The 229,685-nt window shown below is 38.9% G+C and overlaps 6 protein-coding genes, 2 long non-coding RNA genes, 91 other non-coding genes and 2 pseudogenes across 116 annotated transcripts; 9 read left to right on the top strand and 92 right to left on the bottom strand.

The window, feature by feature from the left end:
• Positions 1-5,318: 5,318 nt before the first annotated feature.
• LOC134203096 (uncharacterized) lies at positions 5,319-6,080 on the top strand. The gene is made up of 2 exons (XM_062678071.1): positions 5,319-5,777; positions 5,899-6,080. The coding sequence occupies exons 1-2, from the start codon at positions 5,545-5,547 to the stop codon at positions 6,041-6,043; spliced, it is 378 nt and encodes a 125-aa protein (XP_062534055.1). The 5' UTR covers positions 5,319-5,544; the 3' UTR covers positions 6,044-6,080.
• Positions 6,081-17,167: 11,087 nt separating this feature from the next.
• On the top strand, positions 17,168-17,240 carry Trnav-uac (transfer RNA valine (anticodon UAC)). Its single transcript has one exon. It is a non-coding gene; the product is annotated as a tRNA-Val (tRNA).
• Positions 17,241-18,599: 1,359 nt separating this feature from the next.
• LOC134203140 (5S ribosomal RNA) lies at positions 18,600-18,718 on the bottom strand. The gene has a single exon (XR_009977478.1). It is a non-coding gene; the product is annotated as a 5S ribosomal RNA (ribosomal RNA).
• A 412-nt stretch (positions 18,719-19,130) lies between these two features.
• On the bottom strand, positions 19,131-19,249 carry LOC134203132 (5S ribosomal RNA). The gene has a single exon (XR_009977471.1). It is a non-coding gene; the product is annotated as a 5S ribosomal RNA (ribosomal RNA).
• A 576-nt stretch (positions 19,250-19,825) lies between these two features.
• LOC134203131 (5S ribosomal RNA) lies at positions 19,826-19,944 on the bottom strand. Its single transcript, XR_009977470.1, has one exon. It is a non-coding gene; the product is annotated as a 5S ribosomal RNA (ribosomal RNA).
• Positions 19,945-20,240: 296 nt separating this feature from the next.
• Positions 20,241-20,359, bottom strand: LOC134203130 (5S ribosomal RNA). The gene has a single exon (XR_009977469.1). It is a non-coding gene; the product is annotated as a 5S ribosomal RNA (ribosomal RNA).
• A 293-nt stretch (positions 20,360-20,652) lies between these two features.
• LOC134203128 (5S ribosomal RNA) lies at positions 20,653-20,771 on the bottom strand. The gene has a single exon (XR_009977467.1). It is a non-coding gene; the product is annotated as a 5S ribosomal RNA (ribosomal RNA).
• A 438-nt stretch (positions 20,772-21,209) lies between these two features.
• Positions 21,210-21,328, bottom strand: LOC134203127 (5S ribosomal RNA). Its single transcript, XR_009977466.1, has one exon. It is a non-coding gene; the product is annotated as a 5S ribosomal RNA (ribosomal RNA).
• A 295-nt stretch (positions 21,329-21,623) lies between these two features.
• On the bottom strand, positions 21,624-21,742 carry LOC134203126 (5S ribosomal RNA). The gene has a single exon (XR_009977465.1). It is a non-coding gene; the product is annotated as a 5S ribosomal RNA (ribosomal RNA).
• Positions 21,743-22,180: 438 nt separating this feature from the next.
• LOC134203125 (5S ribosomal RNA) lies at positions 22,181-22,299 on the bottom strand. Its single transcript, XR_009977464.1, has one exon. It is a non-coding gene; the product is annotated as a 5S ribosomal RNA (ribosomal RNA).
• Positions 22,300-22,592: 293 nt separating this feature from the next.
• LOC134203124 (5S ribosomal RNA) lies at positions 22,593-22,711 on the bottom strand. Its single transcript, XR_009977463.1, has one exon. It is a non-coding gene; the product is annotated as a 5S ribosomal RNA (ribosomal RNA).
• A 292-nt stretch (positions 22,712-23,003) lies between these two features.
• Positions 23,004-23,122, bottom strand: LOC134203142 (5S ribosomal RNA). The gene has a single exon (XR_009977480.1). It is a non-coding gene; the product is annotated as a 5S ribosomal RNA (ribosomal RNA).
• Positions 23,123-23,404: 282 nt separating this feature from the next.
• Positions 23,405-23,523, bottom strand: LOC134203146 (5S ribosomal RNA; annotated as a pseudogene).
• Positions 23,524-23,819: 296 nt separating this feature from the next.
• On the bottom strand, positions 23,820-23,938 carry LOC134203139 (5S ribosomal RNA). The gene has a single exon (XR_009977477.1). It is a non-coding gene; the product is annotated as a 5S ribosomal RNA (ribosomal RNA).
• Positions 23,939-24,237: 299 nt separating this feature from the next.
• On the bottom strand, positions 24,238-24,356 carry LOC134203123 (5S ribosomal RNA). The gene has a single exon (XR_009977462.1). It is a non-coding gene; the product is annotated as a 5S ribosomal RNA (ribosomal RNA).
• A 293-nt stretch (positions 24,357-24,649) lies between these two features.
• LOC134203122 (5S ribosomal RNA) lies at positions 24,650-24,768 on the bottom strand. Its single transcript, XR_009977461.1, has one exon. It is a non-coding gene; the product is annotated as a 5S ribosomal RNA (ribosomal RNA).
• A 296-nt stretch (positions 24,769-25,064) lies between these two features.
• Positions 25,065-25,183, bottom strand: LOC134203121 (5S ribosomal RNA). Its single transcript, XR_009977460.1, has one exon. It is a non-coding gene; the product is annotated as a 5S ribosomal RNA (ribosomal RNA).
• Positions 25,184-25,474: 291 nt separating this feature from the next.
• On the bottom strand, positions 25,475-25,593 carry LOC134203120 (5S ribosomal RNA). Its single transcript, XR_009977459.1, has one exon. It is a non-coding gene; the product is annotated as a 5S ribosomal RNA (ribosomal RNA).
• Positions 25,594-26,035: 442 nt separating this feature from the next.
• On the bottom strand, positions 26,036-26,154 carry LOC134203119 (5S ribosomal RNA). The gene has a single exon (XR_009977458.1). It is a non-coding gene; the product is annotated as a 5S ribosomal RNA (ribosomal RNA).
• Positions 26,155-26,589: 435 nt separating this feature from the next.
• Positions 26,590-26,708, bottom strand: LOC134203116 (5S ribosomal RNA). Its single transcript, XR_009977456.1, has one exon. It is a non-coding gene; the product is annotated as a 5S ribosomal RNA (ribosomal RNA).
• A 579-nt stretch (positions 26,709-27,287) lies between these two features.
• On the bottom strand, positions 27,288-27,406 carry LOC134203115 (5S ribosomal RNA). Its single transcript, XR_009977455.1, has one exon. It is a non-coding gene; the product is annotated as a 5S ribosomal RNA (ribosomal RNA).
• Positions 27,407-27,975: 569 nt separating this feature from the next.
• Positions 27,976-28,094, bottom strand: LOC134203114 (5S ribosomal RNA). The gene has a single exon (XR_009977454.1). It is a non-coding gene; the product is annotated as a 5S ribosomal RNA (ribosomal RNA).
• A 434-nt stretch (positions 28,095-28,528) lies between these two features.
• On the bottom strand, positions 28,529-28,647 carry LOC134203113 (5S ribosomal RNA). The gene has a single exon (XR_009977453.1). It is a non-coding gene; the product is annotated as a 5S ribosomal RNA (ribosomal RNA).
• Positions 28,648-29,086: 439 nt separating this feature from the next.
• LOC134203136 (5S ribosomal RNA) lies at positions 29,087-29,205 on the bottom strand. The gene has a single exon (XR_009977474.1). It is a non-coding gene; the product is annotated as a 5S ribosomal RNA (ribosomal RNA).
• Positions 29,206-29,638: 433 nt separating this feature from the next.
• On the bottom strand, positions 29,639-29,757 carry LOC134203111 (5S ribosomal RNA). Its single transcript, XR_009977452.1, has one exon. It is a non-coding gene; the product is annotated as a 5S ribosomal RNA (ribosomal RNA).
• Positions 29,758-30,038: 281 nt separating this feature from the next.
• Positions 30,039-30,157, bottom strand: LOC134203145 (5S ribosomal RNA; annotated as a pseudogene).
• A 293-nt stretch (positions 30,158-30,450) lies between these two features.
• LOC134203110 (5S ribosomal RNA) lies at positions 30,451-30,569 on the bottom strand. Its single transcript, XR_009977451.1, has one exon. It is a non-coding gene; the product is annotated as a 5S ribosomal RNA (ribosomal RNA).
• A 293-nt stretch (positions 30,570-30,862) lies between these two features.
• On the bottom strand, positions 30,863-30,981 carry LOC134203109 (5S ribosomal RNA). Its single transcript, XR_009977450.1, has one exon. It is a non-coding gene; the product is annotated as a 5S ribosomal RNA (ribosomal RNA).
• A 440-nt stretch (positions 30,982-31,421) lies between these two features.
• LOC134203108 (5S ribosomal RNA) lies at positions 31,422-31,540 on the bottom strand. Its single transcript, XR_009977449.1, has one exon. It is a non-coding gene; the product is annotated as a 5S ribosomal RNA (ribosomal RNA).
• Positions 31,541-31,833: 293 nt separating this feature from the next.
• On the bottom strand, positions 31,834-31,952 carry LOC134203107 (5S ribosomal RNA). Its single transcript, XR_009977448.1, has one exon. It is a non-coding gene; the product is annotated as a 5S ribosomal RNA (ribosomal RNA).
• A 435-nt stretch (positions 31,953-32,387) lies between these two features.
• Positions 32,388-32,506, bottom strand: LOC134203106 (5S ribosomal RNA). The gene has a single exon (XR_009977447.1). It is a non-coding gene; the product is annotated as a 5S ribosomal RNA (ribosomal RNA).
• Positions 32,507-32,945: 439 nt separating this feature from the next.
• On the bottom strand, positions 32,946-33,064 carry LOC134203104 (5S ribosomal RNA). Its single transcript, XR_009977445.1, has one exon. It is a non-coding gene; the product is annotated as a 5S ribosomal RNA (ribosomal RNA).
• A 433-nt stretch (positions 33,065-33,497) lies between these two features.
• LOC134203103 (5S ribosomal RNA) lies at positions 33,498-33,616 on the bottom strand. Its single transcript, XR_009977444.1, has one exon. It is a non-coding gene; the product is annotated as a 5S ribosomal RNA (ribosomal RNA).
• Positions 33,617-34,048: 432 nt separating this feature from the next.
• LOC134203102 (5S ribosomal RNA) lies at positions 34,049-34,167 on the bottom strand. Its single transcript, XR_009977443.1, has one exon. It is a non-coding gene; the product is annotated as a 5S ribosomal RNA (ribosomal RNA).
• Positions 34,168-34,599: 432 nt separating this feature from the next.
• Positions 34,600-34,718, bottom strand: LOC134203100 (5S ribosomal RNA). Its single transcript, XR_009977442.1, has one exon. It is a non-coding gene; the product is annotated as a 5S ribosomal RNA (ribosomal RNA).
• A 436-nt stretch (positions 34,719-35,154) lies between these two features.
• LOC134203099 (5S ribosomal RNA) lies at positions 35,155-35,273 on the bottom strand. Its single transcript, XR_009977441.1, has one exon. It is a non-coding gene; the product is annotated as a 5S ribosomal RNA (ribosomal RNA).
• Positions 35,274-35,565: 292 nt separating this feature from the next.
• On the bottom strand, positions 35,566-35,684 carry LOC134203192 (5S ribosomal RNA). The gene has a single exon (XR_009977527.1). It is a non-coding gene; the product is annotated as a 5S ribosomal RNA (ribosomal RNA).
• A 568-nt stretch (positions 35,685-36,252) lies between these two features.
• LOC134203191 (5S ribosomal RNA) lies at positions 36,253-36,371 on the bottom strand. The gene has a single exon (XR_009977526.1). It is a non-coding gene; the product is annotated as a 5S ribosomal RNA (ribosomal RNA).
• Positions 36,372-36,803: 432 nt separating this feature from the next.
• Positions 36,804-36,922, bottom strand: LOC134203190 (5S ribosomal RNA). The gene has a single exon (XR_009977525.1). It is a non-coding gene; the product is annotated as a 5S ribosomal RNA (ribosomal RNA).
• Positions 36,923-37,498: 576 nt separating this feature from the next.
• On the bottom strand, positions 37,499-37,617 carry LOC134203189 (5S ribosomal RNA). The gene has a single exon (XR_009977524.1). It is a non-coding gene; the product is annotated as a 5S ribosomal RNA (ribosomal RNA).
• Positions 37,618-38,052: 435 nt separating this feature from the next.
• On the bottom strand, positions 38,053-38,171 carry LOC134203188 (5S ribosomal RNA). Its single transcript, XR_009977523.1, has one exon. It is a non-coding gene; the product is annotated as a 5S ribosomal RNA (ribosomal RNA).
• Positions 38,172-38,464: 293 nt separating this feature from the next.
• On the bottom strand, positions 38,465-38,583 carry LOC134203186 (5S ribosomal RNA). Its single transcript, XR_009977521.1, has one exon. It is a non-coding gene; the product is annotated as a 5S ribosomal RNA (ribosomal RNA).
• A 296-nt stretch (positions 38,584-38,879) lies between these two features.
• On the bottom strand, positions 38,880-38,998 carry LOC134203185 (5S ribosomal RNA). Its single transcript, XR_009977520.1, has one exon. It is a non-coding gene; the product is annotated as a 5S ribosomal RNA (ribosomal RNA).
• A 579-nt stretch (positions 38,999-39,577) lies between these two features.
• On the bottom strand, positions 39,578-39,696 carry LOC134203184 (5S ribosomal RNA). The gene has a single exon (XR_009977519.1). It is a non-coding gene; the product is annotated as a 5S ribosomal RNA (ribosomal RNA).
• Positions 39,697-39,987: 291 nt separating this feature from the next.
• Positions 39,988-40,106, bottom strand: LOC134203183 (5S ribosomal RNA). Its single transcript, XR_009977518.1, has one exon. It is a non-coding gene; the product is annotated as a 5S ribosomal RNA (ribosomal RNA).
• A 433-nt stretch (positions 40,107-40,539) lies between these two features.
• LOC134203182 (5S ribosomal RNA) lies at positions 40,540-40,658 on the bottom strand. The gene has a single exon (XR_009977517.1). It is a non-coding gene; the product is annotated as a 5S ribosomal RNA (ribosomal RNA).
• A 294-nt stretch (positions 40,659-40,952) lies between these two features.
• On the bottom strand, positions 40,953-41,071 carry LOC134203181 (5S ribosomal RNA). Its single transcript, XR_009977516.1, has one exon. It is a non-coding gene; the product is annotated as a 5S ribosomal RNA (ribosomal RNA).
• Positions 41,072-41,508: 437 nt separating this feature from the next.
• Positions 41,509-41,627, bottom strand: LOC134203180 (5S ribosomal RNA). Its single transcript, XR_009977515.1, has one exon. It is a non-coding gene; the product is annotated as a 5S ribosomal RNA (ribosomal RNA).
• A 431-nt stretch (positions 41,628-42,058) lies between these two features.
• On the bottom strand, positions 42,059-42,177 carry LOC134203179 (5S ribosomal RNA). The gene has a single exon (XR_009977514.1). It is a non-coding gene; the product is annotated as a 5S ribosomal RNA (ribosomal RNA).
• Positions 42,178-42,610: 433 nt separating this feature from the next.
• LOC134203178 (5S ribosomal RNA) lies at positions 42,611-42,729 on the bottom strand. The gene has a single exon (XR_009977513.1). It is a non-coding gene; the product is annotated as a 5S ribosomal RNA (ribosomal RNA).
• A 435-nt stretch (positions 42,730-43,164) lies between these two features.
• On the bottom strand, positions 43,165-43,283 carry LOC134203177 (5S ribosomal RNA). The gene has a single exon (XR_009977512.1). It is a non-coding gene; the product is annotated as a 5S ribosomal RNA (ribosomal RNA).
• Positions 43,284-43,716: 433 nt separating this feature from the next.
• Positions 43,717-43,835, bottom strand: LOC134203175 (5S ribosomal RNA). The gene has a single exon (XR_009977510.1). It is a non-coding gene; the product is annotated as a 5S ribosomal RNA (ribosomal RNA).
• A 294-nt stretch (positions 43,836-44,129) lies between these two features.
• Positions 44,130-44,248, bottom strand: LOC134203174 (5S ribosomal RNA). Its single transcript, XR_009977509.1, has one exon. It is a non-coding gene; the product is annotated as a 5S ribosomal RNA (ribosomal RNA).
• Positions 44,249-44,830: 582 nt separating this feature from the next.
• LOC134203173 (5S ribosomal RNA) lies at positions 44,831-44,949 on the bottom strand. Its single transcript, XR_009977508.1, has one exon. It is a non-coding gene; the product is annotated as a 5S ribosomal RNA (ribosomal RNA).
• Positions 44,950-45,242: 293 nt separating this feature from the next.
• LOC134203172 (5S ribosomal RNA) lies at positions 45,243-45,361 on the bottom strand. Its single transcript, XR_009977507.1, has one exon. It is a non-coding gene; the product is annotated as a 5S ribosomal RNA (ribosomal RNA).
• A 434-nt stretch (positions 45,362-45,795) lies between these two features.
• On the bottom strand, positions 45,796-45,914 carry LOC134203171 (5S ribosomal RNA). The gene has a single exon (XR_009977506.1). It is a non-coding gene; the product is annotated as a 5S ribosomal RNA (ribosomal RNA).
• Positions 45,915-46,212: 298 nt separating this feature from the next.
• LOC134203169 (5S ribosomal RNA) lies at positions 46,213-46,331 on the bottom strand. Its single transcript, XR_009977505.1, has one exon. It is a non-coding gene; the product is annotated as a 5S ribosomal RNA (ribosomal RNA).
• A 431-nt stretch (positions 46,332-46,762) lies between these two features.
• Positions 46,763-46,881, bottom strand: LOC134203168 (5S ribosomal RNA). Its single transcript, XR_009977504.1, has one exon. It is a non-coding gene; the product is annotated as a 5S ribosomal RNA (ribosomal RNA).
• Positions 46,882-47,313: 432 nt separating this feature from the next.
• Positions 47,314-47,432, bottom strand: LOC134203167 (5S ribosomal RNA). Its single transcript, XR_009977503.1, has one exon. It is a non-coding gene; the product is annotated as a 5S ribosomal RNA (ribosomal RNA).
• A 435-nt stretch (positions 47,433-47,867) lies between these two features.
• Positions 47,868-47,986, bottom strand: LOC134203166 (5S ribosomal RNA). The gene has a single exon (XR_009977502.1). It is a non-coding gene; the product is annotated as a 5S ribosomal RNA (ribosomal RNA).
• A 299-nt stretch (positions 47,987-48,285) lies between these two features.
• Positions 48,286-48,404, bottom strand: LOC134203137 (5S ribosomal RNA). Its single transcript, XR_009977475.1, has one exon. It is a non-coding gene; the product is annotated as a 5S ribosomal RNA (ribosomal RNA).
• A 432-nt stretch (positions 48,405-48,836) lies between these two features.
• On the bottom strand, positions 48,837-48,955 carry LOC134203165 (5S ribosomal RNA). Its single transcript, XR_009977501.1, has one exon. It is a non-coding gene; the product is annotated as a 5S ribosomal RNA (ribosomal RNA).
• Positions 48,956-49,393: 438 nt separating this feature from the next.
• LOC134203163 (5S ribosomal RNA) lies at positions 49,394-49,512 on the bottom strand. The gene has a single exon (XR_009977499.1). It is a non-coding gene; the product is annotated as a 5S ribosomal RNA (ribosomal RNA).
• A 430-nt stretch (positions 49,513-49,942) lies between these two features.
• On the bottom strand, positions 49,943-50,061 carry LOC134203162 (5S ribosomal RNA). The gene has a single exon (XR_009977498.1). It is a non-coding gene; the product is annotated as a 5S ribosomal RNA (ribosomal RNA).
• Positions 50,062-50,493: 432 nt separating this feature from the next.
• On the bottom strand, positions 50,494-50,612 carry LOC134203133 (5S ribosomal RNA). Its single transcript, XR_009977472.1, has one exon. It is a non-coding gene; the product is annotated as a 5S ribosomal RNA (ribosomal RNA).
• A 574-nt stretch (positions 50,613-51,186) lies between these two features.
• On the bottom strand, positions 51,187-51,305 carry LOC134203161 (5S ribosomal RNA). Its single transcript, XR_009977497.1, has one exon. It is a non-coding gene; the product is annotated as a 5S ribosomal RNA (ribosomal RNA).
• Positions 51,306-51,742: 437 nt separating this feature from the next.
• Positions 51,743-51,861, bottom strand: LOC134203160 (5S ribosomal RNA). The gene has a single exon (XR_009977496.1). It is a non-coding gene; the product is annotated as a 5S ribosomal RNA (ribosomal RNA).
• Positions 51,862-52,436: 575 nt separating this feature from the next.
• LOC134203159 (5S ribosomal RNA) lies at positions 52,437-52,555 on the bottom strand. The gene has a single exon (XR_009977495.1). It is a non-coding gene; the product is annotated as a 5S ribosomal RNA (ribosomal RNA).
• A 435-nt stretch (positions 52,556-52,990) lies between these two features.
• On the bottom strand, positions 52,991-53,109 carry LOC134203158 (5S ribosomal RNA). The gene has a single exon (XR_009977494.1). It is a non-coding gene; the product is annotated as a 5S ribosomal RNA (ribosomal RNA).
• Positions 53,110-53,685: 576 nt separating this feature from the next.
• LOC134203157 (5S ribosomal RNA) lies at positions 53,686-53,804 on the bottom strand. Its single transcript, XR_009977493.1, has one exon. It is a non-coding gene; the product is annotated as a 5S ribosomal RNA (ribosomal RNA).
• Positions 53,805-54,239: 435 nt separating this feature from the next.
• LOC134203156 (5S ribosomal RNA) lies at positions 54,240-54,358 on the bottom strand. The gene has a single exon (XR_009977492.1). It is a non-coding gene; the product is annotated as a 5S ribosomal RNA (ribosomal RNA).
• Positions 54,359-54,932: 574 nt separating this feature from the next.
• LOC134203155 (5S ribosomal RNA) lies at positions 54,933-55,051 on the bottom strand. Its single transcript, XR_009977491.1, has one exon. It is a non-coding gene; the product is annotated as a 5S ribosomal RNA (ribosomal RNA).
• Positions 55,052-55,482: 431 nt separating this feature from the next.
• Positions 55,483-55,601, bottom strand: LOC134203154 (5S ribosomal RNA). The gene has a single exon (XR_009977490.1). It is a non-coding gene; the product is annotated as a 5S ribosomal RNA (ribosomal RNA).
• Positions 55,602-56,038: 437 nt separating this feature from the next.
• Positions 56,039-56,157, bottom strand: LOC134203152 (5S ribosomal RNA). The gene has a single exon (XR_009977488.1). It is a non-coding gene; the product is annotated as a 5S ribosomal RNA (ribosomal RNA).
• An 810-nt stretch (positions 56,158-56,967) lies between these two features.
• Positions 56,968-57,086, bottom strand: LOC134203151 (5S ribosomal RNA). The gene has a single exon (XR_009977487.1). It is a non-coding gene; the product is annotated as a 5S ribosomal RNA (ribosomal RNA).
• A 292-nt stretch (positions 57,087-57,378) lies between these two features.
• LOC134203144 (5S ribosomal RNA) lies at positions 57,379-57,497 on the bottom strand. The gene has a single exon (XR_009977482.1). It is a non-coding gene; the product is annotated as a 5S ribosomal RNA (ribosomal RNA).
• Positions 57,498-57,789: 292 nt separating this feature from the next.
• LOC134203150 (5S ribosomal RNA) lies at positions 57,790-57,908 on the bottom strand. Its single transcript, XR_009977486.1, has one exon. It is a non-coding gene; the product is annotated as a 5S ribosomal RNA (ribosomal RNA).
• Positions 57,909-58,344: 436 nt separating this feature from the next.
• LOC134203149 (5S ribosomal RNA) lies at positions 58,345-58,463 on the bottom strand. Its single transcript, XR_009977485.1, has one exon. It is a non-coding gene; the product is annotated as a 5S ribosomal RNA (ribosomal RNA).
• A 715-nt stretch (positions 58,464-59,178) lies between these two features.
• On the bottom strand, positions 59,179-59,297 carry LOC134203148 (5S ribosomal RNA). The gene has a single exon (XR_009977484.1). It is a non-coding gene; the product is annotated as a 5S ribosomal RNA (ribosomal RNA).
• Positions 59,298-59,593: 296 nt separating this feature from the next.
• On the bottom strand, positions 59,594-59,712 carry LOC134203147 (5S ribosomal RNA). Its single transcript, XR_009977483.1, has one exon. It is a non-coding gene; the product is annotated as a 5S ribosomal RNA (ribosomal RNA).
• A 434-nt stretch (positions 59,713-60,146) lies between these two features.
• Positions 60,147-60,265, bottom strand: LOC134203141 (5S ribosomal RNA). The gene has a single exon (XR_009977479.1). It is a non-coding gene; the product is annotated as a 5S ribosomal RNA (ribosomal RNA).
• Positions 60,266-60,698: 433 nt separating this feature from the next.
• LOC134203143 (5S ribosomal RNA) lies at positions 60,699-60,817 on the bottom strand. Its single transcript, XR_009977481.1, has one exon. It is a non-coding gene; the product is annotated as a 5S ribosomal RNA (ribosomal RNA).
• A 292-nt stretch (positions 60,818-61,109) lies between these two features.
• On the bottom strand, positions 61,110-61,228 carry LOC134203129 (5S ribosomal RNA). Its single transcript, XR_009977468.1, has one exon. It is a non-coding gene; the product is annotated as a 5S ribosomal RNA (ribosomal RNA).
• Positions 61,229-61,523: 295 nt separating this feature from the next.
• On the bottom strand, positions 61,524-61,642 carry LOC134203117 (5S ribosomal RNA). Its single transcript, XR_009977457.1, has one exon. It is a non-coding gene; the product is annotated as a 5S ribosomal RNA (ribosomal RNA).
• A 577-nt stretch (positions 61,643-62,219) lies between these two features.
• On the bottom strand, positions 62,220-62,338 carry LOC134203105 (5S ribosomal RNA). Its single transcript, XR_009977446.1, has one exon. It is a non-coding gene; the product is annotated as a 5S ribosomal RNA (ribosomal RNA).
• Positions 62,339-62,772: 434 nt separating this feature from the next.
• Positions 62,773-62,891, bottom strand: LOC134203187 (5S ribosomal RNA). The gene has a single exon (XR_009977522.1). It is a non-coding gene; the product is annotated as a 5S ribosomal RNA (ribosomal RNA).
• Positions 62,892-63,325: 434 nt separating this feature from the next.
• On the bottom strand, positions 63,326-63,444 carry LOC134203138 (5S ribosomal RNA). Its single transcript, XR_009977476.1, has one exon. It is a non-coding gene; the product is annotated as a 5S ribosomal RNA (ribosomal RNA).
• Positions 63,445-64,021: 577 nt separating this feature from the next.
• LOC134203135 (5S ribosomal RNA) lies at positions 64,022-64,140 on the bottom strand. Its single transcript, XR_009977473.1, has one exon. It is a non-coding gene; the product is annotated as a 5S ribosomal RNA (ribosomal RNA).
• Positions 64,141-64,720: 580 nt separating this feature from the next.
• LOC134203176 (5S ribosomal RNA) lies at positions 64,721-64,839 on the bottom strand. Its single transcript, XR_009977511.1, has one exon. It is a non-coding gene; the product is annotated as a 5S ribosomal RNA (ribosomal RNA).
• Positions 64,840-65,275: 436 nt separating this feature from the next.
• Positions 65,276-65,394, bottom strand: LOC134203164 (5S ribosomal RNA). The gene has a single exon (XR_009977500.1). It is a non-coding gene; the product is annotated as a 5S ribosomal RNA (ribosomal RNA).
• Positions 65,395-65,832: 438 nt separating this feature from the next.
• LOC134203153 (5S ribosomal RNA) lies at positions 65,833-65,951 on the bottom strand. Its single transcript, XR_009977489.1, has one exon. It is a non-coding gene; the product is annotated as a 5S ribosomal RNA (ribosomal RNA).
• Positions 65,952-66,247: 296 nt separating this feature from the next.
• Positions 66,248-66,366, bottom strand: LOC134203098 (5S ribosomal RNA). Its single transcript, XR_009977440.1, has one exon. It is a non-coding gene; the product is annotated as a 5S ribosomal RNA (ribosomal RNA).
• A 1,706-nt stretch (positions 66,367-68,072) lies between these two features.
• Trnav-uac (transfer RNA valine (anticodon UAC)) lies at positions 68,073-68,145 on the bottom strand. The gene has a single exon. It is a non-coding gene; the product is annotated as a tRNA-Val (tRNA).
• A 17,632-nt stretch (positions 68,146-85,777) lies between these two features.
• LOC134203091 (collagen alpha-1(III) chain-like) lies at positions 85,778-108,898 on the top strand. Its single transcript, XM_062678067.1, has 9 exons — positions 85,778-86,499; positions 100,761-100,861; positions 100,920-101,020; positions 101,092-101,178; positions 101,234-105,345; positions 105,405-105,604; positions 105,662-105,787; positions 105,934-106,007; positions 107,807-108,898. The coding sequence occupies exons 1-9, from the start codon at positions 86,431-86,433 to the stop codon at positions 108,580-108,582; spliced, it is 5,646 nt and encodes a 1,881-aa protein (XP_062534051.1). The 5' UTR covers positions 85,778-86,430; the 3' UTR covers positions 108,583-108,898.
• On the top strand, positions 86,597-86,669 carry Trnav-aac (transfer RNA valine (anticodon AAC)). Its single transcript has one exon. It is a non-coding gene; the product is annotated as a tRNA-Val (tRNA).
• A 44-nt stretch (positions 108,899-108,942) lies between the features above and the next one.
• On the bottom strand, positions 108,943-175,469 carry LOC134203088 (coiled-coil domain-containing protein 102A). 2 transcript variants are annotated; one of them, XM_062678064.1, is made up of 7 exons: positions 174,992-175,469; positions 129,635-129,745; positions 121,830-122,606; positions 121,562-121,771; positions 121,228-121,502; positions 120,335-121,073; positions 108,943-109,521 (listed from the first exon to the last, which is right to left on the bottom strand). In XM_062678064.1, the coding sequence occupies exons 1-7, from the start codon at positions 175,085-175,087 to the stop codon at positions 109,513-109,515; spliced, it is 2,217 nt and encodes a 738-aa protein (XP_062534048.1). In that variant the 5' UTR covers positions 175,088-175,469; the 3' UTR covers positions 108,943-109,512. The 2 variants fall into 2 exon arrangements, with proteins under 2 accessions (XP_062534048.1, XP_062534049.1); XM_062678065.1 differs by lacking the exon at positions 120,335-121,073 and having other exon boundaries at positions 174,992-175,465.
• On the top strand, positions 129,930-130,580 carry LOC134203090 (lysozyme c-1-like). The gene is made up of 2 exons (XM_062678066.1): positions 129,930-130,276; positions 130,344-130,580. Exons 1-2 carry the CDS (start codon positions 129,958-129,960, stop codon positions 130,478-130,480), a joined length of 456 nt encoding a protein of 151 aa, XP_062534050.1. The 5' UTR covers positions 129,930-129,957; the 3' UTR covers positions 130,481-130,580.
• Positions 142,926-143,789, top strand: LOC134203097 (lysozyme-like). The gene is made up of 2 exons (XM_062678072.1): positions 142,926-143,297; positions 143,534-143,789. Exons 1-2 carry the CDS (start codon positions 142,988-142,990, stop codon positions 143,671-143,673), a joined length of 450 nt encoding a protein of 149 aa, XP_062534056.1. The 5' UTR covers positions 142,926-142,987; the 3' UTR covers positions 143,674-143,789.
• Positions 172,112-172,997, top strand: LOC134203095 (uncharacterized). Its single transcript, XR_009977439.1, has 2 exons — positions 172,112-172,361; positions 172,474-172,997. It is a non-coding gene; the product is annotated as an uncharacterized LOC134203095 (long non-coding RNA).
• Positions 175,470-182,839: 7,370 nt separating the features above from the next.
• LOC134203093 (uncharacterized) lies at positions 182,840-183,714 on the top strand. Its single transcript, XR_009977438.1, has 2 exons — positions 182,840-183,082; positions 183,155-183,714. It is a non-coding gene; the product is annotated as an uncharacterized LOC134203093 (long non-coding RNA).
• An 18,386-nt stretch (positions 183,715-202,100) lies between these two features.
• On the top strand, positions 202,101-229,302 carry LOC134203087 (ecdysone-induced protein 75B-like). 17 transcript variants are annotated; one of them, XR_009977429.1, is made up of 4 exons: positions 202,142-202,591; positions 202,941-202,978; positions 203,036-203,545; positions 228,614-228,754. XR_009977429.1 is itself a non-coding variant. In XM_062678063.1 (3 exons), the coding sequence occupies exons 2-3, from the start codon at positions 213,143-213,145 to the stop codon at positions 229,285-229,287; spliced, it is 1,221 nt and encodes a 406-aa protein (XP_062534047.1). In that variant the 5' UTR covers positions 202,131-202,591; positions 212,773-213,142; the 3' UTR covers positions 229,288-229,302. The 17 variants fall into 17 exon arrangements, 1 of the variants encoding a protein (XP_062534047.1); XR_009977434.1 differs by lacking the exon at positions 202,941-202,978 and having other exon boundaries at positions 202,105-202,220; positions 203,023-203,545; XR_009977437.1 differs by lacking the exon at positions 202,941-202,978 and having other exon boundaries at positions 202,123-202,220.
• Positions 229,303-229,685: the final 383 nt, after the last annotated feature.

The following is a 229,685-nucleotide window of genomic DNA, read 5'->3' as shown; positions in this document are numbered from 1 at the left end:
AACTTCACATTTCGGAATTGCAATGCCTCTGGCTTCGACAATTAAATTTGTCAAAGATACGAGCGCATTGTCAATATCACTTTTGGTATCCAAAGGAATATTAACATCAAAATTCCTATCGATATACGTTTTATATAAATCCCAATCAGCTCTATGATGATTAAAAGTAGAGCAGATTGGATTAAAAAAGGCTTCTTGTGAGATTTCAAACGTCACAGGAAGGTGATCAGAGTCAAAGTCAGCATGAGTTACCAATTGGCCACACAGCTGACTTGAATCCGTTAAAACCAAATCAAGCGTCGAAGGATTTCGAATGGATGAAAAACAAGTTGGGCCATTGGGATATTGAATAGTATAATATCCCGCAGAACAATCTTCAAATAAAATGTTGCCATTGGAATTGCTTTGAGCATTATTCCATGAACGGTGTTTGGCATTGAAGTCACCAATTACGAAGAATTTTGATTTGTTGCGAGTCAGAATTTGAAGATCAGCTTTCAAAAAATTCTTTTGCTGCCCATTGCATTGAAAAGGCAAATAGGCTGCAATGAAGGAAAATTGACCAAAATTTTTGTCAACAGAAACTCCCAAGGTTTCAAAAACTTTGGTTTCAAACGAAGAAAATAATTTATGTTTGATACGTCTATTGATGACAATGGCGACCCCACCACAGGCGCTGTCAAGACGATCATTTCTGTAGATAAAATAATTTGGATCTCGTTTAATGGAGAGTCCTGGTTTTAATTAGGTTTCAGTTATAATGGCAATATGCACATTATGAACTGTTAGAATAATTCATCTTCCTTACCCTTTAGAGAGCGGGCATTCCAATTTAGAACTTTCACACAATTATTTGGATCCATTGAAACGAAGTCCGATAACAATTTTTGTGTGTTCTTCTTCTTCGTTGGCATTACATCCCCCACTGGGACATTGCCGCCTCGCAGCTTAGTGTTCATTAAGCACTTCCACAGTTATTAACTGCGAGGTTTCTAAAGCCAAGTTACCATTTTCGCATTCGTATATCATGAGGCTAACACGATGATACTTTTATTGCCCAGGGAAGTCGAGACAATTTCCAATCCGAAAATTGCCTAGCCGGTACCGGGAATCGAACCCAGCCACCCTCAGCATGGTCTTGCTTTGTAACCGCGCATCTTACCGCACGGCTATGGAGGGCCCCCTATTTTTTTGTGTGTACTTTATACCAACCTGAACAGCTTCAGGAATGGTATTTGCTTTGAACATTGGGGAAGATCCATTAATTACGTAACGCAAAAATTGGGCATTTTCAACCCCCCCCCCCCCCCCCCCATGTCACAATTTTTGTATGGAACATCTGAAATTTTTGTATGGACCGTCACACTTCGCTCAACCCCCCTCCCCTGAAGTGCTTGCTACCCGTTGAGGAGCGGCAAAATTTGTTTCTGGATTGTGGTGGGTATGATTGCTCGACCGGTAACTGGTTTCGAATTTTGAGCGTTTGAAAATTTTCTACCCGTCGAATCTGGGATCCGATTGGAATTTCCCGTCATCAATTTTGCACGGGAATTCAAAAGTTTTTTGCGTGAAGTGCATTCCCAGACATTGGATTTATGATTGCCCCCACAATTTGCGCACTTAAATTTATTGGAATCTTCTCTCACAGGACAGGCGTCCTTGTCGTGAGAGGTTCCACCACAAATCATGCATTTAGCATCCATGTGACAATGTTTGGTTCCATGACCCCACTTTTGGCACTTACGACACTGGGTGGGGTTTTGGAAATTTACCCCAACTAGGCTGACCAGATCATTTTGATGGAAAAACGGGACAAACGGACTTGCAAAACGGAACATGTCAGAAAACCTTGTGACGAAATCCAAGAGCTGTGGACGCTTAATTTTCATTCCCCGTGTAAGAAGTTAGAGAAAAATTTTAGAGTGAATCATTCACCACTATAACCTTCAATAGCATTAAGTTAGTTGTGGAAAAATACTAAACTACAAATATTTCACTCTTCAAAGTGGCGCGAAAAAACACAAAAAAATACGCATTTCTCAAAATATTTTTATAAAGTTGTGGAGGTTTGATTTGTTTTTAAAACTTCTCTTACACGATTTCATTACTGACGAATATTAAAAAAAAAATTCAATTCTGAACAATTTAAAATGACAAAAAACAGCTCGACCTCTCGGAGATTTCCGCCGGACTGTATTTTGAATCTTTCTACAAATTTCTACAACGGAATCCCATAAATCCCACTCACACATATACACGTAAAATTTGCAGACAACCTCCTGATCTATTAACTAGCCTTAAAGTACGTGATAACCGAAATCCTTCGGTTTAAAACTGCCTTAAACTCGATCTTGTTAAGGTGATGTATAAATAATTTTTTATTATCCTCGATTTTTACAGTGAATGATTTTGAAATATTCAGGAATAATTCAGAAAGACTTCAATCAAAAAATAAAAGAATCAATCAGACCTTCGATAAAGTCATTGAAATGGAACTGTATGAAAAAATCTTCTGTTGTCATTAACTGTTAAAAACCTTATGAAAAGTCGATCCGTGCAAAATACATAAAGGCATAAATAGCATTCTCTCAAAAGCAACACTAATAACATAACATCTCACAGTTTTTTGATGGGCTTCGTTCACTTTCTTTATATTTAGTTTTAGATTCCTTCCCAAAATATTGATTTAGTTTGAATAATATTTTGGAGCTCTCTGAAAGAATCAATGAAAAACGGGACAAATTGAGGATTTTTTAGATTATGACGGCACAATAAGGTCTAAAAACTGGACTATCCCGTGAAATATGGTACGTATAGTCAGCCTCCAGGCCTGCGGAAATGTTCACATGTAACACGGACATGGGACATAACACAGGCCTTTTCCAAACTTTTCATATTATTTAGTTCACTTTTGTTAAAATGAACTAAATAAAATTCTTGAGAAATGCCCCTCTGGGAAGTACCAGAGTGAGATTTCTTTTCCATTTTAATTACTTGAACTGGTGAAAATCCAAGTAATTGAGAAATTTCAATTTTAATCTCAAAGTCGTCTTGAAAGGTCTCCCCAGTGATTTATCATCACTGGGGAGACCTTTCAAGACGACTTTGAACAATCGCTCAGTTTTGTCGTCGTATGTGAAGCATTTATGGCGCTTCTCAGTTAAATACTAAAGAAAACGTTTGCGATCGTCAAAGGATCCCGGCAAAACGCGGCAGTCACCCTTCCTAGCAATCTGAAATGAAACCTTGATCCCCTGAAGGTTACCTAAGATTTCATTCCGAAAGCCTGAAAACTCGGCAACAGATACCACAATTGGCGGAATCCTTTGCTTTTTCGCATGAATCGAATCACCTGGGCTAGAGGTAGATTCGATTTTCTCAAATTCGTCATTAATCAAATCAAACTGATTGCTCAGTTCGATAGGAGAAGAAATAATGTCAACGTTAGAGTTAGAAGGAATATTGGGCTGGACGGTCTTGAAACCTTGTTTCTTTGAAGGAAGTGGAGAATTCAGAGATTCCCCCTTCCTCTTGTTTTTGTTAATACTCATTTCTGAGCGTGAAGACGTGACCTTCTAAGAGGTTTTTTCCCAGAACGGTGTCCCTGCAGGATTACCACCGCTTGTCGGAATTTTACCTCCACAAACGGGTCCAACGTAAAACGAAGGCACGGGTCCTTGCAAAGATCATAACGGGATCAGTGGGTACAAATAGCGCTAAGAAGCACTGTTGAAATTAAAATAGCTTCGGGTAGTAGCAAAGAGAGAAAAGAACCGCACACCACGAAAGCACGATGCGGTCTGACAAACTGTGTACTTATTTTGTTATCATATTCGGCGATTCACAACATCAAAACAAGTTATCGATTTGCTCTCAAGCTTTGCTCGGGTCCTGAGAGGCCACTCCGTCAACGCGATTTTTTGTACCTGAACCCACGAAGCACGGACTATGCTTCATACAAGCCCATTCGTTCAATTAGCAATCAACTAAATAAGTTTTTTAACCTATTTGATTTTCATGTTTCCTCGGACATGTTTCGTCAACGGATGCTAAATCTTTTCCGCACCGCTGATCGCTTCCAGTTAGGTTAAGTTTTATTCATTGAGACATTATCTGTCAGTTAGATTTGAAATATTATAAATAAATAAATAATAATAAAAAAATTACCCTAAAATTATGTGCAGTGTAAACTATTTTCGTAACAAACAGATTTCAATCTGTTTTCTGCATAAAATTTTTCTTCAACCACCGCCGACGGCCATCACAGATGTTACTAAAGCTGCTTATCCACGCGCGTTTGCGATTTTGCTGGACATTATCGTGCGGTCATCATCAGCATCGGCAACCGTCAATAGAATTTAAATCTTAGCAAAGCAGTGAGGGAGATGAGTGAGAAAATTGCACTTGCATAATTCTTCTGTCACCGACGACAGCCACTCAATGATTTTCCGCTTATTTGCTACACACGCCATCACACGCCGCACAATTATTTGCAGCAAACCGCCAATTACGCGAAAGAACACCACAGATGTCGATGCTGGGTCCGCTCTCCGAAGCAGTGATAAGAAATGTAAAAACCCAGATTAATCCACCTAGCGGTGATGATGCCTTTCTCGTTCAATGAGATAGGTTTCCACATCGAATGCAACTTGTTGCATCGGTTAGAGAATAAGTGCTTGAAATGAGTGACAATACTTTATTCAATTTTTTATAAGAAATGGTATTTTGCCCATAACCCCTGAGCCCATAGTCCTAACCAGCCAATTTTCAATGGGAAATAATAATAGAGGTAATAAACTATAGAGGAAGATTGTCGCTGTCGTCACTGGTGAAACATCTTTTGCCGGCGAGGATAGGGCACTAAATGTCAACGAAGGAAAAATCAGTACGATTTGACAGATAGGTACCCAACATGTTTGGGGACGATAACAAAGGGAACCGCAGCGACAATCGTCCTCTATAGTTATTACCTCTATTGAAATAATGGGACAAGATTCTGCGTAGAATGCAACGAGGAATGCAAATAGGTTGCGAGAAAATCTGTTAAAGATAAGTGCCCGAGGAATGAAGTTCGGCGGCATATCTAATTAATGGGTTACGCCGCCGAACTTAAAAAAATGGGTAAATTTGTCTGCATAGAGGAAGAGTTAGCACAAAAAAGTACCCATTCATGGGTAAACGAAAATCTCCGTGTAGGAATTTGGCAAGCCCGTCAAGCCCGTAATCAAAATGAAGGTTTGCGTCAATGATGATGCTGTCAGTATGTGAAATCAATGTTCTTTCACAGCCACTTACCAGCTACCACCACTTACCGTACAACAGAGTTTAGTGCGGCGATTTTGCCGCACAAAAGAAAATAAGAAAACAGAGGCTGATAAGTGCTGGGCTGTATTTTTGTTTACACTTTGCTTTTGCACCTAAATAGTTCCAAGTCGGTCGGTTCTTTGTTTTTTCGCTCCTGTAAACTGAGAAGCAACCAAGTGTGGTCACTTCCAAGACCTTTATGGAAATTTAAAGGCACCAGTTCGAGAAATATCGCAGGTAATGGAAATTACACATCATCTTTCGCAAAAGGCCATTCGAAAGGAGAACCAAATTCGACCGAAGGCGAATGCGAGGAGAAACTTCCGAGGAAAGGATGATTTGTGCTCGGGAAACGTAATTGCCAACGACTCTAAACCAAACACGATAGCTTCGGCGCTGATGTGGAAAGTAGGCGTCTTACAAGCGATGACGGAGAAAAAGCCACTAGAACGGAAGTTATGGTTTAACGAAATGTAAGTTTTCTTTGCTTATTTTCTGTGTATTACATACTGTGTTTGAAAAAGTGATTTGTTTTAATAAATACTTTCTAAACACATTTCAACTGCATAATTCGCAATAATTCTGTATTTTTAGCTATTACCGCTGTGCGGATATGCTGGGAAATTGCCAACGGATTACATGGCAGCAAGAAGGATTTTTTCAGAATTTCGGTAACGGACTGCGTTGCTCCTGTATAAAGGAGACCACCCAAGCTATCTATGATAAGTTAGAGATTTAGTATTAATAAATTTACTCAACGTAGTTGGCCTCTGAAATGTGAATTATCCGATTAATTCTTTTATGAAAGAACAAATATGCAAAAATAGTACGTTGCATCATGTACCTTGTGTGAACATGTTAAGGCATTATAATTTGGGAGTTATTTGGTATTCGATACGATATTTTCAAATCTGTAATACTGTAGAAGTTGCCGACCCGTACAAAGTTGTTCGGGTGGTCAAACAATGGTTTCTCGCCTCAACGAAGAAAACGCACTATTGCATGAGTATGTATCTTGTGCGGCAAATACAATGGATACACTATCCCCAGGGAGTCGAGAATGTTTCCTACCCGAAAGAATTTTGTTATAATATTTGTTAATCTTAGGATTGAGTTGGATATTTTCAAATCTGTTTGATTTGTTGTTCGGATGCTCAAAACATAGGTCAATTCAATATCTGGAACTTAGAGGCTGCTTACATGATACGCAACGCAAAGGAGGGAGGAAGGGTGTTAGTTGGAGCATTACGATTCGTACAAATAATTTGAATCATTCATACAAAAAGTGTTTCGACTGGAAGTAAGGGGGTCTAAAATTGTACAATTTTGCTTTACGTTATTTGTGAGCAGCCCATTATTATTAGGTTGGATACTTTGAAAACTGTAAGAGGCCGTATACATATTACGTAAGGTTTTTTAGTTGTTCTATCCCCCCTCCTAGAACATTTTTACCATTCAAATCATTTATATGAAGCGTAAGATATATCTATAGACTTGTGGTACAGCCCAAGTAACATTTTGGTTTTATAATGGTTTTAAGGCACTGTCATAGAGTAAATAATGGTCTTGAAGAGTGTTATAAAACTAAAAATGTTACTTGGGAGGGACCATGGTACACCACGGTTATATACCCTAGTACATGTTGTACCATGGTTTTCCTTGTTATACCAGCATGGTACAAAATGATACACTATAGTGCTATAATTTGTACCATGGTACGAAAACCACCAGTGTGTCATTAATATAAGAAAATAGGTAATCCCCTCTTGTCCCTTAAGCCCTTATGTAGTTAGTGTACGGTCTAAGTTTTTGAATACATATTGTCTTGTTTTATACTAAATTTTTAAATAAAAAAAATGGTCAACACATTTTTGTTGCTCGCTTGGCCGCGCTATTGTTCAAGTAATGTAACGATAGGTCGGATAAGATATATAACCTACCTATTAGCTTGCAATCATTGAATGATGCCTACTAAGTTATCCAAATGGTCAACACAATTATGATGGTCCATAAGTTCAGTTTTGGTATTCAACCAATAATGTATAATCTATTATATTAAGTGATAGTAAAATAATAATAAAAAAGGATTTGAAGGAAATTTCGGAAATATTTGATTTTTTTTAATTTCTAAGAATAATGAGAATTGCTGGAATTGTTGAAATTTTAGACCGGATTATTGGAAATCTTGTAGACATTGTTGGAATTCCTTTGAAAAAGTGGAAAAAAAATACTAATGAAATACCTAAAAGTAATCAATGAATTATTTCCCAGAGTTCCAAGGCGAGTTTTGAAATGTATTTTCGGGAAAATATTCTGATGGAATTCTTGAAAAAGTTCTTGTTGAAATTAATAGAGAAGCTGTCTGTAGAATTCCGGATTCATTGGTTGGAAGATCCCCCAATGAATTAGCTGAAGGAGTGCCCGATGGAATTTGCGATGAAATTCCTAATGAAGATGCAATTAAATTGCTAGAACTCCCAATGAAATTTCTGAAGAAGCTGTTAATAAATTTCGCGGAGCGAAAAAAAACTTTAATTGCATGGAATTTGTAAATCAATTCCTGAAAGAATACAAGGTAGAGTTTCTAGAGCAATTGACGATAAAATTCTGGGAGGAATTAAAAATAAAATTCCTGAAGGTTTCTATTAAATGCCTGTGAAAAATCATGATTGCGTTTTTGGGAGAAACTATCAATGGAGTTCATAATGGTTTTCCTGTAACAATACTCGATGGAATTCAAGGAGAAATTGTTGATGAAATTTCTTATATTGAAATCCTTGTAAATGAGTTCACGAATTCCTGGTATGTATGCATAGTATTCTTGCAGGATTTCTTGAATAAATTTTAAAATTCCTAAACATACTTTTCAGAATCAAGACATTTAGCGTACCGAGTAAGATTTGGATCATCGGATAAATTTAAGAAGATAGCAGAATGTATTGTTGACGACGTGGAGATATCACACAGCATGACTGAGTTTGCATACTTCGCTTAGGCTGTTGTTTACAATATAAAATCCACACTCCAAAATGCATGATTCGGAGATTACTCCAGATTCGATGACGAACGCTCAAGCTACTTGCATCCAACATACAAGACTTCAGCTTCTCCTTTTACAGCAAACCAGCAGCAGCATATTACCAAGAAACTTACGTAGCAATTTAATATTCAATTTTCTTCACTTGGATCTCAATATCAAAATCTAAGATTTCATGAAACGAAACATAAGCAAAACAAAAACATATGTCATCGTTTATTATCTATGGTTCAGCATTCTCTTACGCACACATTTTCAATATTTTGCTGCGAATTTCATGCTGTCAGTTTGTCAATTTCTATTTGTGTCTTGGGATTGGAAACTCAAGATTGAGATTGAAATGGAAACTTGAGATTGAAAACATAAGCAGGACACCCAACACTACTAAAAATCCACACATATTTATTGGCAAAAATCCATAGATTTAACTTATGATGTATATCAGCGCACACATAACCATTCTCCATACGAGCTACTAATAAAATATATATCCAAATAAACTTTATGTGTGGTCTCGAGTTAGCAATTATTTAATTTATGTGTGGTTCTATATCGATTATATTAGGGTGAAGCTATTGCAAAAATTTATAACGGCGACACATATATCTTATATAGATTTTTTTTGGCAGTGAAGGTAATATTATTTTATGGGTTTTATTTGAAGTTTTTTGAAAATATATCAAAATTTTACAGGTAAAAGTGAAAACAAAATCAATAGTGTCAAACTAGGAAAGATTTGCTATCGAATGGTACTTCTTCCACTCGAATCGGTTAAGTGCATCTATATGAAAAATGTTTAACATTAAAAAAGAAAATGTGCTACACACATACACACACACACACACACACACACACACACACACACACACACACACACACACACACACACACACACACACACACACACACACACACACACACACACACACACACACACACACACAGACAGACATTTGCTCAGTTTGTCGAGCTGAGTCGAATGGTATATGAATTATGGTTCTACGAGTTTTCTATCAAAAATTCGTTTTTGGAGTGAAATTATAGCCTTCTGGTACAACTTAGTTGTACGAGAAAGGCAAAAAGCTTGAATATTTACTCAAATATAGGTAAAATTAACCTGGGAATTTTTGTTCTATAAATCACCCAAATATAGGTAAATTATGATTTACTCATAAATCGGTAAAGGGCATTTCACCCATAAATACGTATGTGCACTTTTTGGTGATTATAGGTACTCTTCACCCATATTTGGGTGAACTGAACTAAGCGTGTAGGTCATTTTGAAAAAATAAACGAGAATTTTCAGTGTATACATTAAATCTTAAAATAGGTACTTTTTAACTCATTAATGGGTTTCTATGTTTCTTTGTGAAGTTTTTTCTTCCGTGTAAGGGGCCGTACACATATTACGTAAGCACTTATGGGGGGAGGGGGGGTCGGTCAATATCTTACGCTCCATATAAATAAAAATTCTGTTGTATGAAAAAAATCTTACATGGGGGGAGGGGGTGTCGAAAAACCCAGAAAAAATGCTTACGTAATAAGTGTACGACCCCTAAGTTGTGTATTCTATGCTGTCAGTGTGCCGGTTTCGAATAAATTGTGTCTTGGGAGAACGTAACCTAGAAAATCGATAGCTTATTTGTTACGAAATAATGATGTCTCATAACTCTTTGAATATTTACTATTTTTTGAGACGTGCCATCATTATGAAATTCAATAGCGAACAAGAAAAAAACATTCCCCATCGAATGCAACTTGTTGTAGCAAAATCGATTCAGGTTTAGTACTAGAAAAAATGTCTAATGTTTCAATGTGCACACACATACGCACACACACACACGGACAGACAGACATTTGCTCAGTTTGTCGAGCTGAATCGAATGGTATATAATACTATGGGTCTACAAGCGCTCTATAAAAAGTACGTTTTGGGAGTGAAATGAAAGCCTTTCTGGTACAACTTTGTTGTACGAGAAAGGCAAAACATTCAAATAGATTTTTATTCGCGTTATGCGTAACATTTGGTAGTACCCACCCCCTCCCCCACCTTTTAGTGTAACAAAGTATAACGCAAGTTGGACCTCCCCCTACCTCCAAAAGCGTTACGTAATTTGTGAACAGACCCTAGCACACATAAATTTTGACTATAGCATTTCCCACATAACGGCTATATGAGTTTGCATAGCATATATGTGGAAACACTCATAAACCTTCAGGGGCCCTCCTTAGCCGTGCGGTAAGACGCGCGGCTACAAAGCAAGACCATGCTGAGGGTGGCTGGGTTCGATTCCCGGTGCCAGTCTAGGCAATTTTCGGATTGGAAATTGCCTCGACTTCCCTGGGCATAAAAGTATCATCATGTTAGCCTCATGATATACGAATGCAAAAATGGTAATTTGGCTTAGAAACCTCGCAGTTAATAACTGTGGAAGTGCTTAATGAACACTAAGCTGCGAGGCGGCTCTGTCCCAGTGTGGGGATGTAATGCCAATAAGAAGAAGAAGAAGAACTCATAAACCTTGTTAACTAATAACCTTTATGTGGATTTTCCAATAGCGGGTGGTTATTAACGCACACATCAAATTTAGTTGTAAATTTCTTTAGATTTTTGCCAATAAAAATGTGTGGATTTCTATTAGTGTAAATGAAAAATGCTTCGGAAAATTCAGGGGAAATCTGAGTGAACATTAGACATTTTAAGTCCATTAAATTAAGAACAATTGTGAAATCCCATTTTGGCAATGACACTAGACTGGAAATGTCTTCCCTCGTAAAAGGCTACTTTTTATGCATTTGTCAAAATGTCAAGTATACATTTTCAAAAACGTGAAAAATACCCCTCGGTAATAATAAATATTATTAAGGATCGCATTTTTTAGATATGAGCAATATTCTCTAAATTGATTTAAAAGTATTACTCCGAAAATTAGTATTCCAATTTTACCGTGTATAAAACTTTAAAATGGGTATTTTATATCTCATTATGGGTTTATGTTTTTCTGTGTAGCTACTTATTCTTCCGTGTACGATGGAAAAGGCCTTTTCATGTGACATCATGATGCTGAGCCTGAACTTGTTATAAAACTGAATGCTGTCAGTTTCGAATTGTGCGTCTTGGGAGAACATAACCTTTTCATCCGAGAGCATTTCATTCCGAAATAATCATATGTTATAACTATTTGAATATTTACTATTTTTTGCGAAGTTCAACCGTTTTGAAATTCAATAGTGAACAAAAAGAAAACATTCTCCATCGAATGCAACTTGCTGCGGTAAAATTGAATAAGGTTTAGTACTAGAAAAGTTGTCTAATGTTTCAGTGTGCACACACATACGCACACACACACACACGGACACACACACGGACAGACAGACATTTGCTCAGTTCGTCGAACTGAGTCGATTGGTATATAACACTATGGGTCTACGAGTCCTCTATAAAAAGTTCGTTTTCGGAGTGAAATGATAGCCTTCTCGGTACAACTTTGTTGTACGAGAAAGGCAAAAAATGTCATGTCAAAATGTATTACTAATTCGCTAATAACTTTTTCCAGAAGTAACTTACAATTCGGATTTTGTTATTAACATGCAATGCTTAACGTATCGTAGAACTTTGTCAAACCGATCATTGTCCTAAAAACAAAGGGTGAGCCATGAGAGCGAAATTTAATAAATGTCACGGAATGCCATGACATTAATGTCATTTGACACTAATTCGGCTCTCAAGCGCGGGAAAGCTGCTTTCTCGTACCTAATGAAGTAGTAGCTCCGCCCCTTTGTTATTCGAAATGAGTGCACATCAAATTTGCACTCATAACGATTAAAAAAGGGCGGGGCTAATGGGCTCACTATTGAATTTAAAAAATCAGAAGAGTTATGTACAAGACTACAAGACACAACCACCCAACGTAAACTCCGTAAAACTGGTCACTGGTTTTGAACAAAACTGGCATAACTCAAAATATGAAAATTGTTGGCTACGGTATTCCAAATACAGTATCGAACTGATTTTGTCACTCCCCGATTTTATCTGCCCCCGATTTATCACACTATTTTAACGCGTCCCGATTTTATCACTTTTTGATCCAATTTTGTCACCCCAAAAAAATTGGAAAAATTTAGTAACTAAGTAACTGTTGTTCTTTTTATTTTTGTAAATAATAACGCAAACAACAATAAATAATTTTCATAAAATAACTTTCATCGCCTGTGGTTTATTATTATGAATCATTTCTGAATATAGTAAGCCTTTTGGCCAAAAAATTATGGGTTCTGTTCACGTATTTTGCTTTTCCAAGGAATAAACTGATTCATATTTGTGAAACAAATACAAAATTTTAAAAAAAATTCCTATTTTATCATCCCAAAATTCATAAATATAATAATGATAAAATTGTTATATTACTATATTCACCTAAAAACTCAAATTTATTTCTCGGTGGTGATGATGTCGTTCTCGAGTTCTCGAGATTCGATTTAATGCGATTAATGCTTTCAAAGTTAATTGCCTACTTTTTAACGATTAACTGCTTTTCAGCGATTCATGCAAATTTTCAATAGTTTAATGTTGACAGTCATAAGTTTCAATAAAATAAATAAAACTGTCACATTCATTCCAATAGATGAGGCGCTATGAACGTTTAAAATCTTACATAATTTCGTGACGGTCCTCAAATTCGAAATTTTTGCTTAAATCACGCCAAAAAAATCAAACATGCGTTCAAGAGATCCTTCTAAAACTCTAGGCCTGGTAGCGAGTCACTTTTTAGTGGCTTGGTCACTATTTTGAGTCTAGTCACTCAAAAGTCATTACATACATACCTCGACATTTTTTCAGTTACTTATTTATTTGACATAATAGTATGTTCTATTCCCAGAAGTTCCTTCAAAATTCTTCCCTGGATTCCAGAGTTTCAATTAGGAGTTGCCTCTAAGATTCTTCTAAGACGTCTTGCTGGAATTCCCGACGAAGTTTATCCTGGAACAGCAGTTTTTTTTTTCAAAGGCTCTTTCCGGGATACCTTAGGTTCCCAAACTGTGGGTCGCGACTCCCAGGGGGGTCGTGGGCTGTTCAGTGGAGGGTCGCGAAAGACAAATCTTAATTCATAATTTTGTTACTATTTTGTCCCACAAATTTATTTTATAATTTGAATTAGGATCTGACTAATGATTGGATGATTGAAGAACAACAAACCTGACGAGGTCAACAACCTTTTTTTTGTTATACGATATTTGGGCAAGTAGAAAGAAGTCCTATACAATCCAAATGTAAGCCCCGAACCCATTCCAAAACCAATCCTAAGCTATTTAAAATCCAATCCAAATCTAATTCAAATCCAATCTAAATCCAATGCTAATCAAATCGAAATCCAATTCAAAATCAATCTGAATAAATTTCAAATCCAATCCAAATCCAACCCAAATTCAATTAAAATTCCATCCAAATCCAATCCAAAAAATTTTCGACGAATTTTCGACAAATACAATGATATCCCATCATAAAGCAATTTATTATAATTTGTTCAATCTAACGCGAACTCATTTCTATCTAATTTCACAAAATCAATGCATTTGGTACCTGGTGGGTCGCAAGCAATATGGGATTCTGCTAGGAGGGTCGCATATCCAAAAGTTTGGGAACCTCTCTTAGAAGTTTGTTCGAAATTTCCATTCAAGATTCAACTTGATAATCAATCTAGACCTGTGCGCCGATTGAAGTTTTGTAGGTCATTTTCAGCCAGCGGCGGTGGCTTGGCGGCGTAAGAAAATATTCTTGTATTTGAATACATGAAAAAAATTAAAGTGAAGTAAAACTCATGTTTCTTTTGAAATTTCTGTCTAGATTGCTTTTTGAAATCAAGGTAGGTGTAGTCCTTGATTTCAATCTATAACAAAAATTACAAAAGCGTTAGGATTACTACTCCGGACTACGCCCATCTGTACCACAACTAGGGGAGGGGAACGAAATGTTGATGTGATACTTAAAGAGAGACTCTCGACTCAGCGACACCCTCATAAGTACCACGGTGTTGGATATTGGGAAGGTATTCGTTGGGTCAGGATTTGCCTGTAGCTGGCAATGTGACCGTGGTAGATCTTACCTCGTAACACACCACGTGAAGGTGTCTACCCAGCGTTATGTGTATGAATTTCTAATATCAATAATCATATACAGAAAATAATGTCTCTCTCATCGTAGGCCCCTCGTAGGAACAGTAAACGCCACTAATTAAAATTTTATTTATTTATTGTTTGATACGATAAATTTACTACCAGCTTTCAATAAGAAACAATGCCACATTTATTTCACTGTCGAATGCAACTTACTGCGAGCAGATAAGTGCTAAAAAATGAACGAAACTTTTTGCACACAATTATAGTCGAACTGAATCAATTGGTATATAACACTATGGATATGGGTCTCTGACCCTTTTATGATAAGCCTTTACTTAGAGTACAAGATGATGATGATGATACTACCATCTATTATAGCAAGGCACCTGCCGATAGCACTGGCCATATCTGACAAACAATTTGATCATGATTATATTATTGTTTGTACTTCATCAAACTCCTGTATGAAGGGCCAAAGTAGGGTGGGGTGGTTCCATAAGCAGAGACACTTATGCGAATCCACTGGATGACTAGAGAATCTCTTTTCAGAAGAAAGTTAGTACATACAATAATATAACCTAGCCCTCGTTTCCTATATTGACCCAATAGATGGGGAGAAGAGCCCGCCCTTTATCCACGAGATGTTAACAATAGGAAGTTCCACTCTTCCAATCCAAATCGTTTCAACCAGGTGCCTTAGTTAGTTAGTTAGTTTTAGAGTTATGCTGTCTTTATAGATGGAAAACCGATAGTTCGGAATATTCTTCATTCTGGTTCAAAGATCGAAACAAATTGAAATATTGAAAAAAAAAATTGGCAGCATGGTGCGACTAGAAGTTTTTGGACCGAGGTGATTTTTTGTTCGGTTTGAGGATACACTTTTAACTTGAAATGGATTAGAATTGGATTTAAAATGGATTTGGATTGAACTTGCATTAGGTTTGGATTGGATTTGGAACGGATTCGGATTCAATTTTGGATTATGTTTGTATTAGATTTGAAATGAATTGGATTTGGATTGGATTTAGAAAAAATTGCATTGCATTTGGATTGAATTTAAAAAGGATTTGGATTAGGTTTCGATTGTATTTAGAATGGTTTTTAAATAGAACTTGAGTGGATTTGGCATAGATTAAAATTGGCTTCGGATTGGATTTGGAATGGATTAGAATTGGATTTGGAATGGATTTCATTGTATTTGGATTGGCTTTGGATTGAATTTGAAAATTAGGTTTGGATTTCTTTTAGTGGATTTTCAATGAACGTGGATTAGGTTTGTATTGGATTTGGGTTTGATATGGAATGAATCTGGAGTTTATTTTATTTATAATTTTATTCGGAATGGTTTTGGGTTGGAATTGGTTTGGACTGGAATTGGGTTTGGTTTCGAATTTAATTAAACTTTGAATTAACTTCGTATTGAATTTACCTTTACTTAGAGTACAAAAAAGGTCAAAAGCAGTCCAATTGTTTACTAAAATGGATATTCTTCTTCTTCTTCTTCTTATTGGCATTACATCCCCACACTGGGACAGAGCCGCCTCGCAGCTTAGTGTGGAAATGGATATTAGACATTGGAAAATGTTTCCATATAGAGAAAATGATATCAAAAACTATTCGATTAATTGCTGATAAACAACTTTGTAGTAAATTTTATTCGCCTAGTGTGAGAATACAACTGCTGCTCTACTGCTAATATGAATCATATATACATTAGAGTGGTTCAAAAATTCGATTTTGCTCCAAAGCGCTTATCTGATGCTTCATCAAGTTCTAAGTGTCCTCTGAAAATTTGAGCTCATTTGGATTGAAACTGATTTAGCACAAGCCGTTTCAAGTTTGCATGCAAATTAGTATGGGGAAATTTATTTTTTCATTATACCGATAATGACGCTTCCCCATTAAGCGCAGGTTAAAAGAAAACCTATATAGCTAAAAGGAATACTCAAGAGCTTTCACCCAACGAAAACCGCATGTTGATTAATCGCTCCAATAATTAGTAATCGAAACCCTAATATACATACTAGTCGACCCGGCAGACGTTGTTCTGCGTAGTAGGCGAAAATGCGCGTTGTGAACTGCCCCATGGGAAATTTCCATACGAATCTAAATTTAAGTTTTTGATGATTTTCTAAACTTAATTCGTGATTTTCGAATAAGGAAATATCATATAAACCTATAACGGAAACTATAACGAACGTTTCCGCTGAAGAAATGAAGATAATCCATTCAGCCGTTTTCGAGTTATGCGGATACGAACACAGACCATTTCATTTTTATTATATAGATAGAAGAAGATAGATAGATTACCTATATTTAACGATTCAAACGGACACAAGCCGCTTTATTCTTATTTCGACTGCCTAACGGCTTACGTATGCACACCTATAGCGAATAAGTGAAGAAGTTAAAAACATCAGCAACATCGCCTGCCAGTAGACTACCTGACGCACACCCCAAGTCAATGAAATCAGCACTGGTGGTGTGTACATCTATTTTTACTCCGCTCGCCTCGCTTTCGTTTTTATATTTAGAAGTTCACAACTACAAATGAACTGGAAGCATCACATCTATTTATAAGTAAAGCAACGCGCATGCGCATTCAAAGCAAACGTTGCGTTGGGCTGCTATTTTTATCCTTTACCTTATTCCAATACAAAACCGATAGCGGCGCTGATGACGTACTCCCAGCCATCGAACAAAGCATCGGGTTCCATAGTGTAGCGGTTATCACGTCTGCTTTACACGCAGAAGGTCTCCAGTTCGATCCTGGATGGAACCAATTGCCTTTTTTGTCCGCAACGGATGTTTTAAAATAAAACATGCTGTTCAACTTTTTTTACTTATCTCCAATGCAGCCGGGCTTGGACAACAATTGAAAAGTTTTTTGTGCGAGTTTCTATTTCGCTCTGCCGCTAATGATTCTTACGCTAATTCCAAGCGATTACTATCGGTGTTGATCAGAAGATAGGGTGGTAACCAGAACCATCAGCTTAATGCTCTGCTCCTGATCGAGGCGCCGATGGACAGAGGGCGGTGCCAGCCGCTTGCTAGTAGAATGTTTGATAAAGGTTATCTCGTTTCGCATTACAATGGCAACGATAGAACTGCTTTTTATTGCTCTGACCTTTGCAAGCTGTGGATTGATAGATCGAATAAGATCTACCTTCGCACGTCATAAACTTTATTATATGCAAATTTTCCGAATCGTTTTCTTGTCGTTGACTTTTCCTCGGTTTCGGTATTACGGGAGACGACAAACAACATTGTATTATTTATGGGGATTAAGATTAGCACAAAAAGCATGTAGTTAGAAGCACAACGTAACAGTTGTTCGCTACCATAAGTCCATTCGCTAACAACCGACTGATTGAGGTGTGATTTATTGTTGTTGAAATGCAGTACAAATTGAGCACTTTGTAGCAAGACGCTTTATGACACGACGTTAGACGTCATGCACAGGGTCGTTGTGATTGACGTTGATGTTGATGTGTATAACAAACCTAGGAAGTATTTTGGCTTAGCACAATAGCCACCAATTTGAATACACCTTACAGATGCACTACCCAATGAAGTGTACTCAATTTCTCATATAAAACCGTTGTAATCTTGCTACTCATAGCAAATAAAGACAGCAATGATGCTTGTCTAAAATAAGAAAATTGATATTAGGTCATAAGTATTATATCTGTACCTCCAATTGACTCACTCCAAATAAAAATGTAAAATATGTTTGAATACCTTTTAAACCTAACCCATTTTATATAACCAGAGAAGCAGAAGGAACTTGGACAACACTACTCTGGCCATTTACGGCCATTCTATGATTCGGTTGTAATGTAATACAGACCCCACCCAAACAAAAAAAACTAATTCCTTCGATACTATCGCTAAAAACAGTATTGTCCTACGATGGCACAAAAAATCTACCTTTTGATCTAAAGGATTATATAATCTTAATTCAGTAAGTGCAACTTATAGAAGGCTATTTGAATTCATCTCCAGTTTCAGCTAAAAAACCAACTAGAAAAAAACTTTCTTCAAGTTTCTTCGATTTTCGCAAATTTTTCACATTTTATGATTGATTCAAAATTCTGTCCCAAGTTCGGTTCCATCGTTAAAAAGCATAAAAAAACAAAAAGGCCAACGACACGCGACGTTCCCAAGCGGTCACCCATCTAAGTACTAATCGCGCCCGATGTTGCTTAACTTCAGTGATCGGACGAGAACTGGTGTTTTCAACATGGTATGATCGTTGAGTTTTATGCTGGCCAGGGCCAAGTGGGTGGTTTCCATGAAAATCGAATCTGATTGATTGAGTGACACTTTTTATACATGAAAACTAAATCAAAACAGCGTTCTGAGTTCGAATCTATCTTCCAGATTCAATAAAAACGCCAAATAAAACAATGTTTCATCGACAAAAAAACTAACTCAGAGGCGATTTTCGCAAATTTATCACATTTTATGATTGATTCAAAATTCTGTCCCAAGTTCGATTCCATCGTTAAAAAGCATAAAAAAGTAAATAAAAATGCCAAATAAAACAATGTTTCATCCACAAAAAACATAACTTGGAGGCGATTTTCGCAAATTTATCACATTTTATGATTGATTCAAAATTCTGTCCCAAGTTCGATTCCATCGTTAAAAAGCATAAAAAAGACAAAAAGGCCAACGACACGCGACGTTCCCAAGCGGTCACCCATCTAAGTACTAATCGCGCCCGATGTTGCTTAACTTCAGTGATCGGACGAGAACTGGTGTTTTCAACATGGTATGATCGTTGACAACGCCAGACAGCTTGGGAGGGAGTTTTATGCTGGCCAGGGCCAAGTGGGTGGTTTCCATGAAAATCGAATCTGATTGATTGAGTGACACTTTTAATACATGAAAACTAAATCAATACAGCGTTCTGAGTTCGAATCCATCTTTCAGATTCAATAAAATGCCAAATAGAACAATGTTTCATCCACAAAAACATAAATTGGAGGTGTTTTTCGCAAATTTATCATATTTTATGATTGATTCAAAATTCTGTCCCAAGTTCGATTCCATCGTTAAAAAGAATAAAAAAGTAAAAAAAAATGCTAAATAAAACAATGTTTCATCCACAAAAAAACATAACTTAGAGGCGATTTTCGCAAATTTATCACATTTTATGATTGATTCAAAATTCTGTCCCAAGTTCGATTCCATCGTTAAAAAGCATAAAATAGTAAAAAAAATGCTAAATAAAACAATGTTTCTTCTAAAGAAAACATAACTTGGAGGCGATTTTCGCAAAATTACCACATTTTATGATTGATTCAAAATTCTGTCCCAAGTTCGATTCCATCGTTAAAAAGCATAAAAAAAGACAAAAAAGGCCAACGACACGCGACGTTCCCAAGCGGTCACCCATCTAAGTACTAATCGCGCCCGATGTTGCTTAACTTCAGTGATCGGACGAGAACTGGTGTTTTCAACATGGTATGATCGTTGACAACGCCAGACAGCTTGGGAGGGAGTTTTATGCTGGCCAGGGCCAAGTGGGTGGTTTCCATGAAAATCGAATCTGATTGATTGAGTGACACTTTTAATACATGAAAACTAAATCAATACAGCGTTCTGAGTTCGAATCCATCTTCCAGATTCAATAAAACTGCCAAATAAAACAATGTTTCATCAACAAAAAACATAACTTGGAGGCGATTTTCGCAAATTTATCACATTTTATGATTGATTCAAAATTCTGTCCCAAGTTCGATTCCATCGTTAAAAAGCATAAAAAAGACAAAAAGGCCAACGACACGCGACGTTCCCAAGCGGTCACCCATCTAAGTACTAATCGCGCCCGATGTTGCTTAACTTCAGTGATCGGACGAGAACTGGTGTTTTCAACATGGTATGATCGTTGACAACGCCAGACAGCTTGGGAGGGAGTTTTATGCTGGCCAGGGCCAAGTGGGTGGTTTCCATGAAAATCGAATCTGATTGATTGAGTGACACTTTTAATACATGAAAACTAAATCAATACAGCGTTCTGAGTTCGAATCCATCTTTCAGATTCAATAAAATGCCAAATAAAACAATGTTTCATCCACAAAAACATAACTTGAGGCGATTTCCGCAAATTTATCACATTTTATGATTGATTCAAAATTCTGTCCCAAGTTCGATTCCATCGTTAAAAAGCATAAAAAAGACAAAAAGGCCAACGACACGCGACGTTCCCAAGCGGTCACCCATCTAAGTACTAATCGCGCCCGATGTTGCTTAACTTCAGTGATCGGACGAGAACTGGTGTTTTCAACATGGTATGATCGTTGACAACGCCAGACAGCTTGGGAGGGAGTTTTATGCTGGCCAGGGCCAAGTGGGTGGTTTCCATGAAAATCGAATCTGATTGATTGAGTGACCCTTTTTATACATGAAAACAAAATCGATACAGCGTTATGAGTTCGAATGCATCTTCCAGATGCAATAAAAATGCCAAATAAAACAATGTTTCATCCACAAAAAACATAACTTGGAGGCGATTTCCGCAAATTTATCACATTTTATGATTGATTCAAAATTCTGTCCCAAGTTCGATTCCATCGTTAAAAAGCATAAAAAAATAAAACAAAAAATGCTAAATAAAACAATGTTTCATCCACAAAAAACATAACTTGGAGGCGATTTTCGCAAATTTATCACATTTTATGATTGGTTCAAAATTCTGTCCCAAGTTCGATTCCATCGTTAAAAAGCATAAAAAACACAAAGGGGCCAACGACACGCGACGTTCCCAAGCGGTCACCCATCTAAGTACTAATCGCGCCCGATGTTGCTTAACTTCAGTGATCGGACGAGAACTGGTGTTTTCAACATGGTATGATCGTTGACAACGCCAGACAGCTTGGGAGGGAGTTTTATGCTGGCCAGGGCCAAGTGGGTGGTTTCCATGAAAATCGAATCTGATTGATTGAGTGACACTTTTAATACATGAAAACTAAATCAATACAGCGTTCTGAGTTCAAATTCATCTTCCAGATGCAATAAAAATGCCAAATAAAACAATGTTTTATCCACAATAAAAATAACTTGGAGGCGATTTTCGCTAATTTATCACATTTTATGATTGATTCAAAATTCTGTCCCAAGTTCGATTCCATCGTTAAAAAGCATAAAAAGACAAAAAGGCCAACGACACGCGACGTTCCCAAGCGGTCACCCATCTAAGTACTAATCGCGCCCGATGTTGCTTAACTTCAGTGATCGGACGAGAACTGGTGTTTTCAACATGGTATGATCGTTGACAACGCCAGACAGCTTGGGAGGGAGTTTTATGCTGGCCAGGGCCAAGTGGGTAGTTTCCATGAAAATCGAATCTGATTGATTGAGTGACACTTTTAATACATGAAAACTAAATCAATACAGCGTTCTGAGTTCGAATCCATCTTTCAGATTCAATAAAAATGCCAAATAGAACAATGTTTCATCCACAAAAAACATAACTTGGAGGCGATTTTCGCAAATTTATCACATTTTATGATTGATTCAAAATTCTGTCCCAAGTTCGATTCCATCGTTAAAAAGCATAAAAAAATAAAACAAAAAATGCTAAATAAAACAATGTTTCATCCACAAAAAACATAACTTGGAGGCGATTTTCGCAAATTTATCACATTTTATGATTGATTCAAAATTCTGTCCCAAGTTCGATTCCATCGTTAAAAAGCATAAAAAAGACAAAAAGGCCAACGACACGCGACGTTCCCAAGCGGTCACCCATCTAAGTACTAATCGCGCCCGATGTTGCTTAACTTCAGTGATCGGACGAGAACTGGTGTTTTCAACATGGTATGATCGTTGACAACGCCAGACAGCTTGGGAGGGAGTTTTATGCTGGCCAGGGCCAAGTGGGTGGTTTCCATGAAAATCGAATCTGATTGATTGAGTGACACTTTTAATACATGAAAACTAAATCAATACAGCGTTCTGAGTTCGAATCCATCTTCCAGATGCAATAAAAATGCCAAATAAAACAATGTTTCATCCACAAAAACATAACTTGGAGGCGATTTTCGCAAATTTATCACATTTTATGATTGATTCAAAATTCTGTCCCAAGTTCGATTCCATCGTTAAAAGCATAAAAAGACAAAAAGGCCAACGACACGCGACGTTCCCAAGCGGTCACCCATCTAAGTACTAATCGCGCCCGATGTTGCTTAACTTCAGTGATCGGACGAGAACTGGTGTTTTCAACATGGTATGATCGTTGACAACGCCAGACAGCTTGGGAGGGAGTTTTATGCTGGCCAGGGCCAAGTGGGTGGTTTCCATGAAAATCGAATCTGATTGATTGAGTGACACTTTTAATACATGAAAACTAAATCAATACAGCGTTCTGAGTTCGAATCCATCTTTCAGATTCAATAAAATGCCAAATAAAACAATGTTTCATCCACAAAAACATAACTTGGAGGCGATTTTCGCAAATTTATCACATTTTATGATTGATTCAAAATTCTGTCCCAAGTTCGATTCCATCGTTAAAAAGCATAAAAAGACAAAAGGCCAACGACACGCGACGTTCCCAATCGGGCACCCATCTAAGTACTAATCGCGCCCGATGTTGCTTAACTTCAGTGATCGGACGAGAACTGGTGTTTTCAACATGGTATGATCGTTGACAACGCCAGACAGCTTGGGAGGGAGTTTTATGCTGGCCAGGGCCAAGTGGGTGGTTTCCATGAAAATCGAATCTGATTGATTGAGTGACACTTTTAATACATGAAAACTAAATCAATACAGCGTTCTGAGTTCGAATCCATCTTCCAGATGCAATAAAAATGCCAAATAAAACAATGTTTCATCCACAAAAAAACATAACTTGGAGGCGATTTTCGCAAATTTATCACATTTTATGATTGATTCAAAATTCTGTCCCAAGTTCGATTCCATCGTTAAAAAGCATAAAAAAGACTAAAGACGTTCCCAAGCGGTCACCCATCTAAGTACTAATCGCGCCCGATGTTGCTTAACTTCAGTGATCGGACGAGAACTGGTGTTTTCAACATGGTATGATCGTTGACAACGCCAGACAGCTTGGGAGGGAGTTTTATGCTGGCCAGGGCCAAGTGGGTGGTTTCCATGAAAATCGAATCTGATTGATTGAGTGACACTTTTAATACATGAAAACTAAATCAATACAGCGTTCTGAGCTCGAATCCATCTTCCAGATTCAATAAAAATGCCAAATAAAACAATGTTTTATCCACAAAAAACATAACTTGGAGGCGATTTTCGCAAATTTATCACATTTTATGATTGATTCAAAATTCTGTCCCAAGTTCGATTCCATCGCTAAAAAGCATAAAAAAGACAAAAAGGCCAATGACACGCGACGTTCCCAAGCGGTCACCCATCTAAGTACTAATCGCGCCCGATGTTGCTTAACTTCAGTGATCGGACGAGAACTGGTGTTTTCAACATGGTATGATCGTTGACAACGCCAGACAGCTTGGGAGGAGTTTTATGCTGGCCAGGGCCAAGTGGGTGGTTTCCATGAAAATCGAATCTGATTGATTGAGTGACACTTTTAATACATGAAAACTAAATCAATACAGCGTTCTGAGTTCGAATCCATCTTCCAGATTCAATAAAATGCCAAATAAAACAATGTTTCATCTTCATCCACAAAAACATAACTCAGAGGCGATTTTCGCAAATTTATCACATTTTATGATTGATTCAAAATTCTGTCCCAAGTTCAATTCCATCGTATAAAAGCATAAAAAAGACAAAAAGGCCAACGACACGCGACGTTCCCAAGCGGTCACCCATCTAAGTACTAATCGCGCCCGATGTTGCTTAACTTCAGTGATCGGACGAGAACTGGTGTTTTCAACATGGTATGATCGTTGACAACGCCAGACAGCTTGGGAGGGAGTTTTATGCTGGCCAGGGCCAAGTGGGTGGTTTCCATGAAAATCGAATCTGATTGATTGAGTGACACTTTTAATACATGAAAACTAAATCAATACAGCGTTCTGAGTTCGAATCCATCTTTCAGATTCAATAAAATGCCAAATAAAACAATGTTTCATCCACAAAAACATAACTTGGAGGCGATTTTCGCAAATTTATCACATTTTATGATTGATTCAAAATTCTGTCCCAAGTTCGATTCCATCGTTAAAAAGCATAAAAAGACAAAAAGGCCAACGACACGCGACGTTCCCAAGCGGTCACCCATCTAAGTACTAATCGCGCCCGATGTTGCTTAACTTCAGTGATCGGACGAGAACTGGTGTTTTCAACATGGTATGATCGTTGACAACGCCAGACAGCTTGGGAGGGAGTTTTATGCTGGCCAGGGCCAAGTGGGTGGTTTCCATGAAAATCGAATCTGATTGATTGAGTGACACTTTTAATACATGAAAACTAAATCAATACAGCGTTCTGAGTTCGAATCCATCTTCCAGATGCAATAAAAATGCCAAATAAAACAATGTTTCATCCACAAAAAACATAACTTGGAGGCGATTTTCGCAAATTTATCACATTTTATGATTGATTCAAAATTCTGTCCCAAGTTCGATTCCATCGTTAAAAAGCATAAAAAAGACAAAAAGGCCAACGACACGCGACGTTCCCAAGCGGTCACCCATCTAAGTACTAATCGCGCCCGATGTTGCTTAACTTCAGTGATCGGACGAGAACTGGTGTTTTCAACATGGTATGATCGTTGACAACGCCAGACAGCTTGGGAGGGAGTTTTATGCTGGCCAGGGCCAAGTGGGTGGTTTCCATGAAAATCGAATCTGATTGATTGAGTGACACTTTTAATACATGAAAACTAAATCAATACAGCGTTCTGAGTTCGAATCCATCTTTCAGATTCAATAAAATGCCAAATAAAACAATGTTTCATCCACAAAAACATAACTTTGAGGCGATTTTCGCAAAGTTATCACATTTTATGGTGGATTCAAAATTCTGTCCCAAGTTCGATTCCATCGTTAAAAAGCATAAAAAGAAACAGGCCAACGACACGCGACGTTCCCAAGCGGTCACCCATCTAAGTACTAATCGCGCCCGATGTTGCTTAACTTCAGTGATCGGACGAGAACTGGTGTTTTCAACATGGTATGATCGTTGACAACGCCAGACAGCTTGGGAGGGAGTTTTATGCTGGCCAGGGCCAAGTGGGTGGTTTCCATGAAAATCGAATCTGATTGATTGAGTGACACTTTTAATACATGAAAACTAAATCAAAACAGCGTTCTGAGTTCGAATCCATCTTCCAGATTCAATAAAACTGCCAAATAAAACAATGTTTCATCTTCATCCACAAAAAACATAACTCAGAGGCGATTTTCGCAAATTTATCACATTTTATGATTGATTCAAAATTCTGTCCCAAGTTCGATTCCATCGTTAAAAAGCATAAAAAAGTAAAACAAAAAATGCTAAATACAACAATGTTTTATCCACAAAAAACATAACTTGGAGGCGATTTTCGCAAAATTACCACATTTTATGATTGATTCAAAATTCTGTCCCAAGTTCGATTCCATCGTTAAAAAGCATAAAAAGACAAAAGGCCAACGACACGCGACGTTCCCAAGCGGTCACCCATCTAAGTACTAATCGCGCCCGATGTTGCTTAACTTCAGTGATCGGACGAGAACTGGTGTTTTCAACATGGTATGATCGTTGACAACGCCAGACAGCTTGGGAGGGAGTTTTATGCTGGCCAGGGCCAAGTGGGTGGTTTCCATGAAAATCGAATCTGATTGATTGAGTGACACTTTTAATACATGAAAACTAAATCAAAACAGCGTTCTGAGTTCGAATCCATCTTTCAGATTCTATAAAAATGCCAAATAAAACAATGTTTCATCCACAAAAACATAACTCAGAGGCGATTTTCGCAAATTTATCACATTTTATGATTGATTCAAAATTCTGTCCCAAGTTCGATTCCATCGTTAAAAGCATAAAAAATAAAACAAAAAATGCTAAATAAAACAATGTTTCATCCACAAAAAAACATAACTTAGAGGCGATTTTCGCAAATTTATCACATTTTATGATTGATTCAAAATTCTGTCCCAAGTTCGATTCCATCGTTAAAAAGCATAAAAAAGACAAAAGGCCAACGACACGCGACGTTCCCAAGCGGTCACCCATCTAAGTACTAATCGCGCCCGATGTTGCTTAACTTCAGTGATCGGACGAGAACTGGTGTTTTCAACATGGTATGATCGTTGACAACGCCAGACAGCTTGGGAGGGAGTTTTATGCTGGCCAGGGCCAAGTGGGTGGTTTCCATGAAAATCGAATCTGATTGATTGAGTGACACTTTTAATACATGAAAACTAAATCAAAACAGCGTTCTGAGTTCGAATCTATCTTCCAGATTCAATAAAAACGCCAAATAAAACAATGTTTCATCCACAAAAAACATAATTTGGAGGTGATTTTCGCAAATTTATCACATTTTATGATTGATTCAAAATTCTGTCCCAAGTTCGATTCCATCGTTAAAAAGCATAAAAAATAAAACAAAAAATGCCAAATAAAACAATGTTTCATCCACAAAAAACATAACTCAGAGGCGATTTTCGCAAATTTATCACATTTTATGATTGATTCAAAATTCTGTCCCAAGTTCGATTCCATCGTTAAAAAGCATAAAAAAATAAAACAAAAAATGCCAAATAAAACAATGTTTCATCCACAAAAAACATAACTTGGAGGCGATTTTCGCAAATTTATCACATTTTATGATTGAATCAAAATTCTGTCCCAAGTTCGATTCCATCGTTAAAAAGCATAAAAAAGACAAAAAGGCCAACGACACGCGACGTTCCCAAGCGGTCACCCATCTAAGTACTAATCGCGCCCGATGTTGCTTAACTTCAGTGATCGGACGAGAACTGGTGTTTTCAACATGGTATGATCGTTGACAACGCCAGACAGCTTGGGAGGGAGTTTTATGCTGGCCAGGGCCAAGTGGGTGGTTTCCATGAAAATCGAATCTGATTGATTGAGTGACACTTTTAATACATGAAAACTAAATCAAAACAGCGTTCTGAGTTCGAATCCATCTTCCAGATTCAATAAAATGCCAAATAAAACAATGTTTCATCCACAAAAACATAATTTGGAGGTGATTTTCGCAAATTTATCACATTTTATGATTGATTCAAAATTCTGTCCCAAGTTCGATTCCATCGTTAAAAAGCATAAAAAATAAAACAAAAATGCTAAATAAAACAATGTTTCATCCACAAAAACATAACTCAGAGGCGATTTTCGCAAATTTATCACATTTTATGATTGATTCAAAATTCTGTCCCAAGTTCGATTCCATCGTTAAAAGCATAAAAAATAAAACAAAATGCCTAAATAAAACAATGTTTCATCCACAAAAACATAACTTAGAGGCGATTTTCGCAAATTTATCACATTTTATGATTGATTCAAAATTCTGTCCCAAGTTCGATTCCATCGTTAAAAAGCATAAAAAGACAAAAGGCCAACGACACGCGACGTTCCCAAGCGGTCACCCATCTAAGTACTAATCGCGCCCGATGTTGCTTAACTTCAGTGATCGGACGAGAACTGGTGTTTTCAACATGGTATGATCGTTGACAACGCCAGACAGCTTGGGAGGGAGTTTTATGCTGGCCAGGGCCAAGTGGGTGGTTTCCATGAAAATCGAATCTGATTGATTGAGTGACACTTTTAATACATGAAAACAAAATCAATACAGCGTTCTGAGTCCGAATCCATCTTCCAGTTGCAAGTAAAATGCCAAATAAAACAACTTTTTACCACCAAAAACATAACTTGGAGGCGATTTCCGCAAATTTATCACATTTTATGATTGATTCAAAATTCTGTCTCAATTTCGATTCCATCGTTAAAAAGCATAAAAAATAAAACAAAAAATGCTAAATAAAACAATGTTTCATCCACAAAAAACATAACTTAGAGGCGATTTCGCAAATTTATCACATTTTATGATTGATTCAAAATTCTGTCCCAAGTTCGCTTCCATCGTTAGAAAGCATAAAAAAGAAAAAAGGCCAACGACACGCGACGTTCCCAAGCGGTCACCCATCTAAGTACTAATCGCGCCCGATGTTGCTTAACTTCAGTGATCGGACGAGAACTGGTGTTTTCAACATGGTATGATCGTTGACAACGCCAGACAGCTTGGGAGGGAGTTTTATGCTGGCCAGGGCCAAGTGGGTGGTTTCCATGAAAATCGAATCTGATTGATTGAGTGACACTTTTTATACATGAAAACAAAATCAATACAGCGTTCTGAGCTCGAATCCATCTTCCAGATGCAACAAAAATGCCAAATAAAACAATGTTTCATCCACAAAAAACATAACTCAGAGGCGATTTTCGCAAATTTATCACATTTTATGATTGATTCAAAATTCTGTCCCAAGTTCGATTCCATCGTTAAAAAGCATAAAAAAGTAAAAAAAAAAATGCTAAATAAAACAATGTTTCTTCTACAGAAAACATAACTTGGAGGCGATTTTCGCAAATTTATCACATTTTATGATTGATTCAAAATTCTGTCCCAAGTTCGATTCCATCGTTAAAAAGCATAAAAAAGACAAAAAAGACCAACGACACGCGACGTTCCCAAGCGGTCACCCATCTAAGTACTAATCGCGCCCGATGTTGCTTAACTTCAGTGATCGGACGAGAACTGGTGTTTTCAACATGGTATGATCGTTGACAAAGCCAGACAGCTTGGGAGGGAGTTTTATGCTGGCCAGGGCCAAGTGGGTGGTTTCCATGAAAATCGAATCTGATTGATTGAGTGACACTTTTAATACATGAAAACTAAATCAATACAGCGTTCTGAGTTCGAATCCATCTTCCAGATGCAATAAAAATGCCAAATAAAACAATGTTTCATCCACAAAAACATAACTTGGAGGCGATTTTCGCAAATTTATCACATTTTATGATTGATTCAAAATTCTGTCCCAAGTTCGATTCCATCGTTAAAAAGCATAAAAAATAAAACAAAAATGCTAAATAAAACAATGTTTCATCCACAAAAAACATAACTTAGAGGCGATTTTCGCAAATTTATCACATTTTATGATTGATTCAAAATTCTGTCCCAAGTTCGATTCCATCGTTAAAAAGCATAAAAAGACAAAAGGCCAACGACACGCGACGTTCCCAAGCGGTCACCCATCTAAGTACTAATCGCGCCCGATGTTGCTTAACTTCAGTGATCGGACGAGAACTGGTGTTTTCAACATGGTATGATCGTTGACAACGCCAGACAGCTTGGGAGGGAGTTTTATGCTGGCCAGGGCCAAGTGGGTGGTTTCCATGAAAATCGAATCTGATTGATTGAGTGACACTTTTAATACATGAAAACTAAATCAATACAGCGTTCTGAGTCCGAATCCGTCTTCCAGTTGCAAGTAAAATGCCAAATAAAACAACTTTTCATCAACAAAAAACATAACTTGGAGGCGATTTTCGCAAATTTATCACATTTTATGATTGATTCAAAATTCTGTCCCAAGTTCGATTCCATCGTTAAAAAGCATAAAAAAGACTAAAGACGTTCCCAAGCGGTCACCCATCTAAGTACTAATCGCGCCCGATGTTGCTTAACTTCAGTGATCGGACGAGAACTGGTGTTTTCAACATGGTATGATCGTTGACAACGCCAGACAGCTTGGGAGGGAGTTTTATGCTGGCCAGGGCCAAGTGGGTGGTTTCCATGAAAATCGAATCTGATTGATTGAGTGACACTTTTAATACATGAAAACTAAATCAATACAGCGTTCTGAGTTCGAATCCATCTTTCAGATTCAATAAAATGCCAAATAAAACAATGTTTCATCCACAAAAACATAACTTGGAGGCGATTTTCGCAAATTTATCACATTTTATGATTGATTCAAAATTCTGTCCCAAGTTCGATTCCATCGTTAAAAGCATAAAAAAGACAAAAGGGCCAACGACACGCGACGTTCCCAAGCGGTCACCCATCTAAGTACTAATCGCGCCCGATGTTGCTTAACTTCAGTGATCGGACGAGAACTGGTGTTTTCAACATGGTATGATCGTTGACAACGCCAGACAGCTTGGGAGGGAGTTTTATGCTGGCCAGGGCCAAGTGGGTGGTTTCCATGAAAATCGAATCTGATTGATTGAGTGACCCTTTTTATACATGAAAACAAAATCGATACAGCGTTCTGAGTTCGAATCCATCTTTCAGATTCAATAAAAATGCCAAATGAAACAATGTTTCATCCACAAAAAACATAACTTGGAGGCGATTTTCGCAAATTTATCACATTTTATGATTGATTCAAAATTCTGTCCCAAGTTCGATTCCATCGTTAAAAAGCATAAAAAGAAAAAGGCCAACGACACGCGACGTTCCCAAGCGGTCACCCATCTAAGTACTAATCGCGCCCGATGTTGCTTAACTTCAGTGATCGGACGAGAACTGGTGTTTTCAACATGGTATGATCGTTGACAACGCCAGACAGCTTGGGAGGGAGTTTTATGCTGGCCAGGGCCAAGTGGGTGGTTTCCATGAAAATCGAATCTGATTGATTGAGTGACACTTTTAATACATGAAAACTAAATCAATACAGCGTTCTAAGTTCGAATGCATCTTCCAGATGCAATAAAAATGCCAAATGAAACAATGTTTCATCCACAAAAAAAACATAACTTGGAGGTGATTTTCGCAAATTTATCACATTTTATGATTGATTCAAAATTCTGTCCCAAGTTCGATTCCATCGTTAAAAAGCATAAAAAAATAAAACAAAAAATGCTAAATAAAACAATGTTTCATCCACAAAAAACATAACTCAGAGGCGATTTTCGCAAATTTATCACATTTTATGATTGATTCAAAATTCTGTCCCAAGTTCGATTCCATCGCTAAAAAGCATAAAAAAGACAAAAAGGCCAACGACACGCGACGTTCCCAAGCGGTCACCCATCTAAGTACTAATCGCGCCCGATGTTGCTTAACTTCAGTGATCGGACGAGAACTGGTGTTTTCAACATGGTATGATCGTTGACAACGCCAGACAGCTTGGGAGGGAGTTTTATGCTGGCCAGGGCCAAGTGGGTGGTTTCCATGAAAATCGAATCTGATTGATTGAGTGACACTTTTAATACATGAAAACTAAATCAATACAGCGTTCTGAGTTCGAATCCATCTTCCAGATGCAATAAAAATGCCAAATAAAACAATGTTTCATCCACAAAAACATAACTTGGAGGCGATTTTCGCAAATTTATCACATTTTATGATTGATTCAAAATTCTGTCCCAAGTTCGATTCCATCGTTAAAAAGCATAAAAAGACAAAAGGCCAACGACACGCGACGTTCCCAAGCGGTCACCCATCTAAGTACTAATCGCGCCCGATGTTGCTTAACTTCAGTGATCGGACGAGAACTGGTGTTTTCAACATGGTATGATCGTTGACAACGCCAGACAGCTTGGGAGGGAGTTTTATGCTGGCCAGGGCCAAGTGGGTGGTTTCCATGAAAATCGAATCTGATTGATTGAGTGACACTTTTAATACATGAAAACTAAATCAATACAGCGTTCTGAGTTCGAATCCATCTTCCAGATGCAATAAAAATGCCAAATAAAACAATGTTTCATCCACAAAAACATAACTTGGAGGCGATTTTCGCAAATTTATCACATTTTATGATTGATTCAAAATTCTGTCCCAAGTTCGATTCCATCGTTAAAAAGCATAAAAAATAAAACAAAAATGCTAAATAAAACAATGTTTCATCCTCAAAAAAAACATAACTTAGAGGCGATTTTCGCAAATTTATCACATTTTATGATTGATTCAAAATTATGTCCCAAGTTCGATTCCATCGTTAAAAAGCATAAAAAGACAAAAGGCCAACGACACGCGACGTTCCCAAGCGGTCACCCATCTAAGTACTAATCGCGCCCGATGTTGCTTAACTTCAGTGATCGGACGAGAACTGGTGTTTTCAACATGGTATGATCGTTGACAACGCCAGACAGCTTGGGAGGGAGTTTTATGCTGGCCAGGGCCAAGTGGGTGGTTTCCATGAAAATCGAATCTGATTGATTGAGTGACACTTTTTATACATGAAAACAAAATCGATACAGCGTTCTGAGTTCGAATGCATCTTCCAGATGCAATAAAAATGCCAAATAAAACAATGTTTCATCCACAAAAAACATAACTTGGAGGCGATTTCCGCAAATTTATCACATTTTATGATTGATTCAAAATTCTGTCCCAAGTTCGATTCCATCGTTAAAAAGCATAAAAAAAATAAAACAAAAAATGCTAAATAAAACAATGTTTCATCCACAAAAAACATAACTTGGAGGCGATTTTCGCAAATTTATCACATTTTATGATTGGTTCAAAATTCTGTCCCAAGTTCGATTCCATCGTTAAAAAGCATAAAAAAGACAAAAGGGCCAACGACACGCGACGTTCCCAAGCGGTCACCCATCTAAGTACTAATCGCGCCCGATGTTGCTTAACTTCAGTGATCGGACGAGAACTGGTGTTTTCAACATGGTATGATCGTTGACAACGCCAGACAGCTTGGGAGGGAGTTTTATGCTGGCCAGGGCCAAGTGGGTGGTTTCCATGAAAATCGAATCTGATTGATTGAGTGACACTTTTAATACATGAAAACTAAATCAAAACAGCGTTCTGAGTTCGAATCCATCTTCCAGATTCAATAAAACTGCCAAATAAAACAATGTTTCATCCACAAAAACATAACTTGGAGGCGATTTTCGCAAATTTATCACATTTTATGATTGATTCAAAATTCTGTCCCAAGTTCGATTCCATCGTTAAAAAGCATAAAAAATAAAACAAAAATGCTAAATAAAACAATGTTTCATCCACAAAAAACATAACTTAGAGGCGATTTTCGCAAATTTATCACATTTTATGATTGATTCAAAATTCTGTCCCAAGTTCGATTCCATCGTTAAAAAGCATAAAAAGACAAAAGGCCAACGACACGCGACGTTCCCAAGCGGTCACCCATCTAAGTACTAATCGCGCCCGATGTTGCTTAACTTCAGTGATCGGACGAGAACTGGTGTTTTCAACATGGTATGATCGTTGACAACGCCAGACAGCTTGGGAGGGAGTTTTATGCTGGCCAGGGCCAAGTGGGTGGTTTCCATGAAAATCGAATCTGATTGATTGAGTGACACTTTTAATACATGAAAACTAAATCAAAACAGCGTTCTGAGTTCGAATCCATCTTCCAGATTCAATAAAACTGCCAAATAAAACAATGTTTCATCCACAAAAACATAACTTGGAGGCGATTTTCGCAAATTTATCACATTTTATGATTGATTCAAAATTCTGTCCCAAGTTCGATTCCATCGTTAAAAAGCATAAAAAATAAAACAAAAATGCTAAATAAAACAATGTTTCATCCACAAAAAACATAACTTAGAGGCGATTTTCGCAAATTTATCACATTTTATGATTGATTCAAAATTCTGTCCCAAGTTCGATTCCATCGTTAAAAAGCATAAAAAGAAAAAGGCCAACGACACGCGACGTTCCCAAGCGGTCACCCATCTAAGTACTAATCGCGCCCGATGTTGCTTAACTTCAGTGATCGGACGAGAACTGGTGTTTTCAACATGGTATGATCGTTGACAACGCCAGACAGCTTGGGAGGGAGTTTTATGCTGGCCAGGGCCAAGTGGGTGGTTTCCATGAAAATCGAATCTGATTGATTGAGTGACACTTTTAATACATGAAAACTAAATCAAAACAGCGTTCTGAGTTCGAATCCATCTTCCAGATTCAATAAAACTGCCAAATAAAACAATGTTTCATCCACAAAAACATAACTTGGAGGCGATTTTCGCAAATTTATCACATTTTATGATTGATTCAAAATTCTGTCCCAAGTTCGATTCCATCGTTAAAAAGCATAAAAAATAAAACAAAAATGCTAAATAAAACAATGTTTCATCCACAAAAAACATAACTTAGAGGCGATTTTCGCAAATTTATCACATTTTATGATTGATTCAAAATTCTGTCCCAAGTTCGATTCCATCGTTAAAAAGCATAAAAAGAAAAAGGCCAACGACACGCGACGTTCCCAAGCGGTCACCCATCTAAGTACTAATCGCGCCCGATGTTGCTTAACTTCAGTGATCGGACGAGAACTGGTGTTTTCAACATGGTATGATCGTTGACAACGCCAGACAGCTTGGGAGGGAGTTTTATGCTGGCCAGGGCCAAGTGGGTGGTTTCCATGAAAATCGAATCTGATTGATTGAGTGACACTTTTAATACATGAAAACTAAATCAAAACAGCGTTCTGAGCTCGAATCCATCTTCCAGATTCAATAAAAATGCCAAATAAAGCAATGTTTCATCCACAAAAAAACATAACTTGGAGGCGATTTTCGCAAATTTATCACATTTTATGATTGATACAAAATTCTGTCCCAAGTTCGCTTCCATCGTTAAAAAGCATAAAAATAAAACAAAAATGCTAAATAAAACAATGTTTCATCCACAAAAAACATAACTTAGAGGCGATTTTCGCAAATTTATCACATTTTATGAATGATACAACATCCTGTCCCAAGTTCGCTTCCATCGTTAAAAAGCATAAAGAAGACAAAGAGGCCAACGACACGCGACGTTCCCAAGCGGTCACCCATCTAAGTACTAATCGCGCCCGATGTTGCTTAACTTCAGTGATCGGACGAGAACTGGTGTTTTCAACATGGTATGATCGTTGACAACGCCAGACAGCTTGGGAGGGAGTTTTATGCTGGCCAGGGCCAAGTGGGTGGTTTCCATGAAAATCGAATCTGATTGATTGAGTGACACTTTTAATACATGAAAACTAAATCAAAACAGCGTTCTGAGTTCGAATCCATCTTCCAGATTCAATAAAATGCCAAATAAAACAATGTTTCATCCACAAAAACATAACTTGGAGGCGATTTTCGCAAATTTATCACATTTTATGATTGATTCAAAATTCTGTCCCAAGTTCGATTCCATCGTTAAAAAGCATAAAAAGACAAAAGGCCAACGACACGCGACGTTCCCAAGCGGTCACCCATCTAAGTACTAATCGCGCCCGATGTTGCTTAACTTCAGTGATCGGACGAGAACTGGTGTTTTCAACATGGTATGATCGTTGACAACGCCAGACAGCTTGGGAGGGAGTTTTATGCTGGCCAGGGCCAAGTGGGTGGTTTCCATGAAAATCGAATCTGATTGATTGAGTGACACTTTTAATACATGAAAACTAAATCAAAACAGCGTTCTGAGTTCGAATCCATCTTCCAGATTCAATAAAACTGCCAAATAAAACAATGTTTCATCCACAAAAACATAACTTGAGGCGATTTTCGCAAATTTATCACATTTTATGATTGATTCAAAATTCTGTCCCAAGTTCGATTCCATCGTTAAAAGCATAAAAATAAAACAAAAATGCTAAATAAAACAATGTTTCATCCACAAAAAACATAACTTAGAGGCGATTTTCGCAAATTTATCACATTTTATGATTGATTCAAAATTCTGTCCCAAGTTCGATTCCATCGTTAAAAAGCATAAAAAATAAAACAAAAATGCTAAATAAAACAATGTTTCATCCACAAAAACATAACTTAGAGGCGATTTTCGCAAATTTATCACATTTTATGATTGATTCAAAATTCTGTCCCAAGTTCGATTCCATCGTTAAAAAGCATAAAAAGAAAACGGCCAACGACACGCGACGTTCCCAAGCGGTCACCCATCTAAGTACTAATCGCGCCCGATGTTGCTTAACTTCAGTGATCGGACGAGAACTGGTGTTTTCAACATGGTATGATCGTTGACAACGCCAGACAGCTTGGGAGGGAGTTTTATGCTGGCCAGGGCCAAGTGGGTGGTTTCCATGAAAATCGAATCTGATTGATTGAGTGACACTTTTAATACATGAAAACTAAATCAAAACAGCGTTCTGAGTTCGAATCCATCTTCCAGATTCAATAAAATGCCAAATAAAACAATGTTTCATCCACAAAAACATAACTTGGAGGCGATTTTCGCAAATTTATCACATTTTATGATTGATTCAAAATTCTGTCCCAAGTTCGATTCCATCGTTAAAAGCATAAAAAAATAAAACAAAAATGCTAAATAAAACAATGTTTCATCCACAAAAACATAACTTAGAGGCGATTTTCGCAAATTTATCACATTTTATGATTGATTCAAAATTCTGTCCCAAGTTCGATTCCATCGTTAGAAAGCATAAAAAGACAAAAAGGCCAACGACACGCGACGTTCCCAAGCGGTCACCCATCTAAGTACTAATCGCGCCCGATGTTGCTTAACTTCAGTGATCGGACGAGAACTGGTGTTTTCAACATGGTATGATCGTTGACAACGCCAGACAGCTTGGGAGGGAGTTTTATGCTGGCCAGGGCCAAGTGGGTGGTTTCCATGAAAATCGAATCTGATTGATTGAGTGACACTTTTAATACATGAAAACTAAATCAAAACAGCGTTCTGAGTTCGAATCTATCTTCCAGATTCAATAAAAACGCCAAATAAAACAATGTTTCATCCACAAAAAACATAACTTGGAGGCGATTTTCGCAAATTTATCACATTTTATGATTGATTCAAAATTCTGTCCCAAGTTCGATTCCATCGTTAAAAAGCATAAAAAAGTAAAAAAAAAATGCTAAATAAAACAATGTTTCTTCTACAGAAAACATAACTTGGAGGCGATTTTCGCAAATTTATCACATTTTATGATTGATTCAAAATTCTTTCCCAAGTTCGAGTCCATCGTTAAAAAGCATAAAAATAAAACAAAAATGCTAAATAAAACAATGTTTCATCCACAAAAAACATAACTTAGAGGCGATTTTCGCAAATTTATCACATTTTATGATTGATTCAAAATTCTGTCCCAAGTTCGATTCCATCGTTAAAAAGCATAAAAACGACAAAAAGGCCAACGACACGCGACGTTCCCAAGCGGTCACCCATCTAAGTACTAATCGCGCCCGATGTTGCTTAACTTCAGTGATCGGACGAGAACTGGTGTTTTCAACATGGTATGATCGTTGACAACGCCAGACAGCTTGGGAGGGAGTTTTATGCTGGCCAGGGCCAAGTGGGTGGTTTCCATGAAAATCGAATCTGATTGATTGAGTGACACTTTTAATACATGAAAACTAAATCAATACAGCGTTCTGAGCTCGAATCCATCTTCCAGATTCAATAAAAATGCCAAATAAAACAATGTTTCATCCACAAAAAAACATAACTTGGGGGCGATTTTCGCAAATTTATCACATTTTATGATTGATTCAAAATTCTGTCCCAAGTTCGATTCCATCGTTAAAAAGGATAAAAAATAAAACAAAAATGCTAAATAAAACAATGTTTCACCCACAAACAACATCCCTTGGAGGCGATTTTTGCAAATTTATCACATTTTATGATTGATTCAAAATTCTGTCCCAAGTTCGATTCCATCGTTAAAAAGCATAAAAAGACAAAAGGCCAACGACACGCGACGTTCCCAAGCGGTCACCCATCTAAGTACTAATCGCGCCCGATGTTGCTTAACTTCAGTGATCGGACGAGAACTGGTGTTTTCAACATGGTATGATCGTTGACAACGCCAGACAGCTTGGGAGGGAGTTTTATGCTGGCCAGGGCCAAGTGGGTGGTTTCCATGAAAATCGAATCTGATTGATTGAGTGACACTTTTAATACATGAAAACTAAATCAAAACAGCGTTCTGAGTTCGAATCCATCTTCCAGATTCAATAAAATGCCAAATAAAACAATATTTCATCCACAAAAAACATAACTTAGAGGCGATTTTCGCAAATTTATCACATTTTATGATTAATTCAAAATTCTGTCCCAAGTTCGATTCCATCGTTAAAAAGCATAAAAAGACAAAAGGCCAACGACACGCGACGTTCCCAAGCGGTCACCCATCTAAGTACTAATCGCGCCCGATGTTGCTTAACTTCAGTGATCGGACGAGAACTGGTGTTTTCAACATGGTATGATCGTTGACAACGCCAGACAGCTTGGGAGGGAGTTTTATGCTGGCCAGGGCCAAGTGGGTAGTTTCCATGAACATCGAATCTGATTGATTGAGTGACACTTTTAATACATGAAAACTAAATCAAAACAGCGTTCTGAGTTCGAATCCATCTTCCAGATTCAATAAAACTGCCAAATAAAACAATGTTTCATCCACAAAAAACATAACTTGGAGGCGATTTTCGCAAATTTATCACATTTTATGATTGATTCAAAATTCTGTCCCAAGTTCGATTCCATCGTTAAAAAGCATAAAAAAGACAAAAAGGCCAACGACACGCGACGTTCCCAAGCGGTCACCCATCTAAGTACTAATCGCGCCCGATGTTGCTTAACTTCAGTGATCGGACGAGAACTGGTGTTTTCAACATGGTATGATCGTTGACAACGCCAGACAGCTTGGGAGGGAGTTTTATGCTGGCCAGGGCCAAGTGGGTGGTTTCCATGAAAATCGAATCTGATTGATTGAGTGACACTTTTAATACATGAAAACTAAATCAATACAGCGTTCTGAGTTCGAATCCATCTTCCAGATGCAATAAAAATGCCAAATAAAACAATGTTTCATCCACAAAAAAACATAACTTGGAGGTGATTTTCGCAAATTTATCACATTTTATGATTGATTCAAAATTCTGTCCCAAGTTCGATTCCATCGTTAAAAAGCGTAAAAAAATAAAACAAAAAATGCTAAATAAAACAATGTGTCATCCACAAAAAAACATAACTTGGAGGTGATTTTCGCAAATTTATCACATTTTATGATTGATTCAAAATTCTGTCCCAAGTTCGATTCCATCGTTAAAAAGCATAAAAAAATAAAACAAAAAATGCTAAATAAAACAATGTTTCATCCACAAAAAACATAACTTAGAGGCGATTTTCGCAAATTTATCACATTTTATGATTGATTCAAAATTCTGTCCCAAGTTCGATTCCATCGTTAAAAGCATAAAAAGACAAAAGGCCAACGACACGCGACGTTCCCAAGCGGTCACCCATCTAAGTACTAATCGCGCCCGATGTTGCTTAACTTCAGTGATCGGACGAGAACTGGTGTTTTCAACATGGTATGATCGTTGACAACGCCAGACAGCTTGGGAGGGAGTTTTATGCTGGCCAGGGCCAAGTGGGTGGTTTCCATGAAAATCGAATCTGATTGATTGAGTGACACTTTTAATACATGAAAACTAAATCAAAACAGCGTTCTGAGTTCGAATCCATCTTCCAGATTCAATAAAATGCCAAATAAAACAATGTTTCATCCACAAAAACATAACTTGGAGGCGATTTTCGCAAATTTATCACATTTTATGATTGATTCAAAATTCTGTCCCAAGTTCGATTCCATCGTTAAAAAGCATAAAAAGAAAAAGGCCAACGACACGCGACGTTCCCAAGCGGTCACCCATCTAAGTACTAATCGCGCCCGATGTTGCTTAACTTCAGTGATCGGACGAGAACTGGTGTTTTCAACATGGTATGATCGTTGACAACGCCAGACAGCTTGGGAGGGAGTTTTATGCTGGCCAGGGCCAAGTGGGTGCTTTCCATGAAAATCGAATCTGATTGATTGAGTGACACTTTTAATACATGAAAACTAAATCAAAACAGCATTCTGAGTTCGAATCTATCTTCCAGATGCAATAAAAATGCCAAATAAAACAATGTTTCATCCACAGAAAACATAACTTGGAGGCGATTTTCGCAAATTTATCACATTTTATGATTGATTCAAAATTCTGTCCCAAGTTCGATTCCACCGTTAAAAAGCATAAAAAATAAAACAAAAATGCTAAATAAAACAATGTTTCATCCACAAAAAACATAACTTAGAGGCGATTTTCGCAAATTTATCACATTTTATGATTGATTCAAAATTCTGTCCCAAGTTCGATTCCATCGTTAAAAAGCATAAAAAGAAAAAGGCCAACGACACGCGACGTTCCCAAGCGGTCACCCATCTAAGTACTAATCGCGCCCGATGTTGCTTAACTTCAGTGATCGGACGAGAACTGGTGTTTTCAACATGGTATGATCGTTGACAACGCCAGACAGCTTGGGAGGGAGTTTTATGCTGGCCAGGGCCAAGTGGGTGGTTTCCATGAAAATCGAATCTGATTGATTGAGTGACACTTTTAATACATGAAAACTAAATCAAAACAGCGTTCTGAGTTCGAATCCATCTTCCAGATTCAATAAAATGCCAAATAAAACAATGTTTCATCCACAAAAACATAACTTGGAGGCGATTTTCGCAAATTTATCACATTTTATGATTGATTCAAAATTCTGTCCCAAGTTCGATTCCATCGTTAAAAAGCATTAAAAAGACAAAAAGGCCAACGACACGCGACGTTCCCAAGCGGTCACCCATCTAAGTACTAATCGCGCCCGATGTTGCTTAACTTCAGTGATCGGACGAGAACTGGTGTTTTCAACATGGTATGATCGTTGACAACGCCAGACAGCTTGGGAGGGAGTTTTATGCTGGCCAGGGCCAAGTGGGTGGTTTCCATGAAAATCGAATCTGATTGATTGAGTGACACTTTTAATACATGAAAACTAAATCAATACAGCGTTCTGAGTTCGAATCGATCTTCCAGATTCAATAAAAATGCCAAATAAAACAATGTTTCATCCACAAAAAACATAACTCAGAGGCGATTTTCGCAAATTTATCACATTTTATGATTGATTCAAAATTCTGTCCCAAGTTCGATTCCATCGTTAAAAAGCATAAAAAAGTAAAACAAAAAATGCTAAATAAAACAATGTTTCATCCACAAAAAACATAACTTGGAGGCGATTTTCGCAAATTTATCACATTTTATGATTGATTCAAAATTCTGTCCCAAGTTCGATTCCATCGTTAAAAAGCATAAAAAAGACAAAAGGCCAACGACACGCGACGTTCCCAAGCGGTCACCCATCTAAGTACTAATCGCGCCCGATGTTGCTTAACTTCAGTGATCGGACGAGAACTGGTGTTTTCAACATGGTATGATCGTTGACAACGCCAGACAGCTTGGGAGGGAGTTTTATGCTGGCCAGGGCCAAGTGGGTGGTTTCCATGAAAATCGAATCTGATTGATTGAGTGACACTTTTAATACATGAAAACTAAATCATACAGCGTTCTGAGTTCGAATCCATCTTCCAGATTCAATAAAATGCCAAATAAAACAATGTTTCATCCACAAAAACATAACTTGGAGGCGATTTTCGCAAATTTATCACATTTTATGATTGATTCAACATTCTGTCCCAAGTTCGATTCCCTCGTTAAAAAGCATAAAAAATAAAACAAAAATGCTAAATAAAACAATGTTTCATCCACAAAAAACATAACTTAGCGGCGGTTTTCGCAAATTTATCACATTTTATGATTGATTCAAAATTCTGTCCCAAGTTCGATTCCATCGTTAAAAAGCATAAAAAGACAAAAGGCCAACGACACGCGACGTTCCCAAGCGGTCACCCATCTAAGTACTAATCGCGCCCGATGTTGCTTAACTTCAGTGATCGGACGAGAACTGGTGTTTTCAACATGGTATGATCGTTGACAACGCCAGACAGCTTGGGAGGGAGTTTTATGCTGGCCAGGGCCAAGTGGGTGGTTTCCATGAAAATCGAATCTGATTGATTGAGTGACACTTTTAATACATGAAAACTAAATCAAAACAGCGTTCTGAGTTCGAATCCATCTTCCAGATTCAATAAAACTGCCAAATAAAACAATGTTTCATCAACAAAAAACATAACTTGGAGGCGATTTTCGCAAATTTATCACATTTTATGATTGAATCAAAATTCTGTCCCAAGTTCGATTCCATCGTTAAAAAGCATAAAAAATAAAACAAAAATGCTAAATAAAACAATGTTTCATCCACAAAAACATAACTTAGAGGCGATTTTCGCAAATTTATCACATTTTATGATTGATTCAAAATTCTGTCCCAAGTTCGATTCCATCGTTAAAAAGCATAAAAAGACAAAAGGCCAACGACACGCGACGTTCCCAAGCGGTCACCCATCTAAGTACTAATCGCGCCCGATGTTGCTTAACTTCAGTGATCGGACGAGAACTGGTGTTTTCAACATGGTATGATCGTTGACAACGCCAGACAGCTTGGGAGGGAGTTTTATGCTGGCCAGGGCCAAGTGGGTGGTTTCCATGAAAATCGAATCTGATTGATTGAGTGACACTTTTAATACATGAAAACTAAATCAAAACAGCGTTCTGAGTTCGAATCCATCTTCCAGATTCAATAAAACTGCCAAATAAAACAATGTTTCATCCACAAAAAACATAACTTGGAGGCGATTTTCGCAAATTTATCACATTTTATGATTGATTCAAAATTCTGTCCCAAGTTCGATTCCATCGTTAAAAAGCATAAAATAGTAAAAAAAAAATGCTAAATAAAACAATGTTTCATCCACAAAAAACATAACTCAGAGGCGATTTTCGCAAATTTATCACATTTTATGATTGATTCAAAATTCTGTCCCAAGTTCGATTCCATCGTTAAAAAGCATAAAAAGACAAAAGGCCAACGACACGCGACGTTCCCAAGCGGTCACCCATCTAAGTACTAATCGCGCCCGATGTTGCTTAACTTCAGTGATCGGACGAGAACTGGTGTTTTCAACATGGTATGATCGTTGACAACGCCAGACAGCTTGGGAGGGAGTTTTATGCTGGCCAGGGCCAAGTGGGTGGTTTCCATGAAAATCGAATCTGATTGATTGAGTGACACTTTTAATACATGAAAACTAAATCAAAACAGCGTTCTGAGTTCGAATCCATCTTCCAGATTCAATAAAATGCCAAATAAAACAATGTTTCATCCACAAAAAACATAACGTGGAGGCGATTTTCGCAAATTTATCACATTTTATGATTGATTCAAAATTTTGTCCCAAGTTCGATTCCATCGTTAAAAAGCATAAAAAATAAAACAAAAATGCTAAATAAAACAATGTTTCATCCACAAAAAACATAACTTAGAGGCGATTTTCGCAAATTTATCACATTTTATGATTGATTCAAAATTCTGTCCCAAGTTCGATTCCATCGTTAAAAAGCATAAAAAGACAAAAGGCCAACGACACGCGACGTTCCCAAGCGGTCACCCATCTAAGTACTAATCGCGCCCGATGTTGCTTAACTTCAGTGATCGGACGAGAACTGGTGTTTTCAACATGGTATGATCGTTGACAACGCCAGACAGCTTGGGAGGGAGTTTTATGCTGGCCAGGGCCAAGTGGGTGGTTTCCATGAAAATCGAATCTGATTGATTGAGTGACACTTTTAATACATGAAAACTAAATCAAAACAGCGTTCTGAGTTCGAATCCATCTTCCAGATTCAATAAAACTGCCAAATAAAACAATGTTTCATCCACAAAAACATAACTTGGAGGCGATTTTCGCAAATTTATCACATTTTATGATTGATTCAAAATTCTGTCCCAAGTTCGATTCCATCGTTAAAAAGCATAAAAAGACAAAAGGGCCAACGACACGCGACGTTCCCAAGCGGTCACCCATCTAAGTACTAATCGCGCCCGATGTTGCTTAACTTCAGTGATCGGACGAGAACTGGTGTTTTCAACATGGTATGATCGTTGACAACGACAGACAGCTTGGGAGGGAGTTTTAAGCTGGCCAGGGCCAAGTGGGTGGTTTCCATGAAAATCGAATCTGATTGATTGAGTGACACTTTTAATACATGAAAACTAAATCAATACAGCGTTCTGAGTCCGAATCCATCTTCCAGTTGCAAGTAAAATGTCAAATAAAACAATGTTTCATCCACAAAAAACATAACTTGGAGGCGATTTTCGCAAATTTATCACATTTTATGATTGATTCAAAATTCTGTCCCAAGTTCGATTCCATCGTTAAAAAGCATAAAAAAATAAAACAAAAAATGCTAAATAAAACAATGTTTCATCCACAAAAAAACATAACTTAGAGGCGATTTTCGCAAATTTATCACATTTTATGATTGATTCAAAATTCTGTCCCAAGTTCGATTCCATCGTTAAAAAGCATAAAAAAATAAAACAAAAAATGCTAAATAAAACAATGTTTCATCCACAAAAAAACATAACTTAGAGGCGATTTTCGCAAATTTATCACATTTTATGATTGATTCAAAATTCTGTCCCAAGTTCGATTCCATCGTTAAAAAGCATAAAAAAGACAAAAAGGCCAACGACACGCGACGTTCCCAAGCGGTCACCCATCTAAGTACTAATCGCGCCCGATGTTGCTTAACTTCAGTGATCGGACGAGAACTGGTGTTTTCAACATGGTATGATCGTTGACAACGCCAGACAGCTTGGGAGGGAGTTTTATGCTGGCCAGGGCCAAGTGGGTGGTTTCCATGAAAATCGAATCTGATTGATTGAGTGACACTTTTAATACATGAAAACTAAATCAATACAGCGTTCTGAGTTCGAATCCATCTTCCAGATGCAATAAAAATGCCAAATAAAACAATGTTTCATCCACAAAAACATAACTTGGAGGCGATTTTCGCAAATTTATCACATTTTATGATTGATTCAAAATTCTGTCCCAAGTTCGATTCCATCGTTAAAAAGCATAAAAAGACAAAAGGCCAACGACACGCGACGTTCCCAAGCGGTCACCCATCTAAGTACTAATCGCGCCCGATGTTGCTTAACTTCAGTGATCGGACGAGAACTGGTGTTTTCAACATGGTATGATCGTTGACAACGCCAGACAGCTTGGGAGGGAGTTTTATGCTGGCCAGGGCCAAGTGGGTGGTTTCCATGAAAATCGAATCTGATTGATTGAGTGACACTTTTAATACATGAAAACTAAATCAATACAGCGTTCTGAGTTCGAATCCATCTTCCAGATTTAATAAAATGCCAAATAAAACAATGTTTCATCCACAAAAACATAACTTGGAGGCGATTTTCGCAAATTTATCACATTTTATGATTGATTCAAAATTCTGTCCCAAGTTCGATTCCATCGTTAAAAAGCATAAAAAATAAAACAAAAATGCTAAATAAAACAATGTTTCATCCACAAAAAACATAACTTAGAGGCGATTTTCGCAAATTTATCACATTTTATGATTGATTCAAAATTCTGTCCCAAGTTCGATTCCATCGTTAAAAAGCATAAAAAAGACAAAAGGGCCAACGACACGCGACGTTCCCAAGCGGTCACCCATCTAAGTACTAATCGCGCCCGATGTTGCTTAACTTCAGTGATCGGACGAGAACTGGTGTTTTCAACATGGTATGATCGTTGACAACGCCAGACAGCTTGGGAGGGAGTTTTATGCTGGCCAGGGCCAAGTGGGTGGTTTCCATGAAAATCGAATCTGATTGATTGAGTGACACTTTTAATACATGAAAACTAAATCAGTACACCGTTCTGAGTTCGAATGCATCTTCCAGATGCAATAAAAATGCCAAATGAAACAATGTTTCATCCACAAAAAAAACATAACTTGGAGGTGATTTTCGCAAATTTATCACATTTTATGATTGATTCAAAATTCTGTCCCAAGTTCGATTCCATCGTTAAAAAGCATAAAAAAGACAAAAAGGCCAACGACACGCGACGTTCCCAAGCGGTCACCCATCTAAGTACTAATCGCGCCCGATGTTGCTTAACTTCAGTGATCGGACGAGAACTGGTGTTTTCAACATGGTATGATCGTTGACAACGCCAGACAGCTTGGGAGGGAGTTTTATGCTGGCCAGGGCCAAGTGGGTGGTTTCCATGAAAATCGAATCTGATTGATTGAGTGACACTTTTAATACATGAAAACTAAATCAATACAGCGTTCTGAGTCCGAATCCGTCTTCCAGTTGCAAGTAAAATGCCAAATAAAACAACTTTTCATCAACAAAAAACATAACTTGGAGGCGATTTTCGCAAATTTATCACATTTTATGATTGATTCAAAATTCTGTCCCAAGTTCGATTCCATCGTTAAAAGCATAAAAATAAAACAAAAATGCTAAATAAAACAATGTTTCATCCACAAAAACATAACTTAGAGGCGATTTTCGCAAATTTATCACATTTTATGATTGATTCAAAATTCTGTCCCAAGTTCGATTCCATCGTTAAAAAGCATAAAAAGACAAAAGGCCAACGACACGCGACGTTCCCAAGCGGTCACCCATCTAAGTACTAATCGCGCCCGATGTTGCTTAACTTCAGTGATCGGACGAGAACTGGTGTTTTCAACATGGTATGATCGTTGACAACGCCAGACAGCTTGGGAGGGAGTTTTATGCTGGCCAGGGCCAAGTGGGTGGTTTCCATGAAAATCGAATCTGATTGATTGAGTGACACTTTTAATACATGAAAACTAAATCAAAACAGCGTTCTGAGTTCGAATCCATCTTCCAGATTCAATAAAACTGCCAAATAAAACAATGTTTCATCCACAAAAAACATAACTTGGAGGCGATTTTCGCAAATTTATCACATTTTATGATTGATTCAAAATTCTGTCCCAAGTTCAATTCCATCGCTTAAAAGCATAAAAATAAAACAAAAATGCTAAATAAAACAATGTTTCATCCACAAAAAACATAACTTAGAGGCGATTTTCGCAAATTTATCACATTTTATGATTGATTCAAAATTCTGTCCCAAGTTCGATTCCATCGTTAAAAAGCATAAAAAGAAAAAGGCCAACGACACGCGACGTTCCCAAGCGGTCACCCATCTAAGTACTAATCGCGCCCGATGTTGCTTAACTTCAGTGATCGGACGAGAACTGGTGTTTTCAACATGGTATGATCGTTGACAACGCCAGACAGCTTGGGAGGGAGTTTTATGCTGGCCAGGGCCAAGTGGGTGGTTTCCATGAAAATCGAATCTGATTGATTGAGTGACACTTTTAATACATGAAAACTAAATCAATACAGCGTTCTGAGCTCGAATCCATCTTCCAGATTCAATAAAAATGCCAAATAAAACAATGTTTCATCCACAAAAAAACATAACTTGGGGGCGATTTTCGCAAATTTATCACATTTTATGATTGATTCAAAATTCTGTCCCAAGTTCGATTCCATCGTTAAAAAGGATAAAAAATAAAACAAAAATGCTAAATAAAACAATGTTTCATCCACAAAAAACATAACTTAGAGGCGATTTTCGCAAATTTATCACATTTTATGATTGATTCAAAATTCTGTCCCAAGTTCGATTCCATCGTTAAAAAGCATAAAAAGACAAAAGGCCAACGACACGCGACGTTCCCAAGCGGTCACCCATCTAAGTACTAATCGCGCCCGATGTTGCTTAACTTCAGTGATCGGACGAGAACTGGTGTTTTCAACATGGTATGATCGTTGACAACGCCAGACAGCTTGGGAGGGAGTTTTATGCTGGCCAGGGCCAAGTGGGTGGTTTCCATGAAAATCGAATCTGATTGATTGAGTGACACTTTTAATACATGAAAACTAAATCAATACAGCGTTCTGAGTTCGAATCCATCTTCCAGATGCAATAAAAATGCCAAATAAAACAATGTTTCATCCACAAAAAACATAACTTGGAGGCGATTTTCGCAAATTTATCACATTTTATGATTGATTCAAAAAATTCTGTCCCAAGTTCGATTCCACCGTTAAAAAGCATAAAAAAGACAAAAAAGACCAACGACACGCGACGTTCCCAAGCGGTCACCCATCTAAGTACTAATCGCGCCCGATGTTGCTTAACTTCAGTGATCGAACGAGAACTGGTGTTTTCAACATGGTATGATCGTTGACAACGCCAGACAGCTTGGGAGGGAGTTTTATGCTGGCCAGGGCCAAGTGGGTGGTTTCCATGAAAATCGAATCTGATTGATTGAGTGACACTTTTAATACATGAAAACTAAATCAATACAGCGTTCTGAGTTCGAATCCATCTTCCAGATGCAATAAAAATGCCAAATAAAACAATGTTTCATTCACAAAAACATAACTTGGAGGCGATTTTCGCAAATTTATCACATTTTATGATTGATTCAAAATTCTGTCCCAAGTTCGATTCCATCGTTAAAAAGCATAAAAAATAAAACAAAAATGCTAAATAAAACAATGTTTCATCCACAAAAAACATAACTTAGAGGCGATTTTCGCAAATTTATCACATTTTATGATTGATTCAAAATTCTGTCCCAAGTTCGATTCCATCGTTAAAAAGCATAAAAAGAAAAAGGCCAACGACACGCGACGTTCCCAAGCGGTCACCCATCTAAGTACTAATCGCGCCCGATGTTGCTTAACTTCAGTGATCGGACGAGAACTGGTGTTTTCAACATGGTATGATCGTTGACAACGCCAGACAGCTTGGGAGGGAGTTTTATGCTGGCCAGGGCCAAGTGGGTGGTTTCCATGAAAATCGAATCTGATTGATTGAGTGACACTTTTAATACATGAAAACTAAATCAAAACAGCGTTCTGAGTTCGAATCCATCTTCCAGATTCAATAAAAATGCCAAATAAAACAATGTTTCATCCACAAAAAACATAACTTGAGGCGATTTCCGCAAATTTATCACATTGTATGATTGATTCAAAATTCTGTCCCAAGTTCGATTCCATCGTTAAAAAGCATTAAAAAAGCGAAACAAAAAATGCTAAATAAAACAATGTTTCAACCACAAAAAAACATAACTTGGAGGCGATTTTCGCAAATTTATCACATTTTAAGATTGATTCAAAATTCTGTCCCAAGTTCGATTCCATCGTTAAAAAGCATAAAAAGACAAAAAGGCCAACGACACGCGACGTTCCCAAGCGGTCACCCATCTAAGTACTAATCGCGCCCGATGTTGCTTAACTTCAGTGATCGGACGAGAACTGGTGTTTTCAACATGGTATGATCGTTGACAACGCCAGACAGCTTGGGAGGGAGTTTTATGCTGGCCAGGGCCAAGTGGGTGGTTTCCATGAAAATCGAATCTGATTGATTGAGTGACACTTTTAATACATGAAAACTAAATCAATACAGCGTTCTGAGTTCGAATCCATCTTCCAGATTCAATAAAATGCCAAATAAAACAATGTTTCATCCACAAAAACATAACTTGGAGGCGATTTTCGCAAATTTATCACATTTTATGATTGATTCAAAATTCTGTCCCAAGTTCGATTCCATCGTTAAAAAGCATAAAAAATAAAACAAAAATGCTAAATAAAACAATGTTTCATCCACAAAAACATAACTTAGAGGCGATTTTCGCAAATTTATCACATTTTATGATTGATTCAAAATTCTGTCCCAAGTTCGATTCCATCGTTAAAAAGCATAAAAAGAAAAAGGCCAACGACACGCGACGTTCCCAAGCGGTCACCCATCTAAGTACTAATCGCGCCCGATGTTGCTTAACTTCAGTGATCGGACGAGAACTGGTGTTTTCAACATGGTATGATCGTTGACAACGCCAGACAGCTTGGGAGGGAGTTTTATGCTGGCCAGGGCCAAGTGGGTGGTTTCCATGAAAATCGAATCTGATTGATTGAGTGACACTTTTAATACATGAAAACTAAATCAATACAGCGTTCTGAGTTCGAATCGATCTTCCAGATTCAATAAAATGCCAAATAAAACAATGTTTCATCCACAAAAACATAACTTGGAGGCGATTTTCGCAAATTTATCACATTTTATGATTGATTCAAAATTCTGTCCCAAGTTCGATTCCATCGTTAAAAAGCATAAAAAATAAAACAAAAATGCTAAATAAAACAATGTTTCATCCACAAAAACATAACTTAGAGGCGATTTTCGCAAATTTATCACATTTTATGATTGATTCAAAATTCTGTCCCAAGTTCGATTCCATCGTTAAAAAGCATAAAAAAGACAAAAAGCCAACGACACGCGACGTTCCCAAGCGGTCACCCATCTAAGTACTAATCGCGCCCGATGTTGCTTAACTTCAGTGATCGGACGAGAACTGGTGTTTTCAACATGGTATGATCGTTGACAACGCCAGACAGCTTGGGAGGAGTTTTATGCTGGCCAGGGCCAAGTGGGTGGTTTCCATGAAAATCGAATCTGATTGATTGAGTGACACTTTTAATACATGAAAACTAAATCAAAACAGCGTTCTGAGTTCGAATCCATCTTCCAGATTCAATAAAATGCTAAATAAAACAATGTTTCATCCACAAAAAACATAACTTGGAGGCGATTTTCGCAAATTTATCACATTTTATGATTGATTCAAAATTCTGTCCCAAGTTCGATTCCATCGTTAAAAAGCATAAAAAAATAAAACAAAAAATGCTAAATAAAACAATGTTTCATCCACAAAAAACATAACTCAGAGGCGATTTTCGCAAATTTATCACATTTTATGATTGATTCAAAATTCTGTCCCAAGTTCGATTCCATCGTTAAAAAGCATAAAAAAGTAAAAAAAAAATGCTAAATAAAACAATGTTTCATCCACAAAAAACATAACTTGGAGGCGATTTTCGCAAATTTATCACATTTTATGATTGATTCAAAATTCTGTCCCAAGTTCGATTCCATCGTTAAAAAGCATAAAAAGAAAAAGGCCAACGACACGCGACGTTCCCAAGCGGTCACCCATCTAAGTACTAATCGCGCCCGATGTTGCTTAACTTCAGTGATCGGACGAGAACTGGTGTTTTCAACATGGTATGATCGTTGACAACGCCAGACAGCTTGGGAGGGAGTTTTATGCTGGCCAGGGCCAAGTGGGTGGTTTCCATGAAAATCGAATCTGATTGATTGAGTGACACTTTTAATACATGAAAACTAAATCAATACAGCGTTCTGAGTTCGAATCCATCTTCCAGATGCAATAAAAATGCCAAATAAAACAATGTTTCATCCACAAAAAAACATAACTTGGAGGTGATTTTCGCAAATTTATCACATTTTATGATTGATTCAAAATTCTGTCCCAAGTTCGATTCCATCGTTAAAAAGCATAAAAAAAATAAAACAAAAAATGCTAAATAAAACAATGTTTCATCCACAAAAAACATAACTTGGAGGCGATTTTCGCAAATTTATCACATTTTATGATTGGTTCAAAATTCTGTCCCAAGTTCGATTCCATCGTTAAAAAGCATAAAAAGAAAAAGGCCAACGACACGCGACGTTCCCAAGCGGTCACCCATCTAAGTACTAATCGCGCCCGATGTTGCTTAACTTCAGTGATCGGACGAGAACTGGTGTTTTCAACATGGTATGATCGTTGACAACGCCAGACAGCTTGGGAGGGAGTTTTATGCTGGCCAGGGCCAAGTGGGTGGTTTCCATGAAAATCGAATCTGATTGATTGAGTGACACTTTTAATACATGAAAACTAAATCAAAACAGCGTTCTGAGTTCGAATCCATCTTCCAGATTCAATAAAATGCCAAATAAAACAATGTTTCATCCACAAAAACATAATTTGAGGTGATTTTCGCAAATTTATCACATTTTATGATTGATTCAAAATTCTGTCCCAAGTTCGATTCCATCGTTAAAAAGCATAAAAAAATAAAACAAAAAATGCTAAATAAAACAATGTTTCATCCACAAAAAAACATAACTTAGAGGCGATTTTCGCAAATTTATCACATTTTATGATTGATTCAAAATTCTGTCCCAAGTTCGATTCCATCGTTAAAAAGCATAAAATAGTAAAAAAAATGCTAAATAAAACAATGTTTCATCCACAAAAAAACATAACTTGGAGGCGATTTTCGCAAATTTATCACATTTTATGATTGATTCAAAATTCTGTCCCAAGTTCGATTCCATCGTTAAAAAGCATAAAAAAGACAAAAGGCCAACGACACGCGACGTTCCCAAGCGGTCACCCATCTAAGTACTAATCGCGCCCGATGTTGCTTAACTTCAGTGATCGGACGAGAACTGGTGTTTTCAACATGGTATGATCGTTGACAACGCCAGACAGCTTGGGAGGGAGTTTTATGCTGGCCAGGGCCAAGTGGGTGGTTTCCATGAAAATCGAATCTGATTGATTGAGTGACACTTTTAATACATGAAAACTAAATCAAAACAGCGTTCTGAGTTCGAATCCATCTTCCAGATTCAATAAAATGCCAAATAAAACAATGTTTCATCCACAAAAACATAACTTCAGAGGCGATTTTCGCAAATTTATCACATTTTATGATTGATTCAAAATTCTGTCCCAAGTTCGATTCCATCGTTAAAAAGCATAAAAAATAAAACAAAAATGCTAAATAAAACAATGTTTCATCCACAAAAAAACATAACTTAGAGGCGATTTTCGCAAATTCCTCACATTTTATGATTGATTCAAAATTCTGTCCCAAGTTCGGTTCCATCGTTAAAAAGCATAAAAAAACAAAAAGGCCAACGACACGCGACGTTCCCAAGCGGTCACCCATCTAAGTACTAATCGCGCCCGATGTTGCTTAACTTCAGTGATCGGACGAGAACTGGTGTTTTCAACATGGTATGATCGTTGACAACGCCAGACAGCTTGGGAGGGAGTTTTATGCTGGCCAGGGCCAAGTGGGTGGTTTCCATGAAAATCGAATCTGATTGATTGAGTGACACTTTTAATACATGAAAACTAAATCAAAACAGCGTTCTGAGTTCGAATCCATCTTCCAGATTCAATAAAACTGCCAAATAAAACAATGTTTCATCCACAAAAACATAACTTGGAGGCGATTTTCGCAAATTTATCACATTTTATGATTGATTCAAAATTCTGTCCCAAGTTCGATTCCATCGTTAAAAAGCATAAAAAATAAAACAAAAATGCTAAATAAAACAATGTTTCATCCACAAAAAACATAACTTAGAGGCGATTTTCGCAAATTTATCACATTTTATGATTGATTCAAAATTCTGTCCCAAGTTCGATTCCATCGTTAAAAAGCATAAAAAATAAAATAAAAAATGCCAAATAAAACAATGTTTCATCCACAAAAAACATAACTTGGAGGCGATTTCCGCAAATTTATCACATTTTATGATTGATTCAAAATTCTGTCCCAAGTTCGCTTCCATCGTTAGAAAGCATAAAAAAGACAAAAAGGCCAACGACACGCGACGTTCCCAAGCGGTCACCCATCTAAGTACTAATCGCGCCCGATGTTGCTTAACTTCAGTGATCGGACGAGAACTGGTGTTTTCAACATGGTATGATCGTTGACAACGCCAGACAGCTTGGGAGGGAGTTTTATGCTGGCCAGGGCCAAGTGGGTGGTTTCCATGAAAATCGAATCTGATTGATTGAGTGACACTTTTAATACATGAAAACTAAATCAAAACAGCGTTCTGAGTTCGAATCTATCTTCCAGATTCAATAAAATGCCAAATAAAACAATGTTTCATCCACAAAAACATAACTTGGAGGCGATTTCCGCAAATTTATCACATTTTATGATTGATTCAAAATTCTGTCCCAAGTTCGATTCCATCGTTAAAAAGCATAAAAAAAATAAAACAAAAATGCTAAATAAAACAATGTTTCATCCACAAAAACATAACTTGGAGGCGATTTTCGCAAATTTATCACATTTTATGATTGGTTCAAAATTCTGTCCCAAGTTCGATTCCATCGTTAAAAAGCATAAAAAAGACAAAAGGGCCAACGACACGCGACGTTCCCAAGCGGTCACCCATCTAAGTACTAATCGCGCCCGATGTTGCTTAACTTCAGTGATCGGACGAGAACTGGTGTTTTCAACATGGTATGATCGTTGACAACGCCAGACAGCTTGGGAGGGAGTTTTATGCTGGCCAGGGCCAAGTGGGTGGTTTCCATGAAAATCGAATCTGATTGATTGAGTGACACTTTTAATACATGAAAACTAAATCAAAACAGCGTTCTGAGTTCGAATCCATCTTTCAGATTCTATAAAAATGCCAAATAGAACAATGTTTCATCCACAAAAAACATAATTTGGAGGTGATTTTCGCAAATTTATCACATTTTATGATTGATTCAAAATTCTGTCCCAAGTTCGATTCCATCGTTAAAAAGCATAAAAAAATAAAACAAAAAATGCTAAATAAAACAATGTTTCATCCACAAAAACATAACTTAGAGGCGATTTTCGCAAATTTATCACATTTTATGATTGATTCAAAATTCTGTCCCAAGTTCGATTCCATCGTTAAAAAGCATAAAAAATAAAACAAAAATGCTAAATAAAACAATGTTTCATCCACAAAAAACATAACTTAGAGGCGATTTTCGCAAATTTATCACATTTTATGATTGATTCAAAATTCTGTCCCAAGTTCGATTCCATCGTTAAAAAGCATAAAAAGAAAAAGGCCAACGACACGCGACGTTCCCAAGCGGTCACCCATCTAAGTACTAATCGCGCCCGATGTTGCTTAACTTCAGTGATCGGACGAGAACTGGTGTTTTCAACATGGTATGATCGTTGACAACGCCAGACAGCTTGGGAGGGAGTTTTATGCTGGCCAGGGCCAAGTGGGTGGTTTCCATGAAAATCGAATCTGATTGATTGAGTGACACTTTTAATACATGAAAACTAAATCAAAACAGCGTTCTGAGTTCGAATCCATCTTCCAGATTCAATAAAATGCCAAATAAAACAATGTTTCATCCACAAAAACATAACTTGGAGGCGATTTTCGCAAATTTATCACATTTTATGATTGATTCAAAATTCTGTCCCAAGTTCGATTCCATCGTTAAAAAGCATAAAAAATAAAACAAAAATGCTAAATAAAACAATGTTTCATCCACAAAAAACATAACTTAGAGGCGATTTTCGCAAATTTATCACATTTTATGATTGATTCAAAATTCTGTCCCAAGTTCGATTCCATCGTTAAAAAGCATAAAAAGAAAAAGGCCAACGACACGCGACGTTCCCAAGCGGTCACCCATCTAAGTACTAATCGCGCCCGATGTTGCTTAACTTCAGTGATCGGACGAGAACTGGTGTTTTCAACATGGTATGATCGTTGACAACGCCAGACAGCTTGGGAGGGAGTTTTATGCTGGCCAGGGCCAAGTGGGTGGTTTCCATGAAAATCGAATCTGATTGATTGAGTGACACTTTTAATACATGAAAACTAAATCAATACAGCGTTCTGAGTTCGAATCCATCTTCCAGATGCAACAAAAATGCCAAATAAAACAATGTTTCATCCACAAAAAACATAACTTGGAGGCGATTTTCGCAAATTTATCACATTTTATGATTGATTCAAAATTCTGTCCCAAGTTCGATTCCATCGTTAAAAAGCATAAAAAAGTAAAAAAAAAATGCTAAATAAAACAATGTTTCATCCACAAAAAACATAACTTGGAGGCGATTTTCGCAAATTTATCACATTTTATGATTGATTCAAAATTCTGTCCCAAGTTCGATTCCATCGCTAAAAAGCATAAAAAAGACAAAAAGGCCAACGACACGCGACGTTCCCAAGCGGTCACCCATCTAAGTACTAATCGCGCCCGATGTTGCTTAACTTCAGTGATCGGACGAGAACTGGTGTTTTCAACATGGTATGATCGTTGACAACGCCAGACAGCTTGGGAGGGAGTTTTATGCTGGCCAGGGCCAAGTGGGTGGTTTCCATGAAAATCGAATCTGATTGATTGAGTGACACTTTTAATACATGAAAACTAAATCAAAACAGCGTTCTGAGTTCGAATCTATCTTCCAGATTCAATAAAATGCCAAATAAAACAATGTTTCATCCACAAAAACATAACTTGGAGGCGATTTTCGCAAATTTATCACATTTTATGATTGATTCAAAATTCTGTCCCAAGTTCGATTCCATCGTTAAAAAGCATAAAAAAAAAAGACAAAAGGCCAACGACACGCGACGTTCCCAAGCGGTCACCCATCTAAAACTAACGATGTTGCTTAACTTCAGTGATCGGACGAGAACTGGTGTTTTCAACATGGTATGATCGTTGACAACGCCAGACAGCTTGGGAGGGAGTTTTATGCTGGCCAAAATTTTCCATGAATCTGATTGATTGAGTGACACTTTTATACATGTCAATACAGCGTTCTGAGTTCGAATCCATCTTCAGATGCAATAAAATGCTAAATAAAACAATGTTTCATCCACAAAAAACATAACTTGAGGCGATTTTCGCAAATTTATCACATTTTATGATTGATTCAAAATTCTGTCCCAAGTTCGATTCCATCGTTAAAAGCATAAAAAATAAAACAAAAATGCTAAATAAAACAATGTTTCATCCACAAAAAACATAACTTAGAGGCGATTTTCGCAAATTTATCACATTTTATGATTGATTCAAAATTCTGTCCCAAGTTCGATTCCATCGTTAAAAAGCATAAAAAGACAAAAGGCCAACGACACGCGACGTTCCCAAGCGGTCACCCATCTAAGTACTAATCGCGCCCGATGTTGCTTAACTTCAGTGATCGGACGAGAACTGGTGTTTTCAACATGGTATGATCGTTGACAACGCCAGACAGCTTGGGAGGAGTTTTATGCTGGCCAGGGCCAAGTGGGTGGTTTCCATGAAAATCGAATCTGATTGATTGAGTGACACTTTTAATACATGAAAACTAAATCAATACAGCGTTCTGAGTTCGAATCCATCTTCCAGATTCAATAAAATGCCAAATAAAACAATGTTTCATCCACAAAAACATAACTTGGAGGCGATTTTCGCAAATTTATCACATTTTATGATTGATTCAAAATTCTGTCCCAAGTTCGATTCCATCGTTAAAAAGCATAAAAAGACAAAAAGGCCAACGACACCCGACGTTCCCAAGCGCTCACCCATCTAAGTACTAATCGCGCCCGATGTTGCTTAACTTCAGTGATCGGACGAGAACTGGTGTTTTCAACATGGTATGATCGTTGACAACGCCAGACAGCTTGGGAGGAGTTTTATGCTGGCCAGGGCCAAGTGGGTGGTTTCCATGAAAATCGAATCTGATTGATTGAGTGACACTTTTAATACATGAAAACTAAATCAATACAGCGTTCTGAGTTCGAATCCATCTTCCAGATGCAATAAAAATGCCAAATAAAACAATGTTTCATCCACAAAAAACATAACTTGGAGGCGATTTTCGCAAATTTATCACATTTTATGATTGATTCAAAATTCTGTCCCAAGTTCGATTCCATCGTTAAAAAGCATAAAAAGAAAAAGGCCAACGACACGCGACGTTCCCAAGCGGTCACCCATCTAAGTACTAATCGCGCCCGATGTTGCTTAACTTCAGTGATCGGACGAGAACTGGTGTTTTCAACATGGTATGATCGTTGACAACGCCAGACAGCTTGGGAGGGAGTTTTATGCTGGCCAGGGCCAAGTGGGTGGTTTCCATGAAAATCGAATCTGATTGATTGAGTGACACTTTTAATACATGAAAACTAAATCAAAACAGCGTTCTGAGTTCGAATCCATCTTCCAGATTCAATAAAACTGCCAAATAAAACAATGTTTCATCCACAAAAAACATAACTTGGAGGCGATTTTCGCAAATTTATCACATTTTATGATTGATTCAAAATTCTGTCCCAAGTTCGATTCCATCGTTAAAAAGCATAAAAAAGTAAATAAAAATGCCAAATAAAACAATGTTTCATCCACAAAAAACATAACTTGGAGGCGATTTTCGCAAATTTATCACATTTTATGATTGATTCAAAATTCTGTCCCAAGTTCGATTCCATCGTTAAAAAGCATAAAAAAGACAAAAAGGCCAACGACACGCGACGTTCCCAAGCGGTCACCCATCTAAGTACTAATCGCGCCCGATGTTGCTTAACTTCAGTGATCGGACGAGAACTGGTGTTTTCAACATGGTATGATCGTTGACAACGCCAGACAGCTTGGGAGGGAGTTTTATGCTGGCCAGGGCCAAGTGGGTGGTTTCCATGAAAATCGAATCTGATTGATTGAGTGACACTTTTAATACATGAAAACTAAATCAATACAGCGTTCTGAGTTCGAATCCATCTTCCAGATGCAATAAAAATGCCAAATAAAACAATGTTTCATCCACAAAAAACATAACTTGGAGGCGATTTTCGCAAATTTATCACATTTTATGATTGATTCAAAATTCTGTCCCAAGTTCGATTCCATCGTTAAAAAGCATAAAAAAATAAAACAAAAAATGCTAAATAAAACAATGTTTCATCCACAAAAAACATAACTTGGAGGCGATTTTCGCAAATTTATCACATTTTATGATTGATTCAAAATTCTGTCCCAAGTTCGATTCCATCGCTAAAAAGCATAAAAATAAACAAAATGCTAAATAAAACAATGTTTCATCCACAGAAAACATAACTTGGAGGCGATTTTCGCAAATTTATCACATTTTATGATTGATTCAAAATTCTGTCCCAAGTTCGATTCCATCGTTAAAAAGCATAAAAAAGTAAAAAAAAATGCTAAATAAAACAATGTTTCATCCACAAAAAACATAACTTGGAGGCGATTTTCGCAAATTTATCACATTTTATGATTGATTCAAAATTCTGTCCCAAGTTCGATTCCATCGTTAAAAAGCATAAAAAAGACAAAAAGGCCAACGACACGCGACGTTCCCAAGCGGTCACCCATCTAAGTACTAATCGCGCCCGATGTTGCTTAACTTCAGTGATCGGACGAGAACTGGTGTTTTCAACATGGTATGATCGTTGACAACGCCAGACAGCTTGGGAGGGAGTTTTATGCTGGCCAGGGCCAAGTGGGTGGTTTCCATGAAAATCGAATCTGATTGATTGAGTGACACTTTTAATACATGAAAACTAAATCAATACAGCGTTCTGAGTCCGAATCCGTCTTCCAGTTGCAAGTAAAATGCCAAATAAAACAACTTTTCATCAACAAAAAACATAACTTGGAGGCGATTTTCGCAAATTTATCACATTTTATGATTGATTCAAAATTCTGTCCCAAGTTCGATTCCATCGTTAAAAAGCATAAAAAAGACAAAAAGGCCAACGACACGCGACGTTCCCAAGCGGTCACCCATCTAAGTACTAATCGCGCCCGATGTTGCTTAACTTCAGTGATCGGACGAGAACTGGTGTTTTCAACATGGTATGATCGTTGACAACGCCAGACAGCTTGGGAGGGAGTTTTATGCTGGCCAGGGCCAAGTGGGTGGTTTCCATGAAAATCGAATCTGATTGATTGAGTGACACTTTTAATACATGAAAACTAAATCAATACAGCGTTCTGAGTTCGAATCCATCTTCCAGATGCAATAAAAATGCCAAATAAAACAATGTTTCATCCACAAAAAACATAACTTGGAGGCGATTTTCGCAAATTTATCACATTTTATGATTGATTCAAAATTCTGTCCCAAGTTCGATTCCATCGTTAAAAAGCATAAAAAAGTAAAAAAAAAATGCTAAATAAAACAATGTTTCATCCACAAAAAACATAACTTGGAGGCGATTTTCGCAAATTTATCACATTTTATGATTGATTCAAAATTCTGTCCCAAGTTCGATTCCATCGTTAAAAAGCATAAAAAGAAAAAGGCCAACGACACGCGACGTTCCCAAGCGGTCACCCATCTAAGTACTAATCGCGCCCGATGTTGCTTAACTTCAGTGATCGGACGAGAACTGGTGTTTTCAACATGGTATGATCGTTGACAACGCCAGACAGCTTGGGAGGGAGTTTTATGCTGGCCAGGGCCAAGTGGGTGGTTTCCATGAAAATCGAATCTGATTGATTGAGTGACACTTTTAATACATGAAAACTAAATCAATACAGCGTTCTGAGTCCGAATCCGTCTTCCAGTTGCAAGTAAAATGCCAAATAAAACAACTTTTCATCAACAAAAAACATAACTTGGAGGCGATTTTCGCAAATTTATCACATTTTATGATTGATTCAAAATTCTGTCCCAAGTTCGATTCCATCGCTAAAAAGCATAAAAAATAAAACAAAAATGCTAAATAAAACAATGTTTCATCCACAAAAACATAACTTAGAGGCGATTTTCGCAAATTTATCACATTTTATGATTGATTCAAAATTCTGTCCCAAGTTCGATTCCATCGTTAAAAAGCATAAAAAGACAAAAGGCCAACGACACGCGACGTTCCCAAGCGGTCACCCATCTAAGTCCTAATCGCGCCCGATGTTGCTTAACTTCAGTGCTCGGACGAGAACTGGTGTTTTCAACATGGTATGATCGTTGACAACGCCAGACAGCTTGGGAGGAGTTTTATGCTGGCCAGGGCCAAGTGGGTGGTTTCCATGAAAATCGAATCTGATTGATTGAGTGACACTTTTAATACATGAAAACTAAATCAATACAGCGTTCTGAGTTCGAATCCATCTTCCAGATTCAATAAAATGCCAAATAAAACAATGTTTCATCCACAGAAAACATAACTTGGAGGCGATTTTCGCAAATTTATCACATTTTATGATTGATTCAAAATTCTGTCCCAAGTTCGATTCCATCGTTAAAAGCATAAAAAGACAAAAAGGCCAACGACACGCGACGTTCCCAAGCGGTCACCCATCTAAGTACTAATCGCGCCCGATGTTGCTTAACTTCAGTGATCGGACGAGAACTGGTGTTTTCAACATGGTATGATCGTTGACAACGCCAGACAGCTTGGGAGGGAGTTTTATGCTGGTCAGGGCCAAGTGGGTGGTTTCCATGAAAATCGAATCTGATTGATTGAGTGACACTTTTTATACATGAAAAAAAAATCAGTACACCGTTCTGAGTTCGAATCCATCTTTCAGATTCAATAAAAATGCCAAATAGAACAATGTTTCATCCACAAAAAACATAACTTGAGGCGATTTCCGCAAATTTATCACATTTTATGATTGATGCAAAATTCTGTCCCAAGTTCGATTCCATCGTTAAAAAGCATAAAAAAGACAAAAAGGCCAACGACACGCGACGTTCCCAAGCGGTCACCCATCTAAGTACTAATCGCGCCCGATGTTGCTTAACTTCAGTGATCGGACGAGAACTGGTGTTTTCAACATGGTATGATCGTTGACAACGCCAGACAGCTTGGGAGGGAGTTTTATGCTGGCCAGGGCCAAGTGGGTGGTTTCCATGAAAATCGAATCTGATTGATTGAGTGACACTTTTTATAGATGAAAACAAAATCAATACAGCGTTCTGAGCTCGAATCCATCTTCCAGATGCAACAAAAATGCCAAATAAAACAATGTTTCATCCACAAAAAACCTAACTTGGAGGCGATTTTCGCAAATTTATCACATTTTATGATTGATTCAAAATTCTGTCCCAAGTTCGATTCCATCGTTAAAAAGCATAAAAAAGTAAAAAAAAATGCTAAATAAAACAATGTTTCATCCACAAAAAACATAACTTGGAGGCGATTTTCGCAAATTTATCACATTTTATGATTGATTCAAAATTCTGTCCCAAGTTCGATTCCATCGTTAAAAAGCATAAAAAAGTAAAAAAAAAATGCTAAATAAAACAATGTTTCTTCTACAGAAAACATAACTTGGAGGCGATTTTCGCAAATTTATCACATTTTATGATTGATTCAAAATTCTGTCCCAAGTTCGATTCCATCGCTAAAAAGCATAAAAAAGACAAAAAGGCCAACGACACGCGACGTTCCCAAGCGGTCACCCATCTAAGTACTAATCGCGCCCGATGTTGCTTAACTTCAGTGATCGGACGAGAACTGGTGTTTTCAACATGGTATGATCGTTGACAACGCCAGACAGCTTGGGAGGGAGTTTTATGCTGGCCAGGGCCAAGTGGGTGGTTTCCATGAAAATCGAATCGATTGAGTGACACTTTTTATACATGAAAACAAAATCAATACAGCGTTCTGAGCTCGAATCCATCTTCCAGATGCAATAAAAATGTTAAATAAAACAATGTTTCATCCACAAAAAACATAACTTGGAGGCGATTTTCGCAAATTTATCACATTTTATGATTGATTCAAAATTCTGTCCCAAGTTCGATTCCATCGTTAAAAAGCATAAAAAAATAAAACAAAAAATGCTAAATAAAACAATGTTTCATCCACAAAAAAACATAACTTAGAGGCGATTTTCGCAAATTTATCACATTTTATGATTGATTCAAAATTCTGTCCCAAGTTCGATTCCATCGTTAAAAAGCATAAAAAAGACAAAAAGGCCAACGACACGCGACGTTCCCAAGCGGTCACCCATCTAAGTACTAATCGCGCCCGATGTTGCTTAACTTCAGTGATCGGACGAGAACTGGTGTTTTCAACATGGTATGATCGTTGACAACGCCAGACAGCTTGGGAGTGAGTTTTATGCTGGCCAGGGCCAAGTGGGTGGTTTCCATGAAAATCGAATCTGATTGATTGAGTGACACTTTTAATACATGAAAACTAAATCAATACAGCGTTCTGAGCTCGAATCTATCTTCCAGATGCAATAAAAATGCCAAATAAAACAATGTTTCTTCTACAGAAAACATAACTTGGAGGCGATTTTCGCAAATTTATCACATTTTATGATTGATTCAAAATTCTGTCCCAAGTTCGATTCCATCGTTAAAAAGCATAAAAAAGTAAAAAAAAATGCTAAATAAAACAATGTTTCTTCTACAGAAAACATAACTTGGAGGCGATTTTCGCAAATTTATCACATTTTATGATTGATTCAAAATTCTGTCCCAAGTTCGATTCCATCGCTAAAAAGCATAAAAAGACAAAAGGCCAATGACACGCGACGTTCCCAAGCGGTCACCCATCTAAGTACTAATCGCGCCCGATGTTGCTTAACTTCAGTGATCGGACGAGAACTGGTGTTTTCAACATGGTATGATCGTTGACAACGACAGACAGCTTGGGAGGAGTTTTATGCTGGCCAGGGCCAAGTGGGTGGTTTCCATGAAAATCAAATCTGATTGATTGAGTGACACTTTTATACATGAGCACAAAATCAATACAGCGTTCTGAGCTCGAATCTATCTTCCAGATGCAATAAAATGCCAAATAAAACAATGTTTCATCCACAAAAAACATAACTTGGAGGCGATTTTCGCAAATTTATCACATTTTATGATTGATTCAAAATTCTGTCCCAAGTTCGATTCCATCGTTAAAAAGCATAAAAAAGTAAAAAAAAAAACGCTAAATAAAACAATGTTTCTTCTACAGAAAACATAACTTGGAGGCGATTTTCGCAAATTTATCACATTTTATGATTGACTCAAAATTCTGTCCCAAGTTCGATTCCATCGTTAAAAAGCATAAAAAAGTAAAAAAAAAAATGCTAAATAAAACAATGTTTCATCCAAAAAAAACATAACTTGGAGGCGATTTTCACAAATTTATCACATTTTATGATTGATTCAAAATTCTGTCCCAAGTTCGATTCCATCGCTAAAAAGCATAAAAAAGACAAAAAGGCCAACGACACGCGACGTTCCCAAGCGGTCACCCATCTAAGTACTAATCGCGCCCGATGTTGCTTAGCTTCAGTGATCGGACGAGAACTGGTGTTTTCAACATGGTATGATCGTTGACAACGCCAGACAGCTTGGGAGGGAGTTTTATGCTGGCCAGGGCCAAGTGGGTGGTTTCCATGAAAATCAAATCTGATTGATTGAGTGACACTTTTTATACATGAGCACAAAATCAATACAGCGTTCTGAGCTCGAATCTATCTTCCAGATGCAATAAAAATGCTAAATAAAACAATGTTTCTTCTACAGAAAACATAACTTGGAGGCGATTTTCGCAAATTTATCACATTTTATGATTGATTAAAAAATCTGTCCCAAGTTCGATTCCATCGTTAAAAAGCATAAAAAAAGTAAAACAAAAAATGCTAAATAAAACAATGTTTCTTCTACAGAAAACATAACTTGGAGGCGATTTTCGCAAATTTATCACATTTTATGATTGATTCAAAATTCTGTCCCAAGTTCGATTCCATCGTTAAAAAGCATAAAAAAGTAAAAAAAAAATGCTAAATAAAACAATGTTTCTTCTACAGAAAACATAACTTGGAGGCGATTTTCGCAAATTTATCACATTTTATGATTGATTCAAAATTCTGTCCCAAGTTCGATTCCATCGCTAAAAAGCATAAAAAAGACAAAAAGGCCAACGACACGCGACGTTCCCAAGCGGTCACCCATCTAAGTACTAATCGCGCCCGATGTTGCTTAACTTCAGTGATCGGACGAGAACTGGTGTTTTCAACATGGTATGATCGTTGACAACGCCAGACAGCTTGGGAGGAGTTTTATGCTGGCCAGGGCCAAGTGGGTGGTTTCCATGAAAATCAAATCTGATTGATTGAGTGACACTTTTATACATGAGCACAAAATCAATACAGCGTTCTGAGCTCGAATCTATCTTCCAGATGCAATAAAAATGCTAAATAAAACAATGTTTCTTCTACAGAAAACATAACTTGGAGGCGATTTTCGCAAATTTATCACATTTTATGATTGATTAAAAAATCTGTCCCAAGTTCGATTCCATCGTTAAAAAGCATAAAAAAGTAAAACAAAAAATGCTAAATAAAACAATGTTTCTTCTACAGAAAACATAACTTGGAGGCGATTTTCGCAAATTTATCACATTTTATGATTGATTCAAAATTCTGTCCCAAGTTCGATTCCATCGCTAAAAAGCATAAAAAAGACAAAAAGGCCAACGACACGCGACGTTCCCAAGCGGTCACCCATCTAAGTACTAATCGCGCCCGATGTTGCTTAACTTCAGTGATCGGACGAGAACTGGTGTTTTCAACATGGTATGATCGTTGACAACGCCAGACAGCTTGGGAGGGAGTTTTATACTGGCCAGGGCCAAGTGGGTGGTTTCCATGAAAATCGAATCTGATTGATTGAGTGACACTTTTTATACATGAAAACAAAATCAGTACACCGTTCTGAGTTCGAATCCATCTTTCAGATTCTATAAAAATGCCAAATAGAACAATGTTTCATCCACAAAAAACATAACTTGGAGGCGATTTTCGCAAATTTATCACATTTTATGATTGATTCAAAATTCTGTCCCAAGTTCGATTCCATCGTTAAAAAGCATAAAAAAGTAAAACAAAAAATGCTAAATAAAACAATGTTTCTTCTACAGAAAACATAACTTGGAGGCGATTTTCGCAAATTTATCACATTTTATGATTGATTCAAAATTCTGTCCCAAGTTCGATTCCATCGCTAAAAAGCATAAAAAAGACAAAAAGGCCAACGACACGCGACGTTCCCAAGCGGTCACCCATCTAAGTACTAATCGCGCCCGATGTTGCTTAACTTCAGTGATCGGACGAGAACTGGTGTTTTCAACATGGTATGATCGTTGACAACGACAGACAGCTTGGGAGGGAGTTTTATACTGGCCAGGGCCAAGTGGGTGGTTTCCATGAAAATCGAATCTGATTGATTGAGTGACACTTTTTATACATGAAAACAAAATCAGTACACCGTTCTGAGATCGAATGCATCTTCCAGATGCAATAAAAATGCCAAATAGAACAATGTTTCATCCACAAAAAACATAACTTGGAGGCGATTTTCGCAAATTTATCACATTTTATGATTGATTCAAAATTCTGTCCCAAGTTCGATTCCATCGCTAAAAAGCATAAAAAAGACAAAAAGGCCAACGACACGCGACGTTCCCAAGCGGTCACCCATCTAAGTACTAATCGCGCCCGATGTTGCTTAACTTCAGTGATCGGACGAGAACTGGTGTTTTCAACATGGTATGATCGTTGACAACGACAGACAGCTTGGGAGGGAGTTTTATGCTGGCCAGGGCCAAGTGGGTGGTTTCCATGAAAATCGAATCTGATTGATTGAGTGACACTTTTTATACATGAAAACAAAATCAGTACACCGTTCTGAGTTCGAATCCATCTATCAGATTCTATAAAAATGCCAAATAGAACAATGTTTCATCCACAAAAAACATAACTTGGAGGCGATTTTCGCAAATTTATCACATTTTATGATTGATTCAAAATTCTGTCCCAAGTTCGATTCCATCGTTAAAAAGCATAAAAAAGTAAAACAAAAAATGCTAAATAAAACAATGTTTCTTCTACAGAAAACATAACTTGGAGGCGATTTTCGCAAATTTATCACATTTTATGATTGATTCAAAATTATGTCCCAAGTTCGATTCCATCGTTAGAAAGCATAAAAAAGACAAAAAGGCCAACGACACGCGACGTTCCCAAGCGGTCACCCATCTAAGTACTAATCGCGCCCGATGTTGCTTAACTTCACCAGTGGGTGGTTTCCATGAAAATCGCATCTGATTGATTAAGTGACACTTTTTATACATAAAAAATAATTCAATACACCGTTCTGAGTTCGAATCCATCTTTCAGTAAGTGTAAGTAAGTGAAAAAACAAAGCTGCTTTTTATAATCAACAACAATATAATTTCAAAGCAATTTTTACAAATTTAACACATTCATTGTTGCATGTTGCAACAAAAGAAAGAAAGATAGCAACTACAAGCTCGAAGGTAAGCCTCATTTTTGAATGATTTTTGCATATTAGTTACAATATAAGATTGTATGAATCGCAAAGTCTTCGAATTCGTCATCATGATGCACTTCCAATAAGGAAGGCCAACAGATAAGGAAGCAAATCAGAGATTATTTTTCCACCATCTGGTACGATTATTTTCCGAATGATTTCAACATACAGAATTTAATTTATTGCGCTAGGCATAATCCAGATGCTGAACTATGCGTGGATCGACGAATTTGACAAGGCTCTGCCGTACCGCACTCGTTTGTTGCTTGAGCCAAGTCGTTAATTTAATAATTGCTATGAACTAATTAGGAACCATCAATAAAACAAACAGCATTAAGTTTCTCACATTCCCGCCAACACCAAAGCACACGCACAATGGAATATTCTGTCAGCTGAGCGCGCGGACCAGATTAGTGTAATGCTTCTTAGACGGCGATAGGGCTGACGGGACCGTGGGGCAGCAGACCCATAAAAAGATCATTTTTCATTGCCATATTTGGAGCACTTTTTCCAATGGATGTCTAAACACGGAGAGGAGTTACAGTGCAGTGGAGCAGCACCGAAGTCAATAAGGGGATTGAATTACTAAAAGTTTTGAAATCACCAGTCACCCGGTTGATGATTGACTGATGACGGGGCTAATTCAATTAAGAAAACTGTTACACAGAGATCGTGATGTGATTAAAAGGAGGCTTGTTTGCTTTTCAACGGAGTGTTTGTATTTCACAGCAGATTCAATATCCCATTAGTGTTCTTGAGGCGAGTTCTAGAAAATGATTATCTGATATCATTGGTAAAACACGATATCTGGTAAAAGTAGAGATAAGTTGAGATTGGGCAATAGTTTATGTTGTATCCACTTTATTAACAATCCGTTATAAGAACTTTTTTTGACAATGTACATAACGAAATATGTACAACAAAAGCAAAAAGTTATGGTTCCATCCAGGATCGAACTGGAGACCTTCTGCGTGTAAAGCAGACGTGATAACCGCTACACTATGGAACCCGTTGGGCGGGGGGCTGCTCAGAGTAGCATCTGAGTTGCGATACCAAACTTTACTGATAAGCACGGGAATGTTACGATATATACACATATATATGTACTGATTACTACATAGTGATAGCAAATACTATTGCAATTAACTTTGGCGAAGAAGGCGAGTATCTATCTCTTCGCTTTTCTCGTAACAACAAAGTTGGAACTCCAAAATCGAACTTTCATAGAACACACTTAAATCACTTCACAGATTCCGGTGAATTTTGCTTCAATTCACCGAAATCTCAACAGCAGATTTGTTCGGTAATTATTTCACAAAATTTTCGGAGATTTTTCCTTTGTTCAACTGTCAAAACCACCAAAAATCTGTAAAACTATTCACCGAACAGTTCTGCTGTTGAGATTTCGGTGAAATTTCACAGAAATCTGCGATTTATTTTGAGTGTGAAAGCTTGGATTTTGATTGCCAATCGATTGCAATGTCTCAATATTAGAAATTCTATGAAGTTCATTGGTACTATACCACGGAGGCAACTTCAGAATCATTTTCAAAATTTTATTTTGAATCCTCTGAAGTGCCTTCTTTCTGGTGTTGCAGCAACTAGTCCATATTAGCACAGCATACAATATGGCTGGTCTAAAAAATCGTTTGTAAATCAAAATTTTGTTCTTAAGGCAAAGTTTTGATTTTCTGTTTATAAGTGGATATAGACACTTAATTTATTTGTTACATTTAGCTTGAATGCCTTTAATGTGATTTAAAAAAAGTAATTTTTGATCGAGCAGAAGTGCTAAATATTTAGCTTCGCTAGATCGATAAACTGGAACCTCATTTATAGTGACAATATGTCTGCTAGCAGGGCAGCAGCAGGGACTATGTCCAAGGGCTTGACGATCCCTCCCCAGGCCATCTGCGAGTTGTGGGGCTTGCCTAGGATGTGGTGGGGTTTGACAGTGGGCCCTGTTAAATTCCTATAAAAAGCTGCATGTATCCGCAATTAGGCCCCGCCAAAGCGACCGAGTGCCGCTCAAAGCACACAAGCCTAATTCCTGGTGTCAGGTGGGACACAAAACAGACCTGACACGACGGTCCTCCGACGAAACAGGAGGTTTGCGCAGGCCCAATGAGCCGCCTGGAAAACCAATAATTACGACCAATATAAAAGATAATGCGACTCGATATAATCGGCAAAGACCTAGGCGACGAATAAAGGATCACGATTGGAAGCTAGGAACATGGAACTGCAAGTCGCTAGGTTTCGCAGGTTGCGACAGGATGGTCTACGATGAATTTCATCCCCGGAACTTCGACGTCGTAGCGCTGCAGGAGATTTGCTGGACAGGACAGAAAGTGTGGAAAAGCGGGCATCGAGCGGCTACCTTCTACCAAAGCTGTGGCACCACCAACGAGCTGGGAACCGTGTTCATAGTGCTGGGTAAGATGCGCCACCGTGAGTGGCAGCCAATCAACGCAATGATGTCCAAGCTGAGGATAAAAGGCCGTTTCTTCAACTATAGCATCATCAACGTGCATTGCCCACACGAAGGGAGACCCGACGACGAGAAAGAAGCGTTCTACGCACAGCTGCAGCAGACATACAATGGATGCCCACGCGGGACGGCGACATGAACGCACAGGTAGGAAGGGAGGAAATGTATAGACCGGTCATTGGAACGGATAGTCTGCACACCGTATCGAATGATAACGGCCAACGATGCATAAACTTGGCAGCCTCCCGCAACGGAGCAACGTAAGAGCCACGTGCTACAGCTTGATATGTGTAAGGACATAAACGGGAACCTTCTTACGAACGAGCGTGAGGTGATCCAAAGGTGGCGGCAGCACTACGTAGAACACCTGAATGGCGATGTAGCAGACGAAGATGGCGGTATGGTGATGAACCTGGGAGAACGCGCGCAGGACATAATTTTACAGGCCCCGATCTCCAGGAAATCCAGGAGAAGATTGGCCGCCTGAAGAACAACAAAGCCCCAGGGGTTGATCAACTACTAGGAGAACTACACACGGTGGTGAGGCACTGGCTAAAGCGCTGCACTGGGTCATTACCAAGATTTAGGAGGATGAGGTTCTGCCGCAGGAGTGGATGGAAGGTGTCGTGTGTCCTATCTACAAAAAGGGCGATAAGCTGGATTGTAGCAACTACCGCGCAATCACATTGCTGAACGCCGCCCACAGGGTACTTTCCAAAATGTTATGCCGTCGACTAGCACCAATTGTAAGGGAGTTCGTGGGGCAGTACCAAGCGGGTTTTATGGGCGAACGCTCCACCACGGACCAGGTGTTCGCCATTCGCCAAGTACTGCAGAAATGCCGCAAATGCAATTCATCGACTTCAAAGCCGCATATGATACAACCGATCGGGGCCATCTATGGCAGCTAATGCACGAACACGGATTTTCGGATAAACTGACACGGTTGATCAAAGCGAGGATTGATCGAGTGATGTGCGTAGTTCGAGTTTCAGAGGCATTCTCGAGTCCCTTAGAAACGCGCAGAGGGTTACGGCCTTCGTGTCTGGTATTTAACATCGCTTTGGAAGGGGTAATACGAAGAGCAGGGATTAACACGAGTGGTACAATTTTTAACAAGTCCGTCCAGCTACTTGGCTTCGCTGACGACATAGATATTATGGCACGTAACTTTGAGAAGATGGAAGAAGCCTACATCAGACTGAAGAGGGAAGCTAAACGGATCGGACTATAGTCATCAACACGGCGAAGACGAAGTAATGATAGGAAGAGGTTCAAGAGACAGCAGCAGGGGGCAGCAGGGACTATGTCCAAGGGCTTGACGATCCCTCCCCAGGCCATCTGCGAGTTGTGGCGCCTGCCTAGGATGTGGTGGGGTTTGACAGTGGGCCCTGTTAAACCTCTATAAAAAGCTGCATGTATCCGCAAGTAGGCTCCGCCAAAGCGACCGTGTGCCGCTCAAAGCGCACAAGCCCAAGTCCTGGTGTTTGGTGGGACGCTAAACAGCCCTAACACGACGGCCCTCCGACGAGACAGGAGGTTTGCGCAGGCCCAATAAGCCGCCTTTAAAAACAACTATTACGAACGACATAGAAGATAATACGACTCGATACAATCGGCAACGACCTAGGCGACGAATAAAGGATCACGATTGGAAGCTTGGAACATGGAACTGCAAGTCGCTAGGCTTCGCAGGTTGCGATAGGATAATCTACGATGAATTACATCCCCGCAAGTTCGATGTCGTAGCGCTGCAGGAAATCTGCTGGACAGGACAGAAAGTGTGGAAAAGCGGGCATCGAGCGGCTACCTTCTACCAAAGCTGTGGCACCACCAACGAGCTGGGAACCGGCTTCATAGTGCTGGGAAAGATGCGCCAACGCGTGATTGGGTGGCAGCCAATCAACGCAAGGATGTGCAAGCTGAGGATAAAAGGCCGTTTCTTCAACTATAGCATCATCAACGTGCACTGCCCACACGAAGGGAGATCCGACGACGAAAAAGAAGCGTTCTATGCGCAGCTGGAGCAGACATACGATGGATGCCCACTGCGGGACGTCAAAATCGTCATCGGTGACATGAACGCTCAGGTAGGAAGGGAGGAAATGTATAGACCGGTCATCGGACCGGATAGTCTGCATACCGTATCGAACGACAACGGCCAGCGATGCATAAACTTTGCAGCCTCCCGCGGAATGGTAGTCCGAAGCACTTTCTTCCCCCGTAAGAATATCCACAAGGCCACATGGAAATCACCTAATCAAATAACGGAAAACCAAATCGACCACGTTCTAATCGACGGTAAATTCTTCTCCGACATCACGAACGTACGCACTTACCGCAGTGCGAATATTGAATCCGACCACTACCTCGTCGCAGTATGTCTGCGCTCAAAACTCTCGACGGTGATCAACACGCGTCGGAGTCGTCCGCCGCGCCTTAACATTGGGCGGCTACAAGACGGTAGACTAGCCCAAGACTACGCGCAGCAGCTGGAAATGGCACTCCCAACGGAAGAGCAGCTAGGCGCAGCATCTCTTGAAGATGGCTGGAGAGATATTCGATCCGCCATTGGAAGCACCGCAACCGCTGCACTAGGCACGGTGGCTCCGGATCAGAGAAACGACTGGTATGACGGCGAATGTGAGCAGTTAGTTGAGGAGAAGAATGCAGCATGGGCGAGATTGCTGCAACACCGCACGAGGGCGAACGAGGCACGATACAAACGGGCGCGGAACAGACAAAACTCGATTTTCCGGAGGAAAAAGCGCCAGCAGGAAGATCGAAACCGTGAAGAGACGGAGGAACTGTACCGCGCTAATAACGCACGAAAGTTCTATGAGAAGTTGAACCGTTCACGTAAGGGCCACGTGCCACAGCCCGATATGTGTAAGGACATAAACGGGAACCTTCTTACGAACGAGCGTGAGGTGATCCAAAGGTGGCGGCAGCACTACGAAGAGCACCTGAATGGTGATATGGCAGACAACGGTGGCGGTATGGTAATGAACCTAGGAGCACGCGCGCAGGACATGCGACTTCCGGCTCCGAATCTCCAGGAAATCCAGGAGGAGATCGGCCGGCTGAAAAACAACAAAGCCCCTGGAGTTGACCAACTACCAGGAGAGCTGTTTAATCACGGTGGTGACGCACTGGCTAGAGCGCTACATTGGGTGATTACCAGGCTTTGGGAGGAGTAGGTTCTGCCGTAGGAGTGGATGGAAGGTGTCGTGTGTACCATCTACAAAAGAGTAATAAGCTGGATTATAGCAACTGCCGTGCAATCACATTGCTGAACGCCGCGTACAAGGTACTCTCCCAAATTTTATGTCGCCGACTAACACCAATTGCAAGAGAGTTCGTGGGGCAGTACCAGGCGGGATTTATGGGTGAACGCTCTACCACAGACCAGGTGTTCGCCATACGTCAGGTATTGCAGAAATGCCGTGAATACAAAGTGCCCACACATCATCTATTTATCGACTTCAAAGCCGCATATGATACAATCGATCGAGACCAGCTATGGCAGCTAATGCACGAAAACGGATTTCCGGAAAAACTGATACGGTTGATCAAGGCGACGATGGATCGGGTGATGTGCGTAGTTCGAGTTTCAGGGGCATTCTCGAGTCCCTTCGAAACCCGTAGAGGGTTACGGCAAGGTGATGGTCTTTCGTGTCTGCTATTCAACATCGCTTTGGAGGAGTAATACGAAGGGCAGGGATTGACACGAGTGGTACGATTTTCACGAAGTCCGTCCAGTTATTTGGTTTCGCCGACGACATTGATATCATGGCACGTAACTTTGAGAGGATGGAGGAAGCCTACATCAGACTGAAAAGCGAAGCTAAACGGATTGGACTAGTCATCAACACGTCGAAGACGAAGTACATGATAGGAAGAGGCTCAAGAGAGGTCAATGTGAGCCACCCACCACGAGTTTCTATCGGTGGTGACGAAATCGAGGTGGTTGAAGAATTCGTGTACTTGGGCTCACTGGTGACCGCCGATAACGATACCAGCAGAGAAATTCGGAGACGCATAGTGGCTGGAAATCGTACGTACTTTGACTCCGCAAGACACTTCGATCGAATAGAGTTCGCCGCCGTACCAAACTGACTATCTACAAAACGCTTATAAGACCGGTAGTTTTCTACGGACACGAGACCTGGACGATGCTCGTGGAGGACCAACGCGCACTGGGAGTTTTCGAAAGGAAAGTGTTGCGTACCATCTATGGTGGGTTGCAGATGGCGGACGGTACGTGGAGGAGGCGAATGAACCACGAGTTGCATCAGCTGTTGGGAGAACCATCCATCGTTCACACCGCGAAAATCGGAAGACTGCGGTGGGCCGGGCACGTAGCCAGAATGTCGGACAGTAACCCGGTGAAAATGGTTCTCGACAACGATCCGACGGGAACAAGAAGGCGAGGTGCACAGCGGGCAAGGTGGATCGATCAGGTGGAGGACGACTTGCGGACCCTCCGCAGACTGCGTGGTTGGCGAAGTGCAGCCATGAACCGAGCTGAATGGAGAAGTCTTTTATGTGCAGCACAGGCCACTCCGGCCTTAGTCTGATGATAAATAAATAAAGGTTCAAGAGAAGACAATGTGAGTCACCCATCGCGAGTTTGCATCGTTGGTGACGAAATCGAGGTGGTAGAAGAATTTGTGTACTTGGGCTCACTGGTGACTGCCGAAAATGATACCAGCAGAGAAATTCGGAGACGCATCGTGGCTGGAAATCGTACATACTTTGGACTCCGCAAGACGCTCCGATCGAATAGAATCGAATCTAGAACAAGCTCAGTACATCGGTAGTCTTTTACGGACACGAGACCTGGACGATGCTCATGGAGAACCAACGCGCACTTGAAGTTTTCGAAAGCAAAGTGCTGCGTACCATCTATGGTGGGGTGCAGATGGCGGACGGTACGTGGAGGAGGCTAATGAACCACGAGTTGCATGAGCTGCTGGGAGAACCATCCATCGTTCACACCACGAAAATCGGACGACTGCGGTGGGCCGGGCACGTATACAGAATGTCGCAACCCGGTGCAAATGGTTCTCGACAACGATCCGACGGGCACAAGAAGTCGAGGTGCGCAACGGGCAAAGTGGATCGATCAGATGGAAGATGACTTGCGGACCCTCCGTAGACTGCGTGGCTGGCGACGTGTAGCCATGGACCGAGCCGAATGTAGAATCCCGGCAAAACGCGGCAGTCACCCTTCCTAGCAATCTGAAATGAAACCTTGAGCCCTTTATCCCAAAATCTCATTTCGTAATCCAGAAAACTCGGCAACAGATACCACAATAGGCGGAATCCTTTGTTCGCATGGATCGAATCACCTCCCAAGTAACAATTTCCATGCTTCTTGGATTTATCTAATTCTTATTGCGGACTTATGACAGCAATCACCAAGCTGATTGCTCAGTTTTATTGGCGCTCTTATTGCTATCAATACACCTCTCATAAATCTGCTGAAAATAGCTTCAAACGTCAAATGCCTATTGACCATATGAACAGATCTATGGTAGTGATGAAGAGCGTAATAAATCCAATTTTCAACGCTCGAATAAAGCTACAATTTTTGGTCATAATGTGGTCAAATGAATTACCCCCATAAGAATGTTTGTATTGGGAAGAGTTTATGACGGTGTTTTATAAAAGCAAAATTTTTGATGGCCATATTGAAAACGGAAAAACATTTTGCAGTCAGTGAAATATATCACTGAAATGCATGATCTAACGAAATTTTTATCACTTATCATACTTTTTCCGATAAATAATTTTATTAATTAATAGTTTTGGCAAAATTACTAATCGATTTAGTGGACATCCTAGATGTTGTCCACATCCTAGATGTTGTGGTAATCATGGCCGGCGCGTGGTGTTCAACCTTATTTTTTTCACAACATTTGACCATAAAATCGGAAGCGCACTTCTTTTCAATGGTACTGAATCGAAAAAACAACCTGAAATAAAATATTATTTTTTTGTCATCACGAAAACGAAGGCACGGGTCCTAGCAAATGTCGTAACGGGATCAGTAGGTACAAATAGCGCTGAGAAGCACTATGGAAATTAAAATATCTTCGGGTAGTATTAAAAACTTCCTTCAACAAACCGCACAGTACAAAAGCACAATACGGTCTGATTCCAGCGTTTAATTTGGGGTTTTGTTCAGGGGGTCCATTATACGCACGGACTCCATTACTAGCACATACTCCCTATGTGCCCCAGAAAGCGCTATGTAGGTTTGAAACGCGATTCACCTTAAATTAAAATGTTTTACCGCTTACTAAAGAACCATAACATTGTACTGTGCAGTGCAGTCTTACGCATGGCATAACTGTTCCATATACATTGGAATGCGAAGGACATGGGACATTTATGCATATGAGGGCAGTACTGTTATGAACTACAAAAAATAATCATCTTATTCATTCATAATGTTCAAAGTGTGGCGACTATAAATCTTTTAAAACCTTGAATTTTCATCAAAGCATTTTTCGTTACCGGATTCACATGAATCAATCATCACACTTCATTCAGTTACAAAACAAATTTCAGTTCCCCTTTCACCGAAATCATGCACGGAAATCGAATCAAATTCCTCTCGAAAAAGGTCAATGTCGTCCCGCAGATGAGTGTTCTTCCCATATGAAGAAAAAAATGTAGCGAAAAACGTTGGCCCGTCTTCTGTCAATATGTGTGGCGCAAACTGAAGCGATAACGGTCGATTGCGTCGTCCCATGCGAGACCATTATCAATTCAGATTGGGAAGGAATATCGTCTGGAGAAGGTTGCCACAATGCTTTGTTAAAAGTATTAGACCACGATTGTACCTCATCAAAAAAGTAATAAAAAAAACCCTATGACGAAACATCAGCGAGCGAGACCAGCGTATTCAGTCCACATGTTTGACTGAAGAACCGAATATGCAATTCTGTTTATACCACACGAAAACTGAACTGTATCAATTGAGCTAAATTCATTCAACACGCGCAGACCTATCGAATCAATTAAGATGAAACTCCGGCGCGTTTCCCAAGGGGAACCGCGATTCAATTAAGGATGAGCCGCTCTTCCAGAAAGACGCTTTGCTGGAAACATAGAACTGAGACGAGCCGAGAGAAACTCTCATGTCTCGGAGATGAAACGACGATGAGTGTACGGTACCCGGTATCAATCTCGTGAGCGTTTTGTTCTTAGTGAGATCACGCCGTCCGAAATGGGTCAAATGTCACATAAACTGGAGGATGATGTCCTACCCGGAACGTGGATCGCTTAGTGTGAAGTGAACTCAAAATCAGTTGAAGGTAATGTGGAAAATATAGTTATCCTGAAACAGCCATCCAAAATATGGTTAACATTGTTGTTTGTTATTTATCGATAATAGTGTAAAAGCTATGTATTTAAAGCTACATGAATTATTGTGCCTTGCAACAAAATGACAACTTTCGTGATCATTTTCCAAGGCTTACATAGATGTGAAAAATTTCTCCGCAGAACAACCGCCAGAATGCACTACGTGGCGACCAAATTTTAAAAAATATCAAAGTAGCTTTTTTCTGGAGGTATGTTTTCTTAGCCGACTATCTGGCGTGTATTTTTCGTTGCGACCAAAAATGAGTGGAGCATTAGATTTTTATGAGCGGTACAGTAATTTCAATTCATAATAATAAACAATGTTAGAATAATAGTCTAGTCCTGGTGTTGGGTGGGACTTTAAACAAATTTGACCCGACTCATCGAGCGTCTTTTCACCAAGGAGATGCAGCTCCAACAGCGTCTGTTCTGGCATCCAGCGGCTGAGTATGAAATGCTATTCCCCGGAAGCTATACCTAAGATGGCAGCCCTATCCCAGTGGATAGGGAACCTTGGGCCAACAACTTACTGTTCCCGAAACATCAATTTGTTCGAGAATCCGATAATGAAAGAATACAGACTGTCAGCGACGACTCTTAGCGCAAAACAACGGACACGAATAGGAACATGGAACGTTTTAACCCTAGCCCAGCAGGGTAAATTGGCACAACTTGCCAATGAGGCACGCCGCATGAAGCTTGAGATCATGGGACTGAGTCCGTTGGCCAAACTTTGGAGAACACAGAACGCCGTCGGGACAAGTTCTGCTATACTCTGGTTAACGAGGTGAACACGCTCCCTGGCATCGCGGAGTTGGCTTCCTACTAAGCGCTCAGGCACACTCTGCGCTTATGAAGTGGGAACCTATAAGTGAAAGGAAAATCGTTGCCAGATTTAGAACACGGGTCCGAAACCTTACTATAATCCAATGTTATGCGCCAACCGATGCTGCCGATCTGCAAGACAAAGAGAACTTCTACAGTCAACTCAATGCCATCGTAGATAGTATTCCAAAGGGTGATATCAAGATCTGTTTGGGCAACTTCAATGCGAAGATCAGATCCGACAACTCGAACCATGAGCGCATTATGGGACGCCATGGTCTCTGAGAAACGAGCGAAAACGGAGAGCTGTTCGCAGAATTTTGTGGAGTTAACGACATTATGATCGGGGGATCGCTCTTCCCTCACAAGGTTCACAAGGTCACGTGGGTTTCTCGTGACGGCTTTACAAAAAATCAAATCGACCACATCTGTATCAGCCGAAAGTGGAAACGGAGCCTTCTTGATGTACGGAATAAACGTAGTGCCGATATCGCGTCTGATCATCACCTCCTCATCGGCGAAATACACCTGCGCATTGCGTGGATTCGTCGGCAGGAGGAGAGAGTTGGACGACGGTTCAACACACGCCGACTGGAAGATGCCACGGTGAAACGGTCCTTCGTAGAAGAACTGGAGACGCGTGCTGCAGATATTCCGGAAGGTGGCAGCGTGGAAGACCAATGGACCGCCATCAAGAATGCCTTCATCGCCACCAGCGATAACAATCTGAGCGAACTGCGCACCCAAAGAAAGCAATGGATCACCGAAGAGGCCTGGAGGAAGATAGAGGAGCGAAGAGAAGCCAAAGCCGCGATAGAGCGATCAAAAACCAGAGGATACAAAATCTTAGCCCGTCAACGATACTTGGTTCTTGAAAAGGAAGTAAAACGCTCATGTCGACGGGTCAAGCGAGTGTGAGCAGACTCTCTGGCCGACTAAGGAGAGAGAACCGCAGCAACCGGGACATTCGCCGCCTCTACGATATCCCACGACGCTCAAGCGGGGCGAAGATGAATGCAACGATGCCTGTGAAAGACGCGAATGATCAGTTATTGACCGACCCAACTGACCAGCTGAAACGCTGGTTCGAGCACTTCGAACAACTTTTTCAAGTCCCAGCCAGGCCATCACCACCTCGACATGATCTGCATAGGATCCGACGTATAACACGCGTCAATACCGAAGCTCCATCACTGCTAGAGATTCAAACAGCCATCCAAAGCATGAAATCGAATAAAGCCCCAGGGGTCGATCGCATATCAGCCGAGATGCTCAAAGCTGACCCCTTGACATCCGCTCAACTACTGCATCCTTTATTTCGTAATATCTGGGACACCGCAACTGGATGCAAGGTATCTTAGTGAAGGTACCCAAAAAGGGTGACCTGACTGTATGCGATAACTGGCGAGGCATTATGTTGCTGTGTACCGTTCTCAAAGTTCTAAACAAAAAAAAACCCAATCCGGGTTCAGGAGAAGATCGATGCGACTCTCCGGCGGCAGCAGGCCGGATTCCGTGCCGGAAGATCCAGTGTGGACCATATTGTTACGCTCCGTATCATTCTGGAGCAGATGAACGAATTCCAAGAGTCCCTTTACAGTATTCATTGACTACGAAAAAGCTTTCGACCGTCTCAATCACGAGAATATGTGGGGCGCCCTGAGACGCAAGGGGGTTCCTGAGATAATCATCGGCCTCATCGAGGCACAGTACGAGGCTTTTTCGTGTAGAGTGCTGCACAATGGGGTCTTGTCCGACCCTATCCGGGTCGTAGCTGTTGTGAGGCAAGCATGTATTCTATCACCGTTACTGTTCCTCATCGCAATCGATGATATTCTGGCAGGTGCGATTGACCGTGAACCAAACCGCGGGCTGTTATGGCAGCCTACCCGAGCAAACATGAATAACTAATTGATAACAAATTATATTATCCGGTTATCGAACATATTGATAACTGAACTTGTTATCATTTTGGCAGAATTAACAGCCAACATAACAAAAATGATACCAGAATTTTGTTCCTGAAAGAACTACCTGAAAACAAATTAGGTTAGCACTGATACCAAATTGATAACACATTTTGTTATTCATGTTATTCACTCAAATAACTAATTTAGTTATTATTTAGTTATCAGCCATCTCTGTTTTATCGACCAAAATAATTAAATCTTCTTTACCGACTTCGTTACGCATTAAAAAAAATGTTGGCATTCACTGGGATTCGAACTCGAATCGAATGATTGCACGGCGTCGTCTCTAGGCACTCACCCATTTACGCTTTCTTGAGGAGCAGGAGAGAAGAGCACTACGCTTTCTACGATCATGCATTTACCGAAGACTAGACTCTATTTATAATCACATCATGATGCCATAAGCATTTATGTAAATAACAGCCGGCTGGACTCTGCAAAGTGCGAAGCAGAATAACTTATTAATAACAAACTTAATTAACCAGTTATATTGATAACTAGAATTGTTATCTTTCTGGTTGGATTACAGGTCACCATAAAAAAATGATAACCGAAATGGATTTAATTCAAAACACCGAATCGGCAATCAATTAGCATAAATACGGTTCATCGTCCTTTTATTGAATACATTTTGTTTTCAGTTGTGACCAATTAAATAATATAGGCTTAGGTTAGTTTTTCTCTCTTATATTATCAATCATTAGGTTGTTAGCAGCGCCATGCTATAAAACGATTTCGTTTATAAGTTTTATTCAAACTAAACCAAAATCTTTCATGTTTTCATATGCATATATAAACATAAACACTGCTGATCCCAGGAAGAATTATTCCGTGAAAAAATGTTGCTATACGGTGGGGATCCATGGCCGGACAGTTTTCGGGGGCCCTAAATGTACGGAAAAGGTTGATTTTGGTACATAAGGTTATGTGGGAGCCCGGGACCATGGCCACGCGGAATTAGGATTCGTATGAAAATGTCGTATGGGTAGGTACCTAGTCCACAACGCCGGTATATTTTTTGGGCTTCTGTGATAGTCCATTCCAACACCTTTCAAAGGATTTTCTATTTCACACCTCGATATTCCCATGAGTCGACCGTCCTTTCAACATGGAGGTGATCTTGCTCGTTTGCGTTCAAACCTAATAGGTTTAAACTGTCAATAGTTGAACAATTAGTCTTTGGTTCAGCACATTGCTAAATCGACTAACGTGCGAGCATGATTGTTTTCTCCAACACACCAGATCGTTAAAATTTCTCGATTATCCGACATATTTCAACTTTGTGTTAATTCCTTTGTTGGCAGAGAAATAAACAAATCAGTAGATATCGTTAGTAACGAGGAAAATCACAGTCTGCTTAGACGAAAATTTCAGTTAAGTGTTTGAAAACAGCTCTTGTCACACTATTCATATTCATATTAAATTCATAGAATAGGCCGGGTACATTTAGCAGAAGTAAGTATTGTGGCTTGCAACAAAATGACATCTTTCATGATCATTTTTTCAAGGCTTCTACAGATCTGGTATTCATTGCTACAAACCACCACGTGGCGGTCAAATTTTCAAAATTATCAAAGTAGCTTTTTTGCTACAGGTATGTTTTTCTTTCAAGACTATCTGGCGCTAATTTTTGTTTGCGTCGAAAAATAAGCGACTGAGTAGATTTTTTTATTCGCTGTACAATATGTTTAAAAGAATAGAATGCTTATAGCCCGATATCTGAATGACGCGAATTTTAGAAGAAAATACCAAATTTGTATTGATAATACATTTTGTTATTATTCAGTTATCAGTTAATCACATGATAGATAACTAAATATCAAGATGATAATAAGGATAACTAATCCTGTTATCAGTTTGATATCATTTCAGTTATCTGCCTTTGCTCGGGTATACGCATGGAGCACCTAAAAGACTTCGAATTGGCTGATGTCGTTGCACTCCTCGCTCAACGGCGCTCTGATATACAGAGTAAGCTCAACGACCTTGCCGAGTGCTCCTCTTCGGCAGGCTTAGTCATCAACGTCAACAAAACCAATTTGTTGGACATAAACACGGTGACCCATTCCAGTTTCACAGTAGCCGGGCAACCAGTGGAGAATGCTGAAAGCTTCCAATATCTTGGTAGCCAAATGGCGTCAGACGGCGGTACCAAGATAAACATAGGCGCACGGATCAAGAAAGCAAGAGCTGGCTTTGCGAGTTTAAGAAATATCTGGAAAAACAGGCAGATAAGTGAGCGCACCAAAATACGAATTTTCAACCCTAACGTGAGATCTGTGCTGTTATACGCTAGAGAAACATGGTGTGTATCAGTGGAGAACACTCAACGGCTGCAGGTGCTCATCAACAGATGCCTGCGGTATATAATTCGGGCCTGGTGGCCTCACAACTGGATCTCAAACAACGAGCTCCATCGTCGTTATCACCAGAGGCCGATAGCACAGAAATTCGGGATCGAAAGTGGGGCTGGATCGGCCACACTCTACGTAGGGGCGGAAACGAAATCTGTAAATAAGCTTTAGACTGGAACCCAGCGGGACATCGCAGCAGAGGCAGACCCAGAGGCTCTTGGCAGCGAAGCCTTAATAATGCAAAACAATAAGTCGACCGAAATCTAACCTGGCATCAAGTTAAAGCGATAGCTGGGCAACGCTCAGGATGGAGATCTTTCAAGTCGGCCCTTTGCACCATCGGAGGTGTACAGGATTCATAAGTAAGTAAGTAAGGTGGCGGAAGTGCACATATCACAAATAGTTTTGTTCAATATCGTGTAACTAGTTTATTTGTGAACGCAGAAGCGCCCGTGGCAAGTGTTTTTTTTTTTTTCAATCTAAACGGCTCATGTGTTATTCAACGTCTGTTGTCTGTGATTTTTTTCATCAAATGGTTGTCTAAGGTTGTCACTGGTTTTGTTTTCTGCATCTGATAGTAAAAAAGAATGTAAGTGTCAAACCTTTTATTTTTTGTGAGAATATCGCCGAGTGCTACGTCTGGTTGGCTAGTCACCGGACAGACAAACAGGGCTATTATATATAGTATATATGGAATGTTGTAAAGCAAGTTTGGAAATTTTGAACGGTATTGGAAAACGCTATTTAACAAAGTGTGTTTCGTTATTTCAAAATGATGAATTGAATTCGTTGATTATATATACGTACAGCAGCGGCCCATAGTACATTATTTATTCAGACAGAGGGTGTATTTTTGAAATGGATATCGTTAGATGTCCGTAAATATCTGGAACTTACCTGTTTAGTAGAACTCCATTATCTTCAATCTTGGGTAATGTATCCTAGACCTGTATCGTTTAAACCTCCTTCTTCTACCACATGCAGCCAGCGCGTTCGTGCCCTTACGCCAGGAAACTAGACACCTGCTGAATATTGTTTTCACAATTTGTTCTTACGACCATAGCATTTAGTGATGATTCACAATATATGTACACTTGATATAACGATTTATGCGTCTTCACCGAACACCGCTGGCTACCCGACCAGAACAACATAACAGAAAAATAATAAAATTATAACTTGTTATGATATGTATAACTTATTATGATATAATTTTGTTATAGATCATCGTCGACAGAAAATAATGCAACTAAAATGTATCAAATTATGTTATGAGAATTTTTTATTTCTTCGTATGATTTTTTATATCTAATTCATATCAAAATTAGTGACATTTTTGCGGCATACGACTATTTATATAATTTTGCTGCTTACGATTATTTATATAATTATTAACTTACCTATATCACTTTTAGGTTATGTTTGAATTGATTTTATGCGAAAGGCGTTAATCGATTTGAGTTCTTGATTTACAGCGAAATGAATTTAGTTATGCGTTTATCTTCCTTATGACAAATTTCAACATTAACACATATTCGAAGCGAGTCATTGATACCCCTTAAGACTTGAATGTCTGATGTTTCATAAGAATACATGTTTTCGTATATTTTTGTAGCTATCAAGACTGTGCCTAGAACATAACCATTTTTATTCGAATCAACCAATAGGTGATCGATATTTATGAAATCTCCGTTAAGAGAAACAAATGAATCATCATATCTAAAGTTCTTACACAAATATTTTGAACAAATTTTAACGCCTTTGTGATAATACTTCCCAATCTCGAAAAAATCGATATCTCTTGGCTCTATATTTATATTAACATTATGCGGCAAAACAAATTTATTACTGTCACTAAAATCTACGTTGTGGTGCACATTAGTCCAAACCTTCGATATCCAATCTCTTATAGGTGAGTTGTGTGTGATTCACTGAAGTGACATACTCTATTTAATAAGTATTTTTGAGACACCTGAAGAACAGGATGGTTCTTTGAAGTCTGAAATCTTATAAGCATACTATTGCCATTTTCGTACGGGTATAATGAAGTGTTCCAAAGAGCTCCTAGATTCCGGACCGTCTGTGCTAGGTGAGAAGTTAAATGAATATTGTACACCATAGCCTTCACGTACGTTAACACTACACATTATTTTCTACGTCTCCGAATAAACCATCTGCTCTTTTTTGATGTCCTCGCTTCATGTTTATATAGAACATGAAAGAGCGCTTTTCGTTTCTATTTGCAAGTTTCAGAGCCTATGGTCGGATATTCACTTAATTCAGGGAAGTTCATATTAGCTGTAACAATTATGTTTCACTTTGTTTCCGTCATTGTCGCACGCCACAAACGATTCAAACAAACTTTTGTACAACTTCAAGCACATCTGGGATTTGTCATAAGACGAGTTTGTACCTTCCCATTTAATTCCACCACTTGATTGTACCTTGACAGATACGTATTTCGACCTCAACAGTAAGGTCGTCTTCAGTGTCTCGTACTTGACTCAATAACTAATTCAGCACTATTTCTATCTTTACCTCAACCATGTACTATATCTTGGTAGACCTAATGGCCAATAATATGCACCCCGTCTTTTTCTTCTTTTTTGCCCTCCAAAGTGCAATCACATAAACTGCTAATAGAGGTTTGAAACATTTCGACGGCCACACAGCATATTTCTTTTCAGTGAATCGTGGATGGATTAACGCAACTATTCACTTCCGTATTAGAGAAATCTATCGGGTTTTGATCTCGTCTATGTTGTATATTAGCGGCAACAATCGGTATTCCAGATCATTTCTGGCCAAAACAAACTGAAAAAAATAATAATAAAATAATGTTAGGATAAAGATATTTCAAAATACATTTTATCATAAATAATGTTTACACATAATTGGTGGCTATGAGTGTACAGATTAAACTCTCAAAAAGTTCTTTTAAAGTTCTAAAATACCTATAAAATGTAAGAAAATCAAAGAATAACATTAAAATTAACATCAAAACGATAAGAAGATTTTACATTAAATGCATATTTTATTAATTTATATTGTAAATTTACATAACATTTAAAAAACTAAAAAATCTGTTAATCTGTTAAGATATTATGGTGCTAGCTTAATTTTTGCTCTTTGGTTTCTTGTGGTTCTTTAGACGATATGAGATGAATTTCAGTTCTGTTGTGATAGACACGATTTCACGTTCAAATAGTTCAAAATTTGAACATTGAACAAAAAACATTTAATGTCTCAAGATCAACTTAGTAGTGTCCTTTAGAACCGGCTTTGACAGGTTCTTGAAATGATTTCTATCACCTGTTTTGTTAACAACTAATCTAAATAGTCATCCTATTGAAAAGTATTTTAGCTACTTGAGGATTTTTTTTAAATTGCTGTTGCAATACTTGCAATCATCGCCGATCAGTTTACATCGATCGTTTCACTTAATACATCAAACCGCATTCAAGAAAAGCGTCAACAATCGAAAACTCAAACAACACCCGGAGAACGTTGACTCTTCCCGATTCTCAGTAGCTCTCACGCCATCTCCAGCCAGCAAAGGGGGTTCTAAATTCATTACTGTGGCTCTCCACCATCGAATGGGGGGATTAGTATTCGCAACATCTGCCATCGGAAAGTCACTTTCCGTTGGACTGTTCCCCAGGACGGTCGCGTCTTTTCGGAGCTATTCCGCGCGCGGGCCAACCATCACCGGGTTGAAGTGTGTCTCTGTGAGAATAAGAAGTGCCTTCCTACGGACAAGAAGAACTGCCGCGCCATAGAACTTTGTGTGTTAGTTAAGAGCGGCTCCAGGCTGGACCATTATCATCCGAGCGAGTGTACTACTCAAAGTGAAATTCAATCTTCGATCGCATTTCGGAGTTGCGCTTCGCCCGCGAAAGAACGACTTCCCAGGAAACCGAAGTGGAGTTAACGGCTTCTCGAGTGGTTTTATAGGTGGCACAAATGAAGTGTTGATATACAAGCGGATATAAAGTTGAAGTGGTCTGTGATGTTCAAAGGAATTTCAGTATTCGGATGATCGTTTCATCCGTTTCGTGGCCAGTGAGAGATATGTAATAGCGGCAGAATACAGAAGCTGTAATAACCACAAAAAGATGAATGTTACATAACAGTATATGGGGATGCATGCCTAATAAAATAGTGAACCAAGTGATACAACTCTATATTGAAGTGCACTGTTCGAAAACGGAAGCAGAAAAAGTGTTTCGTTCAATTTGTTCTGACTGCTGCAACGGTCGGAGAGAACGGTGCATACAATGCAGCCCGTCAAATGGGCCCTTCTCGTCACGCTGTGCGTAACGGTCAAAGGAGCAGAAATCAGAAATGTAAGTCTACTGTTGGCTGAATGAAAGTTAATCAACAAGTGTTTTGTGTCACAATCTTAAAAACATGATTAGAAATAAGCACCGCACACATATCTCAGTTTCCGTGGTGTAGTGGTTATCACATCCGCCTAACACGCGGAAGGCCCCCGGTTCGATCCCGGGCGGAAACAAATTCTTTTTATGTTATTTTTTATTGTTTCAAAAGAGTAAACCGTTCGAACTTTTTCTTCTGGAGGCACCGATCGATATTATTGGAAGTCCAAATATGTAGAGAGGTTAGACGAAAAGGGTGAGATAGGCTAGATGTACCAGTTGTGGCTATAGCACCAGTTGTCGCACTAGTGCTTTATATGCCAAATGGCCAATCAAATCATCACAAACCAAGTTCATATCGATAAAGCATATTCATATGATACGATAACACCTTTGATCTCCTCCAAAACAAGCAAAACATAATTGTAAAAATTGATTTTGCTTAATTTTTGGCGTCCTTTGCACCAGTTATCGCACTAGTGGTCTCTATTTGGCCAGTCCCATAAGAAAACAATGGGATTTGCCAAATAAGGAACCAAAATTAAGAATAGTGCCACAACTGGTGCATGCGTTCCTATTATGGATTAATTAATTATGAGGATAATAACAAATTTTATTGTGGTTCTCACAGCTGCTCTAAGGAGCAGGAAGTAAAGCCTTTCCCTTAATATATAAAGTTCACCCATGTGCCTTTTACTTATTTTTTTAAAAATAGTTGTTCTTATGTATGGCGACAATTGGTACACCCACCCTAGGGAAATTTTTGTCGAAGTTCAAATCAGCATAACTTTGCGTAGAATGATCCGATTTTGATGAAACCGGGGCCATCGGACGCGGAAACTCTTCTAGTATGCTGTCCCCTATGGTGGACCTTTTTTGTTTTGTGGCAAAATCTCTCGCAATTTTCGGGAGTAATAATGTAAAGATTGTTAATGTCACTAATGAGCAGAATTTAATGATTACATCGCCATCAAGAGATAAAGTGAAAAGTATGCAGTTTCCCATATATTTAGTTCATTTTTCCCATATAAACTTCATGCTTGTTGAGCATCCACTTAGACTTGACGGATCTGGCTGAAATTTTTACAGTAGCTTCTGGGAGCAAAAAACTTTATTTTCAGGGGGTAATATGTCTCCACCTTACAGTGTGTCCATGCCCTTACATATTGGCCCTTGGATACCGTAGATGTTCTGGGTTTTCCGAGGGTATGTTAAAAATGCATTTTTCTTCTGCTTGTCATTTTATGAGACGTTTATTGCCCTCATGTTTTATGCTTTCCCCAAAAACTAGAACTAATATGCAGACCAATGCTGGCTGCAGCTCGAAAACCCGTTTAGGTATACGCAGAAATATGGTCATTTTCGTGAAAACGGTACGGGATTGGCCATACACCCTGAACGAATGTCACTTTCGCAGAACACCCGGAACCTGTTATAAATTGGCCTGTCTTACGGTCCTTAAAATGTATATTTAATCGAGATTTTGTTTTCATCGTCTTGGTATTTCATCGCATGTTTTCAGATGGTTAAAAAACCGGCCCCTGGAACCTGGTTGCAGTGAATACTATCACCCTAGAAATGTCTCAGTAATCATCGACTCGCAAGAAGATAGATACCCGTATTTGCATTCTTCCGATCTGTTATCATTTCTCATGTTCCCGGCACCGTTTTTAAGGAAATGGCCATATCTCTAGTTTTTATGGATTCTCGATCTACAGCCATCATTGGTTGGCTTATTAGTTCTAGTTTTTGAAGAAAAAATAAAACATGATGAAAGAAAACGTCACATAAAATGACAGGCAGACCGAAAAATGCATTTTGAACATACTCTCGGAAAATCCGGAACATTTCCGGTAGCCAAGGGCGAATCTGAGGATTTGCATGGGGACAGTATACTAGAAGAGTGTCCGCTTCTGATTGTCCCAATTTTATCAAAATCGGATTATTCTACGCAAAGTTATGCTGATAGGAATTTAGACAAAGTTTCACTTATCTCAACCTATTGTCTAACCCCTGAGTAAGTCCCAATTATTCTGATGTGACACATTCATCAACTAATTATTATGCGACGTTCTTTTGAAATACGAATAAAATGAACTCCTCTTGAATCGAAATCCGTCCACAGTGTACGGATTTAGGTTCATGGAATCTAAATTTTAGGGTCTGTCTCATTTGGAGAATGAAACTTAAAAGTGACAGTTCGAAAATTAAAAAATCACCCGGTCATAAGAATGACTGGTGCTAACCAGCAATTCCAATCGATGAATTATTCGATATCTGTCAAAAGTAAACTTGCTCTGCGTGTTATTCGATAATTATTAGAATGTCACTTTTAAGTTTAATTTCAGTTTAATTCTCCAAATGAGACAGACCCCTAATGACTTGATATCTCACTAATTTCACCACAATTAAAACCCAATATTACACTGTAATATGTTCAACACGTAGCTTTCTAAGCCATCATTGATTTTTGTTTTTGGGTGATCACATATTATTCACTTTATCGGCTAAGCTCCCGACACATTTTTTTAGAACAAAATTTTTTTTTTTTTACTAAATTGAACTTGAAATATTGTGTTTGCGGAGCTACGTAATATTATCGATTTTTTGTCATTTAAAGTTTAAGTAAGACCTACCGTGGGGCACCGAAATCCGTACACACAAGCCCATCATTCGCGCAAAGCCAGGCGCTTAAGCCACTATAATATACACTTCTATATGCTTCTATATGTTATGCTTCACACGGGTCTCTATTTTTCTGAGGAAACACATTCATCAACTATTTATTATGCGCTATTCAAAATAATGTATAACCAGGATTCTCCATTAAAACAGATCCAAATTAATATATTTATCGAAATGATCGTCTTGGCAGCGCCTGTGGTGGGGTTGCGATTGTCATTAATAGACGTATCAAACACAAATTATATTCTTCATTTGAAACCAAAGTTTTTGAAACCCCGGGAGTTTCAGTTGAAATAAGTTTTGGACAGTTATCTTTTATTGCTGCCTACTTGTCTTTTCAGTGCAATGAATAGCAAATGAATTTGTTGAAAGCTTATCTTCAAATTTAAGCCACAAGAAGCCATTAATAATCCAATCAGTTCTACTTTCAATTATCATAGACCTGATTGGTCGTCTCTTGTTATTCTTGTTATTCTTGTTATACTCAACGTATCCCCGGGCCGTGGCCAATCTACGTTGTATGACACTAGGCAATACGTTTACACTGCTGGCTTAAATTTTCAACGTGACGATTAATATATAGAACTCATGACATCAATGTGAACTCGACTCGTGGAAAACTTATTCCAGGTTATCCGAGGCTTGTGATAGACCCTTTATCACAACGGACCTTTCCATCCACTGACTGGTAGGCTCGAGCGTCCCGTCCTCTGCTTCAGACCCATAAGGGGTCCGAAACAGTTCAGTTTCAGGGTAGTAAACTTGTGAGAGAATAGAAGATAGAGGAGGAGAGTGTGGAGCGGCTTGTGAACCGCTTCCGGCTCTAGCGACTGCTATGGAACCTATGTATTAGAGATTTGTTTGTGAAGATAGAAACGGTTGTGTTTATGTTCATGATAGATGTTTAGACAGTTCGGGATCGCAACGATAGAGTTTGTTATAGCTTAGAAACTTTTCAGATGATTTATACTTATGGTAGAAGGGAAATAATTGAAATCCGTTTTCTGATGATTGTCGAAAAAGCTATGTAGATTGATATGATAGAGGTACGTGCAGTTTGGGATTAGCATGATCACGTTGGTTTAAGTTTGGAAACATAAAATAGAAAAGGAGGGAGAAGGAGGGGTGGGGGGACAAATACCTAACCATTTGTCGTAGAAAGATTAAAATAATTAAACTGAATTGAAATTATTCAATTAAATTTTACACTTTTGATCAAACTTGAGTTAAAAATGTGTTCCAAGCGTGCCCATCGAATTAAGTATATTACGAGTACTGATAACCTATGCTACTAAATAAAGCTCGTGATTAAAAGATGGAGGTTGGCTCATCAAAATATAATATTATTCTAGATATTCTCTTAAGTATGAAAACTGAACCCTAACTGTCCCGAAACTGCTTTCACCATTTTGCCGCCCCGAGCACAGCCGCCTCTGCCACTCATAGGCAATATCCCTCCCACCGCCTTGACAGCCTCCAGAAGTATCTACCAAAATATTTGAGAACTAGAATGAATTATTAACATGTCCAGCCATTACATAAAATGATTTGTTCAAGCAAAGGCGTCATAGATGCGGGAACAACATCGCCATAAACGACACGGGGCAATCATGCTCCACACGACAGTGCAACAATGCACCAAATCTGGGATCTCCTAAACTGTTCTATGCAACGCAGAGTTTTACCCTCTCTTGCGTTATGTGATGCTAAAAATAAGCTCCCAATCATTTGATGGCAAAAATAAAAAATAAAATAAAAACAATCAAACAAAATTAAAATATTCTAGCTAAATTTTACTATTTTGGTCGAGCATGGGTCAGCCGCCTGACACCCGCGTTGAAAAATATGGTCCATGCGTGCCCCCCACATAAAATAATAACGCGTGCTAATCACTAATGATACTAAAAGATTTAAATGGAATTAGGTATTGTTCCCGCTTATCATTTTAGCACCGCCAGGGGGAACTTGGCCGATACCCACTGCACTTTTCTTTCCCTTACCACAAACAATTACCATCATTTGTGATATTTCAACGGAATCTTATTGGGAATTCTGAAAAGGCAGACAATCAATGCAGTTAGATTGCCAGGTAATACGTGCACATTGTAGCACTGGTGATGCATCACAATCATATATATACAGGAGTATATGCACTATATGATGACATTGACCGGAAGATTAGATAAGCATTCCCCCCCATCATAGACCTGATTGGTCGTCTCGATACCAAAAGTGATATTGATAATGCTCTCGAAGCCAGAGGGCAATTCCTAAATGCGAAATTAAATTCAACTCCATTAATTATTGACGACGATCTTCAGCTACTGATCCGTCTTAAAAATGTGAGGCGAAGGCAATACCAAAGAACTCGCGATCCCGTACTGAAAGTTATTTGGCGAGATTTGCAAAATGAAATTAAGAAACGTTTCGCTATTCTGAGAAATACCAATTTTGAGAATTATGTCTAAATTAACGAACATTCTTTTTAAAAAAATCTCAAAAGCCAATTCCAGCGCTTAGAGAGGGAAATAAAATTTTATTAACAAAGCATAGCATAGTTACGGTGTACTTCGTAGACTGGACACTAGTGATACTAATGTTTTTCTTATGAAATCCTTATTCAGATTACTATCAGAAATCAAGGTGGGTGTGGCCCTTGATTTCAATCTAGGATAAAAATCACAAAAGCATTAGGATTACTACTCCTGGCCACGCCCATCTTCACCGTAAGTTGGGAGAGGAAGGAAGTGTTGATGTAGTACTTACTTGACGAGAGACCCCCGACTCAGCGACACCCTCGTAAGTACCACGGAGTTGGTTATTAGGGAAGGTATTCGTTAGGCCAGGATTTGCTTGTAGCTGACAATGTGACCGTGGTAGATCTTACACCGTAACACACCACGCAAAGGTGTCTACCCAGCGTTACGGGGGCTTAGAGAGGGAAATAAAATTTTATGAACAAATGGCGAAAAGGCTAAAAAACTTGCTCAGCAGTTTGAGAGTGCCCATAATTTTAGTCTAGGTCTCACTAGTCCAATTGAGAATTAGGTTACACGGAGCTTTGAAACATTCTCAATCAAGAGAATGTTTTTGACCTTTCGTTGGGAACTAATTTGGATGAAGTGAGATCTATTACTAGAAAATTGAAAAAAATGAAAGCGGATGATGGTATTTTCTACATACTTATCCAATTTTGAAGCCGGACAAAAATCCAACTGAGGCTTCTGGTTATCGCCCAATCAGTTTGGTTTTTTTAATAAGCCAACTGTTTGAAAAGATTATTTTAAATAGAATGATGGTTCATATTAATGACAATTCTATTTTTGTAGATGAGCTATTTGGTTTTCGCCATGGGCCTTCAACCACTCATCAGTTATTACGACTAACGAATTTGCCGACTGGAGTTGCTCTTCTTAATATAGAGAAAGTATTTGATAGTGTTTGGCATGAAGGTATGATTGTAAAATTGATTAATTTAAATTTTCCTGTATACATTATTAAACTAATATAAATAATTTTGATCAGATCGCTCACTGCAGGTAAACTACCAGAATACGAAATCTAATAGATTACTTGTAAGAGCTGGTGTTCCCCAAGGCAGCATACTGGGGCCCATATTGTATAACATTTTTACTTCTGACTCACCTAATTTACCACCAGGGTGCCAAAAATCTTTATTTGCAGATGAGACGGGCCTTTCCGCCAAAGGGCGAAGCCAAGTTTGGATATTTTCTCCACTTACTTGCAAAAAGCATTCGGGAAAATCTCCCCGAATGCTTCCAAAACTCAGCTTATAATTTTCCCACATAAGCCGAGAGCTTCTTATTTGAATTTTTTTAGCAGACATATTGTTACTATGAAGGGGTTCCAATTAATTAGTCTAGCGAAGCTAAATATTAAGACTTCTGCTAGACTTTAAGTTAACTTTTAAAAATCACATTGAAGGCCTTCAAACCAAATGTAACAAATATATTAAGTGACTTTATCCACTTATATAAACATAATGTTACCAGACGTCCCGCGTTTCGCGGGACGCTGCATTTTTCAACTTCGTGTTACAAATTTATTACAATTCATACAGCCTTACAAATATTTTTCCAATTTTTTTTGGGCCAAAATGTATGCGAAATGCACTTTTGGAGGATCCATCTTTATGCCAGTGACGCAATCCAGATAGGCGTCCCGCGTTTCGCAGGACGCTTGCTGGTCACATTATATAAACAGATAATCAAGACTTTGTCTGAGGAACAAATTTTAGATTTACAAACAAATTTTTAGACCAATCATGTTGTATGCCATGCTAATATGGACTACTTGCTGCAATACCAGAAAGAAGGCACTTCAGAGGATTCAAAATAAAATTTTGAAAATGATTCTGAAATTGTCTTCGTGGTATAATAGTACCAATGAACTTCATAGAATTTCTTATATTGAGACATTGCAACACAAACAAAATAATTTTAGTTCAATAATAATAAATAATAAGTTTAGTTTAAGTTGAAAACATTATAATTCCTGCATGGTTCAATTCAACCACAGGAAAAATCCTAACTGCCAGAGGAAATTGAAATGTATTAATAACTAAAAATGTAACAGCGAATAAGGATGATAGTGTTAAGAAAACACGGAACACCTAGTCTAAGAGTTGAATGCATGTATTAGAGAATTAGCTAATAAAAATAGTAAAAAAAAGCTTTGTATTCTCAGACACTCAATCGCCCTATATTGCAAGCGGACGCCCATATCGATGAATGCGTGTTCTTCTACCAACATGTTCGAGGTGTTCGTACTAAAATTGATGACCTGGGGCCTCATTGCGCATCTCTTTTCGACAGCTTTGTCGTATAACAGTTTGCATGGTTTGCTCGTTTCGAGTCGAGGTGCGCAATGCCACCCCTGTTCCTGGCTGTTGCCGACAGCAACAATCCTGACCGAGAACGGATTGAGCGACCCCCAAATTTTTGGACATCCTACACTGTTTTCTGTTGCGATCGCAGCAACGTGAATAGCAACAAATTTAGTTTTGGCGGAGTGCTGGTTGCGGTTCATCGGCGTCATCCACATGTGCACGCCAGCACCCATTGCGGCGAAAGATTGGAACAGGTGTTCGTTGATGCGACAATTGACATCCATCCTGTGGATTACGAACCGTTTCCTGAGTGCAATAAGATCGATTATGCCACGTTATCTGATTATGTCCGAACTCCGAACCTTTGATTGGAGCTACCTTAGTGATTGTCAAGATGTTAAAGATATGGCGGATTGTTTCTGTTGTATCGTTCAACAATGGCTGCAACTAAACGTGCCTCCAGCTCTAGAGTACACCTTTCCTTCGGAACCTAAAACGTGTTAAAAATGCCAGTCAACGGAAGCATCGTGGTGCAAAACAGTCTGCCGAGAGCAAAACCAATCCCAGCGCGCCAGTAATGCATACCGTCATTTGAATTCAACTCTGTATAAGGCACATGTTATGAAGGTACAAACCAGTCTTAGGCGTAACTCGAAATGTTTTTGGAAATTTGTCAATGGCAAAAGGAAAAATTCGACCATACAAAGGAATGTGATGTACGATAAGGACGAAGCAAATACACCTGTGGAAGGATGTGAAATGTTCGCCACATTTTTTGCATCAGTTTTCGAGCCAGTGCAAGCAATAGACGCCGAAGCTGAGTCTGCATCATTAAGGTCACTCCTGACAGAATCCAAGTTTCAAAGTGCTCGCGTTTTCGGGGGCACACCACTCGATGCGGAAGCAACGCACAACTGTCATTTTTATTTTTTCACGCATGCTGCGACGCAGCAAAGCTGAATCAACAAAAATGACAGCTGTCCGCCGCCTCCGTATCGAGTGGTGTGCCCCCGAAAACGCGAGCACTTTGAAACTTGGATTCTGTCAGGAGTGACCTTACATGTACCACTGGACCTTCTCAATTTGACAATATTCGTGGTTACTCCTGGAATGATTATCGCTGCTGCCAAAAAGTTGAAAAGCTCCTTCTCCTTTGGTCCTGACGGCATCCCATCTGTTATGTTCTGCCGTTGTGGAGCTGTTTTCGCTGAGCCACTTTCTTGCCCCTTACACGAAAAAAAATGTTCATAATGAATATATTTAGCAAAACACATACTTTTTTGCCATTGTGGTTTCTCAATGTAATATATACGTAACTGAAATGCAAGCTATGCGGCACTGCATAAGATAATCATAACATGAAACTTATACTTTTCATGTCACATGTTTATATCCTTGAAATGAAATTTTGAATAATCTGTATATGGAGAACGTATGACTTTTATTAGGAAAATAATAATAAAATCATTTGGTTCATTGATAGCTCATTCCAGTTTCGAATGCTATTTTCTTCAATTTGAAATCATGAAATAAATTTGAAGCTCAAAATTCGTACATAATTTATTTATTAATTTTATTTTCATATTTTAAAAACATCTCCACAATCCATAACGGTACATGCTTGGACAATTCATCTCTAACCTTTGGTTTACCCGCAGCGCCGCGCCCTGAGGTTTTGGTAAAATCCTGTGATCCTTGCACTCCGAAAGCTACACTCCACCGGATCGTACTGCTCAAACTTCGGTTTAGACGTGCCGCTAGTAAGCACTGCCAGTCCCTGCCAGTGGGTAACTCCCCGACTCTTATGTCGTACCACGGGATGAATCCATTCAGCGATGTTCCGTCACCAATAGTGAGGTCACACAATCCTTCTTCTTGCAGATGGTGTCCAGCTGGCGTATTTTTATATCCCAATACATAACGCTGTCGCGTCGGTGGAATCCTACACGCCATCGTCAAGTCGTCCTTGAATTAACCGGCATTACCGCTCTCCGCAATCGCCGCTCTGGTATAAACCAACTTTAGATCGCCTCCGATATAAATTGCCTTCGAATAGGAAATAATATCTATTATCACAACATTAACATGAACAACACACAAAATATAATCGTAATATATTACCGTCAATTATATGTTTGTGAAATTACCAGTCTCACATTTTTTCTGCAGCTGTTTTCCTCTGGCGCCATGGAACAAAAACCACTGAAGGCGTTTTTTTCATAACCCAAACTAGTCGAAAGTATAAGTTTTGATCAATACATTTTTGCCATTAAGCAAAACTTATACTTTTCATGCGATACGATAATATTCTATATACACACTTGAAATAAATATGATTCAGAATCGTTATGAGAACCATATAATTGATAATAAAAAAATATATTTGATATCTTATGGATAATATAGATGGAATTGAATGAACAAAATAATTACATTTTTTACGTGTAGGTTTGCTATTATCGGGGTGGGTTTTTGAAAGTTTATAAGTGATTATGCCGGAAGAACCAGTCTACTTTGACCAAATGAACACCGGACTGTGGGAACCAGCTAACATAATCATCTTGAAAACTTTCACGAATGTGGTTTTCTCAGTCACATAGGACAAAGTCTACACGTAAAAAAAAGTAATTATTATATTTATTTAATTTGATTTATATCTTTCATTACGGACAGCAACATACATTTCATTTCACTGAAAATAATTTTCATAACATATTTGCATACAATGCATTCAGCGTGTTAATATATCATATTTCGCTTCATTATAGAAAGTATAAGTTTTGCCTAATGGCAAAAATGTATTAGGCCAAACTTATACTTTTGATTAGAATCGTGATGGAGAGAAAAGCAGCATGGCGCTGAGTCAAGCTGGAGGATTTGGGTCCGAAAAATTTTGTTTGTTAGTGAATCCTCGAGTGAATTACGGTTTTTGATTCCGATCTTTAGTGGCTCGTACCGGCATGGATCACCAATATTTTCTCGTACCACCAACTGTTAAGGTAATAACATCAAGATAATTGTTCGTAATTCGATCATATATGAACTTTTGGATAATTTATAGCGAAAATGGTGGTGCAGTCCGAAATCATCGCATGACGGCAAGGGAAATCTGCTCGAGAGAAACAGGTACGTAACATAATAATAATAGTGGATAAATAATCAATTCATGACTAATACCCAAATATAATTTTCATTTTCCAGTGATTTGAGGATCTCGAGCAAATCCTTTACTAGTTACTAGCCCGAAAAAACGGCATAATGCCCAAGGAAAACCCCACTTTACACAAGCATAATGTTTGTGTCGGCCTGGAGCTTGTTCTAAATGGTTTATAAGGAAAAAATCAAATCAATTTCCAAATCAAATAAAGGAAATATGTTGTTGTTCTACATCAAAATTTTGTGTAACTTGAAAATGAAAGTAAAACGAGATAATTACCTGACATTAAATTAATTACAGAATCTAATAATGCTATTATTGTTTCTCATATAACGATCATAAAATTAGCTTATACAGAATATTTGTCAACCCTAATCTTGAATATGCACATTTGACATGAAATGTATAAGTTTCATGTTATGATTATCTTATGCAGGGCTGTATAGTATTCATTCCAAACTGATATATGCTTCATTACGAAATCGCAATGGCAAAAATGTATGTGTTTTGCTGAATATATTCATTATGAAGATTTTTTTTCGTGTAGTCAAAATGTAAATTTGAATATGTCAGTATTGTTTGTATGTCCGTTAGGCGTTGATTATTCATTGAGTCGTTTCTATAAATGTGAGTTGTATATTTAATGTAAAACACAGATTGTATTCTATATTTTAGATCTGTTATTGTCACTGTGTTGTTGTCGGTTGTCTGTTAAGTTTCAACATAAAGGTCTTATATAACTTGGTCTTATTAGTGTTTTAGTCATTGTTTAATACAGTATGTATAAAACTACAAAAGAATTGTCAAGTATTGCCTTACAAAACCTATGTCCTTCCTCTATCTATCAATATCTGCTTTCTCCTTTTATCAAACTCTATTTTCTCTTTAATAGCTCAATCTCTATTTTTTTCTTCTGTCTCTCTTCTATCTCAGAATTTCAGGGACATAGGATCAGGGGTTCAGTCTGCAAAGCAACCGATCCACTGTGAATCGTTAGAGGCGCACTGAAGTGCTCCAAATGTGATATATTACACAGATGAATATTATCTTCTGTGCCGTCAACCCCCGTGACCTTGGCTAGGGAAACAGCCTTGTAAATATAATCGAATTTTCGATTATGCTTACCTTACAAATAATATACCTACAAATTTAAGAACAATTGCTTATAACCTTTTCAATTAACCACCATTGAAAAGCTAGTAAGAACAAAGAACACCGAGTTAAAACGATGGCCAATTTTCAGAAAGAGTTTGAATCCAGGGAAAAGCTCTAAGTATTATTTTTTCCATGATCCATCATTTTATCAAAACACATAGTTGGAAATAGTAACTTCTTACAAGAAAATGGCGGCTTTAGTGACAGTTCAAAAAGGTTTTTTTTTAATGACCAAGTAACCAAGTAACTAAATAAAAAGTAATGTAATTGGACCCTTTTATGAACGAATAAATGAAGAACTTAGCATTAGCATTGTTACGGTGTAATTCGTAGATTGGACACTAGTGATACTCATGTTTCACTTTTGAGTCCTTATCTAGAATGCTATCAGAAATCAAGAAGGGGAGTAGTCTTTGATTCCATTCCTAAACAAAAAAAGCAAAAACAAAACAAAAGCACGAGAATTACTACTCCTGGCCACACCCATCTTCACCGTAACTAGGGAGAGGAAGGAAGTGTTGATGTAGTACATAAGTACCACGGAGTTGGATAATGAGGAAGGTATTCATTGGGTCAGGATTTTCCTGTAGCTGGCAATGTAACCGTGGTAGATCTTATCCTGTTACACACCACGTAAAGGTGTCTACCCAGCGTTACGGGTCAACGAATAAATGAAGAACTTATCCCTGTATCAAAATTCACAAAAATGAAGTAATAAAATAAAAGTAACTAAATAAAAAGTAATGTAATATGACCCTTTTATGGACGAATAAATGAAGAACTTATCCCTGTATCAAAATTCTCAAAAATAATGTAATAAAAAAAAGTTTTTTGGCAAACTATTTTGATAAGAAAATTATTTTGAGCTTTTTAGTGGAATGTCTTCACTTGTCATAAGACGAGTTAATACAATCCCATTGAATTCCACCACTTAATTGTATCTTGACAGATACGTATTTCGACCTCAACAGTAAGGCCGTCTTCAGTGTCTCGTACTTGACTCGACTCAGTCTCAGTCAGTCGAGTCAAGTACGAGACACTGAAGACGGCCTTACTGTTGAGGTCGAAATACGTATCTGTCAAGATACAATTAAGTGGTGGAAGTCAATGGGATTGTATTAACTCGTCTTATGACAAGGAAAACTATTTTGGTTTGACTGGTGCATGAAATTAGACCGAATGGAATTTAAATGTTTGATGAATTACAGTTTTAAGTACGTTTCTTGAGTTAAATACATAATTTGTCATATTACATAAATAACCAATGTTCGCGTTTCTTGTATGTTTACTATTACCGGGTGTTCATTCGAGGAAATAACTGATGGCGTTCATGATGATGAATTACGTTGATAATGTTCTAAATTTTTATGTTGACTGTGTTGTGTTAATGAAATTCCTAGATATATGTATACGATATATGCTCAAAACGTTGCATTTACTTCAAGAATAGTAAGACTTGATCAACTTGATCCTTTGCTATGCCAATTGAAACAGAGGAATGAAGCCCCTTCCGTTACAGCCCATGGGCCGATTAAACTTTTAATCGTACACACATAACATTCGTTTTATTATTATCGATAACGGCTTGAGAACGTGGCACAATAATGCAAAAAAAAGTAATCAAATCCACCGGAAATCACGGTACCCCGTTTGGTGAGTTCGATCTCAGTTCCAATTTCGATGATGCGCGAACAAAAATACAGTTAAACACGCTGCTGTTCGCTAGTTGGATGTAACCGCGAGAGAAACTGAGTCGCGATTACAAGTAACCGATGGAATCTTTTCGCCGCATTTCACACGGATTTGGATTATTGCTGATAACACGGTTGAACTGGGCGAAGATTGAATTAGAATAGAAGGCATCATCATCGTCATCGCCACACGCGTAAATAAATAGGCCATCGGCATATTCTGAATAGATTTTTTTCGTTACTAATCGGTTTCAAGCTATGTGCAATGAATGGTCTTAGGAGCGTTAGGATTTGATAATGACCCTGAGAAAAAGAATGGGACTGATGTAGATTTGCATTAGTTGTAAGTTTCTTAAATCGGCACAAACGCGAATTTTGTAACCGATTAATTGGCTTTATGGAAACCGTTGTTTTCAAATATTCCTGTCCAGAAAGAGCATTCCGCCCAGAAAAATTACCCTCCATATCAACTAAACTATAAAAAAAGTTTAGTCTTCAAAATGGATTCTGCATAAATCCAGATAAGCAGTGATCGAAAAAATGTAGTTTACCTTCAATTTAAAGTACACACCCCACCCATAATAACCCTTTACCATTCTATTTCAAAGAAATTATAAAATAGGATGATTATCAACATATAAGCTGATTTTTCTACAACACATTAATTATTTTTCTATTCCTATTTTTTTAGGCAAAAACGTTAGACGATACTTTAGATTCTTCTGTAACCACATTAGCAATAGATGATAGTCCACTAAGTAGAGCTAAGCGCAACGGAAATTTTCGCGGATCGTAAGTTAAAACCAATCATATAGGAACAGGTAATATAAATGTCTCATTATGATCTCAGATTCCGTGGACAAACCCAATCTCAGTACTTACACTTCGGCGAAAATCAGGACGGCAAGGCAGAAGCCGAAGCAACACAACATGGATCCAGAGCGGTAGTAGGTATGATTGTGAAGTAATGCATTTTTGAGCAGTATGGCGATGAACAGCACACATAATTTTGTTTTCTTCAGTTGGCTCAAACGGTATGGGACAGGCACAGAGCCAGTCAATGGGAGGTGACTGTGGGTCATGCGATGGAAGTAGTACTTACTTGTACGGTAAGTATGATGGCGAAATGATTTGAATTTTTTCTCATTTTCACCTACTTAATAGATTCGCGACCGGATCCTTTGCGAGTTCCAGATGGCGACAGATTGCGACTGCCAGATGGATACGATTATCGAGTTCCTGGCACGGATGGTACTGGAGCAGGACCCGGGCAGCGTCCTGGAGCTGTGGACACTGGCTTTAGACCGGGTTCTGACAGTTTTGGACATTTTGGACAGCCTGGTGTATTAAGACCCGGTGATACAGGTCGACCGGGAGAAGTTGGTGTAGATGCGTATGGCAGACCGATTGGCGGAAGACCCGGTGAAGATGCACAAGGAAGACCAGGACGTCCAGTTGATTCGGGTGCAGGTGCTGGAGTGGACGCTTATGGTAGACCGATCGGCATTAAACCAGGAGACGATTCCTACGGACGACCAGGAGTATCTCTAAGACCTGTCGATTCCGGTACGGGAGCAGGTGTTGATGCATATGGAAGACCCATTAGTGGAAGACCCAGTGACGATGGGTATGGAAGACCAGGAGTCCCAGGACGACCTGTAGATATCAGCACAGGGCCTGGAGTAGATGCTTATGGGAGGCCAATCATCGCTCGACCCGGTGACGAAACCTATGGAAGACCAGGAGTACCTTCCCGACCAAGTGACGCTGGGACAGGTGCCGGTGTAGACGCATATGGTAGACCTATAACTGGACGACCCGGCGATGAATTAGCTGGAAGACCCGGTGTTGATGTCGCTGTAAAACCAGGAGTCGATTCTTTTGGAAGACCAATTGGGCCTGATGGCAGACCAATTGTTTCAGATGGAAGACCAGTAGGACCTGATGGAAGGCCAATCGGACCCGATGGACGACCCATTGGTCCAGATGGGAGGCCACTTGGTCCAGATGGGAGACCTCTTGGTCCAGATGGAAGGCCACTTGGTCCAGATGGAAGGCCAATCGGACCCAATGGAAGACCCCTTGGTCCAGATGGGAGGCCACTTGGTCCAGATGGTAGACCTCTTGGTCCAGATGGGAGACCACTTGGTCCCGATGGGAGACCACTTGGTCCAGATGGGAGACCACTAGGACCAGATGGAAGACCACTTGGTCCAGATGGAAGGCCAGTCGGACCCGATGGAAGACCCCTTGGTCCAGATGGGAGGCCACTTGGTCCAGATGGAAGACCAATTGGACCCAATGGGAGACCACTTGGTCCCGATGGGAGACCTCTTGGTCCAGATGGAAGACCAGTTAGACCAGATGAACGACCACTTGGGCCGGATGGGCGACCACTTGGACCAGATGGAAGGCCACTTGGCCCGGATGGGCGACCTCTAGGGCCAGATGGGAGACCTCTTGGGCCAGATGGGAGACCTCTTGGGCCTGATGGTAGACCACTTGGACCAGACGGAAGACCACTTGGACCAGACGGAAGACCACTTGGACCAGACGGAAGACCACTTGGACCAGACGGAAGACCAGTAGGGCCTAGTCCTGGATATATTCCAGGTGGACAAGTAACATACCCAACTCCTGGCACTCAGCCAGGCACTCTGCATCCTGGAGACACAGGATATCATGGACCACAACCACATGTTATTGGACCATCGCTAACTTCTATTGGGTCTTCGGATACAAGAGGTGTTTATCACACGGGAGCACATTCGGTAACTCTTCCCGGACATGACCACACTGTTGTTAATCCTACTGGTGGACTAACTGTTTTGGTGGGAACTGGGAGCCCTAAGCAAACAGTTATTGGATCTGATAGTCGCTTAGATGGACATGGGCCAGTGAAAATACTATCAGGACCGGCCGATGCTAGCGGACCACCCAAACAAACAGTTTACGCTCATCCTGGCGGTGTTACTGTTTTGGTAGGAACAGGAGGACCTCATCAAACTGTTCATCATTTGCCAGTAGCTAGTGGTGGTTATGGCCATGGAGCTACCGGTGCCGGTGTTACTACAGGGCCTCATCCACAACATACTGGTGCTGGTCAATACCCAGCTGGAACGGGTCAGACGAGCACCAGCGGACAGGTATCGATAACTGGACAACCAGGAGTAGGAATTAGTCAGTTTCCCGGTGGCCAACCTGGAGCAGGTGCTTCATTACCCGGATATTACCCAGGAGGCCAACATCCAGGTGGATTAGCAACAGGGCAGTATCCTGTTGCTCCGGGGGCACAATTACCTGGTGGTGCTGGTGTTGGACAATATCCTACTGGAACAGGTACAGGATATTATCCGGGAGCAGGACAACAACCAGCATACTATCCGGGAGGAACAGCTGCTGGACAATTACCTGGTCAGTATCCATCAGGTCAGTACATTCCTGGTACTAGCACTGGACAACTTCAAAGTGGTACAGGAGCAGGTGTATATCCAGGCACCGGAGGACAGTATCCATCTGGCGGATCAGGGGTAGGGCAGTATCCAAGCGGTGCACTTTATCCAGGAGGAGCAAGTGGATCAGGTGTTGGCCAATATCCAAGTGGCGGTACTGGACAATATCCTGGAGGACAGTTTCCAGGAACAACAGGTACGGGAGTCGGCCAATATCCAGGAGGAGGTGCAGCAACCGGTACAACAACATATCCCGGTTCTGGACAATTACCTGGAGGAGCAGGAACCGGAGCTGGTCAATATCCAGGAGGCACCGGAGCTGGTCAGTACCCGGGAGGAGCTGGGGCAGGTACCGCAGCTGGGCAATACCCGGGAGTTTCCGGAACTGGACAATATCCAGGAGGAACAGGGGCAGGCTCCGGAGCTGGACAATATCCGAGTGGAACCGGAGCTGGACAATATCCGGGTGGAGCGGGAGTTGGACAATATCCGGGCGGAACCGGAGCTGGACAATATCCGGGCGGAACCGGAGCTGGACAATATCCGGGAGGAGCCGGAGCTGGACAATATCCGGGTGGAACCGGAGCTGGACAATATCCGGGTGGAACCGGAGCTGGACAATACCCTGGTGGAGCTGGAGCTGGACAATATCCGGGTGGGACCGGTACAGGACAATATCCGGGTGGAACCGGAGCTGGACAGTATCCGGGGGTGACAGGACCAGGTAGTGGAGCTGGGCAATATCCAGCAGGAACCGGAGCTGGTACTGGGCAATATCCTGGAGGCAGCGGCAGTACAGTAGCAGGACAATATCCCGGAGGATCGGGAACAAGTCAGTACCCCGGCGGAGGGGTAGCAACTGGAAGTGGTCAATATCCAGGAGGAGGTACGGGTGCTGGTGTTGGAGGAGCTGGATATTATCCAGGGCAATACCCAGGCTCCGGTACAACTGCAGGTCAATATCCAGGAGGAGCAGGTACTGGGACAGGCACAGGTGGGGTTCAATATCCGGGAAGTGGAACCGGGCAATTACCGGGAGGTGCCGGAACCGGTGTTGGACAATATCCAGGAAGCGGTGCTGGAACCGGTGTTGGACAATATCCAGGAGGAGGTGCTGGAACCGGTGTTGGACAATATCCGGGAGGAGGTGCCGGATCCGGTGTTGGACAATATCCGGGAGGAGGTGCCGGATCCGGTGTTGGACAATATCCAGGAGGTACAGACGCTGGCACAGGTCAATATCCAGGAACTGGTCAATACCCTGGAGCCACTGGTGGAGGGGCAGTACATTATCCAGGAGTAGCGGGTACCGGAACAAGCCAGTATCCAGGCGGTGCTGGAGCAGGGCAGTATCCAGGAGGAACTGCAACAGGGTACCCTAGTGGGCAGTACCCTGCAACAGTTGATCAGTATCCTGTTACAATTCCTCAAGGAGGAGCTCCTGGAACTGAAACCACGGGTGTTGGACCGGCAAATATTCAGGTAGCAGAAGGAGAAGACGACGCATTTTCTCAGGCAGAATCGTCCGTCAAGGATGGTGAAGCTATGGCCAGTGCACAAGGACGAAAGAATGGAGGTACCGCACAAACTCAAGTATCAGGAACGTATAATGCCGGAGGGTCATTTAGCGCTAGTGCGCAAACGAGCGATAGTGACAGGTCGGCGCAGGCACAAGTTTCAGGCGGCAAAGATGGTGCGTTGAGTTCTGCTCAAGGTGCGGGAGGGGTAGGGAAATCTCAATCCCAGGTTCAAGTGAACTCAAAGACTGGTGGAACATCTGCCACTTCGCAAAGCGGTGGACTTGGCCATGAAAGTCAGTCGGAGGTATAGTAAGACAAAATGCATTGCGTGATAGATGTTTGAGGCAGATTTTTTTTCTTTAGGTTGTAGCAAACGAAAAAGGTGGTTTGGCAGATGCGCAGTCGAGTGGACCAGGCCAAACCTCATCTCAGGCACAAATTGGTTTCCGTCCACAAGGTGAAGATAATGCGCAGTTGAACATCTTCAACGGCGGGGGACAAGCTTCAGCCCAGTCGGGAGCACACTCCGGACAAAGTCAGTCGCAGATCAGTGGAAATTTCAAGTAGGTTATCATAAATTTTGGTTGATTCATAACCCTTGGATTAATGATTTTAAATAGATTTGGAATATCTTATCATGGAGCCGCTCAAGCTGCATCAGGAACGAAGGAACAAGTGTCACGCTACCGAGAGAAAGGAAAACAACTATTCCAAACGATAAATCTGTACGGACGGAATAATAACGGGTACGAAACTGGCGGAAAATGAAATACATAATACAAAATTCAATAACTCTATTCATACACGCCAAACACGAACTCACATGCTGCATATTTTTCTGCTTTCTCTTTTGCACACAAATACATCACATTTGCACAAATACACGAAACAGTGCTTCCGTGAGACGAGAATCAGAAGGAGTAGATGCCAATGGAATGAGATTACGCACGTCACAGCAGAGCTCCGGTGAGTATTCATAACTGACCAAATGCTAAATTGTAAAAACTTTGTGCAGCGAGTTTCATTGCGGGATAAGGCATCAAAGAATCCTTCTACTACCTCTACAGCACGCTCTTTATATTCCAATGCAAATTGTTCTTAGGCGTTCAACATCGTTCATTATTTTTTATCTGGTATCGAGTATAAGTTTTCAATGTTACAGTTTTCTGAAAATACTTTGTTGATAGGCTATACTGCCGTGAATCGCATATCTGTCCCATCTTTGCTGGATTTCCTATTCATATGGGACAAATATGCGATTCACGGCAGTATAATACCAGTCTTTAGTTCATCTCTTTCAAACAGTTTGCACTTCTATGATTCTCTGATTTACCGTGAAGTACCCTAATTTCGCGCACTTAAGATCTGACTAAGTTAAAACGTTCATTAAAAAACATGTAGTGGCCATTTGGAAACATTTGCTACTGCATCACGTAGTAGAAGGATTCTAGGTTCTCAAAAAAATGTTACTTGCAAATTTTGCTGCTATTTAAAAAATATTGGAGTATGAATCCGAGACCGTTGTATGCTCCTTATTTCGCGCAAGAAAATAGGATAGTTCCTAATTTCGCGCAAAAGTGTTCCTAATTTCGCTCATGTTTGGAATTGAATATCGTTATTGGTTTGATGAAATATAATCAATTAACCAATAGAAGCATGCATCCATTGTTCAAAATATGCAGATAACGGTATCAGACAGCCGTCAGTGACCCATTCTTTAGTCGAAATGGTATGTGCCTATATTTCGACCCTGGAGCTTTGCTTAGATTTAACTATATGCATTTTAGTTGACACAAGTCATAATTCCTAAAATATCGTTTGCTCTGAAATATAAACCATATTTTAAGAAAAAAAAGGCATCGTATGAGCAATGTTCAGCTGGTGTATAAAAAAAGTTTAAATTTTCGAGACGTCATGAAAGAAAGTCTTAAATTCCGCTATCTCTTACATAGGACATCTTCAAATATGTGTTTTATTCAAGACATCTGTTGCAAATTAAACTGCGCAACAACAATAAACGAAATTAGGCACCATAATTACTCTCATGTACCTAATTTCGCGCACAAAGCGAAAGTCTAAATAAGCATAAAATACATAAAATTTTACACTTTTCAATAGTAATGACGAATAAACATATCCAACAGAGCATAATGGATACAAATATTTCCAAAAAGTAGCCAGTTTTGTACAGTAAAATCATTTGTTTACTTGGGTCATGTTCTTCGTCGCTGTGCTAAGCACAAGCAAATATGGCGGTCGATGGGAGGATCAAATTGAAATAATTTTATTTGGTGTACTAAACCAAGTTTGTTTTTCAATTTTTTTCGTGAAAAACATACAACAACAATGATATTTTGTAATCCTCCAGATTTTTCAATTTTGACTGGTACCTAAAAATTGAAAAAATACATGATTGTATAATGTGCGAAGTTAGGGCGCGCGCGAAATTAGGGCACATCACGGTAAATAAACATCCATCGCAGATCTGGGTTCATGCTGCTAATTTCCAGCCTCTAGCGTGCGCTTCCCATTCCAGTGTCTGAAGTACAATTACATACATCTTTTTTTAGACTGTGTTATTTAGATATTATGAGATGTAACACAGGATCATCTCTTCGATGACCTCTGCAATTGTTCATCATACAAACTGCAGTTCTACGCATAATTGTCCCATGTACATAGGAAATCCCAGCAAACATAGGACAAATATGCGTATGACGGCAAATCCCAATTCAATGTCATCACTTGTGTATTATCTGTTTCAGTTACTGACTTCCAAAGCCTTCCGAAACCGGACGAAGAAGTCGAATACGAGGAAGAGGATGATGAGTACGAAGAGGATGAATATGAAGCAACTGAAAGCACCGGTCTAATAGGAGTAGAAGCAAAATCCCGAAAAACTTCTAGCGATGATGACGAGAAGAAAACAACCATAGTGGAACTTCCTCCACCAACAGTGCCGACTGCTCCAATCACTACAACGACTCGTCCGAATCGAAATTACAACATCAATAATGGAAATGGAAAGACGTTTTCGCAGAATACACCATCGCAGAAGCAAGCCGCCTTCGTTCCGAATTTGGATAAATACCGACTGGTTCAAACACAAAACGGAAAAACTTCCGTTCACGACGCTGCCAACGAAAAAACTCCTGATGGATTCAGCGACATCCCCGGTCAAACATCGCCCAACATCGATACAACAACGGCAAGCACCACCACCCTCCGGGTGACAAGCTCAACGCCCAAATACAACACTCGCTATCTGCCCTCGAAACATGCAGACTCCTCAGGTAACCGGATCAACGGCTCAGGCGTTAAGCCGCCCAATCCGGACAGCTACATATCGGTCACGAAGCAGGTGACCGGCATCGACGAGAACAGCAAAGTGCCTGCCATCCCGGGCAAGAACTACGAGTCGACCTACTACACGAAATCGTCCACGTGTGGATATTTCACCTTCTCGTGCAACATAGTCTACGGCGAAAACGGACGAAGCAAAATTTGCAGGCCAAAACCTCCGACGAACGGAAAATGCTAAACCAGCGCGGGATCAGATCAAAACAGAGCTTATTTAACTTGCCAACACGTTCACACACATGCACAAACAAATGTAACTGCCATCAATCGTAGAAGACTTCGATTCGAAAAACAAAACCTTTGATATTACTTTAAGGTGAAAGTCACTCATTCAATCAAACTGCCACAGCGACGTCGACGCCAAAAATTCGCCGACACCATAGACTTTAGTAATAGTGCCTATCGTCGTAAGCGATAAGATTTTTACCAATAATAAAATACCAAATGTTAAACCCTAGTGATCCAAAGATAGTTAATAAAAATCGTACTACTTCCAACGTGCAAAGGATATTTCGGATGAAAGAACGTCTCATGTTGCGTGTTTATCTCTTAATTAAAGTCTTTTTATAACTTATTGAGCTTCGAAATTTAGGTTCTGTCCTGTTGTTCTAAACTTTTTGAGAAAAAATAACAAATCTTTAAAAATAAAGTTCTATAGGCCAACGAATCTGCAGGAGCTGCGCCTGGCTAAGAGATCTGATAGAGATATATTTGTTTTCGGATTGATTTTTCTTTCAAGTGTTGAAGAACTAGTGCTACCTTTTTAATTAGAATTACCGTAAATAATCCTGGAATACTATTGCTCGACCCGAACGATTCGCGGCTTTCTGTGTGATGGCTCAGTTGCCCTGATAGCGTAACCGCTATGCAAGTGTATATATCATGATGTACGAACACGATACGACTAAAAAAAACTTATCCGAAGAATACCCTAACACTAAAGACGTTATACTTACTTCGGGGTAAGATAAATGCATGCTTTTGTTCTGTAAGTGTGTGCCGCAGAAGTATTTTGATTTTCAATGTTTGTTCCGAGTAGGTTTTTCTCCACCCAATTTAATCGTTGTCACTGTTGTCGTCGTTGGCCGACAAAAGACTGGTCGATCCGTAACTACGGAGTCTGCGGATGTACAATAAAAACGGATTTAGGAGTTGTTTTAATACTTTGTTGAATTTCAAACAAATATCTATGTGGATCCAACAGTTTTCTAAAAGCTCCTAAACTTTCTAGGAACCCACTCGAATGAAAAAAGACTAACAAAATTGTACAATACACGAAATGCGGATGAAATGAGTTCTTTCGAATTTTTATTGAATGCAATCGAAATAAGATAGGTTTGGTATTAGGGTTACTGCTTCTGGACTTCAGCGCATAGCTCCGATATTCATCCCACGAAAAACAAAGCAATGAAAAGGTATTTGATTAGTTTCTTATTTTTATGATTTTTCCAAGCAGAGAGCACGCATGTTAGCAAAAAGAAACGGCGGAACAGGTGTCGTATTTGTTAGTTTCGCGATGGGATCAATATATGTTCAGTGAGATGAAAAACGAAGCAGTTTCCTACCTAAATTTAGTGAATGGAACGAATTATTATTGATTTTAATAGTGAAAAAAAAAACTAATATATTGTTTTTTTAAATTCAATTTCAGTTTTTTGGGCTGTATTTTTAAATACGATTGAATTTGGATTGCATGTAATTGATGTAATGATGAGATGATCTAAACTGGATTTGAATTGCTTTCAGATTGGATTTGGAATAAATTTAAAATGTATTTAGATACTATTTGAATTGGATTTGGACTAAATTTAGTTTGGTTTGAAAAGGATTTGAAATGGATTCAGATTGCACTTGGATTGAATTTGAATTTGGATTGGATTTTATTCGGATTTGGATTGGATTTAACGTTGGTTTGAATTGGATATGAATTGGATTGGTTTCGAATTGGGTTTGGATTAGATTTGAATTGGAACTAAATTGAATTTTGGTTTGAATTTAGAATAGATTTGGATTGTATTTGGGCTGAGTTTGGATATGATTTAAATTATAATTACATACAGGTCTTGTAACAGGTCATTGCCCGAGCCGTTATCACTTGAAGCTGCTAGGAAAACTTCAAGATGATGTATGTCGCTTCTGCGGTATACATGTGGAAGACTCGGAACATCTGTTATGCCATTGTCCGGCAATTTTTAGAAAAAGATTACAGTTCTTCAACAGGGGGCTGATAGAACCCTCTGAAGTTTGGAGAACAAGTCCCAATTTGGTAGTGCGATTCATCAGAACCATAATACCGTATTGGGAAGACGCTGGTAGTCAAGGTGATGCAATTGCTCTACATAGCAATGATGCGTCAACTTGACAAAGCTATATGAAATGGGGCATATATCACAATAGATCTAACAAATGGTCGCAGTGATTAAAATACCCAACAGGGAAAAAAAAAATTATTTTTGGACTTAATTTAGATTCGATTTTGAATGGATTTGGATTGGATTTGGAACGGACTTGAATTGGATTTGAGTTTGATTTGGATTAGAATTCAATTGGATTTGGAATGGGTTGGATTTAAAATTGATTTGGGTTTTATTTGGGCTGGATCTGAGTTGGATTTGGACTGAATTTGGATTGGATTTAATTTGCATTTAGTTTGGTTTGAAATGGATTTGGATTGAATTTGCATTGGTTTTAGATATGAATTGGATTTGGATTGAATTTAGAATAGATTTGGATTGTATATGGGCTGGATTTGAATGATTTATGGGCTTGATTAAGATTTGAATTGGAATAGATTTGGATTGTATATGGGCTGGATTTGAATTATTTATGGGCTTGATTTAGATTTGAATTGGAATGGATTTGGACTGGATTTGGATAGGATATTCGGATTTGGATTGGATTTAAGTTTGGTTTGAATTGTATATAAATTGGATTGGTTCGAATTGGATTTGGATTAGATACTCTCCCTACACGATACTCTCCCTACAGAATCGCAAGCGAGTTAGCTCGTACATGAAGCGTTGATGATTCAGATTTGAGTATGATTCTACCAACACTGGATAGGATTCAAATTATTTTTGGACTTAATTTAGATTCGATTAGGAATGGATTTGGATTGCATTTGGATTGGATTTAGATCGGATTTGGATTGGATTTGAGTTTGATTTGGATCAGAATTCGATTGGATTTGTATTGAATTTGAATTCAATTTGGATTGAATTAGGATTGGATTTGAATTAGATTTAGAGTGGATTTGGGTTGGATTTAGAATGGATTTGGATTTTATTTGGGCTGGATCTGAATTGGGGCCGTACACTTATTACGTAAGCACTCATGGGGGGAGGGGGGTCTGCCATTTTCTTACGTTCCATATAAACAAAAAATAATTTGTATGGGAAAAATCTTACATGGGAGAGGGGGATCGAAAAACACAGCAAAAATTCTTACTTAATTAGTGTACGACCCCATTGGATTTGGACTGAATTTGTATTGGATTTAATTTGCATTTAGTTTGGTTAGAATAGATTTGGATTGTATTTGGGCTGAATTTGAATTTGCTTTGGACAGGATTTGAACTATGCATGGACTTGATTTAAATTTGAATTGGAATGGATTTGGATTTGTATAAGAATTAAATTGGATTTGGATTGCATTTAGTTTGGTTTGAAAAGGACTTGAAATGGATTCAGATTGGATTATATTCGGATTTGGATTGGAGTTAAGTTTGGTTTGAATTGGATATGAATTGGATTGGTTTCGACTTGGATTTGGATTACATTTGAATTGAAACTAAATTGAATTTGGATTGAATTTAGAATAGATTTGGATTGTATTTGGGTTTGGATAGGATTCAAATTATTTTTGGATTTAATTAACATTTGATTTGGATTGGATTTGAGTTTGATTTGGATTAGAATTTGATTGGATTTGGAATGGATTTGTATTGAATTTGAATTCAATTTGGATGGGATTAGGATTTGATTTGAATTAGATTTAGATTGGTTTGGATTTAGAATGGATTTGGATTGGATTTAGATTTGGATTTTATTTGGGTTGGATATAAATTGGATTTGGATTGTATTTGGGCTGGATTTGAATTTGGCTTGGACTGGATTTGATTTATTTATGGAATTAATTTAGATTGGAATTTATTTGGATCATATTTCGATGATTTGGATAGGATTTGAATTGGATTTGGATTGAATTTGAATTGGATTTGGATCGAATTCAGATTGGATTTGAGTTTGATTTGGATTAAAATTGGATTGGATTTGGATTGAATTTGGATTAGGTTAGGATTGCATTTAAAATGGATTTGGATTGGTTTGGATTAGAATCGGTTTGGATTGGATTAGAATCAGATTAGGATTAGGTTTGAGTTTGATTTGGATTGGATTTGGATAGGATTTTGACATTGGATAGGATGTGGAATTGGATTTGATTTGATTTAGCAATTAGATTGGGTTTGTACTTGATTCGGATTGGATTCAGATAGGATTTAAGAAGGATTTGAATTGAATTTGTTTAAAATTTGATTTGGAAATTGACGGAATGTGGATTGCAAATGGAATGGATTTGACATTTGTATTACATTTATATTGAATTTTGATTTTAGTTGGATTGAATTTAGTCTTGATTAATTTTAAATTGGATTTTGATTGGACTTGGAAAAGATTTGATTTTGATTTAATTTGGATAGGATTTAGATGGGATTCGGATTGTGTTTTGATTGAATTTGGATTTTATTCGAGTTGGATTTGGATTAGATTGGATTTTAATTGGATTTGGATTGTATTTGCAATGTATTTGGATTGCACTTATATTGGATTTGGACTGGATTCGGATTGGATTTGAATTGTATTTGGATAGGATTTAAATTCGAATTGGATTGAATTTGGTTTTGATATGGAACGGATTTGGTTTGGATTTGGATTTTATTTGGATTCAGATTGGAATTAGATTGTATTTGGATTGGATTTGAATTTGATTAGGATTGGATTTGGAATTGGATTGGATTGAATTAAGATTGAATTTGGACTGGATTGAATATGAATTGATTTGATTTGAATTGAATTGGATTAAGATTTGATTCGAATTGGCTTTGGATTGCATTTGTATTGGATGTGGATTAGATTTGAGTAAGGCTTGGGTTGGATTTGAGTTTGAATTGATTTTTGTTAGATTAAAACTGGATTTAGATTTTATTACGAATGAGATTGAATTTGGAGGATTCAAACTTAATTGGATTTGGATTGGGTTTATTTTTTATTTGAATTGAATTTGAATTAGATTTGGATTTGTATTTGATTCACTCTTGATTGGGACTGAACTTAACATGGATTATGGCGAGATTTGGGTACGATTCGATTTCGGATTGGTTATGGTTTTGAATTGGAAAGAATATGGTCGCTATGGATTATCAATTTGAATTGGATTTGAATTGAATTTCATTTAAATTTCAAATACTTGGATTAGAAGTAGATTCAGTTTCAGATTTCAGAAGATTTAGAAGTAGGAGATTTCCACGTCGTCGAGCATCCGTGCGAGACAGAGCATAGTCCACGTACGGTCGATTCTTCTTCCGGTTTTTTCCCTGAAGCCAGGTTTTTTTTACCGAAACTGAAGTGCTATAGTGAAAGTGTGCTTATTTGAAGCAATTATTTTGGTCGTTTTGCAAAAGTTTTCGTCGTTTTTCGCAAAAACAGACTTTTTTGCAAAATTCATCGGCGTCCATCGTCACGCAGGCGAAGTCATCATCGTCCAAAGCCGGCAGTCCCACCACCATCACCATTGATCGTGCGCCTCCACCAACACAGGCGCTGTTGTCTCGACACCCGCAGCTGTAGCCTCGATTTGAATGGATTTGGAGTGCATTTAGATTTGGTTTGAATTTGATTTGTATTGAATTTAGATTGGATTTGAAAAGAATTTGGATATGATTTGAATTTTATTTGAACTGAATTTGCTTTGGTTTTTAAATGGATTTGGATTGCATTTAGATTGGATTTGAGTTAGATTTGAATTGGATTTGGATTTATTTGGATTGTATATTATTTGTATAGGATTCGGATTGGATTTGAATTTTATTCGGAGTGGATTGGAATTGCATTGTATTTAAATTATATTTGAATTTGGAATTGTATTTGAAACAGGTTTTTATTGAATTTGGAGCGGATTTGAATTGGGTTTGGTTGAGTTTGTATTGAACTTGAATTATATTTGGATAGGATTTGAATTTTATTCAAACTGAGCTTCTGATGCTCTGCGTCAAAATAAAATGGACACTAGCAACTCCAATGTTTCCCCCACGACCCATCCGACTCTAGTGGGCCGTATGTTGTTTTCTTCCGACCCAAAGGCAAGCGGTTGAATTTAAGTCAGATCAGCAAAGATCTGGAAAAGCGATTCTCGTCTGTCACGACCATTGACCTTGTTCGCAAACAGGCCAACGAGATTGCCACCTGTGAGCTTTTCACTCTCGAATATAAGGTCTATTTACCGCCAGCAGTTTGTGCGATCGCGGGGGTGGTGACGGAGTGAAGTATGACCTGCGACGATTTGAAACAAGTTTTCGGTCGTTTCAAGAACGCTTCTTTGCCTCCTGTTGCGATACTGGATTGCAAGCAAATGTATTCGGTGTCGCAGGAGGGAGAGAAGCGGATTTATTCCCCGTCTGACTCTTTCTGCGCCACCTTTTCCGGGTCCGCACTGCCTGACTACGTAGTGATTGGCAAACTTCGTCTACCTCTTCGGCTGTATGTACCGAAGGTGATGAATTGTGTTAATTGCAAGCAGCTGGGCCACACCGCTCAGTACTGCTGCAATAAACCTCGCTGTGCATCGTGCGGAGAGAAGCATGTGGATGGCGCGTGCAAGACGCCACCGAAATGTGTCTATTGCAACGAAGGCCCTCCACATGCTCTTGAAGCTTGCCCGACGTACATACAGCGGCGAATCCACCAGAAGCGTTCTCTTCAGCAGCGTTCTCGACGTAGCTACGCCGAAATGCTGAGAAAGGCCGCTTCACCAGTAGTTTCTGACACCATCTACTCGTCTCTTCCTTTGGACGATCAAGGTAGCTCTGACTCCGAAGTTGGAAATGGGGCCTTTGTTTTCAAAGGCTCAACGAGGAAACGAGTAAAACAAAACCAGCGTCCCTCGAAAAAGCCTAGAAAACAGCCTCAAAGAGAGTCCCATTCCAGCATGGCGAAATCAAACGCAGGTGGAACTCAAACACGTTCAACTTTTGTGGTTTCACATCAGGATGAACGAGAATATCCACCACTTCCGGTGACATCTAAAATCCCAGATGCTCCCATTTTTGCGATTTCTCAGCCAGAAAGATAGCATAGAGAGCGAGCACAACAACCTCCGAGCGCTCCAACTTCTTCGATGCTTCCGACCCCGTGAAGAACATGGTCAAAACTGTTCTTCCTCCTTTCCCGAAGCAGCTGGCTTCAAAAATGCCCCTCCTCGAGTCATTTGTATCCTTCGATGACTAATTTCGTCGATAAGGCTCATATGATTTCGATTCTACAATTGAACTGTCGAAGTATTCTTCCAAAATTAGATATTTTTAAATTTTTAGTTAACAAATTACAATGCGATGTTTTTGCCTTATGTGAAACATGGCTAACATCAGATGTAAACCTTCATTTTCCCGATTTTAACATCATTCGCCGCGATCGGGCAAATCCATATGAAGGGGTGCTTTTAGGGATCAAAAAACAGCACTCCTTCTATAGGGTCGATTTTGCTCCGATGTTAGGCACCGAAGCTGTCGCATGTCAGGTGACTATTCGAGGAAAAGACCTCAGTATCGCCTCGATATATCTTCCTCCAAACACTGTGATATCTCGTAGAGATCTCTCGCACATCTGCTCGGTTATGCCCGAGCGACGGTTGCTTTTGGGAGATTTTAACTCCCACGGAACAGGCTGGGGGGAACTGTACGACGACAACCGTTCATCAATGATATACGACCTCTGCGACGACTTTAATATGTCAATTTTGAATACAGGAGAAGTTTCACGAGTGGCAGCAAGAGATAGCCGTCTAGATTTTTCCATTTGTTCGAGCTCATTATCGTTGGACTGTACTTGGAAGGTGGCCCAAGATCCCCATGGTAGTGATCATTTGCCGATCGAAGTTTTAATTTCCAATGGACATAATCAATCCGCTTCTATCGACCTCTCATATGACCTCACAAAGCACATCGATTGGGGAAAATATGGGGAGGCTATCATTGATGGCATACATGCGATAGAAACACTTACACCGCGGGAAGAGTACCAGTTTCTATCTCAGTTGGTTATTAACAGCGCTCTCCATGCATAACGCCGGCCGGTGCCAGGAGCTTCGGTTCGTAGGAAACCACATAATCCGTGGTGGGACACCGCGTGCACACAGCTCTATCGTGAGAAATCCAACGCGTTTAAGGAATTTTGGAAACATGGATCGATCGTTCTTCACAAACGGTACATCGCGCTCGAGATCCAGTTCAAGAAGCTGGTCAAACTGAAGAAACGTGGATATTGGCGCACTTTTGTTGAAGGTTTATCACGCGAGACCTCAATGAAAACTCTGTGCACCGTCGGGCAATGCGTCGTCCGTAAACGAAGATCGTGAAAGCTCGTTGCGGTCACGTGATGCTTTTGCTGACAGGGATGATATAGATCGGCCCTTTTCGATGATTGAATTCTCGCTTGCTCTCCTATCATGTAACAATTCTTCTCCAGGGATGGATAGAATAAGGTTCAATTTGCTCAAAAGCCTCCCAGATGTCGCGAAGAGGCGCCAATTGAGCTTGTTCAACCAGTTACTGGAGTGCAACATTGTTCCGGATGATTGGAGGCAAGTGAGGGTGATAGCCATCCAAAAGCCTGGAAAACCCGCGTCGGATTGTAATTCGTATCGCCCCATCGCGATGTTGTCCTGTCTTCGGAAGCTGTTGGAGAAGATGATTCTCTTTCGGCTAGACGAATGGATTGAATCGAATGGTTTGTTGTCAGATACACAATTTGGTTTCCGCAGGGGTAAGGGAACGAACGACTGTCTTGCTTTCTTGCGTTCAGAAATTCAGCTAACCTTCGCTAAAAAAGAACAAATGGGCTCAGTGTTTTTGGACATTAAGGGGGCTTTTGATTCAGCGTCGATGTCTTATCCGACAAACTCTACGAGTGTGGCCTTTCACCAATTTTGAACAACTATTTGTACAATTTGTTGTCAGAGAAGCGTATGAGTTTTTCTCATGGTGACTCGGCAACTTCACGAATTAGCTACATGGGTCTCCCCCAGGGCCAGGGCTCATGTTTGAGCCCTCTTCTTTACAATTTTTACGCCAGAGACATTGATGAATGTCTCATGCCAAATTGCTCGTTGAGACAGCTTGCAGATGATTGTGTTGCATCCGTTTTGGGGCCAACAGCGATTGATCGCAAGGACCATTGCAAGATACTTTGGAAAAATTGTCTACTTGGGCCTTAAAGCTGGGTATCGAATTCTCTCCGGAGAAAGCTGAGATAGTTGTCTTTAAAAAAAAAACATAAGCCGGCACAGTTCCCGCTCCATCTGTTGGGTAAGGCAATCACTCATAGCATGTCTTCTAAATACCTCGGGGTCTGGTTCGACTCGAAAAGTACCTTTGGGAAGCATATTGTGTATCTGACACAAAAATGCCAGAAAAGAATCAACTTCATGCGAACGATAACGGGAACTTGGTGTCGAACGATAACGTTGTACCGAACAACCATTCTGTCGGTTCTCGAATACTGTAGTTTCTGCTTCCAGTCCGCGGCTAAAACACACATGCTGAAGCTTCAACGGATTCAGTACCGCCCAGCAAACACAAGATCGTATATCATAGCGAATAAGAGTATAAAGTGGAGGCCATATACGTACACTTTGCATGCAGTTAAATGGAAGAATGCGCCTATATCGCCTCCACCTTATTCGCTAACATATGCGATTTTGTGTTGGCTGGGCGCTGTCTCCGTATCGCATTGGGTTGTAAGAATTCGACTCATATGATAAGTCTGGAAGTACTTGCGGGAGTACTTCCTCTGACAGATCGTTTCGCGGAATTATCGCTCTGGTTCCTCATCCGCTGTGAGGTTCTCAATCCATTGGTCATTGAAAATTTCGATAAGCTGCTCGAACAAAACCCTCAAACTAGATTCATGAGTATTTACCACTGGTATATGACGCTGGAGGTAAGCCCATCTTCGGTTGACACCAATCGTGCTAATTTCTTCGTGCGGAGGTCATACCTCCATTATTTGCAAGCAAATACGGGCATGCCAGCGACGAGAGAAGCATTTGTACAGACGGGTCAAAAATGGATGACTCCACTGGTTTCGGTGTTTTTAAAGCGCCTACTTTAAGCTGAAAGAGCCTTATTCCGTGTATACCGCTGAGCTAGCTGCTGTACACTTTTCACTTGAGCATATGCATCCCTTCCTCCCTTCCACTTCTTTATCTTCACCGACAGTCTAAGTACCATGGAGACTTCGGTCAATGACACCTGTAAAGCACTCAGCATATCTTCTAACCGGGATACGGAAAGCTTTGAGTGCTTTATCAAAACGGTCATTCACAATCACCATGGCTTGGGTCCCTTCTCATTGCTCGATCCCGGGAAATGAGAAAGCGGACTCTTTGGCTAAGGTGGGCGCTATGGAAAGGTGATATTTACGATCGGCAAATCACCTTCGATGATTTTTTTCTCATTAGTTCGTCAGGAAACCTTGATCAGCTGGCAGCAGAAATGGACAAATGGGGAGCTGGGTAGATGGCTGTATTCAATTCGCCCGTGTCGAAGCGTCCATGGTTCAAAAAATTGAATATAGGACGAGACTTCATTCGACCCATGTGTCGTCTAATGTCCGATCACTACACTTTAAACGCACATCTTTTCAGAGTGGGGCTCTCGGAAAGTAATCTCTGTGTTTGCGGCGAGGATTTTCAGGACATTGATCATGTCGTATGGGCGTGCGAGGAGAATCGCGGCCCCAGGTCTGCATTAACTGAACATCTCGGGTCCGAGGAAAACAACCAAAGCCTATTAGGGAAATGTTGGCGGGCCTTGATCTCGAATACATGTCCGAATACACGTCCACCAATTTGTGAAAGTTGCTGATGTACGGTTGTGATCTTAGTTTGCCCACCCCCTTGTCTGTCGTACCTCTTGTTGTCCATTTCAATGTCTGTCGTTAACCCCTTTCGTATGTCTTCCTCTCATTGTTGTCTCCCAAAAAAATGTTTGTCCCGTTACAGATGTGAAACATCGCCAAGAATGTCAACTATGTGAACATCAACAACCTAATTACTTAAGCACCCTAAATTCCTTTCCTTTCCTACTATATTATTGTATTCCCTAACCTCGACCAAACCGCGAGTCTTTCGGTTCCCCAAAACTAACATTATGTATAAGATTTAAGAAATGAATTGTTAAACTTGATTTCGGCTCCGTAACGCTTCACGACAATTAAGCCTCCAAAATAAACGAAAGATAAAAAAAAGAAGTAGGAGATTAGATGCAGATTGATATGGCCTCGGGCAGAATTGGATTCTCATTCAATTTATTTGGATCTTGTTATGGAAAATATTGATTGAATCAAATCTCTTCTTCAATTCAACATGGACAGGAAATAAAAAAGAAGTCATCTGGATACGGTTCAGACTGGAGTGGGTTTGATTTTAATGGAATATGAATTTAGATTGAATGGGCTAATAAAGATGGTATTTGCATTGCCATTAAATAGGTTCGTAAATGAATTTAGTTAGGTATGAATTTGTAAAACAGTCGAATTGGAATTGGTTCATGGAATCGATGTACCACACCTGCAGCCACTTTCAGCGCCATAATTTACAAAAACTGTCACAACGAAAAGCAGAACCGATCATTTCGCCAAAACAAGCTAACCCCTACTTACCGTATCATCCTCGGACACCTTCAGCGCATCCAGATTGATGTTATTCATCTTGGTTATGTTCAGCTTGGTACCAACTCCACCCGTACCACCACTCCCGCCAGCCACCTTTACCGGCATATCGTTATCGAAGAACGGAACCGAATCGTTGATCGCCGCCCCGCCGGAAGACGTGTGCTGTTTGGCCGACGACGACAGCAGCGGAATACTGTCCTCGTTTCGATTGTCGGAAAAATTGTTACAGTCATAGTACGATCCCGCCATTGGCGCACCGGACCCAGCGGTGGACCCCGATGGGGTGTTGGATTGACGCTTGGGTATTCCGGAAACCGATCCCGACTGGGACTTGAGACCGTTCTGGCCGGAGGAAGAACGTCTGGAGTTTGGAAGAGCGGCTCCACTGGCACCGGAAACGGCCGACCGGGAGATGTTGTCAAACTTTTGCTTGGCACGCTCGAAGTCGAACATGTTGTTTAGGGATTTATCTTTGCTCTCATAAGGAGAATCGCCATCGATGTAGGTGGGCTTGGCATCGTAGTATGATCCGGACAGAAATGAGGGTTGAGTTTCCGTTGTTCCGGCGGAGCGGGATTTCGATTGCAGCTGGCGGTCGTTGTAGTGGCGCGAATCGAACAGCTGCTTGAGATCGTTTATGTTCGGTTTGTAGTTGGAGTTGGAGGTGAAGTTAGACTTGTTAGTAGATTTGTAGTTCCCCAGGTCCTGTAGTGTTTTTGGGCTACCACTGGATTTCGGTTAGTGTTAGTTATTTCAAGCAGGGGTGAATAATTTAGAATGCGTCAGCAGCGTCCCAAAGAAAAGGGTAGTGTTTTGTGTGAAAATAATAACCAACAAACTACTAATCCTAAATCAAAATAAAACAGTTGAAAAACACTAACCTTGTCTGCAAATGCTGAATTTGAACCTGTAGGCCTTCGGTTTGGCCGGAGAGTTCCTCGTTAGTCCGCTGCAGTCGACGAACATGATTGCAAGCCGAATCCAACTCGTCCTCTGCTCCGGCTAGTTCACGTTTCAGCTCTTCAACACGCGATCGCAAACGCTTGACCTCGGTTTCATACTGCTCGGCACGACGGACCGCATGGCCCAGCTCCGTATTCGCCTCGGAGAGCATCTTTTTCATCTTACTGTGCGAGTGACGAATGTCGGTGATTTCCTATATTTAGAATGCGTTAGAGAATATTCAACCCAAGTGTTAGTTAGTGCACATTTTACCTTATTCTTGTCAATTAGCTCTTGCTGCAAAGCACGGAACTCAGTGTCTGTGTTGCTCACTGGACCCCGACCTTTACGTTCCAACCGTTCCTGTAGATCTTGGCACTCAGCTCGCAATTTCTTGTTTTCACGCTCGAGATTCAGTTTCTCCGTTTCCAAACGCTCCCGTTTGCCCCACTCTGCAGCATTTTCTGCCTGCATTCGTTCTAGCTACAATAGACCTACAATTTACCACTTTCGCTTTAATTTAATTAGCTGTTTGTCCTACCTCAGTCCTTAGCTCGCACAGTCGCCTCTCCAGAGTTTCCCTGGCAGCCACCTCCTCTTGCATAGAATTGTTAGTAATTCTCATCTCCACTCGATGCTGCTCTTGTAACGTTAGTAGTTCCCTCACAGCATCTTGCTTCGCTGCTCGCAGCTCCTCGCACTTATCCCTCAGCTCCTGCATATCCAGTCGGAACTTCTCAAAATTCTTATGAATACTGTTCTTCTCCTCCCGCTCAATCTGGATCGTCTTTTGGGCGTCATCTAACCTTATCTGCAGCATCGATATCTTCTGCAGAAGATAATCCTCGTCGTAATCATCCTTCGACAGCTGCTGAATCAGTCTTCTCTCCTCGGCCATCACATCACTCTTGTCCTTAAACTCTACGGAATGTTTCGGCATGGCACCACCCTGCAGGATGTACTCCTCGATATCCAAATCGTCCTGACCACTGTCATCGGGTAAATTGTTCACCTTTGTCACCAGTCCATCTTCGCTGTTAACGTTCTTCAGCCCATCGGAGGATATATCCGGCGAGCAGTTGTTATCTCTCCCGTCCCGTTCCGGTTCATCAGCAGCGTCCAGACTGGCCTTGTTGAACTGACCGGCGTGTTTCATCATCAACATGTGGACCTTTTCCATTTCCTTCTTGAGCTGGGTGATTTGCATTTCCAGTTCACATTTTTCCCGCTTGTAGGAATTCGATTCCTTGATGGCCGCTTCCAGACTGCCGCGTAATTGTTTGGATTCCTCCCGTGCTTTGTTGCGCTCCGTACGCACCTGGAATTGAAAAACACAAAATCTTGGTAGGTAGCGTAGAGAAATTAATTTGAAATGTGAACCTCCAACGTAGCCAACAACTGTTCCGTATCCTTGTCCAGTTCGGCCAATACTTCTTGAAAACAGTTTCTCATTGTGGATGCTTTCCTTTGCTTTGACTAAAGGCAACTAACCCATTCGAACCGAAAAAAGCTCTCCTTAGGATATCGATAACGATTTGCCAAATAGTTTCGTTGTCCTTGAAAGCCATTTATAACATACCACTCTACCGTAATATGCAACCATAACCGGGTTCAATAGAAGAGTCAAAGAAATATTCAGTGCCGGCATAACGATTGGGAACATCTGAACATGACCCAGTATGGGCTATTTTTTTCAACCGCCACTGTCTAACGAGCAAATTCACAGCGCTGCTCACATTGCGTTTCGACGGAAATGCCTTCCAGACTGTCATAAAATAAACAATAACTAACTAAACAGCGATACAGCGTGGCCGATTGGGAAACGAGTCCATAAAGTTTTGCCTTTACATAGTTGATGGAAACAACCGTAGCAGTTGCTAATCGACTGCAATCACGCGAAATATGCCTTTTGATGGTTGAGAGGTAGTTATTAGAATTTGGGAGGATTGTAAGGTTTCGGAATATGTATTTATAAATATCTAAAGTTTTGAATGTTTAAAATTAATAGAATTAGGGAAGATCCATTAATTACGTAACGCAAAAATTGGCTTTTTTCAACCGTCGCTCTCCCCTATGACACACTTTTTGTATGAAGCATCCCAAAATTGTGTATTGATTGTCACACTTCGCGAAACCCCCCTCCCCCATCTAAGCGTTACGTTATTTTCTGGATGCTCCCTTATAAACAACCTATCCTAATGCTCTCTGCACTATAATTTAAGAGAGCCTTCGGATAAGTTGTTTAGGCCTTTTGTCATTCTAAACATTTAAAACGTGATATATTTATAAAGCCCTCAGTACACTGTTTGTCATGATGACAAATATTTGTCAAGCCAGCCTGAAATCCATGTCGATTTCTAATCAGTCTGATAGATGTCCGGATCAACTTGACAAATATTTGTCAATATGACAAACAGTGGAATGCGGGCTTAAATATTCCGAAACCTGCCAATTCTTTCCAAAATATAATAATTTACTATTCAAATCTCTTTCAGTAAACGGCGTTTGAAGGCGTTTGACGTGTAGCATGACGTGGCGTGACGTGTTTGACTCGTAGCATGGTTCGAACTACATTCGTATGTGTTATGCTTTGAACTAATTGGCTGCTGCAGTTCCTAAATATAATACTAATTTCGCCATAAAATCCTAATAGAGACGCAAATTTAATTACCAATTTATCAGAGAAAAGGCGCAGTTTTCCCAGGTTTGTCATAGCGGTCATACGATGAAGATATCGATTCTTACCTACATGTATTCACTGAAAACATGATTGCAAGCGGACTGCATCAAATTTGTGATGTTCGTATTTCCGAAAGCAGAGTTTTTGACTTAGGTTTTGTAAGTAAGGAAATTGAGTTGATCGAAGCCCCAGTTACGATCTTGCCATCTGACCGACACAACATATCGTTTTTTTCTACGTTCTACGTCACTAAGTGCACAGCGGAGCCCGAACTCCAGCGCAGCAGACCAAAATCTCGCCTTCAAACGCTGCTATTACGATACTATCACCATAAAAGAGTTACGCTTGATAAACTAGGAGGAACTTGTCCGCAACGCTGATACCAGAAAAACGGCTTCGGTATAGGTAATTGATTGACACACTCCATTCCGAAGAAACTGTCCTCGGAATTCGTACAACCATCCATGGTGGAAAGCCGAGATTCGACACCGGCGAAACGTTCTTCGTAAAGCTCGCCGACGTTTTCTTCGACACCGTTCTGATGAAAACAAGACAGTTCTTCGGATGCTTAAAGCAGAATATGACAATTGTTTGTCCTGCTCTTTCCGTGAATACATTTTTTCGAGTTGAAGATCCATCAGATCAGATGCTTCTTATTTCTGGCGCTGGATATGTCTTTTGGTGACTAAACTGGCCTCGAAGTCTCCGACTCAGCTGAACTCTTCGCAAAGTTCTTCAAGGCTGTTTACAACACCGACTCTCTACGAATTCACCCGGAGCAATTAAACATGCTTTGATACTATAGCAGGGACTATGTCCAAGGGCTTGACGATCCCTCCTGTTCGGATTGTTGAAGGTCTTTGTAGCGACGGAGTTGCTCAACGGTAGAAGGACGAACTGCGTATGCTAAATACGCCTCATTTGATGCTCGGTTCCCCATAATCATGCCAAAACATGGATTATTATCATCGTCGCTATGGCCACGCTAATCGAGAAACCGTGGTGAATGAAGTTCGACAAAAGTTCGAGATCTTCAATCTTCGAGCCATTATCGACAAAGTGGTAAAACAATGTCAACGGTGTAAAATCTTGAAGGCTAAACCACAATCACCACGTATGGCACCTTTACCAGCGCAACGACTAACAACTCATATTCGGCCTTTTAGTTATGTTGGCGTTGATTATCTAGGTCCACTAGAAGTGGTCGTAGGAAGGCGCAAAGAAAAAAGGTACGTGGCCGTTTTTACCTGTCTTGTTGTCCGCGCTGTACACCTTGAGGTAGCGTTTGAGCTGTCAACATCGTCATGCGTGATGGCAATTCGGCGATTTGTGCGCAAAAGGGGTTCGCCTGTGGAGATATTTTCTGACAACGGTACCAATTTTCTTGGTGCCAGTCGGATATTAGCAGATCAAATAAGAAAAATCAACATCGACTGTGCTGACACGTTTACAGACGCTAAAACTAAGTGGACGTTTAACCCTCCTGGGGCGCCCCATATGGGTGGTGTATGGGAGCGCATGGTGCGAAGCGTGAAGGAAGGCATGCGGGCCCTGGATGATGGAAGAAAACTCAATGATGAAATCTTGCAAACAGTGTTGGCTGAAACAGAAAGCTTTATCAATTCGCGACCTCTTACGTATATGCCTCAAGCATCAGGTGGCACTGAAGCTCTAACGCCAAATCATTTCATTTTTGGAAATTCATCGGGCGCACATGACCCATTGAGGACTCCAGTAAGTTTGGGAGAAGCTCTCCGCAACAGTTACAAACGATCTCAATATCTATCAGACGCTATTTGGGATCGATGGCTAAAAGAGTATTTTCCTACGATGAATAAAAGGTCTAAATGGTTCTGCGACACAAAACCGGTAAACGTTGGCGACCTGGTCTACATTACGGAAGGAAATAGGAGGTCTTGGGTACGAGGAAGAGTAGAAGAAGTGTTTTTCAACAAAGACGGACGAATACGCCAGGCCGTCGTGAAGACTGCATCAGGAAGATTCAAGCGGCCAGTAGTAAAACTTGCGGTAATGGAGATTTTCGACAACTGTGAATCCAGCGAGAATCCTTCGGTCATCCCACCGAATTCACGGGGAGGGGAGTGTTCTGGCCACACTTCACATCGCTTGACACATGTCAAATCGGACGATTGCGAATGAGGTATAGCGGAATGCGGTAACCTGTCGTCCTATTGTTAACCAACCGAACGCTGTTTTCGTAAAATTAATTCCAACGTGCTCGTTGTATACGCAGAAATGAAAGTTTATATTGAATTTCACTATTAGTTTACCAAACCAGCATACATTGCTCGATACTGACGAGACTAACTTTACGCCGCCGCAGATAGATAGAGTTTCTGTTATTAACGGTACGGAAAAGATATATGGTTTGTTGAAATCCAAAACTTAGGTTAACTGTGCTAAAAATGAATACATATTCATGAAATTTATTACCATTAGATTTGTAACTATCGTGGCTCTATATTAAGGATAACGGCCTCTGGCGATCTTTTTATTGTTTATTTGCTTCGACCGGGTAAATATCTCATAAACGCATAGAACGATCCAATTATTAAATGATAGTTATTCCTACAGTGTAGATAGTGAGAATTGGGTTTCGATTAAGGCAAGCAAGGAGTGTGCAAGGAACAGAAGAAGACCATGTAAGCCCTCAACGCAATGATGTGCAAGCTGAAGATTAAAGGCCGTTTCTTCAACTATAGCATCATCAACGTGCACTACTCACACGAAGGGAGACCCGACGACGCGAAAGAAGCATTCTACGCACAGCTGGAGCAGACATACGATGGATGCCCACGTCAAAATCGTCATCGGTGACATGAACGCACAGGTAGGAAGGGAGGAAATGTATAGACCGGTCATCGGACCGGATAGTCTGCACACCGTATTGAATGATAACGGTCAACGATGCATAAACTTCGCAGCCTCCCGCGGAATGGTAGTCTGAAGCACCTTCTTTCCCCGCAAAAATATCCACAAGGCCAAATCGATCACGTTCTAATCGATAGTAAATTCTTCTCCGACATCACGAACGTCCGCACTTATCGCAGTGCGAATATTGAATCCGACCACTACCTCGTTGCAGTATGCCTGCGCTCAAAACTCTCGACGGTGTACAACACGCGTCGAAGTCGGACGCCGCGGCTTAACATTGGGCGGCTACAAGACGGTAGACTAGCCCAAGAATACGCGCAGCAGCTGGAAGTGGCACTCCCAGCGGAAGAGCAGCTAGACGCAGCGTCTCTTGAAGAAGGCTGGAGAGATATTCGATCCGCCATTGGTAGCACCGCAACCGCTGCACTTGGCACGGTGCCCTCGGATCAAAGAAATGACTGGTATGACGACGAGTGTGAGCAGTTAGTAGAAGAGAAGAATGCAGCATGGATGAGATTGCTGCAATACCGCACGAGGGCGAACGAGGCACGATATAAACGGACGCGGAACAGACAAAACTCGATTTTCCAGAGGAAAAAGCGCCAGCAGGAAGATCGAGACCGTGAAGAGACGGAGCAACTGTACCGCGCTAATAACACACGAAAGTTCTATGAGAAGTTAAACCGTTCACGTAAGGGCCACGTGCCACAGCCTGATATGTGAAAGGACATAAACGGGAACGTTCTTACGAACGAGCGTGAGGTGATCCAAAGGTGGCGACAGCACTACGAAGAGCACCTGAATGGCGATATGGCAGACAACGGTGGCGGTATGGTAATGAACCTAGGAGCACGCGCGCAGGACATGCGACTTCCGGCTCCGAATCTCCAGGAAATCCAGGAGGAGATCGGCCGGCTGAAAAACAACAAAGCCCCTGGAGTTGACCAACTACCAGGAGAGCTGTTTAAACACAGTGGTGAAGCACTGGCTAAAGCGCTGCTTTGGGTGATTACCAAGGTTTGGGAGGATGAGGTTCTGCCGCAGGAGTGGATGGAAGGTGTCGTGTGTCCCATCTACAAAAAGGGCGATAAACTGGATTGTAGCAACTACCGCGCAATCACATTGCTGAACGCCGCCTACAAGGTACTCTCCCAAATTTTATGCCGTCGACTAACACCAATTGCAAGAGAGTTCGTGGGGCAGTACCAGGCGGGATTTATGGGTGAACCTCTACCACAGACCAGGTGTTCGCCATAGGTCAGGTATTGCAGAAATGCCGCGAATACAACGTGCCCACACATCATCTATTTATCGACTTCAAAGCCGCATATGATACAATCGATCGGGACCAGCTATGGCAGCTAATGCACGAAAACGGATTTCCGGATAAACTGATACGGTTGATCAAGGCGACGATGGATCGGGTGATGTACGTAGTTCGAGTTTCAGGGGCATTCTCGAGTCCCTTCGAAACCCGGAGAGGGTTACGGCAAGGTGATGGTCTTTCGTGTTTGCTATTCAACATCGCTTTGGAGGGAGTAATACGAAGGGCAGGGATTGACACGAGTGGTACGATTTTCACGAAGTCCGTCCAGTTATTTGGTTTCGCCGACGACATTGATATCATGGCACGTAACTTTGAGAGGATGGAGGAAGCCTACATCAGACTGAAAAGCGAAGCTAAACGGATTGGACTAGTCATCAACACGTCGAAGACGAAGTACATGATAGGAAGAGGCTCAAGAGAGGTCAATGTGAGCCACCCACCACGAGTTTCTATCGGTGGTGACGAAATCGAGGTGGTTGAAGAATTCGTGTACTTGGGCTCACTGGTGACCGCCGATAACGATACCAGCAGAGAAATTCGGAGACGCATAGTGGCTGGAAATCGTACGTACTTTGGACTCCGCAAGACGCTTCGATCGAATAGAGTTCGCCGCCGTACCAAACTGACTATCTACAAAACGCTTATAAGACCGGTAGTTCTCTACGGACACGAGACCTGGACGATGCTCGTGGAGGACCAACGCGCACTGGGAGTTTTCGAAAGGAAAGTGTTGCGTACCATCTATGGTGGGTTGCAGATGGCGGACGGTACGTGGAGGAGGCGAATGAACCACGAGTTGCATCAGCTGTTGGGAGAACCATCCATCGTTCACACTGCGAAAATCGGAAGACTGCGGTGGGCCGGGCACGTAGCCAGAATGTCGGACAGTAATCCGGTGAAAATGGTTCTCGACAACGATCCGACGGGAACAAGAAGGCGAGGTGCACAGCGGGCAAGGTGGATCGATCAGGTGGAGGACGACTTGCGGACCCTCCGCAGACTGCGTGGTTGGCGAAGTGCAGTCATGAACCGAGCTGAATGGAGAAGTCTTTTAAGTGCAGCACAGGCCACTCCGTCCTTAGTCTGATGATAAATAAAATAAAACAATTTCATTGCTAACAATTGAAATTACTATGAACGTTTACCAGTTGAGTTTTGATCATGTTTTACGGTAAATATTTATTCTTGACGGAGGGCTCAAATAGCCAACATTTGGTATTTTTCCAAAATCAAACCTGATTCCACTTGAAGTCGATTTTGTGCGGGAGATAGCGGCAAAAATCGTTTAAAAAACAATTCTAGCAACAATGAAACAAAATCTGTAAAACCCGTTATATATCTCTTGATTATGTTTTAGTATTTTGTTTTTGAAAATCTAATCAAGTTTTTCTTTGAAAGTAGTTTTATCTGAAAAAATAATTATAGCAGCACTTCTATGACTTACCTTGCTCCACTTCTCCCTCCAATTGGCCGTACAGTCAGACCACCATTTCATGGTTTTCTCCATCTGGGCAGCGCGGGCACGAGCTTCCTCCAGTTCGCGCTGTCGTTGGGACTGTAACGAAAGAAAATTGAAAAATCATTATTCATCATTTGTTAGAGGCAGCAATTACGAAACATGCAAATTCCGTTGTTGAGAATTTTTCAAGTAACTTGAGTCGAATAATTGAATAGCAATCAGGTAAACAAACGCATCCTGCACATCAAAAAACATTTTCTAACAATATAAACGATTCACTGCAGATATTACGTTAGTAATGAACTAAGATGCTGTCGTTGAAGGCGTTCCTAGTATGGCTCGTTCCGCTATTCTTGATGGCCGGAACACTTCCTCTGACACAAGCAAAAGTCTACGGGTTCTGCGAATTAGCTAAACTGCTCCACAACAAACACGGAATAGCCAAATCCGAACTTCCCAACTGGCTGTGCCTGGTGCGCTGGGAAAGCTCCTACGACACCACCGTGAAGCACCTCAATGCCTACGATGGGTCCACCGATTGGGGACTGTTCCAGATCAACGATCGCTACTGGTGCGATCCGGCCAACGGTAAAGCCAGCTCCAACAGCTGTCGGGTTAAGTGTTCGAGTAAGTGTTTCTTCGGAAATAGACAAGTGGAAGGTTTGGATAAACGATAACGATGTTCGTTGCACAGAATTTCTAGGCGCCAACCAAGATGAAGCGGTCAAGTGCGTGAGGAAAATCTATAAGGTTCATGGATTCAGCGCTTGGACCGGTTGGAAAAATCACTGCCGAGGAAAACGACTGGCCGATGTGAAGAGGTGCTTCTGAGGACTCGTAATTAAATCTACAAGATAATTCGGATTGCTGGTTTTAAAAAAATAGAATTTGTCATGTTTAATAAAAGATTCCATGCGATGTGTACACACAAGCTCCTCTCACTACTTTTGAATACATCAGCAATGTCAAAGAAATAACTATTTTTATAATAAAATACATAATATTATCGCCTTATATTGCTGTATGTCATGTATTTCATATTTTTCTAGGGTTCAGATCATTCGATTTACCAGATGAACACAGTTTTAAATGTTTTTTTTTGCATTTCGATGAGTTGATGCGGTTATGTCATTGTCCTTGTAGGTACTCTAAATTATCCTACAGCTCTGATAATTCGGAGATAGATCTTGAGTTCATCGGCGTAAATTAACTTGCACTTTAACCCAAGCGAAGTAGCAACGTCGTTGAAAAAGATGAGGAATAATAACGGTTGCTTCCTTGTGGGACGCTAGAAGTTCTGATAAATGGCGAGGAGACGTATGATCCGTGTCTAACACACATCGACCGGCCACACAGATATGAGAAAAACTACGACACCAGTCTGTTTGAAAATCCCAGACGAGAGAGTTTACGAAGCAGTATCTTGTGGTCAATTTTGTCAAATGCCGCCTTGAGGTCCGTGTAAATCACATCCACTTGCAATTTTTCTTCCATGGCTGTCAAGCAGGTGGTAGTGAAACCCAGTAAATTAGTGGTCACTGACTCACCGGGAAAAAAGCCGTGTTGATCCGTCAAAATGTGTTTTTTTTTGCAGCATGAACGACATGATCGCTAACAATGATCTCAAAAATCTTAGAAGCAACAGTCAAGCTGGTAATACCACGATAATTTTTAACGTCCTTACGGTAACCAGGGGTGACATTGCGCATCTCGAATCGAATCACTCGATTCGTAAGTTTTTCGATTCGTTTCGAAAAAATTGCGGCATTATGTATTTCGTTCGACTTCATCCAGTCGCAGTACAAGATTTCGAATGGTGTTGTACTAGTTCAATCGAGTATGTTCTGTCAAACGGAATGTAAACAGAGAGAATAAGAGATAGCTGTCTCCGTGTTTAGTATGCCGCCTGCAGGAGCGACAACCTTCACCGCATGGCGAATGTGAGTAAACAGAGAGAATAAGAGTAATTTCATCTGCGTGTAGTATGCTGCCTATTGGATGTAGGCATCCTTCATGGCATGAATTGACAGTTAATTTATAAACAAGCAAATTGTGCTCGATGACTTTAAAAAGCAATATTATTAATTGAGCAGTTGCAACCGATTAAAACATTATGCCGATACGACATGTTTTGTAAATTGAGATATTGTTAAGACACAAATTTTAAGTTTTATGTTTATTCGAATTTATGCCACAGATCCAATTTTGAGCTAAATAATTTAAAGCTAAAGAAGGATTCGATAATAAATTACTTTGATGTTTCTATGTGTTTTAGTTAAATGCACTTGAGTCATCTCATGCGCGTTTTTGCCTTTCTCGTACAACAAAGTTGTACCGAAAGGCTATCATTTCACACCGAAAACGAACTTTTTATAGAAGCCTCAGAGACCCATAGTGTTATATACCAATCGACTCAGCTCGTCGAGCTGAGCAAATGTCTGTCTGTCCGTGTGTATGTGTGTGTGTGTGCACACGAAAACCAAAAAACGTTAGCCAACTTTTCGTATAGTAATTTATAACCGATTTCCTTGCAACAAGTTGCATTCGACGGGCGACAAACTCTAGTTGATCACTATTGAATTTCGTAACGATCGACCGTTGCGCCTAAAAGTTATAAAGAAAATGATACATCGACCCATATTAGCACCATAAGGTTGGTGTCTTGGCTAAATGCGAGAAAGGCAGTATCACTACTCGGTGAATAAAGTTGGTTTTTTTTTATTTAACTCATTCATTTTTACGTAGATTGTGGAATAAACACGTTTTTACGCAGATTTTCCTCATGGATTTTTCACGCGGTTTATCGTTATCGTCAAGAAATCCGTGAAAACTTCGAAAAACCGATTTTAGTTGAAGTCGTTTTTACGCGGATTTCGGGATAATTAGAAATTGCATATTGTCAGGGAACTGTGAAAGCAGGTATGCTTATGACATTGTTTTCCTCAAGAAACAATAATAAAACATTTATTCTCTTCTCATAGAGAAATAATAGCAAATTATAATTAAAAACTTTCAGCAAGAAATGACTCTCGAACAACATTCGAAAGCTAAAAAGGTGACGAGTGTTTTTCATTCGACTTGAGTCGTTTTTCAGTGTGCTATCGAGCATCCATAATGCCAAAACATATCGTTATTCTTGTACCTCCTCGAGCATACTCGAACGATGAGTCGTTTTCGAGATCGAATCGAAACCCGTAATGCCAAACATGTTCGACTCGATAGAATTACGTTCGAATCGAGATGCACAATGCCACCCCTAGATTTAAATACAGATATCATGTAAGACCGTTTCCAACAGTTGGGAAATGCGCTCCGTTCGAGCGATCGATTGAAAATGAAGGCTAGAGGCTCAGCTAATGCATTAGCACATCAATGGAATACGACAGCAGGAACTCCATCAGGCCCAGGTAAAAAAGAATTCTTCATCCTTTTGACAGCATTCAGAACAATCGCTGGCGTTATTTCGAACATATCAAAATCCACTGCTTTCATTTAAGCCTCGATGTCAGTAGATGATTCTGGTTCAAAAACGGATGCAAAATGCTTGGCGAAGAAGTCGCATGCTTCTTTCGCGTTAGTCGACTCACTATTATCAAAAACCACTTTATTCGGAACTAACGGGTTTTTTTCTCTTTACTGTTTACAAAGCTCCAGAAAGATTTCGGATCCCATCGTAAACCAAACTGGACTCTTGAGACATGCGCTTTGTAAAGAGCAGTATTTAGCTTTCTATACTCGTTGCTCGCACGCTTGAGATTACTTTTCGTTTGAATGGTTTGAAGAATTCGCGACTACGTTTGCGTTTCAGATTACGGAGAAGAGGAGTGCTCCAGGGAGGGGAGGCAGGTCTTCTCTTCACAGGTACATTCGAGTTTAGCCATAAGCGAATGATATCACAGAAGTTTGAAGCCATGTCATGAACATCCACACAGTCGTAGATACAAAAGGTGCTCCAAAAGTCCGTCGAAATCAGTTTTACGATAATTGAGCTCCTTAACATTTTGATTCGCCACCGGGATGGACCGAGGACATGCTTAGTGCTGGGTGGTGAAGATCGATTGGTAGAAGTGGAAACTAAATCTAGGATTCTTCCTAAGTGATTACATTGTGCGTTCATTTGGTTAAGTTCAGAAAGTTCATTCCATCGATCAACGCAGTTCCTGCTGGAATCACAAGCGACAAGTTGTTTGGGTGAGAGTAATTATAACCTGCAGTCCAAGCAATTCGAGGTTGATTATAGTCCTCACACACGAGTACTGAGTCATCTGCTGCTGAAGCAGTATCGCAAAGTTCACGATCTGGGGCGATGTGCTATTCATACAAGTTGACGTCACGACTTTTATCCGGAGGAATGTAGATATTGCAAAGCAGCAATTGGCGGCCGTGAATATTGGCAGAAACACACACCTGCTCCAAGCGCCTCCCATAGCATGCATCATATCGAGAACTAGCATGTCGTTCAGCGACGGCTATTAGCACACCACCAAAGCAGCGCTTATCACTATTTAATGGGCCCCGATCACATCGGAACACGTTGAAAGACGTTCCAAAGATCTGCAGCGAATTGATAGTCGTCCAATCCTGTCTCCGTCAGCATAATCACGTCAAAGTAATTGTTGAAAGATGCAAGAAAAATATCGTCCAGCTTCGTTCTCAGTTCTCTTACGTTTTGGTAATAGGTAGGCTGCTAAACAGAGTGATTGAATATTGATGAAAGAGGAAGGGCCTGTGATGGGAACCCGAGGGTTCCCACCGTCCACATAAATGCGCATCGAATAATTCCTCATTGGGGCCCTGCCAGCGGTGTTACAGGTGCTGAGGAAAGGTTGACCCCGATTGTTTTCCGAAATTTTGAGGTAGAATACTCCTCAAATTCACGGAACATGATGCCTTCCGGCCATGTCGAAGGATCCAGTGCGCTTGTCTTCAAAGCTGGGAAATGAACATCATGGTGCAGACATCTGCTCCTTTCGCTATTAATTCGACAACATCAGGGTACTGGGTAAAGTGACCAGACATCCCGCATTTTCGCCATTTGTCCCGCGCTGGAAAGTGTCCCGCGTTTCACTTATTTCAAGATAATGTCCCGCGAAATAAAGAAATATTGAAAAATAGCAGTAATTTAGTAAACGTTCTTCAAGAGCTTATAAGATTTTGAAAATTTATTATATTGATTAATGGCATGTGTTTTGTAAGCATACATTTTGGATTGAAAGCAGAAACTTTGAAATTAGAAAACACGTCTGTGTTTATTAACTCAAACTTGCCATTAACTCCTCGCCGAGTGGAAAATGAGCAAAAGTAAGCGTAGAATAAGAAATGGTAGACCATTATTAGGAAGAGAAAATCGAGACTTGATAAGTTGAATGGTCAAGAATGAAACAGAAGAAGGAAGAATAAAGAAAAAAGAAAAAGAAATAAGAAGAAAAGATGAGGGGAGAAGGCAAAAGGAAGCAGGATGAATAAAGGAGAAAAGATGAAGGGAGAAGGAAAAAGAAAGTAGAAAGAAAGGAGACAAGAGACAAGGAAAAGGAAAAAAAAGAAAAAGGAAGAATAAAGAAGAAAGTTGAAGAAAAGAAGAAAAAGCAAATAAGACGAAAAAAGAAGGAGGTATGAAGAAGAAAAAAAAGAGACGAGCTCGGTGGTCTAGTGGCTACCGCTTCTGCCTTATAAGCAGGAGGTCGTGGGTTCAATCCCAGGCTCGTCCCTTTCCTACTTTGTATTTCTATCTAAGTTCTTTCTGTGTTTCACGTTATACCAAAACGATTCCTACTGTTATAACCTTCCACACAATCCAAAAACCTCCCGTGGCACCTATGAGAGGTCGTAGAGTTCTCTGCATCTTTCTTAAGTAGGTGTCCAACAAACCATCCTTCCCCTTCCTCAGCATTCGCAAGGACGTGGCCAGGACAGATCTCGACTATTGGAGACTGCATTGCTTCATCTAAGAGTTAGTGATTAGTCCCAAATCAATGTCTGTGGTAACGGATGAAAGTGATGCTTCTCTCATACAATAGACTTGGTTTGTACCACCTACGAATTTGTGCGAAATGCTAAATGCTAAATGCTAATGCTAAAGGGATGAAGAAGAAAAAAAAGAAGAATTAAGAAGGAAATAAGAAGAAGGAAAAGAGAAGAAAGGAAGGGAGAAAGAAAAAGGAGGAAACGAGAACAAAAAGATGAAGAAAAAATGTAGAAATATTTAATTTCTGATTTTTAAATTCACATTGCTCCTTCTTATTTATAATTCCTCACTCCTCATTTCTAACTATTTACAGTATTTCTTTTTTCTCATTTCTCATCATTCAGCCCGCTTTTCCTATTTTTCATAATTCACTTCTCACTACTAACATGTCACTTTTTATTTGTATTCTTACCTTTCGATTATTACTTCTGCTTATTTCTTACATTTCATTTCTCACTTTTCCTTTCTCACTTCGCATTTCACGCTTTTCACTTTTCGCTTTTTACTTCTCTCCTCACACTTCTCATTTGTTCTTTCTCACTTCATGCTGCTTTTTACTTCTCACTTCTCATATCTCAGTGTTTACTATGTGATATAAGAGCTGAGCAAATAGTTGAAAATTATTCTCAGATTGTCAGCAGTGAACATTTCAAAATGTTTAGAGAAGTGTATAATGAGACATTTTTCATTTATCGCATTTACATTAAATCGCAAAATTAAACACTACTTAACCAAACTATTTTTATTTTCATACACTATAATACCGTATTTATAGCATTAAGAAAATAAAGAAAAACATGTATATTGTATATGTACTAGTCTACGTCGGTTGACGAAATAAAAAATAATATAAGAAAGTCAAAAGTGACAAATGATTAGTTAGAAAAAAGTTAGATGTGAGAAGTAAGAGTTGAGAAAGAAATGAGAAGTGCACAGTGAAGAATCAGAAGAGAGAATTCAAAAATGAGAAGTGGGAAGTGAAAAGTAAAAAAAAAACTAGGAGAAAGGTAAAGTAGTCCGAAGTGAAAAGAAAGAAATGATAATTGAAAGTGAGAAATTAATTCTTCTGACTTCCTCCTTCTTTTCTCTTTCTTTTTATTCTATTCCTTTTATTCATTCCGTTCCTTTATTCTTTATTTTTCTCTTCTTTTTTCTTTATTTCTTTTATCTTTTTCGTTCTTCTATTTTGCCTATTCCTTGTTTCATATTTCTAGACCAATATTTGAAAAGGGCGTAATAGCCAAAATTTATTCCTCCTGATTCTTGGTCTACATATACAGCTACTTAAATATAAATATACTAGCTGACCCGGCGAATGTTGTCTTGCCAAAAATTGATCCCTTTTTCAACAATTTGTTGCGTAATAATTAATCTAGAAAAGAAATTGGTTCTTCAAATTGGTTTTCATTTTTTTACAGTTTTGTAATAACATGTTTCCTATTAGTTAAGTACACAAACAAAAATTAGCACATATCGATCTTTCCATTATCGGTTGATAATGCACATAGAGAGATGATCAAAATGGAAAAAATTCATGCAAATTGTACGAAAAACCATTTCGCGGCATTGATATTCAAAGTATTCCAGTTTCATCATAACATTTTTTCTCGTAAATAGAAAAAGAAATCGAATATAAATTAACAAAAGTTGGACTGTCTATTCTTGAGTGATGCGTTATGAGTTATTTTTTATTTCTTTTCCCTTTTTCTTTAATTTAAATCTGTCTTGTTTGTTTCTCCCTTCTTGCTTCTATCTCACTTTTTACCACTCACTTTCAGTGCACTATAGTCCAGGATACAGATTTACGCGGAAAGATGAATTTTACGCCAAAACTATATTTTTTAGAAAAAAAAAACTGTTGTTCTACAAAATTGTTCGAAATAGTAAGGCCATCATTATGATTTAACCAAAAAATAGGGTGGCCCACCATATAAAAAAAATTGGAAAATATTTTTTTATTTTTTGGAATATTGACATGTTATGTTCTACAAAGTTGTAGCGCAGCTTATTCCAATAAAATTAGCTTAAAAATCTTTTTCTGTAGCTCTTAAGTTGGCTAATTTAGAGCGATTTTACCTAATTGGATTAGGGTGTACCTCAAAAAACAGTATTTTTGATCTAATTTTTTTGTTTTAGATTTCTCGAAAAAGTCGTCTTCAGGTGACTTTTAGAGCTCGAAAAAATGCAACTTTTGATGGGTAAATATGCACAATATCTTTTTCCGATCAAAAGTTATAATTGTTTTTCTGTCAAAATTACATTTTTTTCATAAGTTGATATCTCCAGTTAGGGCAGACCAAAAAAATATGTTTACACGGCATTTGAAAGATAAATTAATATTCTTTATTATGTCAAAAAATTGGGGATATGTTATTTTTTTATCTCAAGTTTTTTCAAATAAATTGATATAACTCGACAACGGAAAAAGATACAGACGATATTCTTATAGCAAAACACGCGTTTTGAAAAGCCTCAAAAGTCTTCAGAAGATGACATTCGTGAGAAATGATAAATAAAAAATCTACAGCTCTAACACTTTTTATAAGTTTTGTCATTATCATCGTATTGCAAGATTTACGAGAAAAGATGCATTTTCGGTCTGAAGCATACTTTTAAGAAACAAAATTTGTTCTACAAAGTTTTTCTGGATACTTGGGCCCTTATTATAGAGTTACCGAAAAATAGGGTGGGCCATTTTATAAAATGTAAAATCTTCATTTTTTATTTTGCGGAATATTGACGTAAAATGTTCTACAAAAGTTGTAGCGTAGCTTTTTCCAATCAACTTTGCTATATAAACTTTTATGTAGCTCTTAAGTTCACTTGTTTAGAGTAATTTTACTTACCAGGATTAGGGTGTCCCTCAAAAACAAGATTTATGATCTGCTCAGTTCATTTTTATTTTTCACAGATGTCACATTCTGAAGACTTTTGGGGTTTTTCAAAACGCGTGTTTTGTTATAAGAATATCGTCTGTTCCGTTTTCGAGTTATATCAATTTATTTGAAAAAACATGATTTTAGTAAAATTGGTGAAACTTGAGATAAAAAACTAACATATCCCCAATTTTTTGACACAATGAAGAATATTAATTTCTTTTTTAGATGCCGTGTAAACATATTTTTTTGGTCTGCTCTACTTATGAAACTTATGAAAAAAATGTAATTTTGACAGAAAAATGATTATAACTTTTGATCGGAAAAAGATATTGTGCATATTTACCCATCAAAAGTTGCATTTTTTTAGCTCTAAAAGTCACCTGAAGACGACTTTTTCGAGAAATCTGAAACAAAAAAATTAGATCAAAAATACTGTTTTTTGAGGTACACCCTAATCCAATTAGGTAAAATTGCTCTAAATCAGCCAACTTAAGAGCTACAGAAAAGTTTTTAGCAAAATTGATTGGAATTAGCTGCGCTACTACTACTTTGTAGAACATAACATGTCAATATTCTGAGAAATAAAAAATATTTTCTATTTTTTATATGATGGGCCACCCTATTTTTTGGTAGAACCATAATGATGGCCTTACTATTTCGAACAATTTTGTAGAACAACAGTTTTTTCTAAAAAATATGGTTTTGGCGTAAAATTCATCTTTCCGCGTAAATCTGTATCCTGGACCATAGTGCAGTGTTGAGAAGAACTCAAAATCTCAAAACTCATGGATGATTCAAATCAATCGTGAGTTGAAACGCATCAACTCACCACCTAAAAACTCATGTCTGAGTTGAATCATCGTAAGTTTTATTTTATTCTCCTTCGTTAAAAACCGTTAATTGACGTTCGTCGCATAAAACAATAAATACTCTTGCTTGTGTAAATAATAAATTGCCAGCAAAATGTCTTTAAACGCTTTTTAGAGGGAAATGATTTTTTGGCAAATGAGTGACGCATCATTTTTGAAAACCAGGCGTGATGCAAATCTTTAAATTCGCAAACGAGTTTGCTCGTGTGGGAGAGCTCGATGAGTGAGTTTTATGAGTGATTTTACCAACACTGCTCACTTCTCAGGTATTGAATCTCACGTTTCACTTCTCAGTTCCCAATTAAAATGTGTCAGTCTCATTTCTTGCTCCTCATTCATCACTATTTAGTTTTACCTCCCTCCTCTCACTACTCTTTTTTCACATCAGACTACTAACATCTCACAACTCACTTTTTTCCACTCACTAATTACTTCTCACAACGCACTTCTTATTTCTTACTTCACAGTTCACACACTTGATAATTATTTCAATTATTCAGCCAAAAGGCATTCATGACCCTCAACTGCGGTCGCATATACTTATGGACTTTGCGATGAATATCGACCCCGTTTAATTAATTTATAAAGCAGTAGTGAAGGCTTTTGCCCACTGAAGAGGGGGACAGTAAGGTTTAACCAAAATGTTATTATTGTAACCTTTGAATGGTTGTATTACTGGTTTTAATAGTATTGGTAAAATCATTGTAACTAATGGGATGATCCCTGCCCAGCACTATTGAGACCCCCCTTATTCAATTGCCTCAGGGTCGGCATAAGCGCTTGGTTATCGCAGCCAAGAAAATACAAGAAATTTCCACTTGAACACCAAAACCGATTTCTTCAAATTATACACACAGGTACCTTTATTGCTTCTTCGTATTTTCACTTCCTTAGTCTACCTCCTACCTCACTTTCTCTAACTTTTCTTCGGTGGCCCCTTCACGTTCCGCTACTCCAACCGCTTCCTTTACCGTCGCTACTGGGTAGCTCCAATTATAGCCCGTGGTGGACTGTCTCGGGAGGGACACTACCCCGCGGTTTCGATGGTGGCTTGTCTCCTCCAACCCAGTCACGGAATGCAGTGTTGTTAATATCCACAAAATGAACTACGGACACTAGCGGTCCACCGATATGCTGCTTGGTTAATGGTTCCAAGTACACTCCACGGCCGAGTTCACGTAGGATGATGTGGGTGCACTAAGGTCCAGCCAAAAAGGGGTCCTATTGGAGGGGGTGTTGGAGTGGTGGTTAGTGATGAGGGACGATCGATAGTCAGGTTTAAACCATACCTGGATATTTCCTCCTATGTAGTACAATTCACTTTTTCACAGATCTTCGACCTTAACTTCTTGGTTTAAGGTCACTTCTTACGGAATCCAAGTTTCAAAGTGTTCGCGTTTTCGTAGGCACACCATTCGATACGGAGGTGGCGCACAACTGTCATTTTTGTTGATTTAGCTTTGCTGCGTCGCAGCATGCGTGAATTAATAAAAATGACAGTTGTGCGTTGCTTCCGTATCGAGTGGTGTGCCCCCGAAAACGCGAGCACTTTGAAACTTGGATTCCATAAGGAGTGACCTTAAGTATTTCGGATAGCTAATCGACTCACGTCTTTCTCTAGCAAAAGTTGCAAGCTAATTGCCATTTAGAGATGGAGGCGCGAAAAGGCTTGACCGTTACATTTTCCCCTCATCACACTTTCGCCCTATTGATGTCTCCATTACACCACCCGCCATGACCTCCCATGTCCTTGCGTACACCTGGTAGCGGAACTATCCTATGCTGCTGATGTCGTCACAGTGAGTGTTGATTGGGTCAAGTTTCAATGAATCAACAATTTTCAAGGCATATACAACAAAAACCGAATACAAAAACCACGAAAATCTCAACAATCTTGGACAGATCAACGCACCACTGGTTACATCATTCTTAAATTTCAACTTTCGAACCCTCACGCGCGAATGAAATCATTTTCGATTTTGAAGAAATACATCACGCTTGAGTTTTTCATGCTAAGTCGAATCGCTTCACTAATTTTCCGAAAAACCAATTCGCACCAAATAGTTTTTAAAAACAATGCAGATTTCCATGGATTGGCCACTTTGTACGAATGTTGCAAAAAGAAATTCCAAATAAATAGTAAACACAGTACCGGATAGATGCCGGGAGCTTCGGGACCTGAAGACCCCAATTATTCGGAAAAACTGAAGGACATCTTTGATTTTTTTTATCCATATCATTGCTTTCGTGAACGTCCAACGAGTTTTTCCAACACTTCGGGTGTAAATGAGTTAAACATAATTAACATACAAAACAAGGGAGTTATTTTCCTTGACAGAGAAACAGATCATAATCAAGTACCATTAATTCGCTGGATAGTATCAATCGAGTAGTCAGCATCATCAGGATGACCAGTTCAGGACAATCACGACAAAGTCCAAAAACGGCGGCCGTCTTAGGCCTTATGTCACATAGCCCTTGTTTCTCGCACAAATATTAATTTGTAGCATATGTGAAAAACATTTTTTACAAAGTTAAAAGACTTCACTATTCCATTTACTTCCACTATATTAATCATTATTTTTGGTTGCTGCATATCGTATACTTTTGGAGTAATGTGCCCCTGAAGTGGCCATGTAATTTTAAAATCGGATTCCAACGCGATTCACCTTAACTGTCTTTATAAAACATCGCATTTTCCCTATTTTTTTTAAAATTCCCGGTGTAATGGAAAATTTAAAATTTTTCCCGTATTTCCCGCATAGACTTTTGAATCCCGCATATCCTCCGCATTTCCCGATTTCCAAAACACCTTCGGTACATAGACTGTTTTTACAATCCGGCGAAAAACAGTTATATTGGCTCATCTCCAAATATGAAAATGAGTTGCCTTGCAATAAACTAAATGATTGACAGGTAAAAAAAAACTAAACCTTAGATAGATCGGGCACGTTCGCCCAGTTTTCTGTAATAAACATATAACTCTAATGTATAAACATGTAACACTAGAACTCCATAATAGAAAGTAATCTATCACATATGAAAAGAGCATTGAATCGAAAGAACACACAAACACATACGCTAAAAATGAACTGTTAAAAATTGAGTCGAATCCGACAATTTTTTCATTAAAAATGGAACAACTCAAAAGTTTAAGTAAAAGATACTACTTCAATAAAATGATGATTTGAGTAATTTATTTTAGGCGTGCACCGTGTCTACAATGCATGGAAAAAGAATTCAAAAAAATATTCTTAGAAATCAGTGTTCCAAACAACGTTCTGCATTCAGGATTAAATAAAATGAATTATTGCATTGCAGAAATGGTAAGCCAATGAATGTGAATTTTTATTCCGGGGCTCCCCCGGACCCGTTAAGGAACAGCCAGCCCTCCAGGGGATTCACAGGCGCGGCCTTTCATCGTTTAGCAAAAATAAATCAATGTCTTCTCTGTGCAAGAGCCGGGCGAAAAAAAAAAACGATGACCAACTGTGTACTATTGCACAAGATAACGCACTAGCCTATGGCAATGTTCACATATATAAAACATGCCCCCGGAGATGTTCTACGCTCAGTTAGACAACTTAAGTGAAAGCGCGTGGTTGGTGAACCACCCCCGGACAGAATGAAGAACGACGCAAATTCGTTGGCACTGCTGATGCTGCTGCTGGTGGGAGCTTTGGTTCTAACCGAAGCGAAAAAGTTCGACAAGTGCTCTCTGGCCAAAGCCTTGCTGGCCCAGGGCTTCAACAAGGGCGACCTCCGGAACTGGGTCTGCCTGGTGCAGAACGAGAGCGGCATGGACACCACCAAGAAGAACAACAACCGCAACGGATCCACCGATTGGGGCCTGTTTCAGATCAACGACCGGTACTGGTGCAATCCGCAGGATAAGAGCAAAAAAACGTCCAACGAGTGCAAGACCAATTGTTCGGGTGAGTTGATTAGTTTGTTATTTTTTCATAAGTTTCAAGGCTTTCTTTTTAAACTTTCCCTTCTGAAGAACTTCAATGTTATCCTGGAATTAATTTGTTTTTGGTATGATGTTCAATTGATCTAGAAAATATTAACTTATTCCTGCTTCAGGCCCAACAACGTAGAAGAGAGCCTTTTTTCTTGCATAACATTTGCGAATTTGATTATTAAAGTGTAATTTTGTGTGCATTTACAGAATTCCTGAAGGACGACATCAGCAAGGCTTCCACGTGCGTCAAAAAGATCTTCAAGCGGCACGGTTTTCGGGCCTGGTATGGATGGATCAACCGGTGTGAGGGAAAAACGCTACCCGATCTGAGCAAGTGCGGTTTGTGAAAATACCATACCGAATGTTCCACGTTGTTTAGATTGTTTAGATAAGTGAGAGTGCTGTGCAAATTGTTTACAATTCGGTCAGTATTTAATAAGCAAATAAAAATTGAGATACAAAACGGTCGTGCCATTAGAAGTTTTATTTAATCCATCTTTAATGCAGCTGTATTTACAATTGAACAAATGGATGAAGGGAATTGCGTGTCGCTATCACATCAAAATCAGAAAAATAGTTGAAACATCAATAGAATTTTCGGTAGTTGCAATGCACAAATACAGGGTGTCGACTAATTTTCAAAATAGAAATTCCCTGATTTTTCCAGGTTTTTTTTCAGGGTTTTCGTTAAATTTTCAGGATTATAAAAAATATGGGTAATATACAGATAACATTTCGAAGTAGCTTTCACGGTTTTATGTTATACATTAAGGTAAAAATAAATTTGGAGGATAAATAGGAAATCGATCATTATACTGCCTATGATCGCATATCAGTCTCATATGAATTTTCGTCGTTTTCGAGTTAGCACCTGTAACGGTCATTTTCACCATAGCATTATCGAATGCAACTATTAAATAGGAATGTTTGTTTAGGAAAAGTCGAAAAAAAAAACATCAAGCCAGTTTGTCCCAGATGAAAAATGACCGCATATGAGCCCCTTTTTCTTTGATAATGGGATATGCGGTCATTTTCAAGATGGGATTTTTTCAACTTGATGTTTTTTTTCATATGGGACTAATATGCGATTCCATCATGAAAGCAGGTTAATCAGATAAGCGAATAATCAGTAAACACATTGTTTTTACTAATACGATTTTCACAATAATTCTGAAACTATGAAGATTTGATATGATTAAATGCTGAAATTCTTTCTTGGCTCAATTTAGGCAGTTAACATTACGAACCTTTAATTGAATGTTATCTTCTGCTTGAGTAATAAACTGGGGAAGCATCGGGGGATTCTTTGGAATGTTTTTCTTGGAAAATTTTCGGATATTCTATTCAAAATTCCAGGAATTCTTTAGGAGTTTCCTTCAGGAGTTCCTTCAGAAATTCCTCCTACAATATTTTGAAAAAAAAAATGATCAAAGTGTTATCTCAGAAATTCATCCTTAGACATTTTTTTTAGGAAATACATCAAGTTATTTAGACAATTCATTTGAAAATTATTTCAGGTATTCAATCAGGAATTCATTCTTAAATTCCTCCAGAAATTCTTTCGCAAATAATTTTTTTTTTTTGCGAAGGAAAGCTTTGGAAATAGTTTCGGAATTTTCTTCAGGAATTCCTACTGAAGTTCCTTTAGATATTCTCCAAAAATCGAATCCTTCGAAAATTATTTCGAAAAATCCTCCGAAGAATCCATTCCCTCGGAAATTCTCTTCTTTCGGAAATTTCCTCCAGGAATTCCTTCAAAATTCCAGGATTTTTTTTTATTTTTTCCAAAGGAATTTCCGAATATATTTCTAAAGAACTTTCAGACAGAATTCCTTAAGGATTCCTCCGAAAATTCTCGCCGAAATACTTCTAACAATGCCTTTAAAAGATCCTTCAAATTTTTTTACGGAATTCCATCGAAATTTCATTAGGAATTCTTTCGAAAACTAGGCCTACTTTAGGAGTTCTTCGGATTTTTTTTAAGTATTTGCTTCAGAAATTATTTTCGGAAGTAATTTGGAAATTCTTCAAGGAATCCCATCGAAAATTATTTCAGGAAATTCATTTAGACTTTCCGAAGAGATTTTTAAAGTAAATTTGGAATGTGTTTCCAAAGATATTTTTGAAGAAATTTTAGAAGGATTCTCTAAAGGAGTATCCGAAAAATTTCCTGAAGTAACTTTCCACTGAATTCCAGAAGGAAAATCCAGAAAATAAATCCGTTTGCAAATTCTAAGCAAATACCTGGAGAAGAAACTTCGAAGGAATTTCCGGAGGATTTTATTAGAGACTTGTGGAGAAAATTTCTAAATTATTTCTAGGTAAATTTTCAGGAAAAGGAATTTCCGAAAGAATTCCTAAAGAAGTTCCGAAGATATTTCTAAATATCTCCAGGAATTCCTTGAATTCTTGCTGGAATTTCTACAAAAATTTATTAAATTGGTGAAAAATCCTTTTATTTCAAGAAATCTTGGAGTATATATTTAAATTGGGCTGCAAAATGGTGGGTTGACATCAAGGAAGGAGCGCCCAACAGAGCTCTGGTCCCCACAAGTCCCCATCTCACGCTTCCACGGGTCGTCCGATGACAAAAGACCGGCAGCTAAGGGTTGTGTACTTAGCTGGTAGTGCAGCCTGGGCACTGTTGTCCTTCTGACATCAGCTAGAGTGAGAAGGTACGCCTCGAGCGTCTGTTCACCAGGAGGTGCGGCTCAAACAGCGTCTGCCTGGTACCCAGCGGCTGATTAACGAAATGCTGTATCGCGTCAGCTATACCTAAGGTGGCAGCCCCATCATCGCGATGTAGGTAACGCGACCCCGGTAAGGTAGCTTACTGAAGCCTCTCAAATACCACGAAAAATGGAGATAGAAGAAAAAGAGAACGTTATTTTTGGCAACCGACCCGGCAACGAAATAAGGACTATGATTGGAAGCTCGGTACCTGGAATGTCAGGACCCTTAATGAACCTGGACGAGTGAGCCTTCTGGCTCGTGAACTGCAGAAGGTTGGAGTGAACGTGGCTGCTATTCAAGAAGTCCGATGGCCTAGATCCGAAGAACGTGAATTCCGAGCCGTGGATCCCACGACCAATACTGCATTCAAGTATAACATCTATCACAGCGGCGGTGAAAAGCAGAGCATGGAGTTGGTTTCGTAGCGATGGGCAAGCAGATGAAGCGAGTGATGCGGTGGAAACCGAACGAATCTGTGTGTTGAGGATACGGGGCAAATTCTTCAATTACAGCCTAATCAACGTGTACGCACCGACAAACGATAAATCCGACGACGTGAAGGACACGGTTTTATGAATGTCTTGATAAAGCCTATGGAGAGTGCCCAAAGCATGACGTGAAAATTGTTATCGGAGACGCTAACGCTCAGGTCGGTAGAGAGGACTTTTTCCGTCCCATAATCGGTAGGGAGAGCCTTCACTCCGCTACCAATGACAACGGCCTACGGCTAGTAAATTTTGCTGCTGCCAGAGGGATGGCCATCAGTAGCACCTACTTTGCACGAAAGAACATCCGAAAGCACACCTGGAGACACCCAAATGGTGAAACTTGCAACCAGATAGACCATGTTCTGGTGGATGGGCGCCACTTCTCGGATGTTATCGATGTGCGGACATTCAGAGGTCCGAACATTGACTCTGATCACTACCTCGTTGTCAGTAAAGTTCGATCACGGTTGTCAACTGTATCGAACGAAAGATCACAGCGAACGATGCGTTACAATATCCAGCGATTGTCGGCGGAAGGAGTATCGGCTGAGTACCGCCAGAAGCTCGACGAACGGATAAGTGCAATCAACGTTAGCGACAACATCAACAATGGGGATCGATCCATGGAGCGGTGAGCACAACGAGAAGTGGTAGGCACTGCACAGAGGCGACCCAGGACGGGTTGGTTCGATGTGGAGTGTCAGAGAGTGACAGACGAGAAGAACGTTGCCAGAAGTCGGATGTTGGTGTCAGGTACCCGATCGAATAGACATCGGTACAAGGAAGCAAGAGCAGCCGAAAAAAGAGTACGAAGAACAAGTGATTAGTGAGGCGCAGGAAAAAATGGAGCAGAACGATATGCGGAGGTTTTATGAGTCTGTCAATGGCGTGCGGAGAAAGACAGCGCCATCTCCCGTCATGTGCAACGACCAACAAATGAATTTGCTGACAGATAAAACTGAAGTGGCTGCCAGGTGGAAGCAATACTTCGAGACTTTGTTGAATGGAGGAAGTGACGGTGCATCGGAGAACAGAATAAATTTTAGCGACGATGGACAAGCTGTGGAGTCACCTACACTAGATGAGGTTAAAAAAGCTGTCAAAGAGCTGAAAAACAATAAGGCTGCGAGGAAGGACCAGCTCCCGGCTGAACTTCTCAAACATCACCTGTCATAAGACGAGTTTAAACAATCCCATTGAATTCCACCACTTAATTGTATCCTGACAGATACGTATTTCGACCTCAACAGTAAGGCCGTCTTCAGTGTCTTGTACTTGACTCGACTTCGAGTCAAGTCAAGACACTGAAGACGGCCTTACTGTTGAGGTCGAAATACGTATCTGTCAGGATACAATTAAGTGGTGGAATTCAATGGGATTGTTCAAACTCGTCTTATGACAGGTGAAAACATTCCACTAAAAAGCTCAAAATAATTTTCTTATTTCTCAAACATGTCGAAAATATGGGAAGACGAGGAAATGCCTGCTAGCTGGTTGGAGGGCCTCATTTGCCATCTCTTTAAGAAAGGGCACATACTGAAGTGCGCCAATCACCGAGGAATAACCCTCCCTAATTCGGCGTACAAAATTATGTCCCGTATTCTTTTCAACAGATTGAGACCGCTTGAAGAGTCCTTCGTCGGCGAATACCAAGCAGGTTTTCGTGAGGGCCGATCAACGACGGATCAAATGTTTACCCTGAGACAAATCCTTGATAAATTCCGGGAGTACAACTGGCAGACACATCATCTGTTTATTGATTTCAAGGCGGCGTACGATTCAGTGAAACGGAATGAATTATGGCAAATTATGCTTGAACATGGTTTTCCGGCGAAACTGATACGGCTGATTCGTATAACGTTGGACGGATCGAAATCAAGTGTAAGGGTTGCGGGTGAAATATCGACGTCATTTGTTACCTTAGATGGATTAAAGCAGGGTGATGCACTCTCGAACCTACTGTTCAATATAGCGCTCGAGGGAGCGATTAGGAGAGCTGGTGTGCAAAGAAGCGGTACCATTATCACAAAATCGCATATGCTCCTGGGATTTGCGGACGATATCGATATTATCGGAATTGATCGCCGTGCCGTGGAAGAGGCCTTTGCGCCTTTTAAGAGGGAGACAGCGAGGATTGGACTCACGATCAATACCAGCAAAACGAAGTACATGGTCGCTGGCAATCAACGTGGGTGGTGGTGGTAGCGAAATGGTGCTGGATGGTGACAAATTTGAAGTGGTAGAAGAATTTGTGTGTCTTGGAACATTAGTGACGTGCGATAATGATGCTACCCGCGAGGTGAAAAGGCGTATTGCAGCTGCAAATAGGGCTTATTACGGACGTAACCAGCTTAAGTCACGTAGTCTGCAAACGAAAACAAAACTCGCGGTGTATACTACTCTGATTCTTCCGGTGGCTTTATACGGCCATGAGACATGGACTTTAAAGGAGGCTGATCGGAGAGCTCTCGGAGTGTTTGAGCGTAAGGTGCTGCGGACAATACTCGGCGGTAAACAGGAGAACGGTATCTGGCGGCGTCGCATGAATCACGAATTGTACCAGGTGTATAAAGGGCTGGATATTATTAAGCTTATACAACACGACAGACTACGGTGGGCTGGTCACGTTGCTCGTATGCCGGAAGAACGACAAGCGAAGATAATATTTAGTAGAGAACCCGGAAGAGGCCGCAGGCTTCGTGGAAGGCCACGTACACGATGGCTTTTTGCAGTTGAAGAGGACCTGAGGGCGCTCAATGTTCAGGGCGACTGGAAGCGATTGGCCCAGGATCGAGTCCAGTGGAGAAGGATACTCCATTCGGCGTAGGTTCATCGAAGAGCTGTAGCCCATCAAGTATCAAGTACGTATATTTAAATTGAAGAAAAAATATTCTATTTGGTGGGCCACGCGCCCCAGTTAAACTTCGCCAGTGTTCAAGCCCACAAGAAACTATTTCTTTCCTTATTCAATTGTAAGACGAGTTGTTCGACAGCTTGTTTGTGGCTCACTGCCGGCCTTTAGCATATAATAATGCATATTTCTTGCATTAAAACGTGTATTTACGACTCGAATATTTACGATAGTGGAATATATATCTTTAAAGTGTTATTTCGACCTCTCTTATGAGTTTTCTCATGTTTATCCCTTTCCTTCCCATGGTAGCTATAAAGCTCCATCAAATTTTGCACCTTCCAACATTCATCAAATTATTGAGTATCATTTGAGTAAAAATAGTGAAACTATTGAAAACAATCTAGTAACTACACAGGATTTTGTTTTTACACGATTTTTTTTCGCTCGTATTTTTGATCGTGTGACTTCAATTTGCCACCAAACACTTCGCAACATGTTTCAAAAAATCCAGAATAAATCAAAGAAAAATCACATGAACGTTAATCATTTAGGATGAGTGGAAAATTGAGAAAATGTAAATCGTGTAAAAACAGAATCCAGTGTATTGATTTGCAATCAAAATTTTTTTTTCGTTTTCCACTAATTTCAACTATGCTAAATAACTTTTGATCTAGCTCTTTTCCATTGATGATTCCTTCCTATCGAAATCATTGAAAAAAGTCGTGGGAAAGAGAGGGTTATAATGCGCCGGAAAGGCACCACCAACGCTAGGTGGATTAATCTGGGTTTTTACCTTAACCAGGGTTTGCAGAAATCGCTCTCAATAGATATTTATTACAATGTTCATATTTGTCAATGTTTTTGATAACAATATTTTCCACTAGATAATGAAATGAAACAGACAATGCTTAAGCGGAAGAATCCGGAACTGTCTTCCTAGGTTGTTGAATGCAGAAAATATCCACTCTTCATCACTAAGGGTTTGTAGGCCTTGGTTTCGTTGGTATCTCCAAAAATAGTTGTTTCTTGTAGGACAGTGAAACAAAAGATGCGTTATCGTTTCTGGTTATCCAAGGCAGACATCACGAAAAGGGTCTTCTATTCTTTTTGAAGAGCATCTCATTAGTCACAATTTTCCATGTTGACCAATGGTTGAAACTTATATTCTTAGAATAAATACAGTAATTTCCCGATTTTATCACCCCGTGGTAAACATTTGGGATGATAAAATAGGAAGTGTGACAAAATCGTAAAAAAAAATGATTTGATTTTTTTTTTACATTTTTAAAATATGAATCAGTATATGCCTTGGAAAAACAAAATGCGTTAACGGTACCCGTTACAGATATGTTCCGATTTTATCACGTTCCGATTTTGTCACGCTCGGATTCTATCACGCTCCGATTTCGTCAACAAAATTATTCCGTTTTTATCAACAAGAAAATTCAACCATTTTTTTTAGAGATTTAGCTTTTCAAATTAAATAACTTGGGTTAGGGTCTGGCCGAATGTTGTATTCATAGTTTTTCAAGCACTAGCGGTAATAAAGCCGTAACTAACAAGACAAGGTTTCTCTTTACCGACTTCCCCTCATCGAAATAAAAGAGACAATATGCGGGTTTATTCGCACTTTATTACTTCAGGACGAGGGATTACTTTTTTATTTGGCGTTCGGATATAACTGAAATGTTTACAAACACAATGTCCTAAGCTGGGATATATGTCCAAAAATATCTATGTGATCATAATTGACGAGCTCGGTGGTCTAGAGGCTACCGCTTCTGCCTTATAAGCAGGAGGTCGTGGGTTCAATTCCAGGCTAGTCCCTTTCCTACTTTGTATTTCTATCTTAGTTCTTTCTGTGTGTCACGTTCTACCAAAATGATTCCCACTGTTATAACGTCCCACAGAATCCCAAAACCTCCCGTGGCACCTATGAGAGGTCGTAGAGTTATCTGCATCTTTCTTAAGTAGGTGTCCAACTAACCATCCTTCCCCTTCCTCAGCATTCGCAAGGACGTGGCCAGGACAGATCTCGACTATTGGAGAGTGCATTGCTTCCATCTAAGAGATAGTGATTAGTCCCAAACAAGGATGTTAACGATCATTCAGTAATTTGCGTTCGATCATTTAGTAGTTTGTCAATAACATATTCCAGAAGCTGAACTCCAAAATATGTTGTATGGTGGACTTCTAGTGCGAAGGTTTTTCTACAACTCTGCCTAATGGTTCGTTGTTTGAATTCCACTAGTAACGGAGTTATAGCTATAGTTTCAGTAACTTAGACTAAATGATAACAAAATTCCAATCATTTAGTTTAAGTTACTGCAACTAGCGCTCTAACTCCGTTATTAGTTGAATTTTAATAACGAACCATTAGGCAAAGTTGTAGAAAAACCTTCGCACTAGAAGTCCACCATACAACATATTTTGAAATTCAGCTTCTGGAATGTGTTATTGACAAACTACTAAATGATCTAAAGCAAATTACTGAATGATCTTAACATCCTTGGTCCCAAATGATTATCTGTGGTAACGGATGAAAGTGATGCTACTCTCATACAATAGTCTTGGCTTGTACTTATCACCTACGAATTTGTGCGAATTGCTCAATGTTAATGCTAATGCTAAATATATCTATGTGATCATAATACATGAATTGATCGAGTTTTGAATAAACATAAACTATTTCAGGGTCTCCAAAACGCCCTGGAATTTGGAACATGTGATATACTCGATCAACCATGCTTTGGACAACGTATTCGTGCATCGTTGAACATCTTCGCAGGTACATTGGGCCGATAGGATTTCAGTTATTACTTTTGCACGCAACTATGGACCTTTTAGTTTCTCCAAAACATCCTTGAACAGTTCAGAACATGTGATCTACCCGATCAACCAAGTCCTGGGCCCTGTAGCATAATCAGACTAATAATATTAGCTACAAAAGTTACAAGTCAAAAAATTACAAGTTCTTGTAATTTGTGTTGCATAAAAGTAATTCGCCAACTAATAATATTAGTACTTGTATTATTAGTAAGATTGAAATGACAAGTCTGTCAGGTTCATTTACCTGTCAAAATTCATCCGACAGTTCACTGTCAATACGGCGATAAATGATTTGTTTATGTTTTTCTGCAAGTTTGTGCATAGAATACTGCGATAGGTATACACGGAACACGGATTTATTATCCTTCTCTTTTTAATTTATTGATTCCTTGGTTCAATCCGGTTTCGTGGTATTGGCATTTTTACAAAAAAGTGATTTTTTACGTGGTTTTTATAGGCGGATTTTGGGATTGACATGGGTTTTAATTTGGGCGATTTGTACTTGCGGGTTTCAATTTACGTGTTTTGCGGGTTTGGATTTTGTTTTTAGTCCAATAATTGAAATTGTTGAAATTATTATTAAATTTAGGCGATTTCTTGAAAGATAAATAATTTCAAAATTTAAGTTCAAAATATTTACTAATAATAATATTGCATAAAGTTTTATTAAAAAATTTAGTAATTTTTCCTTTCTTTTCCATGATTGTTGTCAAAAATAGGGCAAGATGCATGGGCCCACCCGAGATTGTTCAGTACATGTTCAGTACAACTCACATTTGAGTTGAATAAAGTCATCTTTATGTAAACTAAAGTTACTAAACTTTGCTTTGGGTAATATGAGTTATTTTACATAAAATAGGGTTATTGGGGCAAAGTACGATTATACGTGAAAACAACCCACATTTGAGTAGTTAGCGCCCCACCGTTTGAATACTTGATGTCAGCACTTAAAGTATTTTTGCTTTCTCCAGAGTTATTTGAAAAATTTCATAATTCTCAGTTTTGTATTGGAACGAAAAATTTATTCTTAGTGCATAGTATTTCACTGTATGTCAATTTAAAGCACTTTGAATAATAATTTTTTTCTCTGTTAAGTCGTTAAAAGCAAAAACCCAGATTAAACCACCTAGCGTTGGTGGTGCCTTTCTCGCATTTAGTTCAGACACCAACCTTATATGGGGTTTATATGGTCCGATGTACCATTTTCTTCATAACTTTTAAACGCAATGACCGATCGTTATAAAATTCAATAGTGATCAACTAGGCTTTGTCCCCTGTCGAATGCAACTTGTTGCGAGAAAATCGGTTAAGGATTACTATACGAAAAGTTGTCTAATGTATTTTATAGCTTTTGTGCACACAGATACACACACACATACACACACATACACACACACACATACACACGGATAGACAGACATGTGCTCAGCTCGTCGAGCTGAGTCGATTGGTATATAATACTATGGGTCTCAGAGGCTTCTATAAAAAGTTCGTTTTCGGAGTGAAATGATAGCCTTTCGGTACAACTTAGTGGTACGAGAAAGGCAAAAACGATGTATATTTACTTTGCACAGCTGAAATAATAAAACAAAAGCTACTTGTAAATTAAATTAAAGCACCATTCATACTTGTAAAAGAAACTACTGGCCAACGCTAATAATTTGTACTTATATTTTCTTTATGCAACAGTTACTTGTTAATTCTGCTAATATTATTAGTGCCCTTCACTTGTAATATTAGACTTGTAAATTGATACTTGTAGATTCATTATGCAACGGAAAAATACAAGTTAAAAGCTACTCTACTAATATTATTAGTAAAATTTCGATTCTGCTACAGGCCCCTGAACGATGTGTCCGCGCATCGTTGAACATCCCAGCAGGTCCATTTAGCCAATAGTATTTCACTCATTATTTTTACAAGCTACTACAAGTATTTTTTGTTCTATAAAACGTCCTGGAGTTCTGAACATACGATCTACCCGTTCAACCAATTCCTAAATGATATATTCGTGCATAACATCACAAACATTCCAGCAGTTCCATCGAGCTGGTAGGATCATTTAATTCTTTAACAAGCTACAGTTGACCCTCCATGAGTTGATGTTCTTATGTCGTTTTCGGTTTTAAACCTGGATCAGGTCCGAACCCAACTCTGAATAACCGAACGAAAAACGAATCGGGATCGAGTCAGTATGATGGTATTAGTGAGAACTCAATCCCTATCATCTGTTTTGTTTTCAATTCGCATTTTTATCAGCTGGCAGAAACAGACATATTTTATCTATTGAATTTTGTTATTAGTGTTATTTTTTTCTTGTTTTATGAGTTATGGGGGAAATCAGACGTTTCTTCTGTTAATTGTTTAATGACTAAAATGACTATTATTTCATCAATAAATTAGGAGGATAAACTGTTATGCTGATTCTATATGGCTTTTTGGGTAACAGTGATTGTGTTACAGTAAATTTGAATTATCAATTATGTCATTGAAATGGAACAGAACAAGAAAATATGGAAACACTTTGTAAAAAATCCAATACAACATTTATTGAGATTTGGGGCTTTTTATTTTAAAACAAGGAATCGTACAAATCGTACAAGAGTTGAACAGCAATATTTTTTGCTATTTTTCTCCCAAGAAGAGGAGACCCTTTGGGATAAATTGCGATTTCGTCAAAACTGCAAAAACCAAATATACAAGAGAGGCAAATAACCTTTCACTACATAATCTAAACAGGAGATTCAACATAATCAATATCAATGGGATAAAATATGTCTTTGTCGGTTTTTTAACGAATTACAACTAAAAACCTTTCTTCCACTAAAAAAAATGCTCAATTCGTATAAAAACTGTTCCTAAATAAACATTTGATTTTTTTTTATAAATAACCATTTATAAATTTGTTGATGGCAATATAATTGCCAAAGTCTTATAAATGGTTAATGCCAGGGGTAATACATAATCATTCTTCAAATCCGTAACCTTGAACAAATTATGCACAGACTGCAATAATGAATAAAATAATGGTATGAACATTTTGGTATAAATAACTTCATAGCGGCAGATACTCTGGTACGCTATTTTCCCATTGATAGAGCAATTATACCTAAAGCATATGTTCGAATACACAACGTAATAGTGACCTACCTTCTCGTCACTGCATTTTATAAATCACATTTTCAACCAAATTTTCAACCCTCATTTTGTTTATAGTGGAGCTATCATCTGAGGTAATCAGCGAAAAATATGTCGATATCTGAATCCGATTCACCATCAGAGAAACTTGAAGACAGCACAAAATTAAAATAATCCATTTTTGCGTGGAAGAGCAACAAAATTGATAAATTTAACAAATGAAACAAACAAAATCAAATACCCATCCGTGTCTTTTACGTTTTCATTTTCCTTTAGCGTAAACATAAACACCAGTTTGACAGTTTGTGCTTGAATGTATTGGTGAACCTATGTTGGATCTCGATAAATCGGCAGAGCGAACCTCATTCATTTTGGGTCGGATCTGGTGCGGATCGCGATCCAACCTGAACGAATCAACCCCGTGAAACAAGCACTAGTTCTTGAAGCCACCGTTTGTTGGTGTGGCGCTAGTGCTGTTCTTGAAGTTTAAAGCTCCGTTCATATTGTACCGTATATTTCGCGCGGGTATTTAATTATGTATCGCAAAATGATTTTCGATCGTGAAAATTTAAATTTCAATAACTTAAGTTATATTGTTCTATTTTCTTCATTTATCCAGCATTTTACGTGCGGTAATAGCTGCCACAATATAAATAATTATCATCAAAATCAGCCGAAATTATCACCAAAAAAAAAAACAATAACTTGAACAATAAATTAATTTCAATAGCCGCCACAATTTAACATGTTCTGGTAAGGTGTAATCTATTTGACTTTTGTCTTGTGTCGTTTGTCATCGCAGCGATCATCATCATCCTCATGAATTTATCATTATTGGCGAATACAGGTTGCATGAAGAAGAGGAAGTCTAAGGATAATATTTGAAAAAAAAAAATGCACGAGGAAACATACCGGAAGTGTTTTAAAATTCTTCTCAAAAATTGTAGGAGCAATTTGATTTAAAACGGTTAGCAGTTTTTTCGCAATTTTTCGATTTCAAATTTTATTTTGTGATATCACACTTGATACACAATATGAGAAAAGTCAAACCTCGTACTTCTTCTTCTTCGTTGGCATTACATCCCCCACTGGGACATTGCCGCCTCGCAGCTTAGTGTTCACTAAGCACTTCCACAGTTATTAACTGCGTGGTTTCTAAGCCAAGTTACCATTTTTGCATTCGTATATCATGAAGCTAACATGATGATACTTTTATGCCCAGGGAAGTCGAGACAATTTCCAATCCGAAAATTGCCTAGACCGGCACCGGGAATCGAACCCAGCCACCCTCAGCATGGTCTTGCTTTGTAGCCGCGCGTCTTACCGCACGGCTAAGGAGGGCCCCTAAACCTCGTACTGTTTTCCGTTTTAAATCAAACTACTTCTACCGTTAGCGCTCGTAAGATGCTGTAGATGACCACAATTATCATTCGATTTTGACAATTTAGGGATGCTTGGACCGGAAATTTACCGAAAAATTAGAGTAACCAACTTGATTTGGACCCCTACATATTTTGGACCCTCCTGTTGACATTTTATTGATATCTGAACTAAATTCAATGCCGCTGCTGAATCCCGTATGGTCTTTATGCAAATAAGATTGCTGCGAATGTGTTTAACTAGTTTCATGTGCGAAAATAACGATATTTGGATGAAATGTTGATGAAATCAATTTTTTCAAGAAGGCAAGCGTTACAATGCGTTACGCTTCAAAGCATACATCATTGAATATCTCAGAACGAACCAGGGACGGGAACGGTTGACATTTCTTTTTATCATTAAATCTGCCCCGAAGTAAAAGAAAAACAAAAACACGGCAGCCGCAGCAGCAGCCACGACCATGCAGACGCCAGTCACCATATGATTTTTTTATTTTCTCTCCCCACAATTAATGTTTCTGTACACTCATTTCACGACGTATGACCGTTTTTGGTGGTAAATGATTATTTCTCTACTCCTTGCTCATTTTAGAGACTAGAACTAATGAATTAGTACCAACGGCTAGCATTCTTTCTGGGCTTTGCGCCACAGGCAATTAAACTCGAATCTGTTCTGTTTGCGCTGCGCACGAACCGAAACAAGAAATCTGCTGACTGCACCGACGGCTCGACTCTCACGCAGCAGCAGGCAGGAACATACAAACAGTTTGCCTCATCGGTAAAAAAAATGTCACAATGAGGCGTACATTTTTTTTTGAAAACTGTTTCGGTTTGTGCGGTGCGTGAAATTTGATCGGATAAAATGTAAACATTCGCATAATCACAGTGTTTTACTGTACATTTCCCAACACTGGAACGAACACAATCAGTTCATGTTGAAATTGCAAATTTAAATCGATGCAATCTTCTCATTGATGCATGTCAATCGAAAGATAAGACTTTGCTTTAGCTCAAATGACCTGTGCAAATTGAAAATTCATTTTTGAACAGACTAAAAGGGGGGTGTCCAAAATGTGTACATTTGGGGGTCCAAAATATGTTGCACTTTCCAAAACGAAGAATATTTTCATTTCAGATAGTTAAAAATCTAAGCTATTTATAAACATCCGGTGTTCATTTCAAACTTCCTTCTCATAAATAAGACTTTCATCTATGAAATTTTGTGATTTTAGGCTGTATCACACGTCTCATTTGAAAGATATAAGCGGATATAGCACTTCCTCTAGGGATCCAAAATGCAACATTTACCCTAAACTTGTGCCAGTGCCAGTTCGAAGATTTAAAAAATACCCAGTCTTAAAAAAGGCTGATGCACCTCCCAAAACCATTAAAACGTAAATCTATATTATACGATAATTATTGAACTGCCTCCATGAGATATGAGACAGCAACTACTTTTCAGTTGACGAACTTAATTCATCTATTTGATCTTGACGCATTAACTCTTTGGTTACAAACTTGAGCTCACTATAATGTGGGCGTCGAAATTAAGATAAATTAATCTAGTCATTGTACGTGTCATCGACAGGTGTTTTATGAAACACTATTGGAACCTTGATTGGAACCTTTTTTCTTTACATTTAGATCTGATCCAACTGGAAGTGGATGTCGCATTTTGGATAAAAATTTTCTTTAAACTGGACCATTTGTGTGTTGACAGAATAATAGTTTTTTGAAGCATAATTGACTTAGTCAAGAGACTAAAAATAATAACTATCGAGCTGCCAATAATCATGCACCAAAAGATATTTTAGTTACCAGATGAAGATTGTCGCTTCAGTTCCCTTTGTTCTGCTGTCCGAAACATGTTGGGTACCTACCTGTCAAATCGTATGTATTTTTCCATTTTGACATTTAGATCCCCTATCCTCGCCAGCAAAAGATGTTCCGGACAGCGACGACAGCGACAATGTTTATCTGGTAACTAAAATATCTTTTCATGCACCGGAAAAAAATCTTTTAGCTGACGAGAAACCTAACCATACTGCTCATATCGCAAATGTATAACATTTGAATTTTTATCGATTATGAGTTAATCTTAAGAATCCTAAGTAATCCAAGAATAAAATCAGATTAGTAGTGATTCAAATTGTACTGCTGCATTTAATTTTAATATGAATCTGAAACATGCATTCTCCCAGCAGCTGCCTCAGATTAATTTAAGTTCAGATTCAAAAGCTCAAAACTGTTGCACAGCTTTGTTCTATTTTCTGCAGATTGAATCACGAGATGCAAATTTTGTATGTTTTGGCGATTAAACGCGTTATTTTAACTACGGAATTTGGATCAATGCACTTTGCAATTCTGAGCAACAGAATAAATAATTTTTTTATTTATTTAAATAAAATTTAAACATGAACAGAAAACTGCTGGAGATACCAGCGTTTTTTTTTATTTTGCTTCAGATTCCAACGAGAATAGTGTTCTTAAATTTGGAGGAAAAATAAATTACTGCTGATCAATCAAATAATTGGTTTGCAGTCTTATTTTTTCTACTTGCAAAAATTTGTTTTTTTAACAGAACGATGCATTAGAAATTAAAGGCCCACTTTTAATCACAATGCCAAATATTTGTCAAATTCCTTCAGACATCTATCAAACCGTTATGATGTCGACATGAGTATCAGGCAGACTTGACAAATTTGTTATTATCAATAATTTGGAATTTGTTATTGTGACAAATACAGTGCTGATAACTTTTGCGCTATAACGAAACATGTGTATCTGAAATTAACGATTGCAATACATTAATGAAACATATTTTAACGATTTTGAAAAAACTGTTTCTTTATTTTTTTTATTCGAATTAAATTTCTTCTCGAGCGATATTGTCGCATGCGTCACTGTGTTCCGTGCTTAAAGCCACTGCTTGACAGCTAGCACCAAGCTTAGCACCAAGTTTTCGGCTTCAATCATGTTGTATGCAGATGACAGCCGTTTCAGGGGGCTGGAACGAATAACCGAAAGTTTTGACAGCTGTTAGAGCGGATCCGGTGCACCGAAAACGACATTAGACTCGATATCGAACCGTTGAAACGAATGATGCCATACTAAAATATTTTCACGGACACTTTGATAGTCTTTTCGAACAATTTTTCAAGAACTTCTGTTCCACATTTCAATACCGACTGTATTATATTTAAATGATGCGCATGTGCCTATTGGACTGGATTGGGTGGATGATGAAGACTTTACATAAGCCTTGGTTGATTTGGTAGATACCGTGGGCTGTATTCGAGAACGTTTTTTAGAACCTTGAGCATCTCGTATTCCAGAAAACAGATCACTGACTCAACGATCAAGATGACTAAACTTGATTGAGTGTTCAGATTTATTAAATAATGTGGTATACGATCTAAATATTTCAGATTCATCCGCAGAAAGAAATCAGAAAAGAAAGAAATCAAATCTGTCAGAAGCAAAATCTTCCCAAGGTTTTGGATATCTAGGTCTTCAGGATATAGTCAAACTTGACCTCCAATATTTTTCCTAGGTAGCCGACATTTTTGCTGAAGCAACTGGGGACCTAGCTCTCTTCGGTGATTTTTCACAGCCAATCTCAAACGCTGGGCATGAAGCTCGATCCACTTAGTATTTGGCCGTTTCTTTCCAATTACTGCGGCGCCTCTGGTGGCCGTACCAAGAAGTAAAATACATCACATCGTTGCGGAAGGTTGGTTTAATTTATGGTGAAAGTTTCATCAGTATTGATGCTCACGTTCAAAAGTTATCGAAAATGGAACGCGAGAGATGGGAACAAATTTTGCACACTCATGTTGGAAATCCAACATGGTCAGGAGGAATGATTTCAAAGTATCTAAAATTAGCGAAATTGACTGTAAAAACTGTCAAACGTTATCGGGAAACACTATTGCTGGATCGCGTAGCACAAAACAATCGTAGAAGTGGAACATACGACCAGAAACAACAGGGGTGGCATTGCGCATCTCGATTCGAACGTATTTCTATCGAGTCGAACATGTTTGGAATTACGGTTTTCGATTCGATCTCGAAAACGACTCATCGTTCGAGTATGCTCGAGGAGGTACAAGAATTACGAGATGTTTTGGCATTATGGAAACTCGTTAGCACACTGAAAAACGACTCAAGTCGAATGAAAAACACTCGTCACCTTTATAGCTTTCGAATGTTGTTCGAGAGTCATTTCTTGCTAAAAGTTTTTCATTATATTTGTTATTATTTCTATACGGGAAGAGAATAAATGTTTCATTATTGTATCTTGAATGTCACTAGTATAGGGGGAGATCCCCCAGCGCCGGACATCTCCCAATACCGGACACATCTTAAAACGGCACTTGCAGAGATCCCTCCATTATCTTACGTAGTACAAAAGAAAGCTATTGAAAAGTACTTTACCTGTATGGAATATCCGACCCTGTGACAAGCGCGGTGTCATCATCATCAATAGACATAGACCGCTGTCATCATTGAAAAGTAGTATGAAAAAAAATTGTGCCCGGGACATCCTGGCTACGATTTGGCGATGGGCAAAACAATAGCATGATAGTAGCCTGGGAATATCAGATCGTCATGTTGTAAACTTTGTACAAAATTTGAAATTGAACAAAAATGTCAAAAAAATCATATTTCGCCTTATTTTAGAAGGTTTGAATCAACAATATTAATATCAATCGGATGCATTCTGATTATGTCGAGTTGTTCAATATTAGGCATATTTCAAATTGCGATCATGATTGGATAGATATTTAATGTATATATGGTTTTTTTTAATTGTTTTTACTTGCTGAGATATCAGAAAGCCATAGAAATAAGCAGAAACAAAAATTGAAGATGTCATTGAATATTGAGGGAATTTTGAGTAGGATGTAAGAAATTGAGCTGGAGAGTTAAATAAGCTCTACTAACACCTGTTAATATCTACAACTTGAAGCAGGTGAAAAATAATATTTTTCTAAATGATGTCTTTACTTATGTAATAGGAAGTTGGTCATATTTGAACATGATGCAATAGTGTCCGGTATTTGGGGACACCTTCTTAACCGTGAAAAATTTCATCAAAATACATCGTCCAAAAACGTGTTCAAATGCTCAAATATAGTTTGTATGAATCATTAATGATCATATTTTGTGTATATGGTACACAATAAAACATAATCCGGATAATAAGAGAGTTTTCGTTAAATGCCTTATGTGTCCGGCACTAGCGGATCTCCGGATTATAGTTTCCAGACAATATGCAATCTCTAATTATCCCGAAATCTGCGTAAAAACGTGTAAATTCCAAAATCTACGTAAAAATAGTTGAGTTAAATAAAAAACGAAAACACATGGAAATATAAAAGTAATTTATTATCGAATCCTTCTTTAGCTTTAAATTATTTAACTCAACATTGGATCTGTGGCATAAACTCGAATAAACATAAAATTTATAATTTATGTCGTAACAATATCTCAATTTACAAAACAATTTGCAACTGCTCAATAAATAATATTGCTTTTTATAGTAATTGAGCACAATTTGCTAGTTTATAAACTAACTGCACATTCATGCCCTGAAGGATGCCTTTCCAACAGGCAACATGCTACACGCAGATGAAATTACTTTTATTCTCTCTGTTTACTCACATTCGGCATGCGCTGAAGGTTGTCTCTCCAGCGGGCGGCATACTAAACACGGAGACAGCTATCTCTTATTCTCTCTGTTTACATTTCGTTTGACAGAACACACTCGATTGAGCTAGTACAGCACCATTCGAAATCTTGTACTGCGACTGAATGAAGTCGAACGAAATACATAATGCCGCAATTTTTTCGAAACGAATTCAAAAACGTACGAATCGAGTGATTCGATTCGAGATGCGCAATGTCACCCCAGGTTTCAAGTCGTATGATGTCAGTAAGCGTCCCAAAAGGACCCAGAAACAGAACCTGGTTGCCAAACATCGCGCAAGAATGCTGGTCGAGCAAGTTCTGACGAAATACAATTGATGTATTTTGATGAGCAATGAAATTAATATAAAAATTGACTTTCAATTCTCGGGACACAAGTTTTACCTTGCCAAACGGAAGGGTAATGCCCTAGGAAAATTCAAATATGCATATGCAGGCAAGATTGCCCACAAATTGATGGTGTCAAAGCATCTGCAGTTGTGGAAAGAAAACTAAAGTTTTCATCGCGACCATAAATGGACAAATATACAAGGAGAAGTGACTTCAGAAGGCCTTTTTGCCATCAATTCAATCACACGACTGTCCGGTGTTGCTTTGGCCTGACTTAACAAGCTGCCATTACATCAGACCGCATCGTGCTTTCGTGCTGTGCGGTTCTTTCTCTCTTTGCGGAAGGAAGTTTTTAATACTACCCGAAGCTATTTTAATTTCAACGGTGCTTCTTAGCGCTATTTGTACCCACTGATCCCGTTACGATCTTTGCAAGGACCCGTGCCTTCGTTTTACGTTGGACCCGTTTGCGGAAGTAAAATTCCGACAAGCGGTGGTAATCCTGCAGGGACACCGTTCTGGGAAAAACCTCTTAGAAGGTCACGTCTCCACGCTCAGCAATGAGTATTAACAAAAACAAGAGGAAGGGGGAGTCTCTGAATTCTCCACTTCCTTCAAAGAAACAAGGTTTCAAGACCGTCCTGCCCAAGCGCGGAAAAATAGAAGGAAGCTGGAGAATTCAGATATTCCTTCTAAATCTAATGTTGACATTGTTTCTTCTCCTATCGAACTGAGCAATCAGTTCGATTTGATTAATGATGAAATTGAGCAAATCGAATCTACCTTTAGCCCAGGTGATTCGATTCATGCGAAGAAACAAAGGATTCCGCCAATTGTGGTATCTGTTGCCGAGTTTTCTGGCTTTCGGAATGAAATCTTGAATAACCTTCAGGGGATCAAGGTTTCATTTCAGATTGCTAGGAAGGGTGACTGCCGCGTTTTGCCGGGATCATTTGACGATCGCAAACGTCTTCTTCACTATTTAACTGAGAAGCGCCATAAATTCTTCACATACGACGACAAAACTGAGCGATTGTTCAAAGTCGTCTTGAAAGGTCTCCCCAGTGATGACAAATCACTGGATGAGATTAAAATTGAAATTTCTCAATTACTTGGATTTTCACCAGTCCAAGTAATTAAGATGAAAAAGAAATCCCATTCTGGTACTTCCCAGAGGGGCATTTCTCAAGAATTTTATTTAGTTCATTTTAACAAAAGTGAACTTATTATTATTATTATTTATCTTTATTAACGAGATTTTCGGCCCTTGGCCGGCTCCTCTCGTGAAAAGTGAACTAAATAATATGAAAAGTTTGGAAAAGGCCTGTATTATGTCTCATGTCCGTGTTACATGGGAACATTTCCGCAGGCCTGGGGGAAATTTCCAAAACCCTACCCAGTGCCGTAAGTGCCAAAAGTGGGGTCATGGAACCAAACATTGTCACATGGATGCTAAATGCATGATTTGTGGTGGAACCTCTCACGCCAAGGACGCATGTCCTGTGAGAGAAGATTCCAATAAATTTAAGTGCGCAAATTGTGGGGAATCATAAATCCAATTTCTGGGAATGCCCTTCACGCAAAAAGTTTTGAATTCCGTGCAAAATTGATGGCGGAAATTCCAATCGGATCCCAGATTCGACGGGTAGAAATTTTTCAAACGCTCAAATTTCGAAACCGGTTACCGGTCGAGCAATTCATACCCACCACAATTCACAAACAAATTTTGCCGCTCGTCAACGGGTAGCAAGCACTTCAGTAAATTCCAATTTTCCAATGTACCTACGTATGCAACCATCGCTGCTGGTAGACCAAATTTCTCTTCTCAAAATGAGGTTTATACCCATGTCCCAACGGAAAATAACGGTCATGTTGCCGATTCAGGTAGCATGACTGCTTCCGATTTTGATTTTTTAACTGAACAATTGCATCACATGATTGATGCAATGTTCAAAGCAAATACCATTCCTGAAGCTGTTCAGGTTGGTATAAAGTACACACAAAAATTGTTATCGGACTCCGTTTCAATGGATCCAAATAATTGTGTGAAAGTTCTAAATTGGAATGCCCGCTCTCTAAAGGGTAAGGAAGATGAATTATTCAACTTCCTTTCAGTTCATAATGTGCATATTGCCATTATAACTGAAACGTATTTAAAACCAGGACTCTCCATTAAAAGAGATCCAAACTATTTTATCTACAGAAATGATCGTCTTGACAGCGCCTGTGGTGGGGTCGCCATTGTCATTAATAGACGTATCAAACATAAATTATTTTCTTCGTTTGAAACCAAAGTTTTTGAAACCTTGGGAGTTTCTGTTGAAACAAATTTTGGACAATTTTCCTTCATTGCAGCCTACTTGCCTTTTCAATGCAATGGGCAACAAAAGAATTTGTTGAAAGCTGATCTTCAAATTCTGACTCGCAACAAATCAAAATTCTTCGTAATTGGTGACTTCAATGCCAAACACCGTTCATGGAATAATGCTCAAAGCAATTCCAATGGTAAAATTTTATTTGAAGATTGTTCTGCGGGATATTATACTATTCAATATCCCAATGGACCAACTTGTTTTTCTTCCAGTCGAAATCCTTCTACAATTGATTTAGTTTTAACGGATTCAAGTCAGCTGTGTGGCCAATTGGTAACTCATGCTGACTTTGACTCTGATCACCTTCCTGTGACATTTGAAATCTCACAAGAAGCCATTTATAATCCAATCAGCTCTACTTTTAATTATCATAGAGCTGATTGGGATTTATATAAAACGTATATCGATAGGAATTTTGATGTTGATATTCCTCTCGATACCAAAAGTGATATTGATAATGCTCTCGTATCTTTGACAAATTTAATTGTCGAAGCCAGAGGCATTGCAATTCCGAAATGTGAAGTTAAATTCAACTCCATTATTATTGACGACGATCTTCAGCTACTGATCCGTCTTAAAAATGTGAGAAGAAGGCAATACCAAAAAAACTCGCGATCCCGCGTTGAAAGTTATTTGGCGAGATTTGCAAAATGAAATTAAAAAACGTTTCGCTATTCTGAGAAATACCAACTTTGAGAATAATGTCTCGAAGTTGGATCCCAGTTCGAAACCCTTTTGGAAATTGACAAAAATTCTTAAAAAACCTCAAAAGCCAATTCCAGCGCTTAAAGAGGGAAATAAAATTTTATTAACAAATGGCGAAAAGGCTCAAAAACTTGCTCAGCAGTTTGAGAGCGCCCATAATTTTAATCAAGGACCCACTAGTCCAATTGAGGATCAGGTTACACGGGGCTTCGACGACATTCTCAATCAAGAGAATGTTTTTGACCCTTCGTTGGGTACCAATCTGGATGAAGTGAGATCTATTACTAGAAAATTTAAAAATATGAAAGCCCCTGGGTGATGATGGTATTTTCTACATACTTATCAAAAACTTCCTGAGAGCTCTTTATCCTTTTGGTTAATTTATTTAACAAATGTTTTCAATTGGCATACTTTCCAGATAAATGGAAAAACGCCAAAGTTGTTCCAATTTTGAAGCCGGACAAAAATCCAGCTGAGGCTTCTAGTTATCGCCCAATCAGTTTGCTTTCTTCAATAAGCAAACTGTTTGAAAAGATTATTTTAAATAGAATGATGGTTCATATTAATGACAATTCTATTTTTGCTGATGAGCAATTTGGTTTTCGCCATGGGCATTCAACCACTCATCAGTTATTAAGAGTTACGAACTTAATTCAGCTCAACAAATCTGAAGGATATTCGACTGGAGTTGCTCTTCTTGATATAGAGAAAGCATTTGACAGTGTTTGGCATGAAGGTTTGATTGCAAAATTGATTAATTTTAATTTTCCTCTGTACATCATTAAACTGATCCAAAATTATTTATCAGATCGCTCACTGCAGGTAAACTATCAGAATACTAAATCTTATAGATTACCTGTAAGGGCTGGTGTCCCCAAGGCAGCATACTGGGGCCCATATTGTATAACATTTTTACTTCTGACTTACCTGATTTACCACCAGGGTGTCAAAATCTTTGTTTGCAGATGACACGGGCCTTTCAGCCAAAGGGCGAAGCCTTCGTGTCATTTGTAGTAGATTGCAAAAAGTTTGGATATTTTCTCCACTTACTTGCAAAATGGAAAATTTCCCGAATGCTTCCAAAACTCAGCTTATAATTTTCCCACATAAGCCGAGAGCTTCTTATTTGAAACCTTCTAGCAGACATATTGTCACTATGAATGGGGTTCCAATTAATTGGTCTAGCGAAGCTAAATATTTAGGACTTCTGCTAGATCAAAAATTAACTTTTAAAAATCACATTGAAGGCCTTCAAGCCAAATGTAACAAATATATTAAGTGCCTATATCCACTTATAAACAGAAAATCGAAACTTTGTCTTAAGAACAAACTTTTGATTTACAAACAAATTTTTAGACCTGCCATGTTGTATGCTGTGCCAATATGGACTAGTTGCTGCAATACCAGAAAGAAGGCACTCCAGAGGATTCAAAATAAAATTTTGAAAATGATTCTGAAGTTGCCTCCGTGGTATAGTACCAATGAACTTCATAGAATTTCTAATATTGAGACATTGCAACATATGTCCAACAAAATAATTTCCAATTTTAGACAAAAATCGTTGCAATCTTCTAGTGCAACGATTAACTCCTTGTACCCTTAGTATAAAATAGGTTAAGTTTAGTTTAAGTTTAAAATATTGTAATTCCTACATGGTTCAATTTAACTAGAGGAAAAAACCTAACTGCCAGAGGCAATTGAAATGTATTAATAATAACTAAAAGCGTAACATAGCAAATAAGGATGATAGTGTTAAGAAAACACGGAACACCTAGTCTAAGAGATGAATGCATGTATTAGATAAGTAGCAAATAAAATTAGTTAAAAAAAAAAAAAAAAAAAAAAGCTGCCATTACAGACGGGATGTTATAGAATGGTATAAACCGAATGATAATGATGTTATTGAAAAAACTATCAGTACAAGTCAGACCGTCAAGTGGTACAGACTTCGTTTTTTCTACACACTCGATTTTATCGTATTCATCCAAGTTTATCGCCTAGACACATCCTGGGTAAACCAAAGCAGAGTCATGTCGCGAACGTCGCGAATGTGCAATCTGGACCGTCCTCCACCATGATTCGGAGGAATTACGAAAAAAATAAAATGCGACTTTCGTCAAATGAAATCAACACTATGGTTAACAATAGCTTGTTGACACCGCATGGACATGTGCAAGACAACCTCATCCAACAAAGGAAGAATAGCGGCATGCATTCACCGCAGTACGTACAATCAATCGTCGAGATGGCAATAAATGATGATAGCACCGTGGTGAATGTGCCTACACAAAATGAATTTGATCTACTCTCCATGGATCAAAACACGCAAAATACCGCTGCTGCTGCTGCTGTTGCTGGTGATGGTGCTGCTGTTGATGCTACAAATGCTGCAAATGTTCAATCCCCCCCGAGGATTAAAATACGTTGTCCACCGATCATAGTGTATGGGAAGAGTGTTATGGACATCAACAACATCATGGTGTCGTTGAGTGTCGAATGTTCCGAATACAAATTGCGGATAAAAGATGGTACCATCAGGATCCAAATGATCAACAAGGAACACTTTCTTACTGTGATTGATGCAATAAAAACCGCTAATATCCAATTCTACACTCATGGAACAAGCGATGAAATACCGGTAAAATTTGTGCTTTTTGGGTTGCCGCTTCTCGATTTGAGTGAAATTCAAACAGAATTGGAAACTGAAGGAATAACACCGTTAAATGTGAAGGTGTTGCACGCTTCCAAAACCGGAGAAAACGCGCTTTATCTTCTGTCATTCGCTAAAGGATCCATTCGGCTGCAAGAATCGCTGGTCACGTGATTGTTGGATGGCAACATTATTCTCGTAAAACCACGGACGCTGTTTAATGTTTCAGATGCCAACAGTTCGGCCACGGAATGCGACATTGCAATATGGAAGCGAAATGTGTTAAATGTGGAGAACGACATCGAACTAGTGAGTGCTTACTATCATCGAGGAAAGATCTAGACACCAACACCCCTCAAACAAGAGAAACTGCGCAAACTGCAGTCAAAATAATATTGCAAACTACAAAGGATTCCCACAAAGGAAACGCTACATCGAAGCACTGCAACAAAGGAAAGAATGGCGAATCGGAATCCTAACCCAGCTCTAGGAAAGAGCCGGTCATTCATATCATCATACGACTATGCTGAAGCCCTGAAATTGAATCCAACTCCATCAACGCAAAGCCAACTCCACTCTTATTGAGTTTCTAAACCTGGCAAGAGAACTGTTCGTCCGGCTTTCGGAATGCCGCACTAAGGAAATGCAATTCGCAGCTCTATCTGAGGTTACCTTGAAATATGTGTATAACAATGTATAATCAAACCACACTTAAAGTACTTAACTGGAACAGTCGTTCCATACGTGGTAAAACATTTGAATTTTTCGACTTTCTTGACAGACACGAAATAGATGTTGCTGTTGTTACTGAGACATGGCTATCTCCAGTGATTCCAATATATAATGACCAATTTGCTTGTATTAGAGTTGATAGAAACAGTTCGTTCGTAAGGGTATTCAGTTTAAACAACTAGAAATCCAAACTACAATCGTAGAAACCGCAGGCGTGGTAGTCAAGACTGACACCGTTCAAGTGCATATAATTGCCACATATTTTCCGGGATCTTCAAATAGTCAAGCACTACATCAATTCAAAAGGGATATCCGTCGACTTGTATCGTTTGATGAGCCATTTTTTGTTATTGGAGACTTAAATGCTCGTCACAGATCATGGAATTGCAGCAAAATGAACAAAGCCGGCCGCTTGCTGTTCAATGAATGTGAAAGCCGGAATGTGTACATTCACTATCCTGAGAAGTTTACTCGTATCCCACAAGGTAGGGGTAGCCCATCTACTCTTGACTTGGTGCTCTCAAACAATCGAATTGGAATGACGGTGCCTGAAGTATTCGAAGAATTATCCTCGGACCACTTACCTGTAACTTTTACTCTAAACGCAAATTCATCGTTCTGCTTTGAAACTGTGAAGTACAGAAATTATCGTCAAGCTGATTGGCGTCACTTCTCCAATTTCGTATATGAAAACTTAGACGTCACAACAACCCTAATCAACAACCTAGAATCCGAAGAGCAGATCGACGATGCCATAACAATCTTCTCCACCACACTAGCAGAAGCAGAGAGGGTTTCAGTTCCACTGCTGGCACGGACCACACGCAAAGAAGAACTACCAGAAAACATCAGACTTCTTATTCGACTGAGGAACATACGACGCCGCCAATACTATCGAAGTAGAGATCCGTATCTACGGTCGATAGTCAATGAGCTGAACATCAGAATTCGAGAAGAATGTGCGCTATTCAAGTACAGGAACTTTGACACAACAATTCGCAACCTAACCAACAGTAGTGATAAGTTTTGGAGTATAAGCCGAAGCCTGCGAAATGCTGTAAAATATCAACCTCCGTTGAAGAGTGGAAACAAGCTGGTGGTGACAAACGCTGAAAAAGTAAAAGTCCTGGCAGAAACGTTTGCTGAATCACACAACAATACCCTGGGTGGAGATCCAGACACGACCGCTGAAGTAAACCAATCGATAATGGAAATCACAGGTATGAACAACAATAATGAAGACCCCTCAACTTTTTGCAAGCCTCGTGAAATTAGCACTATTATCCGAAATCTGAAGCGCCGGAAATCACCAGGGCAAGACGGAGTAAGAAATGTACAGCTCAAACATTTGCCACGCAAAGGATTAGTATTCCTTTGTAAAGTATTCAATGCTTGCCTAAAGATTGGATACTTCCCAGAAGTTTGGAGAACCGCTACAGTCGTACCAATTCCTAAACAGAATAAGGATATAACTCTACCAAATAACTATCGACCAATAAGTCTATTAAGCGGAGTCAGCAAAATCCTGGAAAGAATTATTCTCAAACGACTGAACACCCATCTAGATAGCTCTCAAATTGTCCCCAATGAACAGTTTGGGTTCAAACCTGGACATTCGACGTATCATCAACTTATGCGGATGACCAAACAAATTGAAGCCGGATTTGAAGGGAAAAAATCGACTGGAGTGGTCTTATTAGATGTCGAAAAAGCGTACGATTCCGTTTGGCACGATGCTGTGATACACAAGCTCCACTTATCCGGTTGCCCAACATACCTAAGCAAAATTGTAAAATCATTCCTTACAAACAGGCGCTACCGTGTACATTTGAATGGAACTTTTTCGGATGGTCACGATATTCCTTTTGGTCTACCGCAGGGGTCAGTCCTGAGCAGTGCTGTGCACCATCACCATCAACACCTTTTAACACCCTGATATAGACACGCTTATTCTTCTGCATTACACACTCTCTTCAACCATCATAGTAACACAAAGCTATTTATTGTGACATGCCTATTGAAATGATCGGATTTGCTTCTTCCATCATTCTCCAAAATATAAAAGAGTGGCACGATACAGGACCATCATTTCACTTGCCTTCGAAAAGATACTCATCACCATCATTTTGCAGTTGTATTGCCATTGGGCCGTGCACACATATAAAGCTAATCGTGTGAAAATTAATGCAAAGCATAGAACACAATATCTTGAGCAGCGGGGATACACATTTTCGCATGCTGTTCATCAGCACGAGCGTCGTTCCATTTGGTTGTCTTGGACGCTCTTTGTGCAATGATGGTTAGCCATATAGAAAGAGTATCATTTTAAGTTTTCTATGAATGTACAAAGAGCATCCTGACATTGCACAGCCCTGGTCCTGAGCCCAACATTGTACAACGTGTTCACTAGTGACGTCCCAGACAACCAGAATGCATGCATAATAGAATTGTTTTTCTGTTATGCGATGCCTATGCGCACAAATTTCATCGCTTACCAGTCGCGAAAACACTTTTTACGTACAAAAGTGGAGGCGATATAAGTGTATTTCTTATCCGACGTTGCACGGAAGTGTATGCGATGTGCACGATTTTTATGCGAGTTTGTTCGTTATGCATTGCGATGTAGTTTGTGATAACAAACTCTGTTTGACAGATAATCCGATTTCATGTGAGTTTGATTGCAGGAATATGCGATGTCAACAAATGAAGCTGGAATAAACTCGTAAAATAGCCTACTGTGCGGGAAAATTTATAAATAAACTGATGAGCTTTGCACAACAATGCGAATCTGATGAAACTTGGATCGGTAAACGATTTTGATCGTGCATTCTTATGCGATGTGTGGTTGTCTGGGGTCGACATGGTGGAAGACGTTTCCTATTTCTTTTTTGCTGATGATACTGGGTACCTTAGTAGTGATGAAGATGCCAAGATAGTGACTACTAAACTACAGCACGCACAAAACAAACTGGAGCAGTTTCAACACCGGTGGAAGATTAAAATCAATCCAGCGAAAACCCAAGTTATCTTTTTCACTAAGAGAAGGGCTGCCCATCGTTTTCCCTCAACAAAGGTAAAAATTAATGGAGTTCCAGTCACATGGACGAAGGAAGGTAAATACCTAGGCTTAACCCTAGATCAGAAACTACTATTTTCTAAGCACATCGACCAAAGTATAGCTAAGGTAAACGGTCTGGTAAAGTCACTATATCCACTCATCAATAGAAGATCAGCTCTGCAACCAGCCAACAAGCTACTGTTATTCAAATGCATTTTTCGACCAGTGCTACCTATGGATCGCCGGTTTGGCAAAACTGCGCAAAAAGTCACCTTAAACGACTACAAACAAAACAAAATAAACTGTTGAAAATGATCTTCGCCTTGCCTCCGCATTTCCGAACGGATGAACTGCATAATATAGCTGAGGTGGAACCGTTAACAACATTCATCGAAAGAACATCAGCCAGATTTCGGACTTCCTGTCAAACTTCTTCAAATCCTCTGATTGAAGCATTAAATCCAAGACTGTGATAATAGCATAGATAGTTTAAGAAACAGATTCTGACTTTTAGGTTTTTTTTTGTCAAAACTTTTTCCTATCAGTGTAATGCTCAATTAATGTAAACTAAAAGCTATTTTCCAAGACAGTGTATAATGAACTTATGATGCAGCTGCAAGATATATCAAAACTCTGCAATGTAACCGTTATGTAAAGAAAAATAAAAATGAAATGAAATGAAATGAAAAAACTATCAACCCACTAAAATGCCCAAATTTTCGTCCCAACGAAAAATATTAGGCAATTATCATAGAGAAACTTAAGAAATGGTGCAAAACAATCAGAAAACCGTCTTATATGGAGAAGTGATGTGAAAAAATGACAGATTGAGTTGACCGTTCTACTGTGCAAAAAATAACGAGTGGTATTGAGAGAAAAGGCCGAGATTTCATCCAAAATGCCAATGAATCATTTTTTGATATTTTTTCGTTCAAAGTTTATTAAATTCCCTGTATAATAAAACTTGACCCACCTTTTTATGAACTTTTTCGGCAACGAAATGTCTAATTTCGTGCGGCCAAATTCTAAGGGGATCAAGCTTTATATGACCCAATCGTCCCGAAAGGGTTAAGGAGGTCAAATATTTAAAAATTTATTGTTACGTTATCAACGGATGTCACTTTACAGAACGTCCATAAATTACGTCACGCTGTTAGTAGGAAGGAGAGGGTTTCTAAAAGTGTGACTATTCATATCAATTTATTAGAAATTTCATACAAAAAGTTGAACAATGAAGGGTGGAAGGATTGAACATAATTAACGTTGGCGTAACATCATTTATGGACGTTCCCTTGATGCACTCCTTACTTGCCAGGAACATCATTCCTATGTCTTTTCACTAACCCTTGCCTCGAATGTTCACGTGGTTTATGGACAGTCCCTTGGCATTTAAAAATGTTAGAATCTGAAAATCTTACATTTTCCCAGCAATAAATCATTTTTACTAAAACTCTAGCTAAAAAAATCGTCTAAGAAAATTATTCCGATTTTGTCACTGTTCCGATTTTATCAACTGAGACTCAAGGACCGTGTTGATAAAAGCGGAACATATCTGTATTTCTTGTCGTAAAGGCTAACAGAATCCTTGACAGGTACTCCGATTCATAATAAACCACAGGCGATGGAAATTATTTCATGAAAAATTGAAAATCATTGTTGTTTGCGGGTGTTCTACATAGATTTTCCACGGCATAGTATCGATTTACAATGATATGGAATGGAAATGCTAATATCATCTTCCAAACTTAGACGTACATGTTTATGATAGAATAATTAGAGGCGAAATTAGAGAATTGATGGTTCCGTTAGGATACGGCAGGCATGAAGAATGTTTTTATAGAAGTCGATTTGAAAGCGAGCGGAGGGCAATATTTGTTATGGCACGTATCGCACGACCTTCCTTCTGCCAAACTCCCGTATGAAGGGGGAAGGAAGGATATCAGTGTGGAAGCTGATATATGTCCACTGGTAAAAGGAAGGTGGTTTGATTTGCTCATATGCCATCGCGTGCGGAAGGATTTTCTATCGACGAGTACTGTCTCCAAATTTCTAATATGACATCAGCATAGTATCGATTTTTGTAATATTTTACAAAACCAACGGAATTCGGTCTGTTCAGTTTATAAAGAGGACACTTCGTATTGTCGATGTTGTTTTTCGTTGAATATATTATCTGACCTTCTACAAATGAAATCCAACTTTTTCGATTTTTGTTTTTGAGTTTTAAAATAGTTAGAGACATAAAAAAATATGGGTTCTTCGGAAAAGTTGACCTTAAATAAGCCAAAGAATCGACTGAGACAATAAAAAGAGATTATTTTTTTTACGGGAATGGTCAATTATAAAAAGTTAAGAAAATTATTTTGAGCATTTTAGTAGAATGTCTTCACTTGTCATAAGACGAGTTTGTACAATCCCATTTAATTCCACCACTTAATTGTACCTTGACATATACGTATTTCGACCTCAACAGTAAGGTCGTCTTCAGTGTCTCGTACTTGAATCGACTCGACTCCTACAATAAATTACAAATAAAAACAATAACTGTAAACAAATTCTTATGATTTTGAACTAAAGTTAACATTTTTGAGTGTGCAGCAATCTGTTAACAGGACAACAGGACACAGGTCTTGCGAATTAATAAACCAAATTTCAAAATATGGCGTTTCTAAAGGGTGCACTTACCTCTCGTGCTTCCCATTCGGTGTCACCGAATTTCGCCGACATGACCTCCGGATTGCCTCCGCTGGGTGGATGTCTTCGAGGAGCACTTTGAGACATTATGCTTAAGACTTGATGTAAATTTGCAATTTCAAATCACGTTGCAATCTAGCACACTTCAGCACAAACCAATTGAAATTTTCATTGAACAGCAATCCACAGAAAGGGGGGCAAGTTTCGGTACACTTTTTATTGATTTTTCGGCGTCGAATCTTCGCTCATGTCTCTGCTGCAGCTTCCAGGAAGTCAGACACAACACATTGATTTTTTCCGCAAAATTCACTGAAAATTTCCTGATGTTGCCCTCAGTAACAAATCCGGATGGTTAACGCGACTCTATTGTGAGTAATTTTATCACGGAACAAACCAAACGCGGATGATTTTTCAACTGTTTAGCGGAGATTACTTCCGATCCGAACAAACTTTGGCTGCCATTTTTGCGTGAATTAAATTTTTGTTTTTGTTTTGTGGAAAACGCTTTATGCGTTTGCGTGTGCTTCAAGCGTTTGCGGTTTGCGTCAAAGTGGTGTTAAAAAATACGTCCAGTCCAGGGTGGCCAGATTATAAATTTTAATAAATCGGTAGCTTGATTGTTGAAAAATCGGTAGTTATTGGAAGGCCGGAAAAAGTATCAAATCATTTTTTCATACTAAATAGATTAAAAGTCATTCTAAATGGATATTCGCCTGGTTGACCCCAAATTCGTATTCGTTCCAAAAATACTGGGGAGTATAACTTTGAGAAAATCGTTCGCTAGTATATAGGTATGGCTTTATACTTTATTTAGTTTATTTTGGTTTTCTAGATTATTATCTGGGTGGTGCGAATAGAATCGATTTGGTTGTCAAACTGAAGCCAAAATTTTCTATTGTGCCGGAGCCAAACATTGAAGATTGTGGTTATGTTCGTTTCTGATCTAATATTGAGAAGTATTGTTATTATTTGGGGAAAAAATATAAATAAACTTAGTTTGAGTTTTGTATTCTTTGTTACAAATATTTTCACATTATATTTCGAGTGGAAAATTAGTAAGAATGCAACTAAAAGGCACTCGTTTAGAAATTTCACGAGATTCAGCAGCTGATTGAAGCAGGAATGTATGTAAACAATCGTAAAGTCATGTAGAGTCTAGCGCATTTGTACGTCTTCATGCAGCGTGGAAAGAGAAATTCGAAGAGCGGGAAATGTTTGACAGCCAAGTAACTGCAAAATAATTTTGTTCATGGTAGTGATTTCAAAATATTCCTCTACTCGCTTGAGCGCAGAAAAGCGTCTCTATTCGCAGCACCCAGATTATTATGTTAGTTTGTTTTTTCTTCTAAAAGATTAAATAAGAATGTTTATTATTTTTATTGTTGCCCACACAGTTATTTGGTCTATAATCATTTGTCAAAAGGTCAAAACCGTTGTGAGGTTATAGTTACAAGCAATGTTATATGTAAAGGTTGGGATTGCGAATGGGTAGGATTAGGATAGTACAGGAAATGGTTTGCTTATGATTTAGAATTATGCGGGACAACAAATGGGCCAGAAAAAGCCCAGGGATACATTTTGATTCGAAATGGCGATACCTGAAATCTCCAAACTTCAAAACTTAGTGCATTCCTCCAGTTTTTACCGTCCTTTTTAGCTCCAGCAACAGCTTTAATTATGCCTTGGTTTTGACGTTCCACTGATCCGTTTGTTTGGGGACATAATTTGATTGTTTTTTGCACTCGTACGCCTTTAGCTTCCCAGAATTCTATAAATTCACTTCCTTGGAAAGGAGGACCGTTGTCGCTCTGGATAACTAACGGTAGTCCCCAGGTACTGAATATCTTACAGAGCGCAGAGTTCGTGTGCTTAGCGTCCGTGATCTTCAATTCAATGACGTGCAAGTAGCGGGAAAAAGTATCCACCACAACGATACCGCCTCAATACGACAGGCAGAAGCACATGTTTGTGATTCAAACGCGATCGACTGTTGTTCAATTTCGATGCACATAGTTGGGTAGAGAGAAAAGATGTGAAATATTGCTAAAGTAGGATTCGATGGATACGGGGAATTGACTCATATGCCACCGTTATTAGCTAGTTGGAATATTGGAATATATTGAAGAAAAAGATGAAACTATATTATTATGAGAATATCGATACATAAAATATGGAAATATGAATATATAATAATGTAAACATAATAATATAAAAATATGTAAAGATAATGAACTATGATATCGATTCAACGACAATCTTACGAATAAGGTGAAAGAATCGCAAATCGTTTAATTGTAAGTGAATATGAGGGCATTTTGCTTTTTTTTCCATTGCAGCTCAATAATAAATGACTAATATTGACTTGTACACTAATATTCGTTCATAAATTTCCTGCAAGAATTAAATGATTTCATGAGTGAGGCCTTTTTGCCCCATGGTTCAACTGCGTTCCCCTATTTAGAACCAATCAATTCGGCAACAATGCGCCTGAGCAACAGACGTAAGGGACGGAAATAGGGGCACCGCCCAAGCAGTCCCCCTTTATAATTTTTAGTGGGAATAAAGTATATAACGTATCACATCAAATTACTTTACATCATACGGCACAGCTCATAGGATTAATACTCTATTAAAGGGACCATCGGGTTAGGAAGTACATAAAAGAAAACGATCATCACAGAAAATACCTTCATATTGTATGAAAGATGAAAAAAATATGAGTAGGAGAGGGTTCACTGTATAATTTTAAAATGAAAAATAAACGAAATGTATAGAGGAATAATGAATGAATGAAAGTAATGAATAAAATGAAGAAGATGGATTAATTGAAATAATTGAATAAGGGCTTGGATATAAATATGTATCACCGTATTTTTATCTGAGTCGCCGTTGAACTAGTGTGCACTCTCGTCCTCTCGTCGGAACTAATTGTTCACTTACCTATCTCTACGACCTGTCAAACCATGACCAAGTTTTTCGACCGTTAAGCAGTGGTGGAAATACTCGCTTCACGAGTAAGAAAAGAGTGTAATTGGGCCTACCAAAAATGCCACACTCGCGCGAACCTACTGCCTGCATTTTTCTGGCGCTTGCTTTGTTCGCGAGTACAGGCAGAGCAAAAACAAAAAGCCGGGCTGTATTTTGTTCGGGAGTAAAAACACGGTCGCGAGTTTTTGTGATTACTTCTAATACAATGGATAAATTTCACTTGACATAAACACAATAACAATAAACAAATGTGTTCTTGCTCGATCATCCGTGATAATGTTCCGAGGTTGTTAATGACATTTTGCAAATTAACCCGAATGACTCGCGAAGCTTCACGAACATTTTTCGGGGTTCATTTTTCTGTTTTCTCTGCGAGTAGTACGTAGACAAGAAAAAGACAAAACAAATGTTCGCGAGTATTTTGCATTGCCTACTCCTTGTTTTGTGAGTAATGTTCAAAGATTTCCATCACTGCCGTTAAGTCCAGCACTTCGCTGAGCAATTTCACCACGTCCATTGGTCGTCTATTCCAGTACCTCGCCGTACTCCGCAGATCGGATTCGCCAACATCATCTATCGTATTGTCCAGTAGAATCCAAATCTGGCGCCGTTATTAGCTAGTTGGAATATTGGAATATATTGAAGAAAAAGATGAAACTATATTATTATGAGAATATCGATACATAAAATATGGAAATATGAATATATAATAATGTAAACATAATAATATAAAAATATGTAAAGATAATGAACTATGATATCGATTCAACGACAATCTTACGAATAAGGTGAAAGAATCGCAAATTGTTTAATTGTAAGTGAATATGAGGGCATTTTGTTTTTTTTTCCATTGCAGCTCAATAATAAATGACTAATATTGACTTGTACACTAATATTCGTTCATAAATTTCCTGCAAGAATTAAATGATTTCATGAGTGAGGCCTTTTTGCCCCATGGTTCAACTGCTTTCCCTATTTAGAACCAATCAATTCGGCAACAATGCGCCTGAGCAACAGACGTAAGGGACGGAAATAGGGGCACCGCCCAAGCAGTCCCCCTTTATAATTTTTAGTGGGAATAAAGTATATAACGTATCACATCAAATTACTTTACATCATACGGCACAGCTCATAGGATTAATACTCTATTAAAGGGACCATCGGGTTAGGAAGTACATAAAAGAAAACGATCATCACAGAAAATACCTTCATATTGTATGAAAGATGAAAAAAATATGAGTAGGAGAGGGTTCACTGTATAATTTTAAAATGAAAAATAAACGAAATGTATAGAGGAATAATGAATGAATGAAAGTAATGAATAAAATGAAGAAGATGGATTAATTGAAATAATTGAATAAGGGCTTGGATATAAATATGTATCACCGTATTTTTATCTGAGTCGCCGTTGAACTAGTGTGCACTCTCGTCCTCTCGTCGGAACTAATTGTTCACTTACCTATCTCTACGACCTGTCAAACCATGACCAAGTTTTTCGACCGTTAAGCAGTGCGGGAATTACTCGCTGCACGAGTAAGTAAAGAGGGTAATGGAGCCTACCAAAATGCCACACTCGCGCGAACCTACTGCCTGCATTTTCTGGCGCTTGCTTTGTTCGCGAGTACGGGCAGAGCAAAAACAAAAAGCCGGGCTGTATTTTGTTCGGGAGTAAAAACACGGTCGCGAGTTTTTGTGATTACTTCGAATACAATGGATAGATTTGACTTGACATAAACACAATAACAATAAACAATTATGTTCTTGCTCGAACATCAGTGAGAAATAAGTTCCGAGGTTGTTTTATGACTTTTAGCAAATTAACCCGAATGACTCGCGAAGCTTCACGAACATTTTTCGGGGTTCGTTTTTTGTTTTCTCTGCGAGTAGTAGGTAGGCAAGAAAAAGGCAAAACAAATGTTCGCGAGTCTTTTGCATTGCCTACTTCTTGTTTTGTGAGTAATGTTCGCAGATTTCCACCACTGCCGTTAAGTCCAGCACTTCGCTGAGCAATTTCACCACGTCCATTGGTCGTCTATTCCGGTACCTCGCCGTACTCCGCAGATCGGATTCGCCAACATCATCTATCGTATTGTCCAGTAGAATCCAAATCTGGCGCCATATTTATAGGCCGTCTTCTATTGCTGCCGTTTTCAGCATACACTGGTCTTGATGGGAGGTCACCGACTTGAATTAGCCTCATAAAACAATTCAAAAAACATTTTATTGGAGGCGGAAAAAAATGCTGTCAAAAAGAAACACTTCCGTTCTTGAGCCTTGACTACTACGATCTCTTCGGATATTTACATTAAAATATATTTTCGTCAAAGGGAACTACACAAGTTTTTCCAAGTCGAAAAATCCAGAACAGAAACGCATCATTCCTTATGCGGGTTTTGTTGTCTTTTTTGTGGAATGTGCCGCCTTTTTCTGGATTTTTCGACTTGAAAAACTTGTCTTTCCCCTTGGTTTTCGTAGAAAATGCGGTAGTAGGCTCCGTGTTGAACTATCATGTGGTTCCATGTTGCTATCATGTTGCTCCCGAGGCTTCTGCATGTTGAAACAAATTTTATCGAACAGTAGAAATAAAAATCACAATGAAAAAAAAAACAAGTTCAAACTTACTTTTGCACGTACTAGCTCCTTCATGTCTTTACCGGACGTTCTAGCAACTCAAATCGAATAAAATGTAGATTATAACGGGGAATATAACCCAAAGACACTTTACTTTATGATGGGCTCAGTTTACCTCCTAAGTATTTTTTCACCCATTTAGGAGTAAAAGATAATCAATTTGTAACTGAAACAACATTCTCAAAATGGGTGTTTTTTCACACATTTAAAGTTGTAAAATTTTCCCCATTTTCTGGCAGCTACATACATGAACTCAAAATGAGTACTTTTTTACTCATTAATGAGTTTCTGAGTTTATCCGTGTGGGGGAAAAGTCGTGAATAGGCCTTTTCATGTGACACTGCCGAGACTGCACTTGTTTACAAACGCTGAACAGGCCTGCAAGTCCGAAGCTGTCACTTTCATAGAAGAACTGTCAATTGACGATGAAATCAGCTGTTTTTAAACGTCTCGTGAAAAGGCCCATACATTTCGTGAAGGTGGCATGATTTTGTCATATGACTTTTCGATATTGACGAGCTACTCAAAGCAGATACAGTTTTAAGAACGTTAGGGATCGTTCAAAATTACGTCCATCGTTTTTCGGCATTTTCAACCCCCTCCCCTCGTGTCACAAACTGTCACAAATCATTGACCCCCTCCCTCCCCCTGTACGTACATGTTTATTTTATATTTCAGCGATTGTTTTAGTTTTTCTTTTTCGTACACAATTTTTCCAATATCTTAGTGAATCATGTCCTTTACTAAAAGTTTGATTATGTTTTTGAAATGCAAATTGTTCCCAAAATGCTCTCATTTTTTTTCTTGTGGATGGACGTCACATAAGACGAACCCCCCTCCCTCCCCGGTCACAAACTGTCTCAAAACTCAAACCCCCTCCCCCCCTTAAACCTTGGACGTAATATTTGAACGACCCCTTATCTCAACTTCCTGAATCAATATACTGACAAAAAACTCCGCATTATATTCATGAGTTCACACATGGATTTTTGCAATGGGGGTAGCGAAATGGATTCCATATTTTCGACACATAATATTCCATGCGCCCGCATGCATTACATGAGTGTTCACACATACTGTCCATGTGGGTCATAGTATCCATGTGTGTATTTGTATGCAATTAAGTATGTGTCGCCGTATGATATGCATATTTCAAAATATATGGATTTTTGCCATAAAGTATGTGTCGATTGCATCTTAGTATTAATTATTATATATTTTTTATTATACTTAATACAACATATTCCGTATCCCAATTATAAAACAATTTCAATATATTCGCTTTAAAGACATAACAACTTGAAAGCACAGTTTTTAATATTTGATTAGTAAAATCACCACCACAGCTATGTCCAAGAGTTTAAAGACCTCTCCCTGGCCACTGCGAATTGTGTGTTTTCTAAAGATATGATAGGATTTAACAGTGGACTCTGTTAAACTTCCATAGACATATGCCGGAATCCGCAAGCAGGCCCTATCTAACCGACCGTGTGCCACTGAAAGAGCAATAGCGCTAGTCATAATATGGGAACAGACGATGCTCCAGGCGAGATAGGAAGTTTGCGCACGCCTGTGGAATTAATAATTATTTATGAACAACATTTACGACATGGAATTATACGAATGCTTGCTTATCTAATAGGCCACTGTATATTCGACACAATTATGGTAAAACTGATTTAAATTATTGAATATTTCCATGTCAAGTGTAGGCCCACGCCATTCAAATTAGTGGGCTTCATGACAGTTGATTTGTATGATTGAACGCAATTTAACGGTGCGTTTTGACAGTTTTCCCATGGGAAAACTGTCAAAACGCACGCAAACGTACCAATTGTGTTTGGCCCATATGGCTGATTTTATGAGGAGATTTCCCTCTGCGCGTTAAATATTTCTGCGGAGCTATCCAAGTTCTTTTTCTCCGTAATATTTATGAGTTTTTTTTACGTGCACGCAGTGATAAATAACACAGTTTTGGCAAATTAGGTCCAATGTAAATAAATACTAAGGTATGGAAATCCATATATCAAGGGATTTTTTTCAAATAGGCGATACTAGCGTCGAGGACAAAACGAGAAATCGAAAGATGAAAATTTGTGTTCAAAAGAATATTCTCTATTTACGACGAATAGCTTTTTTTATCGTGCCCTTCATCATAGGTTCTTAATGTTGACTTCTTCCATCATACTGTTAATTACCACTAATATATAAATCGATTTTCATATTGTAATTGAAGAAAAATAGAAATACACCCTTTAGTTTATGTGTTTCCATAAACGCCCTTCAGAATGTTTTCCTTATGTCAAATATAAATTCAATTTCGCCCGTTGACTCTTTCTTATTGGAAAATCAGATGTAATTTTCGCCTGTTGACAGAGCCTTCCTGCATAATCAGTATTTCAATTGCGCCTTTCTGCTGGAAGAATAGGAAATGAAATAGTTTTGGAGTTGTTGAAAGAAAATGTAAGTAAAATTAAGCAATATGAAATACTATATTGTCTAACAGTGTTATTTCCTCGGTTATTTCAGAAACAGATGGAATTGAACAGCCTAGGATCGCATCGAATAATGCCTTGGACAGGAAACTACTGCCATTCGGATTCTTCATTTCCACAAAATCCAATCTGTTCTTTGTACGTCTGCACATTGCCAGTATCAACCAGAACAGAGTTCACACTATCATACCAAGCTCATCGTAGTTGTCCGATTTTTGCAGTATGTAGGAGGAATCGTCTTCCCAACAATTTCGACGAGGAAAACCAAATTTTCGATCCTAAAATTTAGTTGCTATCGGTTTTGCTGACAACGACAAGATCCAGTTGTGAGGCCACCAAGCCCGAATTATGTATCACAGGCATCTGTTGATAAACACCTGCAGTCGTTAAGTGTTCTCCGTTGATACACACCATGATTCGCTGGCGTGTATCAGCACAGATTCCTCGTTTAAAAACTCGGTTAGTGTTTTAGTTACTTACAAATAAGGCATCGCCACTATGAATAAATCCGGGTTTCACATAAGTGATTATCGAGTGAATATAGTAAATAGAGTTTCTCCAAGAAAAATAAAATTTGAACCAAAATAGTTATGCTAAATACTAACAGTTTATTACTCTTATTCGTGAATGTTCACATACAGATACTTCAATGTACACTCAGTTGGTACCCGTTTCTAGATCATCGATATCTATATCAAGGTCGTCTTCAAAATGATCATCCATGTCTTTCTTACTTTTTCGTCCCCTTTTCTTCGGCGCAAGTTGTCCTAATAGAGCAGCATAATATGGTTTATTGATCACAAAATCCATCAATTTTCGCAGATCGGCGAGCTTTTCATTGGAAAGAGGTAGGGCTCATTTGATATTGAAGGAAGGTCTTGTGGCAAGTAATACGGTTGCTCGGTACCATGTAGACGTATATCAAATTGCAGAAATTCTTTGTCCTGTAGCGTGTATTTATAGTACACTATTCCGGGGTTGTCAGAACGATACTCGAACCACGATACTTCTTTGAAACGGATTGGTTCACCGTGAACATTGCACTTCGGCTTTTTGAAATTATCCTCTAATGCTTTAAATGCAAGGAATTCCCTTTGCTCCATATCGTGCACTACAAAAGGTACTTTTCGTTCAATGGATGAGACGAAAACTACCCAATCTCTGGGTGTTTCGATATTTATCGTGGATCGTTTTTTCGCTTTTTCAATGCAAGCATGCACCGAATCAACCTCCATATGACTGTGCCCTGAAGTCATAAATTTATGCCGCACAGTCATACTTCGGTTTTCGGCACTGCAACGATACATGAAGAAGCTAAACATCATGCACAAAATAAAATTATGATTTTGCCCGGCACATCTATCGGAATAATAGTTCACTTCGCGAACAGCGGGTCGCATTTTCTTGAGGTCATCGAAAATACAGGAGCTCATTTCTTGGGAGCCGCGGCGCGCTTTTGACTCGTCCCACATGTAACATGTAACTGAATTTCCAGACTTTTCAGAGCTGAACACGGTAAAGTTCAATGTGTAGAGTTGTCGACAATAGAACGCTGTACCGCATTGCAAATGTGGTGTTGGCAGACATTTTTGCAGGTCAAAAGATACTGTCCGAATGCTTTCACTTGATTTAGCGGCTTGCACATCCATTCTTTTTGTATCATATACACTTTGAGCAAAATGCTGATGCCTATCTCGTTCCTCGACGATTTCAGATTTTTCTGTTTCGGATTTCGCAACCTTTAATCGTGTAGATAATTTATCACAAGTGTTGCACGTATCGGCTTTCGGTGTCCGGAACGACAAGTTTTGAGTACGGAACAGAATTCTATACGTTGTCAAGTGTACAGGGTCTAAGCCGTCATTCGCACATTTCACTTTGTATAGCTTATACATTTTTACAATGTTGAGATCGCTGCTGAGGTACTTTTTTGAAGTGCTTTCCCTGGTATAATGCGATGAATACGCCGGAAATGATTGAATATGTTCCAATACATATCGCCGATGATCTTCTGTTATCATCCGAGGATTTCTATTGTTTATCCTCATATCATCCGATGCTATCCCAATACCTGCTAGCTGTTTAGCCGCCAACACACGTAGTTTCTTGTCTTTCACGTCAAAGGTAGCCATAAACATAGGCTTGCATACCTGAACTCTTCCATTTAGAGCAGGTAAATGATACGACCGTGTATAAGTTCTCCGAGAATTAAGAACCTAGATAAAGTTGAATATTAGATTTATTAAAAATACTTGTGCTTATTCTGCGTCTCGAATGACTCTAGAATTGTCGTTATCGACACGTCTTACGTAAGATGACCGTGTAATTCAATAGGGGATATCAGCAATTCTTACACCTCATAAGAGACGCAGAATAAGCATAGTTTTATCAATGCTAAAATCTTACCGTTGGGCGAGTTTTAACTTTCAATCCCATGTTACTGCTAATGACTTGATTTTGTCCAGAAGACGATAGATGAAGTAATGATGCTAAAATTTTAGATCGCGTATCACAAGTGAACTTCTCGTAACACTTCAGCCTTACACATGAGCATGCAGGTTTTATGCATCTAGCTGGAACCTCATTTTAGCTAGTCGGTTTATAGCTCTTAGTTTATTTGTTTTAGGTTTTGTTGGTCCATCTTCCAGTTCCTTGAATCTGAGATCTCCTACAATTTAAAATTATCATTCGTAAAGCATGAATTTTCCAGAATTTCTCAAACTATGAGGCACGTGTGTGTGAGTGAGTGAGTGTATGTGTGTGTGTGTTTGTTTGGGAATCTCTGATCTATCAGAAAAAAAAAATCAATCTTACCATTTTCTACCGAACCACTTTCGATCCGTTCTATGATGTTCGGCTCATCATCATTAAGTAATGATATATTTCGATACTTTTCAAAAAAATCGTTGACTGAGAAATTGTTCAAATTTGTATCATCACCTTTCTCAATAGCATTACCAAATTCGTCCAAATGATTCAGTGCATCCTCTTCTTCAGAATCATATAAATTTCCAAGGACATCAGCATGATTAGTCTGCTTGTCAGGAAAATGTCGTTGTCGAGTGGGTCGATCATATTTTATAGGGAGAGCGTGAGGCATATGCACGGAAGATTTCAAGGGATTTTTTTCAAATAGGCGATACTAGCGTCGAGGACAAAACGAGAAATCGAAAGATGAAAATTTGAGTTCAAAAAAATATTCTCTATTTACGACAAATAGCTTTTTTATCGTGCCCTTCATCATAGGTTCTTAATGTTGACTTCTTCCATCTTACTGTTAATTACCGCTAATATATAAATCGATTTTCATATTGTAATTGAAGAAAAATAGAAATACACCCTTTAGTTTATGTGTTTCCATAAACGCCCTTCAGAATGTTTTCCTTATGTCAAATATAAATTCAATTTCGCCCGTTGACTCTTTCTTATTGGAAAATCAGATGTCATTTTCGCCTGTTGACAGAGCCTTCCTGCATAATCAGTATTTCAATTGCGCCTTTCTGCTGGAAGAATAGGAAATGGAATAGTTTTGGAGTTGTTGAAAGAAAATGTAAGTAAAATTAAGCAATATGAAATACTATATTGTCTAACAGTGTTATTTCCTCGGTTATTTCGAAACAGATGGAATTGAACAGCCTAGGATCGCATCGAATAATGCCTTGGACAGGAAACTACTGCCATTCGGATTCTTCATTTCCACAAAATCCAATCTGTTCTTTGTACGTCTGCACATTGCCAGTATCAACCAGAACAGAGTTCACACTATCATACCAAGCTCATCGTAGTTGTCCGATTTTTTGCAGTATGTAGGAGGAATCGTCTTCCCAACAATTTCGACGAGGAAAACCAAATTTTCGATCCTAAAATTTAGTTGCTATCGGTTTTGCTGACAACGACAAGATCCAGTTGTGAGGCCACCAAGCCCGAATTATGTATCACAGGCATCTGTTGATAAACACCTGCAGTCGTTAAGTGTTCTCCGTTGATACACACCATGATTCGCTGGCGTGTATCAGCACAGATTCCTCGTTTAAAAACTCGGTTAGTGTTTTAGTTACTTACAAATAAGGCATCGCCACTATGAATAAATCCGGGTTTCACATAAGTGATTATCGAGTGAATATAGTAAATAGAGTTTCTCCAAGAAAAATAAAATTTGAACCAAAATAGTTATGCTAAATACTAACAGTTTATTACTCTTATTCGTGAATGTTCACATACAGATACTTCAATGTACACTCAGTTGGTACCCGTTTCTAGATCATCGATATCTATATTAAGGTCGTCTTCAAAATGATCCTCCATGTCTTTATCACTTTTCAGTCCCCTTTTCCCCGGCGCAAGTTGTCCTAATAGAGCAGCATAATATGGTTTATTGATCACAAAATCCATCAATTTTCGCAGATCGGCGAGCTTTTCATTGGAAAGAGGTAGGGGATCATTTGATATTGGAGGAAGGTCTTGTGGCAAGTAATACGGTTGCTCGGTACCATGTAGACGTATATCAAATTGCAGAAATTCTTTGTCCTGTAGCGTGTATTTATAGTACACTATTCCGGGGTTGTCAGAACGATACTCGAACCACGATACTTCTTTGAAACGGATTGGTTCACCGTGAACATTGCACTTCGGCTTTTGAAATTATCCTCTAATGCTTTAAATGCAAGGAACTCCCTTTGCTCCATATCGTGCACTACAAAAGGTACTTTTCGTTCAATGGATGAGACGAAAACTACCCAATCTCTGGGTGTTTCGATATTTATCGTGGATCGTTTTTTTCGCTTTTTCAATGCAAGCATGCACCGAATCAACCTCCATATGACTGTGCCCTGAAGTCATAAATTTATGCCGCACAGTCATACTTCGGTTTTCGGCACTGCAACGATACATGAAGAAGCTAAACATCATGCACAAAATAAAATTATGATTTTGCCCGGCACATCTATCGGAATAATAGTTCACTTCGCGAACAGCGGGTCGCATTTTCTTGAGGTCATCGAAAATACAGGAGCTCATTTCTTGGGAGCCGCGGCGCTTTTGACTCGTCCCACATGTAACATGTAACTGAATTTCCAGACTTTTCAGAGCTGAACACGGTAAAGTTCAATGTGTAGAGTTGTCGACAATAGAACGCTGTACCGCATTGCAAATGTGGTGTTGGCGAACATTTTGCAGGTCAAAAGATACTGTCCGAATGCTTTCACTTGATTTAGCGGCTTGCACATCCATTCTTTTTGTATCATATACACTTTGAGCAAAATGCTGATGCCTATCTCGTTCCTCGACGATTTCAGATTTTTCTGTTTCGGATTTCGCAACCTTTAATCGTGTAGATAATTTATCACAAGTGTTGCACGTATCGGCTTTCGGTGTCCGGAACGACAAGTTTTGAGTACGGAACAGAATTCTATACGTTGTCAAGTGTACAGGGTCTAAGCCGTCATTCGCACATTTCACTTTGTATAGCTTATACATTTTACAATGTTGAGATCGCTGCTGAGGTACTTTTTGAAGTGCTTTCCTGGTATAATGCGATGAATACGCCGGAAATGATTGAATATGTTCCAATACATATCGCCGATGATCTTCTGTTATCATCCGAGGATTTCTATTGTTTATCCTCATATCATCCGATGCTATCCCAATACCTGCTAGCTGTTTAGCCGCCAACACACGTAGTTTCTTGTCTTTCACGTCAAAGGTAGCCATAAACATAGGCTTGCATACCTGAACTCTTCCATTTAGAGCAGGTAAATGATACGACCGTGTATAAGTTCTCCGAGAATTAAGAACCTAGATAAAGTTGAATATTAGATTTATTAAAAATACTTGTGCTTATTCTGCGTCTCGAATGACTCTAGAATTGTCGTTATCGACACGTCTTACGTAAGATGACCGTGTAATTCAATAGGGGATATCAGCAATTCTTACACCTCATAAGAGACGCAGAATAAGCATAGTTTTATCAATGCTAAAATCTTACCGTTGGGCGAGTTGTAACTTTCAATCCCATGTTACTGCTAATGACTTGATTTTGTCCAGAAGACGATAGCTGAAGTAATGATGCTAAAATTTTAGATCGCGTATCACAAGTGAACTTCTCGTAACACTTCAGCCTTACACATGAGCATGCAGGTTTTATGCATCTAGCTGGAACAATGGTTCCATCAGATCGTTTGTAGCTCTCACCCCTCATTTTAGCTAGTCGGTTTATAGTTCTTAGGTTATTTTTTTTAGGTTTTGTTGGTCCATCGTCCAGTTCCTTGAATCCGAGATCTCCTACAATTTAAAATTATCATTCGTAAAGCATGAATTTTCCAGAATTTCTCAAACTATGAGGCACGTGTGTGAGTGAGTGAGTGTGTGTGTGTTTGTTTGGGAATCTCTGATCTATCAGAAAAAAAATCAATCTTACCATTTTTTACCGAACCACTTTAGTTCCGTTCCATAATGTTCGGCTCATCATCATTAAGTAATGTTATATTTCGATACTTTAAAAAAAAATCGTTGACTGAGAAATTGTTCAAATTTGTATCATCACCTTTCTCAATATCATTACCAAATTCGTCCAAATGATTCAGTGCATCCTCTTCTTCAGAATCATATAAATTTCCAAGGACATCAGCATGATTAGTCTGCTTGTCAGGAAAATGTCGTTGTCGAGTGGGTCGATCATATTCTATAGGGAGAGCGTGAGGCACATGCACGGAAGAATTATCTTCATCGTTATTAACCTGTACTTTATCGGCTGATTTGTCTACGCTAGACAGCATAATGTAAGGATACTTCGAAGAACAACTGCTAACGTTATTCTCCAAGATAACTGAGCTGTTTACCACACTTGCCACTACTGTTGGCTGATTATTTTCCGACAGTGGCCCCTGATCTTGATGCAAGAATGAAACCTCAATGTTTTCATGTTCTACGGGACTTCGGTGCTGTTCGATTGATATTCTATTTACATCACCGCGATTTATGTTGGACCGCTTTAAAGCTTATTAGAAGGCCATTATCATAGAGCTTTCGGCGGGAGTTATCCTGTGATACAAATAGTTTACTGCTCTGAGACCCAACCGACATGTTTATCGTAGGCGATGGACTGCATGCATCATGTGGAATCGTTTGATACTTTGCTGGCTCTTCGCTGTTCGTGAGCATTTGATAATTGTGATCCTGTGCTTCCCCATGACGATGATCTAAATGACTTGTCTCCAACCTGCTACTATTCATGATATGTTGGGTCGATTGTTGTTCTTTGTTCAACAGGACTTGACGAAAATGACTAGGAGGTCCATATGGATTACTACTCTGGGACCTAACTGTCGTACGATTCATAGGCAACGAACATTTGGCATCGTACTTTATTTGATTAGTTTGACACTCTGTTGGCTGACTGACGGTTGATAGTGTTTGATATTCACGTTCACGTTGCTTGATGCGTTCATCCGAGGACATATTTTCGTTAGACGATGCACGAGTACGATTAGACGATCGATCCAGGGAATCGTAGGGATTAATTAGCTGTGACCTGATTGTCATGCTTCTCATAGACAACAAATAATTTGAATCGGGCGCAATCATTTGATGGGTTTGATATTTTTTCGGATGATCGTTTTTTGATAGTGTTCGTTTTTCAGAATCTACGGAACAGCTGTTTACTTCTTCAGTATGCTGGTAAGTTGTGTTGCTTTTCTTATCGCCGCTTCTCATTTCAGATTGTTTGATTAGTTCATAGGAGGACTTATTGTTTTCGGAGATTCTACTGCGAGAGTGATCAAGAGATCCACTTGAATTGGGTGATGTTGTGTGACGAATTTGATTGATGAAACTACTTTGCACTTCCTTCAGATGTACTTCTCCCCGTTCTGCACATTTGTTAACACCACTATTCACCATGGTTTGCTTTTGCTTTGGTGTTTTGTTCGATGACATATACAAATCTGAGGATCCGTAAGGATTGCTAATCTGAGACCTAAAACATTTGGTTGTCCATAAATCATTTGCATAGTATGGAAAGTATTATCAAATACGTACCTTATTGGTTGATCGATGTGTGCTAATGTTCGATGATTTTGACTCAAGTTACTGCTCTGGACTTCTCGTAGGTGATGACGAATGGAACTTTCCTCCACGCCACCTTTGATCATGTTGTGTTGGTTGAATATTTTGTTGAAAGCCTGGCCACTACCAGAGCGTGAAAGTCGGGAAAATTCTGTAGATCCACATGGATTGCTATTCCGAGACCGAAGCATAGAGGACGAATAACATGCATCGTTCCGATCGTCGTCTGGTAGGGCTCGATGATTGTTATTCAACGAAATATCGTCTGCAGAACTGTTTTTCTCGTTAGGGTTAGGTCTAACTGGTTTGACGACACCTTTTTATTAAACTGTACATAGCCAGAGTGAGCTGGAGAACCGCTGTGAATATTACTCTGATACTTAGCAGATACGCTTCCTTCGTATCTGAGTTTCGTTGACAAGTTATAATTCGGAACTGAAGACTGAGGACTATAACAGGTGCTAGCAACTTTCTTGCGTTGTGACAAAATAATTTCAGTGTTTTCGAAGTTTTTTGAATTTTCTCTTGGGTTGAACGATAAAAAATATTGTTGTTGACCAACAGTATCTCTATGTACATTAGAATAGCTGTTGATGCGTGACACAGTTCGGCTTGTGTCGCCAGAATATATTGAACTGGCAAGAACATTTTCCTTGAACGATGAACTGTAAATATAATCATTTGCTCATTTATTACAAAACATTTAAAATAAAGGTCTTAATCACTACCGTTGTATATTTTGCGGATATGCTTTCTTATTTTGAATCTGATCGTTTGGCACGTTTTCGATCGATAATAGTGAATTATGCGGAGAAGAATTCTGGTCTAAGTTTTCTGTTTGAAATGGTCTAAAAAAAAAGAATTTAATTTGAAAATAAACAGCTATTACGATTTATGAAGTCCCAATTACCTGAACAAAGATTTTTGTCCAATGGAGAGTTGATTGCTTTCAATCTCATTCGTTAATCGAGCTTTTTTCGTAGTTGAGGTGGTAACGTTTTTGAATGATAATTTACTTATGTCCGAATCTTTGAGGGCTCTTTCTTCCAAAAGGCATTCATAATGGCGCTTGTTGGAGATGAACTGTTCTTGAGAAAATGACTGGTCACGATCTGTGGTACAGATGGATAGCCCGATCTGCTTCGAGTCGTTTCTCGCATAAGTAATAGAATTAGTAACGACAGATCTGTTGTTCGAAGTTGTTACCATAGGAGTATTGCTGTGCATCGATCTAAAAAAATATATAGATTTTTTAGTATATAATTGTCATTGTAACATATTTTAGGACGCGTGTTGGAGTTATGTATTCATATTGCCCCTGTCTCTGCTCACTTAAAGTATTTCCGTCCAGACTACGAGTTACCTATATCACTTGATATAAAGCAATAGAGTCTGGATGGCGCATATCAATTAGGATTTTAATTGGTTACCCAAAAACAGTTGTGGAATGACTATTTTCGACGGTATGTTGTTCATGGTACGGTAATCCAAAAGAAACGTCCTTCGTTGTATGAGCGGATACATTTAGCACATTATATTCCCCAGTTGCTTTGGAACTGTCCTCCAACCACGGCCTAAAAAAGAATATGTTAAAACTGAACATGACCAACAATGCAGAAGACGCTACCTGAAAAAAGCTAGAGGATCAGATGACTGACGCGTGACCTCGGAATCCATAATTTTAAAGTTCTCCGAAGCAGTCAACGTGATTGCAAGTGGATCGTTTTTCGGTTGGTAGAGTTGCGATGATGTTTTGTTAATACTTTGTGAGGAAAGGTGATCATATGACGTTGTAATAGCCAAAGGGTCAGACGTTGGCTGTGAATTTGTATACATTGTGATAGCCAAAGGATCAGATGTAGGCTGCGAATGTGCATTTTGAGATTCCTGGGAACTTGGATGATCTTCATAATCATACGGAAACCTTTGCCATCGCTGTCCATATTGGCCTGGTATATGTGGGACACCTATAAAACAGAAGTATGAAATTACATAAACTTTTCATTACTTATGCTTTTAAAAATTGACTTTGCACCAGGTAAAATCTTTCATAACGATAATACCATATGTAGAACTTACCAAAATTGTGGTGATATCTGGTAAAGTCCATTGTCGATTTGACAAGTGACTTTGTTCTTCCGGTTGGTAGACGGTGCTCAATAGAGCCAAGTACCAGCTATTCTGCGGATTTCACCGGGTTGCCTGCTACATCAAGGTACGACTAATGATGTACAAACTTGCAGATAGTCACGGGAATAGTTAGCGATTTTTATTTTACAATATTTCATAATATTTAAATATGTTTTTTACCAAACTCTCTGTATTGCCAAAATAAAAAGCTCATGACAGTTGAGCCCTTATGTCTCAATTTATTTGTATACAGGTAAACAGGCGAAATTACACTCTCATGTGAAACTAAACAACAAACAATGACGCCCTTATGAAAAATTCAATTTTAAGCGGAATTCTTGCGTATTTTCAATGGAGTTTAAAATATATCAACGTGTAAAGAAGAAAGTGATCATGTAATGGTAAAAACTCAGTTTGTTTACATTTGTTACATTCGCCCATTTGAAAAAAATCCCTTGAATTATCTTCATCGTTATTAACCTGTACTTTATCGGCTGATTTGTCTACGCTAGACAGCATAATGTAAGGATACTTCGAAGAACTACTGCTAACGTTATTCTCCAAGATAGCTGAGCTGTTTACCACACTTGCCACTACTGTTGGCTGATTATTTTCCGACAGTGGCCGCTGATCTTGATGCAAGAATGAAACCTCAATGTTTTCATGTTCTACGGGACTTCGGTGCTGTTCGATTGATATTCTATTTACATCACCGCGATTTATGTTGGACCGCTTTAAAAGCTTATTAGAAGACTGGCCATTATCATAGAGCTTTCGGCGGGAGTTATCCTGTGATACAAATAGTTTACTGCTCTGAGACCCAACCGACATGTTTATCGTAGGCGATGGACTGCATGCATCATGTGGAATCGTTTGATACTTTGCTGGCTCTTCGCTGTTCGTGAGCATTTGATAATTGTGATCCTGTGCTTCCCCATGACGATGATCTAAATGACTTGTCTCCAACCTGCTACTATTCATGATATGTTGGGTCGATTGTTGTTCTTTGTTCAACAGGACTTGACGAAAATGACTAGGAGGTCCATATGGATTACTACTCTGGGACCTAACTGTCGTACGATTCATAGGCAACGAACATTTGGCATCGTACTTTATTTGATTAGTTTGACACTCTGTTGGCTGACTGACGGTTGATAGTGTTTGATATTCACGTTCACGTTGCTTGATGCGTTCATCCGAGGACATATTTTCGTTAGACGATGCACGAGTACGATTAGACGATCGATCCAGGGAATCGTAGGGATTAATTAGCTGTGACCTGATTGTCATGCTTCTCATAGACAACAAATAATTTGAATCAGGCGCAATCATTTGATGGGTTTGATATTTTTCGGATGATCGTTTTTGATAGTGTTCGTTTTTCGGAATCTACGGAACAGCTGTTTACTTCTTCAGTATGCTGGTAAGTTGTGTTGCTTTTCTTATCGCCGCTTCTCATTTCAGATTGTTTGATTAGTTCATAGGAGGACTTATTGTTTTCGGAGATTCTACTGCGAGAGTGATCAAGAGATCCACTTGAATTGGGTGATGTTGTGTGACGAATTTGATTGATGAAACTACTTTGCACTTCCTTCAGATGTACTTCTCCCCGTTCTGCATATTTGTTAGCACCACTATTCACCATGGTTTGCTTTTTGCTTTGGTGTTTTGTTCGATGACATATACAAATCTGAGGATCCGTAAGGATTGCTAATCTGAGACCTAAAACATTTGGTTGTCCATAAATCATTTGCATAGTATGGAAAGTATTATCAAATACGTACCTTATTGGTTGATCGATGTGTGCTAATGTTCGATGATTTTGACTCAAGTTACTGCTCTGGACTTCTCGTAGGTGATGACGAATGGAACTTTCCTCCACGCCACCTTTGATCATGTTGTGTTGGTTGAATATTTTGTTGAAAGCCTGGCCACTACCAGAGCGTGAAAGTCAGGGAAAATTCTGTAGATCCACATGGATTGCTATTCCGAGACCGAAGCATAGATGACGAATAACTTGCATCGTTTCGATCGTTGTATGGTAGGGCTCGATGATTGTTATCCAACGAAATATCGTCTGCAGAACTGTTTTTCTCGTTAGGGTGTTTAACTAATTGGTTTGACGACACCTTTTTATTAAACTGTACATGGCCAGAGTGAGCTGGAGAACCGCTGTGAATATTACTATGATACTTAGCAGATACGCTTCCTTCGTATCTGTGTTTCGTTGACAACTTGTAATTTGGAACTGAAGACTGATGACTATAACGGGTGCTAGCAACTTTCTTGCGTCGTGACAAAATAATTTCAGTGTCTTCCAAGTTCTTTGAATTTTCTCCTGGGTTGAACGATAAATATTGTTGTTGACCAACAGTATCTCTATGCACATTAGAATAGCTGCTGATGCATGACACAGTTCGGCTTGTGTCGCCAGAATATATGGAACTGGCAAGAACATTTTCCTTGAACGATGAACTGTAAATATAATCATTTGCTCATTTATTACAAAACATTTAAAATAAAGGTCTTAATCACTACCGTTGTATATTTTGCGGATATGCTTTCTTATTTTGAATCTGATCGTTTGGCACGTTTTCGATCGATAAAAGTGAATTATGCGGAGAAGAATTCTGGTCTAAGTTTTCTGTTTCAAATGGTCTGAAAAAAAAGAATTTAATTTGAAAATAAACAGCTATTACGATTTATGAAGTCCCAATTACCTGAACAAAGATTTTTGTCCAATGGAGAGTTGATTGCTTTCAATCTCATTCGTTAATCGAGCTTTTTTCGGAGTTGAGGTGGTAACGTTTTTGAATGATAATTTACTTATGTCCGAATCTTTGAGGGCTCTTTCTTCCAGAAGGCATTCATAATGGCGCTTGTTGGAGATGAACTGTTCTTGAGAAAATGACTGGTCACGATCTGTGGTACAGATGGATAGCCCGATCTGCTTCGAGTCGTTTCTCGCATAAGTAATAGAATTAGTAACGACAGATCTGTTGTTCGAAGTTGTTACCATAGGAGTATTGCTGTGCATCGATCTAAAAATAATATATAGATTTTTTAGTATATAATTGTCATTGTAACATATTTTAGGACGCAAAGTGTTGGAGTTATGTATTCATATTGCCCCTGTCTCTGCTCACTTAAAGTATTTCCGTCCAGACTACGAGTTACCTATATCACTTGATATAAAGCAATAGAGTCTGGATGGCGCATATCAATTAGGATTTTAATAGGTTACCCAGAAACAGTTGTGGAATGACTATTTTCGACGGTATGTTGTTCATGGTACGGTAATCCAAAAGAAACGTCCTTCGTTGTATGAGCGGATACATTTAGCACATTATATTCCCCAGTTGCTTTGGAACTGTCCTCCAACCACGGCCTAAAAAAGAATATGTTAAAACTGAACATGACCAACAATGCAGAAGACGCTACCTGAAAAAAGCTAGAGGATCAGATGACTGACGCGTGACCTCGGAATCCATAATTTTAAAGTTCTCCGAAGCAGTCAACGTGATTGCAAGTGGATCGTTTTTCGGTTGGTAGAGTTGCGATGATGTTTTGTTAATACTTTGTGAGGAAAGGTGATCATATGACGTTGTAATAGCCAAAGGGTCAGACGTTGGCTGTGAATTTGTATACATTGTGATAGCCAAAGGATCAGATGTAGGCTGCGAATGTGCATTTTGAGATTCCTGGGAACTTGGATGATCTTCATAATCATACGGAAACCTTTGCCATCGCTGTCCATATTGGCCTGGTATATGTGGGACACCTATAAAACAGAAGTATGAAATTACATAAACTTTTCATTACTTATGCTTTTAAAATTGACTTTGCACCAGGTAAAATCTTTCATAACGATAATACCATATGTAGAACTTACCAAAATTGTGGTGATATCTGGTAAAGTCCATTGTCGATTTGACAAGTGACTTTGTTCTTCCGGTTGGTAGACGGTGCTCAATAGAGCCAAGTACCAGCTATTCTGCGGATTTCACCGGTTGCCTGCTACATCAAGGTACGACTAATGATGTACAAACTTGCAGATAGTCACGGGAATAGTTAGCGATTTTTTTTTACAATATTTCATAATATTTAAATATGTTTTTTACCAAACTCTCTGTATTGAAGAAAATAAAAAGCTCATGACAGTTGAGCCCTTATGTCTCAATTTATTTATATACAGGTAAACAGGCGAAATTACACTCTCATGTGAAACTAAACAACAAACAATGACGCCCTTATGAAAAATTCAATTTTAAGCGGAATTCTTGCGTATTTTCAATGGAGTTTAAAATATATCAACGTGTAAAGAAGAAAGTGATCATGTAATGGTAAAAACTCAGTTTGTTTACATTTGTTACATTCGCCCATTTGAAAAAAATCCCTTGATATTGTGTGCGTGCCTTTTGTGTATGGCGAAAAATCTTTCACTACTACATTCGAACGAGCTCCCATAAGAAGCCGTGCAAATATGTACACGCAACTAAATTTTGTATGGTTAAACTAAAAAAGTATATTGTTGATTCCAACAATCGACCTATCATTGAAACAAAAAGATTTGATTGTTGATTTTACAATATTGTGTGTTTAAAACAACAATATTATTTTTATTTCAAACGATTTTATTTTTCTCTAGTTTGCGGTAGTGGGAATAAGTGTGTATTTTTTTATGTTTTTATTTTATATTTTTCAATTTTTCACCTGTCCTAAAATAAATAGAAGCCGTTGGTTGAAAAATTTATTAAAAGATTTCCCCGTTATAGGAAAATCATTGCTAGGAAAATTCAGCAACGTCGTGATGTAAACATATGTGTAGGTAAGTTCAAAGGCTTAAGTTGAACGGCTGTTCGGCCACATTGAGAGTTGACGTAAAGCCAATGTCAACTTCTCTCCACGAACAGCCTAGATAGCCGTGTGGTGTCGGCAGCTGGTTATCTGGCTAAGAATAACATTACGGATTGCCTGTTCCAGTGGTAAAAGTCCACCATACAGGTGACCCCTAATTTTCGGTGTGATGCGGCTTTATGCTTACCGTGCCTACGAATGAATGGTTAGGGGGGTCTAATAAGAACCTAACCGCAAACGGAGCCTGTGAAGCACCAGGGCCCCTTCACAGTATTTTAGCCCTCGCTGCGCTAACCGGAGCTATGGCGTAGTTGACTTTTTACTTCTCCGAGATAATCGGCTACTCTTATTCAACCTCATCGTGAGGTTAAATAAGAGTAGGGTTATGAATATGTGTTTTAATTAGTTTTCAACAAATTGTCACCTATATGGATTCGCATTATGCGTTTTTTACAATGTGCTTTGTGTATGTTACCTATATGGATTCGCATTATGCGTTTTTTCACAGTGTACTCTGTGTCTCGTCCTTGACGTTTGGCTTCGGCTACTCTTGTTCAATCTCAACGTGAGGTTAAATAAGAGTGGGGTTATGAATATGTGTTTTACTTAGTTTTCAACAAATTGTCACCTATATGGATTCGCATTATGCGTTTTTCACAGTGTACTCTGTGTCTCGTCTTTGACGTTCGGCTTCAGCTACTCTTGTTCAATCTCATCGTGATTGTGGGGTTATGAATATGTGTTTTACTTAGTTTTTCAACAAACTTCCACCTATATGGATTCGCATTTTGCATTTTTTTTACAATGTACTTTGTGTTTGTCACCTATATGGATTCGCATTATGCGCTTTTCACAGTGTACTCTGTGTTTCGTCTTTGACGTTCGGCTTCAGCTACTCTTGTTTAATCTCAACTTGAGGTTGAATGAGGGTGGGATTATGAATATGTTTTTTACTTAGTTTTTCAACAAATTTTCACCTATATGGATTCGCATTATGCGTTTTTTTTACAATGTACTTTGTGTTTGTCACCTATATGGATTCGTATTATGCGTTTTTCAAAGAGTAATCTGTGTTTCGTCTTTGATGTTTGGCTTCAGCTACTCTTGTTTAATCTCAACTTGAGGTTGAATAAGGGTGGGGTTATGAAAATGTTTTTTTTTTTCAACAAATTGTCACCTATATGGATTCGCATTATGCATTTTTTTTACAATGTACTTTGTGTATGTTACCTTTATGGATTCGCATTATGCGTTTTTCACAGTGTACTCTGTGTCTCGTCATTGACGTTCTGCTTCGGTTACTCTTGTTCAATCTCAACGTGAGGTTAAATAAGAGTGGGGTTATGAATATGTGTTTTACTTAGTTTTCAACAAATTGTCACCTATATGGATTTGCATTATGTGTTTTTTTTACAATGTACTTTGTGTATGTTACCTATATGGATTCGCATTATGCGATTTTTACAATGTACTTTGTGATTGTCACCTATATGGATTCGCATTATGCGTTTTTCATAGTGCACTCTGTGTTTCGTCTTTGACGTTCGTCCATTGTTACGTCCTCTGTTGTGACACCTCTCTTTAGTCCCTAGCTGAATGCGTGTGAGTCTACATAATTGGCTTTTCTATAAATGGTTCCATTCCCTTTTCCAACTTCACTTCCTCTTCCTTTCCCCTTTTCACTTCCTTTTCCGTCAGGTAAATGATGAGAAAGGCCAGTGAAACGATGGCACAAATCTCCCAAATTGAGGGGAACGTGCCTCCTGAGCCGACGTTCTGATACCTGATACCTGATCATTGAAACAAAAAGATTTGAATGTTGATTTAACAATATTGTGTGTTTAAAACAACAATATTATTTTTATTTCAAACGATTTTATTTTTCTCTAGTTTGCGGTAGTGGGAATAAGTGTGTATTTTTTTATGTTTTTATTTTATATTTTTCAATTTTTCACCAGTCCTAAAATAAATAGAAGCCGTTGGTTGAAAATTTTATAAAAAGATTTCCCCGTTATAGGAAAATCATTGCTAGGAAAATTCAGCAACGTCGTGATGTAAACATATGTGTAGGTAAGTTCAAAGTATACAAATAATTATCGAATTTCTGTACAGAATTGTCACATTTTCAGAATGCAGCTTCAGAACCGAGTCCAGAACCAGAAAAGGGAAGGCAGAACCAGAAAAGTGCTACGGCTACCTTTGTTGCCACTACGTCCATCGATCGAGGCGTCCATTGAGTGGAACTTTTGTTTTACTGGCTTTACCTTAGCCTCCTCCATGTATCCGACTAAACAGATGGCGAAAAGACCAGGTATGAAGTCATATTTTTCTTACTTACGTTTTCAATCTAAATCAAACGTAATAATAACAAAATAGAAACTAGAGTTTAAAAAAGTATATTATTTATTTTCAGGCTTTTTTGCAGTCATGTGCAACCTCTTATTCCATACAACATTATAAACAACAACAGATAGACTAACATAAATGGTATAAATATTCTAATAAAATGATAAAATAAATGCTTACTGAGTATAAATTTGTTTTTGATTTCTTTCGAAAATAGAAATTATATAAATACATACATATATGGTTATTTCAACAATATTCTATTGTTGAATCAATCGTATTCACACATTAAATCAACAATTAAATCACAATTATTTCAACAATAATATTGTTGTTTTTACAATAACTCAACCAAATGCTTGATTGTAGAAACAACAATATTATGGTTTGATTCAAACAGAAATTATTATTAGCCCTGAGCTAACAATATTTATTGTTGAATTCAACCCAGAATATTGTTGTTTCTACAATTCATTTTTCTGCGTGTACGTCACCATTTGCTGTTTTCATTTTTCATCATCCACTAATACACTTGCATTTGGTCTTCTTCCTCACCTTCTATTTATTCTCATTGAATTAGGTCCCTTTGAAAAAGGGGACGTTCAAAAATTACATCCAAGGTTTGAGGGGGAGGGGTCTAGAATTTGTGACAGTTTGTGACAGTGGGAGAGGGGAGGGGTCTCGTCTATAAGTTGTACGTACAGGGGGAGGGGGTTTGAAAATGCCGAAAAACGATTGACGTAATTTTTTAACATTCCCAAAGTACCCGAGAATATGGGCCTTTTCACGAGACGTTTTAAAACAGCTGATTTTACCGTCAATTGACAGTTCTTCTATGAAAGTGACAGCTTCGGGGTTGCGGGCCTGTTCAGCGGTTGTAAACAAGTGCAGTCTCGGCAGTGTCACATGAAAAGGCCTATTCAAGCAAAATTTTTCATAACGACGTATGTAACAAAAGTAAACAAAACGAGGTTTTTAATACAACGTGACAATCACACGCGGCTTTATATAATACGCATCGATTTTACTGATTTCAGCTCTTAAAATTCTTTAATTCAATCTTTTTACGAATCGACGTATGTCCAAAATCAATTTTTGAAGTCTCACTGTTACATACGTCGCTTTAACATATGGGAACTAAGAGCGACCTATGTACCAAAAAAAGCAAAACAAAACAAAACTGCAGTTGCGTCAATCGTGCACTATGGAAAACCGACCAATGTACACCGACGTGCGTGCAGCATACCGGTGTATGTATAATTTTATCGTTTTTCACAGTGAATTTGAATGAACTGAGATTTGATGTGCAGCACGCCTATTACGTGTCATGTAACGACGCATGCCAGCTGAAAAACGTATTGAAAAAGATTTAGTTTTAAAACAATTTTAGAAAAAGTTTTGCCAACTTTCTGCAAAGGATTTCTCGAATCCTCATAATTGTTACATACGTCGTTATGTAAAATTATGCTTGTATTGTTCCGCGTGTTTGACAGATTGCAGGGCTGGCATCTGAACTGACACAAAACGAAAGATGACGTTTTTGCAGTCCAACCCTGGAACGTCAAATGTGGAACAAGTTGTGGAACGTCGTTTTCAGCCGCCGTTCTGTGAAGGGAAGCAATTTCGGCCGCCGTGCTGTCTTCATTCATCAAGCGACTTTCAACAAGCATCGACGCGTCGTCGCGTTTCGTCGTCGTCCGTTTGGATTATTAGTTAGTACCTACATAGTTGCATTATTACTACCTTGTAGTGAGTGGCATTTACTACCGAATCATAATAAAAGTGTAGATACTTGCTCTGTGCACTAACTGTGGAAAGATAAGAAAAAAAAACGCACCCTTGGTGGTTGCCTTCGTCGCGTCATCGATTCGATTCGAGCAAATCCGTCGTCGGCTGCTCTGCCCGTGAGTGACTATTGAAAATTTTTATTGGGAGTGAGGATTGTTTTTTTTGTGGAAGAGTGATTTTTTGTCAAGCTGGAAAGTCTTATTTGCATGCCGAAGTGGGGTTTTGATGTCGTCGGCAGTCGTTCTGTGAGGCAGCAGACCAACCCGAAAATGGTGCCGGGGACAAAGTGTTGAAGGTAAAGTGGATTTTTTTTTTCTATGGGAAGGATTTCTCCACCTCAGGTTGGAAGTGGCTCGTGAAGAAATTGAAACCCTGAAAAAGCCATTCGTTGGGTGGGTGTTGTGCAGAAAAAAGACCGAAGATTTGGTGCGAGTTTCCATTGGGAAAGGAAAAACTGCTATTCTCCGACAAATTAATGATGAAAAGAGTGGAAAACTAAACGTCAGAGAAAGTTTTTCCCAAGCAAGCTGGAAGCAGAAAATCCCGCAGCCATATGCGAACCAAGAAGCGACCTTTGTCGTTGAAATTTTCGTTTGGTTCGGTTGAGTTTTTCCTCGAGTAAAACTCCGTGTGAAAATTTTCAGCCAGTAGCGCGACGCGAGGAAGAAAATCAAGAAAATAGGTGATTGTAAAATTTTTGCTCGGTAATAAATTCCAACCACAAAGTTTTTCTTGGCAGTTAGTGCGAACGAGAAAGCGAATGCAGGGTGCGTGACGAGGCGAAACGAGATAGCGAGAAGTGGATCGCCGTGTGCGTAAAGTGTTTGGAAACGTCACTTTTTCGTCTGGCTCTAAACACAGAACAGACACCTCCGCGGACGTTTTGCTCGCGGTGTGCGCGCGTGGAAGTAATAATAATAATACTGTGAAATCGTGGCGCAGTTTCATTAATCCACTTCCGCTGTGTTTGTGTTAGTGGCTTTTGATTCACTCTGAAAAGCAGCCGTCGTCCGTCGGCGGTTGATTAGCGGCGACGTTTGTTGTTGCGCAGTGTTGGTGTTTGCTTGCTGGCAGCAGTAGTGGTGGTGCAATTATTATTGTTGTTGGTTCGGCGGATGATGGCCGATGTTTCCATTGCGCTGAATAACAACAATAACCGAGTGGAACATCAACACCAGCACCAGCAAGAGAAGCAGCGAAGACAGTCCGACAACGTCTTTGTCGATTTGGCAGCAGCAAAGTCGTTCATGTAAGAGGCCCGAAATAGTTTTAATAAGCGCAATTATTGCTAGATTAGGTGTTAAGTCCATTGAGAGAGTGGCAAAAATGTTGGCGAGATAAACCGAAATATGCCAAACTTTTGGAAACAGTTTTATTCGGATAAGAAGCCCCGAAATTTTTGAAATTCGGGTCTTTAAGGCGTTCTTGAATTATAACACAAAAATATATGACAAATTTTCCAATCCAGCTCCAAATCGATTCGAAAGATGCACTCCATAAAAATCTAATCCAATTCCAATTCAATCCTAATTCAATTCACATCTAATCTAAATTCAAGTCAATTCTAAATCAAACCAATCCAGTTCAAACCCAATCCAATTCAAACTCCATCCTATCAACACTAATAAAAATGAAATTCATTACAAATCCGTTCAAAATCCAATCTGAATCAAATTGAAATTTAATCCAAATTCAGTTCAAATTTGATCCAAATTCAATTTGAATCCAATCTAAATACGATTCAAATCCGATAAAATCCTAATTCGAATTTGAATCAAAATCAACTTAAAATAGAATCCAAATTCAATCCATATCCAATCAAAACTAGTTCAAATTCAATCCAAATCAATTCCAAATCGAATCCAAATACAATTCAAATGCAAACCAAATCAAGTTCAAATCCAAATAAATTATAATCCAAATCCAATCTATTTTATCATCAAAATTTAATTAATTCAAATCCAATCAAAATCTAATCCAAGTCCAATTCAGTTCAAATTCAATTCATATTCAATCCTTAACTAAACCAAATTCAAACCAGTCCAAATTAATGCAATGGAAAATAAATTCCAATCCGATCCAAATCGAATACAAACTCAATCCGAGTCATATTCAAATTTAATCAAATTCGAAAGCAAATCTAATTCAAATCCAGTCCTAATTTATTCAACATCTCATCTGCATTTAATCCAAACACAATCCACTCCGAATCCAATCTAAACTCAATTATTAAGTCCAAATCCAATCCAAGTTCAATCCAGTCAAGATCCAATCCAAATGCAATAAAAATGGAATTCCAATCGAATCCAAATCCGATCCAAATCGAATTTAAATCCAGTCCAAATCCGATCCAAATATAATTCAAATCAAATCTAAATCCAATCCAAATTCAATCCAAATCTAATCTCAATCTAAGTCATATCCACATCCGATTCAAATCTAATCCAAAAATACAATCCAAATACGATTCAAATCCAATTCAAATTCTATCCACATCCAATCCAAATCCGATCCAAATCTAATCCAAACTCAATCCAAGTCAAATCGACATCCGATCCAAATCCAATCCAAAACCTATCCAAATCCGATTCAAATCTAATACAAATCCAATCCAAATTTTATCCAAACTCAATCAAAATCCAATTCAAATGTAATCCAAATCTAATCCAAATTCATCAAAATCCGATCCAAATCTAATCCAAATTCATCAAAATCCGATCCAAATCTAATCCAAATCCTATCCAAAATTAATCAAAATGCAACCCAAATCCAATCCAATCCAAATCTAATCCAAACTCAATTCAAGTCAAATCCAAATCCAATCCAAATCAAATCCAAGTCAAATCCAAATGTAATCCAAACTCAATTTAAATCCAATCCAATTCAAATCTTATCCAAATCCAATCAAAATCCGATCCAAATCCTATCCAAAATAAATCAAAATGCAATCCAAATCCAATCCAATCCAAATCTAATCCAAACTCAATCCAAGTAAAATCCAAATCTAATCCAAATCCAATCAAAATCCGATCCAAATCTAATCCAAATCAAAATGCAATCAGAATCCGATCCAAAATCCAATCCAAATCTAATCCAAACTCAATCCAAGTCAAATCCAAATCCGATCAAAATGTAATCCAAATCCAATCCAAATCAAATCCAAATCCGATCCGAATCTAATCCAAATCCATTCAAAAGCTTATCCAAATTCATTCCAAATCGAATCCAAACTCAATCCAAGTCAAATCCGATCCAAATGTAATCCAAATCCAATCCAAATAAAATCCAAATCCGATCCAAATCTAATCCAAATCCAATCAAAATCTGATCCAAATTCAAATCAAATTCAAGTCAAATCCAAATCCGATCCAAATTCTATCCAAATCAAAATGCAATCAGAATCCGATCCAAAATCCAATCCAAATCTAATCCAAACTCAATCCAAGTCAAATCCAAATCCGATCCAAATGTAATCCAAATTCAATCCAAATCAAATCCAAATCTAATCCAAATCCAATCAAAAGCTTATCCAAATTCAATCCAAATCTAATCCAAACTCAATCCGATCAAAATGTAATCCAAATCTAATCCAAATAAAATCCAAATCCGATCCAAATCTAATCCAAATCCAATCAAAATCTGATCCAAATTCAAATCAAATTCAAGTCAAATCCAAATCCGATCCAAATGTAATTCAAATCAAAATGCAATCAGAATCCGATCCAAAATCCAATCCAAATCTAATCCAAACTCAATCCAAGTCAAACCCAAATTCGATCAAAATGTAATCCAAATCCAATCCAAATCCGATCCAAATCTAATCCAAATCCAATCAAAATCTGATCCAAATTCAAATCAAATTCAAGTAAAATCCAAATCCGATCCAAATGTAATTCAAATCAAAATGCAATCAGAATCCGATCCAAAATCCAATCCAAATCTAATCCAAACTCAATCCAAGTCAAATCCAAATCCGATCAAAATGTAATCCAAATCCAATCCAAATCTTATCCAAATTCAATCCAAATCAAAATGCAATCAGAATTCGATCCAAATCCAATCCAAACTCAATCGAAGTCAAATCCAAATCCGATCCAAATCAAATTTAAGTTAAATCCAAATCCGATCCAAATGTAATCCAAATCCAATCAAAATCAAATGTAAATCCGTTCCAAATCTAGTCCAAATCTGATCCAAATTCTATCCAAATCAAAATGCAGTCAGAATTCGATCCAAAATCCATTCCAAATCAAATTTAAGTCAAATCCAAATCCGATCGAAATGTAATTCAAATCCAATCCAAATCAAATCCAAATGCGATCCAAATCTAATCCAAATTCAATCCAAATCTAATCCAAACTCAATCCAAGTCAAATCCAAATCCGATCCAAATCTAATCCAAATCCAGGCAAATGATTATCCAAATTTAATCCAAATCTAATCCAAACTCAATCCAAGTCAAATCCAAATCCGATCAAAATGTAATCCAAATCCAATCCAAATCCGATCCAAATATAATCCAAATCCAATCAAAATCTAATCCAAACTCGATCCAAATCAAAATGCTGTCAGAATTCGATCCAAAATCCAATCCAAATCAAATCCAAATCCGATCCAAATGTAATCCAAATCCAATCCAAATCAAATCTAAATCAAATCCAAATCCTATCCAAATATAATCCAAATCCAATCAAAAGCTTATCCAAATTCAATCCAAATCTAATCCAAACTTAATCCAAGTCAAATCCAAATCCGATCAAAATGTAATCCAAATCTAATCCAAATAAAATCCAAATCTAATCCAAATCCAATCAAAATCTGATCCAAATTCAAATCAAATTCAAGTCAAATCCAAATCCGATCCAAATGTAATCCAAATCAAAATGCAATCAAAATCCGATCCAAAATCCAATCCAAATCTAATCCAAACTCAATCCAAGTCAAATTTAAATCCGATCAAAATGTAATCCAAATCCAATCCAAATCTGATCGAAATTCTACCCAAATCAAATTGCAATCAGAATTCGATCCAAAATCCAATCCAAATCAAATCCAAGTCTAATCCAAACTCAATCCAAGTCAAATCCAAATCCAATCCAAATCAAATCCAAATCAAATCCAAATTAAAATGCAATCAGAATCCGATTCAAAATCCAAATCTAATCCAAATCAGATCAAAATGTAATCCAAATCCAATCCAAATGAAAATGCAATCAGAATTCGATCCAAAATCCAATCCAAATCCAATTCAAATCAAATTCAAGTCAAATCCAAATCCGATCAAAATGTAATCCAAATCTAATCCAAATCCAATCAAAATCTGATCCAAATTCTATCCAAATCAAAATGCAATCAGAATTCGATCCAAAATCCAATCCAAATCAAATCCAAGTCAAATCCAAATCCGATCCAAATGTAATCCAAATCCAATCCAAATCAAATCCAAATCCGATTCAAATCTAATCCAAATCCAATCAAAAGCTTATCCAAATTCAATCCAAATCTAATCCAAACTCAATCCAAGTCAAATCCAAATCCGATCCAAATGTAATCCAAATCCAATCCAAATCCTATCCAAATATAATCCAAATCCAATCAAAATCTGATCCAAATTCAATCCAAATCTAATCCAAACTCAATCCAAGTCAAATCCAAATCCGATTCAAATGTAATCCAAATCCAATCCAAATCAAATCCAATCCTTATCAAATCCAAATCCAATCAAAATCTGATCCAAATTCAAATCAAATTCAAGTCAAATCCAAATCCGATCCAAATGTAATCCAAATCATAATGCAATCAGAATCCGATCCAAAATCCAATCCAAATCTAATCCAAACTCAATCCAAGTCAAATCCAAATCCGATCAAAATGTAATCCAAATCCAATCCAAATCTGATCCAAATTCTATCCAAATCAAAATGCAATCAGAATTCGATCCAAAATCCAATCCAAATCTAATCCAAACTCAATCCAAGTCAAATCCAAATCCGATCCAAATGTAATCCAAATCCAATCCAAATCAAATCCAAATCCGATCCAAATCTAATCCAAATCCAATCAAAATCTGATCCAAATTCTATCCAAATCAAAATGCAATCAGAATTCGATCCAAAATCCAATCCAAATCAAATCCAAGTCAAATCCAAATCCGATCCAAATGTAATCCAAATCCAATCAAAATCTGATCCAAATTTAAATCAAATCAAAATGCAATCAGAATTCGATCCAAAATCCAATCCAAATCCAATTCAAATCAAATCCAACTCAAATCCAAATTCGATCCAAATGTAATCCAAATCCGATCCAAATCAAATCCATATCCGATCCAAATATAATCCAAATCCAATCAAAATCTGATCCAATTTCTATCCAAATCAAAATGCAATCAGAATCCGATTCAAAATCCAATCCAAATCTAATCCAAGTCAAACCAAATCCGATCCAAATGTAATCCAAATCCAATCCAAATCCGATCCAAGTCTAATCCAAATCCAATCAAAATCTGATCCAAATTCTATCCAAATCAAAATGCAATCAGAATTCGATCCAAAATCCAATCCAAATCAAATCCAAGTCAAATCCAAATCCGATCCAAATGTAATTCAAATCCAATCCAAATCAAATCCAAATCCGATCCAAATCTAATCCAAATCCAATCAAAGCTTATCCAAATTCAATCCAAATCTAATCCAAACTAAATCCAAGTCAAATCCAATCCATATCAAATCCAAATCCGATCCAAATGTAATCCAAATCCAATCCAAATCCGATCCAAATCTAATCCAAATCCAATCAAAAGCTTATCCAAATTCAATCCAAATCTAATCCAAACTCAATCCAAGTCAAATCCAAATCCGATCCAAATGTAATCCAAATCCAATCCAAATAAAATCCAAATCCGATCCAAATCTAATCCAAATCCAATCAAAATCTGATCCAAATTCAAATCAAATTCAAGTCAAATCCAAATCCGATCCAAATGTAATCCAAATCAAAATGCAATCAAAATCCGATCCAAAATCCAATCCAAATCAAATCCAAACTCAATCCAAGTCAAATTTAAATCCGATCAAAATGTAATCCAAATCCAATCCAAATCTGATCGAAATTCTACCCAAATCAAATTGCAATCAGAATTCGATCCAAAATCCAATCCAAATCAAATCCAAGTCTAATCCAAACTCAATCCAAGTCAAATCCAAATCTAATCCAAATCCTATCCAAATTAAAATGCAATCAGAATCCGATTCAAAATCCAAATCTAATCCAAATCAGATCAAAATGTAATCCAAATCCAATCCAAATCAAAATATAATCAGAATTCGATCCAAAATCCAATCCAAATCCAATCCAAATCGAATCCAAGCTAAATCCAAGCCAAATCCAAATCCGATCCAAATCCAATCCAAATCAAATCCAAATCCAATCAAAATCTGATCCAAATTCTATCCAAATCAAAATGCAGTCAGAATTCGATCCAAAATCCAATCCAAATCAAATCCAAGTCAAATCCAAATCCGATCCAAATGTAATCCAAATCCAATCCAAATCTAATCCAATCAAAATCTGATCCAAATTCTATCCAAATCAAAATGCAATCGGAATTCGATCCAAAATCCAATCCAAATCCAATTCAAATCAAATCCAAGTCAAATCCAAATCCGATCCAAATGTAATCCAAATCCAATCCAAATCCGATCCAAATCTAATCCAAATCCAATTCGATTCAAATCCAAGTCAAATATAAATCCGATCCAAATGTAATCCAAATCCAATCCAAATCCGATCCAAATCTAATCTAAATCCAATCAAAATCTGATCCAAATTCAAATCAAATTCAAGTCAAATCCAAATCCGATCCAAATGTAATCCAAATCAAAATGCAATCAGAATCCGATTCAAAATCCAATCAAAATCTAATCCAAACTCAATCCAAGTCAAATCCAAATCCGATCAAAATGTAATCCAAATCCAATCAAAACCTGATCCAAATTCTATCCAAATCAAAATGCAATCAGAATTCGATCCAAAAACCAATGCAAATCTAATTTAAACTCAATCCAAGTCAAATCCAAATACGATCCAAATGTAATCCAAATCCAATCCAAATCTAATCCAAATCCTATCCAAATTAAAATGCAATCAGAATCCGATTCAAAATCCAATCCAAATCTAATCCAAATCAGATCAAAATGTAATCCAAATCCAATCCAAATCAAAATGCAATCACAATCCGATTCAAAATCCAATCCAAATCCAATCCAAATCAAATCCAAAACCGATCCAAATCTTATCCAAATTCAATCCAAATCTAATCCAAACTCAATCCAAGTTAAATCCAAATCCAATCCAAATCAAATCCAAGTCAAATCCAAATCTGATCCAAATCTAATCCAAATCCAATCAAAATCCGATCCAAATTCTATCCAAATCAAAATGCAATCAGAATTCGATCCAAAATCCAATCCAAATCCAATTCAAATCAAATCCAAGTCAAATCCAAATCCGATCCAAATGTAATCCAAATCCAAATCAAATCCAAATCCGATCCAAATCTAATCCAAATCCAATCAAAATCTGATCCAAATTCAAATCAAATTCAAGTCAAATCCAAATCTGAACCAAATGTAATCCAAATCATAATGCTATCAGAATCCGATCCAAAATCCAAACCAAATCTAATCCAAACTCAATCCAAGTAAAATTCAAATCCGATCCAAATGTAATCCAAATCCAATCCAAATCAAATCCAAATCCTATCAAAATCCAATCCAAATCTAATCCAAACTCAATCCTAGACAAATCCAAATCTAATCCAAACTCAATCCAAGTCAAATCAAAATCCGATCCCAATCCTATCCAAATCCAATCAAAAACTTATCCAAATTCAATCCAAATCTAATCCAAACTCAATCCAAGTAAAATCCAAATCCGATCCAAATCTAATCCAAATCCAATCCAAATCAAATCCAAGTCAAATCCAAATCCGATCCAAATCTAATCCAAATCCAATCCAAATCTAATCCAAATCAAATCCAAATCCGATCCAAATCTTATCCAAATCCAATCCAAATCTAATCCAAACTCAATCCAAGTCAAATCCAAATCCGATCCAAATGTAATCCAAATCCAATCCAAACTCATTTCAAATCTAATCCAAATCCTTTCCAAATTGAATAAAAATGCAATCCAAATCTAATCCAAATCCAAACCAAATCTAATCCAAACTCAATCCACGTCAAATCCAAATCTAATCCAAATCATATCCAAGTTAAATCCAAATCGGATCCAAATCTAATCCAAACTCAATTCAAATCCAATCCATTTCAAATCTAATCCAAATTAAATCAAAAAGCAATTCAAATCCAATCCAAATCTAATCCAAATCCAGTCCAAATCTAATTCAAATCCATCCAAGTTCATTGCAAATCTATTTCAAATCCATTCCAAATTTATTAAAAATCTAATCTAAATTTAATCCAAATTCAAACCAGTCTGAATTCGATTTCAATCAAAATCCAATCTAAATCTATTAAAAAATTCAATCCAATTTCGATCTAAATCTTATTAAAATATCCAAATTCAGTCAAGATTCAAATAAAATTTTATTTTAATGCAATTCAAATCTAATCAATCCAAATTAAATTCAAACTCAAATCTACTTCGAAACTAATCCAAATCCAGATTAAATCGAATCCTAGTTCACATCCATGCCAATTCCAGTCAAAACCCAATTCAAATCAAACCACATCCAAACCAAATCCAACCCATATCTAATCCAGATTCAATTCATATACCTAGTCCTTTTAATTAATTCTATTGAATTATGTTTTAGAAATCGTCTGTTGATATCTGCTCCAGAATTTTTTGAAGATATTTTTGGTTGGCTCAGTTGAACCAACTTTATACATGAAACATTGAAACTGTAGAGAAGAATTCACGAGGGAATAAATTTAATATAAGGCTGCACTAATTTTGTGCCAACGTCCATACAAGCTTTTTGAATACTGATTCACAATTTACATTTCATGCAAAAACTGAAAAGAAATGTGGCTCTGGAGAAATGTTGACCGAGTTGGATAAAAATCGATCCCGATCACATGGCCATCAAAATCTGAAAAACTGTTGTTTGTATGTTATGAGTCACGGACCCATATTATGAAGAAATACATGACGGCATATCATTGCAAAGAAACGATACTTTCCATTAATAATTAACGATTGGTCTTTGATTCGTTAATCATTAATTGATGCAATTGTTGGTTGAAAATGCAAATTCAAGTTGAAATATAGTTTCGTTTTTCTAGAATGATATGCTGCCATGTATCTCTTCATGTTGCGACTCGATAAAATGTGCAAAATCTTCATCGGTGACAAATTAATAATGTCCGTCTCATCGTAACATCGATTTCAGTGACCAATTATTAATAAACTACATTATTTCAAACAACTACTGAAGTGATTGTTGAAAAGTAGGTGAAAATGAAAAATAATTACGACAAAGTGACAACCGAAACGCGTATCATTCCTCTCTTAAAAACTGAACAACTGCGATTCGAGTCGTCAACAGGTGATCAAACTTTTCGATTCGCAATTTTATCCGATGTGATGTGTGACAGTGATTGAATACATTTTGAATTTGACGCAACTCCAAAACAAAAAAACACAAATCGGAAAACAGACTACCAATAAACGCGAAAAAAGTTCTCCTTGCTTGGATCAGCCCACTTGTTGGAAGAACTCGCAAAACCGGTTTAGCTGGAAGCGAAAAACTGAAAAAAAAATGCGACTCGTGGCCTAGATAGTTAGCTCGTCCGAAACCACCAGCCGCGTGTGGCCGCAAATGAAAACGTCGCATTTCCAATCGAACTTCGACTTTTCCGGTCGGCCACCTGCAGTAGTTTCTCCGCCGCCGTCGTCGTCTTCGCCTGCGTCGTCGTCCTTGCTGGTCCACCAGCAGCAGGGGCAGCAAACTCAACCGGAACCGGAACTACCGATCGGGCAGCAATCTTCGTCGTTCTGTTCGTCACCACAAATTGACCAACGTCCGATCCGCGAAGAACATTTCGATCCAAGTGGAAGAAGCGGCGGTCTACATCAACAACATCCACAACGCCACCGAACTGGTTCTAGTGGTGGTGGTGGTGGCGATAGTGCCCAGCACCTGCAGCAACAGCAACAAAGTAACGACGACGCCAGCAACACCGGCGAAGGTTATTTGCCAAAAATCGGGGAGATTGTTGCCGTGTCATCATCGAGCTCTCCTCCTCCGCCGCCGCCTCTATCCCGACGGGAGAATCAATTCCTGTCGGCTGCCGTAGCGGGTCCGATACCAACACCACTACAGAAAGAACAACACCCGACGTCGAGAGTGGTTAGCTGCTATCAAGGTAAAAACAGATTGTTGCCGGCTGGCTTCGGCACGTACGTTCGGTTGGCTTCTTTTGCTCTTCTGTCTGTCGAATTTTGGGTTTGATTGAGTTGTGTTTTCCGTGTTGTGGTCCAACATTTTTGCTTTTTGTTTCACGTTTCGTTTGTTTCCGTTCTTCTTCGATGTTTTTTTGGTAGCCTAGCAAGTAGCCAAAGGGTGTGTTGTCATCAATTTGATTTACTTTTTCGTAAGTGCCTTTCAATGATGTAGTTCGATGTGATGATTTCAATCGCTGGTATTTTCTGTCGGAATGAAATGTAATGATTTTCAAATATAAAAAAAAAACCTAAATTAGCACCAACTTAAAGGATTTAAAATAAAAAAAAAAGCGGCAATAATAATTTAGTTATTGAATTCATCCACCTGTTTGTGTTTATACGTCTTTGCTCCTTGGGTGCCAATGAAGTAATAAAGTTAAATTACATCACTGTGAAGAAATACTTGCCAAAAATTAGTCTCTCAACTTATTGTCATGAAATTTTCAGAGACTGAAAAATAATATGTAAACTTGGTTTGCGTACGACTATTTTACTTTAATTCTTCAACACATCCAAATTTTGGATTTTTTTTAAATGCACTCATTCAATTTTGTACAAAACCTGTGCCTACATTTTTCGGCTTACAACCTCTCTCCGCAAAATATCTCGTTTTATTGTCTAAGTAGATTATTTTATTTTATTAGGGTCAACTCTTGCCAAGAAACCTTTTTTTACGCCTATAAATGTTTCAAAAATCGAAAACGAAAAATAAAAAAAAGTACTGCTGTATGAAGAATAAATTTGATGCCAAATTCTGGCGTTTAGAAAATTTCAGTTCCTGCTGAATGCAAATCTACCACGCCGCCGAATATTTTTTACCACGCCTATGGCTATTAAAGCAGTAAGATAATGGGCTTGGAATACATTTTCAAGAAAACCTTTTTACTGTTAAGTTCAGTTCGAGCTGTATTACAAATTGATTGTCGACATCCTGAATTTTCAGTCAAGTTCATAATACTTAAAATTATACACATTTTATTCTCAATTCAAATAAAGTCTATAAATCAAAATCATAGGACTCATAACTAGAACAAGCGTGGAGCTGATTTCTGGTTCAGAAAGTGCAAAAAACGTTGTGGGATGTCTGTGTAAGGACAATTTGGCTACTATATTCCTTGTTATTAAACTAAACATAAACATATTTTTGCCTTTCTCGTATACTAATACGTCAAGGCTATATGATCACTCCAAAACCAAACTTTTGATAGAAGGCTCGGAGTGTTATATATCAATCGACTCAGCTCGACGAATTGAGGTGATGTCTTTTGAACTTAGCATTGGCCGAATAACCAAGTTCCATTCGACTGAGAATCCTGTTCCATTGTTTGCTATTGAAAATTGGCCATATTGGACTATGGGATCAGAAGTTGTGGTCAAAATACTATATTCTATGCGCAAAACACGCTAAAAACACTCACTCATATTTTTCAGTATCTTTGTTGCACGAGGAAGGCACCATTACCGCTAGGTGGATTAATCGGTGTTTTTCCATCAGCCTTTTAATCTTTGAAATTCCTACAAGAATTCTAAAGTATTTCGTTTGAATATATATTTGGCCGTACACATACTACGTAAGCCCTTTTGGGGAGAGGGTGATCAGTCTTACCAACCATATAAAAAAATCTCACATAAAGGGAGGGAGGGTCGAAAAACCCGGAAAAATTGCTTACGTAATAAGTGTACCCCTTAGACCTGTGCGCCGATAGAAATTGTATCGGTGGCGGCGTGAAAGATCATTTTCAGCCAGCGGTGGCCTTCAGGATTTTTTTTCGGAAGTTTCTCCGAGAGTTACTCCGGAAATTTGTCTAAGAATCCCTCCAAAAGTTCATCCAGGAAGTTATCCCCGGAAATTTATTTTAAAATCCATCACCGGAGGTTCATCCAAGAAATCATTCCCGAAAGTTCATCCAGATATACATCCCTTCGTGGAATTCATCTCCGTAAGTTCATTCAGAAATTCATCCTTGGAAGTTGATCCAGGAAGTTTACTCTGAAATTCATCCCCAGGAGTTCATCCTGGAAGTCATCCCCGGAAGTTCATCTAGGAATTCACCACCGGAAGTTCAACCAGGAAGACATCCCCGGAAGTCCCTCCAAGAATTTCTCCGGAAGTTCGTCGAGAAGTCCTTCCAGCAGTTTCTCCGGAAGTTCTTCCAGAAATTCATCCAAGAATTCCCCCTGAAGTTTCTTCAGGAATACCTTCAAAGGTTCCTACAGGAATTCCTCCGAAGGCTATTCTAGGAATTCTTCTGTAAGTTTTATCAGGATTTCCATTAAAATTCCATTAGAAATATCTTGGGAATCCAGAGCCAGAGGTTCTACAAGGAGTTACGCTGGAAATTTCTTTGTGAATTCCTCCAAAAAACAAATTCCTCCAAAAGAGAATTCCTCTTGAAATTTCTCAAAGTATTCCTCCGAAAATTCTTCAAAAATACTGCAGAAATTCTTCTAGAAATTTGTCTGGAAATTTATGCAGTATTTCATTTGTTTTTGCCTTTCTTGTGCAACAAAGTTCATTTCACTCCAATATCGAACTTTTTATAGAAAGCTCAGAGATCCATAGTGTAATATATTAATCGACTACGCTCGACGAACTGAGTAAAGGCCTATTCTCATTGCGCCGGGGGCGAAAAGCTCTCGTTTTTATGCTGGATTTTTTTGCCAGTTCACATCGCGCCAGGTAAACTGAATTCACACACAATAATAATTGAGAAACGTCAAACTAAACAAAACGAAACAAAAAAAAACCCTTATCAATCCACCTAACGGCTATTGTGCCTTTCTCGAGTATTATACAATGTACCGTCGAAGGCATATAAGCCAAGATAGGGAGATTGATTCCATTACTTCCACTTATTCGCATATATTATCGTATTACGTAGACCACAGCCGCAATGAATGGCTACAAAAACTGTTGACAAAACCGAGAATTTAGGGAATTGTTCCAAAAATACTTTCGGGAATCCCTCCGGGAGTTATTCTAAGCACATCTTCGGGAATTCCTCAGAGTATTCCTCAAGGAATTACTCTGGAAATTTAACCGAGAATTTCTCCGAGAATTATTCCAAGTAATCTTCTTGGAATTACTCTGGGAATTTTCCTGAGAATTGCTCCGAGAATTCCTTCATGAATTTCTCTGGGAATTCCTTTCAAGAGCAATTCCTCCGGGAGTTCTGGTAATTCCTCCGGAAGTTTCTCCAGGCATTCCTCTGGAAGTTATTCCAGGAATTCCTCTGGAAGTTCCTCCAGGAATTCCTCCGGAAGTTCCTCCAGAAATTACTCCGGAAGTTCCTCCAGGAATTCCTCTGGAAGTTCCTCCAGGAATTCCTCTGGAAGTTCATCCAGGAATTCCTCCGGAAGTTCCTCCAGGAATTCCTCTGGAAGCTCCTCTGGAAGTTCCTTCAGGAATTCCTCCGGAAGTTTCTCCAGGAATTCCTCCGGAAGTTCCTCCAGGAATTCCTCCGAAAGTTCCTCCAGGAATTCCTCCGGAAGTTCCTCCAGGAATTCCTCCGGAAGTTCCTCCAGGAATTCCTCCGGAAGTTCCATTCCTCTGGAAGTTCCTCCAGGAATTCCTCTGGAAGTTCCTCCAGGAATTCCTCTGGAAGTTCTTCCAGGAATTCCTCTGGAAGTTGCTGCAGGAATTCCTCTGAAGTTCCTCCAGGAATTCCTCTGGAAGTTCCTGCAGAAATTCCTCCAGAAGTTCCTCCAGGATGATGTCCGGAAGTTTCCCCAGGATTTGGTCCGAAAGTTCCTCCAGGAATTCCTCCGGAAGTTCCTCCAGGAATTCCTCCGGAAGTTCCTCAGGAATTCCTCAGGAAGTTCCTCCAGGAATTCCTCTGGAAGCTCCTCCAGGAATTCCTCTGAAAGTTCCTCCAGGAATTGCTCCGGAAGTTTCTCCAGGAATTCCTCCGGAAGTTCCTCCAGGAATTACTCCGGAAGCTCCTCCAGGAATTCTTCCGGAAGTTCTTCCAGGAATTCCTCCGGAAGTTTCTCCAGGAATTCCTCCGGAAGTTCCTCCAGGAATTCCTCCGGAAGTTTCTCCAGGAATTCCTCCGGAAGTTCCTCCAGGAATTCCTCCGAAAGTTCCTCCAGGAATTCCTCCGGAAGTTCCTCCAGGAATTCCTCCGGAAGTTCCTCCAGGAATTCCTCCGGAAGTTCCTCCAGGAATTCCTCCGGAAGTTCCTCCAGGAATTCCTCCGGAAGTTCCTCCATGAATTCCTCCGGAAGTTCCTCCAGGAATTCCTCCGGAAGTTCCTCCAGGAATTCCTCCGGAAGTTCCTCCAGGAATTCCTCCGAAAGTTTCTCCAGGAATTCCTCCGAAGTTCCTCCGGAAGTTCCTCCATGAATACCACCGGAAGTTCCTCCAGTACTGCATCCGGAAGTTCCTCCAGGAATTCATCCGGAAGTTCCTCCAGGAATTCCTCCGGAAGTTCCTCCAGGAATTCCTCTGGAAGTTTCTCCAGAAATTCCTCCGGAAGTTCCTCCAGAAATTCTTCCGAAGTTCCTTCCAGGAATTCCTCCGGAAGTTCCTCCAGGAATTCCTCCGGAAGTTCCTCCAGAAATTCCTCCGGAAGTTCTTCCAGGAATTCCTCCGGAAGTTCCTCCAGGAATTCCTCCGGAAGTTCCTCCAGGAATTCCTCCGGAAGCTCCTGCAGGAATTCCTCTGGATGTTCCTTCAGAATTTCCTCTGGATGCTCCTTCTTGGATTCCTTCGGAATTTGAAATTTGGAATTCCTCCGTAAGTTTCTTTTGGAATTCTTCTGGAAGTTTATAATACAATTCCTCCTGAAGCTCATAATGGAATTCCTTCAGAAGTTCATTCTAAAATTCCTCTTAAGTTCCTTCTGTGATTCCTCCGGAAGTTCCTTCTCGTAATCCTCCGGTGTTTTTTTTTAATTCTTCGTGAATTCCTTTGGAAGTTTATAATAAAATTCTTCCTAAAGTTCCTTCTGGAATTCTTACGAAAGCTACTTCTAGAATTCTTCCAGATGTTCCTTTTGGAATTCCTCTGGTCTGGAAGATCTTTGTGAGATTTTCCAGTAGTTCTTTCTGGGATTCCTCCCGCAGATCCTTCTGGGATTCCTTCGGTCTTTTTTTTTCTGGAATTCCTCCGTAAGTTCTGTTTGGAATTCTTCTGGAAGCTCATAATGGAATTCCTCCGGAAGGAATTCCTCCATTCCGGAATTCATCCGTAAGTTTCTCTAGAAAATCCTCCGGAAGTTCCTCCAGGAATTCCTGCGGAAGTTCCTCCATAAATTCATCCACGAATTCCTCTGAAAGTTGTTCTAGGGATTCCTCCGGATGTTCCTCCAGGATTTTTTTCTGGAAGATCCTCCAGGAAGTTATCCCAAGAATTCCTCCGGCAGTTGTTCCAAGAATTGCTCCAGAAGTTGTTCCAAGAATTGCATCAAGAATTTTTCCGGAAGCTATACCAGGAACGGCGGCATGAATATAATCGGCGGTCTACTACGCACTTGTATTAACATGACTCGTTTATGTTATACTTGGTTTGACCAATTGATACGAAATCTTGAACGGTTTGGAGAACCTTTAATTTCTGGTTCAGGTAAAAATAAGTTGCAAATCATATACATGAGCTCTAAATGACTGTTTGATGTCAAAGTTGTATTGACCCAATTGGTCCAAATTCCAGAAAAGTTTGTAGATCTTTAAACAACTGATTTTGGTGTAACTGAGTTGCGAATCATATGCGTGGGCTTTGCGGACTTGTTAGGACATGGCTGATTGCTGTTAGACTTGTATGAAGCGCAGTTGACCGTGTAGACCGATTGATTCAAATTTCTTGAACCGTTTTTAGAACCTAGCACATCTGGTTTGGTATAACTGTATTACAAATCATACTCATGGGCTCTACGGACTAGTATGAACATGACTGGTTAATGACAAAGTTGTATTGAGCGCAGTTGACCTGATAGAGTAATTGATCCAAACTCCAGAACGATTTAGAGAACCTAGAACATCTGGTTTCGGCAAAACTAAGTGGAATATCGTACGCATGACCTCTACAGACTTGCAAGGACAATTTTCCGTAGTTTTCTTCGTCAAAATTTGCATATCATCATTCAGCAGTATAGAGGTAACTTTGGAGTCGCTGCGGATGTCCAGAAGAAACATATTGTTTACGCATAATATAGTCAATGCTAGAATAATGTTGATCTGAAGTATGTCATGTAAATCAAAATATACCACATTTTGATAAAAAAAACATCTTTTCTTACATTTTCTAAACTAATGTGACCAGCAAGCGTACTGCGAAACGCAGGACGCCTATCTGGATTGCGTCACTGGCTTGAAAATGGATTCTCCAAAAGTACATTTCGCATAGATTTTGGCCCAAAAAAATGCAAAAATATTTGTCAGGCTGTATGGAATGTAATAATTATATTGTAAAAAGAAGTTGAAAAATGCAGCGTCCCGGTCACATCATCCTAAACAATAAATAAAATTTCAATTTACGAGGAATATACGTCGCAAGTAGATGTTACTAAAACATAGCCGATTTATTAAATAAATATGATGAAGCACATGCATATATGATAGTGACTTGAATCTTGGAATCCAGGAAACCGAGCTCCCCAGAAGTCACCATTGCGGCGCAGGTCAGCGATACGCCGATAAATTCCTCTTTTCCGTTTCGTCAGTGGCACAGCTTAGTTTGTCGATGAACTGGTCATTTCTCAGTATCTTCTCGTTGGCCACATTTTTCATTCCCTCCAGATCATCGATAAAAGCAAATCCCGAGTTTATGATCTACTCCTTGTACGACACCTGGTTTTCAAAGCGTCGGCTATCGCGGGGGATTTGGTTTTGTCTGGCATATATCGTGTTGGAGGTTGGCAATCAATTAGCAGCAGAATATGCACTCCGTATATCCGAGACGGAACCACTATCCTTCTGATTGTAACCGTCAATCGTTGGCCGCTTCATGATTCCGGTGAGCCAACCCTCGTTGTGTGAAAAGAATACTGGAAGGACAGCCAAAATTACTATAAAATTTTATACCTGATATGCTGTAAGGATTCATCGCTTCACAAGTAGTCATCGAAAACAGGCATCAAGAACTAGTTATATTACCTCCTGTTTATTCGGACTCGAATATGTACTTGGTCGAGTCTGGTTGCTAGTGCTCTGCTAGGGCATAATCAGTTTCATCCGTCGAATTTATCGTCACAGTTGGCCAGCATTTTCTTCGGGCGCAAACAAACGATAGATCAATTGATGCATGAATTATTGATGCAAAATGATGACATTAATTGAGGCATTAAATAATCTTAAAATTGCCTTACCTCTTGTTTGAGCTGGGATCGATTCCCTACTTGGTCAGGAATATGCGGAAACCGAAGAAATAAATATTTAATATGCGATTCTTCGGGAGCCGGATTCAGCTATTTTACAAAAAAGAGTAAACTAAAGTAAACAAACTGCCACTGACTGCTCCGCTCGTTGTTCATCGCTTTCATCGCGCATCGAAAATATCACTACTACATACACGAATAAAAAATATGCTGCCCACCGTGCCGCCACCGGGCTGACAAAATATCGGGGGCAAGAAATTTTTTTGATAACCCCGGCGTCGCCCCGGGCACGGCACGGCGGTTCGATGTGAACGATTGCATAGAAAAAGCATGTAATGATATGGAAGCTTTTCCCGCACGGGTCCCGTGCCCAGCCCGACCCGGTGCAATGAGAATAGTTAAATTTATTAAATGTCTGTCTGTCCGTGTGTATGTGTGTGTGCGTACCCATGTGCCATAAAAAACATGAGCCAATTTTTCACATAGTAATTCTAAACCGATTCTTTCACAACACGTTACATTCGACAGAGTATAAAGCGTATGTAGTTGATCGCTTTTAAATTTCATAATGATTGCGCAATCCAAAAAAATAATCTAAATATTAAAATAATTATGAAACATAGTACCGTCGTCGGGGGAAACAATGCACAGTGGGGAAAATGCGACCCAAAAAGGTACCTATTTATTGCGGCTACTTGCTGCGCCGGAAAAATACCATTCCTAAAGGGAAAATCCACGACAAATCAAATGGTGCTATTTTCATGCGCCGGAAATTATGGGAACTGGCCGTTTTGCCCCGTTTACCCCTCAAAATCATATTTTTTCTATGACAGCTACAATTTAAAATCGATTGCGGCTAACGATTTCTAAGTTTTCTGATGCTAATTAAGCAGAAAATAATAATGGTATCTATTCCGACCTTAAACCATGACTGGAATTGGCCGTTTTGCCCCATTTACCCCTAGAATCGTATTTTTCTATGCCAGCTACAATTTAAAATCATATTCGGCTGACTGTTTCTTTGTTTTTTATGCTAGTTTAGAAGAAAATACAAATGGTATAAATTCCGGCCATGACTGGAAGTGGCTATTTTGCCCCAGTTACCCACGAAAATTGATGTTTTTCTTTGACAGCTACAACTGAAAATCGATTTCGACTAACTGTTTCTATGTTTTCTGATGCTAATTTAGTAGAAAAATAGTGTAAACTATTCCGTTTTCCCCATTTATCCCTGCAATTGTATTATTATATGACAGCTACCATTTAAAATCAAAAGCGGCTGATTATTTCTATGTGTTTTATAGTTAAGTGGAAAATACGAATGGTATAAATTTCGACCTTGGAAAATGACTGGAAGTGGCCATTTTTCTGATGCTTAAAGTAGCCTCACACCTCAGGAAGATTTTCCGCTCTTCTCAATAATTAAAATGGAAATAGTAAGGCGCAATCGATTTCAAAAAGTAGCTGTACATAATTTGTAGTTCCTACTGAATTGGCATCGAGAATCATAGAAATAATTAGCCAAAATCGATTTTAAGTCTTAGCGATCATATGAAAAATTGACTTTTAGAGGTAAAGGGGGCAAAACAGCCATTGCTAGTGACAGTCCAAGGCAGGTTATATACAATTTAGACCATTTTCTACTAAATTAGCATAAAAAAACATGGAAATAGTTAGCCGCAATTCATTTTTAATTGTAGCTTTCATAGAAAAATACGATTTCAGGGGTAACTGGGGCAAAACGGTCACTTCCAGTCATGGTATAAGGTCGGAATAGATACCCTTCGTATTTTGTACTGACTAAGCATCAGAAAACATAGACATAGTTATCCTAAATCGATTTTAAAATGTAGTTGTCATAGAAAAACTACGGTTTCGTGGGTAAATGGGGCAAAATAGCCACTTCCAGTCATTTTTCAAGGCCAGAATTCATACCATTCGTATTTACTACTGACTAAGCATCAGAAAACATAGAAATAGACAGCCGCAATTGATTTTAAATCGGAGCTGTCATAGAAAAAATACGATTCTGGGGGTAAATGGGGCAAAACAGCCACTTACAGTTATGGTTTGAGGTCGGAATAGATACCACTCGTATTTTCTACTTAATTAGCAACAGAAAACATAGAAATAGTTAGCCGCAATCGACTTTAAATTGTAGCTGTCATAAAAAATAAATAATTTTTAGGGATAATGGGGTAAAACAGCCAGTTCTCATAATTCCCGGCGCATGAAAATAGCACCACTTAATTTGTCTTGGATTTTGCCTTTAGGAAAGGTATTTTTCCGGCGCAGCAAGTAGCCGCAATAAATAGGTACCTTTTTGGGTCGGATTTTCCTCACTGTGTAATGGGTCAAATGGGGGTGAGAATGGGTCACTGTTTCAACTACTTAGAATGCTTGTAGAATAGATTGAAGACTAAAATATAAGAACAATTTAAACAATTTTGCTCTACGACCTCCAGACTACCGGTGAGAGCGATGACCCATTCTCACCCCCGTAGGCGATAATTAAGTTATAGCATACCGTAAATGTCGCTTTGATCAATCGTGTCAGTTTATCCGGAAAACCGTGTTCGTGCATTAGCTGCCATAGCTGGTCCCGATCGATTGTATCATATGCGGCTTTGAAGTCGATGAATAGATTATGTGTGGGCACGTTTTATTCGCGGCATTTCTGCAGTACTTGCCGAATGGCGAACACCTGGTCCGTGGTGGAGCGTTCGCCCATAAAACCCGCCTGGTACTGCCCCACGAACTCCCTTCCAATTGGTGCTAGTCGATGGCATAAAATTTGAGAGAGTACCTTGTAGGCGGCGTTCAGCAATGTGAATGCGCGGTAGTTGCTACAATCCAGCTTATCGCCGTTTTTGTAGATGGATTTTTTATTACCATGATCGCCGTCATTTATATTGTCACTTCCATGGATGACAATAGTCATCTTCGCAGCACGAAATGCCACAGTAGTGACGAGCTGTAGTGTCTTTATTGCTACTCAACGTATCATCGATGACGCGCACGATGTTAACTTTCGTCGTGCAACCAAATCGTCATGACGACATCCAAGAACGAAGAGTTCATACTATTATTCTTCCAGCGGCAGCTGCCATGCGAAGATTTTTATCAATCCTTTGTAACAATGCATTTTAAAGTAACGCATGAAGGCGTTATAAATGTTATCGATACATGGGGTTTCCAGTAGCCTTGCGAGAAAAGGCGTAGGATCAGGGATTGCAAAAATTGCTCTCAATAGATAACGAACAACGATAAAGGAGATTCAAAAACCTCTTCTAATCATAACAAGCCATGAAAACAAAACTACAGTGTTGATCCGATTTTGTCCCTCCTCGATTTTGTCTACTCCCGATTTTATCACGTTTTCGACCCGATTTTGTCACTCAAAAAAAAATTGAAAAATAAAAAAATAATAATACCGCAAACAACATTGATTTTCATGAAATAACTCTCACCGCCTGTAGTTTATTAAATAAGATTTCTGAGTACCTGTGCAGGATTCTGTAAGCATTTTCGACAAGAAATAACGGGTACCGTTCACGCATTTTGCCTTTTCAAGGCATAACATTATTCGTATTTGTGGAACGAATTAAAAAAAATGGAAATAATTTTTTTTCGATTTTGTCACATACCCTGTTTTATCACCCCAAAATTCACCAGGGGGGGTTGATAAAATCGCGATATTACTGTATCGCACTTGTATACAAGTTGGAAAAAAATTGATTCGGAAAGGTGGCCCCCACCGAGGGGGTTTTCTTAGTGCTGATACTAATGCAATGGCGAGAATAAAAAAGCTTTCAATTAATAACTGAGGAAGTGCTTAAAGAATTCTAAATTGAAAAGCAGGCCAAGTTCCAGTTGGAATGTAGAGCCATTGAGGAAGAACAAGGTTAAAATACTTCCATTTACTTCCGCTATATTCACTTTTTTTGTGTCAACAGATAGAGTCGATTCAAATATGACGCACTATCACTTTTTGAGATTTCTAGACCCCCTCCCTCCTCTGTCACGCATCTTTGTATAACTAGTATATGCACTGTCACAAAATCTTAGACCCCTCCCCCCTGAAACCTATGCCGTCATTATTGAACGACCACATACGTATTTCGTTTTCTACTTGAAAACTTCTTCAGTGTATTGTTTTGTTACTTCTTCAGTGTTTTTGAAAACTTCTTCAGTGTATTGTTTTGTTACACTGAAGAAGTTTTCAAGTAGACAACGAAATACGTATCTGTTGATATAAAAGTAAATATAGCGGAAGTAAATGGAACAGTGAAGTATTTTAACCTTGTATTATTTTCCCCTAAGACGCGCTATATTAATTATTCACAAGAAGATGACATTTATGTTACTAAAGTTCTAACTTACTGTTTGTTAATTTGAGATCGCATTATGTTTTGAGATTTCTTTTAAAATTTACGTAACGCTAAATTTGAAGATTTTGCATCCCCTCTCTCCCTTTCGTAACACTTTTTGTATGGAAGGTTTATTTTTTTTGTGGATCGTAACGCTCGGTCTGACCCCCTCCCTCCCCCTACAGCGTTACGTAATTCGTGAAGGGACTTTTAACCAGTCCTTCTATAATGACGTGCAATCAGATATAATTTTTGGTTGCGCGAATTACTTAATCAAAAAAGTAAGTTCAAAAGCTTTTGAATACATCCATAAGGTAAGCGGAAAAATATGTATCAGCTTTAAGTGCTCATAAAGCTACATACAGTGCCTTACTCGATGTACTGTAATCTGTAATTCGATTTGAATCCTAGCTACTATGCTCAGTTTGTTGATACTGATGTTTCGATAATAATAACGGATGGCAAATGCGATAGGAAAGCAAAAGACGGAATTTCTATTAGATGTGGGCAGGCTTGTAAAATGTCATCTGCATGTCATTTGACTAATTTGTTCATAACTTTTTTCAGAAGCCTAATTTACTTCATATTTTTGGATGTACTCATAACGTTTGAGTAGGGCTATATTTTTGCCCAAGGGTACATTGCTCTAAATATAACATCTTAGGCTGGAGAGTGAAAACTTTCCAAAATGTCACGTGTCATTTGACATAATGTCATTTGAATGACATTTTGCCTCCCACGCCCCTGATTACATATTTACAGCAATGTCTTATTAGACAATGTTGTAGGCACATTAAAGGGCTATAAGTTTGACATACCATTTACATTTGAATGACATTTTGCCTCCCACGCCCCTGATTACATATTTACAGCAATGTCTTATTAGACAATGTTGTAGGCACATTAAAGGGCTATAAGTTTGACATACCTCAGGAGCCGATAGCTAACTTCTGAACAAGTTCTGGAAAAATTATATAAACGAATGCAAATGACATTTTACAACACTGGATGTGGGAAACGTGTTTTTCCAATTCTAACAGTTACTGCTAGGATAGTCAAACTGAAGGTACAGGATATAAATGGAAACGGTATGAAAATCTAATTCCTGTTCTAGCGATTGCAAGAACATGAAAAAGATAGAAAACTTTACAAACTAGGAAAATGAAACGGCCCTGAGATTGAAGCCACGGCCTCCTGCCTTCCCTAATAACTGTAAATGACGACAAATTTCTAAATCCCACAGAAACCCCTCCCCCCCCCCAGCGAAATTTTCAATTCCCAAAGATCCCGAGATATCGAACCTAAGTGATCTCTCACATACACTAGTTCTCAACATACTGGTTTCCATTCCTCGAACAACATCGTAGATGACGGCAACTTTGTATTTTCCACAGATCCCGAGATGGGTAAGCACCGCTTAAGAGTTAACCGGAGGTGAAGAAATTGACGTCCAACTAATGAGAGCGATTGCTGCAAACTCTGAATACGAGATTTGTCATAATATCAACACCCCTAAAACCCTATTGACACTACTGAACTGATACGAAAATTATTTTAAGCTTTCAGTGGAATGTATTTACTTGTCATAAGAAGAGTTTGTACAATTCCATTTAATTCCACTACTTTATTGTACCTTTGACAGATACGCACTGGCGGAGCTAACTTTTGTTATTTGGTGGGACACCGCTTGATGCAAGAATAATAGCCGTTGAAAACAATGGTGTGATTGCATCGTGTGGTGCCCCACCTCTGCCTCCGCCAGTACAGATACGTATTTCGACCTCAACAGTAAGGTCGTCCTCAGTGTCTCGTACTTGACTCGACTGAACTGTTTTTACTCATAAAATTAGTGAATAGTTTAAATAGTTTTAAATTGTAACATTTTATCCACTGGTGCAATGGAAATGTTCCGATTATATAAACCTCATATATGAAAGTATAGACGAGACGGCGTGGAGCGCAGCGAGCGAGATGGGCAGACCAGGTGCAGAACGACTTGGCGAGCGTGGGGCGTATCCGAGGATGGAGAGATGCGGCCTCGAACCGTGCATTGTGGCGTCAAATTGTTGATTCAGTGTTATCTGTTTAGATGTTAACTAAATAAATGAAAAAATATGAAAGTATATTCTCCGAAAAAATATATACCTCATATAAAACGTTAATAATTAGATCGGATGTTCCAACACCATTTCGTTTATTAGCACCCGTCAAAATGCGTCAATTCTAATGAAGGAACGGGACCAATTCCCGTCATGTCATCACCGTCCGTCATCATCTTCCAACATCTAGCCGAGAGCTAGCTCAGCCAGCTAGAGAGTCTCGAGTCGGCCGGCCCAAATTGCTCCCAGATTAGAGTCGCCCTTCATCCCGCCGCCGCACCGTCGTCGTCAGACTTATTTCATTTGGATACCTCCCCTGACTCCGATGACTACTGTCCCGGTCGTCCATAAATTTCCAACCATTTTGCAGTTCATGTATCCGCTCGCGGTGGCGTTCATCTTCTGATTGGTGTTGGTGCTGGTGGTGGTGGTGTCTCTAATTGATTGACCGTGGAGAAACTCCGAACCGGGGCAACCGCGCGAAGATAACGTCGCGAAGAAAGAAAGTGGCACTGTGTCGCCTCGAAGACAATCGCGTTTGTCGGTTTGCTGGTGTTTATTTTTCTTGCAGCTGGATAATTGGAAAGAAGGGAGCTTTCTTTGACTAGATCAAATGGTAATGTTCGGGTGAAGCTAAGAATTACGAAGGACCAGTCACTCATGTTATTGGGTTTTCTTGATAGAATTTGCTTCCTCGAAAAATACATTTTTATTTTCTCATTTAATATAAACTAATTTTGATTAATTGGTTTACGAACTTTTTTCAAAGTTTTCAAGAAAGACATATTTCAAGGTTAGGTGGTTCAATTTATTTTTTATTCAATTTTCGCAAATGAGCCAGGTCACGAAATTAGGTTTGCTGGCGCCGACTGACCTTTTTTTCAACGGAAATCGTTTTTTTATGGTTTTATCATTTTTGCATGTCACTCCATTCGATGGTTAATAGAGTTATTATTCGATAAGTTTTATGGCCACCACAACGTTAGTCATCCGGCTGTAGCCGTCGCAGTTATGACTTTCTAATTAATACCGTTTCTTTTCTCATTATCACTTCCCGCAGATCTGCAGTATTTCCCCGGTGACAGCGCTGCCATTAGTGTTCGGCAACAACAGCCTCACCATCTGTACGGGAAGCAGTCCGCGGTCCAAACCGGCCACGACGATCCGGTTCTAGTAGCGAGAAAACAGTTCGAAAGCCCAGCTCCGGGCCCGAGAGTGGTGTACCATCAACGACGCCAGAACATCTATCCTGGCGAAGAAGAAGAACCTACTGCAGATCAAGCAGCCCCTCCGCCAGCAGTCGTCCGATCGAGTGCGGTTGTTATTGACGGTGGACACACGTTGCTGGCCGGCCCGACTGTCATCCACGAAACGTCATCTTCATCATCATCATCGTCGTTGCGCCATGATGGTGGATTGAGTTCTCATCGACAGAACCATTCGCACCACCAATCGAAAGCGGCGCAATCAACAGCGGCGGTTGCCATCGATAGCACCAGCCACGAAATTTTGCAACGCCACAGTCAGCCTCAGCAGCTAAGTCGACGATTGGAGGCCACAACAAGCTCCGATTATAATAACCGGAGCCATCAGCAGCAACAGGCTGAAAATAGCAGCAACAGTAGTGTTGGTAGTGGTCATATAAAATATCCAGCGCCGCCGCCGCCTCCACAAAAGACAACAGCAGTAGCAGCGGCAGCATCGACCAAACGCAAGAGAGAAACAGGTAATTAGCATCATATATGTACGCCGCTCCCCTCGCGCACTGCCCTTTTATTATATTAACTGCATTAGCCTTCGGAACTGGAAAGCCACTTTAGCGTTGATTTTAATGCAAATCTCTGATATTTTATTAGTGGTGCTACGAGTTGATACTTTCCACTGCTCCCGGGACGCGTACACTCATTAAGTTTTTACGCGGTTTGGTATTTGATTGTGGTTTGGTGAATTTTGAATACACGATAAGAACGTTTCATACCGGAATCAACTTATCTATAAACCTTCTCAAGGTTGACGTTTGCTGAAACGCATTAAACGTTTTGATAAACTCCGATGGAAACTAAATTGAATTGTTAGTCTTTTTGGAAAAGATGTCTTTTCATCTCTGTGAGGTTAAGAAAAATAATATGCGA

This window comes from Armigeres subalbatus, unplaced genomic scaffold, assembly GCF_024139115.2.
Source record: "Armigeres subalbatus isolate Guangzhou_Male unplaced genomic scaffold, GZ_Asu_2 Contig1644, whole genome shotgun sequence".
Classification (NCBI taxonomy): domain Eukaryota; kingdom Metazoa; phylum Arthropoda; class Insecta; order Diptera; family Culicidae; genus Armigeres; species Armigeres subalbatus.
Note: the sequence above shows the minus strand (reverse complement) of the source record. Positions and strands in the feature narration are given on the sequence as shown.

Excerpts from the sequence above, each read along its gene's own strand:
- LOC134203096 (XM_062678071.1), top strand. The coding sequence starts at position 5,545 with ATGGAAATTACACATCATCTTTCGCAAAAGGCCATTCGAAAGGAGAAC. Across the intron at positions 5,778-5,898 it reads AAGTTATGGTTTAACGAAAT|CTATTACCGCTGTGCGGATA; the intron begins GTAAGTTTTCTT and ends CTGTATTTTTAG.
- LOC134203091 (XM_062678067.1), top strand. The coding sequence starts at position 86,431 with ATGCAGCCCGTCAAATGGGCCCTTCTCGTCACGCTGTGCGTAACGGTC. Across the intron at positions 101,021-101,091 it reads TGGATCCAGAGCGGTAGTAG|TTGGCTCAAACGGTATGGGA; the intron begins GTATGATTGTGA and ends TGTTTTCTTCAG. Across the intron at positions 105,346-105,404 it reads GCCATGAAAGTCAGTCGGAG|GTTGTAGCAAACGAAAAAGG; the intron begins GTATAGTAAGAC and ends TTTTTTCTTTAG.
- LOC134203090 (XM_062678066.1), top strand. The coding sequence starts at position 129,958 with ATGCTGTCGTTGAAGGCGTTCCTAGTATGGCTCGTTCCGCTATTCTTG. Across the intron at positions 130,277-130,343 it reads CTGTCGGGTTAAGTGTTCGA|AATTTCTAGGCGCCAACCAA; the intron begins GTAAGTGTTTCT and ends TTCGTTGCACAG.
- LOC134203097 (XM_062678072.1), top strand. The coding sequence starts at position 142,988 with ATGAAGAACGACGCAAATTCGTTGGCACTGCTGATGCTGCTGCTGGTG. Across the intron at positions 143,298-143,533 it reads GTGCAAGACCAATTGTTCGG|AATTCCTGAAGGACGACATC; the intron begins GTGAGTTGATTA and ends GTGCATTTACAG.
- LOC134203088 (XM_062678064.1), bottom strand. The coding sequence starts at position 175,087 with ATGTCTCAAAGTGCTCCTCGAAGACATCCACCCAGCGGAGGCAATCCG. Across the intron at positions 129,746-174,991 it reads CCGAATGGGAAGCACGAGAG|TCCCAACGACAGCGCGAACT; the intron begins GTAAGTGCACCC and ends CTTTCGTTACAG. Across the intron at positions 121,772-121,829 it reads TGTGCGAGCTAAGGACTGAG|CTAGAACGAATGCAGGCAGA; the intron begins GTAGGACAAACA and ends GGTCTATTGTAG.
- LOC134203087 (XM_062678063.1), top strand. The coding sequence starts at position 213,143 with ATGAAAACGTCGCATTTCCAATCGAACTTCGACTTTTCCGGTCGGCCA. Across the intron at positions 213,690-228,613 it reads AGTGGTTAGCTGCTATCAAG|ATCTGCAGTATTTCCCCGGT; the intron begins GTAAAAACAGAT and ends CACTTCCCGCAG.